At 41.8% G+C, this 288,358-nt stretch overlaps 2 protein-coding genes and 1 pseudogene across 2 annotated transcripts; 1 reads left to right on the top strand and 2 right to left on the bottom strand.

Annotated features, from left to right (window-relative positions):
- Positions 1-842: 842 nt before the first annotated feature.
- LOC148031710 (uncharacterized) lies at positions 843-1,316 on the bottom strand. The gene has a single exon (XM_087685598.1). It carries the CDS (start codon positions 1,314-1,316, stop codon positions 843-845), a length of 474 nt encoding a protein of 157 aa, XP_087541724.1.
- An 81,565-nt stretch (positions 1,317-82,881) lies between these two features.
- LOC148031708 (uncharacterized) lies at positions 82,882-275,467 on the bottom strand. Its single transcript, XM_087685277.1, has 10 exons — positions 274,301-275,467; positions 219,775-219,902; positions 138,416-138,556; positions 131,581-131,667; positions 111,086-111,239; positions 110,884-110,943; positions 108,873-109,301; positions 108,192-108,487; positions 84,161-84,290; positions 82,882-83,633 (listed from the first exon to the last, which is right to left on the bottom strand). Exons 1-10 carry the CDS (start codon positions 275,312-275,314, stop codon positions 83,196-83,198), a joined length of 2,877 nt encoding a protein of 958 aa, XP_087541403.1. The 5' UTR covers positions 275,315-275,467; the 3' UTR covers positions 82,882-83,195.
- LOC148031709 (uncharacterized) lies at positions 125,372-126,700 on the top strand (annotated as a pseudogene).
- Positions 275,468-288,358: the final 12,891 nt, after the last annotated feature.

The raw sequence follows: 288,358 nt of genomic DNA, 5'->3' as shown, positions 1-288,358 counted from the left end.
TATGAAACTGTATTTGCCGTTAATCTGAGTATGAATCAATAAGAGAGAATCAGCTTCAGCCATGGTTCATGCTACCAAGGAAATCGGAATTGTGTGGGCTTTCATGCAGTTTCAGTAAAGCTTCGAAAAAAAAGTCCATTCTATTCAGGGCTGCGGTCTTTGGAATGTACGCAACGTGGTTCTTGGCCACTTTGAATGGTTAGGCAGGTGATTGAGATGATGAGACTCTTATTCTCGTCCTTATCCTGAGAAGAAACGTCTTGAAGGTATCCTACAACCTGATCAATCATCTCCAGAGATCTACACAAGGAAGCCTCAAAACCAATATTTGATTAATGGCAAAAAAAATAACGAATATGAGTTTATCCTAGCCTTATATATCTATTTTTTCTCTACCACTAAGTATTATGCTTTATTACAAGCGTGTTGGGTTTAAAGAAGCTTTATCCTCAAAGCTTAGAATGGACATGAAATTTACAATGTGAGGAAGTAGATCAATGGAAATAGAGAAGGCTATAGTCCAAATAAGATCCACATGAAGCACAATGTTGAAGAGAGTGAAATAGATACAATTGTTGTAACTGCGTAAATAGGGTAGTTAGAAGGAAAATTGCCATAATTAACTTGGTATAGACATGTTTAAATTCATCAAATGATGTGTCTTAGAAAGAAAGTAGACATCAAGTAGAAGTTGCTCAAACCATAAAAGAGACATTTTGACTAAGTTAAGCCAATTAATTCACTACAAGATTTTGATACAAGTTGTGACTTTCAAAAGGTAAACCTTGCCATATAGTAAGATATTTTAGTGATGTTTGGTTTCTCAAAACTTTCTTTTTTTTTCATGAATTTTTTGGCTCATAAATGATAAGATCATTATCATCAATTGGAGGAAGCTCTTTCAAAATTGTAATGGTTGGATCTAGATAGTTCTTTGATTGAGAGACATGAAAGATATCATGAATGTGAGTAGAATGCAATTTAAGCTTGTAAGCAAGCTCTTCCACTCGCTTGAGATTTTGGTAAGGACCATAAAATTGATGAGTATGCTTATTGTTACCTCCTTTTATTGAGGCATGCTTAGACTTGGATACTTTGAGAAAAATCCAATCATCCTCATCAAATTCCAATGGCCTTCGTTTCTCATTAGCATAAGCTTTCATGACCTCTTGAGCTTTGCAAATATTTTCCTTGCATTGACTCATCAAAGCTTCAATCTTCTCAAGTTCAACCTTAACTTTCAGGTTAAAATCATCATGGAAAAGAGCGGATGGTATTTGTATTCTGTACTCGTAGAGTGTTTCAAAAGGTGACATGCATATTCATATGATGAGTGTTATTGTAACAAAATTCAGTCAAATATAACCATTAGTCCCAAGAAGCTCGAGTGTTATGGTAAAATAGTGAAGATAAGCTTTCAACCATTTATTGATGTGTTTCGTTTGCACATTCATTTGGGGGTGATAAGCTGTACTAGAAGTCAACTTAGTGCCCATAGAAAAAAAAAGATTGTAAAAAATTATCCATAAATTAGTATTACGATCAGATACTATCTTAAGCGGTATTCCATGAAGCTTGAACGCAGTCTTCACAAACTGATCAATCACTTGTTTAGTTGTAAATTGGACTTTATCACGAATGAAATGGGAAGATTTTATCAACTAATCAACAACCACATAAATGCTAATTCAACCATGCTTCGTTGTTGGTAGCTTGTGATAAAATCCATGCTAATATCAATCAATTTATCTTTAGGAATAGGTAATGATTGAAGTGATTTATCAGATAGAACCGTGAAATCTTTATTTTTTTCATTTGGAAGATGTTGCATGTTATAATCATTGATATCCCTTCAAATGTCCTTTCAATAAGAACTCTTACGGATAGTGTCAAATGTCTTAAATAGCCCACGGTGACCCGGCAAAGGTGAAGTATGCATTTCTTGTAGAATGTGATGCTTTAAGGATGTTTGAGGCGCCAAACAAACTCGACCTTTGTACCACAGTAATCCATTATGCCATGTAAAATTTAGATACTCTTCACCTCCTTGTTGAAATGCTCTCATCATAGTGGTTGCATTTTTATCAAGCAAATACTTTTCTTGTAAATTATGACTCCATTCTTTGTATAAAGTGAAAATAAAAGAAAGTGAACATGCTCATATTCTTAATAAATCATATATCACAATATTGTCTTTCCATGTATGAGATATCAAAATCATAACCTTAAAGTGTTGACAACCATCATCGTTGTTTAGGAGAGAAAATGGACTAAGAAAAAAAATAATTTCAGCACTCCATGATCGCACTTAGCCTTAAAATGGTTGCCATAGATATAGTGATGTCACTTTTTGATTGCATAAAAAATGACTAGCATTTTTGTTCATAAACATGGAGCTATCATTTTTTTCATCAAAATTTTTGCTCTCAAAAGAAATTACTCCATGATTTTGATATAGAATAGCTCCAATACCTCTTTCACTAGCATCCCCACATACTGTCTTGCCACGTATAGATATCACAATATTGTCTTGCCATGTATGAGATATCAAAATCATAACCTTGAAGTGTTATCCATCATCGTTGTTTAGGAGAGAAAATGAACTAAGAAAAAAATAATTTCAGTACTCTATGATCGCACTTAACCTTAAAATGGTTGCCATAGATATACTGATGACACTTTTTGATTGCATAGAAAATGGCTAGAAATTCTGTTCATAAACATGGAGCTGTCATTTTTTCATCAAAATTTTGCTCTCAAAAGCAAATACTCCATGATCTTGATATAGAACAACTCCAATACCTCTTTCACTGGCATCCCCACATATAGAGAATTCTTTAGAAAAATTTGGACACACTAGAATGAGTGTTGAAACTAACATAGATTTTAGCTCATTGAAGCTTTTGCTTGCTATGAAATTTCAAAAGAAAAATTCTTTCTTCAACCTTCAATTAATGGAGTTGCAATATGAGCATAACTTTTAATGAACCACCGGTAGAAAAAAAGATAATCCAAGAAAACATGTAAAAGATGTAGAAGTTGTATGGGTGGCTTGACATATTACACATTCTTTGGGTCGACTCTAATCATACTCTCACCGACAATGTGGCCTAAATATTCCACCTCATCTTGCATAAAAGAGCACTTGGATTCTTTTGCAAAGAGTTTGTGCTTCCTTAATGTGTGAAATACCTTCCTTATATGTTATTAATGCTCCCTAGATTTACTATATATGATGATATTATCAGAAAAGACAAGGACCGTATTGAACAAGAATGGTTGTAAGATCTTATTCATGAGAGCTTGAAAAGTAGATGGACCATTTGATAGATCGAAACGTATTATAGGAAATTGATACAATCCTCTCTTGGTTTTGAATGGGGTCTTGTACTCATCCCCTTCTTTCATATGCGAATATGATGGTATCTTGAATATAAATCAATATTTGTAAATTCTTTGGAATCCTTGAGTTCATCTAGAAGATTGTCAAGGTAAAGAATATGATGCTTATTTTTAATAGTAGACTTACTTAGCTCTCTATAATTAATGCATATGTGGAATGCCTCATCTTTCTTTTTTATTAAAAGGACTATAGAGGCAAAATGTGATTGATTAGGTTGTATCAAATCCATTTGCAGTAGTAACTCTTTAACTTGTGAGTCCATCTCTTTACGCTTAAACTTTGATCATTTGTAAGGAGATTTAATAATGGGCTTGGTATTAGAGACAAAGTCAATCGGGTGATCAACCTCTCTCTTGGGTGGCAATGAAGATGGAGGTTGAAATATGTCTTTGTATTTCTCTAACAATTTACTCAATGTTGAAATTTTATTCTTTTGAGTAGGTATAGGTCGATTTTCATTCTCTTTAGAAAGAAGAATGACGAATACACAAGACTTGGCATTGATTTCTCTCTTTAATTTCTTCATGGAAACCGATTTTATATATTTATGATCCACTCCATGCAAGGTAATTGGATATCCATTCCAAGAAAATTTCAATTGCATGGCATTCAAATCCATGGTAAATTTGTCAAGTGTCTTCAGGAAGTCACATCCAAGGCTATGTCAATGGATTTCATTTCTAAGGCTACAAAATTGGCTTATATAGTGCATGACGGTGAAAGGTCAATAGAAGGGCATGAGCACGCTTCCTGGTTGGCTTCAAAATCCCCATTGGCAGCATGTACCCTCAATGGTGCTCCATATCCTTAGGTAGTAGCATCAATCCTTCCAAAGATTTTGTATTCACAAAACTATGTGTGCTACTCGTATCCACAAAAATATAAGCAACCTTGCCATTGATAAGCCTTTTGAGTCGAAGAGTATTTTCACCTCTACTACTCCATGCATCATGAGGTATTGAAAAAATCATATAAGAACCACTCGAGTAAAAAGGAAACTCATCCATTGGATCATAGAACTCATTTTCAATTTCTTCATCTTCATGTGGCTCCTCTACTATAGGTAAAGTGGACACTTGAAAAAGTTTACTTTCATTCACTTCCTCATCCAATCCCTCTTCTATAATCACATTGATTTTTTCTCTCTTTGACTTGCACTTTGTCTTATGGTTAGGGTTTCATTTCTCCCCACACTTAAAGCATAAGCCTTTGGTATACATCTCCTTCAATTTTTCATTAGAGACATGCTTTCCTTATGAGTTATTTACCATAGGTTTCCCTCCAAAGTTCATCCTTTTAAAATCCAATTTAGGATCAACATTAGACCTTGGATTCATTCCCTATTTTGTGGCATAAACTATAAGGAAAGTTGGAACCTAGATGTAAGAATTTTGAAACTTGTCCTCATGTCTAAATGGCTCCCTTTGTTGGTCGAATTGCTATCCCAACCTAGAAGACTAATTTGAAAGTGTACTTCCCACAGTTTTGGGCTAAAAGGATGACATGTCTCTACAATACTTTTGGTTGCTTCATGGATGTTCTTGGGCTTCATTACATCCACCTTCGAAGAGATGTGTAAATCAGGCATGTAGATATATTTATTTAGCTTGGCTATATTAGTGATACCTTCTACATACATGGAAAAATTCAAGAATATATTGGAGTAATCTCACATGGACATCCCCCTTTGCTTCAATTCATAGCATTTCCTTTGCAACTTTTCCTTCTCTATGGGAGATACAAATATATCAAATGTTACCCACTTGAATTTATCCCATGTACCAAACTCTTCCCCAATCTTTTGCATATACCTCCACCAAGTGTGGGCATAACCTTCAAGGTAAAGGGCTACATAATAAATCTTGGCTTTATCACTCCTTGGGTAAAGAGTAAAGTATATCTAAAGCTTATTCATCCATTCTTCCCATTTTTTAGGCAAAGAATTATCTCCCTTGAAGTTGGGAATGTAGATCTTCTCCTTATATTCATGATCACTGTATGGGGATTGATTAGAATTGGACTATCCAAAGGATTTTTGTCTCCAAGAGTCTTTATTAGATGAATGTTACTTATAATAGGATTGTCCATTTTGATTGTTACCAAACCCTTAATGAGGTGACTGACCGTTTGCCATGATTAGAGAGTTTTTATAAATGATTGTCACTCTCTTGGAGGTTGACTATGCATAGATCTTCATGCACCCTCATGTCTATCATCAAGATTAACCTCTACTCATCTTGGCATGGTAATGGGTTGAGGATAGAATGACTTATAGAAGGGATCACATCCATGCTCATCATCATCTACTATGTGTGCATGCTCTTCATACCTAGTGCTATTTCTTTGGTTGAATTGAGGTCTTCGACTATTTTTGGATTGATGTGAACTATACTGATATGTATCTCTAATTTTAGAATTCTCTTCTTTTTGAAAATTGTGGAATCAAGAAGTAGAGTGGAATATAGGTATTTTGGGGGTGAAACACTACTAGTTGTAGGTTGTATTTTCTACATTTTGCTTTGCAAGTTCTTAATAACAATGATTAGCTCATCAAATTTACTATCCATTGACTTGTTAAGCATGTGTATATCCCCAAGGATTCCCTCATTCATGTTGCTCAACTCCTTAAACAGTTTCTAGTATCCATTTGATCCTTGAGATACATGAAACTTTACATTTTTAGGATGACTTTGCTGAGCATTAATAGCATAGTACCCTCATCATCTTCATGGTGTTGTTTTAGTCCAAGGTTGGACCCATTTGGCTCAGATCAGTAAGTCTTTGTTGCGAGCGACGGATGCGTGGTTTGCGCATAGCGAATGGAAGAAGCTCCATCTTTCTCTCTTTTACTCATAAAATTGCACACGACTCATGAGAAATTGAAAAATAGACTAAAAGAAAAGGTAAAGTAAGATAAACGACTCAAGATTGGGTTCAATCTCCCCCCGACATGAAGTGGGCAGCTCCCTTCATGCCGTATTTATAATAATATTATGAAATCTTCTTTGCCCAAGATTTAGGCCCTTTACAATCACTCTTTGCATAAAGAGTTTGAGTGAACTGAAAAAGAGATAGAGTAATCTGAATTAATGGATGCTAGAAGTTGTGTATCCCACAACTCTCTAGAACTATTAATATTTTATTGGACATATCTTCTAAAAATATATTTTGCTAATAAATATTTACATAGAGGCTATGCGCATGCTTTATAAGAAATAGCGGTGCGTCTAATACAATAATCCAATAAATTCTTGGGAAAATAATCTTTAGAATGCTTGCGCGTGGTGTGCTTTTCCAATTCTCCTTGCTCTACACATCAGTTGTGCCAAAAATTCAGAAAATCATATTAGAATAATAACCAACTGAATAATTGGAGCTAGCCACATAAATCAATTAATTTGGAATTCCATATAATAATTAGTTCACGAAGACGTTAATAATTGTGTGGATAACATGGTACCACCCACATTCACACTTGCATTGGCGCCCGGAAAGGATAGGCATCCCCATCGACCTTCTGCCTAAGACAATTCTTAGGAACGTGCCCTGCATTGATGGAGAACCATTTAAGGCGCTCATCCCGCCAATGTACACACAAAGAAGAACCATTTAAGGCGTTCATCCCTTTGCGTAGGTGCCACCTAGCAATATACCCCCGGGGTGGGATAGCAATTATCCTCAATTGCTATTGGTTGGATGTGGAGACAATAAATTGGAAAAAGATCGCAAATCACGAACATGCATCCATTGAGCTTCCTCAAGAGGGTGATTGTGAAATTTAACAAGATAATGAGGATAAGTATTTCCAATTCTAGTAGTCATATAGTCAACATCAATGATTGTTTCAGGAATTAGGATTTCATGGTTATCGACAATCAAGGGTGGTGAGTCATAAACATGGTGAGCAGGAAGAGAACCTTTGAAGGGATGTAAAAGACTAATGTGAAAAGTGTTGTGGATTTTCCAATGATGAGGTAACTCTAATTTGTAAGCATTAGGATTAATACAATGGAGAATTTTAAAAGGTCCATAGAAACTAGGAGCTAATTTTACATTTGGGTTCTTTTCTACACTATGGAGTCTAGGTTTTTCAACACGTAACCAAACATAATCTTCTTCTTTATAAATCATAGCTTGCCTCTTTTTATTTGCTTGTTTCACATATGATTGTTGGGCCTTTGCTAGTATTTGTTTAACTTGCTCATAAATACTTGAATGATTTTGAATCCAATCGTCAACAGAAGGTATTTTCTGAGTTAGACGAAATGTGGGAGTTGGCAATTTGTGACCATAAACAATTTCAAAAGGTGCCTTTTGTGTAGCAGTGTGAGTGGTATTATTGTAAGCAAACTGTAGAAGGTGCAAATGATTATCCCATGTGACTGGAGAAAAAATTGTGTAAGCACGGATTAAATCCAAAATTGTGCTATTTGTGGCCTCTGTTTCACCGTTAGTCTTTGGATGAAATGCAGAACTAAAATCAATCTTAGTTCCTAAGTTAGTAAACAAGGTAATCCAAAAATTATTATAGAATCGAGGATCTCGGTCGGACACAATTATTTTCGGCAATCCATGGTGCACAAAAATATGCTTGAGAAATAAGTTAGCGGCTTGTGCAGGAGTTAAGGTCTTTTTACAAGCAATGAAGTAAACATGTTTACTAAATCTATCAACTATGGTCCATATCATATCATTCTGTGAAAAAGTTTGTGGTAAACCTGTAATGAAGTCCATAGAAATATGCTCCCAAGGTGAATTAGGGATAGGTAATGGAAGTAATAAACCGTATGATTTACCATGATGTCTTTTTATGCATTGACATACAATACAGTCAGAAACAAAATTAGAAACATCACGTTGCATATTTGGCCATAAAAAATCTTCATGTAAAATTTTAAGTGTGGAGATAATACCACGATGTCCCATATAAGGAGGTTCATGTACTTCTTGTAGAATGAAATGACAAAAAGGATTAGTAATACATAATCGTTTTTCATAAAACAGAAAACCATCGGAAACAGAAAAGTTATTAGTAGGGATCCATTGATTGTTAGATAAATTTACCCAAACATCATGAAAATCAGGCTCTTGAAGATACGTATTTTTCATTGTGTCTAATGAAGAAGTAGAAATAACAAAAATATTATTTAATGATGGTCTACGGCTAAGTGCATTGGCTACTACATTTTTCTTACTTGGTTGATATTGAATGAGTGGATGAAAGGATTAAATAAATGATGCCCACTGTATGTGTCTATCATATATTTGTGGTCGTGACAATAAATGTTTAATACTTTGTTGATTGATTTTAATCATAAATTCCGAATCCATTAAATAATGCTTCCATATGCGCAATGCATGAACTACGGCTAGCAATTCTTTGTCATATGTACTATATTTAACTTCAAACGGTTTCAGTTTACAACTAGAGTATGCTATAGGGTGATTGTCTTGCATCAATACTGCACCGATGCCAGAACCACTTGCATCAGTAAACCACAAGAAAGAATGGTCTATTGAAATCAGGAAACTGCAAAACTGGTGAGTGTGTGAGTGCATGCTTAAGTATTTCAAACGATCGTTGTTGGCTGTCGCCCCAACGATAAAACAAGACCTTTCTTTAACAAAAGAGTTAACTGTAAAGCAAGCAATGAAAAGTTTCTAACAAATTTTCGATAAAAGCTAGCTAGTCCTAGAAATAAACGAGCTTCATGGACATTTTTAGGTGTTGGCCAAGACTTAATTTCTTCAATTTTACGTGGATCTACGTGTATGCCTTTGGTAGACATGATATAACCTAAATATTCTATTTCAAAGTGAAAGAAAGAACTTTTGTCAAGGTTAGCATATAGATGGTTTTGTTTTAATAAACTAAACACAAAAGATAAATGTTCTTCATGTTTTTTTTCCAGTTTTGTTGAAAACAAGAATGTCATTGAAAAAGACTATTACACAAGGCTGAAAATGCAAAAATATTCTATTCATCATTCTACTAAATGTTGCTGCTGCGTTGGTAAGTACAAAGGGCATTACCAAGAATTCATAATGTCCAAATTGTGTACGAAAAGCTGTCTTAAAAATGTCAGAAATAGACATGCGAACTTGGTGATATCCTGATTTTAAATCACTTTTACTAAACACTGTTGCTCCTTGTAATTTATCTAGAAGGTCGTCTATTCTATGTATTGGATACCTATTTTTAACCGTTATTTTATTAAGTGCTCTATAATCTATACACATATGGTAAGTTTGATTTTTCTTTTTAACTAATAATACAGGAGCTCCAAAAGGCGAACTACTTGGACGAATTAATTTTCTACTTAGAAGTTCTTCAATTTGCTTCTGAATCTCTTTCTGTTCTAAATGGTTATGGCAATAGGGAGCTTTGGAAGGTGGTTGACTACCAGGAAGTAAATCAATTTGGTGGTCTTCGGGTCGTGATGGAGGAAGTTGTAAAGGTAAATCATTAGAAAAGCAATTAGAAAATTTAGCAATAAAATGCTATTGCTTTGGAGTTAGTTCAGTTGTTGTAACATCAACTTCATTAATCCATACTAAGAAAGCTTTTGATTGTTTACGCAAAGCTCGCTTCGCTTGTGTATGACTAATAATTGGAAATAATTCAGTTTTTGTTAACCCTTCAAGTAAAATTTGTTTACCTTTGTGCTCAATGTGCATTGAGTGTGTATTGTAATCTATATTGGGGTTGAATTGGTGACGCCATGGCATGCCTATAATTATGTCAACAGATTGCAAAGGTGCTACTAAAAATTTTCACTTTTCCTTATAAGATCCAATACAAATTTCTAAATTATGAACTTCTTTCGTACCATTATATCGTTGTCCTAGAAATGCAACCTTAATTTTATAGGCAGATGGAATAGTTTTAAGTTATAAGTTTCTAACTACTTTTTGTGAAACAAAATCATGAGTACTACCATCGTCATGCAAGAAGTCATATCATTATTATTGATTTTACATCGCATCTATAATAAGGCATGCAAAGAAATTTTACCAGCAAGGTCTTCAGGTTCATTAGAATTTTCACCGATAAGTGTAGCCTCATCGAAGTCGGGCATTGCTTCAAGGTCTTCGTTGGATTCTTCAGCTCCAAGAAAATTTAGATGTGAAGTGGGTTTCTTCCAATCACGAGTGTTGCCCATGGGACAACGACTCGCAATATGACCAGGACGCTTACAATTATAACAAATTACATTTTTGGAAATGGCATTGGAGACACTTGGGTTAACATTTTTAGGTTCGCCAGATTTAGGCAAATTTGAAGGTAGATTGGGAGGTTTAGAATTGGAAACTGATTGACCATGATTATTAAGAACATTTCGCATCCATGGTCGTTGGTTAAAACGATTCTTTCCATATTGAGAATTGAAGTTACAGAAAGAATTAAAACAAAAGTTACCCATGTTGTTACCGTTGGATGCCAGAAATTGCCTTCGGTCTTTAGTCTGCTTCTTTTCAGCGTCGTGAGCTAGGGATATGGCTTTGTCCAGGTTATTGGGCTTGAACATGTTGACTTCAGCTTGGATGGATGGAATTAAGCCAGACATATACTTTCTCTTGAAGGTAGATTCGGCCCCACTGGTTCCATGGACCATTTGGAGCTGCAAAAGAGTGCTCCAAAATCTTTCTGTGTATTGAGGGATAGACTCACATTCCCGTTGCATGAATAGATCCCATTGTTGTTGCATGCGGAGCTTGAATTATGCAGGGAGAAAATTTGCAAGAATCTTCTTGCGAAAGTCATTCCATGCGAGAGGATGATCAATGCTTTTATGTGTGACATCCCACCATAATGCAACTTTCTCAATAAAATAATGAGATGCACATTTAATTTTATCACTTTCTGAGTATTTCTCATTGTCAAAATAAGCTTTGAACTGACTTAACCATGACAGAATTTTGCGACCATCTTTAAGACCATCAAAAGAATTAAATTTGAATTTACGCTTGCTTATCTTGGACTCCTTTTGACTAGCATGGACATCCAAAGTAGTGTTGAGGGTGCGGACTAGGTTGTCGTCATTGGTAGAAATTTCAGTGGCAGGACGCTTGAGGGACTTCAGTTCTTGCTCCAGTTGTATGCGGTGTTGACGCTTTTCTTCAAGTTGCATGGATATTAAATCCATACGCTGCTCCAAGGTTGGCTCAAGAAGTGGTGATGCAGAGTCGAAATTGGCCATGATTGCTTGATGGAGAAATCCAAAAATTTAGGACGCCTTGCAAATGAAAAGACGCCTTGCTTGTTGTTGAAGAATTTTGGCGTGTAAGACCAAAATTTTAAATAGTCTTTGGACAAGAAATTATGGATGGGAATAGGCAAGAAAGGCGAGAATTTTTGATGAAAATTTTGTGAGATTTATAAAGCTGGAAAGAACTGCGCGAGAACTGCCTTTATGGGAGAGATAGTCGGTTGTGACTTGTGAAGATTGGCAAAGTCTGTGTATGACACGAAGTAAGAGAGGTTGAAGTTGATCAAGTAGGTTAGTAATATAACTTGCCTAATAAGGATTTTAAGCCTAAAAGACTTGACGTTTTTGGCCAAAATGATGTCGTGGATGCTACCGTGGCGTCCAAAAATGCCCCCCCACGAAATTAAAAAAAAGAGCTTAAGCTCTTACTTAAGCTTAAGCTAAGATTTTACTTAAGCTTTAATTAAGCTTACTAACCATCTGTAAGCTCCAACTCATCACGAAATATGGCGCCATGATGTAGGAGTGGGTATTCTTCAATGTCTGGGAAAACAACATAATTTCTTGACTGTGATAGAGGGGTTTGGGGTTTTGAAGGCCTACGAATCCAGCCGTGTAGTCAGTTTGCAATGAGACGGACCGTAGAGCCCGTTTGTAGCAGAGGCCTCGCCTTCACGCCAGAGGATAGGCGATTGGAAGCCCAAGAGGTAGGCTGGGCTCTGATACCACTGTTGCGAGTGACGCATGCGTGGTTTGCGCGTAGTGAATGGAAGAAGCTCCCTCTTTCTCTCTTTTACTCATAAAATTGTATACGACTCATGAGAAATTGAAAAATAGACTAAAAGAAAATGTAAAGTAAGATGAACGACTCAAGATTGGGTTCAATCTCCCCCCGACATGAAGTGGGCAGCTCCCTTCATGCCGTATTTATAGTAATATTATGAAATCTTCTTTGCCCAAGATTTAAGCCCTTTACAATCACTCTTTGCATAAAGAGTTTGAGTGAACTGAAAAAGAGATAGAGTAATCTGAATTAATGGATGCTAGAAGTTGTGTATCCCACAACTCTCTAGAACCATTAATATTTTATTGGACATATATTCTAAAAATAGACATAGAGGCTATGCGCACGCTTTATAAGAAATAACAATGCGTCTAATACAATAATCCAATAAATTCTTGGGGAAATAATCTTTAGAATGTTTGCGCATGGCGTGCTTTTCCAATTCTCCTTGCTCTACACATCTGCCAAAAATTTAAAAAATCTTGTTAGAATAATAACCAATTGAATAATTGCAGCTAGCCACATAAATCAATTAATTTGGAATTCCATACAATAATTATTTCACAAAGACGTTAATACTCGTGTGGATAAAATGGTACCACCCACATTCACACTTGCATCGATGCTCAGAAAGGATAGGCGTCCCCATTGACCTTCCGCCTAAAACAATTCTTAGGAATGTGCCCCACATTGACCTCTAGAGAACCATTTAAGGTGCTCATCCCGCCAACGTACACACAAAGGAGAACCATTTAAGGCGCTCATTCCTTTGCGTAGGTGCCACCTAGCAACAGTCTCAACATCATCATTAATGATTTTTAAAATTTGGCATTTTCTCTTATTCTTGGCTATCTTGAATACAAATATGTTTATAGCTTTCAATTGTCATAAAAAATGTGATAACTTTTGATTGGACTATCCAATGAGGTTTATTTTGTCTTGAGACCTTGGCCCACTTATGATCACTGATTTTTGTTAGAATTGCTTTTATTGATCTTCGAACCAAATTCAGTGGTTTTTCCCATCACTATTTAAGCACCCATATAGACCCTTCTTTTGTCCAAGCACGTTTTAGTGGTCCATTGAGAAACAAATCTAAGCATCACCGCCCGACACTCCTAGGGAATATTTCGGGGTTTTTCACCTAGGGTTTCCCAAGTCCACCTCACAATATAATGCCCATGACCAAACCCACTAGGATCGACTTGAAATCTAGGTTCCTAGGGCCAAGGTCTTCTAATAGCATTCTAGCATCGGGTTTTGGACATCCTACTTTACGTAGAGATACCCAATCTGAAGCAGATCCATACTGCACTTGGTTCAAAGAGAATGGGAAACGAGAGGGATGCGCCGTTCAACCTCTCTACCTGTAGGGCATAGTCTCATTTTGGTCCCCTAAAACAGCATGAATTGAGTTCTAACTTAGTCATCCATCGACTCAATCCATGACTTCGCCTTTGCTCTGCGACGTCTAACCCTTCTCCATCAAACTCGGGTGTCTTAATTTTCTTGAGAAGGAATTTCTTCTCTTTCATGTCAGCATTTGTGGGTGCAGAAGGTGCCTAACAATCAAGCCATACCACTCAGGTTATTTTTGTTTAGGATATGTCTATGAACCAAACATAAATCAATCGCATATCATTATGAAGTTTCGCTCTGATACCAACTGTAATGTGCCCGCCTATCGACACTGTCCAAGCACATTATAGCAGTCCATCGAGAAATGAATCTAAGTGTCACCGCCCAGCACTCCCAAGGAATGTTCCGGGGTTTGTTGCCTAGGGTTTCCCGAGTCCGCCTTGCAACGGAACGTTCACGGCCAAACCCACTAGGATGGACCTAAAATCTAGGTTCCTAGGGTGGCCAAGGTCTCTTAACAACATTCTAGCGTCGGGTTATGGACATCCTACTTTACATAGAGATACCCAATCGGAAGTAGATCCATACCACACTTGGTTCAAAGAGAATGGGAAACGAGAGGAACGTGCCGCTCGACCTCTCTACCCGTAGGGCATAGTTCCATTTTGGTCCCCTAAAATGGCATGAATTGGGTTCTAACTTAACAATACCTAAAGTCGAACAACGATAAATCCTTGTGAGAAGCCTCCTAGTTCTCTAGGACCACCCAGCCATAGGACATACCGTCAGGGTTCTGCCCACCCGCTTCCCTTGATAGCTTTAGTTTTCTAATTAGGTCCTATCACATTTATGTATGACATTCACAATCAGCTTCCTTAATTAGGCCTTTTAGGGAACTGGATTCGTTTGTATAATTTACAGCACAGACAAAAACAAAACAAGCAGTTCTTTTGACAAACAAGTTCCTTAACTTATCTTCAAGTTAATCTTTATCTCCTACCCATACAAGAGAATTATGTATCCCTTTTTTCCAACAGAAGTACCTGGTCCAAATCACATGGCACCAAAATTTCCATCCTTTATCTAGAATAGGATATTCCAATGCCCTAGACGTTGGGTTCACGGTAGTCTACAACTCCGTTCCGGACTCTGCAAAGGGTGTGCAGAGCTCTAATGACCCAAAGTGACCTAGGAGTGAGACACAACTTCCATGGTTGGCCTTTCCACCACTCGACCTTCGGCTCGTGAATCGAGCAATGCCCTCTCGAGATAATCTGCGGTGCGATCTTAGAGATGATCCACCCATGCAAATATCATTTCTTAATTAACCAGTTAAGAATCAAGCATAATCAAGGCAATCAGTCCTAATATCATCTTCTAGGAAAACATTCCTTTATTCCCATGGCTACTTGTCATTACTGACCCTTGCCATGCTTTTATCATCAAACATAAGCACTTGGAATAACAATGCAACAATCTGATGATTGTAAAAAAAACATTTAGGGTGTTGTTCAATCAACCAACAAAACTAATTGTATTTTTCCCAAACAATACAAGAATAGACGTGATAATAATTCCATCGCATATTTGCTCTCCCCCTTGGGATAAAAGAGCGATTCTATGCAAAATTTACTTAATACTTGTATGCACAATTCTTAATGTCATTCTTTTTACAATTATGCTATTCATAACCCTTGACCGATTGCTCTATCAACAAATAAGCCATACGCAACTAAGTGCCATTAACTTCCCTTGATACATGTATTTTGCAAACTCCATCTTTCGAATATGTGAGAAGAGACTTATCCCTTCGCATGATCTATTCTCGTACATCATAGTGTGGGCCTAATGTATCTCATACGAGAATCAAAGCAAGTATCTAACAATTTAAAAAATACATTACTTACGATTGGTACCGCAATTGGATTGACAATGATACCTTCGCTTGAGGCTTCGTTGCTGGTTGTAGGATTGTCATCCATACGCGACATTCTTTGCTCGGAGGCCATTGTTGGCAAGTAGAATCAAGAGGCTAAGAAGGCGAAATAGATTCGAGATGGGAGAGTGTACGAGAAGATGGCTAAGTCGAGGATGGAGATAGAGGGAATTGTGCAGCCTCTCGGGGTAACTCTATTCTCTCTCTCTCTCTCTCTCTCTCTCTTAAGCTCTCTCTCACAATCTCTTGGAGGGGTATCCTTCTCTCTACCTCTCTCTCGCAGCCTCTTGGGGTCTCCTTATGCTCCCTTGTGCCTCCCCATGCCTCATATTTATAATGAATTAGAGATGAAAGGAATAAGGTTGAGAACAAGAGTGGAGGGTCTCTTGAAAGAATCAGTGATCTGATGCTCAGATCATAAATTTGATGGTTGCCTTGGCTCCAAAAGGGGGATAAAACTCGAAGACACTTGGTTAGAAAGCTTTCAAATAACTCATTCTTTTTCTCCATGTTCAAAGTGCTGTCTATTGCATGTAGATTGCGATTGCGGCGCGTGCGATTTCACTTATCACTTTTCTTTATTTTTTTCTTTTTATAAAATCTCTAAAACTAACTAAAACATCACTTGTCTTTTCTTCTAAATGACATCTAGTTCTATCTTTTTAGAATAATATCTAAAATATCTAGAATATGCTAGTTTTGCCCAAAATCTAATATTTTTGGACCATCCATACTATACATATTAATACTAGTGATTAATATGACTCATAAGTCTCGTTCACGTTGTAACTTCCGTGAAGGGTGGCTACGGTCCTTGTCAATCTAAGAAAGATATCAGATTTATGACTCTCGTTTTATATATATATATATATATATAATTAGCTATTAACGTTAGTTATTTTTTACCTTAGTTAGTCTTTAGTTAGTAATCTTACTAACTTATTAATCGACTAACTAACTTTCAAACTAACCAACTAACTTCTATTGCGTGGAAATATTACATGTTTATACTTGTAAGCCCACCTATAAGTAATCTTTCTTATACAAACCCTTAGGAATACTGAACTAGACTTGTAGGGTGTAGTGCCACTCCCAAAAGTGGTAGAATACCTACAAGTACTTGTACAAGTTTGAAATACCTATATGAAATTCTCTATTTAGCCCTATTTAGCTAAAATTCACCTATAGAGGGTAAAAAATACTTGGAAGTGTTTGTAAAAATCCATCATACTTGTGTAAATTGCATTAAATGTCGTATTTAGTCCATGCAAGGTTGATATCACCTTGCAAGGTCTGTAATATTACTAAGGTAAAATGGAAACATTGTAGGGATGTGGAATGAAACCCAAATTCAATGCCATGATAGTGTTTTGAGTCCCCCATCACTTTGTATATATGTGAGGGATAAAGCAGTGAGATGGGCACCTACATGGACTCCAAGACTTGAGGGGTGTGCAAATTTACTCCCCAAACCGAGTTATTCATCTCTTCAAGATCTTTGATATGAGGGAGGGTCACCTCTCTTTTGGCTCACATCTCACCTGATATTTTCTTTTCCTTGTGGATATTTTTAACATGGAAATTTGTCTCCCATTCTAGGAACCCGAAATTAGTCGCAGGTTCCTAGAATGGGAGAACGGAATGGGATTTTGTCTTATGGGCAGGAGGGTTGACGCATTGCACTTAGTGCAAAGAGAATGGAAGATGAAGGGGAGTGCAGTGCATCAACCCTCCTGCCCATAAGACAAAATCCCATTCCGGTCACCTAAAACAATGCAAGTCAGTTCAACCTAGCAAGTAGTTGGTCAATTTATCAATTTCCTATTTTTATCACTGATTTAGAAAAGCTCAAGCTAATTGGGACCACCCTACTGTTGGATGGACCTATTGAGGGTCACGTCCACCCGCTTTCCTTTGGTGACAGTATCATCTTTAGTTTTTTAATTACCTACAACACATTTATTGAAACATATACAACCAGCTTCCTTAATTATTTTGTTAGATCACAGGTTCCTTCACATAATTTATCTCACAAACAAACATACAATTCAAACATTCCTTGAGTAAAACAAATTCCTTTATTATATTGAAAGTTTATTACAATTTCCATATTTTCTGACCCTTAGAATTCCACGAGGGTATTCTACCCACCAAGATTCCACCCTTGTAACTAGTATTAGGATTCCACGATCCCATCCTGGGTTACGAAGGGGCTCATCAGATTCTAGGAGTAATGTGGAATTTACAGCCAATGGCATCCACATTTCCTATTGCTTGAGACTATCCCTACGCATAGACCTTTCCACTATGGATCCGGTCTAAGCCTCTTGAAGTGATAACCATGACCCCCTTGGAGTAGGGCCTCACAGCTAGCTTGGGGGTAGTCTAGCATGATCTTTCCTTTTATCCTATTTGTCAATGTTTTTAATTAGAGATCTAGATTCTAGCAAACACAAACAATCCTTTCAAACATATATCAATGATGTAATGACAATCACACCATCGTGCAGCTCATAGCTTCACATAGCCAAAGTAGGCCTTAAGCTAAGGTAACCTTACAATCTAATGAGGATTCTCCTCCCCATAAAGAAGTGTTGAGTATATCTCTTTCAACTTTGTTATGCAGTGCATGAATTTCTTGCTTCTTAGAGCTAACTTACCCAACATAAGCAATACCATTGCATAAAGTATTTATGAAGAATATGTAATATTCCTCCATTTCAATTTTGGAGGTTTGTGAGTAATACGATAGATGGGGAGGATCTAAGTTCTTCTTCAGATTTATTAAATATTCCATCCAATATTTTCTTAACATTAAACTATCCTAAATAATAGCTAATTTGTTTTAGTTGGTACCTTGAAATATACGATGACAATAACCTAAGGAGATGATTTATCGGGTTTTTAAATAGAATTTTTACTTTTGTATAACAAGAGGTATTCATTCAATACTTAACCTTGTCATGTTCAACAACAGATATATGAGTCATTTTACTTTAATTGATCTCGAGTGCGCATATAGCCCTTTACTCATTTCATGCAATGCAACTAGAAATTCTCTTTGTGTGCTAACTAATGCACATCTTGTAGTTCTATTCTATCGCATAGATCATTCCATAATACTAAGTTCTTTGTTTATGTAGCCATCTACACAACTACCTAATAGTTTAGTATCTAGTGTATTTTTTTAACTTCATAACCTATGCAATATCATGTTGTAAATAAGAGTTGGAAGCATGAGAGAGTGTGCACAAGAGGGAGAAGAGAGCTCAAGTACAAGAACAAGATCTTGTTTAGTCAGTAGGCCAAGGTACAACTAGTACACTCTCCTCAACTATGAGTGTGTACTTTGGGCTATTTATATAGCCTCTAGAGAAGTTAAGGTTAGGGTTTCCCCTTGCTCCCCTATCCTCCAGTCTATTTACACCTAGCTACCCTTATCCTCTTCAGTGTAAGGAGAGTTCTCATGCTTACTTCTCAATATTCCCCCTCAATGCTAGTTAGGTGGCATTGGATAAAGCATGATAGGATGCCCCTCCTTAATCCACAATAAGATGCTTTTATAAATCAGGCTACAAAAGAAGGTTATAGGTAGAGAGTGTTACAAGACTCAAAAGAGTTGGTCATTTGTGGATTGGGAGGCAAAGTTGGCCTCTAATTCCTTAGGTATTTCTGAAACACTGGGACACTTATTGGTGATATGCCTGGTCTTTTTACATTTATTGCACTTCATTTTGTCAAGATGTTTCTTCCAGCAATTGCTTACAATATGCCCTTTTTTGTGACAAAGGAGCACTTAGTAGAAGTTGTATGGACTAACACTTGCTTATGGGAAGTAAATGTTGAATTCCCTTCAATATGGTTTCTCTTTTCTTCATCTAGGCAAAGATTGGATGGTACTTGCCAAGGTTGAGTTCGGGATATTAGTTAGGGTAGTCACAAGAAGCGAAAAGACCTTCTTCACGGACTTTAGAAGGATGACAATGTGATTCATCATGAATTGGTGCTTGAATGGAGGCCAGCTGTGCCTGAACCCCTTCATATGTGAAATAAACTTGCTTAGATCTTCTCCCTATTTGTACTCCAAGCTGAAAAACTCAATCTTTAGAAAGATCTTGGAGTTTTTCCCTGTAGTCGCATAGAGCCTTTCAAGCTCATCCCACTTCTCTTTGGCAGTGGATAGTTGGTCAATATGATGAATTAAAGATTTATCCAAATGAAGCATGATGATGGCATGAGCCCTTTCATCATCTTCTACATCAAGAGGACTGGATGGGTCAATAACTTTGGCCCCTTTTATGAAGGACAAGTAGCCTCGTTCCATCATTTTATATTTCCATTGAACTTGTGAATTTGAGGTCTTACATCTGCATAGGTCATGGCCATTATAGGAAGGTCTTACCTATTTCCTTGAGCAATGGCAATGTCTAGTTCTTTACAGGTGGCCAAGTACAAAAAAAATAGTAGAACTGATAGCCCTACAAATGATAACCAACTTTAAAGCTGTAGAGATGAAAAAGGTTGGAAATCATACATATGTAATATCTCAAGATATGATTTTGGAGGTCCGGTTCTTTGAACAACCCTTGATTTAAGCTTTACTATTTTTCTAGGTTTCAATGAGGTGAGCCTTGAATGGACTTTAGGCTCCTCTTGATAATGTGGCCTATTAGAGGAGTTCTTGGTGGAGCACGGCTTATCAATCGACTCTATGTTGTGCAATGAATCAGAGGAGAGCACAATAACACTCATTTCTCTGATTTACCAACATCAACCAGTAAGGAGCATCAATTGAATGCATTAGTAGTGCTAAGAAGCACTCTTACCAGTATCCATTCTAGTACTCATAATGTAAGTTGATCTTTACATGCTTAATATTGTCCATGGAATGAGAAGAGGTATTTAAGCTCCATAGGGAAAGAACAAATCTTGACAAGTGTTTTTCAGTGATTAAAATCACTATTGATAATGCCCAGGTTGAGAAAAAATGAAAATGAGTGAGCTTGAAGCTCCCTAGCTATGGCTACCAAAAACTCATAGTTAGGGTTTGACTGATTGCAACCACCACAGGAGGAATTTCTCTAAACCCTCTTAGAGAGAGAGAGCCCATTGGGGGGGCTTTGAAAGCCTTATGGTGGCCCCATGATTGCGCCTTTTACAGGAGGAGATTCAGCTCGCGGTAGGCCGCTGTCAGAAATTGTGCCGAATCTGCGTTTGTTGCAATGTCGTCTTTCTACGTGGCCAATGTGGGGGTTTGAGGTTTTGGGCTGCTGCGTCTTGAGCTGGGGAAGAGTTCCTTAGAAGAGCCCTTGAGCTGAAACCTCCTCCTTTGTTCTCTCCAAGTCCTCCATCAGAGGTGGGGATGTGGATATGGTGGTCAAGAGGTAAGAGGTAGAAAATGAAGGCTCATGTGCACTTAATGATATAGAGAAGCTGAAGGACCAGAGTTGGCTCTGATACCATGTTGTAAATTAGAGTTGGAAGCATGAGAGAGTGTGCACAAGAGGGAGAGAGAGAGCTCAAGTACAAGAACAAGATCTTGTTTAGTCAGTTGTTCAAGATACAACTAGTACACTCTCCTCAACTGTGAGTGTGTATTTTGGGCTGTTTATATAGCCTCTAGAGAAGTTAGGGTTAGGTTTCCCCTTGCTCCCCTATCCTCCAGTCCATTTACACCTAGCTACCCTTATCCTCTCCAGTATAAGGAGAGTTCCCATGCTTACTTCTCAACATATCCACCTACAACTATTTCACTCATGATTTTATAGATTATAACCTTGGCTAATCTAACTACAAATCATAGGTAACAATTATCAATTTATGCATGTACTAATGCAAATTCTAGATGAAAGTTGTCATTTCGTGTACATGTAAATATGAAAGCCAATATTTTATGTACTTAATTTTTATATGGACGTTGTCCATGCAATCTAACAAGTAGTTCATGCACCATTTAATGCAAAAGATAATGTTTTATGTAAAATTTTGGCAAAAACCTTATTATTTTATGTGGCGATATGAAAAAAATAGTCTATTTCTAAAATATAAGCAACCTGGTTTGGCATGACATTGGAAATTTTGTCTTTTCTTACAATTGCATTCGCCACACCCAATGTTCCGTTGGTAGTGGCAACTCCAGCAACCTCGGGCACTACCGTAGCTCTAGCAATACCTATTCCTTGGCTAGTTATGGTGGTTCTCATGGTCTTTGTACATTGTTTCTTTTGGAGCCATTGTCGAGAGTGGGTTGAGAAATAAAGAAGGAGGGTTGAACTCGAGATGGGAGAGCGTGATAGAAGATTTCCTAGTCGATGATTGAGAGGGGGTGAGTTAACTCTCTCTATCACTAACTCTCTATTCCCATTTACCCCCAATCCTCACTAACTCTCTATTCTCTCTCTCTCTCTCTCTCTCTCTCTCTCTCTCTCTCTCTCTCTCTCTCTCTCTCTCTCTATTCCCATTTACTCCCTATCCTCACTAACTCTCTATTCTCTCTCTCTCTCTCTCTCTCTCTCTCTCTCTCTCTCTCTCTCTCTCTCTCTCTCTCTCTCTCTCTCTCTCTCTCTCTCTTGCAGCCTCTCGGAGTATCTTCCTACTTTATTTTTGAGCAGAGGGCATGCCTTTATATAGGCAAAAGGGAGTATGTGCTACCTCTCCCTTCCCTTCTCTTTCTCCTCCCTTTTTGGCCATAATAGCTCCTTCACTCTTAGTTTCAGAGTGGGAGCTTTTTTTCTTTAAAAAAAATGTGTCATTGATGGTGATGTTGATGATGATGATGATGATGATGACGTTGATGATGATGTTGATGATGATATTGAGGAGGACGATCATGGCTTGTTCGTTAATCCGATTCGGGAGGTGGCACCTTTTATGGCAGTGACAGCCAGTGAGTTCACGACACTTTTCTTTAAATTTTTTTAACATTATAATGTTAGTTATAACATTTATAATAAGTAAATTATATAACATATAAATTATATAACGTTAATACTAACCTTACTAACTTACTAACTTATAAACTTACTAACTAATGCATAAACTAACTAACTTATAACCTTATAAACTAACTATCTTACTAACTTATAAATTAACTTACTAACTTAGTACTAACTAACATTTTTGTCTTAACTAACCAAAAATTATTTGTGTGGAGGCACGGGGATGTTATATCCTCCTCCCCTTAGAGGAATCAATATGTTCTTATCTCAAGAGAAATCATGGGTATTGTTGATAAAGAATATTCTCATCTATCCATGTAGCATCTTCTTTAGGGTAGTCATTCCACTAGATAAGGTATTCTCTAAGGGTCCTACTTCTCAATTTTCTCTCTCTTACATCAATTAATCTGTTAGGTTGTAGCTCAAGGACTCCTTGGCTAGGTATTATGACTTGTTAATAATCAAGGATATGGTTAGGGTTGGCTATGTATGCTTTCAATACATTGTGGATTTTCAAATTCTCTGGGAGTTATATCTCGTAAGTGCTTGGTCCCAAGCACTTGAGAACCTTGTAGGGTCCACAATATCTTGGACTTAGCTTCTTAAATTCTCCCAAATACAAGAAACTCTTCTTTGGATAGACACAGACAAAGACCGTGTCTCCTTATTTGAAGATTCATTCTTGCCTTTCCAGATTAGCATATGCCTTTTTCCGGTCCTTGGCAACTTGAATACCATGTTTGATAATCTTGATTTGATTATCCATTTCTTCTAATATTTTTCTTGAAGCTTCTACCCTTAAGGTAGGATCAGAAAAATTAAGTGGCATACAACAATCTTGACCATATAGTGCTGGAAATGGAGTCATCTGAATACTTTGATGATAGGAGGCATTATAAGAAAATTCCACTAAGGGTAGATACTAAATCCACCTTCTAGGTTCCTTGCTACAATATGCTTGTAGAATATCCTCAATCACCTGGTTGACTTGTTTTGTTTGCCCATTAGTTTGTGGAAGATAAGTCGTATTGGGTTCCAATGGCTTTAAATAAACTTTTCCAAAAATGTGATGTGAAAAGAGAATCACGATCATTGATGATCCTTTTAGGTAACCCATGTAACCTGAAAATCTCTTTTACAAAAATCTTGCAATATCTAAAGCTTCGTAATTAGTTTTGGTTGGATGAGCGACCTTTGTTAGCATGTCTACTATCACTATCATTGAGTTATATCCTCCTTGCACAGAAGGTAATCCAACTACAAAGTCCATGCTAATAAACTCCCATTTCATCTGAGGAATGTGAAGTGGCTAGGGTTTTCCTAGTAACTTGACACGTTTAGATTTTACTCTTTGGTAGCTCAGACATTCGTTAACATACTTAAGTACATCACCCTTAAGTCTTTGCCAGCAATAGCTTTTCCTTTTTTGCATAACCTAGGTGTCTTGAAAAAGGAGAGTCCTTCGTCATTAGTTGAGAATTCTCGATACTTAGTCTTGAATTTGGGATCTTGTTTCTTATTCTGAACTTCCCAAAACAATTGTTGGTAGTCAAGGTCCCTATTTGCTTCATCCTTAGTCAACTTAATGATAGGATTAGTCGGCATTAATATCATTGTAGCCAGAGTTTTTGCCCTAGATGGTTCTTCAGTGATAAGAGCATTAAGGAAGGCTTTATAACTAAGGGCATCTGCTACTACATTTTCTTTACCAGGTCTAAATTTAATTGCAAAGTTATACTCTTGCAAAATTTCAATCCATCATTGTTGCCTCATATTAAGATTAGGCTGAGTAAAAATTCACTTAAGACTTTTATGGTCTGTGACTAAGGAAAAATTATTTCCAAGCAAGTAATGTCTCCATAATTTGAGAGCGTGAATCACAACTAACAATTCTAGGTCATGAGTAGCATAAGTCTTTTTATGGACTTTCAATTTTCTCAAAGAGCAGGCTACGAGATGACTTTCCTAGCATCAATACGCATCCAAATGCAAGAGAGTTGGCATTTGTGACAACCTCATGTCAAATTCCTTGCTTAAGTCAAGTAGCCTTAAGATAGGAGTAGTTATCAAACTATGCTTTAGTTTCTCAAAGCTAGATTGTTCAATTGGCGTCCAGATACTAGCAGCTTGCTTTTTGAGTAGGTCGGTAAGAGGTGCTGCAATTTGGGCATAGTTTTTGATGAATATCCTATACCATCCTGCTAGACCTAGAAAACTTCTCACTTCCTTGATAGTAGTTAGGGGTGGCCAATCTTGAACATCCTTGACCTTGGTAGGATCTATTGATATACCTTCAATAGACACTATGAATCCCAAGTATTCAATCTTCCTTTTGAAGAAGACACACTTCTTTCTCTTGGTATACAACTTATGTGTTCTCATTGTCTCTAGGACAATGCGAAGATGTGGTGCATGATATTCTTCCACCTTAGAATAAGTTAAGACGTCATTAAAGAACATAAGAACAAAATCATCGAGATGAGGTTTGAAAATATCATGCATTAACTTGTTGAAGGTGGTTGGAGCATTTGTTGTCCCAAATGATATTACAATGAATTCAAAATGATTTTATCTTGTGTTGAAGGTGGTTATAGCAATATCTTCATCCTTGATTCTGATCTGATAGTATCTTGATCGAAGATTGATCTTAGAAAAGATCCTTGCTCCTTGTAGACAATCAAGAAGCTCACCTATCCTCGAGATCGGGTACTTTATCTTCACTGTTACCTGGTTTAGCCCTCAATAGTCAATACAAAGATGGAGGGTTCCATCTTTCTTCTTCTGGAATAATGCTGGGGCTCCCCATGGTGAACTAGTTGGTTGAATATACCCTTGATCTAGCAATTGTTTGAATTGCTCTTTCAATTCGATGGCTTTAAGAATATACATTTTGTAAGGTCTTTTTGCAACTGGAGCGGCTCTTGAAACAAGTTCGATCTCATGATTGACTTCTCTTTTCAGAGGTAACTCAGTTAGCTCTTCGAGAAATACGTTGGTGTATTCTTTTAACTAGGATAGTTATTATTTTTTCTGACTATCTTGATTTACCTTGTTAAGTTTGATTAGGCAAACATGTAATCCTTTCTTTAGGCCTTTCATAATTTGAGAAGCTTTTGCTAATTGAACCTTAGGTTTCCTTGTTTCAACTTGTGTAGTCACTATTTCACCGTTCAAATCCTAAAATGTGTCTTGACCTTTTCCACAATGGATATGAGCATAATTGGAAATCAACCAATCCATTCCTAGTAAACACTCATAAGTACTTCCTTTCCATTTGCTAATTCCACAAGTAGTTTTAACGCATTTACCGTGTCTATCCCTTACTTTTTAGCATACTTGGGCGAAATAAACAAGTGTGTACTTCCACAGTCAATCAAAACTTTAAATGATTTATCTTGGTGACTAGTTGGTGTCTGTATTATCAAATATTAATGATTTGGACCCTTCTTGTGGAATGCAGCATGAACAGTTACTTTTTCAATATCTTCTTCCATAGTAGGGTCTTCCTCCTTATTAATCTCTTTAAGGGTAATATTTGACAATCTTCCTCTTGCCATAGCTACTTGATGTTGGCCTTGGGCAGCTCTATCGCCTTGGCGATGGTTTTCACCAAATCTCTCTTGAAATGTCCTGGCTCATTACAATAGCACCTAAGACCATCCTTGTTTCCATGGGCAGGACAAAATTTCCAATTGCATTGGATTTTGTCTTTTTCTTCTGACCTTGGGTTCTTTTTGCTTGACCTTTGAATCCTCCTTTGTTCTAGTTATTGTAGCTCTAGAACTTATATTTTTAAGGCTTTGATTGTACTTCCTATATAATAGGAGTAGCTCGAATCAAAGCATCTTGGAGGTCTGTTGGGCGCATTGATTCTAGACAAGTGTTTAGAGAAGAATTTAGTCCATTGCAAAACTTGGACACTTGTTGTTGAGTAGTATCCATGGAGGGTGAATATTCAAGAAGTGAAACAAACTTGGAGTAATATGCCTCCAGGGTTAGTCCCATTTGCTTCAAATTAAAGAACTCATTCATTTTTTGGGTGTGTGATAAGCTAGAGGTAAATACCTTCCTCTTACATCTTCTTTCAGAAAATCCCAAGTAATGGTATTTTCAGGGATACCTTGATCTCGGCACCACTATTTCCATCAGAGTTGAGCCTCACCGGTTAATTTTAGCTTAGCTAGCATGGCATGGTTGGGTGGGACAGTTTCAACAATAGTAAAATAATCTTCCATGGATTCAATCCAAATTTAAGCATCGGCTTTCACATTCTCGACTCTCCTCTCAAATTCCAAAGGTTTGTGTTGACTAGCTTCAGAAGATTCCTCTTTTCTTGGGCTTTGTTGGGAATTACTGTGGGTGCAAGATTCTAGGAAATTTCAACAACTCCCAAGTTAAACTTTACAAACTTTAAATAGAGTTAGTATTAGAGTTTGATACTCAAATTATTTCTCCCTTAATTTGTTGAAAAAATTTCAAATAAAGCTCTAAAGTCAAACTACAATTCAGAGGTTCCAAGGGAAAAGTAGGGTTATATTATTTTTCTGATTGATAAAGTATCAATCACATTTTTTATTACAATGGACGTACAAAGTAATCAATGGAGAGAAATACATTATTTAGATAGCTCACAGGCTCATCTTATTTTTTAGAAAAGGATTCCCTACTACAATCTAAGTAAGCATGGCACTCTGATACATCCTTTATGAAGTAACTTGGATTTTGAGAGTAGATATCTAAGAATCTATATTTTTGAGGGAGATTAGGAAATCCGCCCTTCTCGTAGTTGCGACAGCTAGAGAAACCTACGACTTTTACTCTATCAGCTGAAGGATCTTTGTAACTTCTTCATAGACATATTGATTTAGTTTCTATCAGAATTCAAAAACATACGTTAACAAAGAGAAGAATTCTCCCTTAAGGAAAAGCATATGTTAATCTGTATTTATAATCCAAGAAAGATTTTTAAGCTTACATCGTATTCTATACTAATGCACACTTTGATACCAACTGTAATGTGCCCACCAAGCTCAGTCCAAGGCATGCCTTTTATAGTCCATTAGTAGGTTTTCCAAATGAGGCTGCCGGACGCTCCCTTGGAGTATCACGAGGTTTGTCACTTAGACCCTATTGAGTCTACATCGCAATGGAAGAATTCTGGTTCGAACCCACTAGGATTGACCTGAATTTTGAGTTCCTAAAATCAGTCGGGTCTCCTAATAGCTAACTAGTGTTAGTAATTCGAGTTTCCACTTCTCACTCAAACTGAAGCGGACTTGCCATTGCAGTTGGTTCAAAGAGAATGGGATACGAAGGGGGGTGCGGAACGTCAACCCTCTTGTTCATAAGGCAAAATCCCATTTCGACCCCCTAAAACAATGCAAGTTGGTTCAACCTAGCAAGTAATTGGTCAACTTATCGTTTTCCTATTTTTATCGCTAATTTAGAAAAGCTCCTAGCTAAACGGGACTACCCTACCATTGGAGGGACCCATCGGGGTCACATCCACCTGCTTTCCTTCGGTGAAAGTATAATCTTTAGTTTTTTAATTACCTATAGCACATTTATTGAAACATATATAACCGGCTTCCTTAATTAATCTGTTAGATCACACGTTCCTTCACATAATTTATTTCACGAACATGCATACAATTCAAACAATCCTTGAGTAAAAAAATTTCCTTTATTATATCGAAAGTTTATTACAATTTCCATCTTTTCTGACCCTGCCGAAGATATACAGAATTCCACAAGGTATTCTACCCACCACGATTCTACCCTTGTAACTAGTATTAGGGTTCTAGGATCCCATCCTGGGTCATGAAGGAGCTCATCAAATTCTAAGAGTAATGCGAAATTTATAGCTAGAGCCCCCCTTGGCATCCACATTTCCTACTACTCGAGACTATCCCTACGGACAAACCTTTTCACTATAGAGCCGGTCTAAGACTCTTGAAGCGATAACCATGACCCTCTTGGAGTAGAGTCTCGTAGCTAGCTTGGGGGTAGCCTAACATGATCTTTCCTTTTATCCTCTTTGCCAATGTTTTTAATCAGAGATCTAGATTCTAGCAAACACAAATAATCCTTTCAAACATATATCAATGATGCAATGACAATCACACCATCGTGCAACTCACAACTTCACATAACCAAGGTGGACCTTAACCTAAGGCAACCTTACAATCTAATGATGATTCTCCTTCCCATAAATAAATGTTGAGTACATCTCTTTCAACTTTGTTATGCAAGGCATGAATTTCCCGATTAGGGCTAACTTACCCAACATAAGTGATACCATTGCATAAACTATTTATGAAGAATATGTAATATTCTTACATTTCAATTTTGGGGTTTTGTGGGTAATACAATAGATGGGGAGGGTCTAATTTTTTCTTCAGATTTTTTAAAGATTCCATCCAATATTTTCTTAACATTAAACTGTCCTAAAAAATAGCGAATTTCCTTTAGTTGGTACCTAGAAAAATATGGCGATGATAACCTAATGAGACAATTTACAAGGTTGCTAAATATACTTTTACTTTTGTATAATAAGCATTATTCAATACTTAACCTTGTCGCATTCGACAATAGATATATCGAGTCATTTTACTTTAACTAATCTCGCACATATAGTCCTTTACTCATTTCATGCAACGCAACTAGAAATTCTCTTTGTGTGCTAACTAATGCACATCTTGCAGTTCTATTCTATCACATAGATCGTTTTGTAATACTAAGTTCTTTGTTTATGCAACCATCTACACAACTACCTAATAGTTTAGTATCTAGTGTAGTTTTTCTACTTCATAACCTATGCAATATCCGCCTACAACTATTTCTATCATGATTTTATGGATTATAATCTTGAATAATTTGACTACAAATTATAGGTAACACTTATTAATTTATGCATATACAAATGCACATTCTAGATGAAAGCTGTCATTTCGTGTAAGTGTAAAATGGAAGCTAATATTTTATGTACTTAAATTTTATATGGATGTTGTCCATGCAATCTAACATAGTTCATGCACCATTTAATGCAAAAGCTAACGTTTTATGTAAAATTTTGACAAAAATCTTATTATTTTATGTGGCAATATGAAAACAATAGCCTATTTCTGAAACATGAGTAACTTGGTTTGGCACGATGGCATTGGGAATTTCGTCTTTGCTTGTAATTGCGTTTGCCACACCTAATGTTCCATTGGTAATGGCAACTCTAGCAACCTCTGGCACTCCCGTATCTCTGGCAATGCCCATTCTTTGGCCGACTACAGTGGTTCTCATGGTTTTTGCACCTCGTTGCTTTGGATCCATCGTCAAGAGTGGGGTTGGGAGATAAAGAAGAAGGGTTGGACTCGGGATGGGAGAGCATGAGAGAAGATTGCCTTGTCGATGATCAAGAGAGGGGGGGTTGAGTTAACTCTCTCTATCACTAACTCTATATTCCCACTAACTCCCTATCCTCACTAACTCTCTATTCTCTCTCTCTCTCTCTCTCTCTCTCTCTCTCTCTCTCTCTCTCTCTCTCTCTCTCTCTCTCTCTCTCTCTCTCTCTCTCTCTCTCTCTCTCTCTCTCTCTCTCTCGCAGAGTATCTTTCTACATTATTTTCGAGTAGAGGGAATGCCTTTATATAGGCAGAAGGGAGTACATGTTACCTCTCCCTTCCCTTCTCTTTCTCCTCCCTTTTTGGCCATAATAGCTCCTTCACTCTTAGTTTCAAAGTGGTATATTTTTTCTTTTAAAAAAATATGTTGTTGATGATGACGCTAATGATGACGTTGAGGAGGACGATCATAGCTTGTTTGTTAATTCGATTCGGGAGGTGGCACCTATTATGGTGGCGATGACCAGTCAGTTTGCGACACTTTTTTTTTAAAAAAAGTGTTAATTATAACGTTAGTTATAACATTTATAATAAGGAACTTATATAACATATAAGTTATATAACATTAATAGTAACCTTACTAACTTACTAACTAATGTATAAAGTAACTAACTTATAACCTTATAAACTAACTATCTTACTAACTAGATTACTAACTTATAAACTAACTTACTAACTTAGTATCAACTAACATTTTTTTCTTGACTAACAAAAAATTATTCGTGTGGAGGCACGGGGATGTTACAAAACATAAGTGATATGCATGGGTATGAATAAACCTTCATTTCTTTCAATGAAATGCAAGTGATTGAAATTGAATAGAAAAGGATAGGGAATTTTGCCTTTGTAGTGATTCACTACATTACAATGATTTTTCCACTTAATGAACTACATGATTTTGTCATGAGATACATTACTGGATCAACCAAGCCAAGAGATTAGACCTAGGAATCAAATTTCATCTATAAAATCAATGCATAATTCCAAATAAATGCAAACATTTCAATGGATTGAATGGGAAGTTTTCAATCATGACCACAAGCAATCTTGGATGGGTTCTATGTGCTGTCCACAATGGTATTTCAATCATTGACTACTTTTGATCTCTCTTTCACCAATAGGATGGGCTTTAAAAATGGATTGAAGAGAGATTAAAAGAGTACCGGAGTTAAAAGTACCTCTTAGAGTTGTTGAGAATTGATGTTGAAGCTCATATGATCAATCCAATACTTGATTATTCACTGCTCCATGAATGCCCCAGGGCTTATTGAAGATGATCATGACTGATCAAATATATTGATAAATAATGAAAACTTGACTAAGGGCCTTCAATGATTGTTGATGCACCATCTAATTCCTAGCTCCAAGCTTAATTGATGAAGAGGTATCCCAAATTTGATAGGATTCTTGAATAATGCATGTTGTAATAGAGCACTTTAAAATGTGACATGCTAATACTCATATGATGAGTGTTATTGTAAAAAAAATTCAACCAGCTACAACCATTGGTTCCAAGAAGTTTGAATATTATGGAAAAAATGGCAAAGTTAGGTTTTCAGCCATTTATTGATGCACTTTATTTGTCCATCCATTTGGGGGTAATAGGCATACTACAAGTCAACTTACTGTGAATAGAAGAAAAGAGACTCCACTAAAAATTATCCATAAATTTAGTATCATGATCAGATAATATTTTTAGGGGCATTCCATGAAGCTTGAACACACTCTCCATAAATCGATCAGCCACTTATTTGGTTGTAGATTAGACTCTAGTAGGGATGAAATGGGAAAATTTTGTCAATTGATCAACAACCACACATATATTTTTCCACCCATGCTTTGTTGTTAGCAATTTGATGATGAAATCCATGCTGATATCAATCAATTTTCCTTAAGTAATAGGTAATGGCTGAAGTAATAATCCTTTGTGTAGAAGCATGAAATTTTTATTTTGTTGACATGGTAGACATTGCATGATATAATCATTGACATCCTGCCAAGTGCCTTCCAATTAAAACTCTTATGGATAGTGTCAAATGTCTTAAATAGCCCATGATGACCTAGCAAAGTGAAGAAACATTTCTTGTAAAATGTGATGCACTTGAAAGTATTTAAGGCATCAAGTAAACCCAACCTTTGTACCATAATAATCCATGATTATGCCATGTAAAATTTGGATACTCTTCACCTCTTCTTTGTTGCTAAAATGATCTCATCATAGTGGTTACATTTTCATCAAGCAAGTACTCTTCTTGTATATCATGAATCCACTCTTTGTACAAAGTAGAAATAGAAAAAAGTGAACATGTCTATATTCTTGACAAAGTATCATCACAACATTGTCTTTACCCACCATGTAGAAGATATCAAAGTCATAGCCTTGAAGTGTAGACAACTGTCATCTTTGTTTAGGAGATAAGGTGGGCTAGGATAATAAATATTTCAGTACTCTATTATCTCTCTTGACTTTAAAATGCTGGTCTAGACATAATGATGCCACTTTTTGATTGCATATAGAATGGCTAACATTTCCTACTCATTAACATGGAGTCAATGTTTGTTTTCATCTAATATGTTTCTCTCAAAAGAAATTACTCCATGATCTTAATAGAGAACAACCCCAATACCTCTTTCATTGGTATCCACACATATATTGAAATCTTTGGAAAAATCTAGTCATATAGTCTTCAACTCATTGAAACTCCTGTTTGCTACGGAATCCCGAAAGAAAGATTCTTTCTTCAACCTCTCAGTTAATGAAGCTATAATACAAGAAATTTTTAATGAGCTATTGGTAGAAAGAAGATAATCCAAGAAAACCTCTCAAAGATATATAAGTAATAGGGGTATGCCAATTCTTGACACATTGCACCTTCTTTGGGTCCACTCTAATCCCACTCTCACCAACAATGTGGCCCAAACATTCCACATCAACTTGTATTAAAGAACACTTGGATTCTTTTACAAAGATCTTGTGCTTGCTCAATGTGTCAAACATCTCTCTTACATGTTGTAAATTATCAATCCTAGATTTACTATATATGAGGATATCATCGAAACAAACAAGAACTTTCTTGAACATGAATGACTGCAAGATCTTATCCATGAGAGTTTGAAAAGTAGCTAGATCATTTGATAGACCAAAATGTATCACAAGAAACTGATACAATCCCCTCTCAGTTCTGAATGCGGTCTTGTACTCATCCCCTTCTTTCATGGAAGAAAATTTGATTGGTATCATAAACATAGATCAATCTTTGTAAATGCTTTGGCATTCTTGAGTTCATCTAGAAGATTGTCAATGTGAGGAATATGATAATTGTTTTTAATAGTAGACTTATTCAACTCTCTATAATCAATGCACATGAAAAATATCCATTTTTTCTTCTTCATTAAAAGGATTGGAGAGGCAAAATGTGGTTGACTAGGTTGTATCAAACCCATTTGTAGTAACTCTTTAATTGTTTTTCCACCTTTTCATGCTCAAACTTTGATAATCTATGAGGAGGTTTATTTATGGGCTTATTATTAGAAACCAAGTCAATTGGGCAATCAATTTGTCTCTTAGGTGGCAATGAATATGAGGATTGAAATACATATTTGTATTCTTCCAACAATTTACTCTGTTGAATTTTTTTCCTTTTAAGTAGATGCAGGCTGATCTTCATTATCTTTAGAGAGGATAATGGTGAATACACAAGACTTGGCATTAATTTCCCTCTTTAATTTCTTTATGACAATGAGCTCCATATACTTGTGATCCACTCCAAGCAAGGTAATTGGTTGTCCATTCCAAGAAAATTCCAATTTCATGGCATTCAAATCCATGGTAGATTTGCCAATTTTTTAAAGCCAATCACATCCAAGTACTATGTTAATGGGTCCCATTTCGAAGGCTACCAAAACATCTTGTATAATGCATGATGGTGAAAGCTCGATAGGAATGCATGGGCACACTTCATGGCTAGCTTCAAAAGCCGCATTAGAAACATGTACTCTCAATGATGCCTCCATATCCATAGATAGTATCTTTAGCACTTCCAAAGATTTAGTATTCACAAAACCATGTGCACTACATGCATCCATAGAAATATAGGAAACATTGCCATTCGTAAGCCCTTCAAGTCGAAGATTATTTTCACCTCTACTATCCATCCAACCATAAGGAGATATAAAATAAATCATAGAAGGACCACCTAGGTCAAAAGGAAACTTGTCCATATTAGATCATAGAACTCTTCATTTTTAGCTTCTTTATCTTCATGTGGCTCCTCCATTATAGGTGAAGCCGAGACTTGAAAGAGTTCACTCTCATTCAATTCCTCATCCAATCCTTCTTCTATGATCATGTTGATTTTTGCTCCCTTAGACTTGCACTTTGACATATGATTAGGGGTCCATTTCTCTTACATTTAAAGCATAAACCTTTGGTATACATCTCCTTCAATTTGTTGTCACACATACCTTCCTTGTGAATTATTGGTTGTAGGTTTGTCTCCAAAAATTTTCCTTTTGAAATTTGATTTAAAATCAATATTAGGCCTTGGATTTATTCTTTGTTTTGTGCCATAGACCATAGAAAAAGTTGAAACCTTGCTGTAAGGACTTTGAAACTTTATTGTGTCTAAATGGCTCTCGTTGTTGGCTGAATTACTATCCCAACCTAGAAGATTGATTTGAAATTAAATTTCCAATAGTTTTGGGCTAAAATGATGACATGTCTCTATGATATTTTTGGCTATACTACTCAACAAGTTGAATTGTTTCATGGCTATTCTTGGGTTGGATTGCTCCCACCTCTAAAGAGAGATATAAATCAAGCTTGTAGATGTATTAATTCAACTTTGCTATATACTTGATACCTTCTACATACATGGACAAATTCAAGAACATATTGGAGTAATCCCGCATAGACATCCTCCTTTGCTTCAACTCATACCATTTCCTTTGCAAATTTTCCTTCTCCATTGGGGAGACAAATATGTTAAACATTATCTACTTCAATTTATCCCATGTACCAAACTTTTTTCTAATCTTTTGCATATACCTCTACCATGTGTGGACATAACCTTCAAGGTGAAGGGGCTGTGCACTAAAATTTGGCTCCATTTCTCTTTGGGTAAAGAGTAAAGTACATTTCAAGTTTGTTGATCCATTCTTCCAACTCTGTACACAAAGAATTATCTCCCTTGAAGTTGGTAATGTTGGTCTTCTCTTTGTACTCACAATCATTATATGGGAATTGATTAGAGTTGGGGCTATCCAAAGGATGGTTGTCTCCAATAATCTTTATTCCATAAGGGTTGTCCATTTTGATTGTTGCTACCAAACCCTTGATGAAGTGACTGACCATTCCCATGGTTAGAGGGCCATTTCAAATGATTGTCACTCTCTTGGAGGTTGACTATGCATAGATCTTCATGCACTCTTACATCTATCATTAAGATTGACCTGTACTCATCTTGGCATCATAGTAGGCTAAGGATAGAATAACTTGTAGCAAGGATCGCATTCATGCTCATAATCTTCTATGCGTGCACCCTCCTTTATGCCTAGTGTTATTTCTTTGGTTGAATGGAGGTCTTGGATTATTCTTGGGCTGATATGTATATTTGATTTTAGAAGGCTATCCTCTCTCAAATACTGTGGGGTCTAGAAGCAAAGTAGAATTTGGGTCCTTTAGGGGTGGTAGACTAGCCACTATAGATTTCATCTCCTGCATTTTGCTTCCCATGTTCTTAATAACAATAATATTCTCATCAAATTTACTATCCATTAACTTGTTAAGCATGCATATACCCCCTAGAATCCCATCATTCATACTACTCAACTCCTTAGATAGTTGTTGGTACCTATTAGAACCTTGAGATACATGAAAATCTACATTTTTAGGATGACTTTGTTGCGCATTGATAGTACTAGTACCCTTATCATCTTCTTGGTGTTGATTTAGTCCAAGGTTGGGGGACCCATCAGGCTCAGATTGGTAAGTCCTAACATCTTCATTAATAGTTTCTAAGATTTGATCTTTTGTTTTTTTCTTAGTCATATTGAATGGAAATTTGTCTACAATAATCAATAGCGAAAAAAATGGTGATAACTTTTGATTTTGGTGTCCAAATGAAGTGATTTTTGTCTTGAGACCTCGGTAATAACATCTCTATCCCACTTATGATCACTAATTTTTGTTAGAATTGTTTTTATTGATCCTAGAACCAAATATAGTAATTTATCCAAAACTATTTTGCCACCAATCTAGGCCCTATTTACACCTATATAATCACTTCTAAGTGACCTTTCTTGTACCAAACCCCTAGGAATAGTAAACTAAACCTGTAGGGTACTTGTATGACCAACTAAACTTGTAGAGTACTTGTATGACTTGTAATATCACTCTCCAAAAGTGGTAAATGCCTACAAGTACTTGTACAAGTCTAAAATCTTGTTTGAAAGTTTTTGTTTAGCCCAGTTTCACTAGAAACCACTTGGAAAGGTAATTGCAAGTGGATGTATCCACCTATCAAAAGCCTATAAATTGTAATAAATGACTTGCTTTAGCTCTATCAAGCTAACAATACCTTGTAAAACTTGTAATGGTGGTAAGGTAAAGTAGAATCATTATGGATAAGCCAAAAATGAGGCCTAAATTCACTACCAACAATCCATCTTTATTCTTCCACAACAGGTACCTATGTGAGGGATAAAACGATGATATGGGCATCTACATGGGCTCTAAGACTTCTTGGAGCATGTGTAAATTTCCTCCCCAAGCCAGGTTGTGCACCCCTTTGAGTCATTCATTGTGAGGGAGGGTCACCTCTCTTTGGCTCACAACTCCCTCGACATCCGCTTTTCTTTGCATGTATTTTCAACATGGAAATATCATATTATACTAGTCATACAATTGTGAGATGCAATGATAGAAATAAGACTTTGTTACTTTTGATGAAATGCAAGTGGGAATAGGAAATGATTGAAATATAATGGAAGGGATAGGGATTTTACCCACTTGCACTCAATCACTACATTACAATGATTTTCCACTTACCATTCATATGAATTTTTTCATTGAGTACAATAAGTAACTAGCCAATTAAGAAAAGTTAGCCTAAAGCATTAAATGGTAGCATTCCATCAATGAACTATATCAAATGTATTCAACATTCCATGATCATGATAATGAAAGTTAAAACACTACTTCAAATAGCCCTAGGCAAGCTCTATATGGTGCCCAATCAAGTTAATCAACCAAAGATTACTCCTAATCTCTCTTTTAACAATAAGAAAGTTCAAGCAAGAGGATAAAGAGAGGTTTGAGTGTGTAGTACTTAATGGTACCTTGATATTTGATGATGGTAGTTGTTGAAGCTGAGATTAGCAATTCCATCCTTGATCATAATAATCCCTCCTCAATCAATCATTGATTAATAAATGCCTCTTGTTGCAAATAATAAAAGCTAATCAATTCCATTGATAGAGGGTTGAATCCTTGATGACAACATTCAATAAGGGTTGCTATAGCCTTCAATGCTTTGGTATAAGCTTGGTTGTTGAAGAAAATTCCAGAAGCTTGAAGCAATCATTGTAAAATGTATGATGCCCTTGTTCAAGAGTGTGAAATGGCAGATTCTTTGATAGACCAACAAAGTTGGTCAAGATTAAGTAGAATGAACCACCTCTTATATCTTTGAAGTGATTTAGCACAAAATCCCCATGATTAGAAGCATAGTAGTCTAAGATTTCACAAAGATTTGATGATGCCCTACTGTACTGGTTGTTAAGAGAGAAGAAATCTCTTCAAATCTTGAAGAACTGATGAAATCTTTGTTGATCCTTGAACTACGATGAAGAGTCGGATCCCTAGAATGAGTAGAGGTAAAAGGACCCTTTCATTTAAGGAAGATTGGACAAAAATTTTAATTGAGATCCATGTTGCCTTGTTTTTTCATTAAGAAAATGGGAGTAATCTTTAAATGATTAAATGATATTGCTTCAATCTGGCATCATTATTGCATGCTAAAGGTTAAGGAGAGTGTCCATGAAGAGATTGAGAAAAAACCCCTTGAAAATTTATAAGATTCAAGCAAAAGATTTCTTGCTATCCATAGATTCCATAGCCAGGTCTTTGAGCTTCAAGAATGCCAAAGAAAGGGTGAAATCATGTCCAATGCTTCGAGGAAAAGAGTTGTAAGCTGAAATAGAAGCTTATTCAAGGTTGAGGCAAGCTCTCATAAGGAAATGGCCTATTATTTTGAGTAATAACAACCATTGGATAAATCAAAATCATCCTTGCTCAATAATGTACCTTCACCAATACTTTCCCTTGCTAGTAGCCTTCTTCATGAAGCTTGTGGAGACCAACGGATAGCTGTTAAGAAACCAATCAATAGTCCTACTAATTCAAAGAAACAAACAACTAGGTGGTGTAAAATTTTAGTTCTTTGTGTTGGCCAAGATTGGTTGCAAGCCAATCATATGATCACTCCCCCAGTTGGAATTGAAGTGAAGAAGAAGGTTATGCAAGCCTTTGACAAAGTCATGATTGAGAGGTATGAGTCCTAAAGATCCATGGAGGTTGGAAGAAACTTGAAGAAGAAGAGGAAAGTGAGGGTTTTTGGGAAAAGTAACCATAGTTCTAGCTTTCTCCAAACTCTTTGAGCACTAATTTGTCCAAGTTGCTCCAAAATTGGTCTTCAAAGAGGTCACGACTTGCTAAACTAGCACATTGACAGTCATTTCTTCCATATTCATGTCAATGGTCTCTAAAATGACCTTGGCTAAGAGTGGTAAAACTTGTCTAGCTACACATATGATGTGACCATACCCTGTAACCAAAATCTAACTATAGATCATGCCTACAATTAATTGTGACTACGTGAAATTAACCATCTAACTGGATCAAATCCATGCTTTGATACCAATGTAAAAGGGCCAATTACTCATGTTCAAGAAAATACTTGGGATGAACAAAGAAATATGAATAGGTTATGATCAAAGCAACCATCATTGTAACTTTGTTTTTATGAACAAGTAGTAAGGCACTCACCCCTTCTTACAATGGTGGTGCAAAAGGTACTCACCCCTTACAATGGTGAGAAGTCCAAGAAAAGGAATCATCAATAAGGATATTTAATTAATGGAAAAAGATAATGGACACTTGATTTCCCACAACTTTATATACCCACCTTCTCTAACACCAAGTATTATACTTTATTACATGGGCTAAGCCCCTTGTTTACCTTTGCTAAAATTTCTAGATGTGGAAGGCTTTATCCCTTTAGTTGCCTTGTCCTAAGATTTCTCATAGGTGTCTACATTATCATGTTCATCCACCTAGTGCTCCTCTGTGGTCATCTATGGCTCAACATCTCTCTGAGAGTTTCGTTCTTTTTTAATCTAATCTTTTGCTCTAGTAGGTTGTGGTGGGTCGATCTCACCCTTGGAGGGTTTGGCCTAGCTTTTTACTTTATTTTCTTTTTCTTTTAGGACCTTGTTTTGTAGTGTTCTTCATCTTTCCCATTAAATGAAACTAAGCTTTGAATCTCCTCAATGAAAAAAATCAATACAATGTGATATCCTACTAATAAGGATATTATGTACCAATACATCCATTAAAGTGAAGATTGTGATAAGCATTTACAAGTAGTATCTTTTTCTCCAAGTAGTGTAAGCGTTTACACATTTCTTAAGGATTATGAGGTTAGCTCAAACAATAATCCTTTTGTCCAAGTAATTGATGCCGCTAGTGTATATAGGAAATAAGAGTTGATGTAGAAGCCTTAGAGGACCTTGGTATAGAGGACAATTGCAGTGGATAAAAAATATTAGTGGAGAGGCCCAACTAAGAAGTTGCTTTCTTTTCTTTATAAAGTTGGAAAACATGTTGCTTTGACAATGCTAAGAAAATCCTCAATGTGTCATACAATATGTAGTGTGTCATTCTTGTCAAACGCTTAACATGGATATTGGGAACAAACACTTAGTCAAGTTTTATTGCAGGTGCCCCACTTATTGTTAAGATTCATATTGATTTGTCTAATGGATGAGTGGTGCTAGGAATTTGCATGTGCATTGTGTATTTCTTATGTTGCTACTTAAGGGTGCTATATATTATTTTTATATATAGCATTTAATTACATTATATGTAGTGGAAAGTCTTTAAACATACCAAATGTAAAGAATTTGTGTTATTTTTCATTCAAACTTTGCCTAGATAGGTCTCCGCATACCTAAAAATAGAGGCAAAGTCATATTAATTGAAAAATATGATGCAATTAGATTTTTGGCTTTACTTCAAGTTACAAAGGTTCAAGAAATGGACACTTCTTGTGCTACAATGCTTATGCAGTGGTAGCTAATCCTCAAAAGATACCATAAGAGGCAAAGATACCTCATGCTGCACAACAAGAGTATCACATCCTTGCTTGAAGATAAAGCAAAAGATCGGGAAGCAAAAAGTACCAAAAGAAGAAGGATTTTTTTATTGGCCTTTGCAATGCAATAAAAACAATCAATTGCATTATCAAGCCTCGATGCTTTGTATAGAAGGTTACACGATTGACTCCTTTGCAAAATAATGTGATAAAAATCACATGTCTTATACAAACTCTCATCATACTAATAATAAACTTCAAATTAATTTACATTTTGCATCTTATGTTTTCTTTAGTGTGTTATCTATTATTTGATGGTTTAATACATTGAAGTTATATTCTATAAAAACTATTGAACATCTCGCAAAGTAATTTTGCTTTTCTTTGCCAGCCACATCTTATGGTTCTAAAGTATATTGTTCTTGCTTGGTAATGGGATTTCTCCATGCCTTTTATGCTCCATATTAACAATAGTCAATAAAGTATGTGTAGTGCCTTAACAAAACTATGCTACATAATAAAAAAATCTCATATGTGTAGTTCCTTAACAAAACTATGCTACATAATAAAAAATCTCATATGTGCCATAAATAATTAAGGTTATGAAAGAAAGAGGAAAGATATTACACTTACTAAGTGGTGTCCTTCTTTGCCCAAGCTTTTACCATTGCTCTTGACCAACCTTTTTATTGTCATCATGAAGTTTGAACAATAGCCCTCATTGTAGCTATTATGCCTCAAGAGTCATATGAAGTTATCAAGTTCTCTTTAGATCTTTATACGATCATTTGTTATCATGGGCTCACAAGCCACATTTTTTCATTCACAAAGTTCTTATCAACAATCCCACATTGCATTTGGCTAGACATGATCAAATTTGGTGGAAAATCTTCTAGCTTTTGTCTCTTCCATTGATGATTTTCCAAATTTTTATGTGTATCCTTATGAAGTTACACATGACCTCTATGAAAGCTCAAATTCTTGAAAGAAGTTTTTCACATTTCTTGATGCAGGTGTCTAAAAGGGATGCAAGCTTGAAAGAGCATGCGCATAATCCTAATGTAGGCATTTGAAAGGGATGCAAGCTTGAAAGAGCATGCGCATAATCCTAATGTAGGCATTTGAAAGGGATTCAAGCTTGAAAGACTATGTTCTCCTATGAGATATATAAGGCTCATGGAATTTTAGAAGAATTATGATAACATAATGATTATGAAGCTTGATCTTCAATCTCATTCTCAATGAGATCAACCCTTGCCAAAGTATCTAGTTCAAATTTCATATCAATTTCTATACCTAAAAGTAGTTTGATACCACTCCTAGTATCATTCATATCCTTACCATGATTATCATCAAATAATTGCCACATGATTATCCTCATTTGTGATGGCATTACACAATTTATGTTTGCTCCACCATGAGTATCCTTTAGAACTCTCAGTCCATGGTGATTATTGCTTCCAATACGAGGATCAATATCTATATTCTCAATGGTTGTAAATGTCCCATATGCCATCATATCTTATTCTCCATCATTGGTGGTTGAAAGACAACATATTGAAGCATAAATACGAATAACATGAATTAACAAGGAGAATAATAACATATTTTTTGGCAAGGTGTGAGCTAATAGATTATGTCAAGAAGAGGATTGAGAGGTGAGACAAGAGAGTGCAAAAGAGAAAGAATGAGTGACGAGGAGTGAGAAATACAAGAAAGATAGGAGAGAGGTGAGAGAAGCCATGGAAATTGTAAGAGAGAAGGTGAGATGAAGATATTGTAATTGTATTAATGAATTGGTAAAAAATTATAGGTCTTAGCACCTTATATACCAATGCAAGTGTGACATGGTATTACTAATAAACCATCTACAAATAATGTCACTTCCTAGCTTCTTACAATCTATCCCTTTCCAAAAAAAAAAATCACCAATTTTTTTTTTGAAAATATACCACCTAAACTATCTTCAAATGACACTTCTTATTGTCAACTTTGAATAAACCTTTGCTACTGTAAGCACCTCAAAAAAACCTATGTACTCCTTAAGTAGAGCTTTTAATATTGAATTATCAATTAATTCCCTGGATTGATCTATTACCTCTTTATTTAGGTGCAAGATAAAAATTTGAAAGCACTTCTTGTACCTTCTTGAGTTGCTTAATGGTGATAAGCTGAAAATATAACTTACAATGCATTCCCTATAAATGGATAGGCTTCCCATCAATGGAGAACTACATGTACAACTGTGAAAAATCCATAGTAATCCTTTCCAAATTCATCAATCAAACACACCCTAGTATTGCACTATGGGCTCCATTTCCAAGGTAATCAGGTTCACTTTTGCTTCATAGTTTTCAGCCAACTATATGAGAACCTATGGACACATTTGGGTGCTATTTTCCTCTTTATCATTGGCTACTTAAACTTTTATGGGCTGCTATAAATCAATGAGGAGATAATTTAGCCTATCAACAATTGTCTTATTTACAAAACTATGTATACTTCCAATGTCAATCAAGATAAATACATATTTCCCATGAATGGTACTCTTCATACACAGTGTAGTAGGGCTCCTAGAACTTGTCCAAGCATCCATAGAGATAGAAAAAAGTGTAATGGAAGTAGTAAGTAGATTAGTCCCACTCATATTAGACAGAACATACCCACCTAGGTCAAATGAAAATCCATGTACTTGGTCATAGAGTTGATCCTACTCAAGATCCTCATCATGTTCCTTAAATTTAGCATATACACCCATAGTTCATTCCTAAATTTATTCCTCATCAACATCTTCAAGAAAAATCATGCTCTCTAATCTATCATTGGGATTGGATATTTATTTTTTATTGTCACCTATTTCAATCCAGAGTAATCAATATAGAGGCGGAGTGCTTTGTCTTTCTTTTTCTAAAATAGTAATGAGGATCCCCATTGTGAATTACTTGGTAGGGTGTATCCTTGGTCTAAGAATTATTTGAGTTGTTCTCTTAACTCAATGGCTCAGCAATTGGCATTCGATAGGGTCGTTTGGCTATAGAGTAGCGATTGGAATGAGTTTCATCTCATGATCTACATCTCTTGTCAATGTGGAAGCTCTGTCAGGTCTTTCGTAAAAACATCCACATAGTCTTTTAGCCAAGATAATTGGTCCCTAGCTTCACTATCCTGCTTGGCCTTGTTGAGTTTAATTAGATAGATGGGTAATCCTTTCCTCAGTCCTTTCACTATTTGTAAAGCTTTAGCGAGCTGAACTTTAGGTATTCTTGCTTCTCCCTGAGTGGTTACTTGTTCCCCTTGTAAGTTTTGAAATGTAATTTGACCCTTTCTACAATGGATATGGGCATTGTTTGGAATTAGCCAATCCATACAATAGACATTCATAAGCCCTGAGGTTCATAATCCAGAAACTCATTTTAGAAGAATTGCCACCCCAAATAAGTTCTAACCTGTTAGTCTGTTGTGTTGAAAGAACTTTACAATTTGCTAGCTCCGCAAGCAATCTAGGTGTAGGAATAGTGCGTATTCCTAACTTTTTCACACACATCTTGGTGATATGAAAGAATGGGTACTCCCACAGTCAGATAAAATTAAAAAGGGTTTACCTTGATAATTTGCTGGTGTCTGAATCACCAAGAATTGGTAATTCGGACCCATCTTGTTTGAGAGTGGTATGCACTCTTGTTATTTCCATATCAATTTCCATTATATGATTTGGCAACTTGGTTCTACCCTTGAAACCACCCTTGGTGGTTGCTTGGGCCAAGCTTCGAGCATTGTCTCTTGAAGTGTCCTAGTTCCTTGCAATAAGAGCACCTTGGAGCCCCATTGTTTTTTCTCATGGGTACAAAGTTCCCCGCTAGATTTGACTTGGGTCTCTTTGCCCTATTTGGTTTATACTACCCTTGGAATTTTTTTGCATAGCCTCAGGAATTTCCCTTATTCTGATGGATTTTATTCCAAATTTTAGTATTTCTTGGATTTTTCTCCATTTCTTGAACTATTGAGGCCTCTCAAATCAACACATCTTGTAAATTAGATGGTCACATTGACTCAAGATGCATCTTCAAGGGTGGATTTAGACTATTACAAAATTTGGATACTTGTTGTGAAATATCCATTGATGTGCATATTTTAGAGCATTACGAACTTGGAGTAGTAAGCTTCTAGGGCTTAGGCTTAGCTACTTCAAATTGAAAAATTTGTTCATCTTATGGGGTTGATATGTGGGTGGAAGGTATCTTCTATGCACATCATCCTTAAGCCTATCTGAGGTGACAATAGTTTTGGACACTGCTTGGTTCTTGAACCAATATTTACACCAAAGACAAGCACCCCCTATTAGTTTCACTATTGCAATATTGCTTGATTTGACAATGTAGTCCTTGTAGCAATGAAAAATAATCTTCCATAGATTCTATCCATGTTTCTACCTCGGTATCCTTTCCCTTACCATCAAACTCCGACGGCTAGTACTATTTGAGAATAAATTTCTTATTCCGAGCTTCTGTGCTATTGAGGTTTGAAGTAAAATCCTAGGAATTTTAAAAAAATTCATGATCAAATTTTTCTTCGGTGATAATATTCAAGAAAGATATTAAATTGCTTAATGTGATCTCATTAATTTTGGAAGGAAAGTATGTATTATTTAGTCTTCTTGATAATGATTAGGGTTTGTACATTAAAAATAGGGTTTTAATTAGAGTTCAAAATTGTTTCTATCTTTTGGATTATCCATGGATCTTGGATCTTATTGGCTAGATATGCGGCGTGTACATCCACATTTCTGTATTTCATGTAAGGGTTTAGATATTGACTAGGACGAACTTAGTTCATTCTTCATATTCGTAATGATTTTGGTGATCTAATGGGCCATTAATATGAAGAATGGGATTATGTTCACAATCATCAAAGAGAAATAGTTCAATGAGCTTTAAGCTCTCCATCCATTGGATTTGCCTAAGATTGATCTTGATACATAGTTGAGACAATCAGCCTTAATGTAACAATACGTCCCATATTTCCTCCAACACCACTCTGGATAGGGGGATAAGGATCGTACATTCACTATAAGATACTCATAGAATTAGTTTGTAAAAACTCTATTTCCACTAGGGTTTAACAAATCTAAACTTCTTAATTTGTTAAAAAAATTACACCAAAATGGATAGTATTTTTCCATTATCCTCGGGCTAAGGTGACAACCAGTTTTGATTACAACATGTGGACAAAAGTAATTTCATACGTTAATAGGAAGGGAATACATTATTCGAGTAGCTCAAAGGCTCATATTTATTGAAAGAGGATTCTCTATTACAATCTAGGCATGGCACTATGATACATCCATTAAATAATAATTAGGATTTTGGGAATGAATATCCAAAAATCTATATTTTAGGGGAAGATCAAGTAATCTGATTTTTTGTAGTTACAACCATTGGAGAAACCTACAACCATCACTCGGTTAGCTGGTATAACCTTTGTGACCTCTTCGTAGATATACCGGCTTAGTCCAACTTGTAATCCTCCAGTTTGAGCTTACTTTGGCCTCATAGAATAGATAAATCTTGGCAACCTTAAGGGTTTCCATCCATTTTACCCTCTTTAAATTATTCTGAAGGTAAGCAAGATGATTTGCGTCAATGTAACAGTACCCTCCACTTAACATCCATTGTCTTTCACAATACAAGGGTGAATGATTGTATATTTGATCTAATATTCACATCATTTGGCTTCTCTAGCTGAAACTAGATGAGTGCATGGCTGACATAAACATGACTTGGAAAATCAAGAATCATTTCCAAGGTTTGTTATTTTTCTAGAAATCAAGAACATATATTAACAAGGAGAAGAATTCACAGCTTAAGGAAAATATATCTTAAGCCATAGTTACAAATCTTTACTAGTTTTTATACTTGCACATAGGCTCTGATGCCAACTATGATGTGCCTGCCCGAGCCACTTCCTTGTTGGCATGTTCATAGTAGTCCATCAAAAGAGATTTCCTAGACAATGTTGTTCAAGACTCCGTGGAATACCTCGGAGTTTGTTCTCTAGGCTCACTTGAATCTACCTTGCACTGGAAGTTTCGGCTATTCCTACAAGGATCGACCTGAGTTTGGGTTTCTAGTATTAGTCAAGTCACCTATCAATTAGCTAGCATCAATATTTTGAGTTCTCACTTCTCACAAGATCACTCAAACTAAGGCGTACTTGCATTGCAGTTAGCTCAAAGAGAATGGGAGATGAAGGGGAGTGCAACACGTCAACCCCTTTGCCCACCATAAGGCAAAATCCAACTCCGATCCCCTAAGACGATGCAAGTTGGGTTTTCCTAATGTCTAGTGGCCCTTAGTTTTCCTAATTACTAACGTAGTGTTTTTTTTCCAAAGAAAAGCTCTCGATTAATTGAAACCACCACCCATCTATAGGTCTGGACCCAACGGGAACCCATCCACTCACTTTCCTTAATAGAGTATTTTTAGTTACCTAATTATCCACCACTTTAAGTTTGACATATAAAAAAATCCTCTTCTATTATTTCTTGGCACAGATTCGTTACACATCCTTATTTCAGGACACAGGAACAATGTAAATCAATTATTTCTCAAACAGTTCCTTTTTAAAAAATATCTTTTGTACAATGCTTCATGTCCTTGATTGGACTTAATATCAACCTGAAGGTATTAATTCTACCAAGTTTAGTCCTCCCTAGACTAGTATTGGGACCTCAAGAATACTACTTGGTCTCGAAGGTTAATTGATAGTTCATAAGAGTCTAAGGAATTTGTGACTAGAGCCCCCTTGGTATCCTCAACTCCTCTTACCAACTAGAATTCCCTACAACAGAACCTTTGGTGTCATGTTGGTCCATACTCACCAATGCAAAAATCAAAACTACTTGGCACAAGTTTTATTCACACTCACCTTAGGGAGGTCTAGCATCATCAAAGGACATTGCCTCAATTAGCTTTATGTGCCTATTAGAATACTATCTTAGTTGGTGATCTATACCCGATTATCCATCTTTTATCCTGATAATTTAACAAATCTGAATCTAATTTACAACCACAAACAACTTACTTCAAATGTATTATACATAACAATTTTCATAAAATTCCTTCCAAGACAAACCCTTTTCCTAGAATAACAATATCAGGGCTAAACTTAGCGTTAGTGGTAATATCTTCCAATAATCCTCTCGAATTACTCTTCCCCTTGGGATCTAGCCCAACATAAAATTTAACAAGAGTTTATTTTTCAAAACTCCCCTCTTGAAGGGTTAAGACAACCCATCAATCCTTCTAAGATTGTTAAAGGACTTCTATAAGCAAAAACTTTCATGATGATTTATTTTCTATTTTTCTTCCTAATGGAATTTTGTTGGTCCTTGTTTAGTAATAACTCACTAGATTCAAAACCCCTGGATATTTTATTATAAAAAGTATTCTAATAACTCCAACTCAAGATTTTCCAAGGGATTAGCATTCATATTTATCGATAAGAGGTTTCATCATTTTAGTACAAATTGGATTCAAATTTTTAATTACTTAAATATATCTTATTGTAAAACTCATAGTCCCCGAATCTAGTTCTTGGTAAATGCTATTTGATACAATAAAATTATAAATTCTTTCGGATAGTGTAGTAACTTTCCTATGTCCTATTCCTAGTACATCTCATGTAATCCAAATTAATCCTTTGAATTTGTGATTAATAATTTTTCTTTAGTATCTTTTCTATGCATAAGATTATATGGAAATTTTTTACTCTTGTGTATGCAATTTTTCTTTATTAGTCCATGAGATGATGATCTATTTGCCATATTTAATATTTAAAATAATAGTCAAATATGGCACCTTGGTATTTACGACAACTGCTTGGTTGTCGTTGGCATTCACAGCTTCATTTGTAATTCTCGTACTTGCCATTCCGTTTGTAGTGCTTGTACTTGCAATATGATTAGCAGCTCTTGCTTCCATGGCCTTTGGAATTTTTTGCTTTGGGGCCATAGTCTTCGATCAAGAAATTATAGAGAAGATTTCAATAATGGAGCTACGGGCCGTCGCGATTGGATTGATAAAAAGTGCAATAATAGGAATTAAGAAAAAATTGAGTAGAGTGTTGATTTTATAGGGGAATGAAGTTAGAAGAGATGGGATTTGACTTAGAAGGGGGACATAGTATATCCCTTATCTTTACAATAAGAAGTATCTCTCTTGCTCTCCTCTGGACTCTCTCTCTTCCTCTTCTCTCTTGATTCGAGAAGAGTCTCTTCCCTTGACTTAGGCTATTATCCTCTAAGGCTTCTCATGCCCCATATTTATAATTTAATTGAAGGGAGGGGGTCTCATGAGTTGTGGCCAAGAAGAGGAGTTCTTTATGAAGGGTATCTTGCCAATCTAGCTATCTCAAAGCTTTTGAGATGCAATTTGATGTTGGTGATCTATTCCTTGAGGTCCAGAAAGACTGTCAGAGATGCCATGACTGATTGGCTTGGCTTTTGGGTGATCTTCCTTTAATCTGGGCCTCTTGTCGAATTGAGAAAAGGGGGAAGATTGTTGGAGTCTTTTGCTTAGATTGGGAAGGGAGATCTCATGCTTTTTTTAAATCTTTCAATTTTTCAATTTGGAAGGAGAGAGGATGATGGTGACAAATTTACAAAAAAATGGGGGGGCGAGCGGTGCAATTAGCTCGAGGTCTTCTTTTTATTACTAAGTTTTTAAAAGCTTAAAGATTTTTTCCTTTCTTTGATTTAATCTCTTACAAGTCAAGTCTTTAAACGTGTTTAGTCAGAACTAGACTTATCTAGCCATAACAACCATGTACATGGCAATTCCTGTGTAGAGGTATTCACAGCCATATCTTTGATTTAATCTCTTACAAGTCAAGTCTTTAAACGTGTTTAGTCAGAACTAGACTTATCTAGCCATAACAGCCATGTACATGGCAATTCCTGTGTAGAGGTATTCACAGCCATATCGATCTCAAAAGGTGTCACGGTACATATTATTTTATTCAAGACACCACTTTTGATAGTCTAAGCTCTTCAAATTTAATGTACAAGGAGTCCATAAAGTTGAAATATCACAACGGGGCCATGGATTAGGATTTAAAGGCTAAAATGATTGCTTGTCTCTACTTTCCTTATCTCCATTTGTCCTACTATAAGCATAGATATTTTAGAAATGAGCTTGTCCAAAGATTCTTTAGTGAAAGCAAATTTTTTATCTAAGGAGTCCTTAATAGAGTAGGCCATTTACTCCATTACTTCCTTGGTTTGAGCATTTGATTGAACTATCTGCTCAACCATCTGTCTAACTTGAAAACAAGCTTAAGAAGCTTAATGGAATGTCTAGTTTCATTATGATAAAGTGTGGCATTTAAAGTACTATATGCACCATACTCTTGCGATTCCTCTTTCTCATGATGTGGCTTAGGTATTGCATCATGTCCTTCCTTGATTTGTTGTTGGACATCCCCATTGGCTTTATTATTTCCCCTATTTCTTGCCATTTTTGCTCGCTATCAAAGTGTAATCAAAATAGATCCCCTATCACAAAAACGACTATAGCTTTTCACCATGATATCCAAATGGAAAACTATCTAATTCAAGTCAAAACTAACAAATAGATCTTTGAGTTGAACTATGAAACATCACTTTAGAATTAGATTAGAATATTTTGAAAATATTATTTTTCTATTGTACAAAATAGTCTAACAAAGTATGAATTCATACTTTTGGTCTTTCTAGCACATGTAGGTCCAAACTAAGGTCTCAAAGCCCTATAGTATCCTAGATAAGACCTATAGCTACTAAATACTACTTGTAATGACTTGTATTAGCCTTGTTTAGGCTCTAAGGTAACCTATAGTACCTATAATCAAGTGGGTAATACCCCCAAAATGACTCCTAGTGCCTTGTTTCACTATAACAACTTGTGTAGGACCTAGAATAGTATGCATCACTTGTTAATGAGTAAAATATTTCCCAATAAGTGTTGAGTGCCATGTTTCTCTTGCAAGTACTTTTAATCTACTTTTAAAGGCTAAAAGGACTTGTAATCCCTGTAATCTGATCAATCTTGCCTTGTTTTGATGCTCTTCAATTGAGATATTCAAATCTTCAATAACTCCACTTGCAATACTTGTGTGAAGTATAAAATGGTACAACAAGATCCCTATATACACACATAACCACATCATCACATCTAGGAGTTTTTAAGGTAGGTATGCCTAGTGGCCCCCCTAGACCCGCTTTCTATTCCCCCATGTAAACTGAAGGCATATCAAGGGCAGGATACACCTAGGGAACCTTAGCTCACCCTATGATTAGACATGTCTCCTTGAGTCACTCACGTATGTTCTTCCAATATTTTTAAATCTCTCGCGGCTATTGCAACAATATAGGAAGCACGACGCTAGCAAGTTGACTAGATATAACTCAATGATGTAGTTGTACTTTGCATTATAATCTCATCCATGAATGTAAGGCCCATGGGTTGCACAATATTTTGAGATTTTTCTCATGATGTCCCATTCAAATAATTAGGAGGTAGGCAAAGTTCTCCTCGGGTTAGTTGGTTGCATCCCTTCAAGATCTTTGATAGTAAGGGAGGGTCACCTCACTTTTATCTCACTATCGGCCTCCGCATCCACCTTTTTCCTTGGTGGGTATATCCATGGAACGAGCATACTATTCTATGAAAATAGGGATAAAATGAATTTTTGGAATTAATTAATCACGAATTGCAATGCTCACCCTTTACAATTTATTTCTTGAGCATAAAAAGATCAAAGGCACAAATCAGCGTTATGCATAAAAGCATGAAAGACTGGAACTATGATTGGAATTGAAATGAAATCAATGGTGAAAATTGACCTAAAAGCTTTGATTAATATGAAGATGTATTAATCTATGATCTATAGTTCATTAGAAGGCTAAATAAACCATTCTCTCTCATCAACAATCGGATAAGCTTGAGAAATTGGATTAGAGAGATTTCATAGATGAAAAGGAAACCTACCTCTTTAAAGATCAAAGAAGATGGAATCCCCCATTTGATCCATAATGCTCCATAATCCATAAGCTCCATAAATCAGCCCATCCAATGCTTGCGAATCATTAAAGCTTGAAGTAGAAGTGCCTCAAACCTCGTTGAATGCCTAAGGATAAGAAATTTAAGCTCTTAATACAAAATTCCCAAAATCTAACTCCATAATTCTTGGAAGTGCTAAAATCCCTTTGAATGTATACAAACTTGAAGGTATTCCTCTTTGATGCCTTCTTGAATAGTGTCCTTTGTCTTTGTTTGTAAGCCTTCTTGATGAATTAAAGGATTTAGAAGAAATTCAATAATACCTTGCTGTCATTGAACATTTGGACAATAAGAAAGATTGTGGAAGGGGGGGAATGGCCCAATCTTGGTAGAAATGGAACCTCATGGCTAGTAAGTAAGCCTCGGGAGCAAGAATATGAGAAATCCCCTCATAACCTTCAAGATTTTTCACAAAAGAAGTACTTCCCTATTTTTGCTATAGCTAGAGTGTGTGAAGGTGAAGAAGAATGCTCAAACAATAAAGAAGAAGCTTTAGGACCTTAAATGGATGATATCTCATGCATTGATCAAGCATGTAAGGAGGCTCAATCGGTCAAATCATAGAGCAATGGTAGTTTTGACTTGTGTGGACTAGCACAAAATGTGGTGAGAAATGCACTAATTATTGATCTCAATGTTTGAATCAACCTTAGCACATGTGCTCTACTGACCAATCTCTTGATGAAAACCATTTGGCCCTTGACTAGAAAGAGAAATTATGCTCCCATTGATAATAAGAAGAGTTTTTGTGGTTGTGCGCCATGAAATCTTCAAAAGTTCTTGAAGAGAAAAGAGAGAGAAAGCCCCTTTCACAAAAAAAGTAACCAAAGTTCTAGCCATAATTAACTCCCATGAACCTTTCTTTAACCAAAATACATGTAAAATGGCTTGTTTCTTGGTGACACCTTGCTATCTTGTCCATTATGCTTCTAACTTGGTCTTCATATCCCGAACTTAGCTCTAACTAGGTTGTCCTCTGCACTTGAAAGCTCCTTGGTCCCTACACCTATCCATTTCAAGAGCTAGACACCCTGCCTTGAACTTAGCTCTAACTAGGTTGCCCTTTGCACTTGAAAGCTCCTTGGTCTCTATACCACTTCAAGAGCTGTGGACACCTTGTCCTTGAGTAACTAGGATTTAACTAAGATAAATCTATGGTTAGATTGTGACAAAATGAAATAAAAATTAATGCTTTGATACCACTTGTTAAGAAGAAGACTAAGAGGTGAGAGAAGAGAGTAGAAAAGAGAGAAAAGAGGAGAGAGAATGAGTGACAAGGAGAGAGAAAAACTAGAAAGATAAGAGAGAAGTGAGAGAATCCATGGAAACTATTAGAGAGAATGTAAAATGTCTTAGAGTATAAATGTATTAACAAATTAGTGAAAATTTACAAGCCTTAGCACCTTATATACCTATGCCAGTGTGACATGGTATTATTAATAAAAAATCTAAAAATAATGTCTCTTCCTAGCTTCTTATAGATTACATAAACATATATTGAACATAATGAACCTACCTAAATCATTGAAAGAAGGAAAAAATTTTACACAATATTCTAAAATGTATAAATGGGAATGTATTGCACACCATCTATGAATTACTAGATATTTATCATTCCACTAAACTTGAAGAAATATTTTGATCATTTGGATTGGTCTTCTATATCAAATATCATATAGAAGAACATGGGCTATGAATGTAAAATTTTAAATATTCTCTACATTGTTAGTTGGGGCTCATTTGCACGAATGATGCTCAATGAAGGTATTACAAAGTCATTCTCACTTTTGAGATATATTAGGCATGGATGTCCTTTGAGTCCTTTATTCTTTACTCTTGTAGCTCATCCTATTCTTATGATGTTACCCCATTTGGAAGAAAATGGTGAGTTGGTATGCTTCTCTCTCCCTTTCCAATAAGCATTGGTTGGCCAAGCCTTGGCAAATGTCACTTTTATATTCTTGAGCACTAGCATGGACAATATTCGTAAAGTAATGAATACATGGGAACTATTTTCTCTAACTTTTAGAGTTGCACATTGATAAGTATCATAAATTGCGTGGAACGAGACTTATTGGCCAATTGGGTTGGCATAAATGTGGTAGCTCAAGGCAACATTATAAGAAACTTTGGATATCCCATCAATGCATACATCCCCCCCAAGCAATTCCTTTATTAGAAATGAAGTGCATATAAATTTGTGTTTTTAAATCATAAGCATTTGAATCTCCATGATGTGCACCTCAAAATTTTCCATGATTTCATATTAATTACCATTGTGGCCCTTGTCAAAGACTACATTGTGGAAAATCACATAGTCCATCTACTTGTTGATGTGGAAAAAAGATCTTACAAATTCTAGCATTACTTGGATTTCCTAAGATAATTTATGTATATAAAAAAAGGAGCTAGTATAATTTTAGATATGGAGACATATGATAACTCTTTGATGGACTTTATTCAATGCCATGCATGTTGGATAGCAACCCTAAGTTGCCATTGCAAGTATTTTTGGAACACATGGATATTTTGCATAGGAGTACTCATATTTAGGATCAACCATATGATAGAATTTGGAAGGACAAAAGAAAGCATCAAATCTTTCTTCCTTGTCTCAGTAAAAGACTCCAACAATCTCCCCCTTTTCTCAGTTTAGTAAGAGGTCTAGATTGAAAGAAGATCACTTGAAAGAGCCAGCTGAATCAATCATGGAATCTTTAGCAACCTCTCTAGACCTAAAAGAATAGATCACCAACATCAAATTGCATTTCAAAAGATTCCAGATAGCTAGATTGGAATGATACCCTCCCTCCATAAAGGACTCCTCTTCTTGGCCACAACTCATAAAACCCCCCTCCCTTCAATTAAATTCTATGGGGCACGAGAAGCCATAAAGGACATTAGCTTGAATCAAAGAAAGAAACTCTTCTCGAATCAAGAGAGAAGAGTAAGAGAGAGAGAGACAAGAGGAGAGCGAGAGAGAGAACTCTTATTGCGAAGACAAGGGGGATACTAAGCCACCTTTCTAAGTCAAATCCCATCTCTTCTACCTTCATTCCCTTATAGAATTGAGACTTTGCTTAGTTTCTTCTCAATTTCTATTATCCCCATCTCTACCAATCAAATCAAGTTGACCCATAGCTCTATTATCGAAGTCTTCTCTACAATTCCTTGATTGAAGATCATGGCACGAAATAGAAAATTTACAAAGGCCACATAAGTGAGAGCTCCTATTAACGCTGCGAGTATGACCACCACTACAAATGGAATGGCAAGTACTTGAACTACAAACAAAGTTGCAAATACCAAGAACAACCAAGCGCTCGTTGTAAATATGCAAGTGTTATATTTGACTATTATTTTAATATTAAACACGGCAAATAGATCATCATCTCACAAACTAGTAAAGGAAAATTACATTCATGATAGTAGTAAGAGTAGGTTTTTGCATATAATCTCATGCATAGAAAAATTACTAAAGATATTTCTTTTACCTTTAAAATTACAAATTCAAAAATTATAAAATTTGATAACACGAGATTTATTAGGAATAGGTCGCATGGAAATTACTACATTACTTGAAAAGAATTTATTATTTTATTGCATCAATTTGGGATTATCAAGAACTTGATTCATGGACTATAATTTTTGCAATAATAAATATTCAAGTAGTTGTTTTCACGTCAATGAGTATGGACCAACTATGATGCAAAAGATCCTATCATAGGGAATTCTAATTGGGTAGGAGGAGTTGAGGATACTAGGGTTCCTTAGACTCTTACGATTTGTCAATTACCCGTCGAGTCGAGATAGTATTTTAGAAGTTTCAATACTAGTCTAGGCCATGATCTTGGCAGGAATAATACATTCGGGTTGATATTATGTCCAGTCTTAGGACATGAAGCAGTGTAAAAAAAAAGATAATTCTTAAAGAGACTATTTGAGAAAGAATTTCTTTACATTTTTTTTGTATCATGAAATAAAGATGTGTAACGAATCTATGCCAAGAGATATTCAAAGAAGTAATTTGTATATGTCAAACCTAAAGTGGTAGGTAATTAGGTAATTAAAAATAGTCTATTGAGGGAAGCGGGTGGATGGATCCTTGATGGGTCCAGATCTACAAGTAGGTGGTCTTGGTTAGCCGAGAGCTTTTCTCATAAAAATTATGTTAGTAAATAGGCAAAATGAATGGCCACTAGATATTAGGAAGAACCTAACTTGCATCATTTTAGGGGACTGAAATGGGATTTTACCTTACACAGGCAAAGGGGTTGACGTGTTGCATTCCCCTTTGTCTACCATTCTCCTTGGAACCAAGTGCAATGCAAATTCACCTCAGTTTGAGTGATCCTGTGAGAATTGGAAACTCAAAACACTGATGCTAGTTGATCGATAGGTGACTTGATCAATATTAGAAACCCAAAACTCAGGAAGATTCTCATGGGAACAATCAAAAACTTCCACTGCGAGGTAGGATCAAGTGAATCTAGATAGCAAATTCTAAGGTATTCCATGGAGTTTTGGATGGCATTGTCTAGGATATCTCTTGATGGACTACTAAGGATTTGCCAAAGAGGAAGTGACTTGGAGAGTACATCACATGTCAATTGTTGCATTGGCTTTCTTACTCTACTTGGACCTGGATGGACCTCGATCACTTCCAGGCGCTTTAGCATCCTCTCGTGCCTTCTTCACACTAGGTGTTTAAATAGGTGGAATCTCAAACTCCTCATCCAAGCTCTACTCAAAGCCATCTAAATCAACATCAATTTAAGAGAATGTTGATGATACATCTATCATAATAGGTGAGTCTCCAACTTTCTCTTTACCTTTTCTTGCCATCTTTGATATACTTATTGGAGTAACCTATGATCTCAATCTACCACTCCAAGGTTTATCGATAGAATCATGACTAGGAGACTCTTGTGGTCCACTCAATATCTATGATTGTTGATGTTGTTTACTCTTGATACAAGTCTACCTAAAATGGACACTGCCATGTTTGCTCAAAAAAGATTGTGGATGGCTTACCCAAGTTTAGGGTTGATAAGATACATAAAGTATGTGAAGCATATCAATTTGGAAAGAAATTAAGGTATATATTTTCACATGAAAATCATGGATTCAAGAAGCCACTTGAATTGATCCATTTTGATATGTGGATCCTACAAAGGTTACAACTTTGAGTGGTTGCGTATTATATGTTTTCTTCATTGATGATCATAGTCACAAAGTATGGGTTTACTTGATGCATGAGAAAAGTGAAATGTTCACTCACTTGAAAAGCTTTAAGGCTTTGGTTGAGAAGGAGACAAGACAAGGTTGCATATTAAATGCCGAAGGTCGGATGGAGAGGAAGAATATCTCTCTCATGAGTTTTTTTAAATTTTTTATAGAAAAATAGTATACATAGGCAATATACATGTAGATATACTCCACAGCAAAATGGAGTTATTGAGCAGAGAAACATGCATATTATAGAGGTGGCTTGTGCATTGATGTTAAAAAGAAACTTGCATCATCACTATTAGGCTAAATCAGTTACTATTGCTATATATATTATAAATAGGACACCCACTATTGTTGTACATGGTATGACACTTGAAGAGAAGTTTACAAGTAGAAAGCCAAATCTATCCCATTTGAAAGTATTTCTTATGTGCATATTCTTGATGAGTTACGCAGTAAATTGGATTCCAAAGCAGAAAAGTGTGTACTTTGTGGGATATTCTCTTGACCAAAAGAGATATAGATGTCATAATCCTATTACACGATGTGAGCTAAGAGTTAGCAAGGATGTTGTTTTTTATGAAATGAGTAGCTAGTATAATAATGTGCTAAATGCAGTTGGGACTAATGAGCATGAATCTAAAGTGTCCAAGAGCTAAACAATCTCAATGCATAAATCTCACAACATCAAGGTGCCCAAAACGCATAATATATATGAGGGCATAGGCTTCTTCAATGGCAGTCGTGTCAAGAAGTACTACCCTCCCACCCATCCTTTGCATGAGCCCCCGATGTTAGAACCGCCTGTCAAGATACGAGAGGCCACAATCACAGATATTGATGATGAGGATGAGAAAGCCGTAGAGCCCGCATACCTCCATATCATGGTCACTACAAAACAAACATGCGCTTTCAATGCCTTGATCGACGAGGGAGCAGACTTCAATGTCTTAATTCATGCTCATTGGACTCAATGCTATCAAACAATCCAGGTTTGAAAAGCTTAAGCATAGTTTGATAAACCGTCCCTATTTTAAGGCTACTTGACCTAAGCAAGAAATTCAAAGTCATAGCTGATGCAAGCTCTCTTGCATTGGGATGTGTGCTTGTATAAGAAGGATATATATTAGCCTATGCTTTAAGGAAATTAAAAATCCATGAAAGGAACTATGCAACACATGATATAGAATTACTTGTTGTAATTCATGCCCTCAAATTATGGAGACCTTATATTTGCTTGGTAACAAGTTTTTCTTAGTCACTAATCACAAGAGCCTTAAATGGATTTTCACTCAACCAGACCTCAACATGAGGCAATGCTAGTGCATCAAGATTTTGCAAGAATTTGATTTTGAAATTAAATATAGACTAGGCAAAGAGAATGTGGTTGTGAATGTCTTAAGATGTAAATCATTTCTCAATATTCTAATCCTAGAGGAACCCTCTAGGGCAAGAACTATTGCCACAATGATTTTAATGCCCACTAACCATGTCACAACAATGGCCAAAGAAGAAGTAGTGAAGGATCCAAGTTATCAAAGAATGCTAAGAGAAATACCCATTAAGGATACAAATCCAAAACTCAAGTCTAAGTATCAAGATTTTTCCATAAATGAGGAGCTTGTCTATTTCAAGAAAAGACTATGTATTTCTATGAGTCAGGAGCTCAAGAAGAAGATACTCTGGGAAGCTCATGATTCTCTATTTTCAAATCATCTTGGATATTCTAAAACTCTTAATGTAGTCAGAAAGAGCTTCTAGTAGGAGAGACTGAAGGTTCATGTACTAAAGTATGTTATGGAATGCCTAAATTTCCAATGAATTAAAGCTAAATGTGTCAAGTTGCCAAGCAACCAAGTTCCAGCCACTTGATATCCCTCAAATTAAATGAGAATATATCAGCATGGACTTCATAGTTGGATTACCCATGATTCAAGAAAATTAAAAATCCATGAAAGGAATTATGTCAAACATGATCTAGAATTACTTGCTATAATTCATGCCTTCAAATTATGGAGAAATTATTTGCTTGGTAACAAGTTTTTCTTAATCATTGATCACAAAAGCAAGAAGTGGATTTCCACTCAACCATACCTCAACATGAGGCAACGTCGATGAATCGAGATTTTGCAAGAATTTGATTTTGGAATCAAATACATGCAAAGAGAATGTGGTCGTGATGCCTTATGCCATAAATCATTTCTCAATGCACTAATCCTAGAGGAACCCTCTAGAGCAGGACCTCTTGCCACAATGAATTTAATGCCCGGTAACCCTATCATAGAAATGGCCAAAGAAGAAGGAGTGAAGGATCTAGGCTATCAGAGAATGCTAAGAGAAATTCCCATTAAGGATACAAATCCAAAACTCAAGTCCAAGTATCAAGATTTTTCCACAAGTGACTCGCTAGATCGTTATTGTATGGGTGTCTAACTAACCCTAACATTCCGTGAATGTGGGTAGGACCTTTGAGGATGGAATTTTCAAGCCGGTTTTCTGAGTGCGATACTAAGCAGAATTTTTTCGTGACTTAGTTCTACCTAGCGCATTGAGGTAATCATCATTTGAGTTACACCATTGCAAGTAAATTACCTAATCGATCTCATTGTCTTGTGACAAGAGGTGATCTTTCCTTAGAAGAGATGCAAATACTTTTCCTAAGAGAAATAAATAAATTCAAGTTACAACATTCCATGCAAATATGCGATCCATAGACTTTATCTTGTTATGCAACTATGACCATTTCTTTTTCTTGCCTAAAATATAATGATTGACACTTTAGGGCTAACTCGTATAAAAATCTACATTGAAATTCATCAAGAAGTATGCTCATAACCCTTCAGTTAATGCATTGAATTCAAGCTTTAATATGAAATGCATTCTTTTCTAAATACAAACTTCGATAAAAGAAGTTCATGCATGAACGAATGTCATAAGACTATTATTGACTTAATTCGTCCTACAACACTTAACCCAACCTAGGATGTAGTTAACATCGCATGCAACTTGCAAGGTACATAAATCCCTTCCATGCAATGCAACTACTTGGACAACATCTAATGGACGTCAATGATTATCTCATATGAATCACAACTCGGAGATTATTATCTAAATTCATTATGCATTGTTTCTTTCTGCAAGGAGACCAAGGATGCATTTAGACAATTCACCTTATAACCTATGCAATATGCGTCTGGGATTGCAACTTGGAAGTGCAAGCTTTTTTTAAGGCATGACATGCACTAACTTCGTAAACGAATGGATAATTGTGTTTAAAATTTCCAAATGTATTTAACTCGACTACGTGTATTAAAGACATGCTTAAATGCATTCTTTCCATGCGAAATCGATTTCTAAGAACCTGGGCATTGAGGTTCGGGGTGTTATCCACACGCGAACTCGGAGTAGAAGCTCCCACGTGTGCGCCTGGCATCTTTTGTTTGGGGGCCATGTGATGCAGTAATTTCGTTCCAGCAACTCTCCTTTGAGTCACTCCGTGTATTGAATCGACGTATGTCCGTTATCTCCCTCTCCCGCGCAGGACCAGGGCCATGGAGACTTGGTTTTAAGTTTCTCCGGGAAGCATGGGGGAACTAGGCCTATGGAGGTTTAAGATTAGAAGCTTCTAAGCTTCTATCTCTATCAGAAACATGGAAAAAAAAAAACGTGATGATGGGGAGGATGGAGAGGATGATGACGAAGGGGATGAGGAGGGTGGTGTTGAGGGTGATGATGGGGTGGGAAGAGGCGGCAGCGTGGTGGGCAGCGTGGCGTTTTTCATGCAGTAGGGTGGCGATGGCAGCCAACAGCAATCGTCCAATTCCTTCCTCTCCCCCTTCCCCAAGCTTCAACAAGGGGGGAGTCTTATAGGCTTGGGGGGGGGGGGGGGGGGGGAGATAGGCACACATGTGGCTCTTCATGCCTCCTCCCTCCCTCATGCACTCTATTGTTTGGATCACTGAGAATTGGAAATTTAGATCTTTCTTGTTGAGAGTGGTGTGTACTCTTGCTCTTTCCATATCAATTTCCATCGTAGGATCTTTATCACCACTAATCTTGTTCAGGGTCACTCTAGCAACTCTATTCTTGATAGCTTGGTCTTGCCCTTGAAACTACCCTTGGCGGTTGTTTGGGCCAAGCTTTGGGCATTGTCTCTTGAAGTGTTCTGGTTCCTTATAATAAAAACACCTTGCCCCATAGCCTTTTTCTATGGGTACAAAGTTCCCCACCACATTTGACTTGGCTCTCTTTGCCTTGTCTGGCTGATATTGCCCTTGGGCTATTTTTGCATAGGCTTGGGAGTAACCCTTGTTCAGACAATAGCTTTTCTCCTAGACTTTAGCATTTCTTGGCTTTTGCTCCATCTCTTGAACTATTGGGGCCACTCAAATCAATGAATCCCATAAATTTGATGGTCACATTGACTCAAGATGTGTATTTAGGGGTGGATTTATACCATTGCAAAATTGGATACTTTTGTGAAATATCCATCGATGGTGCATATTTTAGAAGCGTTACAAATTTGTAGTAGTAAGCTTCTAGGCTTAGGCTTAGCTGCTTCAAATTGAAAAATTCATTCATCTTCTAGGCCTGATACGTGGGTGGAAGGTATCTCCCATGCACAACATCCTTAAGCCTATCCTAGATGGTAGTGGTTTCAGACACTCCTTGGTCCTTGCACCATTGTTTCCACCAAAGATGAGTATTGCCTGACAGTTTCAATTTTGCGATCATTGCTTGATTTGATAGTATCGTCCCTATATCAATTAAATAATCTTCCATAGATTCTATCCATGGTTTTGCCTTAGTTGGAGTATTCTTTCCCTTACCATTGAACTCTGGCATCTTGTACTATTTCATAAGAAATTCTTCTCTTGTGCTTGTGTGCTGTGCTATTGAGGTTCAAAGTAATAATATGGGAATTTAAACAAATTTCATGGTCAAATTTTTATTTGGTAATAATATTCAAGAAAGATATTAACTTGCTTAATTGATATCATTAATCTTGGAAAAGCAATATGTATTATTCAATCTTCCTAATAATAACCAAGGTTTGTACATCAAAATAGGTTTTTAATTAGAGCTCAAACTTGTTTCTATCTTTTGGCTTATCCATGGGTCTTGGGTAGCTCAATAGATCTTATGAACTAGAGTTGTGGTGTGTACATCCACATTTTGGTATTTAGTGGAAGGGTCTAGATATCATGCTTTGTGTAGTAGTAGTCATTTTGAGGGTCACTCCCTAGAATAGGAATTCTATTGACCGGGGAAAATTTAGTTAGTTCTTCACATATGTAATGATTTTTGTGATTTAGTTGGCCATTAATAAGAAGAATGGGATTCTGTTCAAAGTCATAAAATAGAAATAGTTCAGTGAGCTTTAAGCTCTCCATCCATTGGATTTGCCTAAGGTTGATCTTGACATAGTTGAGATGATCAGCCTCAATGTAACAATCTATCCCATATTTCTCCCAATGCCATTTTGGATAGGAGGGATAAGGACCATACATTCTCTCTAAGATAGTCATAGAGTTATTCTGCCATTTGTAATGCAACAAATGCATGACAGATATATACATGGCCTAAAATACAATGAATTTCTTCCAACTTCATTACCTCGAATTAAATTACTATTAGTTTGTGGTAACCCTATTGCCACTAGGGTTTGACAAATCTAGAGTTCTTAAAAATTTTTGAATATTTTCTTTAAAATAAATAATATTTTTCCATTATTCTTGGTTGCCAAGGTGACAACCATTCTTGATTACAATAGATGGACAAAAGTAATTGCTTACATCAATAGGAAGGAACACATTATGCTTATATAATTCTTGGAAGAGTATTCCCTATTATAATCTAGACATGGCACTATAATACATCCATTAAATAATAATTAGGGTTCTATAAATGGATATCCAAAAATCTATATTTTAGGGAAAGATCAGGTAATCCATCTTTTTAGTAGTTGTGATGACTGGAGCGACCTACAACCATCACTTGGTCAGCCAATATAACCTTTTGACCTCCTCATAGATATATTACTTAAATTTAACTTGTCGTCCTTTGGTGAATATGTTCGAGTTTACTCTGGCCTCATAGAATAGATAAAACTTGAAAACTTTAAGGGTTTCCATTCATTTCACCCTCTTTAAATTGTTTTGGATGTAAGCAAGACAGTTTGCATCAATGTAACAATACCCCCCACTTAACATCCATCATCTTTCACAATACAGGGGTGAAGGATTATATATCTTATCTAATATTCGTATCATCTGGTTTCTCCAACATCTGAAACTAGATGAGTGCATGACTTGGAAAATCAAGAATCATTTCCAAGGTTTATCCTTCTACTAGAAATCAAAAGCTTGTATTAACAAAGATAAGAATTCACAACTCAAGAAAAAGATATCTTAAGCTATAGTTACAAATTTGTACTAGTTTTTATACTTGCATCATGTCCTATATTAACATAGGCTTTGATACCACTTATGATGTGCCACCCAAGTTACTTTCTCATTGGTACATTTTTAGTAGTCCATCAAGAGATATCCTGGACAACACCATCCAAGACTTCGTGGAATACCTCAGAGTTTGCTATCTAGACTTGCTTGAGCCTATCATGTAGTGGAAGTTTCTGACCATTCCTAGAGGATTGTCTTGAGTTTTGGGTTCCTAATATTGATTAAGTCACCTATTGGTTAGCTAGCATTAGTATTTCGAGTTTCCACTTCTCACATGATCACTTGAATTGAGGCAAGCTTGCATTGCACTTGGTTCAAAGAGAATGGGAGACGAAGGGGAGTGCAGCATGTGGATCCCTCTGCTTGTAAGGAAAATCCCAATTTGGCCCCTTAAAATGATGCAAGTTAGGTTCTTCCTAATATCTAGTAGCTAGTCATTTTTCCTAACTCAGCTAACCGAGACCACCTAGCAATAAGTCTGGACCCATTGAGGACCCATCCACCCGCTTTCCTCATCAATAGAGTATTTTTAATTACCTAATTACCAACCACTTTAGGATTGACATATAAAAACAACTTCTTTGATTATCTCTTGGTAGCACATATTCATTATACATTTTTATTTCACGATACAAAAATGATGTAAAGCAATTCGTTCTCAAATAGTTCCTTTAAGAAGATATTAAAAAAAAAAACAATTCTTCATGTCCTCCTAATAACTAGACATAATATCAACTCAAAGATATTATTCACACCAAGGTTAGTCCCTAGACTAGTATCGATATTTCGAGAATCGTATCTAGACTTGAAAGGTTCTTGATAGTCCGTAAGAGTTTAAGGAATTTGTGACCAAAGCCCCCTAGTATCCTCATCTCGTCTCTTGCCTAATTAGAATATTCTACGATAGAACCTTTTGCATCGTGGTCAGTCCATACTAATTGACGTGAAAACAAAACCCTTGGAGTAAGTTTTATTCACGATGATCTTGGGGAGGTCTAGCGTCATTAGGGAACACTGCCTTAGTTGGTGTTCTATGCCTATTGGAACACTACCTTAGTCGGCAATCTATACTCGATTTTCCATCTTTTATCTTGATAATTTAGTAAAAAGTTTAAATCTAATTTACAACCACAAACAACTTGTTTCATGTGTATCATACATAATAGCCTTAATGAAAAAAAATTCCCTTTCAAGATAACCCTTTTCCTAGAATGATAGTATCAGGGCTAAACTTAGCGTAAGTAGCAATATCTTCCAATAATGCTCTTAGATTACTCTTCTGCTTGGGATCTAGACCAAGATAAAATTAAAATAGATTGTAATTTTAATAACTCCCCTCTTCGAGAGTTTGGACAACCCATCAATGGTTAAGTGCTGACATGTTCCCTAATTGTACAAACTTTTCATATCTGCGTTTAATATATTTCACGTCTTTAGCAAAAGAAAAAGCTAATCAAGTGCAGGTGATAAGTATCTAAGTCAACACCATGGAATTTAGATAAGTGATGTATCCTTGCATTGCATTGGTTTATTATAGTTGTGGCATATGCCGTGCATGTACTCTCATGAAGTGACAAGTGGATGCAAGATAACGCAGGTCTTTGTGCGAAAGTGTTCAATGCCCAAGTCACCGCAAGACCACCGACCCCACAAAGAGCCGCGACAAATCCCACTACCAAAAGCAAAAATCGCCCATGCGAGTGCCCACGTCGCACACTCTACGTCGAGCAATCACGATAGCTATTATCCCAATTGTACCAACATCTCACATTCCAAAGAGGGTTGCAATATCTCAAGTGTATCTCCCCATCTCAACGACTGCTTCTCTAACAATGAGGCTAGGGCATAATCATCACTGTAATATCCATTTTCCTGAGCCTTCGAAGTTTGACTTTTTCCAACCCATTGAAAGGCTGATAGCCTCAAAATATTGCAATGATTGTACTCAGGCAAGTCCAAAAAAAAAAAAGAGAAAAGATAAGAGAAAGAAAGAAAGAAAGAAAAACGCACAAGAAAAAGAAAACGAAAAAGGAAAAAAATAAAAGAAAAGAATGAAAAGACACGAAGCACCCATGATCATAGCACAACACCTAGGGGTCCTCAAATTAGGTATGTCTAGTGACCTTGGTCGGCTGGCTCCGTCCCTAGTCCCCTAGCCCTTTAGCATCACCCATAATTGTTCAAGGCACATCAAGGGCAGGACATACCTAGGAAGCTTGTCTTGTCTATGGTTAGACCTGTCACCCTGACCTATTCGCATGATTCCCTCTTACACTCTGCCTTAATACCATTGCAATCAATTGTGGTAAGCACCGCACAAATGGCCATGAAAAGTATACTGTCCTCATCACACAGGTCCAATAGCTACCAGCTACTACCGACAGTGCAGTGTCCTTGTGTTGAATTATGTTACGTCGTGCAGTCACAATGCAAAGGGTGTCGCATACACCTTCATGTGTACTTCTTCTCAATATGAACAACTTTTCTTCATCCACACATTGTTATGAGAAACCAGCCACGGTCTTCTAACTACGTAATATCTAAGTATGCACGAGCACTCACATAATATCTGCACCAAAATATATACACAATTTGGGTCCTTACGTGCAGGACAATACTCTCAGCTTGCTTAGAGTTCGACCTGTCTCCCAAACTAATTGAACTATGTCTTGTGCACGATAGAGATGACTAGCACTACCCCTAGGGAGAGACCACCTATGAGAGGTTTTCAATTGCAGATATTGAAGACTCCAACAAAAGTGCCGTTCGCTCTTTATCGACACCCAACTCTAAACTCTTATCCTTTTTCATCCTGCAAGCCTGCCAAGAATTGTCATGTGCAAAATCTCTAACAAACCAACACTTGTGCTAGCCATCAGTGCAATCCCCAACAAAGAACAGCCCTACCACCAACTCCAACAACCCTACCACCAGCCACCTAGACCACCAACGTGCCCCCAACAACCTTCCTCCACACCACCACCAACACTCCTCCACGGCAACCATTGATGTCCCCTTCACCCACGTCTTCAGTGCAAGCCAAAGCCTGCTATCTACGACAGTGAGTGCCATGGGACTGGCTTGCCTAGAGGGGGGTAATGTTAACCCTCAAACGAACAAAGGTGGAAAATCCAAAAAAATTGAAGTAGAAGACAAGGCCAAGGCAAAAGTGAAACGGAAGACGAAGGCATGCCAAGAAAAATCTAGAAACACAAGAAGCGCAGAAAAGTCCTAAATAAGGGGAAAAGGCACACAAGGAAAAGCGCAAGTCAATACTTTTGTAAAAGAGCGCAAGCGCATCATGATTTAATTTAAGGAGCGCCGGGCTCTCATGAGTGCAATTTGTAAATGTAGACGGGTGGTGGAAAGGAAGCTAGAAATATAGAAGAACAATGGGGAAAAGGGCCTAGGCCACGGTCGGCCATGTAAAAAAGGGGATAAGGGGATGACTGCCCAAAAGGGATTTAGGGTTTTATATATAAAGTTGAAAAGTGAATGAGAAGCTCATTCTTGTGTGTGGCCAAAAGTGGCTCTTCTCTTCTTCTTCTTCTTCTTCTTCTTGCTTGCTTGAGCTTGTGCTTGAGAGAGGGAGTGTGAGAGTGTAAGGGAGTGAGTGTGTGAGGGCGAGGGACCAAGGAGGAGAAGCTCTCCATCTCCTCCTCTCTTCTTATCTTCTCTTCTCTTCCCTTGTCTTGCTCGCGGCAATGGAGCTTGGAGCGTGGAGCTTGAGGATGGAGCTTGCTTGAAGCTTGCACTTGGATTGTGGAGCTACTGAAGTGCATGGGAGAGGAGGTAACTTGATCCGCATGGAGATAAGCTCACTACACCTGTAGATGTGGATGGCGCGTCGACTATGTGAGAGGTAGCCATTAGTGCTCGGCTTGGAACGCTTGAAACAATAAGGAGTCCGTGGGTCTTGGCGGTTGAGCGAAAGCTCCCACATATAGAGGTCTAGAAATCAATGCGTAGTTTAATACGAAGCGTTGATAGTACTCGGTGTGTCCTAAGAAGCACTGAACACCCTTGTAATCAACTAGGGGTGGAAGGTCAACAATGACCTTGATCTTTGAGAAATCTATGGCAATGCCATTCTTTGACACCATGTGTCCTAGGATACATCCATGCTTCACCAAGAACTAGCATTTCAATGGGTTCAATGAGAGATAGTATAGCCGACATTGTTCAAAGACCGCTTGAAGCCTATTTAAATGTTCTTGCCAAGCAGAGTGAATGCACAAATCGTCCATAAAGGCTTCTAACTCCTTCCTTAGCATGTCTTTGAATATTATACGCATCAGTTGTTGGAAAGTGGCTGGTGCATTAGTCAATCCAAAAGGCATGACTATGTAGGCAAAGACTCCCCATTCAGTAGCGAATGCCATCTTATGCCTATTGTTAGGATGACTTGCACCTGATTGTATCCCAAGAAGCCATCCAGGAAGCTATAGGCCTCTCTCTAACATGTGCTTGGTGTACGGAGATGGATAATTATCTCTTTTTGTAGCTGCATTTACTTTCTTGTAATTGACACACACTCAAATCTTCCCATTTTTCTTTAGAATGATGACTATGGGCGAGACCCAGTCTATATGTTCAATTTCGTAGATGAATCGTGCTCTCATTAGCTTGTCGATTTCTTCCTTGACAGCATGGTTGTGCTTTGGATTCATGGGATATGGTCACTGCTTGGCTGGCGTAGCGTCAAACGTCATGGGTATGTAGTGAGTCACCATGCTCAGGTCAACTCCCTTCACCTCTTCTAGGGACCAAGTAAAGACGTCTATATACTCTCACATGAGAGTAACGAGACTTGCTTCATCTTGCTCCACTAAGTCATCTGCTATAAAGACACGTCATGGGATCTCCCCTTATCTAGCTAAATTGACCTCCTTAACCTTGGCAGGTCCCTCAATTGATTTGCTTGTCTGCCCTTGTCGTTTGGCTCCCAACAAGATCACCACTCTATCTCCCTTTTTGAACTTTGTGAATCATTTTGGCAGGTCTTGCAGTTTTGTTATTTGTCGAAATGCATTTCATGGTTCCACACCTATCATTCGTCTTTTAATTGTCAGCATCATAGGTGGATGGGTAGGTCCCCCTTAGTGTATCTAGTCTTGGGAGGCTGAAGTATTTCAGGGTCACTATTTGAGCTGACCTCCGATTTGGAATCAAACTCTCCATCTTCGCTAGAAGAGGGGCTCTCTCTTGGTGGTTGTAGCTCAGAAGGTGAGTCCATTTGTAGTAGTGGTGCATCACTTGGTTGGGCTAGGTCTGCCCACTCGTAATCAATTGCACCTATGTGCTCCAACCAAGTTCGATCGCAATCCTTATGTCTACTCTATCTCTAAGTGCATTCTACTTGTGTGGTCTAGGGTCTATTTGTATTTGTTTGATTGTATGCCCCCAGTGTAAGTCTAGGGTATCAATCTCCTTTTCACTCTCATCACTGAAGGAACAACAATCCTCATATTCTTCGTCGAAGCTGTCTTTGTTCGGTTGCTCCTGATTCTCTTAGTTCTGACTATCCCCTTCTTGTTGGTCGAGAAGTAAGGCCCAATTGTACTTCAGGTTCAAATCATGCACCTTGGACCATCGCCGTTTAGGATCCTCTAAGAGATCTTGGAGTGGCTTAAGGTTCATTGCTAGATTGCTAGTTAACTTATTGGTCAAGTATCCTAGGATCTCTTAGAGATCACGTCTATTGCTTGGGACTTGGAATGCAACATGAGTGGGTCTTCTGTGTAGGCTCTTGGTCATCATGCAGACTGGCACTGAAGGTGTGCCCTTGAACTTATTAACTGCCTTGACAGTTTGTTCGTATTTCTCAATATCTGAGAACGGTGGGTCGATGGGAGCAAGAACGTGTATCCAGTCTCGCTCATCCTCAAGGCATAGGATGTACTTGGTAAGAGCCCCATAAGATCCCTTAGTCTGCTATCCATCGCCCTTCAGCATGGGTGGAGATGGCATCTATATTGACTGGCATAGTCTTCCAAGTGTCCATCTCTACTCTTACGCCTCTATTCGATTGCCTAAGAAGATAAGACCATTGCCCCAGTCTTCTATGACTCTTGTGTTGTGCATCCAAGGTCGGCCTAGCTGGATGTCGTACTCTACTCCCTTCATGACTATGAAGTCAACCGAGAATTGGATTCCTGCAATCTTCATGGCCAATTTTTAAACACTCCACACGGTTTCACCTTCATTCCTTTAGCTAGGGTGACGTTGAACCTAGCAGTCTTGACTGGTGGATTACCCCAAGTTTGGAGTACTGCATGGCTTAGCATACTCACTCCTGTCCCTGTGTCTACAATTCCCTTTCTTGTGACATCCCCCAGAGCTAGGACTGGGAGGACTGCATGCATTTCTGTTCCTTCCCAAAAAGCATTGACGTACAAGGATTTAGGCATGGAGTGCAGCATCAGACTCAATATTTGAGTTTCTGCGTTGTGCTTAGGCAAGTCTATGATAATTGGCTCATTTGATTCTTCGACCCAACATTTTAGCTCTAGCCATAACGTAGGATGTTGCCTAAGCAGGTTGCCCAAGCTTAGAGTTACAAGGGTGGTCACTAGTGTGTTGAGGAGGTTGCTAGTCACCTGCCTCCTTCCTAAGTCTATAGTTCTTGGCCAATGGCCTAGATTGGTTTGCTGGCCTGGAGCAGTTAGGCTTTGTCTAGGTGTCCCGACTTGTGGTACCCTCCTTTCTCTTGATTTTGGCTGTGGGTGAGAGACTGGGGTGCCTATGCTTGAGAGATCATCGATCTCATCTTCTAGTATGGGCTTAGCGTCCTTTAGGTGTTCTTGGGCCTTCTTCATCCACTCTTTCACCTTCTTGATGGCTTTGAGTTGGCGCTTTGGGTTGGCATATTGCCCCGACCTTAGCACTTTCCTTTTGAGACATCCGAGGTGCCAATGTCCCTTCTTCTACATCAATGGCTTTCCCTCCAACTGGCAGAATTGTGGCACTTTCGATTTTGAGGGTGACCTTAGCGTCTGATCTCTTCCTCATTCACCTCCGACTCTTCTTTTCTACTGAGGTTGCATCAAGGTTGCTGGACCCTCGCAGTGATATGACGGCCTTCTTCGTTTGCGCATAGGTCATGACATGCAACGGGATAGGTATGGCCTCTCCGTCGAGTGTCTCGACATCGAGCAACCCTAGTGGAACCGATGGCTCATTTGGCTGAACTAGAGGATAGTCTCCACCTAGGGCAGTCAACAAAGAGATGAGTGATTCCACACTCAGCGCATCTCAGGTCAGCCTTATCTCTGTTTGCTTGCTCCCTTTTGGGGTAGTGCGAAGAAATATGTCCTGGGTGGCTATAGGTCTACTGACCGCAGGTCCACATGATTGGCTCTTGGGCTTGCCCTCCTAGGCCTCTGCCTCTCCCTCTTCCCAATGCCATCATTGGTACTAGTCTATAGTCTATGAGGATAGCATTGCCTTCCTCATCGTATGACACATATGGGTTTACATGAGGCTCATTTTTGCTAGGCTTGTCCACATAGTGGACTAGGGTGTCACTTAGTGGATGGGTCACATAGGGTCTAGGCAGTCTAGGGATACCCATAGGATTAATTTCCATCCCAAGGTTGGCACGTTTAGCATCATTTGGTGCCAAAAGAGCCAGTGGGGCTCCCCTTACAAAGTAGTTCAGTGCCCTGTTCGCAAGGTAGAGTTGACCGTAATGCTGCAGGTATGGGAGCCTCTGAGGTAATTGACAATGCATGGTGTCATGGCCGAACCTACCACAATTAGCACAAGGTCGTGACCTAGGATCCTGACACTCAGATGGCAAGTGGTTTCTGCCACAATGCACACATTGGATGTTTGGGCGCATTGGTCGTCTCATCATCTCTTGTAGTTTGGCTATGTCCATCCGAATCTCGGCTAGCTCTTGTCCTGACTATGTGCCCTTCCCTTTATCTTGAGTGCTTGATTTTGCTCTCTCACTCAATTTTGAGGCTCTCTCGGAGCTCTTGGCACTGGACTCTTCTTGATTTGAGCCTCTGGAGCTTCTTTCCTTGAGTTGGTCATCCACTCTAATAGCTCTTCAAAGACCCTCGCCAGTGCATCTCGCTGCAAGCTTGAGTTACTAGCCAAGGCTTTGTAGAGCTCCTCACTTCGTATTCCATTGACGAACACAGTGGATACTGCCCTTTCAGTTGGTCTCTCACCCATGGGGATCCTCTTGAAGAGGCTCCTTACATGGGTCACATAATTCCGAATATCCTCTTTCTCTTTCTGCTTGACGTTCATAAGCTGCACCAACAGGTTATTAGAGTATCCAGGTTCAAAAAATCTCTTAATGAAGAGATTTTTCAAGCCATTGAAATCGGCACATTCGGCAACATCTAGACTTGTATACCAAGTCCAACCATTGTTGCCTAACTAAGCACAGTTTGAAGGCTTGGGAGCATTGAGTAGGATCAGTGAGGCCACTGGCCTCGCAGACCTGCTCGAACAATTCTACAAAGATGTATGGATCGTCAATAGCTTTGTATTTGTCCAGCTGTTTTGCTACCATAGGGATTCTTGATGGGCTCTTAAAGCCTTGGTTGACTCCTAACCCTGTTAGTAGCGATGTTGCCAATGCTGTAGCGCTTCGTTCAGTAGTCGTGTTATCTAGCAGCCGCTTTGTCAGGAGCTCGCTCAGTGTGAGATCTTCTTCTAGTGCTCTCTCGCTCTCTGACCGATTTCTGCCTACTAGGGCTAGGATCTCTCGCATTTCTAAACTCTGGTGCAAGTTCTTGGTTTTCTGATCCTGGTTATATGCAGCTAGGCCTTGCAGAGCCTTGCGGGCCAATTTTTTTTCTTCCTATAGGTCTGCTAGGATGTCCTCTATTGGCCTACCGTGGTGTTATAGCTGGGTTTGAGCGTCGTATTGGTTCACTAAATGTTGGACAACCTCAAGAAAGTCCCCTAGGTTAAGGTCCTCATTGCTTCTATGGCATGAGCTGCCTCCTTCCATGTCTAGTTCTTCTTGTTTTGCCAAGTTGTCAATCAAGTTGATAAGGCTGGGTAGATCCACTTCCTCGATATTGCCTGCCCTCGTTGCATTCGGATTTTAGATTGTGCCTTGGCTTGGTTCTACCCTTCAAGATTCAATCTCCCTTCTATGTCCTTGGGTCTTCTCTTATTGGTGGGTTCCTTCAAGTTCTTATGTTTGGTGAGTTCCTTATTAGTTACAACCAGTCCTCAATTCACCCTCACTCTATGCATGTGTGTGTGTGTGTGTGTGTGTGTGCGTGCGCTCTTTTTGTGCATGGTGCAAAATCAGGCTTTTAGATTTTCTCCCTCGTGCTTTGTGGGCTGGAAATTAGAGTGAGTGAGAAGACAAGTGCCTAAACGACTCTATTACTCTTGTCGTGGGTTTAGCATGATAGGCACGTATGCCTAATTTTTTGCTGTCTCTGCCGATTTGTAGGGTTCTCTGCTACTCTCTCTGCCCTGCCATGATCCAATAGTGCTCTAATACTCCATTCGGTACCGTTGTCCGACTGAATAGCTAGATGGTCTACTAGCATTGCATCTATGATTGAGTCTCGCTGATACCTTTGTTCCTTGTGCCAAAAAGACTTCTCTACCATCTGTATGGTCTTCAGATGTTCGAATAGCCGGTGGTTAGGTGGACTGTGAAAAATCAGGCTCCGCCCAACGGGTCTGAATTGCAAGGGCCGAATGTCTGATTCAGCCTGTTCGAATGACTGAGGGCTAAGCGAAAAAGGGCCGAATGTAATTGGTCCGAGTGTTGGATTCAGACAGTTCAAGTGCGGTTGTCCGAGGGCCAAATCGGGTGGGCTAAGGGCCGAATGGCCAAATGATAGTGGGCCAAATTTATTGGTCAGAGGGCCGAGTCGGGTGGTCTGAGTCAGCAAGGCCGAGGGCCAAGGGCCGAATATCAAGTTGGTCCGAATGGTTGAATCAGACGGGTCGCACAATGAGTGTCCGAGCCAAATGGTCCAAGGGCCGATTTTGGGACTCGGCCTAGAGTTGTCGTCACTTGGACGGGTTGAGTGCGACACATTTTCACCAAACTGACACAAAATTTGCCAGGCTGAGTGATTGAAGCCTTCACACTACTCGATCACCTCAAAATCCTAACTATACTTATAGGAGAAGATGTGGGAATACTTGTAGTGGGCAATGAGCTCGTCGGTGGATAAGATTGAATCAAGTCCGCATAATGAAGCTCTCTCTCATACTCTCTCTCTAAAAACCAAGGTTTCAAATGAGCTTCCCCTGGGTCTCCTGGCTGTTAAACCCCTCTTTCACTAAGTTTTTGCCACTCTTGCCCCCGTGCTGGTCAGTCTCAGTCCCCTTCAGCTCTCCTTCCTCTATTTTTCACAAATCTGTGCCCTGTTTGGCCTGTTTAACAACACCAAATCCTACACTTTTCCAACCGATTTTCTAACCTTAACCTACCCTAAATGCAATAAGAATTGAAAGTAAGGTATTGATTTAATTTCTCCTATTGAACTAACCATTAAATATAAAAAATACTTAATTGTAGCATAGATTAAAGACCCAAAACCTCCTATCTACCTCAAGCTTCGGTTCAGGGATGAAACCCTTACTTCAATGCTCGATTCGAAGGGCTCAAGCTTGAATTTGTTGGTCCCGGCAACAACAGAACCAAAATGTAGAGGTGATCAACCTCCAAGACCCATGGACCGCTTATTGCTTCAAGCATTTTAAGCGAGCGCCAATGGCTACCTCTCACATAGCCAACATGCCTTACCTCTCTTATCTTGATGGTCAATTGAGTTGCCTCCTCTCTCAAGCACCCTGGTAGCTCCACGACTCTTGATGCAAGCTCAAGCACCCTCAAGCCTCTTCCTCCAAGCTCCATCCTCCATAGCTATGCGCGAGACGAAAGAAGAGTAGAGAAGAGAATAAGAAGAGAGGAGATGATGGAGAGCTTCACCTCCAAGATCCCTCACTCTCACAAGCTCACTCCCTCACACTCCCTCCCTCAAGCACTCACAAGCAAGCAAGTAAAAGAAGAGAAGGAGAGAAGAAGAAGAGTCCACTTTTTCACACACCAAAGAATGAGCTCTCTTTCACTTTTTGAACTTTATATACAAAGCCATAAATCCCCTTTTTACATGGCCGGTCATAGCCTAGGCCCTTTTTCCATTGTCCTCCTATCTTCCTAGTTTCCCTCCTACTACCCATCTACATTTACAATTTGCATGGGTAAAAACCCGTCACTTTTTTTAAAATAAATCACGGTGAGCCTTGTGCTTTTTTGCAGAAGTATTGACTTGTACTTTTTCTTGAGCGCCTCTCCCTCATTTAGGACTTTTCCACACTTCTTGTGTTTCCTAAATTTTCCTGGTGTGCCTTCATTCTCTCCATTCCACTTTTACCTTGGCTTTGTATTCTGCTTTAGATGTTTTGGGTTTTTCGCCTTGTTCGTTTGAGGGTTAACATGATGCCTCATATATCTCAGCATAATTATGTTGTTGAATGCTAGAATCACACCATTATGGAAAGTGCAAGGTGCATGCTTAAGGGCAAAGGATTAGCTAACCGCTTCTAGATTGAACATATTAATATTGTAATTTACATTCTCAATATTAAATCAATGTTCTTGAATGGTGACCTCAAGAACAATATATACATGGCTTAGCCACTAGTGTTTGAGACCCCTATTCTAAGAATAAAGTAGGTAAGATAACATGGTATTGTATGGGCTAAAACAAGCCTCTAGAACATTATGCCAATGGATAGATAGGTTCTTTTTAAGCTTAAACTTTGAAAGATGTGCCATAGATGCTAACTTATATGTTTCCAAGGATGATGAAAAGTTTGTAATGATTGTCCTCTATGTGGAAGACATTTTTATTATAGGTAACTATGAAGATATGATCCATTAGACTTGAAAGGATTTGACTTTTGAGTTTGGAATGGCAAACTTGGGCTTGCTACATTATTCTTTGGGAATTGAAGCCTAGCAAGAGCCAAGAAAGGTCTTCATCTCCTAGAAAAAGCATGCATAGGGGATCTTAAAAACATTTAGCATGGTCAATTGTAAGTAGATAGCTACACTTATGGAGGTCAATGTGAAATTATCCATTGAAGATAAATGAATAGTAGTAGACATTGGGAGATACAAGATATTGGTTAGTAGTCTCATCTATTTGTGCAACACCAGGCCAAATATCAAATTTGCTCTTGGTTTTATTGTTGGAGTTCCCACATCTTCTCTCTCTCTCTCTCTCTCTCTCTCTCCATCCTCCATAGCTTGCATCTCTTTTGCTTCCACTTGGGTTACTCCCTTCAACTAGTATCAAAGCCAACCATTCAAGGTTCTTCTTCATCATTTCTTCAACTCGTGACCAAATCTAACAAAAGCTTCAGCTTGAAGGTCTCATGGTAGTTCAACCCTCTTCTTTTTGCAAGGTATGCACTGTGATTCTACTTCTTCCTAGCTTGTTCCCATGTGCTAAGGCTTACTTCAGGGGGTTCAAGGGACCCTATTGATCACTTCTCTAGGCTCAATAGCAGCCAACATGACTAATAGGATCCCCACAGGGCTCAACGTGACTAGTGTGATTTGTGCCTGAATTTTAGGCCCTCTTCCTGACTTACAATACCAATCAATCACTCCCTGCTCCTTTTTAGCACTTGAAAAAGGCTTTAGCATATTTTGAACATTAGTATCTTGCATGTAGACATTATTTGGAGTTCACAAATCTCTATTATTTGTTGTATATTGCATACCTAGTATAATACAAGTGTAAACAAAGTTTGCTCAATGCTTGGAGCTCATATATACCTCTATTAATGACCATTTGGTCCCCCAATTCTTGGAGGATGTTGTGATGATGCATTAAAGTGTTACTGGATTGATTTGAGCTCAAATAGCTTAGTTCAAGCAAGGATTTCTTGTTGTACACTATTTGGACAACAAACATTTAATTGGAGAAGACTTATGTATTAAAAGCTTACATTCTTCTTAGGTAGGACATATGCTTATGCACTAATGTATGTGATTGGATATGTCTATGATGACATTTGAGGCTCAGCTTTGAGCTACATTTGATGTCTTGGAGCTTTGGCTATTACTTCACTTACTTTAGTGTTTGTCACTTGCAGGTTTGATGATTCATTGTGTTTTATGGCTCATGGATATATTGGCTAATGTCTTTGGGTGCCCCCATGTTATGCAATTGATGTACTTTTCCTAGAATCGCTCTTTTACACTTTGGATACACTTCAATAGATGCACTTTTGATATATTTGCACTCAGTTATATGCTTTGCATTAGAGCTTTGGATTTTCTACAAAGTTGAGCTTGGTTTACAAAGATAGTGGGACTCGCCATTTGTACATGCTCTCGGAGATCCTCTTGGATGCAATTACACCTAGTAGTGGGCCAATTTGATTTACATGCTTTGAACACTGGCACTTATCTTTGTTAGTAGGATTCTGTGATGTATACATGCTCCTTGGTTATGTATTGAGCTTCATTACTCTTTACTGAGTTAGTTGTGTATTTGATGGATCTTTGCACTTGATCTTGATAACTCTTACATACATGATGCCCATGCTTATGGGATGTATTGGTTACTAACTCCCTTGAGTTTATGATAGATTTTAGTATTGGTTATGCCTATTCAATACTAGTTTCCTTTACATATCCCAATTGTTACCTAGATATTCATGGCAACGGGAACTTAGTATTGTGATTATTTGCCATAGCATCTTGGTCATATTACTGCATTTATTACAATAGTGTTGTAATTATAGTTTTCAGCATTGTTTGTTGGAGAGCACACATTGTACTTTGGTAGTCTATTACTTGCAATTGATAGAAAGCTCTCTAGTTTCATATTCCCTCTTGTTTTTCCTAGTTTAGTTCAGTTTTTGGGCTAATTTGCAGTCCTTTACAATAGTATATTCTCTTGGATTTTGCATTGGTATATTGTCATTATGTTTGGTCCTTCAAATTATAGTGCTATTTTCTATCTTAAAAAGCTTGATGGCACAATTTTCAACTATTGGAAGATGCAAGTATGTAGGTACTAGTCCAAAAGAAGTAGATAGGCCTTTCAAAACCAAGAGTATAAAGCTTAAAGGCATGGATTAGGATAATTGGGATGAATTGGATAAGCTATGTAAACTATCATTGTCTAAACAAGTTTATTTCAATGTTGTGGCCCTCGAGGATAATGCTTGGTAGTTATGGAAAAATATATGCAATCTTTATGATAAGCAAAGTCATACATTGCAGATATATTGGTTAAAACAATTCATGGACCTTCACATGAAGGGACTAGTGTGCTCATGCATTTTAATGAATTTCATTTAATTTTTAGTCATTTGACTTCACGGGGCATTGAGTTCAAGGATAACCTACCTCCCTTGTTCTTGCTTGTGACACTTTTCAAGTCATGGGACACTTTCTAAATAGCCATGTATGCTAATATGCCTAAGGATAGCTTGAAACTCTACGATGTGGAGAGTGCTTTACTCACAGAGGAGATAAATTGAAAGAATGTAGATAGAGCCTATACTTCTCATACATTGACTATTAGGGGCATACATGATGGTAAGAGTGGTAATGACCATTTTGGTAGATACTCACAGAGGTCTCAGTTTCGTGGACAGTCTTGCAATAAGTCTAGCGGTTGTAAGTCCTCTCTTACATGTCATTATTGTGAAAAGTAGGGTTATATTTGGCCAGAGTGTCATAAGATGCACAATGATAAGCGCAAAGAGAAAGACGAGTGCAAAATGTAGGAAAAGTTTCATAATCGGTAGCATTGTCCTTAGTAAATCTAGTGTAAATATTGAAGAGATAAATGTAGTGTAGCTCGAGTCAGATGATGAGTGCATCTTAGCAACTTCCTCCCTTGATACTTCTCAGTTGACAAATGCTTCATCTACATATTCTCATTGTTAGTTACTTGATTCAGGGGCTTCTTTTCATGCTACCCTACATAGGGATTGGTTTTAGTCCTATCATAGCATGACAAGTTATGTTAGATTGGGAAATGACTTTTCCTTGGATATTATTAGTATGGGGGATCTATGGTTGCAATTTCCTTTAAGCAGCTCTTTTACTTTGCATAATGTACGTCATGCACTAGCTTTGACCAAAAGCCTTTTATCTATTGGTGGACACTTGGATGATGCATGCTATTATGTATCTTTTGGTGATTGCACATGGAAGATTACTTGTGGGAATATTATTTTTTCTTGAGGTGCCAAGACAAGCAGTCTCTCCTTCAATTGTATTTGGATCTGTTGACCATGTTTTGGCTGTGGTTGACATACCACATGTATCTTTATGGCATCGTCACCTTGGGAACATGTTCTTAAAGGGAATGAAAATGCTTACTTGTTTGTAGTATCTTCCGCCTCTTGATTACAAATGTTTTGATTCTTGTGACCATCGTTTATACAATACTTAGACACATAGTTCTCATAAGAAGTTTGACATTATGTGCATGGGTGAGCCTTTCGCTCTTGTGCATTCTGATGTGTGTGGTTCCATGCCTTGTTAGTCATTGGGTAGTACAAAGTACTTTGTTACATTCATTGATAATTATTAATATAAGGTCTAGACATATTCTATTAAGTAGAAATTGGATGTCTTATCTACCTTTCAGCATTGGCTTGCTCTTGTTGAGAACTAGTTTGGATATAGACTAAAATGCCTAAGATTTCATAAATGGGTTAAATATGTCTCTAAGGCATTTGAGAAATTTTGGGATGAGAGAGGTATTAAGCATCAATTCACTGCCCCCTACAGCTCGCCCTAGAATGGTTTTGTTGAGTGCATGCACATGACCATTCAAGAAAGAGTCCAAAATATGCTTAATTAGGCAAGTTTATTGTAACATTTTTTAGCAAAGGCAATTACTATTGCCGTACATTTGATAAATAGATCACCATTCACTACTATTGGTTGTCAAGTTGCAAAGGAGGTATGGCCTAGAAAACCTCTCTCATATGTGTATCTTAGTCTTTGGATATGTGGCTTTTTGCCATGTACCCAAGAATAAACATAAGAAGTTGGATCCTAAGTCTGTGAAATGTATCTTTTTTGGTTAATCAGGATGTAGATGAGATGTGATAGCCTATGGGATTTACAGGCTCGAAATGTCATCCATAGCCATAATGCTATCTTCTGTGAGGAGAAGATGCACAAGCAATATGAGCATGTAGTTGAAGTATGTAGGGTAATCTTTCTAGCCAAATAGCCAAATGATGCTCTAGTAGCCATAATGTTGTCTTCCGTGAGGAGAAGATGCACAAGCAATATGAGGATGTAGTTGAAGTGTGTAGGGTAATCTTTCTAGGCAAATAGCCAATTGATGCTTTAGTAGCCCATGACCATGATTTAGATGAGATATGATCAATAGATCACCATGCACTACTATTGGTTGTCAAGTTGCAAAGGAGGTATGGCCAAGAAAACCTCTCTCATATGTGTATCTTAGTCTTTGGATATGTGGCTTTCTGCCATGTACCCAAGAATAAACATAAGAAGTTGGATCCTAAGTCTGTGAAATGTATCTTTTTTGGTTTATCAGGATGTAGATGAGATGTGATAGCCTATGGGATTTACAGGCTCGAAATGTCATCTGTAGCCATAATGTTGTCTTCCATGAGGAGAAGATACACAAGCAATATGAGTATGTAGTTGAAGTATGTAGGGTAATCTTTCTAGCCAAATAGCCAACTGATGCTCTAGTAGCCATAATGTTGTCTTCCTTGAGGAGAAGATGCACAAGCAATATGAGGATGTAGTTGAAGTATGTAGGGTAATCTTTCTAGGCAAATAGCCAATTGATGCTCTAGTAGCCCATGACCATGATTTAGATGAGATATATAAGCCTCACAATCTATTTTGAGACGGTCTACAAGAGATAGACGTCAATCTAATTGGTTTACGTTCTCCATGGATTATGTTATGGTAAATTTTGGTGAGCCTCTTACTTATGAGGAGGCCATGTGTAGAGGTGATAGTCACTCTTGGGAGAGGGCCATGCAGTTTGAGTTTGATTCACTGCAAAAGAACCATACATGGGATTTATCTCCTTTGCCGAGTGGGAGACATGCATTGCCATAAAAGTGGATGTATAAGTTGAAGAGTACCCCTCGATGTCCCAAGCCAGCATACAAGGCCAGATTAGTTGTTTAAGGATTTTAAGGAGTATCGTGTTGACTTTAATGAAGTCTTTTTTCATGTAGTCAAGATGACTATCTTATGATTGGTTTAGCCTTGGTTGTGTAGCTAAATCTAGATCTGTATTAGATGGATATGAAAATGAATTTTCTACATGGGGACTTGCATGAGGATATCTATATACAGTAGTTTAAGGGCTTTATTGAAAGGGGCAAGAAACACCCGGTGTGCAAGTTAAGAAAGAGCATTTATGGTCTTAAATAGGTACCTAGGGAATGATACCATGAGTTCGATGATTTCATGCATTTGCAGGGATATTCCCACAATGATATACTCACAATGATTTCATGCATTTGTAGGGATATACTCACAATGGTATCTATTACTAAGGTAGAGTATATTACAACCACTTAGGTTGGCAACAAGGTCCTGTGATTAGGCTGTATGGTAGCAAATCTTTGTATTACTATTACTTCTACACTATATTTAGATTCTGAGTGCTATTTAGTTGGATAAGAATTCAATCTTCCATAGAAGACAAAGCATATTAAGGTTTGTTATCACTTCATTAGGGAGGTGGTAGAGAATAAGTCTATTGAGCTTGCCAAGTTGCCAAGATCTCGACTGACAAGAAGTATATAAATCTACTCACTAAAAGTCTCTCAGCGGAATGTTTTGCCTTCCCTAAAAAGATGATGGATATAGGATGAGATAGCGTCTTTCATCATCTTATTGTGCTTTATGTACATTTGTACTTTGTCACTTTTTTCTTGTTCTCTCCTTACTAGAGACACATTCATCTTTAAGTGGAAGATTGTTGGGGATAAATACATTTGTGCCTATGCCACTATATATTTACTCCACATTGTGATCGCACACCTCTACACTATAGGTGGTGAGCGCCCATCACTGTCACTTTATTCTTTATTCTTTCAATGACTATTGAATAAAGGAAGATCAATCACACATTGTGACTATTGGAGTTCCCACATCTTGTATCTCTCTCTCTTACTCTCTTGCTTTATTCTCCATAGCTCGCATTTCTCTTACTTCCACTTGCTTTTGCTTTCACTCATCAAGCTTCTCCTTTTAGAATTATTCTTTGGAATACTCACCGATCAACTACTAGCAAGGTTTATAGTAAATATGAAAGGTATGTCAAGCTAATGTAACTACCATTGCCCTTCGCTTCTTCCATCTCTCATCTTTTTTGTAGCAATATCCTATCGCACAACCTTCTTCTACACCCTCAAGTGTAATTAATATCGTTGGATAATCTCCATAGGTGGTGATGTACCTATAATAGTAATCATGTGCACTCAATATATCGCTACCTTATCGATGTGGAGTGAACTGTGCATGTAGTACATCTGAGGTTGCATTGAATCCTAGACAAGCCTAGGGTATTATCCCACACTTCAAGACTTGGTTGATGCATAATTAATTACTAAGAAGAGATACAATGCTCAAGGTGATAGACCTTCAATTATAACTAGGAGGATCATGTTCTTCAGGTGCCTTTAAGATAGTAAAGTATAAAAAATCATTAGGGTTTGATGATTCCAATAGGTACAATGTGCATGATTGTGCTCCCAACATTTGATAATCTTTTCTTTTTTTTCCCTTTTTTCTACTGCTTTTTTATTTTCTTCTCTAAAAAAAGCTTTTTTTTTTCTCTTTATAAATAAATAATATAATTATAGCTTTATTCCTTAAGAAGAGGACATAGCATGTGCTATAAGCAATCTTTGCTTAAGAGATATTAGTTCTAAGCTTCTCAAAGGCTAAAATGAGACTTTGGGAAAAGAAAGATTACATAAAGCAAACCTATTGTCTCCCATATCCTTGAACCATCTTTGTAGTATCAACCCACTTGCAATTAAATAAATCATCATTATTCTCTAGTTTTTTTTGTATCTCAATCCCTTGCTCAAATTTTATATGTTGCACTGTGTAATTTACACATGGTTCTTATTGGGGAGGTTGGCATAGTTAAACCATCCACAATGCTTTGTTTTTTATTCTTATTCTAGTGTGTGCAGCCATACCAATTATTCTTTGAGGTCTTCTTCCAAAGGATGATTTGGCTCCCCTACATTTCACCATATCTTCAATAAGTTTGTTGGATGCTTGGTAGTTGGAATTAATACGATTACCCATCATGGCAGGAAGAGGGCCTCATCTTTACATCAAGGGCATGAATCTAAAAGTTTGCTCCTCACTCTTGTTTCACGGCCAAGGCCAGTCAACGTATTCCTCAAAAAATTATGTTGCTAAAATCTAGGCTTTGACTTGCTCTAAAACACGCGTCATATTAACAACTGAGCGTAGATATTTTGAAAAGCTTTCCCACGTTATTTAACCATCACTGGAAATGCTAACAAACGCTTTGACGTGCATATACTGTAGGGAATCTGCGACTGTTCCCCTAATGCCATTGGAGACTGTCGACGATAAAGTACGAAATTTATCCATTGAAACGATCGCGAATGGAGAAATTATGCAGACAATTTCAACTCCTAACTGAGGATCTGGGAAAAAGTCAGTTGGCATAAGGATCAATATTGGAACTTCACAGAATGTGTTACTGCTTTTACATGTTTCTCAGTATATCTCACATACTGCCGGGTTTTTGGAAGCTTTTACGGATACAGGATATTGAACACGTTGCACGCTATTGGGATGGTATATTTTACAAGGCCCCTTTTGATAGTGGACTTGATCCTGGTAAAGCAAAGTGTAAGGATACGGCCAGTCCTGACAGATGCTTCAATCATAGACATTGGTTCGAGCCCATGGAAACAACTCCGAAGTGCGATCTGTGAACTTTCACTCCCATGGAGTTCTGAAATTTGAATCTCTAAACCAGATCACTTTGCATCTGTACAAAATCAGTGGCCTTCACCTTGCAATGATCAGACCAATTTGGAGGGAACAGTTTTTGCACTGCCCGAGTTAACTCAGATGGTTGGCGCTCTGCTCTCTTAAGAAACTTCTCCCACCTTATAGCCGTATCAAGATCAACATGAAGGCCTTCTGCCTCCATCTCCTCACATATAGTTAGAATGCTCGATATGACAGTGTCCCGGGCAATCGAAGCTCTCGAAAGGAGAGAATTCATTATACAGTTGTATACTGCAAAATCTGGTTTTAACCCCCTTGTCTTTATTGCTTCAAAGCAGGCAATGGCTTTCTCTGGATATGATGCTGACGCCCAGCCCTTCACTAGTGTGGTATAAGTCATTACATTTGGTTCTACCCCTGCTTTCAGCATCTCTTGCACCGTCTCCATAGCTTTCTGCAACGACAAACGCCTCACACGTCAGTATTGAAAGGCTTCACACCCTGAACTTTGGTATACAACCTGTAAAACATTCTTAGGACCAGAAAAGCGTAAACATATGTATCCGTTTATGAAATTTGAACATTAGAGCACCTTGCCCTCCACAACCATTTTAGGCACCTGCAGCAAATTTGCTACGGCAAGCTAAAATGTGAAGGTGACATACTGTACAGGATTTGGACTGATGCAAAGACTTGAGGAATGTGAACGTGCAAATCAATAACGACACTCAAAAGCTCCAAAGAGATGATCTTGGTTATCAAGCTCTCTTCTTCAAACGAATGTAACTGTAACGCTTCAACAAAAGAAAGAAAGAAAAGTATGTACGCATCCACACATATGTATGTACCTATGTACGTAAGTATTCCTGCATCCACATGTATGTATGGAGATATACAAACTTTGCATGCATGCATGGATGTCTCCATATACAATGTCATACACACGAGAAACTTTAGCTACATAAAAAGATGAAACAATACCTCCATATTTCCAGCTTTGCAGCACGCATTAATGAATGTGGTATATGCACGAACATCAGGTGTAATACCTTCTTCCTTCATCTGCTGCATCACATCATCCGCTTCCCACAAGTCACCTCTTTTTGCCCACCTGAGTTCATAATTGAAAAATAAGTGGCTTTCTCATAACAAGCTCAGCAGGAATACTAGGTTCAAGGTTATTCATTTTAGGACTTAGTCAAATGAAGGAACAACTCCCAACTAAAGGATAAAGATGAAATAGAGAATATGGTGCCTAACAGCAGCCTTGTATCCGCCCATGCAAAAAGAAAAGAGGAGAGATTTGTATAAATTTCAAAACACGTGTGGGTTTAAGAGAGCCAAAAAAATACATCTAATGTGACAGCGGTCAATTATATACAAAAATGAAAAGCACATTCGTACACTTTCATGTTCAGGGATCTTTTAAGGGATGAATTATGACATGAAATTCCAAGCCTGTCCTCTTAAGAAGCCTGTACTATCTCTTTGGATTTCTGATTGCCTTCTAGATGGGAGGGAATTCTAAGGTCCTGGGTGTTGAACACACAAGGCCACTTGTTGCATTACTTTGGTCACTCTCTGTTTTATGTAGATGCCAATGATACAACAAGGCAACAATGTGAGGGGCTTAGATAGAATAATCCACAGTACTATCCATGTGTGTGTCAACTGCAAGTTGGTTGACTAGCAGCTTATCTAAGGTATGTTTAACGAAGTTGACTTCAAGTTATGATAGAACTATGGATGGTATGTGCACTCACTGTCATGTGGGTTGCAGTGATATGGCTGTATTGCCAGGAGTATAGCAACCATCTCAATTTGTATGAAATATTATTTCAAAAAAATTGAGCCTACTATTGCTACTTTGTGTTGAGCCTTGGCTTTAAACATGTAATGGTCAGTCTTTGCCAACTGGAGATGAGTATCATTTAGGTCAAGACTCATGTTCTTGAAACTCTCTACGAACTAGACAAGGGCAAAGCTGCAAAACTTAATCTTTTGTGGAGATTCAACCCTGGTCAAGCTTAGACTTTCAAACTTGGTAACTGGCACAGCACTTGCTACAACTTTTGTTTGTGTTTTGTGTCTGCTTGCTCAAATATTTCTCAGCCTCTCTCTCCTGTGCCCTACATCTCAACCACTCAACCATTACGCATAGAGAAGTACCATCTGTGATTGGGGACTCCTCTTCTAGCATCCTGGTCACTCTTAACATGTACAGTTTTATCCTCTTGCATTTACTTTTTGCACATGGTATAGAAGGAACTCCTTTGGTAAGTTTTTGGCTCCCTCCATCTGTTTAACACATCTAGATTCGCTTGCTTTATCGCCTTGTAGCTTCCTTGACTCTCTCTTACATTCTCTGGAGCTCAGCAAGATCCACCACAACTTGGGATATCCCCATCTTTGATGACCTTGTAGTTTGTCTTCAAGCTTCAATTTCTGCCTTTTGTTGCAAAACCAATGCTCGGCTGTAGTCTCCAACTCTTGGAGTGTGAAATTCTCTTCTGTGCTTCCATCTGCATCCCTTATGCTCGTCTATTCTCTTGCAAGGAGGAGATATTTTTTACTTTGTGTTCACTCGTTGAGGCTTTGATCAGCTTGCCTCTTGTTCTCTTGCATCTCCTTGCAAAATTGTGAAGCAACTACCTCAATGAAACTATGTAAGTCCACCATCGATTTTGATTTTGAGGGAAGTGTTGCCTTTTTGCCCATCAAAGCGAGAGGAAGGGAAAGAGCAAGTTGCAAAGAAAACAGGAGGTTGATTTTGGGTGTTTTTTGGTGGGTGTGTGCACAAGGGATAGGGGGATTAGAGATAATTTACAGATTAGTGTGTGGATTCACATGCGGTCAATCACAGGTGGTAGGCTTGCACATGTAAGACCTACCCAGGCAGATGTGTCTTTTGCACCGTATGTGATGGGACTCGTCAATCTTTTATTTCTATACAATAGCCAAACCGATGTGGGGTTTGATTTCTCACTTGTGGTCTATTGTGACACATCAGCACACCACCATCCATTTTTAGATCTTGGATAAAATGCCATTCGCTGGAAGCGTGGAACCCAAACATCCCCATCTCTTTCAATTTCTTTGTTGGACTCACCTTAGGCCTTCGTGGAGGACACAGCTTTTGTAGCTACCGATATCCATTGTCATCAATCTTCACTCACTCACACACACACACACACACACACAGAGCTCCTCCCTATACATCATGTGCCACTTCATGACTTGGTGCCCTGCACTTGCATGCCCTATGCATCTGCCTCTTTTCGCCTTGCGCCTACGTGTCTAACACTCCCTACCCGACTGTTGAACTTGCATGCAGAGAGAGCTGCGTGTCCTATCTTTCGCCAGCGCCCTGCTTGTGCACCGGGCTCCTGCCCTCTACACCAGGCCCCTATCTGCCCTATCAGCTTGGGGGGCCTACACACTGTTCCTCTTCAGCATGTGCCTTCAACCTGTGACAACCTGCCTGTGGTGCGTAGGCTCCATTTTCCTGCAACGGCTAGGTGGTGCTTCTATCTTTAGTAAGATTGATTTAAAAAGTGGTTATCACCAGATTAGAGTAAGAGATGAAGATATTTTTAAAACTGCTTTTAGAACAAGACTTGATCAATATGAGTATTTGATTATGCCTTTCGGTTTAACAAATGCTCCTGCTACTTTTATGAAGTGTTAATGAATGATTTACTAAGACCATACATGGGCAAGTTTGTTGTAGATTTTATTGACGACTATAGTAAGAGTATCCATGAACATGAGTCACATTTGGGTGATAGTCTTTGAAACTTTGCGGGAAGCAAAACTCTATGCTAACCCAGACAAGACGATTCTATGTTTAACAGAGATAGAGTGTTTAGGTCGTATTGTATCTGCTGATGGGATCAAGATGGACCCCAAGAAGGTTGTTGTGATACTTAGCTGGCTGACACTCCAAAATGAAACAGCTCTTTGTTCCTTTTTGGGATTGCCAAGATTCTATAGGAGATTTATATACGCATATTCGTATATAGCTGCTCCTATGACAGATTTGTTGCAAGCTATGGTGTCCTATGTGTGGACATTAGTGCAACAAGAAATTTTTGAGGCTATGAAACAAGCAGTTTCTACTACCCCTGTTCTCAAGATAGTTGATCCTGAGAAACCATTTGTTTTAGAAACAGATGCAAGTAGCATCGCGATAGGTGCAGTCCTTAGCCAAGAAAGCAGGCCTATAGCTTTTGAAAGCAAGAAGCTTTCCCCAAGCTAACAGAATTGGCCAGTTCATGAACAAGAGCTTTATGCTATTGTTCATTGCCTTAAAGTTTGGCGGCACTATTTATATGGTGCAGATTTTAAAGTTTATACAGATCACTATACCCTTGAGTATTTTTCTAGTCAACCAGATCTTCAAGTGCGCCAAGCTCGATGGGCTGAAATGATGCAAGAATTTCATATGGAAATTCTATACAAGAAGGGTAAAGATAATGTTGTTGTTGATGCATTATCTCGTATAATGTATCAAATGAGCTTTACAATTTTGAGAAAGCTCATTGCTTCAAGAAATAAAGGAAGCACAGTTAAGGACTCTTATATGGTAAAAATTTATAAGGCCATAGAATGAGACTCTTTGATCAGGGATGGACCAGATACTTCTGTTTCATTACCTACTGTTATTTCTGGTAAGGCAAGTTCATTTAAGAACCTTTCAATTGAGAATGGGTTTCTTAAACGAAAAGGCAAGATCTGTGTTCCTAGTGCACGGGAATTACAAAAGAAAGTTTTGTTTGATAACCATGATGTGCCTTGTGCAGGATATCCTGGTATTGATAAGACCATACAGCTTGTTAGAAGGATATTTTGGTGGCCAAAGTTGGCCAAGGATGTTTGCCAATATGTCCAACAATGCTTTCAATGTCAAATTAATAAAGCAGAAAGGGTGAAGCCACGAGTCTGCGAATGCCATTACAAATTCCAGAATCTAAATGGAAAAGTATTTCCATGGATTTCATTGTCGACTTACCTAGAACCCAAAGACAAAAAGACACTATCCTAGTGATAGTGGATTGCTTCACTAAAATGGCTAATTTTATAGCCACTCGCGAAAGTGGAAGCTCCACAAGTCGCACATTTGTTTATTGATCATGTGTTTAGGTTGCATGATCTCTCTACCTCCATTGTGTCTGATAGGGATATCAGGTTTATTGGTCATTTTTGGCGTCATGTCTATGGTCGTTTAAATGTGTCAAGTGGTGATCACCTAGAAACAAATGGTCAAACAAAAAGAGTCAATCAGATACTAGAAGACATACTGAGAGCATATGTATCTAATAAACAAACAGATTGGGATAGGCATTTGTCTTTGTTAGAATTTGCGTATAACAACAAACCTCATAAGGCAAGAAGTTTGTTTCCTTTTGAAATAAATTATGGAATGAATTGAAGTTTTCCTAGTACAGTAAGGTCAGATGAGAAATGCCCAGTTATGGCAGAATTTCTTACTAATATACAGGCTAATATTAAAATTGCTCAAGCCAAGTTACAGCAAGCTGCTGATAGGGCTAAGCATTTTGTAGATAAGAAAAGGTCAAGTAGGATCTTTGAATTAGGAGAAAAAGTTTTTCTCCAAGTACCAGCCAAGTCATCTAGTTTATCAACTGGAAAATGTCCAAAGTTATCTCCAAGATATTGTGGACCGTGGAAATTTATTAAGAAGCTAAGTGATGTAGCTTACCAATTGAAACTTCCTCCTAGACGCCGAGTTCATCCAGTGTTTCATGTTAGCAAATTAAGAAAGTATATCTCACGTAATGATAATCTAATTGACGGTATGGTACCTTTGCACGAACAAGATTCAGTTGTTGACCATGGACTAGACAAGATACTAGATCGGAGAGAGAAACGGTTGTGTAATCGTACTCTCCATGAGTATCTAGTTGCCTAGAAGGGTCTACCAATTACTGATGCTACATGAGAATCAGAGGCCTTGATTCACCGACACTTCCCATCACTAAATACGAGGCATAGGATATCTATGCTCGACAATTATTTTATTAAAAGCCCTGTAGTCTACACACATTCGAAAAGAACCATCTTTATTTCTTACAGGTAAAATAGGGGCTGCAAAGGGTGAAAAGCTAGGTCTAATCAATCCTTTGCTTAAGTACTCATCCACCACCTTACGGACTTCATTCTCCTCTTGTAGACTCATCTTGAATAGGGGTCTAGCAAGCTAACTGGATTAGCTCCTGGGACAAGCTCAATCCTATGCTCCACGTTCGTATGAGGAGATAAACCAAGAGGTAGTTCAGATTTAAATGCATGAGAAAAGTGGACTCTTATTTTACTTGATAAGGCCGAAGGGATACTTGTGGAACTTCCACCTTTATCCGTGTCATCCTTTGACACATATTTAGAAATATTTAAAATATAACAAAAGTAAAGAGACTTACAGTCAATCTTGAGCGCCTTGGTCATTGAGAGAATCTTCGCTTCTTGGAGATCTCGTTCTCCGCGAAACACCAATCGTCGGCCCTCATGCTCAAATTGATAAATATGAAAAGAGAAGTCAATGACAGGTCTCTTCTTTGCGTGCCACTGCTTGCTCAACACTAGGGCGAATCTTGCAAGCCGTGTAATTTCAAAATCCAATCTATCCTCGTAGGACTGGACCTGTACAAGGAGGTCAACAACTCGCTGATCCCATGTCTCTGTACCTATCCTGTCAACTAGCTCTACCAAATAACTATATTCTGAAGGGGTAGTCTTGAGCTTCAACTTCTTGACGAGATTAGAGCTAATAACATTATGTCAAGAGCCCATATAAAATAAAATAGCACAGGGCATCCTGCCACTATGCCTTTCATTACAATGAGCTCAGTGTCAGTAAACTAATATCCCTTTTGTGTCTCAGGCAATAACACTGCATCTGGCACAGTTGGTACTTTCTTTGTTACTATGACGGCTAGGATCCGTTCACGATATCCAAAGCCATGTGGAGGTGACTCATCTAGGTCATCTCTCGCCTTATCCACATCCTGCATTGGATTAAGCACCATTTGAGCACTGACTCTTGCCTTCTTGGGACAAGCCTTAAATTTATGCTGCCCTAGGCATCTGTAATAAAGTCCTTCTCTCATTGCTTTCTCCCCTTGCTGTGGAGTGAGCCCATTGTAGGCTCTCTCAGCCCTAGCGGATACCTTCCTCTTGGTACCTGACACAGTCTTGATCATATGTACCTCTCTAGTGTCCTTCACACAAGGAGCACTAGATGCAACTGCAGGAGTAAAGAAAGGGCATGCACCTCTAGTCCAAGGAAATCTCTGGGCCTTCCCATCTTCAAGGACCAATGCAAGCTCCACTGCCTCATTCAAGGTTTTACATCTCTCCTTCTTGACAAGTGGCATTAAGGTTCCTTTTAAGCCCATGACAAATTTATGCACTTGCAGAAAGTTAGGAATATGTTCAGGGACCTTTAACAGAATCTCTCTATACTTGTCCGCATATTCCTGAACAGAGTAGCTCTTCTGAGCTATGAAGAACCACACATCTAGAGCCCTTGTCCGCTCATCTGGAGGGACAAAATTATTATAAAACAATGTCTTAAATGCAATCCAAGTAGATGGCTCTGCATGATCCCGCTCAATTTTTCGCCACCAACAGTGAGTAGCATCCATGAGATTATACGTAGCTTGCTGTATCTTTAAAGCATCCTCATGAATATGGCATAACTTAAAACACTGCTCCCATTTAGAGAGCCACTGTTCCACCGCATCTGTAGTCCTTTGTGCTACTGTGCCATTGAACTTAGGCGGCTTAAGGTCTTTAAGCTGCCACTTAGCTCTTGGCAATGGAGGAACGACTACAGAGGCATCATGTACCACTTGCGTGTCAGGCATACATGCATCAGGTAAACTCTCATCTAAAGGTCTCTTGCCTTTATCCAAAGCATTTCAAGTTAAAATTTGCATTTGTTCAAGCAAAACTTGCATAGTGCCTTCCAAACTAGAAAGACAATTATGCACATCATTAGATGAAGAGGGCAACTCATCATCATGCATAAGAGGTTCTTCCTCTACATCAATGTCATTCAAAGGCATATCTTCAGTGCCTGACATGATTGATTAATTGATGTTTTTTTTTTAAAATGATAATTCAAACCAACAAAAGCTTCACCATACATGGTTGCATAAGTTACTAGTCACTCTTGTAGTGTTAGGTTTGTCTTAATGAAGATCCTAACTCTCAAGAGAGCCCTCAAGATGAGCCATCAAGTGAGAGTGGTAGAAGTAGCAGCCATGGATAAAAGCACTGAGATTGAGGTTTCTATGATAGAAGTTTTTTCAATTGTAATTAGAGCCCCTCTCCATAACAAATAGAGAGAGATTTTTTTTCAGCTCTTCAAAAACCAATACACAAATGTATTGCAAGAAATTAAGGGTGCACTGCACGAGAAGTATCCTAATCCCCACATATGAGATGAAAATTTTATTGGGAGGCAAAATATGATAGCCAATTGGATAGATGATGGGTGGACGTGAGCAAGGTGCTGGTGTTTGAGTCTTCTTCCAATGCTTGAAGTTCTCATTGTGTTCAATCTCCTCCTCCCTCTCTCTTTATACTTTCATCTCTCTCTCTCTCTCTCTCTCTCTCTCTCTCTCTCTCTCTCTCTCTCTCTCTCTCTCTCTCCATTATTATCACATTTCATATCCAAATCCTTTATCTTCAATATCCTCATGGTAGATTGAGCTATTGCCTTCCAAAACCCATAAAAAATCACATACTATTCCTTTCTATTACTCTCATATACCTTTAAAGAGTTAATATTCCCTCTAGCAAAGTATCCCCCTTGTTGTGCCAAAAATTCTACATAATTCATTTCCCCTAATCAAGCACCACCCCCTTATCTTGTCTTTCTTGCCCCTCGCCTTGCCTTGCCCCAATTCCAAGGTTATAAGAGCTTTACAAGTTCTATGCTGGCACCACGAAAGCAATTTGAAATGTCCTTGCCAGTCCTCTCGCCAGTCAAAACCAGAGGTCAAATATGCTGAAATTTGATACTCATCGATGCAAGAAAACCAAAGGAACTGACAGCACTTGAATAGGAGTCCGTTGGAGCCCAAAAATCCCAATTTTTCCCAGCCTCAAGAGGTCACTTTGGCGCGAAATTTCGGAAGTGCTCCCAAGCTCAATTGGTGATGATAATACTTTAGAAGCTTGTCTTCAAATCATTCTTGAAGCTCGTGAAATCGGTTTACAATTTGGAAGCCGTATCAAGAAGTTATAGATCTCAAAAAATGTGCTCAGAAAGAGGAGAAAACACCCTTTTTTTTTACAAGGGGATGGAGGGCTCACAAGCTTGGTAAAAAGGGGATTCTATCCCACATGCAGAGTGCCACAAGGAATTTACCAAGGATAAAAGGTGAAAGGGAGATGGTTATTCTCTCAAGTAAAAGAGAGAGAGCTCTCTTGTGTGATGGAGTGTGCCTTGGCCTTGGTAGTGCTATTGGCCGCAGCTGGCTCACGTGATTAGCTCGCTGGGCTGCTGCTAGGCCTTGTGGTGGGTGCCGCCACCTACAAAGAAAGAGAATTTTCACGCTACGCTGTCTTCTATGGTGTGTTGCACATATGCCTTCACACTGCCTACCAGTGTGCGCTCTCGCGACTGCAGCACGATCTCACCTGTGTGGCCGTAACAAAAAACCCCCAAATCCCTTCTTTTTTTTTTGGAAACCCGCGAGCTCTGATACCAAATGTGAGAGAGAGAATAAAATTTCTTGTGTCTTACTGACCTCCCAACCAAATATACCCTCTTCCCACCTTCTAATCGGGTCTCTAGAGCCTGTTTTCATGGTGCACTCGACCGGTGTTCCCAAATAGACAAGTCTTGGCCAATTTAGCAAGAAATCTGAGGGTATCCCCCGAGCTTCGGACCTTGGCACTTCTTGCCCTTGTCCAGGACACACTAATTAATGGCCGTCTTGGGCTACTTGCCCAACTGAAGGTTATTATGTCTAACATTAAAGCTCATAGAAATAACATTCGTAAGGCCTTAGACATTTGGGACTTGTTTGGTTGTGCTTTGGGTTAGTAGGGGAGAGTAATTCAAAAAGGGCATATTACTAGACATTTGGGTTGTCCTTGTGTGTGGATGTGGTAGCGAAGCATTTGTTGGATTGGATTTCTAATAAGCTAATTACCAAGTTTCTTTATTGGAAATCTTAAGCATGGCCTTTCCATGTGAGCCTCAAAGTATCATAGATGATTATGCTTCCTACTCTTAATTACTTCTTGCCTCTTCTCCCTTGGTCCAAGAGTAATTTGCAAGGAATTACACAAGCAATTCATTTTATGCTTTGGAAGAAACATTCAATCTGAACCAGTACTACTTGGATCTCCTAGGCTCCTGTTTGTGTTACACTTTTTTTTCTAGTAGAATGTGGCTGATTATATTACTCCAAAAAGCTGATTACAACAAAGTGCTCATCCTCAACAGAGTAAACTGGAGCTGATGCAAGGTCACCACTACATCATGTATACAAGCCTCTCAAGGCGGTCTAGGGGGGATTGGGGCAAGAAGCCATGGGGGAGGGGTATATCGCCAAACGGGACTGCCTGCCTGCATCACGAAAAATAGGCCCTAGCCGCATGAAGTGACCATGGAGCTCCTGACGAGCCCTGGACTCGCCCTGCACGTGATCCCATCGGCCACGGAGGGAGTGAATGATGGATGTCCATAGCTCTGCTAAGGTCGCAGGTGCTGAGAGTCTCTCACCGCCGAAGGCCACCTCGCATCACGCCTTCCAGATATGCCATCCAGTATGACTCCCTATGATCTCCCATATCTCTAATCGGTCTGCTGTGGGGTCCAGTACCTGTCGGATAGGTAGAGCTTCCAGACCAACCACTGCGCATGACCCTGTCTCAATTATGAAAACCGTGTCCTGCATCCCGGCCTCATACAGAAGGTGATGGCCCTGGCTGACTGCCTACCAACAGAAAGCTCCCCAAAGGCAGTGCTTTGGGGTTTCTAGAAACTCTTGTGTGCAGCACTTACAATCTCCCTCCTTCTGCATCTGGGCAAGCCAGCTTCCCACCGCCAATCCTCCATGTGCCACCAACCATAAAAAATACGACACCCTCCTCGACCTCCAGCTATCCCATAGGCAGGGCCAGAAGGTCCGTCGGAAGGGCTCCATGATGCTGTGCTCCGCCCAGGGCCTGCCGGGTGACGGTGCCCAGTCCATATCCTCCTGCATCAGTACATGTCTGCCAATCTTGGAGGTGTATTCTAGAAGCCTAGGTGGCTTTTTTGCAACCGCAGAGGCCGGCCATAGCCACTCTCCTGGGTCCCACTCCAGCTCATCAAGTGGTCTACCCTCCCAAATCCAAAGGCACCACTCCTTGAGCTCCATCCAGAAAACATAGGGGTCTAGTCGCCAAGTCTCCTCCTAAACACCCACCACCCGAATCCTCCTCCATGAAAGGGTGCCAATCCCCTCATCCTGTTGCTCTCTATCAAGGGCCAGACGTCCCCCCTCTTGAACGGTAAAGAAGGTCCCCTGGGGGGTGCCACCCACTCTACCTGCCACTTGAAGAGGGATGCCTGCTGGAGAGAACGTGGCTGCCCATACCTCCCCGTTCTCGTATCGAGGGGGCAAGCTACTCCGGAGGTATTGCTGCGTCTATCTCTCTTCTCCTCAACTCCACTCCTCTTGTGCACCCTGATACTCACTGTAGCACCTCCTTGTCTGCCATCCTGTACACCTCCCGCCATGACCTGATGGAACGAGCCGGGCCGGCCTCCCACCCAGCCCACTGGATGTGGGGGCGCTCACCTAACTGTGCCTCTTCCCTATCTTTGACCTGGAGGTTCCAAATCACTGGTTGACGGCCTATTTCCTCCTGGCAGCCCAGGGGGCTCTGGATTAGGGCCTTACGAAGGCCCTGCCACACGCGGAGTAGGCTCCGCAAGAAAGGTGATCTGGGTAGGGTAATATGGGCTGAAGTGAAGATCCATCTCAGGGACGGCCTCCACTCCCCGCCAAGCCTCGGTTTACAGTCCTAAAGGCCCTCCTGCGGTAAGACCTTCCAAGTCTGCCCTCCTGGTGTGAGACCGCAGACAACTAACTTGCCCAAGAGAGCCCTACTCTGATATTTTGGGTCTATGATCACAAGCCCTCCCTCTGATCGATGTCATATGATGGTCGCCCACACCACCTTGGCCCTGGAATCTCTGGAGCCATCAGACCCGGACCAAAGGAAATTCCACACCAGGCGGCAAGGCTGCCCTACGCACGATGAGGAGAAACAACAACACAAGGCGATATACCATGCCGTCGCTAGGAGGACCTGGTTAACCACCAGGGCTCAACCGGCTAGTGAGAGGCGAGCCGTGCTCCAATAGGTGAGTTTCCTCCTAATATACTCTAGAACAAGAAGAAGCTGCTCGGCAGGAGTGATATCAAGTCCCACCTGGAACCCTAGGTATCCGACAGTCTGCCATCTGCTCACCCATCTAAATCCCAAGTGGTCTCCCCACTCCGTGCTGGAGTCCGGGTCTGTGAGGAAACCAACCGACTTTCGCCAATTGATTTTCGTGCCCGCTGCAACACAGAACACCTCAAGAGCCAACCTCATTCTTTCCAGCATCACCTCATCGTCCTCTATGTAGAGTCCTGTGTCATCTGCGTACTCTGAGTCTGACAATTCAGTCTCCTCTCTCACTGGAAGTCGGAGGCCGCGTAGTCCACTCACACATGACCTAAGGAAGTAGGACATCGCCTCTGCGAAGAATAGGAACAGGTATGGGGCCAGGGGGCAGCCCTATTGGACCGATCTCTCCATCCGAACCTCCTCCCCTCGCCTTCCGCCTATGAGAACCTTGCTGGTGGCTGATCTGTACAGGCCGAAGACCCCGCAAATCCAAGCGTGGGGAAATCCTAACTTCACCATGGTACCCTCTAGGAAATCCCAGTCCACCCTGTCGTAGGCTTTCTCGAAGTCCAATAGTAGTACTGCCAGTCTTTGCCCACTGTGCTAAGCCCACTCTGTCGCCTCAAAGAATGTAAATACATTGTCTAGGATGCTCCTATCCTGGACAAAGCCTGTCTGTGTGTCATGAATGCTGTCTAGAAGCACATGGCGTAATCGTCTACCAATCATCTTTGCCAGAGCCTTATAGGCCACTGACAATAAGGTGATCAGTCTCCACTGGGATAGCTCCAACCGGTCTCCTCCTTTGGGGAGGAGACTGATAAGGCCTGCCGAGAGTCTCCCTGGCATCTGTCCTGAGGTGAATATCTCCTAGAAAGCCCTCAATAGGGGATCCTTCACCACCTCCCAATATGTAGTAAAGAAGGCCTTAGAGAGGCCATTCTCCCCCGGGCATTTTTGCCCATCCTGTGTATGGAAAGCCTCTTCTAGTTTCTTCTCTGTGAAGGGGACTACGAGGGCGTGTCCTGTCCCCTCTGTGATGAGGGACGGGATGTGATCCCATACCTATTGTCTGCATCTCTGTCCTCTAATTGAAGCTGTCTCTTGCTGGAAGAGGCATGTGCAATAGTCGATGGCAATCTCCATCACCTCATCAGGGCTAGAACGGGTCCTCCCATACTGATCCCTAAGGCTGTGTATCTGCTCTTCCGCGGTGCGGGTCTCCTTGCACATCGTGTCTCCCTTCCGCGCCCAAAAGGCTACTGAATTGCAGAAAGAGAACTCTGAGCGCCTGTCCTCTAGGTCAGCAATGGCTGCACGCGTGCGCACCTCCTGTGCATGGAGAATGGGGTCCCCTGGTGCCTCCTGCAACAATCTCTGCGTAGCTGCCAGGTCCCGCCGGAGTGCTCTCTCCTTTTCCCAGCACTACTGCCTGGCCTGTAGGGCTGCCTCTTGGCAAATTCTGCTTGACTCGGCTAGGACCTCTGCAACCTCCTCTGCTATCATGTCCCTCCTCACCCACTCTCTGGTCCAGATCTTCTCTATCTGTCTCGACATCTCCTCCCTCCTATAGATCGAGTCAGGTATCCGACAGGATCGTGTATCTAGGGCGGATGCTGGGGGATCAAGTGCCAGGAGAACCGGGCACAGTGATCGGATAGTGTGGTACCTGCCAATTGCTCAATCTGGCCTCCGCGAGAACCGCCCCACTCTCCCACATAAAACCTCCAGCAAGGCTCCGCCTAGCCGCTTGTATCTCCAAGAAAAGTCCAACGACCTCTCCCTCCTATGGAAGTCAGGGTCTTTCCAGGCATCCCGTGCTCCGACTACAAGCAAAAAGACCTCCCATGCCTCCTACTCCTCCCCAACCATGCCCTGGTAGTTTCTTCCCCTACCCTGCTGGTCCTCCAAAGCCTCCAAATTGTTGAAATCTCCTCCAACAATCCAGGAGTCCACCTCTAGGAGTCCATCTACAATTTCCACCCAAAACCTGCTACATGCCCTAACCTCCATAGGGGCATAGACATTGAGGACTCCAACACACGAGTCCCCAATATCCAGTCTGATCCATAGAGCCCTTCCTGCAACTACCGTCCCATGGTCTCGTACACAGGTGGTGAGACTCAGACCAATAGATGTGCATACGCCTCCGCTCCTGTCGTGGGTACCTATGGCTTGTTCCCAATAAGTATGCGAGCTGCCCGACAGTACCTTCCCAACCCGTTGAGCCTGGGCGAGAGTGAGCTTGTGCTCTTGCAGTAGCAAGATGTCTATCCGTCCAGCGAGGGCAGGCTGCAGCTCTTGCCGGACAATCAACTTCCTCGAGCCACACACCCCACTGTAGTGGAGACTGTTCACATTCCAGGATGCAACGTGTAGGCTCATGGGGAAACCTGTGACTAACCGAACAGGCATCTATTCGGCGTGGAAGCTACAGATGAGGAAGAGACACTGCAAAGCATGCATGTACGTTTTGCCACCGGTCTGGATGGTGAGCTCCAGTCCCCCATGGTGGCCCTCGGCCAGACCATAGGGGTGATAGATGCTCCAGGTGGTACTATCAATGCATCTATTTTAGCCATGCTAAAAACCGCGACTCTGTACACTGGTAGAAGCGGATCGCCTGCGTCGGGGGCCACGCAATCACATCCCTCGGTACTCCCCACTATGGGGGGGGTCGAAAGATAATGCTCAAATGCGGGACGTCGGCGCCAACCCACCAGTTAATGTCCATCATGCAAATTGGCCACTGTTGTGCGAACATTGCTAGTCCTTCATCTCCCATTCACTCGGAGATGTGATGTGCCACCTGACTCTTCGATTCCTCCTCAATCTGTGTAGTCGTCCATTCCTCTGAGAAGGATGATTGAAAAAAGAAAGCGTAGTTTGATCCATCCGATGGTGCTAGTAGGTGGGGTGGTAGCCTTGGCAAGGGGGGGCTGTGGGCCATGGTCAGTGGAGGGGGGGGGGGGGGGGGGGGGAGGGTGGGGGGGGGGGGTGGTGGTAGCGCGGGGTGGGTGGGTGGTGTGAGGGGCCTGTGGGGGGCTCCGGCGAGGCAGTCTGTGGCTCATGTGGAGAAAATGGAAGGGATCGGTCCTGCCGGGTGGGGCGGGCAGGGGGGGCTGTGGGGTGCTATGCCGAAAGGGAGGTGCTCGTTCGCCATCACTCTGCTGACGAGGCTGGGCTTGAGGGGCTGGCTGCGCCTCCCCTTGCTGTCTCCCTCTCTGTCGCCTCTAGACCCTTGTGAAACCCTCAACGTCCACCTCCGGACCTGTGGACGGAGCCGCCTTGGCTCCAAACCGTGTACAAACTGCTGCCTGATGCCCAAAGTCGTGGCAGCGCAAGCACTACCCTGGTTGCCCAGTCACAATGACCTACTGCCTAAAGGAATGCCCACCTGCCTCAATCTCTAGGAACTGTGGGATATTCTTGACCTCCTTCACTACCACCCGTACCTTTGGGACCCCTGCCGCTGTCACTGCATCTGCGAAGGATGCAGGAAGGACAGTGCCGAAGAGCCTCCCGAAGTCTTCCACTAACTGGCGGTACTCAATCGCCAGGCCAAGGAAGAGGAGGGTGACCGGGTGCCGAAGAAACCTGTTGTGGAGTCCAAACGCCTCCACCGTGAAGCCACTGTACCAAGGGACCATGTTTGTGTTACACTTATCATGTTCCTTTGTAGTTTTGGCCTAAACACTACCTTATCCACGAGCATCTTTTACCTTCTAGTTGGAGAAGGGTTTTTGCCTTGTACTTGTCTAAAGTTTCATCACCTTTTAGCTTGGTCCTAAGAATCCACTTGGTCCTAAGGACTTTCTTGTGACTTGGACAAGCCACCAAGGTTCAAATCTCATTATGGTCAATATTCTCGATATCTTTTTCCATGGCCTCTTGACATTGGGGATGCTAAAGAGCCTCTTACCAACTTTCTAGCTCTAAATATGCTATGTAGTCTGTTGTAGGGGACAAACCGAGGAGATCTCCGAGTTCCACATGGTTTGCTAATACCAACGAGTTAATGGGTCTTGGAGACGGGGCCTGGGGGCTGAAGAATCTAAGGGAAGGTCAGGCACAGACAGTAGATCCGAGTCAAAAGGCACTATCTTTGATGGACTATCTAGAGGAATCCACTCGAAGTCAGATACAAAAGACTGCACAATATTCCTCTCATAAAAAATGGCATCTCTCCGTAGGATCACCTTGCTTATCCAAGGATTGAACAAATGATAGACATTCGCCTTTGAGGAATATCCTACAAAAATAAGGGTATTAGCTCGAGGAGTGAGCACTCCTATCTTATGACTAGGAGTGTATATATAGACAACACTAGAAAACTCTAAAGTGGAAAACTGCAGGCCTAGAGCCAAAGAATGCCTAATACAAGGTCATCTAAGAGACCGCCAGTGGATACTGGTTAACGATCGACACTTGAGTATTAATAGTCTCAACCCAAAGGCACTTAGGAAGCTCTATTGAGAAAAACATAGAGAATGCCATGCTCATGGCTGTCTCGTTCCTTGCTCTATGGCTTCATTTTAAGAAGGAAAGTTAGCAAGAGATACCATGCTCCTATAGAAACTTAGTGAACTCGTAGGAGATAAGCTCACCACCACTATCACTCTACATACAAACTACACGACAACTAGCTAGTTATGAGACAGAATCACCCATATAGGAAAGTAGATGAATGCATCAGATCAATGCTTTTTAAAGTACAACCACATATATCTAGAAAAATCATTCACTATAAAAAAGAAATACAACACATCATTCAAGGCAGTAGTAGATGGCAGCCCACAAAGATCAACATGGATAAATCTCAAGGGCGCCTTAGTCTCAACTTTATGTAGGGACTACTGAGGAAATGGAGTACGGTGTTGTTTTCCTAGCAAAAAGGCTTGACAAACATCTCTAGATAGTTTCAGGCGTGGAAGGTCCTCAACCATCTATAGCCGAGACAAGTCCTATATAAAGAGAGTCATAATCAAGATGCCCCAAGTGGTAATACCAAAGACGCTCATTGTTCGTATACTCCCGTATGGTGGCTAAAGCTTAGAAGTGGTTTAACTTCGACCCCTCAACTGTTAGCTAAGAAAGAAACTGGGTCACGAGATAGAGGCCACTAGACTGTGTCTCATGGTGAGTACTCATTAAACCAGTTTGAGAATCAAGGACCTTGACTGCAATCACTTTAAAGAAGACTCCTCGCCCCACCAAACAAAGCTATTGAACAAACAATACATTCATCCCAAGCTATGCTTGGACCACTTGCTTGAGGTAGAGTTTTCCACAATTGTATGCACTCCATGTGCAAGTCATTGTTTGGACTTTTTATGGAGGACATCGAGAAGCTCAAGTGGGTGAAGAGGATGGTGCATAAAGCTATACCAATTGTCACTTTCTTCATGATAAAGGTAAAGCTACTTGCAATGTATCACTAGCATAACACACTTGAGCTAAGAAGCCTTCTTCAACTCGATTTGCTTTCATGTGGTTGTTATTGGAGCGCCTTTATGAGGTGTGGTCTTCCATTCACTAGATAGTGGTGTCCATTCTATAGAATGAGTGGAATCAGCAAGAGACTGAGGAGGCCATTGCCATGACTCCCTTTTATAGGGTGTTATGTATAAGTGATTGTGAGGGATCCACCATGGGCCTTCTCATTCACTTCCTCAAAGCGCACTAGTGGAGATGCATATGCTTGCACAATGATCACAAAGACACAACGTGCACACATTCTAGAGATAGAAGAGAGGAGACGGGCATGAATGCATAAGCCCCATCCATGGTTTTGCACTTTTGGTACATCGTGCCTACAACGCCAACAATGATGGATGATGGAGACCTCGGTTTAGACCAACTTGCATATTTGACTCCTGTGATGTCCACGAATGACCACAATGCAGTGCTAGAGGAGCTTGGATGCTATGTAGATCAAAGAGGGCATGTGGCATTTGCTTCTCCAACTTATTGGAGGAGAGAGTCACTTGTGAAGCCTCTCTTTTGGTAATTGAAATTTGGGTATGCACTAGAGACTCTTCAGTTTATGGCCATGAGAGTCTCCACACAACATTGCATAAAGAATCACAATTGACTCAGCACACAACAATTAGAGTGGCCAGTCTATTACCGCACTAACTTACGCATGATGAGAGCCATGCTTAGCATAGGTAGTCCAAAGTAGATAAACACTTGACCATGAATCATGATTCATAAGTTTGAAATGATAAGTCAAGTATTAACTTATCGTTCTAAACTTTATACTAAACGATTTAGTATTTGCAATCTTTATGTGCATTGTGTAGGTCCATGTTAATACCTTCAAATTTATGTGCAACACTCTTCTGAGTGTACATCAGAAGGTTGATGAGGAGTTGATCTTAGCCCAGCTCTATATAATACTCATGGTAGCTAACACTAATGACGCTTATAGTTAGCATACTTATAGGCGAGGATTTCCACTACATAGTGGCAAGGATGTGGTCACTCAACACTCTCCAACATCAATGAGGGATGGTAAGAGTGGCTTGCAAACATATATAAGATAGAGCTTGATTCCTAGCTTACAGAGCCATTGTCTAGGGAGCCATCATGATGGTGAGTATGCGATTGTATTACCATATGATTCTGAGGACTTATCTTCAAACTCTCTTGATGAGCACTCACATGATCCTGATGATAATTATGAAGATGATAGTGATGCATCACTCTACACCTCTCTCTTTTTTGTATGATTGTATCCACCCCTACCTATAATATATCCATGTATGTTGTTATACTACATGTTATACATGTAAACACCAAGGCCTAGCATATGCCAATTTTGTCTTGTAACCTCATGCAATTCATCTTACTTTGTAATGGCATTGCTATTTTGACTTTAGACATGTGTTCTATCATTTGTATTTTTTTTTAAAGATCATGTTAATTTTTCTTTCATACTAATATTGTATCATGCCTTATAAAATTTTGAGATACCATTGAGCACTGTAATTTATTCTACTGTACCATATCGTACCTTTTGTGATTGAAAACTATGGCAGTGGCCGATGAGAGGCTTTAGAGAATGGACATTGCATGGCAGCTATGTAGTAAGAGATTGTCTCTATCCATAAAAATAGCACATGGGAGTTATATGACTTGCTAGTTGACAAGCACGCTTTAGGTACAAAGTGGGTTTACAAATTAAAACGCAAATTTGATGGTAGCATTGTTCACTACAAGGCATACATCTTGTTGCAAAAGGGTATGCTCAATAACATGGGATTGACTATAATGAGATGTTTACACCCACTTACGTATGACTAGCATTCGCAATGTTATTGCTTTGGCTGGCCATTTTGATTGGCATGTACATCAGTTGGATGTGAAGACTACTTTTCTAAATGGTAATCTTCATGAGGAGGTTTATGTGATACAACCTCTTAGCTTTGTTTAGAAAGGCTCAAAGAGCAAAGTGTGCCGGTTGCATAAGGTCCTTTATGGTTTGAAACAAGCACCCATGGGCATGGTTTGAGAACAATCAAGATACATGCATATTTGATTACTCTTAGTTCACACACTTAGCGCACGCTTTATATCCACAAAGATGGGGATAATCTCTTGATTCTCATTCCTTATGTGGATGATATGTTCTTAACAAGACCTCATGAAACATAGATTTCAACCTTGAAGGCTGGATTGCAGCATGCTTTTGATGTCACACATGTTGGCCACTTGTACTACTATCTTAGCATACAATTTACTGCAGTTGATGGGGGCATTGTTTTACGACAATCTAAGTACATTGGGCAGCTCCTTGAGCATTTTCAGAAGCAAGATTGCAAGCCCATCTCAGTTGAGAGAGGCCAAAAGTTTACACTAGAGGATGCAAGAGATCTATTTGATGCTTCCGGCTTCATGCAAGGGAGATTGACTTTGTTTATGTCCTTACATAGCATAACTTAGTAAATGTGTTTATAAATGCTCTCTCTGGAGAGGAGTTTGAAGTCTTTTGCAAGGCTCTAAGCTTAATACCATTTGGAGACTGATTTTCCAATTCCTTATAAACATGAACATCATTCACTCCAGGGGGTTTGTAACAACACTTATCGTGTTCCTATAGTTCTAGTGTGAACGCTACCTTATATACATGCACTTTTTATCTTCTTGCGGAGAAGGATTTTTTCACCGTGTGAACACCCATCAGCCGGTGTGGTACTTAAGTCCCTTAGCAATTGTACTTTCATTATCATTCTCACATCATGGATGTGACCTTCTAGCACACTCCTTGCTTGTTCACTATAAGTGTGTATGAGTGCCTGCCTATTGCTAGATCCTAGAAGTTTGTACCCAAAGTCATGGGAGGTGCTGCTATTTTGGATGTGGAGACTCATATGGCTGCCCTGCACTGGTCACTACTTCAGGCAGCCCTATGTGCTTGTCACCAACCCTTGGTGTTGATTGCTCATTTCTTCTTTGAAGACCATGGTTTGCTTCATGACAATAGTATAATTCAGCCCTCTTGATGTGGTGTGATGAACAATGATCAGCTAGTTTCTATTGCATGCTCATTTTGGTTAACCTATTTGGTCAGTTCTTGGAAGCTTGTGCTTCAAAAGGGGATTTGGCATCCGCATGAGGATTAGTTGCAAGCCAATTTGTTCTAGGATGAGTTGTTGGCTATGACTAGGCTACTTTTCTTGGAAGGAAAACAAGATGCTCGTCCTAAATTTTATTGAATGGCTCATTTGGGATTAGTCACTATTGTTGACGCAACACTTTCCTTGTGACATGTCTTCATGTCATTCCGCACTATTTGTAGGCTTTGATCCCCCACAACTATCACAGCTTGTCGGAGACTCTTGCTTTACATTTGCAAGATCAACAACCTTTTCCTAGCTTTGTTAGGAATCATCCTTGGTAGAACTAGCGCCTTGCAAGCCAGTTGCACATAGAGAAACCTTATATCAACTAGATTTATTATTTGCTTATTAAGGATCGTAATTGGCTAACAGATAAGGCTAATTCAGTATTGGGCCTCCATAAAAGTCAACCTTAGTAGAAGCAAGTTATAATGGAAAGTTGGATTAATAAAACTCCATTCAAATGCAAGGTTTTTTCCTTGAAGAATTCTGCGTGTCATATTTCTCATGCACCTACTTTTTCTGCACTACTATGTGGAGACTTCTGAGCACCGACTTATATCACGTCCACTGGGAAGGAAGATCTAGTCTGTTTTTGTCCGAGACTTGGTGCCAAAAAAATAGTTCGACCTTCATCTCTTTGATTGGGTTTTTGGCAAGGCTAAGTTTCCTACTCCATCTAAGCCTCACATGAAGGTTATGTTTCCAGATTCTAAGGATGCTGACATAACTAGGTCACCCAAAATGCTTTTGCTTTTTACTCTAGTTCTAGTGTTCAACATCATGTGGCCAGACAAAAGGGTCGCCTTCATTGACGACTCAATCTTGTTTATCATGCAAGCATTCTTGAAACCAACCTTCCTTCTCGGATAGGGTGGTTTAACCTGATTAAGCACTTAACTACAGCAATTAGCAAATCAACATAAACTGAAATGCTCACTTTACCTTCATAAACTTGGACAGTGGACACCCTATTGGCCCCAAAACTGGCGCCCCTTTCGGTATTTCTTTAATTTCAATTGCTGATTGACAAATTACAAGCCGAGATTTCACAATCTCCTTGGTTGATTCAAAAGCCCCTTGCTGTTCCAATAATCAGCAAAGCATTCGGGCATATTGCTCCTTGATTTTCACCTAGGACTTGCTCTAATGGAACCCCAACTGGTCAAATACTACCCCAAATTCACAGTAGATGGGCTGGCATCTGAAATCCTCATAATTTCACGAATTTCCGGTGCTGATTTCAGTATACAATGCCTTTGACTGATGGCACGGGTCCCAAGGTGGCTGATAAACCCTAATTACTGCTGTAATTTAGGGTTTACAGCAGTAAACTCTCTGCTGTCCACCAAATTTGGCTATACTCTGCTACCCATGGCTGAGAATTGCTGAGAATACTTGAGCATAGACTGGAGGAGATGAGAGAATGCTCTAGAAAGAGAGAAAATCAGCTGAAATGTATCTTCTGATTCATAGCTCTAATGACAAATCTGATGGCACCAACAGCTTCAAAAAGGAGGTAAAACACTAGCTCCGTTGGCCAGCCCTCCTCTCCTACCACCGCCTCTCGAGGCGGAAGAGAAAACCTGCTATCCCCTGTCCTGTCGCGGCACGCGATCAGTCGTCGTCACCTCTCAGAGCCAAATCTGATCACCTCCTCTCCCTCCACCAAGCTTTGAATGGCTGCCATTCAACTTCCACCACCCTCCAACAGCCTTCTCCCTAGTTGCATGGGAAAGTTTTGCCAAGTGGCAGCCTTCCTAATACATTTTCAACCATTAAATTAATTTTTCAAAAATAATTAATTCTGAAAATTAATTTCAACCCTTTTGACCCTGCCCAAAATTAAACATGCCCATCTGGAATGAAATTGGCTAGGCCATTTGCAACTTGGAGTGGTTCCCAACCTCCGTTGATCGTTAGACTAGCATTAATTAATTAATTAATGCTATTCCCTAGTGTCACTACTGACACTTAATGGCCAAACAATTGTCCTAGGGTCCAACCTGGCACCAACTGACCACCAAAACTCAGTTGGCATAACTTAACACAACTTTTTCCTTTAACATCCACTGCATCCTCGGGGTCCTTGGCCCGTTCCCATGAAATAACTGCCATGGGCATCACATGTGCTAAACAACCTTGCACATTTGATTAGCAACTTAATCAAATGTTACTAGCAAGATTAAAGCATCTCAAAATTCCACGTCCCCATGACAATTCTCCCCAAGAAGGATTTAGTCCCTTGGCATACAGCAATTTCCTCAACACTTCTGCCTTGTTCCTAGTTCTCTGTGACATTTGTACTCCTTTTTATCATAATTAACATAATTAATTTCCTTTATCGAAAAGCTCAAGCGTAGCCTTTTCATGTGCACCTCAAAGTGGCACACACAATCATACTCCCCATGCTTGCTTATTATTTCCCTCACTTGCCTTGGTCCAAGTCTCAAGATTGGTTTTTGGGAGATTACTCAAGATCTCCATTTTATGATTTGGAAAAAGGATTCCTTGCATGCTCGTATTTCATAGGTTTCTAAGAGCCATGTTTGCACTCCTAAAAACATGGGTGATGGTGTCGTTTTGGATGTGGAGACTCACATGGCTGCCCTCCATTGGTCGTTGTTTCAAGCCATGTGTGCTGCTCGTTAGCCTTGGGTTTCTATCGCTCGCTCTTTTCTTGAGCACCAAGGTGTTGTCCATGGGAACACTAAACTTCAAGGCTTTGATCGCAAGTGATTAACATTGATCAGCCAGATATTGCACCATCTTCTCTTCTATTAATTCATTTCTTGTATTCATGGAAGGTTGTGCTTCACAAGGTGGTTTGGCATCCAAGGAAGAATCGATTGCATGCCAACTCTTTTCAAGGTCAATTCTTGATTGTTTCTGGGCTTGTCTCCTAGGAAGGAAAACAAGATAATCACCCAAGGTTTAATCAGATGGCACATCTGGGATTGGTTTCCATTGCTGATGCAACATTGTCAGCACAAGGTGTCTTGATGTCCTTCCGCACTGTCCATCAGGTCTTTCTGAACCCTTGCAATACCATGTTTTGTGGGACATGCTGTCCTTGAATTTGCAAGATTCACAGCCTTGCCCTAGATCATCCCTAATAGGATTGGAGACTTGCAGGCCAGCTGTGTTTGGAGGGTGCTCTTGTTAATCAAATCTATTACCTACTTGTTAGGGATCGTCATTGGTTGGCAGCTAAAGCTAATTCCATGTGCAGTCTTCACAAAAGCAGGTCATGGTGGAAACTCACTATTATGGAAGGATGCATTAATAAAACTCCATTCAAATGCAAGGTCTTTCTTTGGAGGATGATGATTGGTGGCTTGCTTCCACCCTCTCTAGAAGACATATTTCTAACAGCACTTGCTTTTTTGCACTACCAATACAGAGTCTTCCTGGCATAAGTTTATCTCTTGTCCACTGGCCAGGAAGATCTGGTCTCTCTTGTCTGAGATTTGGCGAAAAGAGGTGGGACCTCGTATGGATCCCTCTGACTTCTGCCCCGCCGCATATGAAGATAATGTTTTATTTTCTCAGATTCTGGGATTGTTGGCATAATTGGGTGAAAGGTCTTCTCCATGGGCAGCTGGATCTTGTTCAGCACACATGCCTTCTCCCTCAGGAGGCTCTACTCCCCTTGCATAGCGCAGTTTCCTCAGCTGTTCTGCCGTCTCTTTAGTTCTTTATGACTCTTGTACTTTTATAGTAATTCACATGATTACTCTTTACCACAGAGAGAGAGAGAGAGAGAGAGAGAGAGAGAGAGAGAGAGAGGAAAGGATCAACATGGTCATCTTTCATAAAAGATGAATACTTATCTTTGACTGCTTTCTCATCTGCTAAAGTATGACCTTAGAGCAAGTCAATGCTAAAACTAAAAATATAATATGCAAATGCTGATTCAAGGCATACAAGTGCATGTGGATCAACAGAAAGTACTGATGACTCACCCATCCAGCAAGATATTGTAGATATATGCATTTCTCTTTAGACCTGCTGAAGCCATTTCCCTTGTCACAGCCAAAGCACTTTGCATCCGACCAGCTTTACAACAGCCCTTCAGTAAAGCTCCATAAGCAAAGATGTCAATTTTCAAACCATCTTGTTTTAGCTTTTTAAAATACTCAAATGCAGTTCCAACATCCCCAGCTTGTGCATAGCCCTCCATGATGATTGTGTAGGTGCGCTCATCTGGAGGAATACCAGCTAGCATCATTTGATCAATGATGGCAGCACCTCTGTGTACCTGGAAACGAAACAAAATATTTCAAGAACTCAAATCCCAAAACTTGGTCTACAAGGTTATCTGGAATTGCACTGCCAAATTAAATCCACACGGTCATTAATAGATATCTAAAGATAAGTGCATTGTCCTGTTTAGAGATTGACTCAAAGATAAACCTTATGCAGGGTTTACATTACCATGAAGATGAGGCATGGAAAGCAAGTGATATCTAATGCAAAAATAAGGCTCAGTTGATTTCGGTATGGATAAGTGTCATGAGGGAAAAACAAGCCTTGTACAAAAATACCACATGTGTGAGCACATTTTCCCATGCACATGCATACACTTAAAGCATCCAAAAACAAAAAGAGAACACAACAGATGCTCCCAATGTAACTTCACAAACCTTTCCTGCTTGCACAAGTCCATGGATCAGGACATTGTAAGTCACTCTGGTAGGTGGACACCCTCCTTTCCTCATATCAGAAAGCAATTTTGTTGCCATCTTCAGGTTGCCACTTTTTGCAAAACTGTCCATAATGATAGTGAAGCTCTCAGGTGTAGGTGTAAGCCCCTCTTTTTGCATCCTCTTGAGTAAGCCCAAAGCAGAGTGTATCTTCTTACTCTTGCAGAATGCATGGATGAGTACATTATATGTGACAGCATCAGGCTTCAGTTGGGCCTTCGCCATATCCTCAAACACTGCAAATGCATTTGCGCAATCATTGATCTGCACATATCCATTTATTATCATTGTGTATGTCAGTTTGTTTTGAGGTATTCCAAAAGCTTCCATTCTCCTCAGAGTCTCCAGTGCCTTGGACATCTTTCCAGTCTGCATTTGATGCAAAATATTACCATTCAATACATGTCATATCATTTTTAGATCATTTTCAAGAAGAAAAGGGAACACTTCTAAGCTTAAGAATTGGCTTCCACCCTGACTCTTTGAGATATCCAAACTCCAAGGAAAAAAGCATGGCTAGCCATTCTTAAATCCATAACCTCAAGACAAAACTGAATTTTTATTACATTAGATCATTTTTCACGCTCAACAAAAAGAGACATCCCAGGAACCCCAAAAAAGAAATGACAACAGTTTCCCACTTAAAGTTCACATTGTTGACCTTCATTAAGATCATGGTATGGATTAAAATCTTACCAAGACACTCCACTAGGATAAAGTGCAGAATCTGATTTTCTACACATACAAAAATTGATGATCTCGTGTTTTCATCACCAAATTGTCTTATGGATGCCCATAGAATGTATGTTGTTGGGATGTCTCACGTGTGGTGATCTATTCTATTTGATAACAGCTTTTCATTGATACAAGTATTTCTTAGGATATTTGTACCTGGTAGAATGCACCCAAAGGCTGTATTTAAAATAACTGATTTTTGGGTCCCTTAGTGGGTTTGGGACACCATGCAACATTCAAGAACTTGGTCTATCTACACTCTTTTCATTTCAGAGATTCATGAGACCAAACTCTTCATTGTTCAGCTACAAATATTGTCACAACCCCAGGAACTGGATCCTTCTGCATCTGATTCAGGTTATAGGGGGAGGAATAAGACTACACTGCAACAAGAATAGTTTTGCTGTTACAAATCTTTGGGTCCTTTGGTGGGTTTGAGACCGCCATGCAATGTTTCAAGTACTTGGTCTCTTTACACTCTTTTCATTTAAGAGATTCGTGAAACCTAGCACTTCATTTATTCTGCTATAAATATTGTGGCACCCCAAGGAAATGCATCCTTGCACATCTAGTTCAGATTGAAGGGGTTTGAAAAAGACTTCTACTTGGACAAGTTTACTAGACCAATGACAGTTGAAAATTGGGATCAGCTACAAGGCAACAATGGCTTCAGCAGATCAAGATGGTTATGGAAGACAACCTTCAAAACATCTTCTACATTATATCAAAAGATTAAATAAATAAATTGGAGATGTTCAATGGATAGAACGTCTATTTTCGGGTTTATTTGAAATGACATCTGTCTTTCCAGAAAATTTGTGATACCTTCGATCACCTGCTACAAGAGCTAGAAATACAACTCTACAAAAATGAGACTTGCAACTGCACATTTTGCATACTCTTAACCCACGTGAAATGCTACAGGCTTCTAGGTTGGGAGAGTGGGGAAGATACACCTCCGTATGCCTTGCTAGGTACCATCAAATCTAAAAGAATCCAAGGTGCATAGTGAAGCATGTATATCTTGCTTCTCATTCATCCTGTCATAATAACAATTCGGGCAAATAGCTAATGTAATAAGACATTCTCCAAGAAAGGTTCCAAGCTAGTTAGACAAAAGTAAAAACCAATGACAAAAAGTTAACTAAGCATCCAATCGAAGTCCAATCAGTTGGCATGCATAAGACAAAAGAACAAACTCATAATCAAAATATACCTTGGCGTACAAGTTGATCAAAGAACCAAAGCTGAAAGCAGTTGGCTGCAATCGAGAGTCCTGGCTTATGATAGTGTCTGTTAGCATCCATTCGTGTCAAACATCCAAACAAAATCTCACATATTCTCTCCTCAATGAACAGAACAAAGAGAGGCCAATGCATCACTTATCCCTCAGATTCACTGCAAAATAAAGGAGTCACCTGTAACTTTTGAATAAAGTATAGGCATCTAGATTCATTAAGTGCATTTGCATATCCATCAATCATCGTCTCAAAGGTTGAAACAGACAACTCAATCCCCTCATTTTCCATCTCAGCGAATAGAGCCTCAGCCTGTTTCATGTCCCCCGCTTTGCTGAGGAAGGAAAAACAAGAAAAATCAATACCTCAGTTGATTGTACTGTTTGCTTATAGCTTATTGAACTTCTTTTTTTTTTCTTTTTTCTTTTTTGTTAGGGGAAGGCAATGCAAAGGGGTATAGGTCTAGGGATGAAAGACAAGACAAGGCAGAGAGATTTACATCTAATGGGTGTTTCCACCTCACAATGACAAAAGTAGTCAACCTTTTCTAGGTACTGAGGAAGAGCCTAATCTTTTGGCCGGTCCACGAGTAACCTTGAACCTAGTACTATTATCATCAAAGCACATGAATAATGGAGCTCCAAATCTCTGCAATGATTGTGAGCATGGAGCCTTCTCCACTAAAGAGCAATTACCGATGGTCATACCTACTAGGAATAGGGCATGGGGGACAAGTAATGGGAGTAAAGGATGGCATAAGAATGGGGAAGCTCCACTCTAACAGTAGGGAAAGACATTACAATATACATCAAATCACAAATCTCTTTTTAATTTCAAGTTAACATTTGACAATTGACAAGTTCACAAGGACACTTCAAAAGCATCACTTTGAAGACCACATTGTTTAAGGAATGGGCTCTTGCATCATGGGCAGAGAACTCAGCACTTTCTTCATTCTACCATGGCCGGTGCACTCTTGCCTCGCCCATCTCGCTTGCAAAGAAGATGCCATTGATGGTTCTCTAATTTGGCTGAAATCAGAGAACTTGGATGGTTATTATAACCTACATTGTTTTGGGAGCACGTGTGAGCGCGCACGCATGCGCACACACACACACAAAGTCGTAGGAAAAGGGAGCTGGAACATTCCATAAATTAGGAAGACAATGGTAAGACCTTCCTGAAGATGATCTTAGAACCTGAATCCCAAGGTTTGATAATGAGGATTTTTTCCATGTCGAGTTCTAATTAAACACTCATCTCGTATTGCTTTAGCTTTTACTAGTATTGTAAGAGGACTACACATTGCCTTTAGTAACCTCTAATTTCTGATTTCAACAACCAGCAAAGTAAATCTATAAAGCTCACAAAGTTACGTGCTTACAATTATGCACATGCTTATACATTGCATTGAAGAATGTAATGAGTAAAATGGTTTTGCATTGCTTTAATTACATTGGCTAGACAAGAATGCTAATGATTCTTTTCCTTACTGATTATGCCACTTAAAAACCACACTTGGAAGTGTTTAAAACACTGATTAAATCAAAACTTAATGAAGATGCATATATACATCCTCAAGAGCTCCGAGGTCACTTCATGCAAACTTGGGGCAGCCAAGGTCTGTTCTTCGTGATGCAGGTAGGCAGCCCCAGTTGGCGATACACACCCCCCCCCCCCCCCCCCCCCCCGGCTTCTTGCCCCTTTCCCCCTCAGACCGCCTTGAGAGGCTTGTATACATGATGTATTGGTGACTTTGCATCAGCTCCAACTAGTCTGTTGAGCATCAGCACTCTGTTGTAATCAGTGTTTTTGAGTAATATAATCAGCCACATTTTACTTGCAAAAAAAAGACCATTTTTCAAGCTCTATGCATTGCTTGAATGGAAGCCCGTGAAGTCACCCACTTATAAAAATGCTTTGAAGCAGAGCTCCAAATATCCTCCAATTAGTCCCAAATGAAGCCCAAGGAACACCAAACCAGACTTTCAATGAGATCAACCTTGGTTATATAGTGGAAAGTGAGTTTTCAAGCGTTTGATTACAAATTGATCAGCATAGTGCTGTTGGTGGGGACACACACACACACACACACATAGGGGGTGGAGGAAGAAAAAAAGAAGAAGAAAGAGGAGAGAGAAAGTGAGAGCAAGGGAAGGGACGTTGAGCTAAACATGCAGTAGTTTTATTAAAATAGCCCCAAATCTTAATTATTTAACGAATTAAACCTTTTATTAAAAAGAAATGTGTTCCTAGAGAGTGTCTATGTCCCATAAGCATAAACCCTGATGGGGAGCACCCAAACTTTCTATAAATAGGCATGCTACCCTCCACTCAGCCACAATCTCATTTTTGCATCTTGCAGGTGCTTGAGCTCTATTGTTCACACCCCATACACAGAGGATATCTCAGCCAAAGCTGTCCACCATTGTCTGCTACCGTCAAGCGCATGCTTCTCAGCCATCCGTCGCAGATTCGAACTGTTTCTAGCTATTTCCACACTGCTATCCACCAAGGTGGCTGCCATCTACACCCAGAAGCTTGCATTTGCTGCTGCACATCACCTGAAAGGCTGTGTTTCATCCTGATCAGCTGTCTCCTATAGCTGGCGACCTCTTACAGGGCTGCATTTTGACCTTTCTGCTGCCCTTGGCCTGGTTTCTCCCTCCTAGAACTGCATTTTGCTGATCTGGACCATCTCTAACTGCCATGTTATCATCCTATTGCTGTAATTGCAGTTTTCTGCCTGTTTTCTGCCTATGTAAGGCATGCTAATGCTGTGTTTGCTACTGCCAAACACATCAGGAGGCTGCCTTGCTACACTTCAGGATCCATCAGAGTACAATACTCTCTCCACCTCATACTCTCTTCCCTAGTCCTCGAGCCACGAGATTTTGGGGGCAATATTCTTCACTATATAATGACTTTGCAGCATTGAGGATTCTACTCTATTCAGTATTCATTCATTATCATTCACTGTGTTCATTGTCTCTGTGTTCCCCTAACTCTAACTGTGTTTCTTTATTAGCTTGTGTCACGATTGTCACATCCGGTGGCGTCCAATTAGTATTGTCCGATACTAGCATGAAACTAATCGGACTAATGAATCTTGGACCTACATCAAATGCTACATCCGATTTTTATTTTTATTTTTATTTTTATTTTTTTTTGCAATTTAAAGTCTATACTTAATGTTTGGACTTAAGACATATATTTAGATACTTTACTCAAAACTAACTACAAAAAAGAGTTGAAACAAGATAGCTTTCAAGACTCAAAAATATAGTATGAAATGGTAAATCAGTAACTTTATTATGAGCCAAATGGCAATCTCATACGAAAAAGGTTTTAAAAAATGGATCATGTATAATGTGGCAATGATGATCAATCTCGTATGAGTCATGATATAAGCTCTAGAGTCTTAAGTACTCATATCACTCTCAGCATCGGAGCTAGAAGCATCCTCATCGTCACTTGAGAAGTCATTACTCTTCTTAACAAAATCACCTTCACCAAGTACAGTGCCCTATCATACTCCAGCTCTCTAAGTTCTATATATAAGGTAGTGATAGGTGTATCCTCATGTGCCACACTAGGAGTGCCTCTCAAGCCACTCCCACACCTCATGTAGCACCTAAGGGCCCCACAATCACCACACATAGCCGGTGTCGATGTCAAAGTAGAAGCTCTACCACTAGCAGTGCAAGAGCAAACGACGACACACTGGCATGCACAAGTCCAAGAGACCCACCAGTCTATCTCCTCGAGCTCCAAACAAAGATCTCTAAATATTTACTCCTCCAATTCCGTCTCACAAGTCACACTTTTAATCGTGCTTATGGAGAGCTTGAGTAGTGGCTTGCCTCTTCGGCATAGGTGCCCACTTAAATGGCTCCTTGTCAATGCGATAGAAGAGGCCCCTCCAACAAAGAAAATGGAAATGGTTGGAGAGGGATCTTTTTCATGGTCCAAGGCCCCATGATTAGGAGACACCACCTCCTTGCTTGCCTTGAAATTCCTTTGGCACCTCTTCAATGGTAAGTATTTTCGACAACATTGTTGGTGGGTATCATTAAGAATGGTGGGGCATGGTGTAGCCTCCCCTCCCAATTTGCATATGTAAATGAGGAGACAAAGGACAGATGAGGTTTGGATCTTGGGGAAATACTTGCATTGCCACTTGCAAGTGTTGGATTTCTCTTTCAATTGCTTGAAGTAGACAGAATGAAAGTGAAAGCCCGCATGAAGAGAAGGTGCCATTCATGATTGAGTGTATGGAGAGAGAGAGAGAGAGAGAGAGAGAGAGAGAGAGGATGGAGACTCAAGAAGATTGACTTGGAAACTCGTGGATGGAGGGTGGAGTGATTGAGGGAGCAGAAAGGGTAGAGAGGTTGAGGAAGTAGAGATAGCTTGAGGGAGTAGAAAGGTTAGAGAAATTGAGTGAGTAGAGAGCTTAAGATGAAAAGAGTGCTTGAGGAAGTAGAGAATGCTTGAAGGATGAAGGAGATGGGGGAGAGGGGGAGATTTTTATAGAGAGGGAGAGTGTTTCAGGGTTCAGAGTTGGTGACGAAGGAGAGAATGAGAGTATCTACTATGGGCAATAGGTATGGGCAATGGCCCATCATGATTCATCTATGCCACATGGCCATAATCCATTAAACATTGATGATTTTCATTTTTTGCTTGGGTGGGTGGGGGCCCTGAGGGGGGAGGGGGGAAAGAGAGAGATTTGTCATATTGATGAGTGTAATTTGTTTATCATGTCACATCAACATGTGTGAGAGAGAAGGGAGGAGAGAATGAGAGAGTGAAGGAAGGAGAATGTGATGGATGATTATTGAAAGAGCTGTTGGAGAGTGGTTGTTGCAACATCCAAAAAAGGCACAGGGAAACAGGCAGCAAACGCCCAGGAAAACAAACACTTTTGACCAAGCAAACGCACAATAAGGAACCCATTAGATGGGATCAGAAGGATCATACAGGATGGTACGGATCGAACAAATCGATCCATCCATTGAGTGCAAACAACCGTGGTTTTTGTGTTGGCGTACCTTTTTTTTTTTTTTTTTTTTTTGGTAGAGCATTTCTTTACATGGTATCAAAGCTAGGCACTCACTTAAGAAACCTAGGAACCTGATGGGAAAGCTTACCTCAGACATAAGAACTACAGAAGGGAAGATGAAAGTAAACACTTCCACACCTACTCAATTCCCAAAGGAGCCTATGCTAAGAACTGAGCAAGAGTGGCATCCACTGCCAACTCCACAATGTTCCAACACAATTGGAGATCCTTCTAACTACGTTGGAGACATGCATCATTATTCCATCACGAATAAGGAGCTGCAGCTGAACTTGGCTCACAATCCAAATAACTTCAAAGACAAGCCTTTAAACAAAAGCTACACAAAGAAGGTATACTTGATTCTTTCTCGTCAAATGCTACGCATAAAGCTGATGATGTTGCGACGCCATTGAGGCCTCCATTACAGATGGGCCCCTCTCTTGGAGGAAAAGATCCAAAGTATGTTCCCTACCTTCAACCTATCTCTCCTACTTCAATGCATGGTACAAAAGTTCCTACTTTTGTGCATTCTTCTATTTCTTTTTTTGCATCGCCTTTGTAGCATTTTGGTAAAAATCAAGATGAAGCTAGAGTGCCATATGTTGATCGCACTAAATCTCCCACTGAAGATCCACCTCATGTATGCCAATAATAGGAGTGATGATAAGAAAAATAAGGGTAACTCTTATTCATTCTTTCCTTCTATTAATGTTGTTTCTTCTTCATTGCATTTCACTGCAACACTATTATCCTTTACACCATTCATCGTTGCATATCAAACAGCACAGGGCCTTGCACACACCACACCGGGGGGTTCTTAACCTAGGCATGGCCTTTAGGACCTCTACAAATACAGTTCCGAGTGGTGCATGTACACTTGTGGACTAGGCTCAGCCTCCATCCTATGCACCTTTGGATTATACACAGCATGGAGTTCCTACCTCTAATTATCCAAGTTTTGACCAGTTTATACCACAATTTGCCTCCACAGCAATTCCTAGTAGGCCTTTTGGTTATGCTATTATGCCTCAGCCGACAATTGCGCAAAGTTTGAGGCCTCCACCACCCTATCCCTCTCTCTACCCTTATTACCCCTTACACTTTGACACTTGATAGTCATCATCCTCACCCACCAAGCAAGCTTTTACTGACAAGACTCGTTTTAACGAATCTAACTCTACCACTTGGTCCAATCTAATGAGACATGTTCTTGACTCAAAGAACTTGTGGAATCTTAGCCAAACATGTGACTTGTTCCACTTGAGGTTGTCTGCTCATGGAAGGCCAGAAATACCTTCGCTGTCGTCAAGCTAATGCAAGGTCTTTTACCTAAATTCCACTCATAGCCTACAGCACTTTGGCATGGCATTGTTGTGGTGGGAACACTTGATTGACCTCTATGCAGCTCGAGATAGGACCCATCATATAAATCTCAAACATGAGCTTCAAAATTTCAAAATCACCGAATGGGATGACCTTAAGGTCAAGTTGGCTAAGTATCGATGACTTCTTGCTAAATTTTCTACACCAAGGCCTCCTAAGTTACCTAATGACCAAGTAATATTGCTTCTAAACCAACTGTCTAGAAAATACTTTCATTTTGTGCAACACCTGATCTCACAGCCCACCACATCTACCTTCTATGAATTTGAGTATCAGTTACCACATTACGCTCAGTTATTCGATTAATTTTATAGTATTTTCTCCACAAAGGAGGCTCTTATTATTTTCTCTCAGAAGGGGCAATAAGAACAAGGCAAGGAAAATCAAAATCAAAATAAAAGACAAACTCAAATCAAAACCAAAACCAAGATAGTGAGACCCAAGGAAACTCCTAGTCATCCTCGAAATCGAGGTGGTACAATGTACCAAAGGAAAACCAGTATTGGATTCTTAGAAGGCAAGCCAATCTAACAACGAGTGTCGATCAAAAACTAGAGGCACGCAACCCAAAAAGACTCAAACCCCTGCCCCTCAATCGAGTAAACCCCAACAGGGGAGCCAAGGTGGTGGCAACTAAAATTAGGGACAGTAGCAAGGCCAAACCCACATTGCCACCGGTCAACCATCACACTCTATATCCTTGTCAACTCTAGATGGCATGTCTAGCTGGTATGCTAGCGGCTAACCTCGTCTCTGTGGAGACATTTGAGGTTTCAAGCTTAGTCCACATTTGCGGATTACCTCCCCATGAGGCAACCGCAAAGGCCCACTCTATCCAACCAAGCACATCATCTCCCATTTGGATCGTGGTAAGTGGAGCCACCCATCACATGACCCCCATTCAAGGCATTTTTGTCTCTCGAGCCCCTACAACTGAGAATGTTCATTGTGGGAACAACTCCTCAATCAAGATCCATGGTCTAGGTCACATCAAGTTTGATACTGATGAGGGCTAGGATTCGGATTCGATAGATGATATATATTATGTCCCTCGGCTTGGGCTAAACTTATTGTTTGCTCAGCAGCTTTGCCAATTGGAGCTAGTAGTCTTCTGTACAGCGATCACAGTCAAGGTCATAGACTCTCGGACTCATTTAGTAATTACTTCCGACAAGCCATAGCATAGTGGCCTCTATGACATGACTGAGTTTCTTTCTCAATCCACCGTCAAGTATTGGGAGCTCCATTGCTTCCAAACTAAGCCATCATATGGGAGCCTATAAGCAATAAACACCTTTGGAACTATCACTCAAGACACCTTGGATATAACTCACTTTATCAACTATTACGCTATCAAATGATTGACGACTTTCCCTCCCTAAAACTGTCAAGGGATGTCTACCCAATCTGTCAGCTCCCATTTCTTAGTCAAAGTGTTCTTTAAACTACATATTTTCTTTGGGCAAGAGATTGTGGCTGCTTCCATACCTGAGACAAAGTATCTAACTCTCTTCGATGGTACCACATAGGTTGTCTACTTGAGGAGACTTCTAGTTGTTCTTCATTTCCCCTAGAACTCTTTGACTATCATATATTGCAACAACTAGAGTGCCATAGCACTGGATGGTAACTCGATCATCACAGCACAAGCATATCTTGGAGTCCGCTTTCACTTCACCACAAAGCAGGTCAAGCTTGGTAAGATATACCTAGAATTTGTGCTTTCATCAAATAATTTTGTAGACATTTTGACCAAGGCAGTCAACCTAAAAATTCTACAATACTTGCTATCCACGATCCGCGTGGATGCACCCTCCCCTACTACTTCGGACTGACTGGGAGAGGGTGATTCCCTCTAGCATTCCAATCCACATTGAGAGGAGGCCGCTTTGTTCTCTTGGACTTGGTTAATTCATTGCTTCATAGACATTTATGATTTTGTACGTTGTATCATTATCTACATCCTTTGAAAGATCATGATTGTAAAAGGACACTTGGGCAACTAAACAATTCCCCTACGAGGGCAATATCCAAGTGGCACTATTGTATAGCATTTTGCATAAGCATGATGACTTGCATTGCCTCTTACATAACTCTAGTGCATTGGCATTCTGTTCTTGTAAACATGCATCTTCGCACATTTATCCCTCTTCAGTCCTTTGGAATGGTCGACCCTAGATCCACCATATTCACAACTCATATGTCAGTCTCCTTGGGCAATCTCCCTTGCTTGCTTTGTTGGCTCTGCTTGTCTAGCATGCTTCCACCTATCTTTTTTGTTTCTCCTGCATACCCTCCATAGATTTTCTTCGTCACCGACACCAAGTGGTGATTGGGATAGCTTGTCTTTTTTATGAAGGACTTGGGTCTGCTGACCATCCCTTGATTCTCCCAAAAAGGGCATATATTACTCAGTAGGACGAAAACTGATTGGAAACTCTCACTAAATCCATTCAAAGCAATCAAGAACCCTCCAAAAAAAGTGAAACTATCATGTGATCTCCAATACGTCATCATAGCTAGAAACACCTTGAAATTCTCCTAATTTGTATCCAAGTAAATATATGTGTCATTTGTAGACTCTAGACCTTAAAGCCCCTCAAACTCTAGGATGGTCAACCTAATCCCATAGATACATATACATTTGTTTCTTATACATGTGTAGAAGCCCCTCTCAATGTCTTTGTAGCTCCATGAGGAAAAGATCACAGCATCTAGATTCTCTAAGCAAGTAGGTATCAGTCAGTTAAGTGGGCCAAAACCCTCCCTAAACAAGCAATGGTATCTCCCCCTAATTTAATAGTCCACAAAACATTTGCAAATCTGGCACTCCAGAAATGGTTCTCTAGAGCTCTCTCTCAATGGCAAGACTCTACGTGAAGAAAGCATAATCTAGATACGGCAATCAATCGAGCTCATGCCAGTCACGTTGCATGCGCCCCTCCCTCCATCACGTCTGATCACGCCCGCCAAATCTTTCACGCTGATGAAGTTGCCCCCCGATCTTGATGGCTCGCGATAGCCTGCGCCACGCTGATCCCCCTTTCCCCTCCGCCCTGATAGTTCGCCGCCCGCTCCCCCCCCCCCCCACCAACGGCTTCGGCCACCTTCTTCGCTTACTCCACCCTCCCCGCCATTCCTTTCCCCCCCCCCCCCCCCTTGCTAGTCCCCCCGACCCCCACCCGCCCTGTTGTCTCCGTCTCCCCGCCCACCCTGCTGCCCCCCACCCGCCTTGCTGTCCCCTCACCATACCCACCCCCCGCCCGCCCTCCTATCCCCCCGCCATATCCGCCCCCCGCCCGCCCTACTGTTTCCCCCCCCCCCCCCCCCCCCCCAAACTGCCAAAAACAGCAGCCCTCCCCCACTAGCCATTGTTCCCCCCACCCTCCAAGTTGCTCCCTCCCCTGCAGCAACTTTCCCCCTCAAGTAGCACTGCAACGTGATTGGTAGTTTCCTCAGAAGGGTCATGCAATGGAAACCTCTGGTCAGACGCAGGCACACTCAGCGAGTGCCCCCCCGTGTCAAACACCTTGCATGTCGTCCTCTCTGAGGAACAGCTCTTAGCTGTTCGAGCTAAGGAGCTAGAGCTAAAGGAAACAACGATTTATGGTCAGGTAGTAGGACATTCCCCAGCCAGGGCCCAGCTTCGGGAATGGCTTCACTCCACGCTGCGCATCGGCACAGCGCAGATCATGGAGGCGATCCTAATGGGCGAAGGGATTTTCATGGTGAGGCTCAGCTCGGCAGACGCAGCTCGCGAGTTGCTTGCCAATTCACCATATGCGTCCACGAAGGGAGTCATATACATGGTCCCTTGGTACAGTGGCTTTACTGTGGAGGCATTTGCACTCCACAACAGGTTTCTTCGGCAACCGATCACCCTTCTTTTCCACGGCCTGGCAATAGAGTATCGCCAGTTGGTAGAAGACTTTGGACGGCTCTTTGGCACTATCCTTCCCGTATCCTTCGCGGATGCAGTGACAACTGCAGGAGTCCCAAAGGTACGGGTGGTAGTGAAAGAGGTAAAGAATATCCCACAGTTCCTAGAGAATGAGACGAGCGGGCACTCCTTCAGGCAGCAAGTCATTGTGATGGGGCAGCCTGGGCAGTGCCTGCGCTGCCACAACTTTGGGCATCAGGCAGCAGGTTGCACGCGTTTCGGAGCCAACGTGGCTCCACCAATAGGCCCGCATGTGGACACTGACGGCTTCACACGGGTCCAAAGACGACCGAGAGGGAGATGGTAGGGGGACGCGCAACCAGTGTCTCAAACCCAGCCTCAGCAGTAGGGAGCACATGGGCGAGCGACGCCCCCTCGACAAAGCACTCCATAGGCCCCCCCCTACCCATCCCACCCGATAGGACTGCAACCCCCCACATCCACCACCCGCGCCACAGACTACCTCTCCTAAGTCCCCACAACCCCCACACCCACCTCCCCCCACATCCCATTCCCCCCCCCCCCCAACCCTCGCCCACAGCCCCCCATTTCCAGGGCCACCAGGGCCCCCCCCCCCCCTACACATGCCATGTACCTCCATCCATCCCACCATCCCTCGATCATCCTTCCTCCCATCACCCCCTGTACCGAGCACCCCCCTTGAGCCGCACCTGGTTCAAGCGATCCCCCCCAGACCACACTCCCTCCTCCCACAGGAGGTGATGAGCCACACGCGCCTACATCCACCTTGCACCAGCAGTCCTCCCCCTCCCATACAGCCACCAGCTCATCCACCCCTGCCGCCCGTCGCACTTTCCCGAGACAGGCACACCTGTTGCCACAGGAGTTCTTCCATAGTGGCCCATGGTCCTACTTAAGAGTTGCAGAGCGCAAAGAGTTCCCGCTGCCTCTAGAGGTGGGAATCTTCATGGTTTGTAAATCAAGAAGGGGCAAGGTCCATCTACTAGCACCACCGGATGGGCCAAACTACGCCTTTTTTCTTCAGTCCTCTCACTCAGGGGAGTGGACGACAACACAGATAGAGGAAGAGTTGAAGAGTCAGGTGGTGGACCACACCTCCCAGTGGATGGGAGAAGAAGGACTAGCATTGTTTGCATAGCAGTGACCTGGTTGCATGATGAATATTAATTGCTGGGCTGGTGCCGAGTCCCTCACCTGAGCATTATCTTTTGAGCCCCTCCACAGTGGAGAACTCCGAGGGATGTGATCGAGTGGCCCCTAGCACACACAGCCTGTTTCTACCAGTGCACAGAGGGCCACCATGGGGGATTGGAGTTCGCCGTCCAGACTGGCGGCAAAGTGTACCTGCAAGCCTCTTAGCTTCTCCTCTTCATCAGCAGCCTCCAAACCGAACAAATGCCCCTGTTCGGTTAGTCACACGTTTCCCCATGAGCTTACACCTTCCATCCTGGAATGTGAATAGCCTCCACTACGATGGGGCACGTGGTTCCAGGAAATTGATTGTTCGGCAGAAGCTGCAGCCTGCCGTTGCCGGACGGATGGACATCTTACTTCTACAAGAGCACAAGCTCAGCCCCACCCAAGCCCAGCGGATAGGGAAGATACTCCCAAGCAGCTCGCACACTTACTAGGAGCACGCCATAGGTGCCCACGGCAGGAGTGGAGGCGTATGCACCTCTATTGGTTCAAGTCTTACCGCTTGTGTACGATACCACGGGACGATAGTGGCAGGGAGGGTGCTATGGATCAGATTGGATATTGGAAACTCGTGCATTGGAGTCCTTAATATCTATGCCCCTACGGAGGTTAGGGCACGCAGCAGGTTCTGAGTGGAGATTGCGGAAGGACTCCCAGAGGTGGACTCCTGGATTGTTGGAGGAGACTTCAACAACCTGGAGGCTTTGGAGGACCAGCAAGGCACAGGGAGAAACTACCAGGGCATGGCCGGAGAGGACCAGGAGGCATGAGAGGTCTTTCTACTCGCACTAGGAGCACGCGATGCCTGGAGAGACCCTGCCTTCCACAGGAGGGCGAGGTCGCTGGACTTCTCTTGGGGATACACGCGGCTAAGTGGAGTCCTGCTGGAGCGGTTGGACAGATTTTATGTGGGAGAGTGGGGAGGCTCTCGTGGAGGCGAGATTGGGCAGTTGGTGGGCACCACATTGTCCGATCATTGCCCGGTTCTCCTGACACTAGATCCCCTACCATCTGCCCTAGATACACGATCTTGTCAGATCCTTGACTCGATCTATAGGAGGGAGGAGGTGACGAGACAGATTGAGCTAATTTGTACCAGAGAGTGGGGCAAGAGGGACCAAATCGCAGAGAAGGTTGCAGAGGTCCTAGCTGAGTCCAGCAGATTATGCCAAGAGGCAACCATACAGGCCAGGCACCAGAGCTGGGAGTAGGAGAGAGCACACCGGCGAGACCTTGCAACCACGCAGACATTATTACAGGAGGCACCAAGGGATCCCACTCTCCATGCACAGAGGAGGTGCGTGCGGGAGCAGCCATTGCTGGCCTAGAGGACAAGCGCTTAGAGTTCTCTTTCCGCACCTCAGTAGCTTTCTAGGCGCGGAAAGGGGACACGATGTGCAGGGAGTTTTTCTAGGTGCACCAGCCTCGCACCTCAGGAGAGCAGATATGCAGCCTCCGAGATCAGTATGGGAAGACCCGTTCTAGCCCAGACAAGGTGATGGAGATTGCCACTGACTACTACAATCGCCTCTTCCAGGAGGAGACAGCCTCAGCTAGAGGACAACGATGTAGACAGCAAGTCTGGGATAAAATCCCATCCCTCGTCACAGAGGAGATGTGACGCTCCCTCCTAGCCCCCGTCACAGAGAAGGAACAAGAGGAGGCTTTCCATACACAAGACGGGCAGAAATTCTCAGGAGAGGATAGTCTCTCTAAGGTTTTCTTCACCACCATAGTTGCACGAAATGCCGTTTCTGTCCCTCACAGACGGCGTACCATTTCTTGCCGTTTCTACTACGTAGAAACGCAGTTTCTGAAAAACCCCCCCCCCCCTTTTTTTTACTTTTCAACGCATTCTTTGCAGGCTTTTTTAGGCGATTTTGCCCTACGTTTTTGAGCCCCCACGTGAAAAAACGAGAGCCCCAATTTGAAAATTGCTGCAGCCTGTGCATGCTTGTTTCTCGAATGCTGTCGGCAGCCATGGGCTCTGCACACACCTGCTCTCTCTCTCTCTCTCTCTCTCTCTCTCTCTCTCTCTCTCTCTCTCTCTCTCTAGACTCACACACACACACACACACACACTGCACACGCACAATCGTGGGCACTGGAGTTTGGGCCTTGGCACTTGCAAGTTGCTCTCTCTCTCTCTCTCTCTCTCTCTCTCTCTCTCTCTCTCTCTCTCTCTCTCTCTAGACTCACACACACACACTGCACACGCACAATCATGGGCACTGGAGTTTGGGCCTTGGCACTTGCAAGTTGCTCTCTCTCTCTCTCTCTCTCTCTCTCTCTCTCTCTCTCTCTCTCTCTCTCTCTCTCTCTCGCGCGCAATGCAGCAAACTCAGGATTCAGGTGGGATTCGGGAATAATCAACATGCTAAAGGATCAAGCATGGAGTCATGTCACAGTGCTTCAAGCTTACGGAGGTGGTGGTGGCTCCAAGCGGTGGCAATGCAATTATTGCGGCATTCAAAGAGGAGGGGCAGCCACAAGGATCAAAGGTCATCTTGCCCATGTGCCCAATAAAGACATTGGTCCATGTGAACATGTGCCTGTTTAAGGCTTCCATGGAGCATTGGAGGCTCAACCACTTGGCTCTTACAAGTGCATCTAGTACAGAGAAGGAAACCATGGAGATGATGAAATTTCAGCAATAGGAGGTCCTATAAAGAGGAGTAGAGGAGCTTCAGAGACTGACCCAATGAGTGGTGCACATACAGGGGGTTCTACTGGTGGAGCACGCGGGACACCTCAGGCAACAAAAGGTTCATTACAGGGTGCTAGTATCAAAGCCGGTATTCAAAAGCAAGCCCTTCCAGAGGCCACTAGAGAGCTCACTCAATTATTCATTCAGTGTGCCATTCCTTTCCATGTCTTGCGCACGTCGAGATGGAAATCAGCCATGAGGGCTGTCAGCCGCATTGGATGTGAGTGGGAAGGGCCATCGTATGAGGGTATTCGGACAAAAGAGCTTAAAAATGAGAAACCCCGCATAGAGGTTCAGTTGCAGCCATTAAAGGCCACTTGGGTGAAGTATGGTTGCACGATCTTGTGTGATGGGTGGCCTGATGTACGTAGACGAAGTGTCTATAACATTCTAGTCTCCTCTTGCAAGGGGACAATGTTCTTGAGGGCCATTGATGCTTTGGTGGCTGGCACAGTGATCACTGGCTCATATATTTGGCAGCATATACGCGAGGCAATCATGGAGATAGGGGCAGATAATGTGGTTCAAGTAGTCACAGACAATGGGTCCCATTGTGTTTCCATGGGTTGCATGCTTGAGGTTGAGTTTCCGAAGATAAGGTGGACCCCATGTGCTTCTCATTCTTTGGACTTGCTTATGGAGGACTTGGAGAAGTTAGATTGGATTGACAGGAATTTTTCAACAACCAAGTCCATGGTGCATTTTGTCACAAAGCGGCCTAAGGTGCAAAGTATCTACCATTCACAGAGTGAGTTAAAGCTACTCAAGCCCTCAAGCACAAGGTTTGCATATATGTTTATTGTTGTGGAGAGGCTTGTGCGAGTGTGCAAGGACTTGATACGCACAGCGGTGTCCTAAGAGTGGTGTGCTTGGAGGATAGCCAAGATGCAAAACACATATCTTTCTCACGGATGGTAATGGATCAAGGATGGTGGGAGGAGGTTGAAGCCTTAGTGAAATCAATCCAACCCATCTATTTTGTATTGCGCATTACTGATATGGAGGGGAGCACCATGGGGCTACACTATGAGTACATGGATAAGATTGGAGAGGCCTTGGACAACAATACCTGCCTTCCTCATAGAAAGTAAGTGATTTTTATGGTTTATGCAAACATGTATTATCATTTATGGTTTGCAAATTTATGTTTATCCATCGTAGCTTCGATTGCCCATCTTGAATCCAGGATCAAGGAGCTTCGATGTGTATGGAAGACACGATGGAATTGGTTTCATAGACCAATCCATGCAGTTGCACATGTATTGCATCCCCTATGGCGTAGTGAGGATCAGTCTGCTGATGATGAGCTAGAGAACGGTATTCAGGAGTACTTTGAGAAGTGGGCAGACGGAGATTTGCATATGGTCACGAGGGTTGAGGATGAGCTTCTCCTATTTTGTAACCATAGCCTCTCCTTTGGTCGCTCGACAGCCCAGCTTCGAGAGACAGTTGCAGCCTGTGTCTTGGTGGGAGAAATATGGGGCATCTACACCTACCCTAGTAATTTCTAGGCTGAGGCTCTAGCTTTAAAGTACTTAGTATTCATCCATCGCGCATTAGGAGCACACCTCTACCTCTCCTGAACCTCGCCAGGTGAATGTCGACAAGGTAGACATAGAGAAGGTGAAAGACATACAAAATATTCCTAGTGAGGAGTTGGACATCTACACCATGTTCTATGAGGAGATGTCAGCTCCTGCCCATCACACACGAGCTTCACGGAGGGCCACTTCGTGATGGGATGGCGCTAGCACTTCAGCAGTTGCAGCCTCACTCTCTTCTACGAGCTCTCATTCTGAGTTAGATTCTACTTCTTCTAGTGCATCTGCTAGTGATGCAAAGGGCAAGGATCAAGATGATGAGTAGTCACTCCAGAGTCTAGATTCCAGACACGTTTCAGACATTTCAGCTATTTATGATTGTATCGAGGCTTGAGCCTTAACTCTTTACCTTTTTGGTATTTTTCTTTCATGATCCACTATCCATGCATGATCGCACATGTTCACAGTATCTTGTACTCTTCTTTTTGAAATGATAGAGACACACATGGATGGTGGCAAGTGCATGCGTACTGTGCAATCTCTCTTGAACTTTAAATTGATTAGTGTTCTCTAATAATTGATTGTTGTGGACTATAGTTAAGAGTCTATGAACTTATGAAGACTCTAGAGGGCCGAGTGGCCCGTGGGAGAAATCAAATGATATTCATCTTTGCTTTGGATTTGGAAGGTCAATTGTATACAATGGTTAATGAAACTGTTTAGTTTGTTATATTTTACATGTTTTTCCCATTAAATTGTTTTCGTCGTTTCTTCTGGGGACCGAAACTCCGTTTCTGTCGTTTCCCACCCGTTTCCATTTCGCCGTTTCGGAAACTCTTGGCAACTATGTTCACTACCTTCTAGGAAGTGGTGAAGGACCCCCTACTGATGGCCTTTCAAGATATTTTCACTTCAGGATAGATACCAGGGAGTCTTTCGGTAGGCCTTATCAGTCTTCACCCCAAAGGGGGAGACCGGTTGGAGCTTTCCCAGTGGACACCGATCACCTTATTGTTAGTGGCCTATAAGGCGTTGGCAAAGATGATTGGTAGGCGACTACGCCCCGTGCTCCCAGACATCATCCATGACACACAGACAGGCTTTGTCTAGGATAGGAGCATCCTGGACAATGTATTCACCTTCTTTGAGGCGACAAAGTGGGCCCAGCACAGTAGGCAGAGACAAGCCGTACTACTCTTGGATTTTGAGAAAGCCTATGACAGGGTGGACTGGAATTTTCTAGAGGGCACAATGGTGAGGTTGGGTTTCCCTCAGGCTTGGATTTTGCGGGGTCTCCACACTTTACAGATTGGCCACCAGCAGGGTTCTCATAGGAGGGAGACGAGGGGAGGAGTTTTGGCTAGAGAGATCGGTCCGTCAGGGCTGCCCCCTGACCCCGTACCTGTTCCTTCTCTTTGCAAAGGTGATGTCTCACTTCCTCAAGTCACATATGAGCAGATTATGTGGCCTCCGACTTCCAGTAAGAGAGGAGACCGAGTTGTTAGACTCAGAGTATTCAAATGATACAGTGCTCTACATAGAGGACGACGAGTTGATGCTGGAGAGAGTGAGGCTGGCTCTTGAGGCATTTTGTTCTACAGCGGGAGCAAAAATCAACTGGCGAAAGTCGGTTGATTTCCTCACAGACCCGGACTCTAGCACGGAGTGGGGCGTCCACCAAGGATTTAGATGGGTGAGCAAAGGACAGACCGTCCGGTACCTAGGGTTCCAGGTGGGACTCAACATCAGTCCCGCCCAACAGTTTCTTCTAGTCCTCGATTCTATTTAGAGGAAGCTAACCTACTAGAGCACAGCTCGCCTCTCACTAGCCGGTCGAGCCCTGGTGGTTAACCACGTCCTCCTAGCAACGGCCTGGTACATCACCTCATGTTGGTGCTTCTCCTCCTCCTGCGTAATGCAGCTTCGCCGCCTAGTGCGGAATTTCCTTTGGTCCGGGTCAGACGACTCCAGAGATTCCAGGGCCAAGGTGGCGTGGGCGACCATCATATGACATCGGTCAGAGGGAGGGCTTGGGATCATAGACCCAAAGTATTAGAGTATGGCCCTCCTGGGCAAGCTAGTTGTCCGCGGCCTCACACCGGAGGGCAGACCTGGAAGGTCCTATTGCAGGAGGGTCTTCAGGACTGTAGATGAATGCTTGGCGGTGAGTGGAGGCCGTCCCTAAGATGGATCTTCACGTCAACCTAGATCACCCCCCCCCCCCACATCACACTTCCTACACAGCTTGCTCCGCGTGTGGCAAGGCCTCCGTAAGGCCGTAATCCAGAGCCCCCCAGATTGCCACGAGGAGATAGACCGTCAGCTGGTGATTTGGAATCCCCAGGTCAGGGACTGGGAAGGGGCACAGATTGGCGAGCGCCACCACATCCAGTGGGCTGGTTGGGAGGCTGGCCCGGCTCATACCATCAGGACATGGCGGGAGGTGTACAAGATGGCGGACGAGGAGGTGCTACAGCAAGTATCAGGCTGCCAGAGAGGAGTGGAGCTGAGGAGAAGGGAGATAGACGCAGCAATACCTCATTAGTGGCTTGCTCCCCCGATACGAGAGCCGACAGAGCCCCAGGAGGTATGGGCCGCTAGGTTTTCACCAGCAGGCATCCCCCTACAGGTGGCAGGAAGAGTGGGTGGCGTTCCACCTCGGACCTTTTTCACAGTGCAAGAAGGGGGCATCTGGCTCTTGACAGAGGGCAGCAAGACGAGGGGATAGCTGTCCTTTCATGGAAGAGGATCCAGGTGATTGGCCTTTAGGGGAAGACATGGCGGCTGGACCCTTTGGTCTTTTGGTAGGAGCTCAAGGACTGGCGCCTATGGATCTAGAAAGAAAGGCCACTTGATGAGCTGGAGTGGGATATGGAAGAGTGGCTTTGGCCGGCCACTGTGGTCGCCAAGAAGCCACCGAGGTTCCTGGAGTACACCGCCAAGATTGGCAGACACGTATTGATGCAGGAGAATATGGATTGGGCACCGTCACGTAGCAAGCACTGGGCGAAGCACAGCATCACGGAGCCGTTCCGACGGACCTTCCGGTGCCGCCTATGGAACAGCTGAAGGCCGAGGAGGGTCTCGTATTTTTTATGGCTAGTGGCACATGGAGGCTTGGCTGTGGGAAGCTGGCTTGCCCAAATGCAGAAGGAGGGAGTTTGTAAGCGCTGCACACAGCAGTCTATGGAAACCCCAAAGCATTGCCTTTGGTCGTGTGAGGCGGCACAGCTCGTGTGGAGAGGAGTATGCCGCATCCTTCGCCGCATAGCACCTAGCCTTGGATGTATCTCTTGGGGAGCTTTCTGCTGGCAAGCGGTCAGCCAGGGCCATCACCTTCTGTATGAGGCCGGGATGCAGGATATGATATTCATTATCGAGGCAGGGTCGTGCACAGTGGTGGGTTTAGAGACTCTACCTATCCGCTAGGTACTGCAGTCCACAGCAGACCGCTCTGAGGTATGGGAAATCATAGGGAGTCTTACTGGTTGGCATATCTGGAAGGCGCAGTGTCAGGTGGCTTTCGGCGGGGAGAGACGTTCAATACAGGCGACCTTAGCAAAGCACTAGACCTCCATCATCCACTCCCTTCAAGGCCGATGGGATCAAGTGCAGGGGGAGTCCAGGGCTCGTCAGGAGCTCTGATGTCATTTCATGCGCACTTGGGGTGGCCATGACCTGTTCTTCGTGATGCAGGCAAGCAGCCCTAGATGGCGATACACCCCCCCTCCATGGCTTCTTGCCCCCATCCCCCCTAGACCGCCTTGAGAGGCTTGTATATATGATATATCTGTGACATTCATCAGCTCCAGCTTGTCTGTTGAGCATGAGTACTCCATTGTAATCAGTTTTTTTTTAGTAATATAATCAGTCATATTTTACAGGGAAAAAAAAAAGACTACACATAAATTGTCCTCCCTAGCCACAAATATTGATCAACTAGAGTATTAAGGGTGCATCGTTGGTATTGTTGGCCCTTGACTAGTCACTTGTACTTTGAGGGAGGGTGTTGAAAGTGGTTGTTTCACAAGTTGGAAGGCACTCAAGGCCTAATTTAGGCAACTTCTTTATTGCTTATTTGGATATTGTCTTGCCTAGTTCTCATAGGTCATCCCACCATTGGAATGCCCACATGCATATATTTGTACTTGCAAATTCTTGGTATAGAGGAGGGAACCTGTGGAGTATGGAGCTAGTGCACTCCACCACTGCATTCTAATTCTCACAGTGAATTACTATTACAGTGTCCTTTCATTTTCTGTTTACAGCTCATGTGCATTTTCTTTCATTATCTGCTGTATATTACACATGTAACAAAAGACAAGGCATACAAAAGTTGTCCTAAGAACTCCTCAAAACTGGAAATGTCTGTGACATCAGCAGGCTTTGGCAATACTTCCAGATCCTCAATCTTCAAAGCAAGAAAATAACACAGCTACACATCCTCTTTGAGGGTCTCAATCAGTATGAACTCTTTAAATGTCGTTTCTTATGGAAATCAAACTTTCGGAACAAATGTCCTCAAGCTTTTTTTTTTCTGACAAAACGTATTTGTAGAGCAATTAAGATTAAATCATCAAGCTTCACAATCACAAGTACTAAGCTATAGCACATAGACCTCAAGTTAAAAGTTTTGACAAATTCAAAACTTGTTTTCAAAAATGATACACGCACAAGACAGCTTTTCACAAGCTTCATAAATCTTACAAATCTAAATCATCCATGAATTTGAATAAACTTTGTTAATGTCCTTGTGGATAACGAATTCCCAATACTTTGCGAGACTCTTACAAAAAAGCTTCCTTACAAATTAAATAGACGAGCCTAACTTGAAATAAGGTGTGTTTTCAGTGAAGCACATACCAATGGGCATGAATAATTGAGTTGTAAGTGATTGTATTTAAAGACAACCCATTCTTCTTGGCCTCCTGAAACCATAGTGCTGCACCTCTTCCCACAAGACAGAAGACATAAAGCTCAATCAGGAAATATGTTCTTTACAGCTTATGAATTAGGAAATATGTTGTTTACAGCTTATGCACTTTATGGCAGCTTATGGATGTAGTGGCACAAAAGACCTGAAAAATGACAAAAATACACCAACAGGAAAGCTATGTACACACACAAACCATGTAGATATCGCGTAATCTCATTCACACTGCTAAACTATTGGTTACTTTCCACCTATTGAATTTTAGAACTAGAAATCATGTCCTTGTTAAAGACAAATGTAGAAACGAATTGTAATCAATTGAAAGCATCTCTCATACCTCCCAAGAGTACAGCAGAACCCTAATAGAAACACCAACAATTAGGTCAAAAAACATGGATGTTGGTTGTGCATGTGGTACTAGGTTTTGCTTCTATCAGTAGGAGTACAATATACACGATCACCAGTGTAAAGCACCAAGGAAAGGGATTTGAGATACTTAGAAACAAAATACAATCAATTGAAACCATCTCTCATACCTCCAAAGAGAACATCAAAACCCTAATTGAAACTCCAACAAATAAGTCGAAAAACATGGATTTTGGTTGTGTAAGTGGTATTGAGCTTTGCTTCTATAACTAAGAGCACAATATACATGATCACTAATTCATTATGGGACCATTACGGTTTGCCATAATCTTAACTTGTTTCCTCAGCATGGACTCTATTTACCTTTCTCTCACCAAGTCAAACATATATTCCTCACTATTATCCTATCTTCTCCCATACTTGTGCAACACTATTGACTCTTCTCCTATGTGAACATGCTCTATTTGCTTCATGGCGCTTCTATTGAGCTGAAAGTATGCATTATAAATGGATTAGCTGATTAAACAGCCCCAAAACAAACAAGATTATTACCAAAAGTGTCATTAAATGACTGCGTTCTTAAAGAGAGTTGTCCTATAAGCCAAACCCTAATTTGGGAGGATCCACTCATCTATAAATAGATAGGCTGCCCACCACTCAATCTGATCCCTTGTTTTCAAGTTACCCCAGCTCTTCCCAACTCAACCACTAGACCCATCTCCCTCAGTAACTTATACTCTTCTCCTCTTTATCCCATGCATCACCCAGTGCCACTAAATTCATTGTGAATGCAAAGCACAACAAACACTTCAAAAGAAAGAGACCACTACTTCTACTAGTACTATCCACTAGAGAACTATGCTCTTCAAGATCTACCTGGACTAACTCAAACTATCACCCTTTGGCTTGGTGACTACTACAAGCTGCATTTTTCCCTAGCTTGTTAATGCCATCTTCATCTATAGTGGGTTGCTTTGCATTTTCAACACTTTTCTTCATCAGCCTATGCTCAGGTTGGTGGTTAGAGAACTCAAGTTCACCTTTCAATTGAGGAAAGACTACCCACTTAGGACATGGCTTCACAATCAAGACCACTAGCAAATTCCTACAATCCACTAGAAGATACCTTTATAAGGTGCAACTCAATTGAGGAAAGACTACCTACTTAGGACACGGCTTCAAACTCTTCACAATCAAGACCACTAGAAAATTCCTACAATCCACTAGTAGATACCTTTATAAGGTACAACTCAATTAGAGCACTTCACAGACAAGACTAATCGCCTCTGAGTTGAGGAAAGACTATCCACTTAGGACGCGGCTACAAGTTCAAATTCTTCACAATCAAGCCCACTAGCAGATTCCTACAATCCATTTTTGCGTGAGTCAAATTTGGTGTTCTTAATGGGGGAAATTGTTCACTTATCCAAGCGCCCTTTTACAAAGATGATGATGATCATGCAATGCAAAGGTAGGTACAATGGGGAAGGGAGGCCGATATTCAAGAGAAATGTCAAAACTTGTAGTTACCAAGTGAAGGGTAGGGACCCCCTCTCAAGCATGGATGTCAAGGCCAAAGGAGAAAGAGAAACGTGATGTCGGTCTTCATGTGGTGTTGAGAATCATGATGAAAAATATAGTCTAATAATGAAGGTAGAACTAACACCCCTTAGTCAAAATGGCCAAAGGAGAATGAGCCATTTCATACACAAAACATGCCCATATCCAATATCCGTAGATGGCGCCTGTGCTGACAAAGCGGCGTAGGCAAGCTCGAATCTCAACCTCCGGAGACGGCTTCGTGTTAGTTGAGAAGCACCTAGATAGTGCATACTAGATGCTTCATATTGAGATGCTTTGGATGTTGTGTTAAATGAAAGAGAGAGTTGAGTGAGTCTTAGAATGTAGTGGAAGTAATTGAGAAAGATAAGTATGTAGCGCAAGGCTTGCAAAAGTAAAATTAGACCTAAACCTGAAGAAAATGTAGTCTTACTAGCTTAAGGTTCCTAAGGATGATCTAGCACGCCTAAGAATCTAGCCTAGGGAAAGATGATGACCGAACCAATCAAAGATGCCATAAGGCATTGACTGAGGTGGAGATCCAAGATCTAGTGCACTAGTGGCTAGCACTAATGAATACTGATACTAGGGAGTGGAGAGACGGCCCTTCCTCCTTGGGAAAGACCCTCTCTCAACTGCCTTGAAGTGGGACTACCACTACCAAAAGGGGTTGAAGTTAGTTTGGGAATTGGTATTGGAGTCAACTTTGGTGTGGGTAGAATACCCTTAGCTGTGGATGGGGACTCAACATCAACGTCACAGTATGGTCCTTGCTTAGGATCCATTGGGGAAGGTGGTACCCGGTCTAAGTTGGTAGGTGATTCTTGTCCACTCGGCGAGTCCTTCAAAGAAGTAGGTGACTCAACAGCACAAGAATGTGCATTCTCATCATGCATCATTACTCTTTGCATCTCTTTGTGCACATCACCCCTAAGCAAATCCTGAGTTGTTTCTGTTGTTGGTTCCTTTACCATCATTGCAACTTTATACTTCATCATTGACGCCCACAAGTGGTTGGAATAGCTCGTCCCTTTTGTGATGCATTGGATCTGACCGTTCCTTTCTTTTCCCCCAATGGCCGCACAAGTACTCCCCCCCTCTCCCCCAACAAAAGAAAAAAGTTCGAAGTTGTTTCCATCGCCTTTGCTGGCCTTGGTAGGCCACTAGGTAGTGGACATGCACCCTTTGTCGGATACCTTGGCCTCTCTAGGGTGACCCTTTGGGCTCTCAAGATAAGAAAATAATCACCTCTATAGTCTTGGTAGGCCATTGGGCAAATGAACATGTGTCCTTTGTCCAATGCCCTAGCTACTTTGGGATGGGATACTTCGAGGTAATTACGCACTTGAGCTATGTTTGCAATCCCTTTCTGATTCTAGTTTTGGGCCTAAGAGGAGATGTTGAGCTAAAAGATGCCTTATAAACTAATTAGCTCATTAAAACAACCCCAAAATATGATTATTACCAAAAATTATCATTAGATGACCTCTTTCCTAGAGAGTGCTTGTGTCTTCTATGACAAGTCCTAATTTGGGAGAATCGACTCATCTATAAATAGATAGCTACCCACTACTCACTCTTATCCTTTGTTTTGCAAGCTACCCCAATTCTTCCTAGCCTCCATCCATCAAGCACCTCATTCACCCTGTTGCCGTGGTCATCTCCAGCTATCGCGCTTTGGCTTGGCGACTCCTACAGGCTGCATTTTGCCCTAGCTTGCTCACACCATCTTCATCTACAATAGGTCATTTTTGCATCTCATTCACCCTATTGCCGTGGTCATCTCCAGCTATCGCGCTTTGGCTTGGCGACTCCTACAGGCTGCGTTTTTCCCTAGCTTGCTCACACCATCTTCATCTACAATAGGTCATTTTTGCATTTACAGCACTTTTCTTCATCAACCCCTTCTCCAACTGGTGGTTAGAGCACTTATGATCCATCTCCATTGGATGACACAAATCAACCTCTCCCTCAACCCACTCCCATGATAGCCACTGCCTGTTGAATAGCTCACCCATTGAGCATCTTGTACACTCTTTTATTCATTTACAACATTTGTTCATTCACTTCTGAGTTCTCCTTCTGTGTTTCTGTTTTTTGCATTTTGCATTTTGCATTTTGCGTTTTTGCATTTGTGTTTGAGTTCTCTATGTTTCAATCATGGTCGACATACACTCAATGTTTTCTTTTGCAAACCCTAGCATATCACCACAGCTTTGTCCTATGTAGATATGCTCTGCTTCCTCCATGCCACTCCTTTCGATCTGCCTTTACCCTCCTATTCAGGCATGCTTTAGTTCCTTTATGACCCTTCCTCCCATCTGCACTTGCCCTCCTTGCTCCATGCTCTCTTCCTCTATAACCACATGCTCTACTTGCTTCCTAGCCCTCATAGAAAATAAGACCTTGGTACTACTAGAGAGTGACAATAGGAGACTAGGGATATAATCTAGGCATAAAAGCTAAGCTCATTAGAACCTTAGAAAAGGAAGGATGCATTGAACAAGACCTATATGGCCATGCAAAGTGGGAGGAAGTGAACAAGAATTCAAGTGAGAGTAGAAAGAGAGGGACCTCGCGTACTGATCTACAATGTGGATATGCAAACAAGGACCATGGCTAGACCTACATGAGCTACACAAGATGAAAGGACTCCTAGGGTTTGAATTACAAGAGGGTGGAGAGAGAGAGAGAGAGAGAGAGAGAGAGAGAGAGAGAGAGAATCTCTCTGGAAAAAGGATCTATGCAATTCTGCATCTCTTGGATCTCCTGGAATCACTCTGAAAAGAATGGGTGGAGGAGTTGTTTTAGGTGTGTTGGATACCAGCCCTCAGTCTCCACAGCCAGGTTTTTCCTTGAAGAACAGGGCATCGTTCATGGAAACACTTGAATTCAAGGTTTATGGTGGCAAATGCTGCGGCAGCCTGTTTGCCTCAAATCTTCTATGCTCCTGACTCATTTGGTCCATTCCCAGAGAACAGCACTTTCATGAATAATCAAATGTACAAGAGACCATCTTGCCAGCATGCGAAAGCCATATTCACCAATAGGAATAACAAAGATGCAGTCATGGTTCAACATACATGAATTAATGATGGATGACTCCCACTGCTTAAGTTCACTTTCCACGTGCACAAAGCATTGGCATGAAGAGCAGGGAAGTGGCACCAACTCACTGTGAGGATCCAGAAGCTGAAGACATTTGGTCGCACAAGCAACTCAATTTGCCATGCCCGACCATGAAGATTTTGTCCACAAATCAAATAAATTGCCATTGAAATTCTCCATAAATCAATTCAAGGGAATGAGTACAGCATCAGATTCTGGTAGCAACTGCAAAACTGACACACATGGTTCTAAATCCCGAAGTTCAAGATTCGTGGTTGTGGCCTCATTATGATTAGGATTGAAACCAAGAGTTTCTAATGCATAAGAAATATATTAGGCATCTTGAACTGCAGTCATCTAACTCACAAACTAGTCAAATAGCTGTTGTCCAATCTGGGAATGCACACCTGCCTGACATGTGGCATGTAAACCAGCTATTATTTATAAGCAAGAATTTAAACTCTCCTCTCAGCAGATGCAGTGTGAATCCCATACTGACCTGAAAGAGGAACAGTGTTACAAAAGAGTGTCACTAGTTGTTGCATATAGGCAACCATTCAAATGCAAGCATATGATGCTTCCGTACCCACATCTTACCAACTTTTGGTAAAAACTTGTTGACATGAATAGATTCTGTTCACCCTGGCCCAAGTGGCAAATAATGCTGAGATTGATAAGTGAAGCATATATCCTTGGACACAATTACAACCACAAATCCTGCTTCAAGTGTGCCTAGAAACAGCATGCTAAAGGCATAGATATTCTGCCCTAAACCACTACCAAAACTGCAGTATAAGCATCCGAACTTATTGGACCATCATCCAGTTAAGGCTAAAATTGCAAACAAATAGCAATCATTACCCTTGATTGAGTGGTAAACATTACAATGTTAAAGCACAAGCCATTGATATAGAATAGATCCCACGATAGAAGAATTCTAGTCTCACACTACAGACATTATAGTGGCAATCCCAGGGGAATATTGCATGACCATCAATGTTAGAATCAGTTAAAATTCTAATTCCAACTCCAAAGTCGTAGCATTTCCCATATCAAATACACAGACTCGAAAGGAACATTTCTTCTGGAAGGTGGAGATATGTGAACACAGCATTTAGATGGGAAGGACCCACCAGTCCCCCCTCCCTTCCCCTTTTCAGAATAAGAAAAGGCAAAGAAGAACTATTTTCTTCTCATGTCTCCCACTTACGATCAAACAAGTAAAAATGTAAACCCACCAATCAAAGATCAAGAAGACACTCAAGCTTTCCAATTTTGATGGCAATACTTTGATCCTTTTCTCAACAAGACATACTCAAGGGCAAAGCCTCACTGCACTACAAACACCTAAACCATGCTAACTCAGCATACATAACAAACAATCACCCATGTTAAGTAATGATGCCAATGAGATACTTCCATTCATAAGGATGTTATTGACACTTGCAAGATAATTGAACGTGTTTCCAGGAGTCTCAAAGTCCTTGATTGGTAAGCCCCTATTCAGGTGGAGAAATTGACAGGCAAAAGCAGCTAGAGATACTCAAAATACTTCTATGTTCTGAAGTAAACGATTCAATTTGAGTGAAAAACGTAATGTGTAACTGTAGACTAGACGCTTTTGTAGGGAGATTCCTAAACAATCGACTTTGTGCAAATTGAAACATATATATGGCATCTCCACTGACGGCACTCCAGATAATTGGACTCCATCAAAAGCTGCAATCTTACTCTGTATTGCCATCTCTGGCAAATCCGGAGATAAGTGTACAATAAGTTGCAATAGTTGGTTTGATGTGTTCCTCCATCATTTCATTGAAGCAAGCTACCGCACCCTTCATATCTCTTGCAACTGTATATGCATGTATTAAGCTGCACCAAACAAAACCAGATAATGGTATAGTGAGTAGTCAAACTACATTGCTGAAATAAATTGGCATGCTTAACAAGTAATGTGTGAGTTAAATAGCCAAACAGAGTCAAATATTAACAGATAAATGTTTTTCCAAAGGCTAAACCCATGTTTGAGCATAGTTTGCAACAATCAGATTGAGGCTCCTCTCTGTAAACACGTCTTTTGCTAACCAGCCTGTTTCTGGCAAAGCTAAAAACCTGTGATTTCCTAACATCCTCTTGCCCAAGCAAAATCTTTGCACTGAACTCAAATATTTAGTACATTAACAAGGCCACGAAATATGTGCATCTAGACTAAAACTTACATGAGTGTGTGTATAAAGTTCACAATGCCGGCAATTTTGTAGTGTGCAGAATTGCATGCAAGGTACTTCTAGAGCTTCAGACGTGTTGAAGATTAGCTGAATCATGGCCAAATCCAAGCTTCGAACACAAGAGTGGGACACGACTTTACACCCAATATGTATGAAAGGTGGATAGAAAGAAGAATAAGGCCATGAGATGAATCATTTGATGCATCTTTTGTTTTGGTTTAGAGGAACGGGCAAGAGTTATAGTCATAGCAAATAGCTACTTTAAGGCCCCGGTTCTATAGAGAAATACATGAACACAGAATACATATACAATCATATGACAAAGCACGGACTAATAAAAGACCCAATAGGTCTATGGTAGCTCAGAGACAATGAGCACAAAAGATGAATTTGTTGCATTTTTTGTTTTGGTTTGGAGGAACAGGCAAGAGTTATAGTCATAGCAGATAGCTACTTTAAGGCCCCCATTCTATAAAGAAATACATGAACACAAAATACAAACACAATCATACGTCAAAGCACAAATTGATAAAAGACCTCAATAGGTCTATGGTAGCTAAGAGACAATGAGCACAAAAGATGAATGAAAAATGAATAGATAGAATGCTCAATGCAATAAACACACTATGGAGAGTGAATACACCACCTCGAACTCTCATGTCTCTGAACGGCTGAGGCAAAGGGTATGAATTGGAGAGTGTATCATACTTTGTATAGATCTGGAAACACAGTAGGCAGCCTTTGGAAGTGATCAGCAGCTGCAAACGCAGATCTATAGAGCCGAGCTCAGGTTGAACATGCAGTGGCAACTCTGTACGGTGGGAAGCAAGCTACACATGATTTGGAACTTGAAAACAGCTGGCAGCCAGCTGCAAAACACAGCGGTCAGCTGCCCCTAGAAGTGAAGGTGATAGCTGTAGGCTGTAAATGCAGGCTTGGTAAGCTGGCAGCAGCAAACGCAAGTGTCTCATGACTCTTTAACTGTTGGTGATAGCTGAAAACAGTAGGGACAGATTGAAAAGCTGCCACCTGCAGGAAACACAAGGTCAAGAGGGATGAAGACACATCACCATGAGCTGATGCAAGATGGTCACCACTACAAACTGAGGTATCCACCAGGGAGAGCTGTAGACAGCAGTGGAGACACAGGGGGGCAGTTGAAGGAGAACCTGAAAAATACAAGATAGGCTGAGTGGACAAGTTGCCTCCTATTTATAGATGAGTCGATCTTCCCAAATTAGGGTTTGGCTTATCGGGCTCATGTTTAACTAAAAATGCATTGCATGCTCATTAACACATTAAACAGCCCCAAAACAAGTTTAATTAATCAATTTACCAAACTTCCATTAAAAAGAAATAGGTTCTTAGAGTGTTTGTGTCCCATCAGCCGAACCCTAATTTGCGATGAATAGATAGGTTGCCCATCACTCATCCTCAATCTTGTTTTTACGGCTTGCACATGCCTTCTCTCTACTGTCCACACCGTGTTCACATAGGATATCTTAGTTCGAGCTGCTGCCCAATGTTTCCTACCATTAGATGCCTACTGTCCAACCTTTCTCCTGCTGTTAATGACTATTCTCAGTCTTCCAGCTTGCTGTCCAGCCATGCAACCACTGTCTGCACCCTAATCAACTGTCACCTGCTGCCACATAGTCCATCTGCGTTTGCAGCCTGTACGACCAGCACAAATTTGCGTTTTGTTCTTCTTGGAGCCGCGGGCATTGCCACATCATCAAACAACTATGCTTTGCTGTTCGTGGAGCTGCCTTGACCTGCCATGTCATCAGATTGCTGCATTTACTAGTTTTGTTGCATTGCCTAGATGCCACATCATCAGTACTTGCTGCCTTTGCTGTCCTTCTGTTTCGATTACCCATCTATCTCACTAATCCGGCCATCACAGAGCTGTGTTTGCTGCTACGAGACATCTTGTGGAGGTTGTTTGCTGCATTTCGAGATGTGTTGGAGTACGATACACTCTTTTCCTCATACTCTCTTCCCCAATTCTAGAGACAAGGGAGTTCAAGAGTCACTATTTCACCTAGTATAGTGTGTTTGCTACATTGAGCATTGTACTTATTGATTATTCAGATTTCATTCATTTTAATGTTCATTGTCTCTACGTTACCCCAACCCTAACTGTGTTTATTAGTCTATGCAAAAATCATACAATTGTATTTATATTCTATAGTCCAACATTTCTTTACATGGTATCAAAGCTAAGTACTCGTTTGAATAAACCTAGGCCCTTGATCCGAAAGCTCTGCCTTCAAAAACGAGAACTACAGAGGAAAGATGACATCGAGCACTTCCACACCAACTTTGGCTTCAAAGCAGCCTTTATCGAGATCTGAGCAAGAGTGGGTTCCACAACCTATCCCACAAGGTTCAACACAAGTGCAAATGCAATTGACTATCATGGAGAAACCATCCCTTATCCTATTACAAATGACGAGCTACAACTGATCATAGCTCACAAAGTTAAGAAGACATGGCTCACTGAGCCAAGAAGATCGAAGAGCTTGACAAAAAAAAAAAGCATTTCGACACAGCTACTCAATCAAGATATAATTGATTCTTTCTCATCACATGTTGCATATAAATCCATTGATGTTGAAGAGTTGTCAAGACCTCCATCAAGGATGGGCCCCCCTGTTGGAGAAAGAGATTAAGAATATGTCTCTTTCTTTCACACTATTCCATCTACTCTGTTGCAAGGTACATAAATTTCTACTTTTGTCACTTCTTTCTTTTTGCTTCTCCTCTGCTGCAACATTTTACTAAAGATCATGATGAAGTTAGAGTGCCATTTGTTGATCGTGGAAAAAGTCTTCTTGAAGATCCATTCTTGTATGTCAATGCACAAAGAGATGATTATAAGAAAAAGAGTAGTTACTCTTCCTCTCCTTTCCCTTCTTTGAATTATCTTTCTCAAAGTCGGAATGATTTTGGTGTTTCCTTTTCTATGCATTCTACATCATTATCATTTCAATTTTCATCACCAAATCAACAAAATCGATTTGATGTATCTGCATCCACATCATTTACAACTCAACTTCAAACCCCACCCATCCCCCCGCACTTCTTCCGCTATATCGCCATTATCATTTACACCATTTGAATTCCCCTTTTAGACTCCACCTATCTAACCACATACCACATTGAGGGGATCTTCAAACATAGGCATATCCTATCCCTTGAGGTCCTTTGCTTTTGCACAACCAAGTGGTAGAGATGGATTGGTGGTGGGAATTTATCCACCAATCCAACCATCCATAGGCACCTATACATACGGTTACTCCACCCACGTGCTTAAGCCCCACCTTACTTACCCTCCCATCTCAAAGGTGGCCACACAATTTGCCGACATGTCATTACCAAGTGGGCCATCCTACACCTTTCCACCATCTAGACCATCCACTAATCAATCTCCTTTGGGACACACATCTAGAGTCACCATGCCTAGCACTTTAATGCCACATGTAGCACCTAGTCCCACCTAGTTCTATCCTATGCCACCCACCTATCCCCCACCAACTATCCATTCATCATAGCATTTCTTTACGGATAAGACTCGTTTTAGCAGGTCAAACTTTACCACTTAGTCTAATTTGATGCAATAGGTCTTAGATTGCCAAGGATTATGGGAACTTGTCTAAGGACAAAAACCCTAGCCTATGATTCCAATATGAAGTTGTTCGCTCTTTAAAGAGCAAGAATGTCATAGCCATAGTCGAGTTGATACAAGGTCTTATCCTTGAATTCCATTCCCAACTTCAAAGCTTTGATCTTGCCTCTCAGCATTGGACACATCTCATTGATCCTATGCGGCTTGTGATCATACCCACCCGTATCAACCTTGACCATGAGCTCCAAGAGTTCACAATCATTGAGATGGATAATTTTTCTATGAAGTAGGCTAAGTATGGACGATTACTCATATCACTGAATTTGCCACAACTGGGTTACCCAAGTCACCAAATGATCAAGTTAATTTATTTCATGAATAAATTGCTCTAAAAATATTTCCATTTTATCTAAAATCATTGCCCATCCGACTATGCCCATCTTCTATGAATTTGAGTTTCAACTAAGCATTATGCTCAAATATTCAATCAATTTCATAAGACCTCCCCATTTTCCTCTTCGAAGAAGGGGGCCTTGAAAGTTGACCTCTCAGAAATGGAAGCAAGGTGGTGGCAAGAGCAACACCAAGACTAAGTAATGAGACACAAAGTAGCATCTCTCTAGGGTTGAAACCGGGTTGGTAAGACATTCAAAAAAGAAACGAATATTGTGAGCATTGCCAAAGGGCCAATCACTTTGACGATCGCTATCATTTAAAGGGCAAGGCCAGTCTATCCAAGACTCCTCCCTCGAGCATATCAGGTGAGGCGCCTTCTGCCCCGCCTCCACAACCAAGAACAGGTCATTCTTCACCCCAATAGGGTAGATCCATTGTTCACATGGTGGCTAGACCATTTGCTCCTTCACCCCAGGAGTTGTCAAAAATATTCGCTCATACTTGTGTTTTAACCTTTATCTCAGGCACTCCTTGTCTTCCTTGAGATAGACTTAGATGAGTCCCCTTCACATTTTGAGTTTCTCTCTACATTGAGTGCGCACCCAAAAGCAATTGAGCCCACTTTCCCTATAGATCCTTCAATCCAAGGGATTGTGGAGTCTTTCACCGGTTCAGAAACGACAACAGTGACCATCAATCTACCACATCTCCCACTTGTATATATCTTGATTCTTACAAGGCACGCTCTAGTTTAGCTTCACTATTCCACTACGCATTCCTACAATGCCTACATTTTGGTAGTGGGACCATCTCCAATACCAACCCATTGCACTCACAAGCACTTTTTCATTGAAGTTGAGCTATACATGTTCTATGGTCTTATGGGGTATTTTTTCTCCTAACTTATCTTTTGCAGGTTGGTACTGACCCTTACTAGACCTACTACTTGATCCAAGCAAAGACTTGGATCATTCGGCATTTCTCAGTTGCCTTTCCTAGATGGGGCTTTATACTCTCAACCAGTAAGGAGTCTTTCCTGGATGGGGCTTTATACTCTCAACCAACAAGGAGTCTTTTTCTCCTAACGATGAGTTCTTTCCTTTCCTGAGGCTCCCTTGTACACCATTCATTTCATAGGTTTTCAGTAGTAAATGCAATTCACTCTTCTTCCTTGAGTGCTTCTTACCTTCCCCATCGACATCGACATCTTGGGAAAAGGAGGATACTTACTTCTTTCACTGTCCGATAGTAAGAGGGCGGTCTTCTTCTCTTGAGGGTGGCAAGACTTTGGTTCCTCATTGCTTCACAGGCATTTGCCGTTTGCACATTGTATCATTATTTGCATCCTTTGGATAACTATGATTATTAAAGGATGCTTGGGCAAGTGAACAATTCCCCACAAAGGCACAATCCACATGGCACCGTTGCAAAGCATTTGGCGTGAGCATTTTAATCTGTATTGCCTCTTGTATAACCCCATGCACTATCATTTTGTTCTTGTAAACATGCGTTTGTGTACATCTATCCCCTTTTTAGTTAAAGAGTGATCAACTCTAGATTCACCATAATTACAACAGCTCGCATAGCAATCTCCTAGGGCAGTGTCGCTTTGCTTCCATCTATCTTCTCTACTTCATCGCATATCCCCCCATAGATTTCCTCGTCACTGACACCTGATAGTGGTCAGAATAGCTTGTCTATTTTGCAATCTGTTGGGTCTTATCATCCCTTTATTCTCCCTTAGGGAGACATATTACACAATAAAACAAACACTGATTGAAACCTACACCTAATGCTAAATAAAATCAAAGATAAAAGCTTTCCAAAAAACCAGAAAAGAAAAAAATGTCCATTGTGGTTTCATCCACCTTTGCACGACCTGGTAGGCCAATCACTAGGCGATGAGCACCCTTTGTCCGATGCCTTGGCCTCTTTGGAGTGATCACTTGAGCTTCCTTGGTAAGATAACCATCCCCTCTCTAGTCTCGGTAGGCCACTAGGCAACCAATGTGCACCCTTTCTCTCATACCCTTGCTACTTTGGGATGGGCGGCAATGGGGAAAATAAAAATATATGGGCTTGGGCTTGTAAAGTTCCTTTTTGGCTCCCCTTTTGGACCTAAGAGGGGGTGTTGGACTAACAATGCATTACATGCTGATTAGCCATATCAAACAACCTCAAAACAAGGTTAATTAATCAATTTTCCAAACTTTCTTTAAAAAGAAATGCATTCCAAGAGTGTCTCTCCCATAAACCTAACCCTAATTTGGGAGGACCATCTATCTATCAATAGATAGGCTGCCAACCACTCAATCTTAATCTCATTTTTGCAAATTGCAAGTACCTTCTCTCTGTTGTCCACATCCCATTCGTTGACGATATCTCAATTCGAGCTACTGCCCATTGTTTCCTATCATCACGTGCCTTTTCTCCAACTTTTCTGCTGTTGTTCATGACTATTCTCAGACTTACAGCAGTCCAACCACGCCACCACTGTTTGCACCCTAATTGGCTCCCACTTCCTGCCATGTGGATTGCCATTTGCGTTTTCAGCCTATACAACCAGCATAGATCTGTGTTTTCATGTTTCTAGAGGCGCCGACATTGCCACGTCATCAAACAGCTGCATTTTGTTGTTCTTGGAGCCACCCCAACTTGCCACGTCATCAAATTGCTGCATGTACCCAATTTGCTACATCACCCAACTGCCACATCATTGGTACTTGCTGCATTTGCTGTCCTACTCTAATTGCCCGTCTGTCACACTGATCTAGCCATCACAAAGCTGTGTTTGTTGCTACCAGACATCTTTGGAGGCTGCCTATTGTGTTTTGGGATCCATCATAGTACTGCACATCTTCTACTCATACTCTTTGTCCTAGTTCTAGAGATACGGGAGTTCATGGGTTAGTATTTCACCTACCATAGTGTGTTTATTGCATTGAGCATAGTAATTCATTATTCAGATTTCATTCATTTTTTGTGTTCATTGTCTCTACATTACCCTAACCCTAACTGTGTCCCTTTATCAGTTTGTGTGTTTGTCGTACAATTGTGTTTGTATTCTATAGTCAAGCATTTCTTTACAGCACAAACACTCTCTTGGAAAGCAATCATTTAATGAATCTTATGCATGTTTTGGGGTTGCAATAAAGACCTAATCAGTATATAATGCATTATTTAGCTCCACACACCCTCTCAATCCCAAAATTGGAACCAAGAAGGGACTACGACACAAAGCTCAACCTATAATCACCCCAAGGCATCCTACCACAAAGCAATCAAGGCATTTGACAAACGATGCACATTGACTGCCAATGACCTAGCAAGACTACACAGGCAATGGTTACCTTGGGAGGCCAAAGGGTCACCCAAGAGAGGCCAAGGCATTAGACAAAGGGTGTTCCGGTTGCGCAATGGTCTACCAGGAACCTTCGAAGGCAATGGAACCACTTTCAACTTTTTTTTTGAGGGGGGGATCCTATTAAGTATCTATGCCCCAAAGGGGGAATAGAAAGGGATGGTCAGATCCAACACATAACAAAACAAAAAGAAATCACAAAGAAAAACAGTGAGATAAATGTCTAGGTGAAAAACTATGAGATCAATGGCCTTCAAGATCGCCTCAAGGAAGACAAGGCCTCGGCCTTGGGAGGAGAAGACTCCATGCTGGTCCAAAGTATGAAGCCCCATCAAAGAAGGAAAACCAAGTTATGGAGTGCTAAACAATCCAAGTCTCCCTTCGAATCAACCGATAGGCCCGATAGGGGTTAGTCCCAAGTTCAAAAGACAAGTCACATGCAACAACATCCCATAAGACCATAAAACCTGTATAGCTCAATCCATTAAAAGTACTTGTGAGTGATGAACAATCCAAGTCTCCCCATGGATCAACCGATAGGTCCTGTAGGGGTTAGTCCAACCTTGAAAAGACAAGTTAGATGAAACAATACCCCATAAGACCATAAAACACATATACCTCAACCCATTAAAAGTACCTATGAGTGCGGTGTATTGTGGTGTGAAGACATTTCCATTACCAAAAGGACAGCATGCTAAAGAGGTAGGAAAGTAAGAATAGAAATGTGCAATGAAAGAGAGAAAATAGACTAGTGCATGTCTTGCAAGTATCAACAAATATGCACGTGGGAGATGTGGTAGGACTATAGTCAATGTTGCCAACATCTAAATCAAAGGAAAGCTCCTCAATCCACTGGAGTAAAGGGTCTCTAGGAAAAGTGGACTTGGTTGCTTTTGGATGCACAATCAATGTAGATGACAACTATAAGGGGAGTCATCGAGACAAGGAGTACCTTAGGACCAAAGCCCATATTAGTGGCATCAGCAAACCATGTAAGCAATAGATCTATCCCTCTTAGCTATGGAGGTGAGGCAAAAGTACCCTCACTTGAGGTGCTCAAGTTCCTAGATGGGAAAGAGAGTCATGTCTTGAGTGGATTGTCCTTGACCTTTGAGTGACACTCATCGTCAAAATGGCCAGCCTTTTGACAATGGTGACAATACCTATTCTTTTTGGGGACATTTTTCCAACCTGGTTTCAATCTTGGAGGGGAGTTACTTTGCTTCTCACTACCCAACTTAGTCTTGGTGTTGTTCTTTCCACCACCTTGTTTCACCTTTTAAAAAGTCAAAGCCCCTACTGAATATGAAAATTAAGATTTCGTAAAAGATTTCTTATGAAATTAATCAAACAACCGAGCATGATGTGCTAGCTAATACTCAAATTCATAAAAGAAGGATAGAAGGGACTATGATATAACTTACCAGATAAGATTTAAGTATTTTTTGGGCAATTTATTCATGAACAAAGTGGATCATCAACTAACTTGAGTAAGCCAATGGTGGTGAATTTAGCAAGCAATTGCCACTACGCAACCAATTTAATAGTCAAATCATCCCTCTCAATGATTTTCAACTCCTAGAACTCATGGTCAAGGTTGATGAGTTGAGCACAATTGGAAGTTGTGTAGCAGTCGACTAGACGTGCCCAATACTCAAATGTAGCATCAAAGTGTTGGAGATGAGAGTGAAATTCTAGCATAAGATTCTATATCTACTCGACCATAGCTATAGCATTTTTGCTCTTCCCAGATCAAATCACCTCATATGAGAGCCAACACGAGTGAAACCCGGATTCCTGCCCCTAAACAAGCTCCCACAATCCTTGGGAATGCAGGACATAATATATGAAATTAGACCTAGCAATAAAGTTAGAACCATCAAAACGAGTCTTATCCACACTTGGCTGATGCAAATGGATGGATGGCTTGATAAGGAGGATAGTTGGATAGCACAAATAGAAATGAAGGCAACTAAGTGCTACATGAGGCATCGAATTCTCTAGTATGGTAACTTGAGCGATGTGCCCAAAAGAGGTGACTAACTAGTGTGTTGTCACAAGGACATGAATTTTGAGATGCTTTAATCTTGTTGATAACATTTGATTAAGTTATTAATCAAATGTGCAAGGTTATTTAGCACATGTGATGCACATGGCAGTTATTTCATGGTAAAAGGCCAAGGACCCCAAGAATGCAATAGGTGTTAAATGCAAAAGTTATGATAAGTTATGCCAATTGGGCTTTGGGCATCAGTTGGTATCAATTTTGACCCTAGGATAGTTATTTGGCCAATATGTGTTGGTGGTAATACTAGGGACTAGCATTAATTAATTAATTAATGCTAGTCTAAGGGTCAATAGAGCTTGGGGATCACTCCAAGTTACAATGGCCTAGCCAATTTAATTATGGATGGGCACATTTAATTTTGGGTAGGGTCAAAAGGATTGAAATTATTTTTTAGGATTATTTCACTCTAAAAATGAATTTAATGACTGAATAATACTGAAAAATGGGTTAAGAAAGCTGTCACTTGGCAAAAATACCCATGCAAACTAAGAAAACGTTTTGGGGCTAGCTCTCATCCATTCAGTTAGTTTACAACTTAGGGGGAGGGGAGGAGGGAAAGAGAGAGAGAGAGAGAGAGAGAGAGAGAGAGAGGTTTGTTGGAGGAGCGATGGCAGACCTGTGCATGTGCCTACCTATCTACGGACGGATGTGACTCCCCTAACCTACGACGTTGTTTACCTATCCTACACACACCGCCTGATTTCTTGCCTCTGACCAGCGCAGTGTCCCGTTTGCACTGCCCGACACTTACTCTCTTGCCCTTGCCTTCTAGAGGCCCGTCTTCTGCCCTGCTCGTGCTACGTCCTTCTTCTGCCTTGCTCGCACTCTGTCCCAGCACAATTGTGTAGCATCGACAACCTGGTCTAACATTCTTATGGCACCTTGCTCTACATCTAACTACGAGGATCTGACGACCTACTCTAACCCGGGTAAGACTGAATGTCAGTGAGAGATTGTTCTACAATAGTTTGCTACCATCCATAAAGGGCAGCCATCTTTTACTTTACTGGAAGGAGTCATTTGATCACTAGAATCCGTGCATGGTTGCAATCTATGCTTGTTAATGTGGAGATGTGTCAAGATGATGCTTCAAGGCAAGGGCAGGCTCCCCTTGTGGAAAAGATTTATGATGGCTCAAAGGGGTTTTTTTGAGGTTCTCTTCTGCTCCCCAAAAATGTGTGCTCATACGTATCCCATTGTTCATGGATGGTCAGTTAGTTCATACGGTTCCATGGAGGCCTATGGCGGAGTTTTAGGAGGTACTTAGGAAGGCATATCCAATTTGGGTCGAGGAGGTTGATTTCCTACACATATTTGGCGACTTCTTCCATTGGTTTTGAGATCTCTTGGTGAGGTGTTGGTGGAGCCTCGATTGGCCTCCCGTAATAGGAATAGGGCAAGTATGCTTTGGGATACAGGAAAACCTCGCCCGCGTTTTGAGGTTCCAGGGTTGGAAACTTTGGTTTATGAGCTGAAATAGGACACATTTGCTGAACATTGTTTCAGATGTGGATAATTGGGACATTTCACTTCAAAATGTGATAGAAGCCAAGAGGTAATGCACTGGTCTATGGATTCTGATTTCGATAGGCATGACCATCTTCCCCAGTAGATGGTTCAGCAACCTAAAGCCATTTTTGAGCCAATTGTCCAGTAGGGACAAGTAGATGGAAAGAAGGTTGCTTCTCAAGCTGGTATTCAGCATGCATCGCTTTCGATGGGTCAAAACTTGTCTCCTCACAATAATTCTTGGGTTACAATGGTTCGCTGTAATGCTAGACAGGAGCCTTGATCAACTCCTATTTACCCAGCTCTCCAAACTATCACTTACACTTTTCAACGCCGAGATGGGGGGTTCTATATGAAACCTCAACCTGTAGTTGGTGCAAATGAAAAAAGGGTTTCTAATATTGCTCTGGACTTTGATTCGCAAGGGAGCCTGGTGCCTCCTCGGGAAGTTTTCCGTGCTCAACAACAGCAGCTTCCTTCTCATACTTCGATTGCTAGTTTGCAAAGAGAAAATCTGGTAGATGTGATTCGAAGCAAGATGAAAAGATTTCAGGCAGCCAAAGCAATTAATGTAAAAGGGAAAGGGAAAGTGGCGGTTCAGTAGTTTCCTTCTCTATGATCCATCATGAGAATTGCTTTATGGAATGTTAAAGGTATTTCTTTGGATAGTAAGCAGTTTTGGTTGTGGAAAGTTGTGTTAGCTGGCAATTGGGATGTTTTTTGTGTTGTGGAGAATAAACAACATGCTTTGGCAGGATCATCTTATGTATATAAGGATTATCCTGTCTTTTTTAGTGGTCATGTTCCACATAAATCTGGAGTAATGTTCGCCTTCAGATCTTCATTGCAACCATCTTTGATTTCTCAGGACCATCAAGGCAGATTTATGATTTTGGAAATCCTATACGAGGGAGAGGTTTTATAACTAGTAGATGTATATGTTGCTTCTACTGCGCATGAACGTCGTCAGCTTTGGGATGACTTCCATTCCCTTGCTATGGCTCGTCAAGGCTTTGTAATGGGTGATTTTAATGCATGTACATCTCTGGATCAAAAGACTTCACAGCACTCGGTTATGGATGATCCTAAGCGACACACTTGCAATGCTCTAACAGCTATGTCTTTGAAATAGGACATGTGGTCTTGGATGCATCCCTCTCAATTAGGATATACTTATCGTTCTCTTCAGCATCCAAACACATGGGCCAGACTGGATAGGATCTATATTTGTCGAAGTGATTCTTTTCTCCCTACACTCATTGATATGTGGGTAGAGCGACAGCATGTCTTGTCTGATCACTATCCTTTGAACTTGGAAATGACACACCGACCAGTTCATGCCTATAAGGCTCTCCTAGCTCGTTCTTCATTTCAATCAATCCTTTCTCCTACAAAATGAGTTTCTGGAATGTATTCAACAAATAATTGATTCCTTTTGTTCTAGGGTCCTATCACAAGGGATGGAAGCATAGGCTGTGTTTAGAGATAATGCACGTATGTTATCCTGATAGTATGGTATTCAGCATGCTTCCCTTTTACGCGTTGAATTGCTACATGCGCAATCTTTGTTGGCCCATTCATTGTCTCTGTGTACATGCATTGAATGGTTGAAAGGCCGAGTTCAATCTTTACAGGAAGGGGAATATGCTAAATACAAATTGCTGTCTAGAGCAGAAGCTTTGCACGACAATAACTATCAATCTCATCAATTCTTTGCTCGATTACATCAGAAATAAGCCCGAGAAAATATTGTGCGTTTGACGAATGAGCAAGATGCTATGGTGATAGATCCTGCATCCATCATTTAGATGTGTGTAGATTTTTATAAATCATTGTCTGGTCAGTAATCATGCTCAGCCAAAATGGGTAGCCTTAATGGAGGCTGATATTTCAGAGGATGAAGGATCCATTGACTCACCTGTGTCAACAAGTTTGGAATTTTGGTGTCATGCCTTCAGACTAGAAGATTGCAATCATTCGTTTATTGCCTAAGGTTCCCTCTCCTATCTCTTTGAAACAATGGAGACCCATTTCTGTTATGGGCTCTTTATACAAAATCTTCTCAAAAATGATTTATGCCAGCAGATTGCACAAACTATTTCCGCATTTGGTTCATCCAAATCAATACGGTTTCATTAAAGATCACAATATAATGCACAACATTTTGAATATTGAACCGGGGATTGACTTTGCAAAAGCTTCAAGCCAGCAGGTGGTTATGCTTCAGCTTGATATTGAAAAGGCATTTGATCATGTAAGCTAGTCTTTTTTGAGGCAGCTAATGTTCACCATGGGTTTTGGGCCATGTATGGTTTCTCTTGTGGATACTATTGGTCAGGGGACAGTGGCCCGTATTGCACTTAATGGAGGGATTACTGATAAAATTGCCTTATCTCGGTCTCTTTATCAAGGCTGCCCACTCAGCCCTGTTGTTTGCATTAGTCACTCACCCAATGCTTTCTTTGTTGGATAAGTTGGCCAATCAAGGTGAGATCGTTGGTTTGCCTCTTCCCAGTGGGGCCCAACTTGTGGGTCAATCTTTGGCAGATGATTCCTTTATGTATCTTAAGGCTGATCGCTCGAATGTTAATCCGGCAATGGTCACGTGTAAACTTTTTGCTATGGCATCGGGACTTCATATCAATGCACAGAAATCCACACTGCTCTCTTGTACTAAAAATGATTTGCACGCTTTGGGCTGGAATGGTATTGTGATTCCTAAGGGAAATATAACAAGACACTTAGGTTATCCTATCGATGTGGAGATAGCTCCTCGTGCCTTCTTGGATTGGATGGCATCCTGTATTCATGATCAATCTATGTACTGAAAGTCTCAAGGCTGGCCTCTCCATGTGAGACTTAAAGTTGCTCCATGCATTAGGATCAACATGATTTCGTTTTCTTGCCATTGCTTCCTTGGACCAAGAAGTCCCTATTGGAATTGGTTCAGCCTATCAGATTCATGTTATGGAAAAAAAAAAGGAAATCGCCTGAGCCAGGTGTGGATTTCATGGCAGCATGTGACTACTCCTAAAAGGATAGCGGAAGCAGCTCTTTTGAATGTTAATTTTCACATGGCTTCTTTGAGGTTAGCTCTTCTACAGGCACTTTGTGTAGAGAGTCGTCCCTAGATAGATATAGAAAAAAAAAATTTATAGAAAGGACTGGCATTTCTCATGGTAGCACGGTTATTCATGCTTCTTGGTGGCATGTGCTTAACTCCACAAGATCTGTTAAGGTCTCTCAGTCTTTTCTCCTTTCCCATATGATCACATCTTCACAGGCGATGTTACGTTTTGCAGTTTGGCGTCCCCCTGATTTCCATAAGGAGGAGAATTCCCTACTAGGAGAAGTACTAGCTTCCTCCAGGTTGTTGGATTGGCCTAATAAAGATCTACAACGAGACATGTTTAATCAAATGGCTCGTTTGGGGTTACCGACAGTATTGGATGGTGTCACAGGCCCGTCTTTATTTCTTTCAGCGTATTCATCAACACTTTCGAGTGCCTAGAGGATATCATGATATTTGGACGTCCACACAAGACAGACTTGTGAGCTACTATCCTTTGCCTGCATTATAGCTTTTGTCTCCCTCACATGATTGGATGTTTGTGATTCCTAACGATTTCGAGAAAAGGTCAGCTAACCAAATATATCATCAGATGGTGGAGACCAAGAGCTGGATCAAGGGTAAGGCTAATAAAGTATGGCATATTCGGAATAGCAAAAAGAAGTGGCAGGATAGATTCATCTAGCTCTTGAAATCTAAGGTTCCATATTAGGGAAAAGTGTATATGTAGAGGCTACTTATTGGGGCTCTTCCTATTGGGAATGTGCTGCGTGCTCATAAGATCTCTGTTGGGCGATGTATATTCTGTATCACATGTGATGAGACAGAGCTTCATCTTTTTGTCTCTTGCCCTGTTGCAAGACAGATTTAGAGTTTTATTTCCCGTTTGTGGTTCTCGTTGACTCAGCACCAGATATCAGCTCGTTCATGGATTATGGGGAAGATGACCTCCATGACCTCTTTGAGTTCAATTTATTCCTGTCTTTTCCATTTACTTAAATGGGCAGCCTTGTGGCCTATTTGGCATACTTGGAATGCCTGTATTTTTTATTCAGTATCTGGCATTCATGGTCATGTGGCCCGAATTCGAAGTTTAGTGTTGTGGCAAATCTCCTCTATGGTGTCTTGCTAATCTCGTTCTACCTGACATTGCTGCTCCTTGACTGGATATTGTTCGCTCCAAACCAGCTGTTCTTTCAGTGTGACATTTCTGTGTTAGAGTCTGTATAGACTTTCCTTCATGTCTATTATTTTCAATGCTGACCTAATGGTGTGATGTAAATATTTACTACTTAATTCAATTATCTTCACGAAAAGAGAGAGAGAGAGAGAGAGAGAGAGAGCTGCTCTATGTTCAGCAGCATATTGCTAGGCTTAAGGGTCTCTTGTATTGACAGATAGATCTTCTTCAGCATTCTGACATACTCTCGGGAGGACTTACGTCCCTGGCATATGGCAATTTCCTCTGCGTCTTTGCCATGACTTTGTAACTCTTAGTACTGGAACCATTTCACATGATGGCTTAGTGTCATCATGTATCTTGTAATCAAGTAAACTTGTACTTTTTTCGTAATTAATACAATTACCTTTTACGAAAAAAAAAAGAGAGAGCTGCTCTCCATTTTCTTATCAAAGAACAGCAATTTGTTGCAAAAGACAGCCATCTGTGGCCCTCAACAGGCAGGGGACAGCAAAGAGTCACCTTCCTACGGGCTGATAACAACATTGCTGATCAGGTGACAGCATTTTGGAGGTATTTGGTAACAGGTGATTGCATTAAATCCAGGTTGGAGTAGGCAATAGGGAGAATTTAGGGTTTTCTCGCAAACAAAATCAAATTTCTCTCTCATGTTGGCTTTCTATCACCTTCTCCAAGCCATTCTCAAGAGATCTCAGCATTTCTCAGTCATTTTGAGCAGATCTCAGTCAAATTTGGTGGAGAGCAAAGAGAACTCTACTCTAAATAAACCCTAAATTTCTGCAGAAATTAGGGTTTGACAACCACCTCAAGACCCGTGCCAATTGGTGAAGTCATTGTATACTAAATTCAACACCTGAAATTTATGTAATTGTCAGGGAATTCAAATGCCAGCCCATTAATTGTAATTTAAGGCAGCCTTTGGCCAGTTGGAGAGGTTCCATTAGTGCAAGTCCTGAGTGAAAAAACAAGGGGTGATTAGCTTGAATTGATTATTGATTGTTGCACAAAGAGGCTTTTGGAACAACAAAGGAGATTGTAAATCTCATCTTGTACTCAATCCCTTGATTAGGTGGGCTTGAGGCACCTAATTGCAAGCCAAAGCTTTGTGCTAGTGCTCATTTTTGCTCGCAGTTGAGAAATTCTAGCAATATGTCTTTACACAGTGAAATGCAATCAAGCACTAATGATGCCTCTCAGTATGAACATTCACAGGGAAATGAAGGAAATGCAATGTTAGACCTTGGACAATGCTCAAACCATGGACAGCAAGTTGAAAATGTTGTTGTTGGACAAGATGCAAGGCCTTCAAGGCATAATGAGGTTAATGACCAGCAAAGAGGAGGAATTTAATGACCAATTCAAGAATCTGATAAAGAAAGCAACAAATCTCTTTTCTAAATTGGCAAAGGATCCTCAATTTACCCGATTTTTGAATGCTCTGAAGAAGGATAACAAAGGCAAGAAGAAAAAGATGTCTTCTACACCTTCAGGACAGCAAGGTGTACCAAAGATAATGCCAAAGCCTTCATTTGAAGCTCCCAAAGATGTAATGAAGCGAAACAGTTGGTACCTAAAGGGCAAGCAATGCAAATGCAAGGCTATCATGGAAGTGCCAAACCAATAGATTTAGAACAGCTAGGCATGCATCCTATGATGGGGCAACCAGGATACTTTGGTGGAAGCACGATTTTTCATGCTATGGTTGAACAGGGATCACATACCGAAATGTATGGCACAAATCCCTATAGTCTCCCAAATGCTTATGGGGCTCAAGAAATGAATGTCGGTCATACGAATGCTCTGTTTGGTATTGGTTTTGATGTAAATTCAATTGGTACCTAAAGAGCAAGCAATGCAAATACTACGCTATCATGGAAGTGCCAACCCAATAGATTTTGGACAGCTAGGCATGCATCCTATGATGGAGCAACCTCCTGGATACTTTAGTGGAAGCACGATTTTTCATGCTATGGTTGAACAGGGATCATATATCGGAATGTATGGCACAAATCCCTATAGTCCCCCAAATGCTTATGGGGCTCAAGAAATGAATGCTGGTCATGTGAATGCTCTGTTTGGTGTTGGTTTTGATGTAAATTCAGCGAATGCACCCTTTTTAAGACAGCCAATGTATAACAACTTGACACCCAAATGGGCAGCAAAAGACTATGATGAGGATGGAACAGCAGTGAAGTTTGAGTCCTTTAGCGCTGCACAAGATAGGCTAAAAGCTTTGACTTCCATTCAGCAATTTGATGCAACCTATTCGGGGGGGGGGGACTTCACGGAATCCTCGAGGATTCGAAACGCAGCCTCTTTCTTGAAAGGGAATGCATAGCAATGGTAGCATACTCTTTTGATGCAAGGTAGAGCACCATTAACATGGATACAATTCAAGCAAATGTTTTCATTGAATTGGTTGACAAGTATCTTTGAGGTGGACATTATGACAACTTGGAATAAGCTCAATGTGAAGAAATGCATAAATTCAAAGCAATATAATAAGTTTTGGGATGCATTGCTACCTATTACTTCTTATCGCCTTGTACCCCTTCATGAGCAAGTGGAAAAATATTTTTGTGGGCTGCCCAGAGGAATCTGGGATTTTTGCATTAAATCCACCCTGTCTAGCATATCTCAGCTCATAGAGACTGCTCCTATAGCTGATGCTTTGCTGCATGGGAAGAATTTGGGCTTCCTAGAGAGTGGGGAGAAGCCAAATAAAAAGTTGTTTAAGGCTGAGAAAAGGGGAAGATCTGAAAATCAGCTTGAAAAGAGAGTCACATTGCAAGGGACTGTCCCAATAGGCAACAAGCTGGAAAATTAGAAAATCAAGGAGATTCTAAAGGAAAGAAGCCCAAAATATTAGTGGGATTGGTGCCCAATGTTGTTAATGATCAGCCCAATGATGATGCTACTAAGTTGTGCGCAGCATGAGGCAAAATTAGGGATCAACATACATTGATTCTTTTTTAAATAATGGTGCGCAAGCCAACTTCATCTCTATAGACATGGCAACCTATCTAGGCATCAGAGACGATGAGATGGGATCCATAGGAAAAATTGAAACGGCATGTAAAGGCCATGTAGAGTCCGTCACACTACTCATTGGAAAGCTTCAATTGCATATACAAGGATATGGTATCACCATATCCATGTATTGATTGATTCTCATGCAAAAAATATCATTATTCAACATAAGGAAAAGACACTCGCACTTGATGTAAAGTTGAAAGGTGAATCTATCCATGTTGTTTTTGCAACTCCATTTGTAAAGTAATGAAAAATCATATTTCAACATACTTGGTTTTTTACTAAAGATAAAGATGATAGAGAGAATGTTGGAAACATGTCTAAGTTAGAGAAGGATCACATGTTATTTCTGAAAATGTATGTTGATTGCTTCTCTCAGTCACTTCTAGGGCAGCTACCACCTAAGAGGCCAAAAGATCATGGCATTGATCTTATCCAGGGAAGTAGCCCAGGAAGTAGCCCCTAATAAGCCACCCTACAAAGTTAGTACAACTCAACAAGAGGAGATTATGAGTCAAGTAAATAAGCTATTAAAAAAAGGGTTGATTCAGCACAGCTCATCTTCTTTTTGTTCTCCAGTGCTTTCGATGCAAAGAAAGGACGGTTCATGGCATATGTGCATTGATTATCGTGCTCTAAACAAGATCATGATAAAGAATCACTTTCCGATTCCTTGGATCGATGATGTTATGGATAGATTGCACCGAGCAACCATATTCAATCGTATAGATTTGAAAAATAGATATCATCAAATACGCATTAGACCGGAAGATGTGGTGCCTATGACAGCTTCACAACATCTTTTAAGTTATATGAAGTTTGTTCTTATGCCTTTTGGACTTAGGAATGCTCATGCCACTTTAATTGGATGATGGATTGCATCTTCAGGCCACACAGAGAATTTATGGGCACATTCTTTAATGACATGATTGTATATTCAAAGAATTAGGCAAAGCATACAAAACACTTGGATATTGTGTTCGATGAACTGCATGAGCATAGGCTAGTTATAAATGACAAGAAAAGTGAATTCTTTTTGCATGAAATCCAATTTTTGAAACATATTGTATATGTGGATGGTATTCGCATGGACCCTGCAAAGGTTGAAATAATACGATCATGGCCGCCTTTGAGAAATGTGCATAAGATCAGCAACTTCATGGGTTTATATTCTTACTATAAGAAATATTTATGCGAGCTTGTTGAAATTGCATCTCCATTGCATCCGTTGCAGAAGAAGGATATGCCATTTAGATAGACAGCAGTGGAAATTTCAGCATTTGAAGAGTTGAAGGAAAAGATGACCTCATATCCTATGCTTGTGTTGCCCGATCTAAGGAAGTCATTCATAATTCAGTGTGATGCATGTAGTAAGAGCATTGGGGTTGTTCTTATGCAGGATGGCCAAGTTGTGGCTTATAAGAGCCAAATTCTCCACGATGTGAAAAAGAATTTGCAAGTCTAAGAAGAAGCTCTTGGCTGTAATTCATGCACTGTCTATGTGGAAATACTATTTGTTCGGGGCTGATTTTACAGTGCAGACACACCATCAACCTTTTAAGTGTTTTTTGACGCAGACAAAGTTGTCAAATAAGCATATGAGATGGGCAAATTTTCTCTCTATGTTTCATTTTCAAATTATACATATTGATGGTAAAAAGAATGTTATGGCTGATGCAATGCCACATAAGCCACAAATTTCAGCCATCAGCATGGTTTATCACACTGAGTTGGATGCCATTAAAGAGCAATATATTGCTGATTCGGACTTTGCTAATGTTTATGATCAGCTTTGCAATGGCCAGAGGCATGAACACTTTGTGCTAAGAGATGGATTCCTAATGATGCATGGATGACTATGTGTCACAAAGCAGTTAAGGCCTAGAGTTATCATTGAAAGTCATGCTCCTCCATATGCAGGACATAGAGGTATTGATGCCACCGTCCAAGCAAGGGAGCATTTTTTTAATTCGCCAGCTTTGAGGCATGATGTAGAACAATTTGTTGGAACATGTATCATATCTCAGAAGGTAAAGCATGATAGGCAAAAGATGCCAGGCTTATTGCAACCCTTGCCTATTCCAGATAGGCCTTGGCAGAGCATTACAATGGACTTTATTTTTTAGCTTCCTAGGACACCTACAAGGAATGATGGGACATGGACTATCATTTGCAAGTTTAGTAAACAAGTCCATTTGATTCCGGTGAGGAAGAAAATAAAAATTGATCCTATGGCACGATTGTTTTTGCAACACATCTATAAGTATCATGATATGCCAAAGTTGATTGTTAGTAATTGCGAGACCCTTGGATGACCAGTTTATTTTCGAAGGGGTTGTTTAAGAATATAGATACCACTCTAAAATTCTCATCATCCTTCCATCCATAGACAGATGGTTAATCTGAGGAAGAAAATTCCACAATGTAAGATCTTTTGAGATGCTATGTTTTAGACCACAAGACACAGTGGGAGCAGTATTTATCCTTACTTAAGTTTTCTTAGAACACAGTGCATAGTTCTATTGGCAAAGCTCCATTTGAGGTAGCTGAGGGTGACAAAAAGATAGCACTTGTCTTGCAAACTAAGGATAAGATCTTTAAGTTTGACCATTATGTGGAAAACTTGGATAGGATATACCAATGTTTGAAGATGCCCCCCGTTTGATGTGTTATTGGACAAGTAAAATAGTGAAAGGTGATGTGAATAATGGTGTAAATGTACATGTGGAAGTAGCGGAAGAAGAGGGTGGGATAGGTGGGATTTCAAATTGTAGTAAAGATGTAGAGGGAGTAAATGCATTAAATTGATTTTGTGAACATAATGGTGCAAACTGAAATGTAGATAATGATGAAAATGAAGATGAGACACCAACATTGGATTAAACTATGAGAAGAAAAACTTAAATAAGGAACGCTAGAGGAAGTATCTAATTTTCTCTGATATCCACCTCTATGTGTGTTGACATATAAAAGTCGGTCCTCTTCAAAACGTATTCCATAGTCAACAAATTGAAATCTATATTTCTCATAACCGATTCCAGAATCTTGCATCAATGTACAAGCAAAAGAAAAAAAGAGACAAAAGTAGAAACTTATGTACCTTGCATTGAAGCGGATGTATATTAGGTTAAAAGAATGGAACATACTCCAAATCTCTTTCTCCAATAACGAAGCCCATCACTAATGGAGGCTCTAACGATCCTACAATATCTTCATATTTATGTGCACCATCTAAAGAGAAAGGGTTATATTTATTTTCAATGCCTTGTTGAGCTTGATACATGAGAATCAAGTCATACTTAGTCTGTGAAATCTCAAAGCGTTTATAAATACCATGATAGTTAGAAGTCTATTCTTACTGTAAAACCCACTCTTACTGTGAAGCCCACTCTTGCTCGATTCTCCGTATAAAATGTTATGGAGACTTGGTGTTTCTTCATAGAGTACCTAGCTTTGATACCATGTAAAGAAAACTCGAACACAGAATATAAGCACAATCGTGCGACAAAGCATAAACTAATAAACGAACTTAGTAGGATTGCGATAACTGAGAGATAATGAATAATCTCATGCAACAAAGCACAAATTGATAAAAGAACTTAGTAGGGTTGGGTAACTTAGAGACAAGGAACATAAAAGATAAATGAATGAATGATTAGATATAATGCTCAATGCAATAAACATAGTATACAGAGTGACAACCTTGAACTTGTGTCTCTGAAGGACAGAGAAAGAGAGTATTAACTACAAAGTGTATTCTGCTATATACAGGTTCCGAAACACAGTATGTATTATGAGCACGGCAAATGCTCTTTGAAAGCGAGAAGATTGCTCTCACAACTAACAAGAGAAGAATTTGAAAAAGAAATTGAACTAGAACTTCATTGCAAGATAACTCAATTACAAGAGAACTTGATTACAAAAGAATGCTCACAAGAGCATGGCTTGATTACAAGACAAGACTCAATACAAGACAACACTAAAACAAGATAAGAACTCAAAGAAGACATGCCTCATAGAAGGCTCATACCTAGCATTGGCAAGTCTCAAGGGCTTGTAGCCCAATACCCCTATTTATACTAGAATTGAGGTGATTCAATGGAAAGCTTCTAGATGATAAAATCATTGATAACATAAGCATCATTGACATAAGTGATAACATAAACAAGGTTGATGTAAGTGTTGATGCAAACCTCTCTAGAACTTTCCAAAGAATTATCTACACTTCTTAGAATCATATAGTACTTTCTCGAATCTTCTAAAATGTTCCGGAATCTTCTAGAAACTTCATGGAATCAAGGGTTATACTAGCTTGCATATGAACCAAGGGTTATTCTTACTTGAGCATATGTTACATTGCTTGAGCATCCTTTACATTACTCTCTCTTCTAGCATCGAGTTCCAAAAGAGGCACTGATGAGCTTTTGAATAGGCCTTGGCTTGGTTAGGTATTCAAGATGAAATTCATGACTATTAACAAGAGCTCTTTAAATATATGAAGTTGTTTTCCACGTTCGTTTACTTGCATCATAGTCCTTTCAATGGACAAGACACAGTAATTTGTCTCTTAAAATTCTCGAATCCAGGATTTTGTCTACTTGATATTCTTGGTGATCTTCAATTATGATTGGAGGGAATGGCTTTGGTATTCTTCCAGGGACATTGAATGTATGACATGGCTCCAAGACTGAAAAAAACTTCACCATCAGACTGTCTTTTTCATTTCAGCATATCAATGATTACATCACGAAATTCACGCTTTGCGATTCCAAGAACTTTGCCAAGTGTGAATTCCACTCTACTGCCAAGTATGCATTCTTCCAAGACTTTTTAAAGGTTTGTGGCAGTCTCAAGATCCGATTGTAACCTGTAACCGGGTTGCTTGGTCCTTTTCTTCCCTTCTTGTTTTTTCTCTTGAGATACATTCTCCATAACATGCTCAAGTATGGATTTTTCAGCCTCTTTCCACTGCTCCATTTTACTTCGCGTTATGCATTTAGATGGGCTTGAAGAGGAACGACCAGTAGTATCCTCATCTCTTCTTCTCTTTTCTTTCACAAGAGCTTCTTGATTATGAACCTCAGTCAAATAAGCGTAGGCTGAAAATGAATCCTCTGGTGCACTCCATCATGTTATTCCTCGTATACTCTCACTTGCATCAGCCAATTCGGCTTTGCCGTTTTGTCCTTTTCCATGCAATCTAATGCTTACATCCAAACGCGAGATTTTGATTCAGCCATGCCTTACGAGCTTCATCAGTTCTTTCAATTCTCAACCCACAAGTGGTTGCATCTATGACAACAAATGTTGTCCTTGCAACCATCTCTTCCAACCTGTTTTGCATGCCACCATTTCCAAAATTTGGCTCTATTGGAAGACCAGTTTTTGCTGCTTGTATTTTGCCATCTTTCCAAAAGACTAACCTTTTCGCTTCCGCTTCACGATAGGCTATTCAATCTCTCTTTTCATGTTGTAAACTATCACACCAAATACATCAACTCTTGTATCCCTCTTTGAACGGTCTTTGGACTGTTGCCCGGCCCTTCTCTTCTACCTTAACATCCAACTTTTTAACCTTTGCTTTGAATTCTATCAAATTTAGCCTCAAATCACACATGCCTTTGATTAATTCATCCACAGTATCACCTTTAAGAACTGGACCAACGGGTATAGCCAGTTGTTCTGCCATAGCCAAAGGTCCTTAGCTACAATTTCAACCCCCTTTTGAGCACTGGCAGGTGTAGTACCTGTACCCCATCTTAATTTTGTCCGCTCTCTCTTTACCAACATATGCATTGCCTCGCTTACATTAGCCCAACCTGATTTTAATCCTGTTTCAGAAGAGGCATCTTCTAAACAATCAGTCAGCTTCTCCAACAAAATAGGATTTGTAGCCTTCAAAAACAAATCAATTTTCTGACTCTCCAAAGCTTGCTGCTCATTAGCATCCAATTGCGTATGCCAACTTTCAAATTCGCAAAGCTGTAGTAGCCAACCCTTCATTAGGCTTTTCAATCCAATCTGTAAATGTCTTTTTAGCTACCAAGCCTGCATCTTCCAAGAAAAACTCTTCTCTTAAAGCTTTCTTAAAAGCTACCCAATCAGCATCTCTTCTATGTAGCTCATTAATCCAATCATGCAATACATGCATGGCCAAATGGGAGAAATACCAACTCCATGCATACTGCGGTACCCCATGAAACAACATCTTTTCTTCATACATCCGGATGAAACCGAAACATTTTGACCCTTAAACTGCTTCAATTCCTATCCCACTACCTGCAATACATTCATAGCTAAGGAGTCAATTCTTTCTACTTCATGTCGAGTTTGCATCTGTTGTTGTAACAACAACTGGTGCTATTGTTGTTGCTGCAACAAAGCAATCATCTGTTGTAAAGCATCACCACCACTTGAACCTGCAGAATCCAAAATCCCCAATCTTTACACACTCGCTGCCCACTTTCACATCGGTTTCACCACTGTCAGAGCGTTTGGGGTCGAAAGTCTACCACGAGGGTAAGAGACAGTAGGGTGAAGGGAGATTCAAGGGGAGGAGTAGACATATTTCAGCATCCTGTGTCGGGGAGGCCCACCACCCGAATCCTCCTTCACGAAAGGGCAGCTATCCCCTCATCTTGCTATCCACTATCAAGGGCCAGACGCCCCCCGTCCTGAACGGTGAAGAAAGTCCCCTGCGGAGTGCTGCCAACTCTGCCTGCCACCTGTAGGGGGATACCTATCGGTGAAAACTTAGCCACCCATACCTCCCCGAGCTCTACCGGCTTTCATGTTGGGGATCCAAGCCACTCTTGGGGTATTGCTACGTCAATCTCCCTTCTCCTCAACTCGACTCCTCTCTAGCAACCTGATGCCCGTTGCAACACCTCCTCGTCCACCAACCTGTACACCTCCCGCTAGGTCCTGATGGTGCAAGCGTCGGCCTCCCAACCAGCCCACTGGATGTGGGGGCGCTCGTTAATCTGTACCCCCTCCCAATCTCTGACCCAGGGGTTCCAGATCATCGGTTGTCTGTCTATCTGCTCTTAGCAACAAGGGGGGCTTTGAATTAGGGCTTTACGGAGGCCATCCTCTCCTGGGCATTTGTGCCCGTCCTGTGTATGAAAAGCCTCCTCTAATTCCTTATCTGTGAAGGGGGCTAGAAGGAAGCGTCCCATCTCCTCTGTGACGAGGGATGGGATGTGATCCGAGACCTCTGTTGTCTTCAATGCTATCCTATGGCTGAGGCTGTCTCCTGCTGGAAAAGGCATCTGTAGTAATCGGTGGCAATCTCCATCACCTCATCTGGGCTAGAGAGAATCCTCCCATATTGATAACGAATACTGCGTATCTGCTCTCCTGAGGTGCGGGGATGGTGTGTCTGAAAGAACTCCTTGCACATCGTGTCCCCCTTCCGTGCCTAGAAGGCTGCTGAGGTGCGAAATGAGAGCTCTGAGCGCCTATCCTCTAGGCTGGCGATGGTTGCTCATGTGCGCACCTCCTGTGCGTGGAGGATGGGATCCCCTAGTGCCTCCTGTAATAATCTCTACGTGGTTGCTAGGTCCCGCCGGAGTACTCTCTCCTCCTCCCAGCACTCCTGCCTGGCCTACACGGCTGCCTCCTAGCAGATACTGCTCGACTCAGCTAGGACCTCTGCAACCTTCTTTGCGATCATGTCCCTCCTGCTCCACTCCCTACTCCGAATCTGCTCAATCTGTCTCTTCACCTTCTCTCTCCTGTAGATCGAGTCAGGGATCCGACAGAATCGTGTACCTAGGGAGGATGCTGCAGGATCAAGTGTCAGGAGGACCGAGTAGCAGCCAGCCGCCCTATCTGGCCTCCACGAGAGCATCCCACTCTCCCACATAAAACCTGTCCAACCGCTCCGGCAAGACTCTTCCTAGCCGCATGTATCCCCCCGAGAAGTCCAACGACCTTTCCCTCCTGTGGAAAGCTAGGTCTCTCCAAGCATCGCGAGCTCCTACTACCAGTAGAAAGACCTCCCATGCCTCCTGCTCCTCTCCAGCCATGCCCTGGTAGTTTCTGCCTCTACCTTGCAAGTTTTCTAAGACCTCCAGGTTGTTGAAGTCTTCTCCAACAATCCAGGAGTCCACCTTCGAGAGTCCTACTACAATCTCCACCCAAAACGTGCTGCGTGCCCTGACCTCAATGGGGGCGTAGACATTGAGGACTCAGAGGCACGAATCCCAAATATCCAACTTGACCCATAAAACCCTCCCTGCCACAATCACCCCATGATCTCATACGCAGGCGGTAAGGCTTGGGCCAATAAAGATGCATACGCCTCCACTCCTGTCGTGGGGGTACCGATGGCGTAATTCCAATAGGTGTGTGACCTGCTTGGAAGAACCTTCCCTACCCGATAGACCTAGGCGGAGGTAAGCTTGTGCTCCTACAAAAGTAGGATGTCTATCCGTCCCGCAAGGGCCGGTTGCAACTCCTGCCGAACAATCAACTTCCTGCGACTACGTGCCCCGCTATAGTGGAGACTATTCACATTCCAAGATGCAAGGTGTAAGCTCATGGGAAAACATGTGACTGACGGAATAGATATCTGTTCGGTGTGTGGAAGCTCCTGATGAGGAGGAATACATATTTGTCTTCTAGAAACACTTCTACACAAGATGCAAAACATCTAAAGTGTCTTCTCTATGTTGTCCAAGCTTATGTTAATGCTGCAGCAACACCTTGCATTGCTAAATTCACTCTTATAACATCATTTTCAGCCACAAGAAAGTCATCTTCTTCCTCCTCATCCATCATCCCATCTTCATTCTCATAGCATGCCCAAGATAACATGTCTACCACAAGGTTATCTCTTCCTGCAATATGCTGAAATTCAGGGTTCAAAGATTTGATGTATGCAATCCACCGGAGCATAGCAATGTCCGGGGTAGCACAACTAGTAATCATACCCAATATCAGCAAACAATCAGTCTCAATGACTACATCAGCACCCATAAAATACTCCTTATCACATTTAAGGGCTGTCACAATTTCCCATAATTCTCTTTTAACCTGTGGATATCTTCTCTGTCCTTGAATCAATACTTTAGCACCAAAGTGTCTTGCATATCTTTGCCCTTCCTCATCATCTTGCCCAATTGCGCATCCAATCCCGATTGGGCTTGTATCCATAGTAATAATGATAGGCTTTCCATGTGAATAGTCAGCCTTTTGAAACTCACATGTTGCAATGGTTGACTTTTGGTATTTGATTAGGATTCAGAGATCCATGGATATTGCCTGTCAAAATGTGAAGGGATCGGTTCTTGGGCTCGAAGCATTATTGGATCTTAAGGAGAAAACAAATAGGCGAGACCCTTTCTTTCATAGCCTCTTATTTCCGAACCAGTTGGCAAGCAATGTGGAGCCTCATGTATTTAAGATGTCCTCTGTGCGTCCTAGAAGTGGGATCGACTTGGTTAATCAAATGAGGCCGGGTGCACCATTAGAGAAACAATTTGTCCACTTTGATCATGTGCATAGGACAAGTGGCTGGACCGCAATGAGTACACATGTTTATCACCCTTTTGTCAGAGAATTACTTAAAATTGCAGTAGGTGAGTTCAAGGTGGACAATACAAATGCACACGTTTTATTTTGGACTTTGATAAATGAAAGGTTGCAGCAACGTAGATTTGAGAGTGCAGAGTTTGCAGGTTTCATGGCTGATGAGGCACAAGTAAATTGGCTTGCAGTGCATACCGTTTTCAATAAAGGTAAAAGGAATGTGATGATGTTCAAGGAACGCTCATGTTCTTTTCACTGGGAAAAGAGTATGCTGGAACATACACGAGTTTGTATCAAACCACAATTTCAAGAAGAGCATAAGGATTTGTGTCGACGGTGGAGAGATACACCAAGTGAAGTGTTAGCCACATCAGCAAAGGACAAACTTGTTACATTTTGGAGTTTGGGACATGCACATGAGACAGAGCTACATTCATTAGAGACATGGTTATCTTGGTGGGAGGTGCGGGGATTTCACTGGGCAAAATGGGTATTGACACAAGGGGGTGGAGGTCCATTTGTGCCTATGGTTAATCTCTCAGAGTCTAAGCATGCATCCATGTGAGTAGCTTTGGGATACACTCAACAAGTTAGCTTGTTCTCTGCTTTAACTCTACAGACCTTGCCATGTCAGTCTTGCAAAGTGCCCATTATAAGGCCTACTTGACAGGAAGACATTAGGGGTCTGGGCCGAGTTTAAATCAAATTAAGAAAAGATTTATGTCCGGAGACGAAGGGATTCGAGCAAAAAAAAAAAAAAAAAAAAACTACCTCCGCAATCTGCGTTGTGCCAATGCGCAGCATGGAGTGGAGCCAATCCCGAAGCTGGGCTCTTGATGAGAAGTATCCAACGACCTGACCAAAGATCGTTGTTTCTTTCAACTCTAGCTCTGTGGCACGAACCGCTAAGAGCTGTTCCTCCGAGAGGATGATGCGCAAGGTGTTTGACTGGGGGGCACTCACTGAATGAGACAGCATCTGACCAAAGATTTCCATTGCGCGTGCCTACTGAGAAACGTGCCGATCACACTGCTGAAACTGTCGAAAGGGGCAGGGGGAGTGTTGCTCCAAATGGAGGGAGCAATGCTTTGAGGGGGGGGGGGGGGGGGGGGGGGGGGGGGGGGGGGTTGGTGTGTAGGGATACGGAGCAAATTACTTGCAGCCAAGATGGGAGGGGTTTACGGGCATGGGCAGCTCAGTGAGATGGCATAATAGGCTGGCGGGGAGGGGAGAACTACAGTGCGTCGCAGAAGGGGGACACACTGACGAAGCATTGGGTAGCGGGGGGCGCTGCGACAAGTCGCCAGAAGAGACAGGGGTAGCGAGGGACACATTGGCAGTCAGAGATGACAGGCGACGGAGTTTTTGGCTGTGTGTATTCTAGGTCATATATTTGGCTGCATGTACTTTGAAATGAATATGATCTAATACAAACATGCATTAAGATCACTTGCAAGCTCTTCGAAATTGAGTGGACTGTTGGCTGCCCTGTCTATGGCGGTTTTGAACAATTCAAAACAGCCCATAGACCAAGAAAAATTACTCCTTTGGCTGCCCCGAATGGGTCACTAGAGCCCGGGGCAAGATTCAAGCTTTTGGGCATCAAGAAAGCCCTATGAATGGAGATGAAACAAGAAGAAACCTTGCTGATCATGGATACCCTGTTCTTTCCTGTTCAGGAGAGCACCATAGTTCTCCTCTCCTCTTCCAAAATGCATATAATAGACACACCTTACCTTCTTCTCCTATCAAAGCCCGTTTTTAAGTGGAACTCGAGTTGTATGCCTTCAGTAACTCCACCTATGGTCCAGCTCTGCCCCTATAGCTCACGCCCGTGATTTGCGGCGCAAAATCATGCTGAGCTCCCTGTTCACTGTCACACAACTCTCAGGTTTCACACAAACACTCCTCATTTTCCTAAGTCACTAAAAGTTCTTATTCCATGTCCCATGCTCAAACCTAGTTGACTTGCTGAACTTAGTGAGTCCCAAACAAAAATGAACTTAAAGAGTCCCTGCTGTCCTAAACTCCTGTAGACCAAGCATGCAAACATATATGATCCATAGCATCTCCATTTCTCACACTGTAAGCATAAAATCCCATGACACTGTGATCACATATAATATCATCAGGTAACCCGTGATGTCGATATACCTATTCCAAGAAAAGCCTTATTGTCCTTCTTCATCGATACTCTTAGTTGTTGGGATAAAGTGCGCCATTTTTTTGAATCAATCAACCACCAAGATGGAATCATACCCTCTAGAAGAAGGTAGTTCAACAATGAAGTCCATGGATAAAGATGACCATGGCTTTACTTGAAAGAGGTAATGGTTGAAGAAGACCATGAGGTCGATGACAAGGGACTTTCAATTCGGCCACCAAAAATCCCTTGAATCCAGCACCATGACCCCTATTTATACTAGAATTGAGGAGGTTAAGGGGAAGCTTCTAGATGATAACATCATTGACATAATTGATCACAAAAACAATGTTAATGTGAGAATTGATGCAAGCCTTTTCTAGGACTTTCCAAAGAATTATCTAGAACCTTCTTAGAATTGTCTAGTATTTTCTTGAATCTTCTAGAATGTTCTAGAATTTTGGAATCCTCTAGAAACTTCATGGAACTAGGGCTCCACCAGCTTGCATACGAACCAAGGGCTGTCCTTACTTGAGCGTCAATTATATTGCTTGAGCGCCCGTTACAATAGACAATCTCCAAAATTGATCACCAGCTGCAAATGCAGATTTGTAGATGCTAGATTGGGGGCTAAACATGCAGTGGCAGCTCCGAACCATGGGCAACAAGCTAGAGACGATCTCAAAGATGACGACAACAGCAGCTTCCTACAAAATGCAGTTGTCAACACAAGATAGGTTGAGCGGACAGGTTGCCTCCTATTTATAGATGAGTGGATCTTCCTAAACTAGGGTTTGGCTTATGGAACTCTGATACTCTCTAGGAAGCAATCATTTCATGAAACTTTTGGTAACAAGCACATTTTGGTGTTGTAATAAAGACTAATCAATATATAATGCATTTTTTAGCTCAACACGTTCCCATGCATATTTCATGTGACTGTACGGTCACGAATGGCAATTCATCATTGTCCCTCATCCCTGTTCCATGTCCCAATTCCCCATCATATGTGATTAGGGCACGGGTAGAGGCCCATGTGATGAATTTTGACAGCCCAATCCAGAAGCGATGACATAATTTCTCTGTATAAGTGTCTCCTTCTATCTACTGGGAGAATGAAATGGTGTCCTTTCCTTTCCCCTCTTCTCATCTCACCATCGCCTTTCTCATGGCTGCCAAGAGCTTGGATTGTTCCATTTTTAACAATCTTCTCCTTCCTCTCCACATTTCATCTTCTTTCATTCTCCCATCTCTCTATTTTTTCATCTGCCACCACCTTAAATCCCAGCCACCTTCCCTTCAATGTACAGCTATCCTCTGCATCAATTCAGCCACTACAGCCTCTGCTACACCCATGAACGCCCTCTAATTGTTTCCTCTCTTGCTCCAACAATCTCATTCTCTGAATGGTCTTAGCCAATCTAATCCATGCCCTGAGCCAACCTGACTGGTCAATATGCAACTTGTGCCACATGCCAACTTACCACATCACCTTTTTGTACAGCCTGCTATGCTCCCTACCCACAAGCAACCAATCCATCACATCGCATATCATAGATGCACTACATTTTCTCCACTAGAATTGTAGCTGTCCTCAACTATGCTGCACCTGTCAAAATCCACAAACGTGCAACCTGCCTCTTGAACATTACCACAAGGCTTGAGCGCCTGACTGCCAGCCTTGAACTTCTCATTGCTGCCTTCTCTTTTGAAATGCCCTCACCTTTAAGAACCTGCAATTGCAGCTGTAAGTATTAACCATGACAAGATCATTGGTAAAAATGCCCAATCATGCGGAGTAAGCAACTCCTATGCTTGTACTCAACTAGCAAACTTGAGAACATAGTTGCATGAAAACTCCTTTCTAAAAATACCAAACTTACGAAACTCATAAGAAACGTTTCTTACAAATTAAAGGTGTTTCTTATCATCCAAAAAGACTTGTGATTCCAAAAGGCGTGATAAAGCATCTCTCCCTTTTTGCCTTAGAAATCATGTCAATTATAAGGCACTTTCGGAATTGTGAAAGCTCATGACCTTGCATCATACCTCTCTCTTTTTTTTGTAATGGGTAATTTATACTGATTACAAAAAAAAGTACACAACAAACAAAATTACAAAGCATAGTGTGGCTCTTGTTGTCGAGTCTATGCATGAGCTGAGCTTAGAGTGAAGGTGCAGAGAGTTTAGAGCAATAGAGTGAGAGAATGAGCACGACACAATGGGTATACGGTACAATGACGAATGTACCACATTTTTAGGTTTTGAATATATATAAAGTACAAAGTATAAGGGCGCGTTCACACCCGAACAAAATAAAAGGCACGGTGAGCCTTTATTCCCAACAACCTCACACCTAAAGGCACCATGCCTGAAGGTAGAGGAAAAAACCAGCTAAGTGTATGTATGTACAAAGCTGAAAGACACACATACTATCCAACCCCCATCATCTGACGGCAATGAGCAAACTGCTTGACTGGGAGACCTTTCCTCAGAAGGTCTACAGGATTACCATCTGTATGTACCTTGACAAGCTCAATGCCTTTGCTTTCAAGTACATCCCTGATGAAGTGATACTTCACTTGTATGTGCTTTTTCTTTGCATGAAAGATAGGATTCTGCGCTGGCATGATAGCACTCTGACTGTCATAGTAGAGAATATGAACCTCTGTAATCCCAAGCTCTCTCACCAGAAGTGAAAGCCATAAAGCCTCTTTGCATGCCTCTCTAGCAGCCACATATTCTGACTCCGTAGTAGACAGTGCAACACACTTTTGCAGCCTAGATATCCAAGAGATTGCTCCTCCTATGAATATAAACACATATCTTGAAGTAGACTTTCTACAGGCAGGATGGCAAGCATAGTCTGCATCTGTGAAACCAACAACAGATGACTTCTGCTTACCAAAGCACATACACAAATCCTTTGTGCCCTTAAGGTATCTCATGATACCCTTCACTGCATCTGAAACCAGCCTTCCTTCTCGGATAGGGTGGTTTAACCTAATTAAGCACTTAACTACAGCAATTAGCAAATGAACATAAACTGAAATGCTCACTTTACCTTCATAAACTTGGACAGTGGACACCCTGTTGGCCCCAACACTAGCGCCCCTTTCAGTATTTCTTTAGTTTCAATTGATGATGGATAAATTACGAGCCGAGATTTCACGATCTCCTTGGCTGATTCAAAAGCCCCTTGCTGTTCCAATAATCAGCAAAGCATTCGGGCAAATTGCCCCTTGATCTTCCCCCAGGACTTGCTCTAATGGAACCCCAACTGGTCAAATGCTGCCCCAAATTCACAATAGATAGGCTGGATCTGAAATCCTCACAATTCCACAAATTTCTAGTGCTGATTTCAGTGTACAATGCCTTTGACTTATGGCACGGGTCCCAAGGTGGGTGCTAAACCCTAATTACTGCTGTAATTTAGGGTTTACAGCAGTAAACTCTCTGCTCTCCACCAAATTTGGCTATACTCTGCTGCCAATGGCTGAGAATTACTAAGAATACTTGAGCATAGACTAGAGGAGATGAGAGAATGCTGTAGAGAGAGAGAAAATCAGCTGAAATGTATCTTTTGATTCATAGCTCTGACGATAAATCCGATGGCACCAACAGCTTCAAAAGGGGGGTAAAACGCCGGCTCAGCTGGCAAGCCCTCCTCTGCTGCCGCTACCTCTCTTGAGGCGGAAGAGAAAACCTACTGCCCCCTGTCCTGTCGTGGCGTGCGATCAGTCGTCGTCGCCTCTCAGAGCCAAATCTAATCACCTCCTCTCCCTCCACCAATCTCAGAATGGCTGCAATTCAACTTCCACCACCCTTCAATAGCCTTCTCCCTAGTTGCATGGGAAAGTTTTTCAAAGTGGCAGCCTTCCTAATGCATTTTCAGCCATTAAATTAATTTTTCAGAATTAATTAATTCTGAAAATTAATTTCAGCCCTTTTGACCCTGCCCAAAATTAAACATGCCCATTTGTAATGAAATTGGCTAGGCCATTTGCAACTTGGAGTGGTTCCCAACCTCTGTTGACCCTTAGATTAGCATTAATTAATTAATTAATGCTAGTCCCTAGTGTCACCACTGACACTTAATGGCCAAACAATTGTCCTAGGGTCCAACCTCGCATCAATCGACCACCAAAACCTAGTTGGCATAACTTAACACAACTTTTGCCTTTAACACCCACTGCATCCTCGGGATCCTTAGCCCATTCCCATGAAATAACTGCCATATGCATCACATGTGCTAAATAACCTTGCACATTTGATTAATAACTTAATCAAATGTTACTAGCAAGGTTAAAGCATCTCAAAATTTCACGTCCCCGTGACAGCTTCCCAATGCTTTTTGCCAAGATATGCCATGTATTTGCTAACTACTCCCCTCGCAAATCCAATGCCAAGACGTGTAGCAACCATGGCATACATCAAGCTACCAACAACTAAAGCATAAGGTATCTTGGCCATTTTAGCCTTACCATCATCTGATGTAGGGCTGTCATCTGCACTTAGTTTCACATATGGAGGCAATGGTACACTAATAGATTCCCCACCCCCCTCCATATTGAAAAGTTGCAGAACTGTCGTAATATACTCCTGTTGTGACAGATAAAGAAGACCCTTTGATTTGTCTCTGGGTATACGTATGCCAAGAATGTGATTTGCCTCACCAAGATCTTTCATATCAAAGCTATTGTGTAGACTCTGTTTTAAGAAGTCCAAGACATGAACATCTTTGCCTGCAATTGACATGTCATCCACATATAAAACCACGAGAATAAGGTTGCCTTCTTGGTATCTACACAGTGATTAACCTAAGAATGATAAAATCCCCAAGATTGCATGAATGTATCAAATTTGTGATACCATTCGTGTGGTGCTTGCTTCAGTCCATACAGACTTTTGTTGAGTTTACATACCATGTGCTCTTTTCCCTTGGCAACAAAACCATCAAGCTGCTGCATATAGATTTCCTCGTGCAGATCACCATGTAAGAAGGAGATTTTGCATCCATATGTATGAGTTCCATGTCCTCAAATGCAACCAAGCCCAAAATGGTTCACAAAGTAGTCATTTTGACTACAGTAGAAAAGATTTCATCAAAATCAATTCCATGTTCTTGCTTATACCCTTTAGCAACCAAGCGCACCTTCTACTTAGGAAAAGAACCAGAAGTGACTTTCACTTTGTAAACCCAATTGCACAGTAGCACTTTCTGTCCTTTTGGCAAAAGTGCCAAATTCCAAGTGCCATTCTTCATGAGAGATTCCAACTCTGATAGCATTGCTTTTTGCCATTTCTTACTATCCTGTCTATCCATTGCTTCTTGGAAGCATAACGGTTCACCATAATCTGTTAACATGACATAATCAGCCACATAGTTTACTACAAGAACAAATCTATTTGGTTGTTTTTGCACTCTGGTCGACCTACGGACCCAGTGGTGAATATTTGTTGGCTGTTCAGCCTATAAATCTGCATTAACAGCTTGTTGTTCTGCATGTAGAGCTTGCTCTAGAACTCGTTCCGGTTGTTCCAGGTGCACATGTTCTTGTTGTATTTGTGGGACATCATGGGCAAAATCTTGCTGATCATTTACAACATCATTCCCTGCATTTTCAGGGCCATTTTCAGAGGTATTTATTGTTGTCTAACGAGCATTCTTTGCTGTCCTATTAATACATCCTCTTGGAATACAGCCCTTGGGGCCTCCTCTGTTCTTTCGGGCTATTTGTGCATACGATCATCCTGGAAGATGACATCATTGCTGCATACTACTTATCTTTTCTCGAGATCCCATAATCTATAACCCATTTCACCTTCGTCACCATATCCTAGGAAAATACATTTACAAGACTTTGGCTCAAGTTTGCTGCGTTCTTTCTTCATATGTGCACAAATGTCTCACAGCCAAACATTTTCAAGTGTGCATACAAAGGTAATAAAATACTTCTTTCCCCCTAGTGATAATCCTGGCATTTCACATACATCTGAATGTACTAGCTCTAAGATTGAAGACTTTAGAGAAATAGATTTTTTGTGATGTTTGAGCATGTTTATCATAAATACAATGGTCAAACTATTCAAAATCAGCATACCTCAAAGACGATAAATAGCCCAAGCCAGAGAGCACTTTCATTTCATATTGACTCATGTGTCCCAATCGGCTATGCCACAAAGAAACATTTGCCTGCTCAGTTATGGCGACTATATGGTCAAAAACACTAGATACATGCAAAGGATACAGAGTATCACTTTTGGATCCCTTAGCAACAACATGGGAGCCGTTACATATTTTTCATTTGCTATCCCTAAAGGTTCTGTGATAGCCTTCATCATCTAGTTGCCCTATGCTTATCAAGCTCTTCTTGAGCTGAGGTACATATCTCACATTATGCAAAACAAACAGGAAGCCATGCTGAAATTCCAGTTTCACATTGCCAATGCTTGCAATTTTACATGCATAGGTATCCCCCAAGTGAACAATATCACGTATTGCACAATTGTAGTCAGAGAACCACTCATGATGTGGTGTGACATGAAAGGACGCACCTGAATCAAGTATCCAAGTGTGAATCTTGTCCTAAGAATCTGCAATCAATGCATAAGCATCCAAAGAAGAAGCTAGAAGTACATGACCATCACTATCATTATCATGAGTGACTACATTAAGCTCTTCTATTACTCAGCATTCGAATTACTCAAAGTTATCCTAAAAGTATCCCAACTTTCAGATTGAGTGCATAGTAAGAAGGTAGCTTTGAACTCTTCATCAATATGAAAATCCAAAGCAATCAGCTAACTGAAAATTGAGTTAAACTCATTCAAATGTACAAACATGGCTGTACCCTCTTTCATGTGAAAGTCCATCAGTTTTTTCAGCCAATAAACCTTGCTGGCTGCACTTTTCTAGGCATACAATTTTTCAAACCTTTGCCACATTGCATATGCTGAATTCAGCTTCTCAATGTTGAAGAGCAAGTTGTCCAACACTGAGAGATCAATGGTAAAGCGAGCAAGCTCGTCCAAGTCATCCCACTCGTCTTGTTCCCTGTTTGCAGGTTTGATTCCCTTTGTTTTGATGGGCTTTAGATGTTTCTTCTGCACCAAGACATTATAGCATTGTTTCTACCATTTGCAAAATTATGGGCACCCTCAAGCTTCTTAATGTGCAAAAGATTACTACTGCCACTATTTCCAGCCATAATTTGCAGTCCCAAATTGACTAACGAGTCACCAAAGGCAAGCCCAAATATGACACAAGTGACCACAGTGCACAAGAGTACCAATCAGCAATGAAAATCCCAAGATTGCAGAAATTTTCAGATCTGCAAATGAATTTTCAGAATTAAAAAATGTCGTTTGCTACATTCCTCAAGCAATTTCTAACACAATTAGAGACCAAGCCAACAGTTACATGTGAAATCCCCAAAATTTCACTGCAATTTCTGCTCCAAAAGCATTCCTAAACGCAAATTTGACCATTTGGTCAAAAACTCCAATTTTTTAGAGGAAAATCCATTCAAATTGCATCAATTCAAGTACCAAGTGCATATACAAGGCAATTTTTGCACAAATTCATGAAATTCTGCAAAAGCCCCAAATTTAACGGGTCCAGTGTGCACAAATTTCATTGAAATTGAAGAAATTTCATTGAAATGTGAAAAAGCCCCAAAATTTCACGAGCAATTATGCACTAATTTTGCAATTTCTAAGTCCGATTGTCCACTTTTGCATTAAAGTCCCCTGATCCGAGAGAATCCCCAATTTTCTTGGGCAAAGTTTCACTTTGTGCCTTTGCGTGTGAACACCCGGTAAGGTAATTGCAGAATTTAAATAAAAATTTTCTGAACAGGAAAATAAGGCGCGATGAATTTGTCCTGGCATTGACCAGGACCCGTCAGGCATGATGCCTGGCCTACGAAATTAGCCGAACTGCCCATTGCCTGCCGCTGTACTTGTCGTGGCGTGTCGTCGAGTCGCAGCCCGTCTCATCTCGTCCGTCGTGTCCCTGTAGCGTGTTCCATCAGCGTTGTTCTTCTACGCTTAACCTATCACCTTGTTGCTTGGTCACGTCACAGACACTGAGCCTGGTCACGTGTGCACTAACTCGTCGTGTGCAGGTCCTGTTTGGCCTGTGTCAACCTTAGCCTGTCGAGTGCCTCTCCTGAAGCTACCAAATAATGACGACTAGTGCCTGAAGCTCCTACTTGCCTGTGACTCAGCCTGACGACCATTACTGACTTTGGAAAGCGTGTAAAGCCTGTGAGCTGTGATACCAGTTTGTTGTAGAGGAGTCTCTGCATGAGCTCATCTTATAATGAAGGTGCAAAGAGTTTAGAGCAATAGAGTGAGAGAGTGAGCACGACACAATGGATATTCCGTACAATGACGAATGCACCACATTTTTCGGGTTTTGAATATATATGAAGTACAAAGTGTAAGGGTGTGTTCACACCCGAACACAATAAAAGGCATGGTGAGCCTTTATTCCCAACAGCTCTAGGCCATCATATTTGAACCAAATGCAATGGTTTCAACAAGCACAAAAGGACGAGTGTGCAAGATGTGCCCCGGGACTAAACAAACACGACCAACAACATCAAAGGACAGCAAGGCTGCAGTGCGTGAGCATGTTGTGGCTGTTGTTGTTGTTTAGGGGGCCACGGATCATTAGGGGTAGTAGGGACTTATGTAGTTGGCACATCCAAGGATTTGTCTCGATGCCGTGAATAACTATGGAGGAGGTCTAGCAAGGAAGAAGGGTCATTAAGTACTACAAGCACGAAAGTCTCCTTGGCTTTTCCTTTATTGTGTCGAGCTTCTCTCCATCCTTGTATCTCCGGATCTAAAGGAGGAGCTAGCTCATTGGGTTTAGGCTAGCCAGGTTGAGTAACCTGTTGCTCAGCAAGATGGGGGAAACATTGTGATTTTGATCCACAGGCCAGTCCACCAAGGTATTCTTCCGATTGAGACATTATACAAAGAAGTGACCCAATCAACCACAGGAGAAGCAATGTCCAGCAAAAGTACCCCATTTGAGTCGAAACCAAATTTCTATTGGCTTCCTTTAGACTAGGGGGCACCAACACATGACCTATTGCAACCATAGCATCCTTAAGAAGGGCCAACAAACAGCCAAGCAATGCTCCACTTCCACACATACTCGGCACGCCTACTTGAGCAAGCTTTGGAAATCAGCCAATGGACGCCACGAAACAATATGCACCAGCTGTTTCTCAAAAAAGAGGGGCTGTTGATGGAGAAGAAAATCTCAGGCTGAGGGAGAACAAAGTACAACCTCATAGAAGCCACGTTGACAAGCAAAAATCTCCTCTGCATCATCACTCTGAAGAAGGGATGTCAACCAATGGCAGATCCTGGTCAGGACAGGAATCCAGCTAGTAGAAGAGGATAACACCTCACTCATAAAAGGCCGAAAGGGAGCGGAGAACCTCTGGAGTATTCATCTGCGTATCCAAGATCGCTTCCTCCACACTAACGCACATAGCTCAATGGTTACATTCAATATACTCCTCCAAAAGAGAGTTGGCAAACTCTAGCAACTGGTCCCCATTGGGCTCTTGCAAATCCTGCAAGCTGCCAGGGCATACGAGCGTGGCTGAGAATCACCGAAGTCAAGGACCTCAAAAGCTATAGGAAATTCTTTATGCTTGCTGCATTTGATAGAAGGCTGAACCTTACAAGGAGACAAAGCCATGTGATCAATGCAAGGCACCATATGTTCCTCCATTGTATCATCCTCAATATGCATTACAACATCTTCGACATCCAAGGCTGGATCTTTGGCCACAACAGGTGAGTCAGTGCAGTCCATGAGGAGGCATCAGCCAACCTATTGCAAAAGCAGGCCCAGGTCACAAGCGCAGAATAGCAAGGCCAAGAAGTGGTTGTAGGAGGTAAGGGACACGGGGCAGGCAGCACAAGCTTTGCTAGTTCCAACTATGTGCTGGGCAGGACAGGTTGCACTACCCTGCAAATGGCGTTCGAGGCATGCAAAGGTTGAGTATGCTGAAGATGACCTGCAACTTGTCACTCTCTTTCTGTCTCACTTTTATTCACTGTGTGGCTATGCAAGGCCACAAGAGACCCAATCTTTGTGTGGCGCAAAGGTGCAAAAAGCCCTCGTCTGCAACTTTTGCTCTCTCTCTCTTTTTTTTTTTTCGTAAAAGGTAATTGTATTAATTACGAAAAGTACAAGATTACTGGATTACAAGATACATGACGACAATCTAAGTCATCATGTGAAGAGATTCTAAGAACTACAAGTTACAACGTCATGGCAAAGATGCAGCGGAAATTGCCCTATGCCAGGGACGTAAGTCCTCCCTAGAGAGCAAATCAAAATGCCGAAGAAGATCCAACTGCCAATACAAGAGGCCCTTAAGCCTCGCAATATGCCGCTGAATATCATAGGTGGAGTCAAAAAGAAAAGCATTCCGAATGGTCCAGTTATGCCAGCAGCCCCAATATCGAAGAAAATGATACACGAGCTTCATATGTGGCTGTGCATGCGCGGGGTATTTGGGCTGCCCGAAAACCCAATCCAAGGGGCGCAGGGTGAAACCAACCACTCCTTGCCAAACAGCCGACAAAAAGAACCAGACTTTCTTTGCGATGGGGCAAGAAATAAATCGGTGGCGGGCGGATTCCACAGCCGTGGTGCAAAAGAAACAGTGGCCATTGGAGATTCGTCGCTTGGAGAGAGCCGAAGCAAGCGGAAGACCACCAATCATCATTCTCCAAAGAAAAACTTTACATTTGAAGGGTGTCTTGTTCAACCAGCCCACCATCACAGTTTCCCTCCACCATGACCGGGATTTACGTAATCCCCATAAAGCATTCACTTTGGTGACGAGCCATTGATGATCTTTAATCAGAATATGATACACTTGGTTAGCAGAAGCTTTGCTTAAAGTCAGCCGGCCTTGTAGGTCCCAATCCTGCCAGGGATGATCCGAAGCAAGGGTAGGAAGGGGTGTCTGCTCTGGAGCACCCTCAAAAGCTGTTCCCATAAAGGCCTGTATCCACGAGGGATCCTAAAAAGCCTCCTGGCTGTACGAAAAGATATAAGCACATTGCGACTGGCAAGGGTGGCATCCGCCACTGAAGACAAACCCAAACGGGCCAGCCAGTTGAATTGTGGTCTGAGGTCCTGTTTACCTTCCCAAGCAAGTAAACGAGAGACTGCCAGCAACTCCAATTGAAAAGAGTTAGTAGCTAAGCGATCCTCCGCTGGGTGCCACTGAGCCTTCTGGAGGACGTGTTTCCAGGAACACACCAAATGAGTAAACAACGACGAAGAAGAACTGGAGAACCGCGAATCAGCATTAAGAACATGCCACCAAGAACTCCAGATCTGGGTATTGCCATGTTGAAGCCCCTGGCCCTCAAGGAAATAACGGGCTATATCAACCCATGGATGATGATCCGAGCACATGGCGCGGAAAAGCGACCAACGGAGTGCCTGCATGTGAGTTTGGGCATCTAAAATAGCTCCGCCACCCATGCGTTTGGGGGTGCACGCATGCGACCACAAGATCCAGGAAATACCTGCATGCAATGAGTCTTTCTTCCATAGCATGAAACGAATAGACTGCGTAAGAGCATTGAGAGTCGTAGTAGTCCAGGGCAACAATGGCAAGAAATATGTGAGCATTGGCAACATGATAGTCTGGGCCACTTTGAGGCGGACATGGAAAGGCCAGGCTTGAGATTTCCAATACATAAACTTAGCCACCATTTTCTGTGAAATCCACTGGAGCAGCTGCTTAGGGGGAACATCAACGCCCAAAGGATACCCAAGGTGCCTGACAATGGAGCCACGAGGAACAACCAGACCCTGCCAATCCAAGGACTGCAAATCCGACTCCGTGCAGCTGAGAATGGCTGATTTGAGGGCATTGATGCGAAGGCCGGACGCCTGACCAAAGAGGCTCCTGACATCCAATGCTCTTCGAAGGTTATCCCTATCCACACGCAAAATCATAAAAGTATCATCCGCCAGGGATTGGGTAATGAAGTGCTCTCCTGTAGGAAGCGACAGTCCAGCGAGCTGAGAAGAGGCTGCCCTATGAGATAACATCGAAAGAACTGAATGTGTTGCAAGGGCAAAAAATAGAGGGCTCAAGGGGCACCCTTGTCTGACAGAGCGGGCAAGGACAAATGGCTCAGTAACACCTCCGTTCAGCATGACCCGCGAAGACGCTGCAGCGCTAATAGTGTATATGAGACGAGACATCCGCGGACCAAAGCCCATAGCAGACATAAGTTCAGCAACGAAAGATCAGTCTAGATAGTCAAAAGCCTTTTCCAAGTCCAGTTGAATCAGTACGACCTCCTGATTGGAATGTCTGGCATAATCAATTGCCAGTTGAGCATCCAATACATTGTGTAGGATATTTCGGCCCTTAATAAAACCATACTGTAGAGGGTGCACAATGGCCGGGAGATCTCTCTCTCTCTCTCTCTCTCTCTCTCTCTCTCTCTCTCTCTCTCTCTCTCTCTCTCTCTCTCTCTCTCTCTCTCTCTCTCTCTCTCTCTCTCTCTCTCTCTCTCTCTCTCTCTCTCTCTCTCTCTCTCTCTCTCTCTCTCTCTCTCTCTCTCTCTCTCTCTCTCTCTCTCTCTCTCTCTCAAAATGCATATAGCAATGCATCAACGTATAGTTTATTGCTTTGTATAGCATAGATACAAATTGCACTAGCATACATCTCGTTGCTTTGATGTACAATTTAGTGCATTTAGTCTACACTTGTTCTCTCTCTCTCTCTCTCTCTCTCTCTCTCTCTCTCTCTCTCTCTCTCTCTCTCTCTCTCTCTCTCTCTCTCTCTCTCTCTCTCTCTCTCTCTCTCTCTCTCGTGAAGATAGTTGAATTAAGTAGTAAATATTTACATCAAACCCTCATGTCAACATTGAGAATAACAAACATGAAGGAAAGTCTACACAGACTCTAAACAATATCCAGCCAGGGAGCAGCAATGTCAAGAAGAACCAAATCAGCAGATACCATAGAGGAGATTTGCCACAACACTAGACCTCGGATTCGGGCCACATGACCATGAATGCCAGATACCAAATCAAAAATGAAGGCATTCTAAGTACACCAAATATGCCACAAGGTTGTCCATCTAAGGAAATGGAAAAGGCAGGGATAATCTAAACTCAAAGAGGTCATGGAGATCATGGAGGTCATCTTTCCCATAATCCACAAACAAGGTGATATCCGCTGCTGGGTCAACCAGAGCCACACATGGGAAACAAAACTCCAAGTCTGTCTTGCAACAGGACGGGAGACAAAAAGATGGACTGTCTCATCACATGTGGTACAAAAGATACATCGCCCAACAGAGATTTTATGAGCACACAACACATTCCCAATAGGAAGAGCCCCAATAAGTAGCCTCCACATAAACACTTTTCCCTAATACGGAACCTTAGATTTCCAGAGCTCGATGAATCTATCCTGCCATTTCTTTTTGCTATCCCGAATATGCCATACTTTATTAGCCTTATCCGTGACCCATCTCTTGGCCTCCACCATCTGATGATATATCTGGTTAGGTGACATTTTCTCGAAATCATCAGGAATCACAAACATCCAATCACACGAAGGAGACAAAATCAGTAATGCAGGCAAAGGATAGTAGCTCCCAAGTTTGTCCTCTATGGCCGCCCAAATATTATGATATCCTCTAGGCACTCGAAAGTGCTGACAAATACGCTGAAAGGAATAAAGATGTGCCTGCCCATGAATGACACCATCCAGGACTATCTGTAACCCCAAACGAGCCATCCGATTAAACTTGTCACGTTGCAGATCTTTATCAAGCCAATCCAACAATCTGGAGGAAGCCAGAGGGAGACCTTAATAGATCTTGTGGAGTTAAGAAGTATGATAACCGTACTACCATGAGAAATGCCAGTCCTTTCTATAAAGAATTTTGCAATATTTGTCCAAGGATGACTCTCTACACAAAGTGCATGCAAAAGAGCTAACCTCAAAGCATCCATGTGAAAATAAACATCCAAAAGAGCTGTTCCCCCCATCCTTTTAGGAGTAGTCGCATGTTGCCATGAAATCCACACCTAGCCCTAACAATTTCCTTTCTTTTTCCGTAGCATGAATCGAATAGGCTAAACCAATTCCAATAGGGATTTCTTGATCCAAGGAAGCAATGGCAAGAAAAACGAAATCATGCTGATCATAATACATTGAGCAACTTTAAGTCTCATATGGAGAGGCCAGCCTTGAGATTTCCGGTACATAAACCGATCATGAAGACGGGATGCCATCCAATCCAACAAGGCTCGAGGAGCAACCTCCATACCGATAGGATAACCTCTCTCTCGTATTGGGGACATACTACTAGTGGGAGACTTTAATGCTTGAACAGGAAGTGAGCAGTCTACCTTTTATGATACTGAACATGAAATGTTAAAGAAATTGGCATTGGATGAACTAGGGGTTGTCAAGACATCTCAAGATAAGGAGGTGATATCATATGGATCCCATCTGCTAGCTTTGGGAAGTGGTCACAGATTGGCTATACTCACTGGCCTATTAAGATGGCCGGGAGTGGATACTTTCACTTGTTGGAATAGTAAAAAAGGGGCCAATGTGGTGGACTATGTAATGGGCTCGCCAGCATTAATTCTAGAAATTAAGCATTTTGAGATATCTGATAAGCCTATCAGCATAGCGGTCAACCATGCGATCCTAAATCTACTCTAGCATGTAATCAGAGACAAGAAACATGCACAGTGATGCAGTATGAGATGGCTTAAGTCAACTAGACCAACATGAACCACTGAAAGATGTCACTAGATCTCTAGCGAAGGTTTTACATGTTGCAGCTTCAGAGGGATTCCCACGTGAGACAAGCTCTACTACAATACGCAGTTGTACTGCCCCTCTAAATGCTTGATATGATGATGAGTGCAGACAGAAGACTTGCCTACAGAGTAATATTACACTAGGGACATACACACATAAGCAAGCATGGAATGTCTTTCGTCATCTTGTGCGGAAAAAGAAGAGAGATTATTTAGCCAAACTAGAGTCAGAGATGTATCAGCTCTTTTTGAGCAGAGAGAGCAAGAAGGCATAGAGGAAATTTCACGAGAGACAACCCCCAATTCAGTTGACATCACCTATGGTTTGGCATGAACATGCTAGGGCACTATATGATGTTCCGTCACAAAAGCAAATACCCTGTCCATCAAACTCTAGGCCAACACAGTGTGGTTTCTTTACAAAAAAGATGGTGAGATATGCCATTTGGAGGTTGAAGAATTGGAGATATGCACCAATTTTGTTATATGCTGATGATATGGTGCTAATATCAAATTCACCAAAGGGACTACAATGGCATCAAGATGCATTGCATGTGTTCTGTGAAGATAAAGGTCTCAAGGTTAATCTTGGAAAGACTAAAATTATGGTCTTTAACATCTCAGCAGCTTGGGTGACACGCTCAGAGCACCACTTTATGTATGACAGTCAGCCTATGGAAATGATTAGACAACATGTATACCTCGGCGTCACTTTCAAAGGGCCACAGTTTTCATGGAAGGAGACTTCAAAGGCTAGGCTTGCACAGGCATATGCAGCTTTGGGTACTCTAGAGTGATAGAGTGCACACATACAATTTCAAGAGCCTTGTACCAAATTGTGGCTTTTTGACACTTTAGTTATGTCCACACTACTCTATGGGGCAGCCATTTGGAGCCCAAGCCTTTATCATACTAGACCGATGCCACTTATGGACTGTGATGGACCAGAAGCACAACATTATGATGGTTGGGAACACATGGAAAGACCGTTGGTCATGATGATAGCACGTATGATAAGGGCAAAAGCCTCAGTACCACAAGAGATCATCCAAGCAGAATTGGACACTGCACCCATGGTAGTTGAGGCATTATTCCAAGCAATTACTTTTCTCCAAAGGATATGGCAACTCCCTAAACACCGATATCCTCGACTAGCACTAGAGTCTTCAAGACAGCTTGTAGCAGAGGGAGATAGACAGTGTTGGTATGCACATATGAGCATGTGGCTGAACTTACATGGCATGAGTACAAATAGGGTACTACCGTTCGATTGCAGCCCCAACTGCCCTACTTTGAGCCTCAATCGTGCAGAGCTCAATAGTGTGATCAGAGCAGACATCACTAAAGTGGAGACAAAAAGGACTTGGTCCAAGTCCCCCTTTCCCATTAGGCACGAAAATGGCACAATACCAATGTCACTTCTTGTAGCTTTCTCATGACGGTTTCAATGTGAGGTTGAGATACATGGATGCTCAACTTTCCCATGGACTCCGAGTTGCTATTGGTGAGATTCGCACCTCATCACATCAGCAAATGATTGAGACAAGTCGATGAAGCCATATTGCAGCCAATGAGAGGATGTGTCAACTTCGTGGATGGGACCCAAAAACAAAGGAGCACTACATTTGTAGATGTATTGTATACTATGATATCCAAGGCCACTATCATTGCCTCTTTAAGGAGGGTTTTGGACCACTAATGAGGACCAAAGACGTTTGGGCCTTTTCTTATTGGAGCTCCAATGTCGCAGAGCATTATTTTTACGGGATAGGAGGCGATCCCAATGTCATCCACCCCTCCAAAGAGCAGTTATAGACTATTTTAGCATAGCTAAACCCCTAGCCACTACCACCCTAGACACTACATCTCCTACTGATAGGCGTTGTCGAGATACAGCATCAGGTGGAATCACAGTCGACAAAGCTACAACGTTACGCACAGCACAACGCCCTAGAGTACCTACTCGGCAACATAGGCCTCTCCATATGCGTCACATTCGCATCACGGTTGCTCGTTACAGAGGCAAATTGGCAAGGTGACTCAGTTGAAGGTAGTTTACAGAGTCTTGGTGGATTCCATAGACTGAAGGGGAGATACTCTACACTCTTTTTTATCTTTTAAAACTTAGTTTTTTCCAACTTTTTTAGTTTCCTTACTACCACGTAGATCTACACATAAATTTTATCTCTTCTTCTCTGAGGAGAGATGATGATACTAGTTGTATTGGTTATGGTCTCATTGGCCACTCTGGCCTTGTAGAGACGTTAATATCTCTCTCTCTCTCTCTCTCTCTCTCTCTCTCTCTCTCTCTCTCTCTCTCTCTCCATACGTAATAGATAATTGTATTAATTACAAAAAAAGTACAAGATTACAAGATTACAAGTTACAAAATGACTCTAGGCCATCATGTAGAAAAAGATACAAAGTCATTGCAATTGAATAGAGGAGATTGCCATATGCCAAGGTACCAAATCCACCTGAGGGAGAAGATCAGCATACTTGATAAGATCTAACTGCCAATGCACGAGACCCTTAATTCTGGCAATATGCCCTTGAACACCTACAGCTAAGTTGAAGATGAAAGAATTTCGAGTGGCCCAATTATGCTAACCACCCCAAAATCTAAGAAAATGAAACATAAACTTCATATGTTGTTGTGGTGGGGTAGGGTATTGTGACCAGGCAAAAACCCAATCAGAGGGGCGCAGCAACGGAACAGCCACAGTTCTCCAAATATCTAACAAGAAAGTCCAAATTCTCTTGGCTAAAGGATAGGAGATAAATCAATGACATGAGGACTCCGTAGTGGTGCAACAAAAGAAGTAGCTACCATTCAATATTTGGCACTTCAAAAGATCCGAGGCGAGAGGCAACCCACCAGTGATCAGCCCCAAAGAAAGACCTTGCATTCAAAGGGTGTCTTATAAAGTTCTTCACAACAGACATGCTCCAAACAGCAAGCTGATTGCGGCCTTCTCTTCATAGAGCCTCCCAAATCCTCACTTTGGCTCTAATACCATGTGAGAGTACACAATGGAAGAGGGGAAGAGAGACTGCAATGAAAGAAGAGAATGGAAGGAAAAAATCTGCACTGAACTCCAAAAAGATGCTGAATACAAAGAGAACCAATCAATCCCTGCACACAGCCCAAGGCATGAATGAGGGCACCGGATCAGGCTACGATGAAAGGCAACACCAGAAGATGGAGAAGAGTCCATGTTGTTAGAGATTTAGTCATCCCTTGGATGGGCACAAGCAATGTACAGTCAGTTTAGGGCAGATTTATGCATTTGTGGATCAGGTCAAACAGATTTATGCAGTCACCAGCTCATCACAGCATTTCTAGGCAGTCGTGGTAGTGCAGGCCACTGTGTGCCATGTGGCAGGGAGCATTTTTGTTGCAATATTTTATTATTTTTTATTATTCTATTGTAGGTGGACTGTTTTACTGCAGTTGGCCGGTTTTTGACTGGCCAACTTGCATTATTTTCTGATTTTTCTTTGGCCTATTTATAGGCTAGATGCTCAGGGTCACACATCATTCAGATTTGTTGTGCATGTGAGAGAGCTCCATGGATACATTTGACAGCCCATTGTATAGATCTCCTCCTTTTATCCAACATTCATTCACTGCAGATTTTTGCATTCTACTCTCTCTCTCTCTCTCTCTCTCTCTCTCTCTCTCTCTCTCTCTCTCTCTCCATGTTCATTCTTTATCAGTCCGGTCATACACTCCACACTTGCTACACTCTAACATGGTATCAGAGCAACGTTGAAGCACGGATTGATCGTGGGAAAACCTGAGAGGAGATTTCAGCACAATAAAAGGCTACGTTTTCAGTGTTCGAGGTGAGCAGGAGAGCTATGCATCGACTGAGACAAGCAGAGAAGCATGGCAAAGGAGCAAAGTTGCTGATTTTTTGCAGGTTTTTGTTGTTCACGGGGAAAAAAGGCTGCATTTTCATCCTTTTGCTGTAGATTTTGAGTTTTCATCACCTCCAACAATTGAAACTCACTCAAGATGAGTGGAGGAAGTTTTCAAAGTGAAACTCACTCAAGATGAGTGGAGGAAGCCCAAGCAAGCCGCATTTTCGGAGTCAAAGACGGCTGCCCTTGATTTTATGCACGTTCTTCAAGTGACAATGTCCTCTGAGCTTCACATGGAATTTAAGGCTATTATGAACCGTAAGGTCCCCGTGTCACTTGCTCTTCCTCGAGATCAAAAACTTGATCCTATAGCCTGTGATTTATCCAAGCTTTCTTATGATGAGAAAGTTGAGTTAGCAAAGGTAAATGCATATTTGAACAAGCTGAATGCCTACATTTGATCATTCCTCTTTCTCTCATGCACATCGGCGCCCTAATAGCCCACATTGAGCATTTGACCATTGCTCAAGACATATATCTGAAATTGGATTAGTTGTACAATCAAAAGACCATGATGAAGCAAGCGTCTCTAGAGGTACAAATGCAGACATTTAACCCATCCAAGTCCACTTCCGTGCAGGAGCATGTCAATAAGCTTCGAAAATTGTGGATATAGGCAATTACCTCAAAGGACATGGCAATAACTCCTCTCTTGTAGTTACCACCCTAACTTAGTGTGTTTTTCTCCGCCATGATTGCTTCAGGGTAGATAGACAACCTTAAGTGGGAGGAGTTGATTCCTATGGTCTTAGATTAGGAGGATCAACTCAAACGCCAGAACACTCCCAAAACAAAGGCATTGACAAGTCAATGTTTTCAACAAAAGGGGGAAAACAAAAAGAAAAACTAGGATGAGGAGACCAAGCAAGACAAAGCCAAGGAGTCTACTTGTCGCATTTGTGGCAAGAAAGAAGGATTACCCTGACAATAACAAGGACACCAAGAAAGAGAAATCTAAAAAGGTTTCTCAAAAGACGCTGGCTGCTCCTTCATTAATAGCCTTTCTCCATTTGGAGGAGATTGTGTTAGCAGATGTGTGTCTTGTGTGGTCATCTCCTCCCTCTGAGCCTCAATCTATGTCAGATGAGGACACTAGGAACTTTGACATTGTGTTTGTCTATCATTCTATGTGCTTTAGGGACTTCAAATGGAGGGCACACTAGTGCATTTCTTTTTGGGCACTTTAGCTATCGTGGGTGCCTTATATTGGGCTTGGCCACTTTATTACTAGTTGTGGCCCTAGTTTGCCTACATATAGGCAGCCTGTCCTCCAACTCTCATAATCCATCATTGGTCCTTCTTCATCAGCCAACCCTCCTCATCCTCTCATCCCCCGGCTATCGTTGGCATCCACTTTGACGCATAGAGCTACATGTTGGGGCTGACTGTTGCAGCCTTGTACCCTCAACCATTGCAGTCACATTTGTTCCTTCTCTATCCTGCGTTCTTCCGTTGTCTCCTCTCTATGTTTAGTTTCCTATTTCCATTGTGCACTCTCACATGGTATCAAATCCGCACGTGGGAACTGTTGAGCTAAAACATGCATTACTTGCTGATTAGCCTCTTAAACAGCCCCAAAACACACTAAAAATGCTCTTTTAGAGTAAAACCCTAAAACAGTGAGCGGTTCGAGAGAGTTTAGTGGAAACCCTAAAACAGGGAGCGGTTTGATAAAGTTTAGTGGAAACCCTAATTTTTGGGGCGCCCTTCCACATCTATAAATACACAAGCTGTCCCCATTCAGCCATTATCCTTGTTTTGCAGGTTACACCAACCCATACACCCTCTGCTGCTATTGGCGCCCACTTTCCAGCCTGCAGCCCACCTCCATCTGCTGTCCAGCCATAATTGACTGCAGCCACATCATCTTCAGCCTATCCATTGCTGTAGGTGACAGCTCTCAGCTGCTGGCGACTGCTCCAAACTGTCCCAGACTGCTATTCAGCCTGCTGTCCATCATCTCCAGGGTCAGCCAGACTGCATTTTCAGCATTGCAGGCCCTGACACTCTCAGACACTGTTTCAGTCTGCTATTTACAGCAGACTATGCACAGTTTCCAGCCCCCGATCGGTGATACACTGCTGCGTTTACTAGTTTCTAGCCTCCAAACTGCTGCGTTTTGGTGAGCAGCCTGCTGCCATTCACTATTCAGCACTCCTACACTCCGACTGGTGGTCACAGACTTGGGATCCATCTTCCGTGGACGTCACACTCCGACATTGCTCTGCCCTTGAGCACACTGTACACTCTTACATTCATTTACAACATTCATTCACTTCAGAGTTGTGTTCTCTCTCTCTCTTCTTCTGTTTGTGTTTGAGTTTTTGTGTTTGAGTTTTGAGTTTTGCGTTTAGGGTTTGAGTTTTGAGTTTCGCGTTTAGGGTTTGAGTTTTGCCCTCTGTGTCTGTGTCTGTTGTGGTCGTACACTCTGTGTGTCCTCAATGCAAACCCTAGCAGTCTTCCTAACATGGTATCAGAGCCCGTGCTCTTGTAAAGAGTATCCTGCGGACATTGTTGAGAGCTAGTCTTTGTGCAAGGCACACAATACGACTCGTAACCGAATCACAATGTCCCAGACACCTTCTTCTCCAGTTCCTATGATGTCTTATCAGGCTTCTCCATCATTGGAGGCCCTGAGACGGCATTATGGACTCGGTGAGGAGGACGACACTCCACCTTCACCAGATTTCACTAACATGACAGAGGAGAACTTTGAGGAGTGCTATCGCAACAAGTACAGTGATGTTTCCACCCCTCCTACCAGTTTTGCTACCACATTCGGACCGGTTGGTGAGACAGGCCACCTCTCCGAGCATAGAGGACATACGGCATTCGCAACGTCTAGCGATCCATCTTCATCTTCTCCGCCAGGTCCAATGTCAGGTTTGTACGATTCTTTTGTGTTGCATGAATCAAAACCCTCGCCTATTTCTTCTTTTGAGGTACAGGATCCGGATGGCTTTGCGTATGTGAACTTCAATAGAAGGGGCTCACGAAGCAAACAGAATTCAGGTACATCTACAGCTTCTGTTTTATTTGAGCATATCACACACACTTCTCACTTCCCTCCCATCCCACCCTCTTCTATATCACACCTTGAACATCTCTCATCATCTTTCCAAAATCTTGGATTACACTCCACATCTGCTTCACACTCCCTAGGGGTTGGATCTTCCATCTCCGCTCCTAGAACCTTTTCCTTCTCCACCCCATTCTCTACCTCTTTGCACCATGGTACTTCGTTAGGGGGAATGCCACCCTTTAATGCAATGCCTCTCACCTTTCAACAAATGAGCACACCCATAACTCCTGGGTCGACTGTTATGGGCATCCTCCTCACTATCCCCAGTTTCACATCTCCCATGACCACTCATACACAGGGGTTTCCATCCTCAGCTTATGGTGCATCTTCATACTCTCCTTGGGTTACACCTATGCAGGGATTCCCATCTTCTGCTCCCAGTGTTCCCATCCCACCTCCTTGGGTTCTTCATCTGGCTACCATGCCCATGCCTAGTTAGCCCATCCCTACCTATAGATCCACCTTGCACACTACCCACATCCCTGGTGGGCACTCTGGGGCCCATTCCCAAGTGTACTCCACTCCCCCATCCTACCCCACTACACTTTTTCACACTATCCATCTCCGAGCACTACCACTCATGTTGCAACGGCCAAGAATGCCTTCACGGATAAGACACGTTTTAACGGGTCAAATTTCACTACTTGGTTGAATTTCATGCAACAAGTGCTTGAGTCTTAGGATCTTTGGGACCTCGTCATTGGTCTAGAGCCTATGCCGGACCCTCGACTAGCTCACCCTGACTACATCCGTCAATGGAGAGTCCGCAATGCTACACCCAATGTTGAGCTGATGCAGGGATTGCTTCATGAGTTTCACTCTCAGTTGCAGCACTTCCCGCTCACGTCAGAGCGTTGGAGTCACCTTCTCGACCACTATGCGGCTCGTAATCGTACTCGGCACATCAATCTCGACTTTGAGCTTCAAGAGTTCTCTCTTAAGAAAGGGGATGATCTGAAAGTCAAGCTAGCTGACTATAGGCGGTTACTTGCCGAGTTCGCCACTACTGGCTCTCCAAAGTCAGATGATGATCAGGTTACATTCTTCTTGAATAAGTTGCCCACAAAATACTTCGATTTCATTCAACACATCATCTCCCAACCTCGATTGTCAACCTTCTATGAGTTTGAGTGCCAGTTCTTGCGTTACGCAAGGCTGCATGATCAAGTCCATAAGAAATTCTCATCACAGCCTTATTTAGAGCAGAGGGGGTTGGTTGCCTCTTCTTCCGGAGGGAAAACCACCAGTGGCAAGAACTCGCTAGATACGAAGGCAAGCCAATCAAAGGGTGACTCCTCTTCCTCAGATGGAACCAAAGAATCAAGACCTCTCTGGCAGCAACTCCCCAAGAAAAACCGGTTTTGCACACACTGCCATAGAGCAGACCATGTGGACGAGGAGTGTCGCTCCAAGGCCCAAGGTCTTCCACCTAAAAAGCCTCAACAAACCACTGCGACTCCACGGTCCAGTGGGGCTACACCTTCCGCTCCTGCTTTATCTGCTCCTTCAGCACCCATTGTTGCTACTGGATATGTGGCTCGAGTACAGCCTCAGGAGCCCATCTCTTTCACTACGCTTGAGGGACTGGTTGATTGGTCTGCAGGTTCCGATCCCATTGCACTTCATACATCTATCTCACCTTCCTCTCCACCTCATCAGGCATTCCCTTGGCAAAGCCCTGCTACTAGACGTACGCGATGGTGACCACCTTCTTAGACTAGCATGTCTCTAGGTCCTTTCGGATACCCTAGGTCATTGTAGCATTCATTTTTCGCACTCTTAGAGTCGGGCCCAGGCCCATAGGATTTTTGTCTCTACATTTTAAGTCTTCCGTTGCATTTACTCACACACACATACACATTGGCATCTTTGCACTTGTTCCCTTAGTTAGCTTTTCATTTTTGTTTTGTTTTGTTTTTGGAGCATCTCACTACTGACCTCTGTGATTGCAGACTTTGATCTCCTTTGCAAAGTTTGTTTTCAGTGTAGGGCTAACATGCTGGTTTGCCCAGTCCTACCTGGGCTAGAGACTTGGGATGTGCGCGATTCCTTCATGGTTTCATCATCCTTGGAGTTTTGCTCTTCTACCAGCATGGAGGCTTTCCCTCCCGAGGCGGATCGTACAGCATCTCTCTCGATGCTATAATGGCAGTGACTTCTACCTAGCTCTTCCAGCTAGAATGCTTCCTCCTCCTCTTCATTTCTTATGGTTCTCGGCACCACACGAAGACCGACATCAGGCTCCTCTTCCTTCTTCCGCATCTACATCCAGGTTGAGAGAGGGTTCCTACCCTTCTTGGTATTTTACAGGCTTCAGCACTTTGTCTTCGACATCGCCTTCTCCCCCCTATTATACCTTACCCTTTGCATTGCATAATTTCATCATCTTTGTACTAGGGCGCTTGGGCAAGTGAACAATTTTCCATGAGGGACACTGTCCAAGTGGCACCCACTACATGAGCATTCAACATGTAGCATACTTTGGATCTCATTGTGCAGAGCACCACTTGAGCGGATCCTAAGCTGTTTGCAGCAGCGACTGTTGTTACCACACCACCATCCTACTTCATCACATGGATACCTCATCACCTACTTTTTCTCATCATCAACACCCTAAGTGGATGGGTTAGCTTCTACTGTTTTGTGATGTGTTGGATGTACCCTCCCTATTCCCGTCTTCTGGTCACTATTCCTCAATCAGCCGCATCATATAAAATTTAACACACTTATTTAAAAAAGAAAAAAACACACAAAAGTTCCATGTAGTTTCATTTGCCTTTGTAGGGCTTGGTAGACCACTGGGCAGCCGACGTGCACCCTTTGTCCAATGGCCTCTCCTCTCTGGGGTGACTACTTAGATTCCCTTGGTAAGATAACCATCACCTCTGTAGTCTTGGTAGGCCACTGGGCAGCCTACGTGCACCCTTTGTCCGATGCCTTGGCTGCTTTGGGGTGGGACAGCTTGGGGTACATCAACATCACAATGGCTGGCCTAACCTTTCGGCTCAGCTTTGGGCCTGAGAGGGAGAGTTGAGCTAAAATATGCATTACTTGCTGATAAGCCTCTTAAACAACCCCAAAACACACTAAAAATGCTATTTTAGAGTAAAACCCTAAAACAGGGAGCGGTTCGAGAGAGTTCAGTGGAAACCCTAAAACGAGAAGCGGTTCACGAAAGTTTAGTGGAAACCCTAATTTTTGGGGCGCCCTTCCACATCTATAAATAGACAGGCTACCCCCAGCTTACACCAGCCCACACACCCTCTACTGTTGTTGATGCCCAGTTTCCAGCCTGCAGCCTGCCTCCATCTGCTGTCCAGCCATCATCAACTGCAGCCACATCATTTCAGCCTGTCCATTGCTACATGTGACAGCTCTCAGCTGCTGGTGACTGCTCCAAACTGTCCCAGACTGCTGTTCAGCCTGCTGTCCATCATCTCCAAGGTCAGCCAACCTGCATTTTCAACATTGCAGGCCGTGACACTCTCATACTGTGTTTCAGCCTGCTGTTTACAGCAGACTGTGCGCAGTTTCCAGCCCCCAATTGGTGGTACACTGCTGCGTTTACCAGTTTCCAGCCTCCAGACTGCTGCATTTTGGTGACCAGCCTGCTGCCATTCACTATTCAGCACTCCTACACTCCGACTGGTGGTCACAGACTTGGGATCCGTCTTCGGTGGACGTCACACTCCGACATTGCTCTACCCTTGAGCACACTGTACACTCTTACATTCATTTACAGCATTCATTCACTTCAAAGTTGTGTTCTCTCTCTCCCTTCTTCTGTTTGTGTTTGTGTTTTGAGTTTTGCGTTTAGGGTTTGAGTTTTGCCCTCTGTGTTTGTGTCTGTGTCTTTGTGTTTCTGTGGTGGTCATACACTCTGTGTGTCCTCATCAGTGCAAACCCTAGCAGTCTTCTTAATAGGAACCGGAGATCTACAAAGAGGAGCATTATCCATCATTGATCCTTCCTAATCAGCCAACCCTCCTCATTCTCTCATCCCCCTACTACATCTAATATCCACTTTGATGCATAGAGTTGCGTGTTGGGGCTGACTGTTGCAGCCTTGTACCCTCAACCATTGCAATCACATTGTTCCTTCTCTCTCCTAGTTTCTTCCTTTGTCTCCTCCTCTCTGTGTCCAGTTTCCTCTTTCTGTTGCACACACTCACCTGGTATCAGAGCCACACATGCGAACTGGAGATCTACGACAAGGAGCTTGTTGTCTGCAATAAACCCAGCTGGCTGCCTTCCAAACTATGTTGCACACTTGCATTTACCCCAGAAACTTGCATTTTGGATCAGAGTGGCCTCTATGAGTGCTGGGTGGCCTGTTTACTGCCTACAGCAGGCTGCGTTTGGGCAGGACACGCCATTTCCAGGTTGTGTTCTGCATCCAGGCAGCACATCAATGCTGGGCGGCCTGGTTTTTGCCCTCTCCAACCTCCGTTTTGCAGGGCAGGCTGTGTTTTGTGCAGATTTTGCCTCTATTTTCTGTGTTTTCATTGGGGCAGATGATGTGGCAGCTAGGCAGCACCACACTCAGCTGGTGGGTCTTCTCCAAGTGCAGGCAGTCCTTTTCCAGGTGCCACACCCTTCTTCTCCCTATGTTCTACTGCTGGGAATCTGCAGCTACCCTAGGTGCTACCTCAGCACTCTGGGAAGCCCCTTTTTCAGGCTGGGTGGCCTGTTTCTTGGCAGACAAACTCACCTTTCTGGCTGTGTTTACTGGGACAATTACTCTTTACGCCAAGCAGACCCCTTTGTCAGCTGGGCAACAGGTTTTCTGACCTGTTTTACTGCATTTATTGCAGCCATACCCTTCATATCTTTGTTTTGCAGATCTACCCCTTTTGGCTGGCATTGAGTCACCTCTCCCACCTCTGATACTCCCCCTCTTTACTGCTGTCCATCAGTCCTTTCTTATCAGCACATCAACAAACCCCGTATACGCGGACGATATCCCAATAGCAGCATCTTCTTTGTTTTCTTGTAGGTACTTATTGAAGGACATCTATGGCCAACATCTATGCTTTGCGGGATTGCATGGTTCAGCACCGTTCAGACCGACCACCATCCTATCACTCTTTCCCACTATATTCTTCCAAGGCTTCCAATCCCCAATTGGCCTTGATGGCATCTCCTAAGCAAGTGCAAGTCCTACCCTCTCTTCCCCCATCTGAGAAGCTCGATGGGATGAAGTACTCTCTATGGTCGTGCCGCATGGAATGCCTCCCCAATTACTATGACCTTTGGGATTTTGTTACTGTCTCTATACCTCGATCTACCATGGTTCCTCATGATGGTGTGAGCGTGGATTTGGCAGCTTTATAGGATCAATCAAATGCCAGAGCCCGCTCTTTTCTCCTTTTGAGTTGTGCAGATTTTGTGCTCGTGCACATTAGACGTATCCGCACTGTTGTAGAGGTTTGGCAAAGATTAGCATCTCTCTACTCGATCCAAACATTTGGGCATTGATTATGTCTTGAGTGGAAGCTACGACAACTTTTTGTCATAGATTCCCCTACAATGAGGGATCACATCCACCGGATAGAAGAGCTTTTGCATGAGCTTGCATCCCTTGATACGGACATTTCTCCAAACAACCTAGCTCTGACACTTCTCTCACATCTTCCATCACTGACATATGATGACTTCTACACCAGTCTTCTCACTTCTCATAGCCGAGAGACTCACTTGGAAGGAGCTAGTCCCATTGGTGCTTGAGCAAGTTGCGAATCACACTGAGACTGACTCTTGTGGAGCCCGTGCACATGGCCATGCTTATGCAAGTTTATCTTGAGGTACAAGACAAGCCAAGCAAAAGAAAGGGAAGAGGAAGAAGTTGGAGTCATCTTCCGACTCCAATACAGATTTTGTGGGGAAGTATACATGACATTCCATGTGTCCTCATTGTGGGAAGACCTCACACCCCGAAGAGAAGTGCTGGAGGCAATATCCTCACCTTTTTCCGGGAGCGAAGGGTGAATCTACATCGGAGCCTTCATCAACCTCTACTTCATCACCTGCTATTACCACCAAGTCCATGTTTCTACACATTTACGAGGTGGCGGAGCCCTCTTCAACTATCTCATCTATTGAGCAACCTTGGCTCATCGACAATGGTCTATCTAGTCATATGACTCCCCGAGGTGAATTGTTGCAAGATCTCCATCTGTCAAGGGGTATCATCACTACTGGTGTTATCTCTTCAGTCTCTATTAGTGGTGTTAGCACCTTGCCTCTATTGCGTGACAATCCATCAAGCTCCATTTCTCAGGCCCTACATATTCCAGACTTCGGCTTCCCTCTTCTCTCAGTTTATGTCCTTTCTAGATTCAAGACACACTTTGTCTTCACTGGGCCAACCACTTTTGTTGAGGATTCTTCTACAAGAGAAACTTTTGTTACAGGTCCACACATTCCATCCAATCCCTCGCTATCTCCTCTAGTGGTTTCCTTGTCCCTCCCATCCCTTTTTAAGGGGGACAATATCAACAATATGCCTGTCGATTTCTTGGCTATTTGTGTTTCAGAGGGGCTTTCCAAGATCGTAAGGAGTTCCTTCAGGGTTTCCAATCTACCTAGAGCCTTTCCTTTTTGTGGCTACCTCTTTTCTTCATCATCAAGCCACCATTCCTTGCCACTTGGCCTTTGGTTCCTATTGTTTCTATGCATCTCCTTTGCTGGCGGATGACCCTTGTATTTTGATTGCTTCACTCTAGAGGGGTTTGTCGGGTTTCACTCACGCCTAAGCTCATAGAGGAGTGTCGGTGATCTCAGTAGGACATTGGGGCACTTTTTACTCTCCGTACGAGAGGCTTTTTCCCCTAGATTTATTCTCTTTATTTTATGTGCCTATGTTACACATTTTTGGGCACTCATTGTGTTGCATATACTTTGGGTGTGAACATCCTCTTACAACCCTAAGGTTTAAGGGTTGTACCATGCTTCAAATTTGTCACGAGGAAGAGCTTTGGTGAAGATGTATGGCACATTACTGGTGGTAGGACAATAGACAAGGCTGATATCTCCGGCACGCAGCCTCTCTCTGACAAAGTAATAATGGATCTCAATGTGTTTCGTGCGTGCATGAAACTCAGGGTTCCATGCCACTGCAATGATACTCTGACTGTCAATGAACAAAGAAGTAGGCTCCGTGACAAATACATCCAGATCAACTAGCAAGTGTCTAAGCCACACACATTCAACTGTGGTAGTAAATAGTACCCTACAAGTAACAGAAAACACCCTTGATAGCTTGCCAATGTGACATGTGTGGCTGATGCATGTATTTACTCAAAACTGAAACTACAGACTGTATGTTTGTTCTAGTGTTGCATACGTAGATAAGGCATCCAATTGCTGGAGCATATGTGTGTATATCAAACAAGTCACTGTCATCATGCAATGACAGCTTCAGTCTAGGTTCCATTCAAACCGGCTTGCAATCCTATAAGCGAAACTTTTCAAGAAGTTTACCAATGTATCTTGACTGTAATAAACCGATACCTCTAGCATCATGAATGAACTAAATGCCCTAGTGCAAAGACCCCACGTCTGACATCTCAAAACTTTGCTGCAAATTTTGTTTAAATGCTGAAACATGTGTCCCTGTAAGCAAAAGGTCATCAACATATAGACAAATTATCAACATGGATCCCCCCTTTTTACATACGTAAAGAGTAGACTCTGATGAACTGTTTATCAACCCGCTTGTGACCAGCACCGCCGGCCTCCAGCCAGCCCCGCCCTTGTATTCTCAATGCCCAGACCACCCATCCGCCACCTCCTCAGGCTGCCCACCACCAGCTTAATTGGTTCCTATGCCAGTTTTTTTTTTTAATAAGTAAAAATTAATTTTTTATTCCAGATTCATCTTTGGGAAAGGGCCTTTTGCCCGAGCAAGCACAGCATTCTAGATACGTGTTTGGGACACGATTTATACAGAAATTTCTTAGCAAATAAGGCAAGAAATTTTAGGGCTTTTGGGTTTTGTGAAGACATTGGTACATGCAAACGAGTTCCACTCTCAAATAGACTATTTTTTAGCATTTTGGAGTAAGAAATTTTGGGGCTTTTGCTTCTACAGTGTTGCTGAGCATTAAATGCATCTTGGACTGCGTGCATTACAAACAGTTTTGACAAAGTGTACTTCAATTTGCTAATTGCAGCAAGTTATTTGCTGTAATTTCTGGAAATTTTAAGATTTCCAAGGTGGTCCAGGTACATTGCTCTTTTGCCTTTTTTTTGCCATTGTTTATCATGGCAAATCAGGGAGGTGATGTATTTACCTATGTATCCAAGGAGGACACGCTGGATGGTAACAACTATTCACTCTGGTCCTTCATGATGAAAAATGTGTTGATTGCAAAGAATCTTTGGGACTACGTAAGCGGAGAAGAAGTTAGGCCCGGAGTTGTGGGTCCTGCTACTCCTCCTCCAGGAGGACGTGGACAATTGGTAACTTAGCCTATTCAACTTGCTCCACTTCAGCCACTTCCCCAAAGATCAACAACACAAAAGCCATGGGATACACGGGATGCACATGCTTTGTCATTGATTGCATTGGCAGTTCAACGGTCTATTATTCCTCACATTCGGTCTGCAACTTCTTCACGAGAAGCCTCGTTGACCTTGGAGCAGATGTTTGCTGTTAAGAATGAGACCTGCATCTCTTTCTTGAAAAAAGAGCTTAAGGCACTGAAGATGGATGAGGGGGATTCTATGCAGAATCACCTAAACAAAATTCAGGTCTTGCGTGAGCAACTTATGAATGTTGATGAGTATTACTCAAATGCACATATGATATCTACTACATTTAATTCATTGCCGCTCTCGTACTTGACCTTTCATACGGCCTTGAACCTCACCATGAGGATTTCCCCACAACCACTTACTTTTCTTCACCTGGTCAATTTGCTCTTAGAGGAGGAGCAAACAAGAAGAAACAGTGGTATGGATGTTATAGCCTCTGAGTAGGCTTTTATGGCACGACAGAAGAGCAAGGCCAGCCAAGCAAAGAATGCTCTACAGAGCTCTAGGACTTCAGGCACTTCACAGGGTTATAAGAAACAAGGGGGCACACAAGCCAAGAAGGACAAATGCCATTATTGCAAGAAGCCAGGGCACTACATCAGTGAGTGTAGAAAGCGCATAGCCAAGGAGAAGAAAAAGGAGTTAGTGATGTCTGTTTCTTCTGATGCTCCTTCCACTGCTACTGAGTCAGTGTCCTTTGTTGCAGACAAGGACTATTATTTTTATACATGCAGTTATCACTCTTCCTGGGCTGATAGAGCATTTAGTTCTCTACTAAGGATGCTGGCAGTTTTTTAACACCGGTGCTTCTAGGCACATCACATCTCGCAGAGATTTGTTTGCTTCTGTTGGTGCAGCCCCAATTGGCAAATCTGTACAGTGTGCCAACAATGCATCGTACCCTGTTAGAGGTATTGGGGAGATTATGCTCACAGCCATTGATGGCTCTATTCTCCGCCTACAGGATGCTTTGTTTGTGCGAGGTATAAAGAAGAATTTATTATCTATTTTTTCTTTAGTCCGGTGTGGTTTGCAAGTCACCTTTGATGATAATAGATGCATGGTACGAGATAAGGAACACGACTTTGGTCTTGATTGGCACTCTATGTCATGGGTTATATGAGTTGGATACTCTTTCAGTTGATCAGTCAGCATATTTAGCGTCCACTCTTACTCCTACTATGTTACAGGCAGAGTTATGGCATGGTCACATGGGGCATGTAAACTATGGTAGCTTGAGGCTTTTACAACGAACCGAGATGCTAGATGGATTATCTCTCTTGGAGAGACCTCCTAAGCACATATGAGAGGGATGTATTTTAGGGAAAATGCATCGGTTTTCGTTTCCCTCTGATGTTGCTTTTAGAGCCACAACCAGGTTACAATTAGTGTACTTAGATGTATGTGGCCCTATGCAAGCAAAGTAAGAGATGACATCCAACTTAGACTTCAACCCATATACCCAAGTGAATCACCATTTGTCATCAATAAATGTGACAAAATATAGGAATCCACCAATGGATTTGATCCCATATGACCACAAACATCACTATGAAGAAAATGCATAAATAAATGGCAAATGAACATGAGAATCCTTTGGAAAGGAGAATCAATGCATCTTACTAAGTAAACATCCTTCACAAATGTGATTCAATGGCAAGTGAATTTGTGGAAGATATCTAATGATATCCTCTGACGACTGAAGCTTCATCAATGCTCAATAGTTAATGTGGCCAAGCTTCTCATGCCATAAATGTCTATCATGAAAGGATTCCTTTGTCAATAAGGCATTGTCAATAGGATTTTCAACCAGTTTGCTGATCATATGTATCAAGATGATAAAGACCTTTAGTGAGGATGCCTATAAACATAATGGAAGAAGAAACTTGATCATCATATACTGCACATCAAGGGCCATTAAAAATGACATGAAACCCTGAAATTGCAATGGCTGAAATGGAAATAAGATTCTTCTTGATATTGGGGACATAGAGAACATCAAGCAATGTCAAAGGAGTACCCAAGACAGAGATTGGCCAATGCCTTTAACTACATAAGAGGCATTGTTAGCAATATATCACTACACCCCCCCTTAGGTATATTAGAGAGAGAGAAAAATAATGCTTGGCACGAGGTGATATACTTAGACGCACCATTGTCGGAATACCAAGAAGGCGCTGCCTCATTGATAGAAAAACAAGCATTATGAATAGAAGGATTACACTGACACTGAATCAAAATCCGATGCAATGCGCTTACGACATTCAGTGATATCGTGCCTTGTCTTTCGGCAATAGTTACACTTCTTAAGTTTGTTGACTACACTCTTTGAAGCGTTGGAAAAAGATGGACCAGTCTAACCGACACGCATGGCTTAGTAGTCTAAGTAACTTCGTCACTTTCGTGTACCCATCAGGTGTTGCCCTTTCGGGGTTCCTTAGGGACCGATTCACTCTGCGCAGATCGACTTAACGTAGAAACCCTAAAACTGGCAGGCGATCCTATTTTTTTGACTACACTCTTTGAAGGGTTGGAAAAAGATGGACCAGCCTAGAAGGTTGTCTTCAATGGAAAAGGAGTGGAAGTAAAAGGATGACCAACATGAAAGTTTGCCGATTTTTACTAGCATCTTTGCTTTTTTACCTTCAGTTATTTCTATGATGATGGGTGGAAAAGGCTTGTTCATTCACCATGGTAGAATTGTGGATGAGATCGCTTTGTTCTTTCTACAACAAAAGAGACACAAGCTGGTCGAAACTGTAGGTAAGTTGGTTGCCCAAAGTGACCAACCACAAAGTGGTAGCAAAACCTTGATATGACTCCAATAGGCCATTAAGAGTGACAAAAACAAGCTAATATCTAGGACCTCTTCATCAATATTTAATAATTGTTCAATAAGATCTTTGATGCTAGTGAGATAGCCATCCATATTGCCACCTCCTTCCATGCGAACATCTTCCAATTGCTTACATAGGTAAGCAACGCACACTTCATTGTGTACTTGATATAATGATGTAAGATTATGACATGCATCCTTGGCTCTCTTGCATGATCAGATGTATGGAATGATACCTCTCTTCACGGATAAAGCAATTAAGACATGCACTTGGCGTCACAACCATCCCATCCAATCTGGTCTTGAGTGGCAGGTGTTGTGGAAGAGAAAGATGATTCACCATCATTAGATCGACCTCACGATGTGGAAGCGGGAGGTGCTCATGTTGAAGAAGCCGGCCTTTGCTCAATATCATTCACAATATACCATAAATTCTTTGTGCCAAAAACATGTCGCATCATGTAAGCCCACATTGGGTAATCGGCACTATCGAGCTTGCCGTCGGCACCAAGCGAACCCAACAAATCATTAGTACGCTGGCCATGACTGGAAATCAGCAATAAAATAATATTTTCCAAGTGAAGAGAGAGAAAATAAATGCCCAAATAATAATAAACTACTGATAGAAGACACGCAGACCTCCTCAATGAAGCCGAATAATATGAAGAATAATAATTTTTTCTCACTGTTTTCCTGCTAAGAAAAGAGAAAATTATGCTGAAAATAATAATTTTCAAAAATAAGATATTACCCAAACAAGGTGGCAATCAGCAATATGCTGAAATCAGAAATTAGTAGCTGAGATGCTCTGATAAAATGGACAGCAGCAGAATTTGAGAGAATTCTCTCAATAAATGCGCCAAAATAAGAGAATTTGTCTTCAATCTTGATGGAGATAGGTACAAATAGTCCCGTAAAGGACATCTTCAATGCACGACAGCCAAAGAAGATGATTTGAAGTAAAAGGCCCAAATTTTGGCAGCCCAATGATGAAGAAGCACCAACACTATCTCGGGAGGGGCAGTTCATATGCCAAAGAAGGGAAATTGAGCAAAAGTCCCAAAATTTGAAGAGAAATAAAAGAAATTGGATAAAACTATTACTCAATTGGTGTCCAATGCTGCACCCCAAGCTGAATTGAGCCTCAATTTTGATGATGTTTGATGAATTTCAAAAAAGCCCCAAATTTTCAATTGAAATTGACATGAAATTGAGCTCAAATGATAGAAAGCTTCAAATTTAACCAGGAATTTAAAGAGGAATTCAAAGATTTTTGTGAAATTTTTACCCGAATGCCGTGCCCAGTGATGAATTAAGCCTCAAATGTTGATGAAGAATGCCATATTCTTGAAAAGCCCCAAATTTTTCGACGAAATTTGAGCAAAATTTAGCCAATTCAGTGAAAAGCACCAAATTTATCGGTGAACAAAGACAAAATTCCTTAAATCCAATGTTGAATTCAAGGAATTGATGGGCAGTCTCAAAAATCCTTGTGAAATCCAACCCAGATGGAGTGGAGTTCAAGAAAGACCCCAAATTTCATCCAAGCTGTGCCACGGAAAGACTGGGTGTTCTTGTTGGAAAAATAGAACTGACTAAATGGTAACAATGTTTTAAAAATAATTTTCAATGTTGGATGTATTGTCCCCAAGGCGGCAAAAATGCTGCATCAACATGGCTGTCCGCAAGTGGTCATTACATCTATGTCAGCGGTTGATGGCATCCAATTCGTGCAGGTCGGAGTGGCAGCAGGACTAGCGACAACTTGCAATGGGGGTGGAATTGTAGGCATGTCACCAGAATCATTGATGTGGCACACAAAGGGCGGTGACTGTGGATTGTCAACTAACAGACCTATGGCGATTTGGTGTCTAATGACTACAGCGAGTGTAACCACATGGGCAGAGCGGGACCAGCATTGTAGACTGTGGCCAAAAGAAATGGAAATTTGCATGCGTTGTTAGTCCAACATTGCCTTGAACTCGGTGCAGGGAAAATGTCGGTCAGTTGAGCAAGGTGGCTCCTTTTGCAGTAAAATACGTGGCAGAAAACAAAAATAGAGTGGTTGTGGACTAGTTAACAGGAAAGACGGCAGCAAAGAGTGCAAGCACCAGTAAGATAGTAGAGCTGGCGCAAGGGCAATGGCTCATGGGGCAGCCAGCCAAGCAAGAGGAACTCAATGGCAATGGCTGGTGGTGATATTGCAAGCGATGGCAATGGGGATAACCTCGTTCTCGTACCACTGTTGGCCAAGACTACCGCTACATCCTTTGTGGCAACACCATCCATGGCAGCAACGACCAACGTTGTCAAACAAAAAGCTTAGTCACAAGGAAACCACCAAGGCTCTTCATTCAGTTCTCTTTGGGAAACCTTCTACCATGATGTCTTGGAAGGATATCATCAAGCAGCCATGTCAAAAGCACAAAGCCTAGTCATAAGAAAATATATACTTCTGATTTAAAAAGAGGTCATGGGTTGTGAAAATGCTACAAAGCTTCTGATTTTCAAGGAAGTTGGTTTTGCATCATAGGCTTAAGATACAAACTATGCTAAGAATATTTTCTTAGGTTGTGTTTATGAATGGAAGAGTGTATTTTAATATCAACTAGGCTAAGTAATTGCATGGTTAATTGATAGAGACTGAATTACTGGATGCACAATAACTCAATCACAAAAAGAGAGGCGATGTATTGATGAGTGAGAGAGAATACGACGCTTAATGATCAAAATGAATAATGCCATACTTCTTTTTTGGCAAGTAAAATGTGGCTGATTATATTACTCAAAAAAAACTGATTGCAACGGAGTGCTCATGCTCAACAGGCTAGCTAGAGCCGATGAAAGTCACAAATACATCATGTATACAAGCCTCTCAAGGCAGTCTGGGGGGATGGGGGCGAGAAGCTGTGAGGGGGGGTGCGCCATCTAGGGCCGCCTGCCTGCATCACGAAAAACAGGTTTTGGCCACCCCAAGTGCACATCAAATGACATCAGAGCTCCTGATGAGCCAAGGACTTGCCCTGCACCTAATCCCATCGGCTGCGGAGGGAGTGGATGAGGGAGGTCCAGAGCTCTGCTAAGGTCGCCTTTCAGAAAGTCTCTCCGTCTCGAAAGCCTCCTAACACTGCGCCTTCCAGATATGCCAACCAGTGAGACTCCCTATGATCTCCCATACCTCAGAGCGGTCTGCTGTGGGCTCCAGTACCTGGCGCATGAGTAGAGCCTCCAAACCGACCACACGAGCTGCGCCTCAAATGAGCATGCTCCTCTCCACACGAGCTGCACCACCTCACATGACCAAAGGCGGTGCTTTGGGGTTTTCAGAGGCTACTATGTGCAGCGCTTACAACCTCCCTCCTTTTGCATCTAGGCAAGCTAGCTTCCCACTACCAAGCCTCCATGTGCCACCAACCATAAAAAATATGATACCCTCCTCGGCCTCCAGCTATCCCATAGATGGCACCAGAAGGTCCGTCGGAAAGGCTCCGTGATGCTATGCTCCGCCCAGTGCTTGCTACATGACGGCGCCAAATCCATATCCTCTTGCATCAGTACGTGTCTGCCAATCCTGGCGGTGTACTCTAGGAACCTCAATGGCTTCTTGGCGACCGCAGTGGCCGGTCATTGCCACTCTCCCAGATCCCACTCCAGCTCATCAAGTGGCATGCCCTCCCAGATCCAAAGCCGCCACTCCCTGAGCTCCTACCAGAAGACAAAAGGGTCCAGCCGCCATGTCTTCCCCTGAAAGCCAATCACCTGGATCCTCTTCCATGAAAGGACAGTTGTCCCCTCATCCTGCTGCCATCTAGACACCCCCCCTCCTGTATGGTGAAGAAGGTCCCAGGTTGAGCGCCGCCCACTCTACCTGCCATTTGTAAGGCGATGCATGTTGGTGAAAACCTAGGGGCCCATACCTCCCTGGGCTCTATCGGCTCTCGTATCGGGGGAGCACGCCACTCCTGAGGTATTGCTGTGTCTATCTCCCTTCTGCTCAACTCCACTCCTCTCTCGCAGCCTAATACTCGCTACAGCACCTCCTTGTCCACCATCCTGTACACCTCCCGCCATGTCCTGATGGTACGAGCCGGGCCAGCCTCCCAACCAGCCCAGTGGATGTAGGGCCACTCACCAATTTGTGCCCCTTCTAGATCTCTCACCTAGGGATTCCAAATCACCAGTTGATGGTCTATCTCCTCCTGGAAGCCTAGGGGGCTTTGGATTAGGGCCTTACAGAGGCCCTGCCACACACGGAGCAAGCTGCGTAGGAAAGGTGATCTGCAGGGGGGTGATCTGGACTGACCTAAAGATCCATCTCAGGGACGGCCTCCACTCACTGCCAAGTCTCGGTCTACAATCCTGAAGACCCTCCTACAATAGGCGCTTCTAGATCTGCCCTCTTGGTGTGAGGCCGCGGGGCCACGAACAACTAGCTTGCCCAAGAGGGCCATACTCTGATACTCTGGGTCTATGATCCCAAGCCCTCCCTCTAACCGATGTCGCATGATGGTCGCCCACACCATCTTGGCCCTGGAATCCTTGGAGCCATCTGACGCGGACCAAAGAAAGTTCCGCACTAGGCGGCGAAGCTACACTGCGCAGAATGAGGAGAAGCACCAACACAAGGCGATGTATCACGCCGTCACTAGGAGAACTTGGTTAACCACCAGAGCTCGGCCTGCTAGTGAGAGGCGAGCCGTGCTCCAATAGGTCAGCTTCCTCCGAATAGAATCGACGACTGGAAGAAACTACTAGGCAGAACTGATGTCGAGTCCCACCTGGAACCCTAGGTACCAGACGATCTGCCCTCTGCTCACCCATCTAAATCCGAGGTGGACGCCCCACTCCGTGCTAGAGTCTAGGTCTGTGAGGAAACCAACCGACTTTCACCAGTTGATTTTTGCTCCCGCTGCAGAACACAACACCTCAAGAGCCAACCTCACTCTGTCCAGCATTAACTCATTGTCCTCTATGTAGAGTGTTGCATCATCTGCATACTCTAAATCTAACAACTCACTCTCCTCTCTCACTAGAAGTCAGAGGCTGCATAATCCGCTCACTCATGACCTGAGGAAGTGAGACATCGCCTCTGCAAAGAGTAGGAATAGGTACGGGACTAGCGGGCAGCCCTCCGAGACCGATCTCTCCAGCGGAAACTCCTCCCCTTGCCTACCACCACCTATGAAAACCCTGCTGGTGGCTGATCTGTAAAGTGCGAAGACCTTGCGAATCAAAGCCTGGGGGAAACCCAACCTCACCATTGTGCCCTCTAGGAAATCCCAATCCACCCTGTCATAAGCTTTCTTGAAATCCAAGAGTAGTATAGCCAATCTCTACCCACTGTGCTGAGCCCACTCTATTGCCTCAAAGAAGGTGAATACATTATCTAGGATGCTCCTATCCTGGACAAAGCCTATGTGTGTGTCATGGATGATATCTGGAAGCACGGGGCGTAGTCGCCTACAATCATCTTTGCCAGTGCCTTATAGGCCACTGACAATTAAGGTGATCGGTCTACACTGGGAAAGCTCCAACCGGTCTTCCCCTTTGGGAAGAAGAGTGAAAAGGTTTGCCGAAAGTCTCCTTATTTCCTACCCGTCCTGTGTATGAAAAGCCTCGTCTAGTTTCTTCTGTGTGAAGGGGGCTTGGAGGGAGCGTCCCATCTCCTCTCTGACGAGGGAGGGATGTGATCCCAGACCTGTTGTCTACATCGTTGTCCTCTACCTGAGGCTGTCTCCTACTGGAAAAGGCATCTATAGTAGTCAACGGCGATCTCCATCACCTCGTTTGGGCTAGAACGAGTCCTCCCATACTAATCTCGAAACCTGCATATCTACTCTCTTGAGGTGCGAGGCTGGTGCACCTGGAAAAACTCCCTGCACATCATGTCCTCTTTTCGTGCCCAACAAGTTGCTGAGGTGCAAAATAAGAACTCCGAGCGCCTGTCCTCTAGCAATGGCTGCTCCCACGCGCACGTCTTGTGCGTGGAGGGTGGGATCCCTTGGTGCCTCCTGTAATAATCTCTATGTGGTTGCAAGGTCCCGCCGGAGTAATTTCTCCTCCTCCCAGCTCTGCTGCCTAGCCTATATCGCTACCTCTTGGCACATACTACTCGACTCGGCTAGGGCCTCTGCGATCCGGTCCCTCCTGTCCCACTCCGTGGTCCAAATCTACTCAATCTGTCTCGTCACCTCCTCCCTCCTATAGATTGAGTCAGGGATCCGACACGATCGTGTGTCTAGGGCAAATGCTAGGGGATCAAGTGTCAGGAGAACCGGGCAATGATCGAACAACGTGGTGTCCGCCAACTGCCCAATCTAGCCTCCACGAGAGTCTCCCCACTCTCCCACATAAAACCTATCCAACCGCTCAAGTAGGACTCTGCCTAGCCGCCTGTATCCCCAAGAGAAGTCCAGTGATCTCTCCCTCCTGTGGAAGGCAGGGTCTCTCCAGGCATCCCGTGCTCCTACTGCCAGTAGAAAGACCTCCCATGTCTCTTGCTTCTCCCCAACCATACCCTGGTAGTTTCTGCATGTGCCCTGCTGGTCCTCTAAAGCCTCCAGGTTGTTGAAGTCTCCTCCAACGATGCAGGAATCCACCTCTGGGAGTCCATCCACGATCTCCACCCAGAACCTGCTACGTTCCCTAACCTCTGTAGGGGCATAGACATTGAGGACTCCAAGGCACAAGTCCCCAATATCCAATCTAATCCATATAACCCTCCCTGTCACTATCGTCCCGTGATCTCGTACACAAGCGGTGAGACTCGGGCCAATAGAGGTGCATACGCCTCTACTCCTGCCGTGGGCACCGATGGTGTGCTCCGAGTAAGTGTGTGAGCTGCCCGAGAGTACCTTCCCTACCCGCTGGGCTTGGGTGGGAGTGAGCTTTAAGCTCCTATAGAAGTAAGATGTTGATCCGTCCGGCAAGGGCACGCTGCAGCTCCTGCTCAACAATCAACTTCCTAGAACCACGTGCCCCACTATAGTGGAGGCTATTCACATTCCAGGATGCAAGGTGTAAACTCATGGGGAGACCTGTGAGACTGACCGAACAAGCATCTGTTCAGTGTGAAAGCTGCTGACGAAGAAAAAGAACTATGAGGCATACGTATACGCTTCGCTACCGGCTTGGATGGTGAACTCCATTCCCCATGGTAGCCCTCGGACAGACCATGGGAGTGATGGATGCGCCTGGTGGTACCACCTGGGCGTCTATCAACCAGGCTAAGAAGCGAGACTCCGTGCATTGGTAGAAACGGTCCGCCTGTGCTAGGGGCCACTCGATCACATCCATCGACGCTCTCCACTACGGAAAGGCTTGAAGATAATGCTCAGATAAGGGACCTCAGCCCCAGCCCACCAGTTGATGTCTATTATGCAACCCGGCCACTGCTAGGAGAAAAGTGCCAGCTCACCTTCTCCCATCCACTGAGAGATACGACCTGTGACGCCTTTGTGGGGGGCGGATGTGTAGACCTGTGGACCTGTCGGGTAGGGCGACGAGGGGGGGCCGCGTTGTGCTCTGCCGGGGGGGCGACGCTCATCCTCTTGCTCCTTGCCGTGGCTGTGGAGCTACTTGCGGCCCCCCTACCTTCTCCCTCTCTGTCGTCTCTACACTCTGCCGGGGTCGGGGGGGGGGGGGGGGGGGGGGGGGGGGGGGGGGGGGGCGCGCGCGGTGGCTATGGGCCCTCGAGTGATACGACCTGTACGCCTTTGTGGGGGGTGGATGTGTAGACCTGTGGACCTGTCGGGTAGGGCGAGGAGGGGGGGGTCGCGTGGTGCTCTGCCGAGGGGGCGACGCTCATCCTCTTGCTCCTTGTCGTGGCTGTGGAGCTACTTGTGGCCCCCCTACCTTCTCCCTCTCTATCGCGTGGTGCTCTGCCGGGGGGGGCGACGCTCATCCTCTTGCTCCTTGCCGTGGCTGTGGAGCTACCTGCTGCCCCCCTACCTTCTCCCTCTCTGTCGTCTCTACACTCACGTGAACCATCCGCTTCCACCAATGGGCCTGTCGGCGAAGCCACCCTAGCTCCAAAGCGCGTGCACTCTGCTGCCTAGTGCCCAAAGTCACAACATTGCAGGCACTGCCCTGGCTGCCTAGTCACAATGACCTGTTGCCTGAAGGAATGTCCGCCTACCTCAATCTCTAGGAACTGTGAAATATTCTCGGTCTCTTTCACTGCCACCCGTACCTTTGGGACTCTTGCCGCTGTCACTGCGTCCACGAAAGAGGTAGGAAGTACAATATCGAACACCTGTCCAAAGTCTCCACCAACTGGCGATACTCTATCGCCAGTCCGAGGAAGAGAAGTGTAACCGGGTGTCTAAGGAACTTGTTGTGGAGCGCAAATGCATCCACTGTGAAGCCACTGTACCAAGGGACCATATGGATGACCCCCTTCGTGGAAGCATAGGGTGAACTGGCCAGTAACTCACGAGCTACGTCAGCTGAGGTAAGTCGAACCATGAAGATCTCGACCCATTAGAACCGCCTCCACTATCATCATAGTGCCAATGCGCAGCGTGGAGTGAAGCCAATCCCAAAGCTGGGCCCTGGATGGGGAGTGACCTACTATCTGCCCAAAGATTGTTCTTTCTTTAAGCTCCAACTCTACGACACGGACGGCTAAGAGCTGTTCCTTAGAGGGGACGACACGCAAGGTGTTTGACTGGGGGGGCACTCACAGAATGCACCGGCGTCTGACCAGATGTTTCCATTACACGTATCAGAGCAGAAGGCAAGGGAGTAGGCGACAGAGATAGACACAGCAGAAGGCGGGAGAGGATAGACGCGATGGAAGGTGGAGCAGGAGCGCGCCACGAAACAGTGGCGAGGGGCACGCTGGTTGGATGGCCGAAGGTGACGGAGCAGCAGCGCATTGGTAGGAGCTTCCCTTGATGAACTGATAGCTACTGTGAATAATGCCATACTTGTGTGCTAATGAGGCACAAAGTGTCTTTTTATAGTAAAATTAAACCCTAACAGCTTAACCGTCATAAGGAACCCTAAATGAAACCCTAACCTAGCAACAACAACATTTGATGACAATTTAAATGCCTAGCAAGCCCGAATCATGGATCAAAGGGCATGAACGTGTAGCCCATGAGATGGCCTACATTGCCTTTGGCACCAACTGATATCTCAGAGTCCTAAGTCCCACATGACGAAACAATTAAGTTGCACCTCACATGTGCAAGTCACCTTTGCAAATTTGATTAACTTTCAATCAAACACTAAGCAAAGCATTGAAATTTTGCTTCCCCATGACAGACCTCCCCCTTGAAATCCTTGCGATCATCCTCAATTGTGTTGCAGTGTGCCAAAGCAAAACATACTACAATGGAATTTTCCAAAAAACATCATCATCAAAACATTATTGACCATTGCTAACCATGAAACCAGCCTTCCTCCTCAAGGAATTAGCCTTCACTTCTCTCCTTGCAAGACAAATTTAGCCTCAAACTAAAATTGGCTAGCTCTCTCTTGAATCTCCCTGAAATTCTTCAATTTCAGCTATTGGAATTCAAATCCTAGGCCTTCAATTCTCAACACGCATCCCAAGGCAACTGTCAAACCCTAATTTCTACTGTAAATTAGGATTTACATCAAAGATTATCCAAAATCTCCACCTCTGATGACTCAAATGATTCGATTTTGTTGAGATAAATTGAGAGATGGCTAGAGGATGAGAGAGAATGCTAAAACAAGAGAAAGTTCAGACATCTATTGCGAGAAAATGGAAGAAATCACTTCATGCCCTGTCTAGATAGCCATGAGAGCTCTCTCCACTGATGGAACACCTCGAATATGATGTTGCCTAGCTGAAACAGCCCTCAAACCGAGTAATTATTGATACTTAGACCAACATTAATTAATTACTTAATACCTAGCCTCTAAAGTTACCACCAACATTAGTGCCCAATAAATTGGTCTAGACTCAAATCTCACTATGAGGTACCACCTAGTACCTGTCAAGCATAACTTATTACAAGGTGTATTGCAAGACAAAGGATAAATTGGCTGACTTGTTCACAAAGGCTCTTCCTCGAGCCATTCTTTGACAACACTCCATATCCCATGAGTCTTATGCCACATCCAGGATCTAAAAAGTTATGTTAGAGATTTGGTCATCCCCTCAACCTGCACAAGCAATGTACAATCATTTTAGGGCAGATTTATGCATTTCCGGACCAGGTTGGACAGATTTATGCAATCACCGGCTGATTGCAGCATTTCTGGGCAGTGCGAACAGTATCACACATGACAAGCAGAATTTTAGTTGTATTGTTTTATTATTATTTTACTGCAGGTGGACTGGTTTACTACAGTCGGCCAGTTTTTAGCCAGTTTTTACTGACCAACTGGCTAAGCTGCATTATTTTATCGTTTTTCTTTGACCTATTTAGAGGCTGCCTGGTGTTACACATCATTCAGATTAGGTGTGTGCAGGTGAGAGAGCTCCAACGGATACATTTGACAGCCCATTGCACAGATCTTCTCCCTTTATTCACTGTTCATTCACTGCAGATTTCTGCATTCTGTTGTCTCTTTCTCGCTCGCTCTTCTCGCCATGTTCATTCTTCTTCAGTTCCGTCATACGCTTCCACACTCGCTATACTTTGACACATGTACATCGGAATGTGCTCAAACTTGCAGATGATGAACCTATGAATGGCCAAATAGCCAAAAGACAGCCAAATTTGGCTGACTTGCTCTTGAAGGCTGTAAATATGCTGGCCAACTGCAGACTCCAGAGCATGAATAAAATAATCCAGAAAAATGTTGTCACCATCAGAAATGCTGGTCATCCCATCATGGCTGGTGTGAACACAGTCCCAACTCACTAAAAATAAATCCAAAGGCTAGAAACTAAGCAGCTAGTGTGAACAAACCTAAAACCGACTTAAAAAGAAATGCATGCTCTAGAGCTGCCTCCTTCAAAACATATGATAGACTGAAAATCAAAGCTCCTAATGTCCCCGTCTAGCTCACACTAAGGCTCACACGCAGGAGATGATTGTGCGTGACACACAACTGCTAAGGGACTCATCAAAGGCCCCAACATCTCGGCTCACCACCAATTTGCCAAAATCAGGATTACAACGCCCATATCCTTTAGTTACCTAACTAAGATGCGGAAATGAGCAACAAAGGGCTTTTGTCCAAAGAAAACCTCATTTGAGATATATCTTTCAAGGCAACAATTGGAGACTTGTTGTGTATATGAACTGTTGTAGATAGTACTTCAGCCCAAAGGGTATGGAATAACCCTCGATGGTCAAACATAGAACGGACCATCTCCAACACAATCTAGTTCTATCACTCCACAACACCATTCTCCAACAATGTGTTTGTGTTGGCAAACTCAATGCGTCTGTTATGCTGCCTATAAACCATGTTAAACCCCCTAGAGGCAAACTCTTATCCAAGTTCACGTAGAACTACTTGAACATAAAGGAAGACCATTTTCAACAAAGGTTTTCCAGTCAAAGAATTGGGAATTCACCTCTAATTTTGACTTCAAAAGTAGGCCCATATAGATCTTGAAAAGTCATCAACGAACAGCAGTACATACTTTCCTTTTCCCAATGAAGTTACACATGTGGGGCTCTGTCACAAGACTATGACAACTAGTACCTTTTTGTTGATTTCTTTATTACACATTTTATTTGGTTTTTCTTTTTGGAAGGATCCCTCTTGAAATCTAAATGCCTGAGTTGCATGGCCAGTATGTGAAACGGACAGGAATGTCTAATGAGTCAAGACTGGACAGTTAAGGTCCAGTACAAGTCTGGAAGAGACTGATGGCATTGTAGATTGACAAGCCTGGAAGAGACTTGTGAAAGTGTATATGGACAAGTGTGTTGAAGAACTAGCCTGGAAGAGACTAGTTCAAAGTGAAGATGGACAAATCTTCAAGAGATTAGTCCATGTGGGGTCATCAGTGGAAATTCACTTTCAGTTGAGCTACATTACAGCTTTGGATATAGCCATAGTCTACAAAGATGGTCAGAAGACTAGTGGGGATGCAATGGAAGCAACTCCTAAAATTTAGGGAGTTACTATTTTTGGACCTCAGAATCTGTTCACGTCATTATCTTCATTTTTGTACGAGGATTAATCCTCTGGTCTGTGCCGAGGTCAAATTCTGCACCGAGCATGGAGAATTTTAAACCGGAAGGTTGAAATAGGAAAATTGTTACATGTATGCCATGTGTCACAATTTGGGCATAAATTCCCAAAAGAGAGAGAGAGGGCAGCACAAAAACGAGTTTCAATGCATGGGGGGCTCATTTTTGGTGAAAGGGAGATGGATTGCTGCACATGGAGAGCTCTTGAGAGCTGGTCTACCTTGTCTATGATGCACAAAGGGCTGGGCTTGCTCCCTACTCTCTCTCTCTCTCCCTAACCGTATGGTTATGCTGCAGAATCAAGGGCCTTTCTTTTGATTCAAGTACAGCTGTGTGGAATATGTTGTTTTTGCATGAGGCAAGAGCCTCCTCTCTCCAGGAACTGGAGCAGTTGTATGTTGTCGCAGCAGGGACAGGTGAGGATGTTAACCTCACCAAGAAAGTGCCTGAAACAGCACTAAACCAGAACTGATTCTGGACTGTTCAGAGGGTATTTCAGAGCCCAATTGATGTCAGAATCAAGGGGCACTTGGCATAGATGATGCAGGACAGCGCAGGGAACAATATGAGCTGAAAACAGGTGTCAGAACAGGTCTGAACCAGTAATTACAGTGGGCTGAATAGTACAGGAAACAGTAAGAGTTGTAAACAGGTTTCAGAACAGGTCTGAACCAGTAAATACAGCAGGCTGAAATGGTCAATTCTGCACTCCAGCCAGAAGATTCAATCTTGGGCAGAGTTTCCCCTCCTAGTCAACTTGATTTGGGTCAGTAATTGTACTGCTATGCTGTCAAATTTCACCCAGAATAGGTGAAAGACAGCCCATTGTACTCTCTCTTTTTAAAAATAAAGAAATACCGCAAGGGGCGCCTGACTTAGGGGCCAACAGGGTATCTGTGTGGCAACAGGAGCATTCTAGATTCCTGCATTTCTTCTTATTTCTGTGTCTTTAAGTTCAGGTAAAGTGGACGACTGTAAATTGGGTGAAAGCATTTATGTATTTTGGTTGTGCACTACCGCCCTTTCCAGTGAACAGGCCGGTTACAGGCTCCATAAATTTGCACGAACTAGCAAGGGAGTAGATGCCCTCTGAGTGGACACCTTGGGCATGGGCACCCAATGTTTTTTGCACCTCAAACAGCTAAAGGAAGTTTGGAAGGAAAGTCTATCAAACCCTTACTAAAGCCTTTCCAAGACATCTATCTAATGGAGGCAAAGTTTAGGTGCCCATAACCAATATGCCATAGTAGTTGGACTGCTGAAGAAGACAAAGCATTGTTGAGCTAAGAAATGCATTCCATGCTGATTAGCCACTTAAACAGCCCCAAAACAAGATTAATTAATGAAAACCCTAAAATGGGGAGCGGTTTGAAAGTTCAATGAAACCCTAATTTGGAAGGGTCCATCCTCATCTATAAATAGATAATTGCCCCCATTCAGTCTCATCTCTTCCGTGCAGGTTTCTTACCCTTGTGTGCAGATCTCAGCCATCAGTCTCCCACCACGTGGTGGTCCATCCTTCACAACTACTGCCATCACCTCATTTTACTGCGGCATTCTACTACGGCATTTTACTCCAGCATTCTACTGCTACGTTTTGCTACTTCGCCCACATCATCAGGCATCATCCTCTACAATTGCCTCAATCTTCTCACGCTCTGGTGATCAACGTTTGGTATTTCTCTCACTTCGTCACTCCGACTCGTGGTCACAGCACTTGGGATCTATCTCCGGTGGACATCACTCTCCAACACACTGCTCTACCCTTGGGCACATTGTATACTCTTATTTTCATTTACACCATTTATTCACTTCAAAGTTGTGTTCTTTCTATCCCTTCTTCTATTTGTGTTTGAGTTTGTGTGCTTGAGATTTGAGTTTTGATTTTTGTATCCATGTTTGTCTCATTGTGTTTCTTTCGTGGTCGTACACTGTGTTTCCTCAATGCAAACCCTAGCAGTGCCTCCACACTCTGCTTCACATGGTATTAGAGTTGGTGCTCCTATAAATAGTATCTTGTGGATATTGTGGATTGCTAGTCTTTACACGAGGCACACAATACGACTCGTAAACGAATCATAATGTTACAGACACCTTCTTCTCATGACCCCATGATGTCTTATCAAGCTTCTCCATCACTGGAGGCCCTAAGGAGGTATTATGAACTCAGCAAGGAAGATGACACTCTATATTCACCCTTACCATCACCCTCTATGTTTACACCCATGCCACATATTCCAAATTTTATTAACCTCACAGAGGAGTTCGAGGAGTACCTACGCAACAAATATGGACCTAAAGACATCCCTTCTTCCAATTTTACTACTCCTTCCGGACCGGTTGGTGAGGCTGGCCACCTTTCTAATCATGGAGGCAATACGACATTTGGGACGACTGGAGATCCATCTTCATCATCTTGGCCAGACCCTATGTCAAGTTCCTACAACACTTCTAAGTCATTCGAATCAAAACCCTCTCCTGTTTTGCCTTTTGGTATGCAGGATCAGGATGGTCAAATGTATGTAAATCTTAATAGAGGGGGCTCAAGAAGCAAACATTCATCATTAGGTATAGCTACATCTTCTATTTTATTTGAGCAAGTCAATTACTCTTCTTCTCTCCCTCCCATCCCACCCTCTTCTCTTGAAGCCATATCACCCTCGTTAGGGGGCATTCCTAGCACATTCTCATTCTCTATTCCATATTCACATCACGGTGCCTCGTTAGGGGGCATTCCACCTCTTAACACTCTCACCTACCCTTTTCCACAAGCCATTCTGCACTATGGGACTTCATTACAGGGAATTCCACCCTCTTTAACACAGTTTCCTCTACCTTTCCTCATGCAGGCACACCTTTTCCACATGGGAGCCATCACAATATCCACCCTATCCACATTATCCAAGCGCTACCACTCCTGTTGCATCAGCCAAGAATGCCTTCATAGACAAGACTCGTTTCAACGGATGGAATTTCACTACTTGGTCAAACTATATGCAATAAGTGCTTGAGTCTCAAGGTCTTTGGGACCTTGTTGGTCTTGAGCCTATGCCTAACCCTCACCTAGCCCACCCTAATTGCAACAGTCTATAGAGAGCTCGCAATGCCACAACCAATGTCAAGCTGATGCAGGGTTTGCTTCCTAAGTTTCACTCTCAGCTATAGCACTTTCCTCTTGCATCGAAACGTTGGAGTCATCTCATCGACCACTATGCGACCAGAGATTGTACTCCACATATAAATAGACAAGCTTCCCTTCTCACCCTTGTGTGCATATCTCAGCTATCAGTCTCCCACCACATGGCGGTCTAGCCTTTGTGACTACTACCATCACCTCAATTTACTACAACATTCTATTGTGCCGTTTGATTGTGGCATTTTACTGTGGTGTTTTACTACGCCGTTCTACTACTACATTTTTCTACTTCGCCCACATCATTAGGCATCATCCTCTGCAATTGCCTAAGTCTTCTCACACTCTAGTGATCAACGTTTGGTGTTTCTCTCACTCCATCACTCCGACTAGTGATCACATCACTTGCGATCCGTCTCCGGTGCACATTAAGCGAGAGCCCTTCCACACGGGACTCCCGGATCACTATATCCACACACTGCTCTGCCCTTGGGCACACTGTATACTCTTACATTCATTTACAGCATTCATTCACTTCAGAGTTGTGTTCTTTCTATCCCTTCTTCTGTTTGTGTTTGAGTTTCTGTGTTTGAGGTTTGAGTTTTGCTTTGTCTGTCTGTGTTTGTCTCATTGTGCTTCTGTCGTGGTCATACACTGTGTTTCCTCAATGCAAACCCTAGCAATGCCTCCACACTCTTCTTCACAAGCATCAAGGGATATGAGCTTGTACAGCCCAACCTCCTATGTGTCAAATCACAAAACACCTATAGCAATATCATTCACCATAGCTGCCTCTTGAGTTAGACCATGTGGGTCCCCCATCCATGTAAGACCATGAAAAGATAGATGATTCATGCCCACATGACGAACATATAGAGCTTTACTTTATGAATTGTGTTTCTCAAGAAGACTTGGAATCATGCCCACATTTCAAATAGGCACTAAAGAATTGTTATCAATCATGACTAAGACGCCTCTGTTGTTGAGATCTTGTATCTAATATTGATGGCAAATAGGCTTCTCTAGAGAAGAAGCAAGGGCGGCGTCATCCACCTCATAGAGAATGTAGTCACAAGTGATGATCATTTTTGGATGGACTGTAGCTTCTTTTGATCCCACGTTCCATTCCATGTGAGTATATGGTCACAAATCAGGGCAACTCCTCTCAATTCCTCATCCCCCATCTCTATCCCGATTTGCGACACTTGCGTTATCTTGTTCTTTCTTCAAATGCTTACCTTTCTTTCGCTTTTGGTTGCCACCTGAGAATGTATCAACCGCAAAAGCACAATTGGCTGTCTATGCATAACCTATAACTATCTTCTAATGCCAGGCATCCTACTCCAAAATCATTAGCACAAGTTCTTCCCACAAGATGATATCGCGAACCCTAGAGGTCAGAAGACTATCATAGAAGATGTCAAATTAGGGGGACGGGAGATGAGACAACAAAGTCACAGCCATATCCTCTAAATAAACGTTCTTGTTCAATGGATGCAAAATCATCCCAAATCTCCTCCATCTTGCTGAACTGGTCCTTAATGGTCAGCAAGGCCATAATCGCATCTTGAGGATCATGTGATGCCAAAGGTCCGAACCTGATAGGGAGATGCAAGCCAAGTCTTTGAAAAATTGCTACATATGAATTCTCTTGACATGGACAAGAACAAAGTCATGGGAGCTCATAAAGAGGAAAGACCAAGCTCAAGAGTTGAGTCAGTCTCAACAAAGCATTGTCTAATCAACTATGGATTCAATGGAAGGATCCCACGCCCCCCCCCCCCCCCCCCCCCCCCCCCCGTTTTTCTTTTTTTCTTTCTGTTTGTTGCTGTTTTCAGCACCAGGAGAGTGGAGTCGGTCTCAAAGCATTGTCTAATCAACTATGAATTCAATGGAAGGATCGCCCCCGGCCCCCATTTTTCTTTTAGCCCAATCAATAGTCCAAACCACGATCGAGGCTTGATCACTCTGGTCTTCGCAACAATCTCGATCTCCACAACCATGTCAATCTTTGCAGCAATCCTATCAACGTCAACAGTCATGCTACCATAGACAGTACACATAGTAGCCTGATCTGGACTGTACCACCATAGCCGGCTTCTGTATACTAAACCAATATTTCTAAAGAAAAGTACAGCCACACCTTAATATAATCAATCAGAAAAGCATGCATGCTTATCATGCCTACACACTCTTACATTTGCAAGCACACCATTGGTGAACTGCACACAAGTATCAGATGCACTAAAAACCATGATGATCACGAATGTTCATCTGAACCAGGCTCTGTATATACTGCATCTATATTCCACCTGGTCAACTTCTCCTACCTGCACGAGGCATTCTCTAAGTATTTGCCACTGTAACAGACCCACAGAAGAAAATTTAGCCGGGCCAGTACTTAAATTACCTGGTGAATGCATAGGAGCTTGGTTCAATCCCCACCCCACGCATCGCCTCAAATGTTGCTCGAGCATTGTGCTTGTCACCACGCTTGGCATAATAGCCTACAAGCAAGCAAAAATCCCGCCGTTTTGGCTGGGACATGAAAGAGAGGCAGAAGTGAAAACAGGCTGAAGTGTAAAACAAGTACTTCAAGATCCTGGTATTACAGCCAAATGCGAAAGGGAGGTAGAAAAGTAGAATACCCTCAAGGACAAAAGAAGCAGAACAGCTCTTACATGCATAATGTCAGTACATACTGCATTTACACAGAAAACTGATAACACTCTAGAGGCTTATTTGTTGTCATGTTCATAATTATTTCTACCAGATCAGTTTCGATTCTGCAGGTTTTCTGAGAGTTCCTTCAGCCTAACTAATCTACAACACAATAGAAGAGCAAGAAATGCCATATATCACGAAACGCACCAGCAGTTTGAAACTAAAGCTATTACATTTCCACCTCAAAAAACTTGCTAATCAAACCTCAGAAATACTTTGCAGCTACTACAGCTTTTAAAAACTAGTTTAAGTCAAAGTTAACACTCACCTCCCCACTGATCAGATGCTCAATTAACTGGCTGTCAATAAACTAAGATGATTGGAGATAGACCTAATTAAAAGCCTTTAACCTTTTTCTGGTTGTACTTAGCAAGAACCTAGTTGCCCTGAAAGCTTTCAACAAAGAGATGTTATCAGCTTGAAGGACCTCCAAGAGCACACATCAGCTGCCTCTCATTGATGAATAGATCCATGCTGCTCCCAAACACATGCCTGAAGACACATTCTAGTTTTTTTTTTTTAAATTCAAGTAAAATGTGGCTGATTATATTACTCAAAAAAACAACGGAGTGCTCATGCTCAACAAACTAGCTGGAGCTGATGAAGGTCACAAAAACATCATGTATACAAGCCTCTCAAGGAGGTCTGGGGGGATGGGGGCAAGAACCCATGGAGGGGGGTGTATCACCATCTAGGGCTGCCTGTCTACATCACGAAAAACAGGTCCAAGCCACCCCAAGTGCACATGAAATGACATCAGAGCTCCTGACGAGCCCTAGACTCGCCCTGCACCCGATCCCATCAGCCGCGGAGGGAGTGGATGATGGAAGCCCAAAGCTTTGCTAAGGTCGCCTGTGTAGAAAGTCTCTCTCCGCCGAAAGCCTCCTGACACCTCGCCTTCCAAATATGCTAGCCAGTAAGACTCCCTATGATCTCCCATACCTCAGAACAGCCTACCGTGGGCTCCAGTACTTGGCGGATGGATAAAGCCTCCAAACCGACCACTGTGCACGACCCTATCTCAATAATGAATATCATGTCCTGCATCCCGGCCTCATATAGAAGGTGACGGCCCAGGCTGACCTCCTGCCAGCAGAAAGCTCCCCATGAGATACATCCAAGGCTAGAAGCTATACGGCGAACAATGCGGCATACTCCTCTCCATCAAGCTACGCCGCCTAACATGACCAAAGGCAGTGCTTTGGGGTTTCTAGAGGCTACTGTGTGCAACGCTTACAACCTCCCTCCTTTTGCATCTGGGCAAGCCAGCTTCCCACCGCCAAGCCTCTATCTGCCACCACCATAAAAAATACGATACCCTCCCCGGCCTCCATCTATCCCATAGGTGACGCCAGAAGGTCCATCGGAAAGGCTCCGTGATGCTATACTCTGCCCAGTGCCTACTACATGATGGCGCCCAATCCATATCCTCTTGCATCAGTAAGTGTCTACCGATCCTGGCAGTGTACTACAGGAACCTCAATGGCTTCTTGGCGACCGCGGTGGCAAGCCATTGCCACTCTCTCGGATCCCACTCCAGCTCATCAAGTGGCCCGCTCTCCCAGATCCAAAGGCACCGCTCCCTGAGCTCCTACCAAAAGACAAAAGGGTCCAGCCACCATGCCTTCCCCTGAAGGCCAATTACCCGGATCCTCTTCCATAAAAGACAGATGTCCCCTCATCCTGCTGCCCTCTATCAAGAGCCAAACACCCCCCCTCCTATATGGTGAAAAGGGTCCCAGGTGGAGCACCGCCCACTCTACTTGCCACCTGTAGGGGGATGCCTACTGGTGAAAACCTAGCGGCCCATACCTCCCCCGGCTCTATCGGCTCTTGTATCAGGGGGGCAAGCCACTCCTGAGGTATTGTTGTGTCTATCTCCCTTCTCCTCAACTCCACTCCTCTCTGGCAGCCTGATACTCACAGATCCTCGTCCACCATCATGTTCACCTCCCGCCGTGTCCTAATGGTACAAGCCGTGCCAGCCTGCCAACCAACCCACTAGATGTGGGGACGCTCACCAATCTGTGCCCCTTCCCAATCTCTCACTTGGGGTTTCCAGATCACCAGCCGACGGTCTATCTCCTCCTAGCAACCTCGGGAGCTCTAGATTAGGGCCTTACGGAGGCCCTGCCACATACGGAGCAAGTTGCGTAGGAAAGGTGATCTAGGGAAGGTTGATCTAGGCTCACCTGAAGACCCATCTCAGAGACAGCCTCCACTCACCGCCAAGCCTTGGTCTACAATCTTGAAGACCCTCCTGCAATAAGACCTTTCAGGTCTACCTGCCTGGTGTGAGGCTGCGAACAACTAGCTTGCCCAATAGAGCCATACTCCGATACTCTGGGTCTATGATCCCAAGCCCTCCCTCTGACCGATGCCGTATGATGGTTGCCCACACCACCTTAGCCCTAGAATCCCTCAAGCCGTTTGACCCTGACCAAAGGAAGTTCCACACTAGGCAGCGAAGCTGCACTACGTAGGAGGAGGAGACGCACCAACACGAGGTGATGTACCAGGCCGTTGCTAGGAGGACCTGGTTAACCACCAAGGCTAGGCCAGCTAGTGAGAGACAAGCCGTGCTTCAGTAGGTCAACTTCCTCCGAATAGAATCCAGGACAGGAAGAAACTGCTCGGCAGCAATGATGTCGAGTCCCACCTGGAACCCTAGGTACTCGACGGTCTTCCCTCTGCTCACCCATCTAAATCCCAGGTGGACGCCCCACTCCGTGCTAGAGTCCGCATCTGTGAGGAAACCAACTGACTTTTGCCCGTTGATTTTTACTCCCGCTGCACAACAAAACACCTCAAGAGCCAACCTCACTCTCTCCAACATCAACTCACCGTCCTCTATGTAGTGTGCTGTATCATCTACATACTCGAGTCTAACAACTCACTCTCCTCTCTCACTAGAAGTCAGAGGCCGCGTAATCCGCTCACACGTGACCTGAGGAAGTGAGACATCACCTCTGCAAAGAGTAGGAACAGGTACAGGGCTAGGGAGTAGCCCTGTTGGACCGATCTCTCCAGCAGAAATTCCTCCCCTCGCCTTCCACCTATGAGAGTCCTGCTCGTGGCCGATCTCTAAAGTGTAGAGACCCCGCGAATCCAAGCCTGGGGGAAACCCAACCTCACCATGGTGCCCTATAGAAAATCCTAGTCCACCCTATCATAAGCTTTCTCGAAATTCAAGAGTAGTACGGTCAGTCTCTACCCATTGTGCTCAGCCCACTCTGTCGCCTCAAAGAAGATAAATACATTGTCTAGGATGCTCCTATCTTGCACAAAGCCTGTCTGTGTGTCATGGATGATGTCTGGAAGCACAGGGCGTAGTCGCCTACCAATCATCTTTGCTAGTGCCTGATAGGCCACTGACAATAAGGTGATCGATCTCCACTGGGAAAGCTCCAAACGGTCTCCCCCTTTGGGAAGAAGATTGATAAGGCCTGCCGAAAGACTCCCTGGCATCTGTCCTGAAGTGAAAATGTCCTAGAAGGCTATCAGTAGAGGGTCCTTCACCACCTCCCAGTAGGTAGTGAAGAGGACCTTAGAGAGGCCATCCTCTCTCAGGCATTTTTGCACGTCCTGTGTATAGAAAGCCTCCTCCAATTCCTTCTCTGTGAAGGGGACAAGGAGGGAGCATCTCATCGCCTCTGTGACGAGGGACGGGATGTGATCGCAGACCTGCTGTCTACATCATTGTACTCTAGCTGAGGTTGTCTCCTGGTGTAAAAGGCGTCTCTAGTAGTCGGTGGCAATCTCCATCACCTCGTCTCGGCTAGAACAAGTCCTCCCATACTAATCCTGAAGGCTGCGTATCTACTCTTGTAAGGTGCGAGGCTCGTGCACCTAGAAGAACTCCCTACACATCGTGTCACCCTTCCGCGTCCAGAAGGCTATTGAGATGCACAAAGAGAACTCCGAGCGCCTCTCCTCTAGGCCAACAATGGCTGCTCGGGCGCGCACCTCTTCTGCGTGGAGGGTGGGATCCCCTAATGCCTCCTGTAATAATCTCTGCATGGCTGCAAGGTCCTGCCGGAGTGCTCTCTCCTCCTCCCAGCTTTGTTGCCTTGCCTGTATGGCTGCCTCTTGGCAAATATTGCTCGAGTCGGCTAGGACCTCTACAACCTCCTCTGTGATCTAGTCCCTCCTGCCCCACTCCCTAATCCAAATCTGCTCTATCTGTCTCGTCACCTCCTCCCTCCTATAGATCGAGTCAGGATCCGACACGATCATGTGTCTAGGGCAAATGCTAGGGGATCAAGTGTTACGAGAATGGACAACATGGTGCCCGCAAACTGCTCAATCTAGCCTCCATGAAAGCCTCTGCACTCTCCCACATAAAACCTATCCAACCGCTCCAACAGAACTCCACCTAGCCCCCTGTATCCCCAAGAGAAGCCCAACGACCTCTCCCTCCTATAGAAGGTAGAGTCTCTTCAGGCATCACGTGCTCCTACTACTAGCAGAAAGACCCCCCATGCCTCGTGCTCCTCCCCAACCATGCCATGGTAGTTTCTGCCTCTACCTTGCTGGTCCTTCAAAGCCTCCAGGTTGTTGAAGTCTCCTCCAACGATCCAGGAGTCCACCTCTGGGAGTCCCTCCGCGATCTCCACCCAGAACCTACTGCCTGCCCTAACCTCCGTAGGGGCATAGACATTGACTCCAAGGCACAAGTCCCCAATATCCAATCTAATCCATAGACCCCTCCCTGCCACTATCGTCTCGTGGTCTCATACACAAGTGGTGAGACTCGGCCAATAGAGGTGCACACGCCTCCACTCCTGCTGTGGGCACCTATGGTGTGCTCCCAATGAGTGTGCTGTTAAGAAGACTACTAGGGTTCCCATTGAGGACACACAGAGTGTACGACCACGACAGAAACACAAAGACACAGACACAGACACAAAGGGCAAAACTCAAATCCTAAACGCAAAGCTCAAAACCCAAATCCTAAAACGCAAAACTCAAAACTCAAACACAAACAGAAGAAGGGAGAGAGAGAACACAACTCTGAAGTGAATGAATGTTGTAAATGAATGTAAGAGTGTACAGTGTGCTCAAGGGCAGAGCAATGTCGGAGTGTGGCGTCCACTAAAGATGGATCCCAAGTCTGTGACCACCAGTCGAAGTGTAGGAGTGCTGAATAGTGAATGGCAGAAGGCTGGTCACCAAAACGCAGCAGCCTGGAGGCTGGAAACTGGTAAACGGAGCAGTGTACCACCATTGGGGACTGAAAACTATGCACAGTCTGCTGTAAACAACAGGCTGAAACAGTGTCTGAGAGTGTCAGGGCCTGCAATGCTGAAAACACAGGCTGGCTAACCTTCGAGATGATGGACAGCAGGCTGAACAGCAGTCTGGGACAGTTTGGACGAGTCACCAGTAGCTGAGAGCTGTCGCCTACAGCAATAGACAGGCTGAAGATGATGTGGCTGCAGTCGATAATGGCTGGACAGCAGATGGAGGCGGGCTGAAGACTGGAAACTAGACGCCAAGAGCAGCTAAGGGTGTGTGGGTTGGTGTATCCGAAAGGACCTAGAGACATGCTAGTCTAAGAAGGTGGCCACCATCGCGTACGTCCAGCAGCAGGGCTCTGCCAAAGGAATGCCTGACGAGGGGGGGAGGAAGGTGAGATAGATGCATGAAGTGCAACGGGATCGGAACTTGCAGACCAATCAACCAATCCTTGAGGAGTAGAGAAGGATGGCTGCTAAGGCTGTCCGGGTGCCACATGTCCAGCAGTCGCTATGGGGGCTGGAGGAGCAGATGGGGCAGCAACAGAAGGCATAGCCCCACTGGACTGTGAAGTCGCAGTGGTCTGCTGAGGCTTTTTAGATAGAAGACCTTGGGCCTTGGAGCGACACTCCTCGTCCACATGGCCTGCTCTCTAGCAATGTGTGCAAAACCGGTTTTCTTAGGGAGTTGCTGCCAGATAGGTCTTGATTCTTTGGTTCCATCTGAGGAAGAGGAGTCACCCTTTGATTGGCTTGCCTTCGCATCTAGCGAGTTCTTGCCACTGGTGGTTTTCCCTCCTGAAGAAGAAGCAACCAACCCCCTCTGCTCTGAATAAGGCTATGATGAGGATTTCTTATGGACTTGATCATGCAGCCTTGCGTAACACAAGAACTGGCACTCAAACTCGTAGAAGGTTGGCAATCAAGGTTGGGAGATGATATGTTGAATGAAATTGAAGTATTTTACGAGCAACTTATTCAAGAAGAATGTAACCTGATCGTCATCTGACTTTGGAGAGCCACTAGTGGCGAACTCGGTAAGTAACCGCCTATAGTCAGCCAGCTTAACTTTCAAATCATCCCCTTTCTTAAGAGAGAACTCTTGAAGCTCAAAGTCAAGATTGATGTGCCGAGTACGATCACAAGCCGCATAGCGGTCGAGAAGGTGACTCCAACGCTCTGACACGAGCGGGAAGTGCTGCAATTGAGAGTGAAACTTAGGAAGCAATCCTTGCATCAGCTCAACATTAGCTGTAGCATTGCGGACTCTCCATTGACAAATGTAGTCAAGGTGAGCTAGTCGAAGGTCCGGCAAAGACTCTAGACCAATGATGAGGTACCAAAGACCCTGAGACTCAAGCACTTGTTGCATGAAATTCGACCAAGTAGTGAAATTTGACCCGTTAAAACGTGTCTTATCCGTGAAGGCATTCTTGGCCATTGCAATAGGAGTGGTAGTGCTCTCAGATACATAGTGTGAAAAAGTGTAGTTGGGGTAGGATGGGGGAGTGGAGTACACTTGGGAATGGGCCCCAGAGTGCCCACCAGGCATGCGGGTAGTGTGCAAGGTGGATCCATAAGTAGGGATGGGCTAACTAGGCATGGGCATGGTAGCCACATGAGGAACCCAAGGAGGTGGGATGGGAACACTCCGAGCAGAAGATGGAAATCCCTACATAGATGTAACCCAAGGAGTGTGAAGACGCACCATAAGCTGAGAATGGAAACCCCTGCGTATGAGTGGGTCATGGGAGATGTGACGCTGGAGATAGTGAGGGGGATGCCCATCACCGTTGAACCAAGAGTTATGGGTATGCTCATTTGCTGAAAGGTGAGAGGCACTGTGTTAAAAGGGTGGCATTCCCCCTAACGAAGTACCATGGTGCAAAGAGGTAGAGAATGGGGTGGAGAAGGAAAAGGTGCTAGAAGCGGAGATGGTAGATCCAACCCCTACGGTGTATGATGCAGATGTGGAGTATAATCCAAGATTTTGGAAAGATGATGAGAGATGATCAAGGTGTGATATAGAAAAGGGTGGGATGGGAGGGAAGTGAGAAGTGTGTGTAATATGCTCAAATAAAACAGAAGCTATAGATGTACCTGAATTTCGTCTGCTTCGTGAGCCCCCTCTATTGAAGTTCACATACGCAAAGCCATGCAGATCTTGTACATCAAAAGAAAATACAGGCAAGGGTTTTGATTCATGCAACACAAAAGAATTGTACAAACCTGACATTGGACTTGGCGGAGATGATAAAGATGGATCGCCAGACGTTCCGAATGCCGTAAGTCCTCCATGATCGAAGAAGTGGCCTGTCTCACCAACCGGTCCGAATGTGGTAGCAAAACTGGTAGGAGGGGTGTAAACATCACCGAACTTGTTGCGATAGTACTCCTCAAAGTCCTCCTCTGGCATGTTAGTGAAATCTGGTGAAGGTGGAGTGTTGTCCTCCTCACTGAGTCCATAATGCCGTCTCAGGGTCTCCAATGATGGAGAAGCCTAATAAGACATCATAGGAACTGGAGAAGAAGGTGTCTGGGACATTGTGATTCGGTTACGAGTCGTATTGTGTGCCTTGCACAAAGACTAGCTCTCAACAATATCCACAAGATACTCTTCACAAGAGCACGGGCTCTGATACCATGTTAAGAAAACTATTAGGGTTTGCACTAAGGACACACAGAGTGTATGACCACAACAGAAACACAAAGACACAAACACACACACAGAGGACAAAACTCAAACCCTAAACGCAAAGCTCAAAACCCAAACCCTAAACGCAAAACTCAAAAATCAAACACAAAAACTCAAACACAAACAGAAGAAGGAAGAGAGAGAACACAAGTCTGAAGTGAATGAATGCTGTAAATGAATGTAAGAGTGTACAGTGTGCTCAAGGGCAGAGCAACGTCGGAGTGTGACGTCCATCGAAGACGGATCCCAAGTCTGTGACCACCAGTCGGAGTGTAGAAGTCCTGAATAGTGAATGCAGTAGGCTGATCACCAAAACTCAGCAGTTTGGAGGCTGGAAACTGGTAAATGCAGCAGTATACCACCGATCAGAGGCTGGAAACTGGTAAACACAGCAGTATACCACTGATCGGAGGCTGGAAACTGTGCAGTCTACTGTAAACAACAGGCTGAAACAGTGTCTGAGAGTGTCAGGGCCTGCAATGCTGAAAACGCAAGCTGGCTGACCCTAGAGATGATGGACAGCAGGCTGAAAAACAATCTGGAACAGTCACCAGCAGATGAGAGCTATCGCCTACAGCAATGGACAGGCTGAAGATAATGTGGCTACAGTCGATGATGGCTGGACAACAAATGGAGGTGGGCTGCAGGCTGGAAATTGGGCGCCAACAGCAGTAGAGGGTGTGTGGTCTGGTGTAACCTGCAAACAAGGATGATGGGGGCAGCCTGTCTATTTATAGATGTGGAAGGGCGCCCCAAAAATTAGGGTTTCCACTAAAATTTATTGAACCGCTCCTCGTTTTAGGGTTTCCACTAAGCTCTCTCAAACCGCTCTCCGTTTTAGGATTTTACTCTAAAAGAGCATTTTTAGTGTGTTTTGGGGCTATTTAAGAGGCTAATTAGCAAGTAATGCATATTTTAGCACAACATGTGCGAGCTGCCCGAGAGTACCTTCCCTACCCACTGTGGGCCTCGGTGAGAGTGAGCTTGTGCTCCTGTAGAAAGAAGATGTCGATCCGTCCGGCAAGCGCAAGCTCCAACTCTTGCCGAACAATCAACTTTCTGTAACCACATGCCCCACTGTAGTGGAGACTATTTGCATTCCAGGATGCAAGGTGTAAGCTCATGGAGAAACTTGTGACTGACCGAACATACATCTGTTCGGTGTGGAGGCTGCTGATGAGGAGGAAAAACTATGGGGCATAAAAGTATGCTTTGCCGCAGGTCTAAACGGCAAACTCCAGTCCCCCATGATGGCCCTCGATCGGACCATAGGGGTGATAGATGCTCCAAGTGGTACTATGAATGCTTCTATCAGCCTTGTTGAGAGTCGTGACTCTGTACACTAGTAGAAACAAGCCGCCTGTGCCAAGGGCCACTCGATCACATCCCGTGGAGCTCTCCACTGTGGAGGGCCTCCAAAGATAATGCTCAAATGTGGGACCTCGGCACCAGCCCACCAATTAATATCCATCATGCAACCAGGCCATAGCTGTGCAAACAGTGCTAGTCCTTCTTCTCCCATCCACTGGGAGATGTGGTCAGCCACCTGACTCTTCAACTCCTCTATCTGTGTCGTCGCCCAATCCTCTAAGTGAGAGGACTAAAGGAAAAAAGCATAGTTTGGTTCATCCGGTGGTGCTAGTAGATGAACCTTGCTCCTCCTTGACTTACAAACCATGAAGATCCCCACCTCAAGAGGTAGTGGGAACTCTCCGTGCTCCGCAACTCTCAGGGAGGACCATGGGCCACTGCGGAAAAACACCTGTGGCAATAGCTGTGCCTGTCTCGGGAAAGTGTGACGTGCAGCAGGGCCAAATGAGCTGGTGGCTGTGTGGGAGGGGGAGCACTGCTGGCGCAAGGAGGATGTAAGCATACGTGGCTCATCATCTCCTGTGGAAGGAGGGGGGGTGGGTCTGGGGGGAATCACTTGGATTGGGTGTGGATCGAGGGGGTGCTCAGCACGGGAGGTGGTAGGGGGCAAGAGGGTCGGGGAATGATAGGATGGTCGGAGGTACGTCGCAGGTGTGCGGGGGGGGGGGGGGGGGGGGGGGGGGGGGGGGGTGTTGCAGGGGGAATCTCAGGTGAGGTAGTTTGTGGTGCGGGTGGTGAATGTGGGGGATTGCGATCCTGCCAGGTGGAGCGGCCAGAAGGGGGTGCGGAGTGCTCTGCCGAGGGGGCATCACTCACCTGCCTACTCCCTGCTGTCGAAGCTGGGTCCTAAGGAGCTGGCTGCGGCCCCCCTTGCCATCTCCCTCTCTGTCGTCTCTGGACCCGTGTGAAGCCGTCAGTGTCCACCTGCAGCCCTCTCGAGAAAGCTGCCTTGGCTCCGAAACGCATAAAATCTGCCGCCTGATACCCAAAGTCGTGGCAGCACAGGCACTGCCCTGTTTGCCCAGTCACAATGACCTGCTGCCTAAAGGAATGACCTCCTCCCTTAATCTCTAGGAACTTTGGTATACTCTTTGTGTCTTTCACGGCCACTCATACCTTTGGGACTCCTGCAGCTGTCACTACATCCGCAAAGGAGGCAAGAACTGTGCCAAAGAGCCGTCCAAAGTCCTCCACTAGCTGGCAGTTCTCTACCGCCAGTCCGAGGAAAAGTAGGGTGACTGAGTGTCTGAGAAATCTATTGTGGAGCGCAAATGTCTCCAATGTGAAGCCGCTATACCACGAAACCATGTAGATGACCCCCTTCGTGGTGGCATAGGGCAAGCTCTCCACTAACTCACGAGCTGCATACACAAAGGTGAGTTGAACCATGAAGATCCCTCGGCCCATGATTGAGGATTGCCTCCACGATCTATGCTCTGCCAATGTGCAGCGTGGAGTGGAGCCAATCCCGCAGCTGGGCCCTCAATGGGGAGTGTCCAACGACCTAACCAAAGATCGTTGTTTCTTTCAACTCCAGCTCTGTGGCCCAAACGGCTAAGAGTTGTTCCTTAGAGAAGATGATACGCAAGGTGTTTTGACTGCGGGGCACTCGCAAAATCCGCAGGCATCTGACCGGGGGGGGGGAGAAGACTAGCGAGAGGGCGCAGGGAGGGGACTGGCGTAGGCGGGGGGGCAGGACTAGCATAGGCAGCAGTTAGACGGAGATGGGGGGGCAGCAATGGGACGTGATGGTGGGAGCATATGTTCTCTGCTTTGGACACATTCTAGTTATACTTAGCAAGGAGCTAGTTGCTTTGAAACCTTCAGCAAAGAGATGTTTTCAGCTTAAAACCAAGAGCCCAAATAATCTGCCTCTCATTGATGAAAAGATCCAAACTGCTCATAAACAAATGCCTAAACAAGAAGACCATACGATTGCTGACAGTAGTAGATATAATATCCAAGGCCTTTCCGTATTGGATTGGTGTATTGTTACATCCAAAATAGGTGTGATAACAGCGCACAACATGATCAAGGGGAAAATTTCGAAGTCTTTGCTCAAGCCTGAATGAGGAGTGTCTATGAACCCTCACACTAGGGAAAAACTGAGCATTATTTGCTAAACCCTAGAAAGCAAGTGATCTTCTGGTCCTTAAAGATTCAGCCTTCATTGCATATGGGGAAAGAACAGTCAGGCTGGCTGGTGCAGGACACTCAATGCTCAAGGGATCTGTAGAATGAACCAGCCATAGTTGCACGCAATCAACACAAGTCACGCTGGGAGCAGCCTCATATTTCTATGCGGCTAACTAAAAGCTTCAAAATTCTTTATGTAAATGGTTCCAAAAAAGTGTGGCCCTATAGTGGGAGTGTCAACCAACATTGTGAGCACTTATGTAAGATGGGACTAGCCATTCTCTAACACTTAAACCAACTAACTAGGAGCTGCAATAACACAAAAAGCAGATGTATATCAATGGAGTGATGAGGATGTTAACACATTTTCACACAGTTTACTAGATTTTCGCTCATGTACCCCTTTCCTCTTGCTCAGGATGTGTTTCGCTAAGCTTGCAGATAGCTTGCAGCTTCCATTTTAGCTACCATGCAGGCACAACAGACAACAGAAGTGACAAAAAAAGCCACACTAGTCAGCAAAACCACTCTATTGCAAAGGGTGAAGTGGAAAAAGATTAGGACAAGGGAGGCTCCTAGAAAGTCAGCTACCAATGAGGAGACACTACCATTCTAAGAAGAGAACAAGCTGTTAAGCTAAAAAAGGTGCATTTCACATCAAATCTTAATTGGCGCATTTACACAGCCACAGAACTCAAACTTTAATGGTAAAAGGAGTTTCTATGTCCCATTAGCAAACTCCCATAGTTCCGTTGGTTCCTCGTCTATAGATAGATGGTGTACTTAGTCACTTGGAATCCCTAGTTCATCCAGTTGAGCCTGGCCCTTCCAGTCTACACCAGCTTGTGGCTGCCGACTCCATTGCCTGCTGCTGCCACCTCTCCTTGGCCCCTGGTGCCATCATCCCCAGCTGTCGCCTGCCCATTTGGAGGTTATTGCTGCTGTGCCTTGCAGCCCATCTGCCTGGCGACTGCATCTGCATTGGTCCTTCACCCTCTCACAGCCATGTTTTGCTGATTCCAGCCTCCCTCAGCCTCTTGGTCACCATCTACAACCTGTTGGACAGCCATCTTGACTGTTGTAACACCCATAGACTGTTTCCATCTGCTACTCTGATTTCCAGCCACATAGACAGTCGTGTTTTCAGGCCTGATCAGTCACCTGCTGCTAGACAGCTTCTGGAGGACACAACACACTACTTCAACACTTGCTACAAGCTGTGTTTTTGCTGCCTGCCCACTTCTCATCTCCAACTGGTGGTTGCAGCACTTGGGATACATCTCTGGTGGATGTCACACACTGCCACCTTCCTCAGCCCACTCCCAAGAGAGCCACCGGATGTTGCATAGCTCTAACCTTGAGTATTCTATACACACATTCATTCAGTTTCTCGAGAGTTTCCCATGGTATCAAAACTAGTGCTTTATTAAAGAGTATCTTGCAGCTATTGGGGAGGTTTGGTTTGTGCAAGATACATAAGTGGCACATAACCGAACTCAAAATGGCTGAAACACCTTCCTCTTGGAAGCTATGGTGTCTTCTTAATTTTCTCCTTCACTAGAGCCCTTGAGGAGGCATTATGGCCTCAACAAGAAGAACACATTTTTCTTCTTCCATAGATATAGAGCAGATGTCGAATTGTGAATTCACAAAAGTACTCCAAATTTCATATGTTTTTCATATGTCAGCATCAGCAATCATAAATGCATGATAAAAACTATAGTCTACACCATCATGTGGTTGCTAGCCCCTTTGCTTACTGCTGCCACTCTTTCCCAACTACTGTCTTGGTGATCTACAGCTGCCACCTAACTCTTCTAGATGCTTCGACATGCCGTGTTTCATCCTAGCTATTGACAACTATTTCCATTGCTAATCGACCTTTAGGCTGCTGCATTTTTCTGATTTCAGCCATCACCTTCTTGCCTATTGAACAGCTGCCTTGATTGCTCCAGCTCCATGGATCCACTATGCACATGTTGGGAATAAAGGGTCACCGTGCCTTTTATTGTGCTCGGGTGTGAACGCACCCTCACACTTTGTACTTTATATATATTCAAAACCTAAAATGTGGTACATTAGTCATTGTACCGAATACCCATTTTGTCGTGCTCACTCTCTCATTCTACTGCTCTCAACTCTCTGCCCCCCTTCACTCCCAGCTCACGTACAAAATCCCAGACAACAAATTGGTATCAGAGCGGGTGACGAGTGTGAGCTAACTGGCGTGTGGTGACACGCCTGAGGTGGCGAGGGCTAGTCAGGGCGTGCATTGGACAAGTCGCAGGCAGGCTCAATAGGCAGGCGTGAAAGCAAGTCGTGGGCAGGAGGCACCAAAAGGGCTGACATAACGTGTTGGCACTGACGGACATGCTGCAACCTGACGACCTGGCAAAACGGACCATAGGAGAAATGTTGCATGGTGGACGAAACCGGCTGCATGCCACAGCGCACGGCAGACAGGACAGGCTGCAACCAGTCACTTCAAACAGGTCACGCGACAGGCAGCAAGTCAAAGTTTTTTCTTTTTAAAGGAAATATCTTTTTTTTCTCTCCTTTGTTAGGCGTTCACATGCCAAGGCACAAAGTCGAATTCTCCCCAAGTAACTTGGGGCTTTTCCCGGATTTGGGGATTTTAATGCAGAAGTGGACAATCTGACTCAAAAAATTGCAAAATCAGTGCACAATCCCACATGAAATTATGGGCTTTTTCACATTTCAGTGAAATTTATTTGGCTTTAGTAAAATTTGTGCACACCGGACCCAAAAAAATTTGGGGCTTTTGCAAAATTTCATCAATTTGTGCAAGAATTGCTTGGTATATGCACTTGGGATTTTGAATCGATGCAATTTTGAACAAATTATCCTCTTAAAATTTGGGCCATTTGACCCACATTGTCAAATTTGTGCTCAGGAATGCCTTTGGAGCAAAAATTGCAGTGAAATTTTGGGGATTCCACATGTAACTATTGGCCTAGTCTCTAACTGTGTCAGATATTGCTTGAGGAATGCAGCAAATGACATTTCTTAATTCTGAAAATTCATTTGCAGATCTGAAAATTTCTGCAATCTTGGGATTTTCATTGCTGATTGGTACTCTTGTGCACTGTGGTCACTTGTATCATATTTGGGCTTGCCTTTGGTGACTAGTTAGTCAATTTGGACTTCAAATTATGGCTGGAAACAGTGACAGCAGTAATCTTTTGCACATCAAGAAGCTTGAGGGCGCCCATAACTTTGCAATCTGGCAAAAACAATGCTATAATGTCTTGGTGCAAAAGAAACATGTAAAGCCCATCAAAACAAAGGAAATCAAACTAGCAGATATGGAACAAGACAAGTGGGATGACTTGGACGAGCTTCCTCGCTCTACCATTGAGCTCTTAGTGTCAGAAAACTTGCTCTTCAACATTGAGAAGCTGAATTCAGCATATGCAATGTGGCGAAGGCTCGAAGAATTATATGCTTAGAAGTGCAACCAGCAAGGTTTATTAGCTGAAAAAACTGTTGGACTTTCGCATGAAAGAGGATACAGCCATGTCCGTACATTTGAATGAGTTTAACTCAATTTTCAGTCAGCTGATTGCTTTGGATTTTCATATTGATGAAGAGTTCAAAGCTACCTTCTTGCTATGCACCCTACCTCAAAGTTGAGATACTTTCACGACAGCTTTGAGTAATTTAAATACTCAACTGTTATACTCTGATGTGGAGAGTTTGTTGCTGATGAAAGAACTCGATAGGCAGAACAACTCAGCAAACAAGTCTTCAAATGCATTACACACTAGAGACATATTTCAACACAAGCAGTTCTAAAAATAGAGCACGCAACAAATCTCATGGAAAGAATGTGGAGTGCCATCATTGTGGCAAAAAGGGGCACTACAAAAGGGATTGTTTTCAGCTAACGAAAGAGAAGGGCAAAAACAAAAACACTAAAGCCAACAAGCTGAAAACAAGGACAGCCACCCTATCAAAAAGAGCAATGTAAAAATAAAATATGTTAATGTAGTCACTTACGATAATGATAGTGATGGTGATGTACTTCTAGCTTCTTCTTTGGATGCACATGCATTGATTGACAATTCTGAGGATGATATTCACACTTGGATACTTCATTCAGGTGTGTCCTTTCATGTCACACCACATCATGAGTGGTTCTCTGACTACAATGGTGCAGTACTTGGTGGTGTTCACTTGGGGGATAACTATGCAGCTCAAGAAGAGCTTGATAAGCACACGGCAACTAGATGATGAAGGCTATCAGACCACCTTTGGGGATAGCAAAATGGAAAATATGTAAGGGCTCCCACGTTGTTGCTAAGGGGTCCAAAAGTGATACTTTGTATCCTCTGCATGTATCTAGTGTGCGTGACCATGTTGTCACCATAACTAAGCAAGCAAGTGTTTCTTTGTGGCATAGCCGGTTCAGACACATGAGTCAATCTGGAATGAAAGCGCTCTCTCGCTTGGGTTATTTACCATCTTTGAGGTATGCTGATTTTGAACAGTGTGACCATTGTATTTATGGTAAACATGCTCAAATATCACCAAAAATCTCTTTCTCTAAAGTCTTCAACCTTAGAGTTAGTACATTCAGATGTATGTCAAATGCCAGGATTATCACTAAGGGGGAAGAAGTATTTTATTACCTTTCTTGATGATGCCACACGCAAAGTTTGGGTTTATTCAATCCGTCGCAAAGACAAGGCCTTGGATAAATTTAAAAAATTCTTGGCACTTGCTGAAAATCAGACCAGCAAGACGTTAAAATGCCTTCGCTCTAACAATGATGGGGAATATGTGTCCAAAGCCTTTCAAGACTTTTGTGACAGCAAAGGGATTAAGAGGGAGCTTACTACTACTCATAATCCGCTGCAAAATGGTGTTGATGAGCATATGAATTGGACCATTTAAGACAAGGTCCGTACGATACTGTCACAAGCTACTTTACCCCATGGTTTTTGGGCAGAGAATATTATGACAGCCGTACACTTGATTAATCGATCACCAAACAGGTCTTTGTGGGAGGAAAATTCCCTAAGAAGTGTGGTCAGACAAGCCACCTTCGTATGCACACTTGAAAGTGTTTGGCTGCACGGCAATTGTGCACATATGCAAGGAAGAACGCAGCAAACTTGAGCCAAAGTCTTGTAAATGTATTTTCCTAGAATATGGTGATGAAGGTGAAATGGGGTATAGATTATGGGATCCCGAGAAAAGAAAAGTAGTATGTAGCAATGATGTCATCTTCTGGGAAGATCGCATGCACAAACAGCCCGAAAAAACAGACAAGGCCCGAAGAGTTGTATTCCGAGAGGATATACCAATAGGACAGCAAAGAATGCCCATTAGACATTAGCAAACACCTGCTGAAAATGTCCCTAAAAATGCAAGGAATGATGCTATAAATGATCAGTAAGATCTTGCCCATGATGTCCCACAAATATAGCAAGAACATGTGCACCTGGAACAACTTAAATCAGTTATATAGCAAGCTGTACTTGCAAAACAGCAAGTTGTTAATGCAGATTTACAGGCTGAACAGCCAGCAAATATTGACCACTAGGTCCGTAGATCGAGCAGAGTGTAAAAACAGCCAAATAGATTTGTTCCTATAGTAAAATGTGGCTAATTATGTCATGTTAACAAATTGTGGTGAACCGTCATGCTTCCAGGAAGCAATGGATAGACAAGATAGTAAGAAATCGCAAAAAGCAATGCTATTAGAGATGGAATCTCTCATGAAGAATGGCACTTGGGATTTGGTACTTTTGCCAAAAGGACAAAAAGTGCTACCGTGCAAATGGGTTTACAAAATGAAAGTCACTTCTAGTTCTTTACCCAAGTACAAGGCATGCTTGGTTGCTAAAGGGTACAAGCAAGAACATGGAATTGATTTTGATGAAATCTTTTCTCCTGTAGTCAAAATGACTACTTTCTGAATCATTTTAGGCTTGGTTGCATCCGAGGACATGGATCATACAAATGGATGTAAAAACCACCTTCTTACATGGTGATCTGCATGAGGAAATCTATATGCAGCAGCCTGATGGTTTTGTTGCCAAGGGAAAAGCGCACATGGTATGTAAACTGAACAAAAGTCTATATGGGCTGAAGCAAGCACCACACGAATGGTATCACAAATTTGATACATTCATGCAATCTCAAGGATTTCATCGTTCTCAGGTTGATCATTGCTTATATACCAAGAAGGCAGCCTTATTCTCCTGGTTTTATATGTGGATGACATGCTAATTGCAGGCAAAGATGTTTATGCCTTGGACTCCTTAAAACAGAGTCTACACAATAGCTTTGATATGAAAGATCTTGGTGAGGCAAATCACATTCTTGGCATACATATACTCAGAGACAGATCAAAGGGTCTTCTTTATCTGTCACACCAAGAGTATATTACAAAAGTTTTGCAACATTTCAATATGGAGAGGGGGGAAGCTATTAGTGTACCATTGCCTCCATATGTGAAACTTAGTGCAAACAACAGCCCTACATCAAATGATTAAGGCTGAAATGACCAAGATACCTTATGCTTCAACTATTGGTAGCTTGATGTATGCTATGCTTGCTACACGTCTTGACATTGCATTTGCGGTGGGAGTAGTTAGTAGATACATGACATATCCTAGAAAAAAGCATTGGGAAGCAGTGAAGGGTATCATCAGATACCTTAAGGGCACAAAGGATTTGTGTATCTACTTTGGTAAGCAGAAGTCATCTGTTGTTAGTTTCATAGATGCAGACTATACTCTCCCTCTTGCCTACAAGAAGTCTACTTCAGGATATGTGTTTATATTCACAAAAGGAGCAATCTCTTGGATATCTAGGCTGCAAAAGTGTGTCGTACTATCTACTATAGAGGCATGCAAAGAGACTTTATGGCTTTCACGACTGGTGAGAGAGCTAGGGATTACAAAGGTTCCTATCCTCCACTGTGACAGTCAGAGTGCTATCATGCTAGCACGGAATCCTGTCTTTCATGCAAAGACAAAGCATATACAGGTGAAATATCACTTCATCAAGGTTATTTTATTCGGGTGTGAACGCACCCTTACACTTTGTACTTTATATATAGTAAAAACCTTAAATGTGGTGCATTAGTCATTGTACCGAATACCCATTGTGTCGTGCTCACTCTCTCAACTCTCTGCCCCCCTTCATTCTCAGCTCATGCACAGACTCCCAAACAACAACAAACCCGTAGACATCATGATGGGGCACTTTGGGGCCAATCCCCTATCATATCTATCCTACTCATCACTCAGCACAAACACTCCAGTTGCTACGGCCAAGAATGCTTTTATCAATCAATCTCATTTCAACATATCAAATTTCACAACATGATCTGACCTTATGCAACAAATGCATGAGTCCTAAGGTTTGTGGGACCTAGTAGTTGGTCCAAAGGTTATCCCGGTCCCTTGACTAACCCACCCTAATAATATCTATCACTAGAGCGCTCACAATGTCAAAAGTGGATGCAACAATGGAAGCATGAGAATTTTTTGTAATAGATTGCACAACACAAGAGAGAAGAAAGAGACTCCAAAGAATATATGAACACTACTAAGGAACTCAAAAGAAAAATGCTGAAATGGAATCAACAAGAGTATAAATACAACACCGAGTCACTAGCTATCTGGGGACTGACATCGGCTACCTCTCTTCAATAGGGCCTGCAAGTAATCGAGTATGCCCACAATGTTGTCTAAGGAGGAGGAAGTGTTGAGCTAAAAATACATTAGCTTCATTAAAACAGCCGCAAAACATAATTAATTTGATGAACTAGACCTTTTTGTTAAAAAGAAATGTGTTCCTAGAGAGAGATTATGTCCCATAAGCCAAAACCCTAATCGAAAGGACCCAAACTTTATATGAATAGCAATGATGCCCTCCATCCAATCACAATCTCCTTTATATGAATAGCAATGATGCCCTCCATCCAATCACAATCTCCTTTCTGAAGCTTGCAAGTGCTAGAGCTTTGTTGTCCACACCCTATTCACGGATGGTATCTCAATTGGAGCTGTCCATTATTGTCATCTAACATCACGCACCTACTTCTCGGCCCTCAATCACAGATTTGGACTACTTCAAGGCATCCTTCCATTGCTGGTCATCAAGGCCACTGCTGTCTTCACCACAACCTAGCATGCAACTAGACATCACTAAAAAGCTTGCATTTCAGCCTGATGAGTTATCTCCTACAGCTGATGACCTCCCAGACTGCCACATATTCATCTTCTTGCTACCAACTAAGCTGGGGGTTGCTGCCTCCAGAAGCTGTATTTTGCTGTTCCTAATCATCATCAGCTACCACGCCATCATCTCCCTGCTGTGTCTGACATTTTCGCTATCTATTGCCTGTCTGTCACTAATCTGACATCCTACTACTGCATTTCCTACTACCATACACATTCGGAGACCACCTTGCTGCATTTTGTTCTTCACTGCATAGTGTGTTTGCTGCATTGAGAATTGTATTGTATTTAGTATTCATTCATTACTATTCACTATGTTCATTGTCTCTACACTACCCTTACCCTAATTATGTTTCTTTATCAGTCTATGTGTCTATCATATCGTGCTTTCTATGGTAGAGTATTTCTTTACATGATATCAAAGCTAGGTACTCACTGGAGAAACTTAGGTCCTCAATTGGAAAGCTCATCTTAGAAGTAGGAACTACAAAAGGAAAGATGGCATCTAACACTTCCACACCTACTCCATTTCTAAAGGAGCCTCTACCAAGAATTGAGTAGGATAGCATCCACTCACAACTCTACAAGGTTCCAACACAGTCAGAGATCCTTTGACTACGTTGGAGACATGCATCATTATTCTATCACAAAGGAGGAGTTGCAGCTAATTATGGCTCACAAAGCCAAGAAGTCCAAAGAGCTTAGAAGACAAGCCTTTTAAACCAAAGCTATGCGACAAAGGTGCAATTGATTCTTTCTTGTCAAATGTTGCACATAAATTTGACGATGTTACATGACCATCAAGACCTCCGCTAGGAATGGCCTCCCCTCTTGGAGAAAGAGATCCGGAATATATTCCTTATTTTCAACCTCTCTCTCCTACTTCGGTGCAAGGTACACGAGTTCCTTCTTTTATCCCTTCTATTTCTCTTTCTTCACCACCTTTGCAACATTTTCGTAAAGATCAGGATACAGCTAGAGTACCATATATTGATCACGGTAAAAGTACCATTGAAGATCCACTCATGTATGTTAATACAAGAAGGGGTGACTATAAGAAAAGATTGGTAACTCTTCTTCTTCCTTTCCTTCTTTTAATTTTTCTTCTCAAAGTCAGAATGAGTATGGTGTTTCTTCTTCCATACATGTAGCATCATCGTCATCATTTCAATTCCATCTATTAATTGAAATCAATTTAATGCTTCTTCATTCACACCACAATTTCAAAACCCATCCACCCCACCCACTTCTTCCACTGCATCACCATTACCATTTACTCCATTCATGTTTCCCTATCAAACACTTCATGCCATTGCACACACCGCATCGAGGGGCTCTTCAAACAAAGACATAGCCTTTAGGACCTCTTCTCCTTCCGTTCCGAGTGGTGCGTGCTCATGCACCTTTGGGGGAGGCTCAACATCCATCTTACACACCTTTGGGTTACTCTTAGCATAGGGTCATGGAAATTCCTAGCCGGCCTTTTGGTTATGCTATTGTGCCTCAGCCCATAATTGTGCAACATTTGAGAGTCCCGTGCCTACACCATAGGTATGTGATGGTTCCTCTCCTACTTTTTTTACCTACCCACCCTATCCCCCTTCCTAACCTTACTACCCTCCTTACGCTCAGACACCTCATAGTCCTACATCCTCATCCACCAAGCATGCTTTTACTGACAAGACTCGTTTTAATAGGTCTAACTATACCACTTGGTCGAATCCGATGAGAGGTGTTCTTAACTCACAGAACTTATGGAATCTTATCCAAGGGCTGGAACCCTAACCAAACACATGACTTGTCCACTAGAGGTTGTCCGCTCATTGAATGCTAGAAATGCATTCGCTATCGTCACCAATGCAAGGTCTTTTACCACAATTACACTCACAACTACGACACTTTGACCTAGCATCAGAGTGGTGAGAACACTTGAATGAACATTGTGGCTCAAGATAGGGCGCATTGTATAAATCTCGATCTTGTGCTCCAAAATTTCAAAATTGCTAACTAGGATGACATTAAGGTCAAGGTGGCTGAGTATCCGCAACTTCTTGTCGAATTTTCCATTATAGGGGGCTCCTAAGTCCCCTGATGACCACGTCACATTATTGTTAAACAAGCTACCTAGAAAATACTTCATTTTCCTATAACAAGTGATCTCACAACCCACTATGCCTACAATCTATGAATTTTAGTGTAAGCTACTACATTACACTCATTCAATGAGTTTCATAGTGCTTCCTCCATAGAGGGGGCTCTCGTTGTTTCCTCTTAGAGGGGGCAGCACAGATAAGGCAAGAAAAATCAAAATCTAAACCAAAACTCAAATCAAACTCCAAATCAAAACCAAGTTAGTGAGACCCAAGGAAACTCCCTAACATCCTCAAAATCTGAGTGGCAAAATGCACCAAAGAAAAACCATCATTACCAACATTGTCAAAAAGCAAGCCATTTTGATGAGAAGTGTCGATGAAAGGCCAAAAGCACACAACCCAAACAAAAGACTCACATCCCCGCCCCTTAGTCGGGGCAAAGGGAATAGGCTGTTAGCAACCAAAATCACGGATAGTAGCGAGGCCAGACCCACACTGCCACTGGTCAACCATCACATCTAGTATGGTTCTCCACTCCAAAGGGCGTCTTCAATTGGTTTGCTAGACATGAGGTTCACCTCGTCTCTATAGAGACATAGAAGCTTCCAACATAGTCCACATTCATGAGTTACCTCCTGACAAGGGGACCCACAAAGGCCCACTCTATCCAACTCAGCACATCATCTCCTATATAAATCATGGATAGTGGAGCCATCCATCACATGACCCCCCATCTAGGACATTTTTCTCTCTCAAGCCCATGCAACCAGAAATGTCCATTGTGTAAACAACTCCTCACTCAATATCCATGGTCTAGATCGAGTCAAGTCTGATACTAACAAGGGCGGGGAGCTCACCTCGTTAGATTATGCATATTATGCCCCTCAACTTGGAGTAAAATTATTGTCCGTTCAACAACTTTGAAGATTGGAACCAACAATATTCTTTACAGCGACCACACTTGAGGTTATAGACTCTCGGATTGGTCTAGTGATTGCTTGCGACAAGACACAATCTAATGGCATCTACAAGATGACTTAATTTTTTTTCCCAACCAACATCCAAGGACTCAGAGTTTCACCGCTTTCAACCTTTAGCCGCCACAAGGACCCTACGAGCAATGAGAACCTCTAGCACTATTGCTTTGGATACCTTGGGTATGACTCATTCTATGAGCTCTCATGCCATCACATGATTCAGAGCCTTCCATGTCTAAAACTATCAAAGGATGTCTTTTCAACTTGGGAAGCAACACTACATATCATTTCCTCAACAAAGCACACAAAGCTGAGATGCCTCTTAGATTGATCCATATTGATCCTTGTGGACAAACATCCATTGCTGCCCTTAAAGGCCTTTGTACTTATTTTTTCTAAATCAATGGGAATGTATTTTCTAAAGCATAAATGTAGTGCATTTACCTACATATCATCATCGGTGCTACTTGTACATAATCAGATTGGTTGTCGAGTAGGATGTATGAGTAATTCTCGTGGTGAGTAATTAGCACTTGTTGGCCCCAACTCTTGGCGCCCCTTTGGATATTTTTGTAGATTACTCAAATTTGCTTGAAATTAGTTACACATGGCTGTATTTCATTAATTTCTTGCGGCATAACTGATCCATGGGTGCACAATGGCCTTGACACCTTTATTATTGGTCTCCAACCAACTATAGAGTGTTCAAAACTGCAAATGAACACTTCAATCTACTAAATCCTAAAAATGACAGCAAGCATTTGAACCCATTTTCGCAGAGCATTTGCTGAGATAACTCTCCTACATAATCCCCACGCAATCCCACATTGTTCCTCTCACAAACTAGGGGGATTTCATGCGATGAAACTATGAGAATGTCGTTTTCAGTACAACAAAATTTTCCACAAAGCGCAATCGGCTTGAGATCTCAAAGAAGAAGAAAGGATCTCTACCAATACTACTGTCATAACCTGTTCTTCTGATATTTAGCTTATAAACAACAGCATACTTTGTTGTATATGGAGTTACGAGATTGCCCAATGGAACTCCCACTCCAAGAGGAGAAAATTTGGCTACCGTCCATACTCCATCTATGCTAAGCTCATTCCATGGCTAAATGTGCAATTTTCTACAGCAAGAAAGAGAAAAATTGCTATCTCCAAACTTAGTTGCTCCAAATGATAGAAAAAAAGCCCCAACTGGCCAAGATAAGCTTTCCAAATAAGTAACTAGCTCATTCATTATATCACATTTTTATTAAGGGCTAATTAATAACTTAGTCATTAATCGTAATTGAGCTGCTCACTAGGTGAAACTTTAGCTCAGGGCCTGCTCAATAATTCAAGTGTCCTAAGCAAGCCGCTTATTGAGCGAAACTTTCAATGTAACTCAATTCTAAGGTGTAAACTTTCAATTTAATGAAAGTTTCACATTGCACATTGTTTCTTTGGTCTTGGCCATATACCATACGGCCCGCACACTTATCCACTGTATACTACACTGTCAAACCCTTCACTATCAGTGCAATGGTCACCATGCCAAAAGCTAAGGATACCACAATTAATGTTTATTTTAATTAAAAATCCTTGTCAAGTTAATTAAATTATTAAGTTTATTTCTCATTCTGGTGACATACTCCTCTTGAAACATCGCAAGTGACCCTAATTACACACACTTAAGATCCAACACGCATACTATATGACCAATACGTGTTTTTCACCAACCAAATATATTATCATTACTACATGTATTGTCAATGTACATGTGTTTGTACATGTTTCCAAGTAACCAAGCACGCTATTGTTACTCCATGTACTGTCAATGTACAATTATCCATACATGTTTCAATATAACCAAACACACTGCTATTACACCATGTTCTAGTTTAAATGATAGTAGTCACTGCGCTAGTATACAATCAATCACAACTATGCAAATCCACAGCTATTAAAATGATAATCACTGCACTAGTAAATAACCAAATATAACTGTAGAAACACAAGTATGTAGTAGGTTAATCATAGAATACCTGTATGGAATCTAAAAGATCTCCAAACAGCCTCTAGATACATGAGTATATTTGTACTAAGTAGGAGTACCATCCCCCTCTTGAGCATGATGCAATGCTCTAGATCAACGCTCTGCTGAGCCTGACTAAGCCGAGAAATAAGTTGGGTCCAACTAAAAGCATCAAGGTAAAATTGTAACAAATGAGGTGATTCTATGAAATCATCCTCCTCCATCCATTTTGCATCAACAATGTGGAACTTCACGAAATAGCCACGAGAAACTTTATCCTTCACATTCCTTTTCTTTTGTGCTAATATCTACTCGTGAACCAAGATTTCATCAAGTTCCTCAACCTCTAGCTGTATCTCATCACTAATATCGTGTCACACATCACCATGGAAAGTCCTAAGAAGACTCGCATAAAAAGCATTGTGAATCTTTCCATGATCAATTATCTTCAATCTGTAAGCCACCTCATTGATCCTTTGGCACTTGGAAAGGCCCATAACACCTCACACTGAGTTTAGGGAAAAGACGCTCTTCACCCTTCATTTTCTTTAGCTTGGCCTTTTCAAAGCATAACAAGACCCATCACCCTCTGTAAATTCCAAAGCTCTGTGATGACGATCAATTGTTTTCTTTTGTTTTACTTAAGTCTTTTGGAGAGCTATCTTTATATTAGCATAAGCTTCATCCAAACTTTCGACATACTTGTCTGCCTCAAAGATCTTATCTTTTGTATGCAATATGGGTGGGACTTTCTTTCCCTCTTCCACAATCTCAAACGGTGCCTTCCCAATGGAACTATACATTGTGTTGTTATAAGCATATTTCACAAGAGGCAAAAATTGTTCCCATTTTGTTTTATGCTTAGACACATAGCATTTCAAAATATCTAAAACAATAGCATTTGCTTCTTCAGACTGCCCATCTATTTGTGGATGAAAAGAAGATGAGAACTTTAGGGTGGTACCCATATTCTCAATAATGCCTATCCAAAAGAAACTCATCATATGAGAATCCCTATCACTCAATAGACTCTGGCATGATATTTCAAAATGTTTTGCTTGAACAATCTTGCCATGTAATCCACAGTTATCTTTTTCCTCACATGGATAAAAAGTTGGCCCATCGTAAATGCTTCTTAGATAGCTTAGTCTGAGTGAGAAAATATCGCAAAGCTTGATGATCTATTTAGACAACAAAATCAGCCCCTAGCAAATAGTGCTTCCAATTAGAAAAAGCATGAATTACAACAAGTAACTCTTTCTCATAAACCTGCAAGTTTTTCTCAACACCCTGTATAATTCTACTCTTATATGCCACAACATGGCCTTCTTACATTAGAAATACACCAATGATATTCCCACATGCATCACACTAAACAACAAAAGCTTTTTAGAGATCTAGCGAGATCCACACTGGATTTAAAGTAAGCTTTTGAATGGTACAATTTCCTTATCAGCCCATATAAATGGAACTCCCTTCTTTTGCAATGCATAAAGGGGTGAAGCAATTTCAGCAAAGTGGCGTATGAACCTTTTATAGTACCAACACAGCCCCAAAAAGCTATGTACATCATGCAAGGTTCTCAAACAAAGCCAGCTATGTATTGCTTCCACTTTTGCAAGATCCATTCTAACACCATCTTTTGAGATAATATGCCCTAAGTAGAGAATCTCTGACATGAAGAATTCACTCTTTTTGCATTAATAACCAACTTGTGTTTTCTAAGTTCCTTAAACAAAGTAGTCAAATGCATTCGATGTTTTGCCTCATTCTTTGAAAAGACTATGATGTCATCAAAGAATGTCCCAATGAAAGACATGTAGAGTCGAAAAATTCAATCCATCATATGACTAAACATCACAAGTGCATTTGTAATGGGAATCTATTTTTAATGGTGTTTTTTTTCAAGGCACAATAATCAATACACATTCGCCATGAACCATCCTTTTTTTGCACAAGAAGTACAGGTGAGCAAAAGTAAAACGAATTGGGATGAATCAACCCTTTTTCCAACAGCACATTAACCTCATTCATTATTTCTTGTTGTTGGGCAGCATTCACTCTATAGGGTGCTCTATTTGGAGGCGTAGTATCAAACACAAGGTCAATAGAATGATCGTCTGGCCTTTCAGGTGGTAATTCTCCAAGTAGGAAGTCAAAAAAACAATCTTGGAATTCTTTTAAGAGGGAAAGAATTCCCTCTGCTCATTATTCAGCATTGAAACATTAGACTTAGAATCATCTTTATTAACATCTTTTACAAAACTAAGTGCGTAGAAAGATGATTTTTCATTACTGAAGATTTTGTTGAAGCAGACACAAGAGGAATAGACTCTCTCTTCAACTTTACATCAAGAACATGTTGCCTTCCTTTATGAGTGAGAGCAATTTTCCTATTATATACATCAATCACTGTATGCACTTTATGATACCATGAAATACTAAATACCTCTGATGTCATAATGTGAAAATCCTCACTATCCACATATGATTGCAAATGAATTCAGAGTTTCCCAATGACAAGGGTGACTGGCTCTGTATGTCCAAGACAAGCCACAAACTAGCCTCACCCATGGGACCCATCTCATCATCTCTAATGCCCAACTTGGCTGCCAATTCTAGGGAAATGAAGTTGGTACGAGTTCCTGTGTTAAAGAAAACTAAAGCATGTTGATTCCTCACTTTGCCCCATGCATGCATGGCATAGCTCTAAAGCATTCATGTTTGGTTGCTCACCAACGAGATCAAATACCAATCTAGCAAAAGTTTTATACTTCTTGCCTTTCTAATCCTTATTGTCATCTGCATGGTTTTTAGACTTATGTTTTGGGCATTCACATGCTATATGCCCCTCTTGTTCACAAACATAGCATTTGTTTTCATCATACAATGTCTTTCTTTTAGCAACTTTCTTAGCACTAGCAAATGACCTTTTGCCTTGTCTACCTTTTTGAAAGAATGACTTTGACTAATTTTCAACATGTTGACCCTTTTTTGAGGATTTAAACTTGCTGCCCAAAAATTCAGTATTGCTGCCCTTATTTTCAGCGTTGTCTTTTGAACCATCTTTGCTGCCCTTAAATCCTGTGACATGTCCTTTCATCAAAGCATAGGCAATATTTGCATTTTCAGTCAATTGTGCCATGCTGGTCACTTTTGTTATGGTGCAATACTCATGGATTTCTTTGGGTAGACCACAATAGTAGGTCTCTATTTGCTCAATCATTGTGACCTCACAAAAAGAGCTAATTGACAACAAAGCTGCCTAGAATTTGTTTGTGTACTCTTTCAAATCAGCACAATGAATTGCATCCAATTTGTGCCAAGTTGTTGTCACATCCACTTCAAAAGTGTTTGTAAGCTATTGAGAAGAGAAAACATGTTTGAATTGCACCTAAGTTGGTGGTGCCTTGCCTTGCCTCAAAAGGGTTGTCCACCACTAAAGTGCATTTCCTTTAAAAAAAAAGTGGCTTCCTTGTGTAGTTTTGAAGGCTCGAAAAATTGCCCCCAAAGTAAGCTGCATCAAATTGTTGAAAGCCTTCAGTCTATCCTGCATACCATCAAAGGTTTCAAATTTGATTACTGTCCCACCTTCTTTGTAGTCTTTAACTTTACCCAAAGGAGTCAAGTTATCATATACAAGTGGTAGCAAAAATGGTGGTCCCAATGATGCCATTGCTACATTTGCATTTGACATATGCCCAATAGTGCCTCCCATGTGACCAAACATTCCAGTTTGCATACCTGGTTGCATACCAATGTTACCATACATGCCAGTGTGCATTCGAGGCTGCATTGCCCCATGATAGTTCCCATGAACACCTCCTTCTTTCTATAAAGAATCATGAAGAATAAATGAGGACCAAGTAGCACCGATTATTAATCATGGAATGGCTTGTTGCAAGTGGATTTCCCTAGAATTAAGCTACCTAGATCAAAAGGAATACCAACATGATAACCATCAAGTATTGGAAATCTGTCATCAAGTAGAAGTACCAAGCCACCTAGATCAAAAGGGTACAATGGATCATCACCATAATAATTTCCCAAATCCCCCTAATCATAAAGAAACATAGTGTCATCATCATGTCTATCATCCATGTCATATGCATATGCATTCCAAGAATAATGTCCATAGGCATCCTCATCAAGAAACAAATATACATCCTTATGTGATGACCCAATGTCTTCAAGACATGTAGTTGCAATAGAATCATCTTGAGTGTAACGTAAACCATTTGACTCTTGGACTTGTTCTTTTTTTTAGCATCATCATTCATTTGTACCACATTATTATCTTGAAACTCTTGATCCTCTTCTACTCTATCAACTTCATGTCCATCTTTATCATCCGTATCTTCTTGATCTTCTTGATCTTTAGTTTCTTGTTCTCCATCTTCATGCTCATCTTTAGCCACTCTTGCAGTCCAAATATTCACCTTTACAATAGGAGAGCTAATGATAGTATGCTACCCATATTTCTAATGATGGTAACTCTCCAAAAAACTAGCATGAGTATGCCTTACATAGGGCTGTCCATAGGAGTCATAATGATGGCCCTACATAGCATACTCATTATGTCCTTAAATAACCTCTTTTTCCCCCTCATACCTAGCATGCAAATTATCCCAAAGTGTTGGGTATTTGACCTACATAGATGATACTTTGTGATCCTTACATGCATGCTATTGTCTAGGAAAAAACCCATCACATACATTTGCATTTTTCTCATAGGCATAAGCTTGATGTTGCCCACAACTACATGATGGTTGCCCATGAGCATGATATGATCCATCGTCATGAAATTGACAATGATACCCTTTTTAGGGGTGATTTCCATGTACCTCATATCCTTCACTTTGGGCCTTCAAGTGCAAACTTCACCTTTTCATTGCCTCCAGTGGGTGAAGACAGAGCTGGACAAGCAGTCAAGAGCCCTAGCAAGCTATATTCTCACAGTTAGAGAGGGCTACTTTTTGTGTTTTGTGCAAGCACTATAGGTAAAGATGTCTTCTAAGGCCGAGATAGAGTTTCAAGTGATCATGGACCCAAAGGTGCCCGTCTTACCAGCTCTTTTATCAGATCAATAGCTCGATGGCAAGAATTACTGCATCTGGTGGTAATGATGCTTGCCATTTTGGAGTCCTATGATTTGGCGGAGCTTGTTACGGAGGCTATTCATTGTCCTTCTTCGCGAGACAAGTCCAGACTCTCTTCCAGTGAATAAGGTGGAATTGGCAAAGGCTCAAGCACATTTGGATAAACTCGATGCTCTCATGTACTATAGTTGTTGTCTCTCATATTGAGCATTTGATGGTGGCCCCAGAGATATGGCTAGAGCTTAATCAAATAAACAATCGGATGACCATTATGAAACAAGTTTCTTTGAAAGAGCAAATGTGGACCATGAGTGTCAACAAGTCATCTTCTATGCGGAGGCATATCAACAAGCTAAGACAGCTTCACATGCAAGTTCAAAACACAGGGAACGTGATCACTTCTGAAGACCTTGCGATAACTCTTCTTTCACAATTACCGCCCTGTTTCGATGGTTTTTATTCCACCTTGATTGCTTCAAGGCGGTCTGAAACTCTTCAGTGGGAAGAGTTGGTTCCTATGGTCTTGGAACAAGAGGAGCAATTGAAAGGGACCAATGCTTCTAAATCTGAGACCTTGATTGGTCAGTCCTCTTAGAAGAAGAGGAAGGACCAAAAGAAGAAGGAGAACAAATGCAAGAAGGACAGAGAAAAGAAGTCTACTTGTCACATCTGTGGCAAAACAGGTCGCTGGAAGAAGGATTGCCCCAACATGGAGAAGAAGAAGAAGAAGGAGAAGAAGGAGAGATCTTCAAAGGATTCCAAAGTGGTGGCTGCTCCCTCATCAGTTGCTTTCCTCCACTTGGAGGTGGTTGAGGATTCGACCCTAATGACTTCTGATGCTACATTGACGGCCCCATATACTCGTGAGAGGATCGTTGACAGCGGTACCCCATGGCACATGACTCCTTCAATAAGTGTTGCTCATTTGCGGCCATCGCATGGCCAGATTCTCATTGGTGACAATTCGTCTATTCCTATATAGGGACGGAGAGATATGCCTCTTATTCCAGATGGACGAGGTGGTGCTCATACATCTGAGGTGCTTTATATACCGGCCTTGGAGTACCTTCTTCTTTGGTTGCACAAGATTTGTGCCCTCGTCCTTTTGGTCAAATTTGATGTGGGTTCTTTTCGGATTCTTGATCGTGGATCAAGACAGGTTCTTTCTTCAAGTTATGAGGAAAATGGAGTCTACAAGTTGCGGTCTTCTTCTACCTTGACTTATCTTCTTCTTACCTCACAAACTCAATCCAAGCTTTGGCATGCTCTATTTGGCAACCTCAATTATGATTACCTTTCGAGACGTCAAAGGAACACCTTGTTCAAGGTTTGCCAGATGTTGTGGTGAGCTAGCAGCCTTGTGCATCCTGCATCCGTGGGAAGCAAACTCGTGATGTTATTCCCAGCAAGACGTTGAGGCAGTCTTCAGCACCCTTGAAACTTATTTCTATTGATCTTTGTGGACCGATGAGGACGAAGTCCCTTAGAGGGAGCCCGTATTTTATACAAATTGTGGATGATTACAGCAAGATGACATGGGCTTACTTTCTCAAGCTGAAATCGAAGGCTTTCTCCAACTTTAAGGATTGGTTGCTATTTGAGTAGAACTGATTGGGCCGGAAGCTAAAGACCTTACGATCGAATAAGGGCGGAGAATTTGCTTCTAATGAGCTTGTTCATTTTTTTGCAAATCGTGGTATTCACCAGGAGTTTGCCAATACAAACACCCCTCAAGAGAATGGCATATTGGAGCAGAAGAATTATTGTGATCGAGATGGTCTATACCATGATGGAGCACTGTCAGACATCTCAGTGTCTATGGGCTAAGGTTGTGGCCACTACAATTCACATCCTTAATCATTCCTCTACTTCCGTTGTTGTTGGTATGACTTCATATGAGGCGTACTTTGGGTCTAAGCCAGATGTTTCTCATTTCAGGGCTTTTGGGTATGATGCCTATATTCATATCCCAAGCACACAACGTGACAAATTTGAAGCGGCTTCCAAAAGGCAAGTGTTTGTGGGCTATAGCTCATAGTCTCAAGGCTACAGATTGTATGATCCCATGAAGCCCAATGTCTACACAAGCCATGATGTTAGGTTTGTGGAAGTTCCAGCCTCAAAGGGGGGTGAGAAACACCCTCTTCTTGGGGATCCTGGTGATAGCTAGGTGCCAGTAACTGTTTCTCTAGAGCCTATGCCTCTTGAGGACTCTTCTTTGGATGAGAAGCTTAGTTCTTAGCTAACAGATTCACCAACTACTCCCCCCCCCTCCCCCCGTCGATGGACCTTGCAAAAACTTCAGCAGATGGAGAGAGAGACGAGGCAAGATCCGGCCTCCTCCGCGTTGGGCTCATGACACTCTTCATGATGCAAGGATTGAGGGGGTACTTGAGGAGTGGCAGCCACAGGATGGCCTGTGGTGTTCTCCGAGGAACAAAGCAAACCACACCGAGCTTGTTTACACTAATTATTGTTTTATGGCTTGTGTCATGTAGGATCGGAAGCCCACCTCCGAAGGCTTTACAACATAATCATTGGCGGAAAGCAATGGAGCAGGAGCTGGAGTTGATTGAGAGGAATTACACTTGGTATCTTGTACCAAAGCCTCCTCATAAGAAGATCACTGGAGTCAAATGGGTCTTCAAGACCAAGTACCGCAGTGATGACACATTGGACAAGCACAAGGCCCGCCTTGTTGCTAAAGGTTTTGCACACCGCCCAAGCATTGATATCCATGACACTTTTGCCCCTACAGCTCAAATGGCTTCTATTCGCATAGTTCTTGTCTTGGCTAGCCATAGGAGATGGCCGGTCTATCAACTAGATGTAAAGTCTGCCTTCTTGAATGGGGAGTTGAAAAAGGATATCTATGTTGAGCAGCCTCCAGGCTTCGGTTCTTCTAATGGTTAGGTGTACAAGTTGAGGAAGGCTCACAATGGCCTTAAGCAAGCTCCCTATGCTTGGAATGAGAAGATTGACTCATTCCTCTAGGAGAAATTGGGATATAGGGGTTCCAAAGCCGACCCCCAACTTTATGTACACACCTTAGGTGGAGGTCATGTGTTGTTTGTCCTTTATGTGGACGACTTGATTGTGACAGGTGCCCATACTCAGATGGTGGAGCAAATGAAAGCAGCACTTCATGAGAAGTTTCAAATGATGGATATGGGACTTGTTCACTTCTTTCTAGGCCATGAGATCTATGTGACTCCGAGGGGGATCTTTATTTCCCAGCAATGATATGTCCAAGAGCTCTTGATTGAATGTGAGATGGAGGGATGCAAGTCTCTTACAACTCCTATGAACCCAAATTGGAAGGCTACAACTCATTCCGATTCTCCTTTGGCGGATGTTATTTGTTATAGACAGTTGGTTGGCTCCTTGATCTAGCTTCTTTATACTTGTTTTGACTTATGTTATGTTGTAGGTGTGTTGGTCGAGTTCATGAGCAAAGCCAAGATGGTGCATTGGCAGGCTGCTCAAAGGATTTTGCAATTTCAACGGGGAACTCCTCATCTAGGGATCTATTACCCCACTGGTATAGGTACTACAGACTTGGTACTTACGAGATGGAGTGATTCAGATTGGACTGGCGATGTGGATCATCGAAGATCCATGACAGGTTATTGCTTTACCTTGGGTGCTAGTGTTGTTTCATGAAGCAACAAGAAGTAACCCACGATTGCTCTCTCTTCGGCTGAGGCAGAGTATCGGGCAGCGTCTTCTACTACATGTGAGTCCATGTGGCTTCACAGGCTCTTGGAGAAGCTTGGCTGCCCACAAACAAGTCCTATTGTTCTTCAGTGCGGCAATGAGAGTTGCATTGCCTTGGCCAAGAATCCTATGTTTCATGCTCGGACAAAGCATAATAAGATCCAATACCATTTCATTCAAAAGAAAAACCTGGATGAGCCCATTTCCCTAGTATATTGCAAGACAAAGAACAATCTTGCAGACTTGTTTACCAAGGCGCTTCCCCGAGCTTTACTCTGACAGTACTCCAAATCCCTTAGCCTTTTGTCGTTTCCATATCAAAGAGGGGGTGTTAGAGATGAACAGCTAGTCGTTTCCTGGACAGGCAGGAGAAACAGGAGCAGTCAAAGCAAACGACACATGGCAGGCGTAGGTGATGTATGGCAATTAGATCGGACACGCTAGTCAAATAGCATTGATGTCAGTCGACTGCATTTAATGTAGCCGACCTGGTATTTTTTCATCATTTCTGTTGGCCTATTTATTGGCCCTGCCTTTTGCAATCCTACACAGTTGTGCTCCCAGATTTCACACTACAAACCATGGAGACTGTTGTAATATTCCCGCCACAGTACTTTATATCAAGAAATGAATTCGGACTTGAGACGTTTTAAAAATTACTTGTAAAGCTATCACATAAGTGACCGCGCATAATTTTCTTAATATTTAGTCTTGCATTAAATCAATTCCGCAATCCAACACGAGAAGACGCCTCAATGTCCCAAGCCAACAAAAAGCAAAGACGCCTCGTAAATAATATTATGGCAGCTTGATCATAATTTTTTCCGCATTATATTTGATTTAGCATTCTTGATTCCATTTAATGCATCAAAGATCACATTGATTTCGTAACCGCAAGACGAATCGCAAAAGCCTTAATCGGTAGACGAAGAACATGCAAAAACGAGCATGATATTGAGCAAGTTAAGTATCAAAGAGTATAGCATGACTTTATACACTAAATAAGTCATGAGGTAACTTGGCCAAAAACCACTAGATGAAGTCGTTTTGAAGAAAAAAGACGTTTTTGAAAAAATAGACCAAAATTCATGACGGTTTTTACTCCTGGAGGGAGAGAAAGTATAAAATAATCATCCCCATGCCACCATCCAACAGGTAGGCAATCAAAATGCATTTTTAATAAAGCTCAATTGGCTCTTGACAAGTAGCCAAAAGAATAAGTTGACTGCATGCTCCCCCTCATACCTATAAATACACCCTCTCTCCTTCACAAAAAAAAGCAAGAATGAAGACCTCTGGTTATTGACAAAATTTCTCTACTTCTCTTATCCATTGAAGCTTTGAAGCTTGAAAGAGAAAAATACCCCCCCCCCCCCCCCCCTTTCATATCGACTGAGAGAGAGAGAGAGAGAGAGAGAGAGAAAAAAAAATAGAGATTCATAGCCCATCATATTGTGAAAATTGGAGAGTAAGAAAGTGTGGGAGAGAGATAGGCCTTCTCAAACGTCAAGGGCAAAAGCCATTTTGATCCTCTCTTGCTAAACTTCTACCTCATTTTCATTTTCTCTACCCCCTATTATGCCTTCGTCCCATACAACCATACTACCAAGCGAAACGCTGGAGAAATTTTTATGGAAAACCATCAACTCTTCCTAAACTACCACGTCAATTTCGCCAAATATCCGATGGCTCTGCGAGGTCGCGGGAATTCAAAAAGCCCATTTGAATCAAGGAAAGCAAGGAACACGGCCAATGGAGAAAATGGCGAGGTAGGAATTGGCAAAACCCCCATTACAACAAACATGAGAAAGGTAACATCTCATCGGTTTGGAAAAAATAATGTTTTATAAGCTTATCGCTATATTTGGCTTTAAACGATTATAAACATATTCTAAAGAAAATACATATGAACTGCCGCTTAGAAAAATATCCTAAGTAATATAATAATTAGCTATTCAGTGAAAACACTCTTTCACTTGAAAAATGAGTATATACATGTCATTTAAAAAATATCCTAATTATGATTTATTTCGTAATATTTATTGTTATTTCATTAATGATGCATATGATCAAATAACAAAAAAATGGTAGACATTGTTAGGAAAGAGAATATTTTATAATTTTTCCTTGAAAGTGACTATCTCTATTTCATTTTGCTAATGATAAATAGATGCATATGAATTTTATAATAATTTATAAAAAATCATTTAGATAATATCATAAAATAATCAATGCATTAAATCAACAGAAAATTGTATAAAAATATATATACTAAACGCGTATAAATTAGGTGCGTAGTAATATAATTCGATGTCTGAAAGATGAAACAAAAATTACACTTATGATTTTTGCATTGCCTAGAATAAAGTTTTCAAAAAAACAATCAGCATTGTACTTAAGACATAGCTAAATGAAAATTGATCTTTCTAAATAACGTTGAAAGTTCAGCAAATGATCGGACATCGTCGATTAAACCATAGAATATGAGTAGAATAAAATAAAAGTTATTTTCTTGCTGAAAACACATATAATATTAATATTAATGATTAAATTAGCGAGAGCGTCAATATCATGAGTTGACTCATATATGAATCAGCAAGAAAACCTAACCTAAAATATCGAGAATGTTGGAGCAAAAACAACTATGAAATACTCGACAACCTTGAAACTCTTAGTATAAGGAAATTAAATAAATATTGAAAGTCTGTAGGACTTGTTGGACATTCATAATTCTAAAGTCTAAACAGACTTGAAAAAGCATTTGAAATCCTACTAAGCGCGGGTTAGGGCAAGAAAGCGCATGAATTGCTTGCCATAGGTATAAATACCCATATTATCTTTTAGGGCAGAAATGCCAAATTTTTCATAAGGATAAAATAGACTTCAAATTCACGAAATAATTTGTGGATCCCGAAAAAGAGTTGCAAGTAGGAAGCAAAACCCTAAGAATAAGGTGGGACCTTAAAAGAAAAACCTAGATTTGGGTGGGACTGCTTCCTATGCTAAAAACACTTACTACTGTTTCTTTTTTATTTGTGTATGCATTGATGGTTGCACAGAAAAGATTGATTGTGCCAACAGCAATTAGATCTTATTGTAAATATATAATCACGATAATAAGAGGAAAAATCGCGCTATGCCTCCCCCACGGCTAGATGCAGAACCCTACTCCAAGGGGGATTGTTTTGTACCACCGTGAGGAGCTTTGGACCAACCCCGACGGCGAGAGGTCACTCAGTGAGAAATCCGTTAGGCAGAAGGAGGTGGAAGTGCTAGGAGGGCTCTAGTCGTAAATCTCTTAATCGCTCCTAGGAACTGCTTGACCCTCACACGAATTAGGATGGGATCTTGGAGGCCCCACTACTAGTGAAGGGACGGAAATCTTGGAGAGTTTCTTTTCTGCGCAGACACAAAGGATTTTCCGGTAAATGGAGGTTTATCTTCTGCGTAAGTAGAAGGGGAAAATCATTGTAAATAACTTTGCGAAACATGTTTTACCAAAAGACTATTTCCTTTGTCTTTGTGTTGTGCCGTAAAATTACGCGAAGGAACCAGTGATAACGGACTAATTAACAAAGCTGCTTTTATATGGCATAACTTAATGTGATAGATAATTAGAAAACTAAAGAAAACCATTTGTGGGAAGCGAGTGGGCGAGAACCCTGACAGCTCCGTCCTACAGATGGGTGATCTCGGTAAGCTAAGAGCTTCTCTCAACAGATTGAACAAAACGTTAATTAGGAAAAATTAGGTAGAGCCGAGCGTTGACTTACCTAGAACCTAGGGTCAAGTCTTAAAACCTTGATAAAAATTTATCTTAGGGGAAAGGTATGGCAACTGTGCCAGAACTCTATTAAGGTTCCCTAAATCCTAACCAGTTACTGAAAAAAAGTGTTGCACTCCATAAACCAAGGGTAACTACAATCGCTCTAGTCAGATGAGAAACCCTTATGGGACACCTCTCATGGAGCTAGCTAATGTATCGAGATCTCAATTGTCAAATTAGGACCCCAAGCTTGCAAGTTGATCCTTGTGGGGACAGCCGGTACCTTTCGTTACGGGGTGGACTCTAGAAAACCTAGACGATAGACCTTGTACATTCTGGCGAGTGCTGGGCGAAGCCGTCTAGGATAGTTCCCTAATGAACCACTAAAACGTGCTGCCATGGAATTGTTAGGTAGGCACATGACAACTACCCTTGAGGCTGATGGAGACTGAGATCTTCGAGGTGGAGACATATGCAAACATTCTCTCTGTACCCATGTATATTTTTTCATCCTTATACAGCATTCTAAATTATAGATTTTCTACATTTCATTGTCTCTTTCTTTCTCTCTCTTCTCTCTCTATTCATTCTTTGTCTTTCGCTTCCGCATTGCTTCACTCAGACACTTTAAAAACTCCAATGCATTAGCATCCTATTCGTGTAAACATGCATCAGAGTGCATTTGTCCCTTTTCAATCTTTGGAGCGGTCAACTCCAAATCTACCATACTCATGGCATTGCACATGGCAGTCACCCTTGCTTGCTTAGCTTGTCTTGCTTGCTTCCATCCATCTTTCTTTTCTCTCCATATACCCACCATATTTGCTTCACATACCCTTAGCCCATTCCTTTGTTATCAACACCCAGTAATGATAGGGTTAGCTTACTTATTTTGTAAAGGTCTTGGGTCCAACTATTTTTTTCTATTAATCTCTCATCAATCAATCAATTGACTGCAATCCATGTTTTCTAAACAAACACGCAAAAAAAAGTGGTTCCATCCGCCTTTGCACGAGTTCATAGGCCCTTGGGCAACCGACATACACCCTTTGTTTGATGCCCTAGCCTCTCTGGGGTGACCACTTAGACTCCCTTAGTAAGATAACTACCAGCTCTGTATCCTTAGTAGGCCACTCGGCAGCCACCGTGCACCTTTTGTCCAATGCCCTAGCTACTTTAGGATGAAACGCCTTAGGGTAAAAACAACAACACTAGAAAATTTGGGTTGGCCTTCCTTTCTAGCTCATGCTTTGGCCTGAGGAAGATGTTGAGCTAAAATATGCATTACATACTAATTAGCCTCTTAAACGGTCCCAAAAATGCTCATCTAGCCTAGTTATCATCAAATAGATAATGCTACCTACAATCTTTCTATACATAGTGACATCCTTAATCACATCATCATCATGTGTGCTAAGCTTAGTATTGATATCCAAAGGTATCAAGATTGGCTTACAATCAACCATACCATACTTTTTCAATAAATTCGAAGCATATTGTCTTTATAACAACCATATACCCTCTAGAGTCTTGATTAACAAAATAGCATAGCTCTCCTAAATCCTTCATTTCAAACTTATCCTTGAGAAGACTCTTCACATAATCAATCTCTCTTCCACTTTCACCCATGATGAGTAATTTATCTACATACATAGCAATCTCACTACAATACCCGCATTACTCTCACTATGCTCTATGGAATTAATGCTAATAAGATCTTCTCTAATCTTGTCATGTAATACCCTAGATACTTGCTTCAGCCCACATAAGGCCTTACAAAGCTTGCACACATTATCAAGATACATCTCATCCACATAACCAAGTGGCTTCTCACAATATATACTTCTTCTTGTAACTCCCCATGCAAGAAATCACTTTCAACATCCACTTGATGCATAATCCAATCCTTTGATGTAGCCACTACTATGAAGCCCTCACAATAGTCATTTCAGCCACTGAGCAAAAGTTTTCATATAATCAATGCCACGAGTCTATGTATATCCTTTAGCAACTACTCTAATAGTCATGTTCCAATCACTACCAACAATGGCATTTCTTCCTTACAGATTTGAAGGAGAAACTCCCATTGTGTGGCTCTTGCAAATGAGCCGTTGGCTGCACAACTAGTTCATATGAAAAGTTGCTCATTGGCAATCATGCCTTGGACTCCACTGTAGTTTCCATCCCCTATGACAGAGTATACTCAAGGATTAAGATCCTTCTTCACCAAAACGTAAACACACTAAAATAAGAAGCAATTCGAGAGAGTTAAAATAGGGAGAGATTCTTGATGGTTAAGGATATAAAACTTTCTATAAATAGACATGGTGCCCTCCATTTAGTCTCGATCTTGTTTTTACAAGTTTCGGGCCCTCTAACTTCCCTACCCACACCCCATTCTCGCGGAGGACATCCCAACTGAGGCCACCCAACATTGTCTATATCCATCCAATATCTATTTCCAGCCTTCATTGTGCAGTCTACACCATCTATTGCTGCTATCTAGCTGTAACCAACCTTCCTTCCGTGGATAGGTGATAATTCCCTAATTACAACTTACTTATAACAATAATATTTATTACAAAACTAAGAAATGCAAATTAACTTACAATCTTGGACAATGGACACCTTGTTGGCCCCAAGACCCCAGCGCTCCTTTTAGTATTTATTTAACTTAATTGAAGAAGAAATCGATGTACAATGGGATTCTCCCAATCCCTTTCAGTATTCCAACACCCCTTGCTATCCAAAATGACTAGCAAGTCATCAATCTAATTTGCCCCTTGATTCAAGTAGTCAATTGGCCTTCACCTGCTTTGATAGAGATGAAAAATGCCCCGAATTCATTGATTTGTTGCTCCCTCCACCTAAATTTGACTGAAAACAACTTTAGCCCTATTGAATCCAAGTCTTGGAGCTTCCAATTTCTGGCTGTTGCTAAACCCTAATTTCTACTGCATATTAGGATTCACAACAAAGAAATCTGAAATTTCTCAGCCTCTGGTAATCTCAATGTTGTAATCTTCGGAGCAAGCCTATAGAAATGTTAGGAGATGAGAGAGAATGTTGAGGAGAGAGAAAATTCAAACTTTCTTTGCGAAGAACAAAAGAAAATTTGTCATTTACTGCTGCCGCCCTGTCTCAACAGCTTGTAGATGCAAAGAACTAAAGAAAATCAGTCATTTACTGTTGCTGCCCTATCTCAACAACTTGTAGATTCTGTCACCTGCTGTTGATTGTCTTATCCTAAATGATTGTCTTAGAAGTTCTCCGATACCTGCAAATCATACCAGCAACATCTACTCCCTCTCTCTTACAGACTGAATACACTAGAATGGCTCTCTCCAACCTCTAAAGACGTTTTTCAGTCTTGCATGAGCATTTTTTACAAGTGACAGCCTTTCCAAATGGTTTTTCCAACATTATCCATAAGTAAATATTAATTTTCATTATTTAAAAATATTGAAAATTAATCTAATAATTATTTCGATCCCCTGAAAAATAATCTGACTCGCCAATAATTAAATTAGCTAGGCAACTTCCATTCCCAAATGTCTCTATGTCATCTTTGACCATCAGATTGGCATTAGGTACCATTAAACACCACTTCTCTATTGTCACTAACACTATGGCCAAATGAATGATCTAGGCCAACAATTGGCATTAAATACCACAAAGTACTTGTGCGGCATAACTTATAGCAACTTTTCCCTTTCACATCCCATGACTTCTTGGAGTCCCGTACTCGTAAATTTACTCTAATCCCAATTACAACTCACATGTGCAACATTCGCTTAACCATGTGATTAAAAATTAATCCGTATGATAAGTGAGGTTTTCAAAAATACATGTCCTCATGACAATCCTCCCCCTTAAAAGCCTTGCAATCGTCCTCGATTGCACTGCCAGATACATCAAAAGTAAAATAGTGGATTGGAATTTCCACAAGGCATCATAGTTAACACAACATTGTGCACTGTTGCTCAACCATTCCATATGCCCAACACATCCTGAAAATTACCAGCCAATCATAACATAACATAAGACTCGCAAAGAATCTCAAAAACATTGTCAGATTATCATGTGACATGTCTATTTCTCACGAGCTCAACTCATCTAGTAAAACTAAACCATAGCATAGCATAACCAGGCATAAACCATGGCTAAAACATTAATGGCATCATAACATATGCTGTTGTCCATGTAACCAAATGTAAACAATCGAAAACTAAGCATAATCTGATCATAAATTGATCACTTGCTGATCTGAGAATTGAACACAAACTACTACAAATGTGACTCCAAACTAATCACAAACTCATTGCAAAAACTGATACAAAACTGATCCCAAAAGTCACCATAAACGATTCTCAAGCTGATCAAAAATTGAGCTAATATAATTTTCGTCTTAAAATTGAGGCAAAGTTCATGCCGAATTGATCATAAGCTGATGCAAAAGTATAGTTCTAGAGCCCGGGTGAAACTCATACTCATCTGAATACATCTCACAATGACTAGTACACTAAGTAGTGACCTCATAGCAAACATACTATCAGTGCATTACCTTGGATGCAGAAAGCATAGCAATACATAATCACCCTCTACAAATTGCAAAGCGCATCTACGGCGATCAGTTGCCCTCTTTTGCTTTTCTTGTGATCTCTGAAGTGCATATTTTATCTTTGCATAGGCTACATCCAAGTTTTCAACATAATGATCAACCTCAAAGATATTAACCTTAGTTAAAACCAAGTACACTCAAAGATGATTTTTCATTACTTTGGAAATGAAAGCTACAGATACAACAAGAACAGATTCACCTTTCAACTTTTCATCAAGTGTGAGTACCTTTCCCTTATGCTAAATAGTGATCTTTTTTGGGCGAGAATCAATCATTACATGCATACAGTGACACCACCGCATACCAAGCAACACATCACAACCCTCAAGTGAAGCAATAAAGAACTCTTTGTTGTCCACATATCCTTGTATATATGACCGAATCTTTCCAATGAGCAATGTGGCAGGCTCTACCTGGCCTTTACATGCCATTCCAACTTTTCCTATAGGTCCCATCTCATCCTCTTCTCTAATGCCTAGATGGGCGGCCATGTCAATAAAGATGAAGTTGGCTCGTGCACCATTATCAAAGAAAATCAATATATATTGATCCCTAATTTTGCCCCATGCTCCGCACAACTCAATAGCATCATCATTGGGCTGATCACTAACAACATTGGGCACAAATCCCACTAATGTTTTAGGCTTCTTTCCTTTAGAATCTCCCTGATTTTCTGTTTTCTAGCTTGCTACCTATTGGGACTGAAACCAACCTTCCTCCTCGAATAGAGTGGTAAATAACCTGATTAAGCACTATTTACAGCATTTACAAAATCTTGGACATCGGACACCCAGTTGACCCCAAAACTGACGCCCCTTTCGGTATTTATTTAACTTAATTAAAGAAAAAGTTTATGTACAGTGGGATTCTCCCAACCCTTTCAGTATTACAACTCCCCTTACTGTCCAAAATGACCAGTAAGTCTTCAAATTGATTTGCCCCTTGATTCAAGCAGTCAATTGGCCTTTACCTACTTTGATGGAGATGAAAAATGCCCCAAATTCATTGATTTGCTCGTCCCTCCACCTAAATTTGACTGAAAACAGCTTCAACCTTGTTGAATCCAAGTCTTGGAGCTTCCAATTTTTGGCACGCTTCTGCTAAAACCTAATTTCTACTGCATATTAGGGTTTATATCAGAGAAATTTGAAATTTCTCAGCCTCTGGTGATCTCAATGCTCTAATTTTCAAAGCAAGACTGTAGAAAGGCTAGGAGATGAGAGAATGTTGAGGAGAGAGAAATTTTCAGACTTTCTTCGCGAAGAACTGAAGAAAATCTGTCATTTATTGCTACTGCCCTATCTCAACAACTTGTAGATGCAAAGAACTGAAGAAAATCAGTCATTTACTCCTGTTGCCCTGTCTCAATAGCCTGTAAATGCTGTCATCTACTATTGATTGGTCCTCTCCTACCCTTGGTTGCCTCAGAAGGTCCTCCAATGGTGGCTGCAAATCACACCAGCAACATCTCCTTCCCCTCTCATGGGCATTTTTTATAAGTGGCAACCTTTCCAAATGGTTTTTCCAACATTATTCATAATTAAATATTAATTTTCAGTTTTTAAATATTGAAAATTAATCTAATAATTATTTCAATGCCCTAAAAAATAATCTGACTTGCCAATAAGTAAATTGGATAGGCAACTTCCATTCCCGAGTGTCTCTGCGCCATCTTTGACCATTAGATTGGCATTAAGTACCATTAAACACCACTTCTCTAGTATCACCAACAACTGATACTTGTGGCCAAATGAATGACCTAGACCAACAATTGGCACTAGATACCACCAAGTACGTGTGCCACATAACTTATAGCAACTTTTGCCTTTGACATCCCATGATTTCCTCGAGCCCCGGGCTCATAAATTTACTCTAACCCCAGTTACACCTCACATGTACAACATTCACTTAACCATGTGATTAAAAATTAATCCACATGTTAAGTGAGATTTCAAAAGTACATGTCCTCATGACAGGGACAATCCCTTGCAATGTGACCCTTCTGTTCACAAATAAAACATTTATTTACAGCCATCAATTCCCTACATTGTGCCAATGTTTTCGAGCCCTTTCTTTGCTGTTTTGGCCACTTTTCAAGTTGTTTTTCAAATTTGCTCCTTTTCTCAGTCTTAAACAACTTTTTATTCAACTTCTCCCCACTCTCTAGGAAGCCCAAATCCTTTCCACGCAGCAAAGCATCAACTGTAGTAGCAATCTCTATGAGCTAAGACATGCTAGACGCGGTGGATTTAATGCAAAAATCCCTGATTTCTTTGGGCAGCCCACAAATATATTTTTCCACCTACTCATGAAGGGATACGGGGCGATAAGAAATAATAGGCAACAATGCATCCCAAAACTTCTTATTAAATGGCTCCAAATTCTTACATTCCTTAGCATCCACCTTATTCCAAGCTGTCATGATGTCCACCTCAAAGGTACTTATTAACCAATTCAATGCAAACATTTGCTTAAATTGTATCCAGATTGACGGTGCTCTACTTTGTATCAAAAGAGTAGACCACCACTATAATGCATTCCCTTTTAAGAAAGTGGCTGCCTTTCAAATCTTCGAGGACCCTGTGACGTTCCCCCCTGAATAGGCTGCATCAAACTGCTGAATAAAAGTCAGTTTTCAGCCTATCTTATACACCATTGAAGGACTCAAACTACACTACTTTTCCACCCTCATCATAGTCTTTTGTTGCTCCTTTGGGTGTCAAGTTGTCATATATTGGCTGCTGCAAAAAGGATGCATTTGGCGAATTTACATCAAAACCAACGTCAAACAAAGTATTTGCATAACCAACATTCATTCCTTAAGTCCCATAAGCATTCAAGGGTGTAGATACAGTACCACACATGCTACTTTGTGCCCCAGGTATCAAGCCAATGCTGCCATGCATAGGGTTTGCATATTTCCAGCCATACCCAAATACGTTGGGCCTTGCACACTATGCATTGGTTGCTGCATACCATAGGGATTTGTGCCATACATTCCTGTATGCAGTCCTTGTCCAACCATAGCATGAAAAATCCTGTTTCCACCAAAATATCATGGCTGCCCCATCATAGCATACATGCCTAGCTATCCAAAATCCATTGGATTGGCACTTCCGTAATGGCCTTGCATTTGCATTCCTTGCCTCGTAGGTACCAATTGTTTTATTTCATTAGCATCTTTGGGAGCTTCAAATGAAGGGTTTGGCATTATCTTCGGTGCATCTTGCTGTCCCGAAGGTATAGAAGACATCTTCTTCGTCTTGTCTTTTATGTCCTTCTTTGGAACATTCAAAAATCAGGTAAATTGAGGAACCTTTGCCAATTCAACAAAGAGATTTGCTACTGTCCTCATCCGATTCTTCAACTGGTCATCAAATTCCTCTTCACTTTACTGGTCATCAGCCTCCTTATGCCCTGAAGGACGTGCATCTTGCCCAACAACAACATTTTCAACTTGTTGTCCATGATCTGAGCCTTGTCCAAGGTCAAGCATTGCATTACCATGCGAATGATCATACTAAGAGATCTCATTGCTTGAGTCCATCTCACTATATAAAGACATATTGCAATAATTTCTTAGCTGAGAGTAAAGATCAGCACTAGCACAAAGCTTTGGCCTGCAATCAAGTGCCTCAGGCCCACCAAATCAAGAAATTGAGTGGTAATCCCGGTGATGGAACCATGAAACCATCCTTCCTTCAGCGGATAGGTGGTAATTCCCTAATTACAACTTAGTTATAGCAATAACATTTATTACAAAACTGAGAAATGTAAATTACTTATAATCTTGGACAATGGACACCCTATTGACCCCAAAACTAGTGCCCCTTTTGGTATTTATTTAGCTTAATTGAAATAGAAGTTGATGTACAATGGGATTCTCCCAATCCCTTTTGGTATTCCAACTCACCTTGTTGTCCAAAATGACTAGCAAGTCTTCGATCTTATTTGCCTCTTGATTCACGCAGTAAATTGGCCTTCACCTGCTTTGATGGAGATGAATAATGCCCCAGTTACACCTCACATGTTCCGGGCTCATAAATTTACTCTAACCCCAGTTACACCTCACATGTGCAACATTTACTTGACCATGTGATTAAAAATTAATCCGCATGTTAAGTGAGGTTTTCAAAAACACATGTCCTCATGACACCGACCCCGATGACTGCTGCAGATCACTCGCCCTGTTGCCGCCAACTACCACATGGCAATTACTACTGCGTTTACACCTGCCAACTCCTGCCCTATGTTGGGTGTAAAGGCCCTTCGCTACACTTCCCGTGTATATATTTTACTTGTACATGTGACCGCCCTCTTGCGGGTGTAAATGTACCGTACCCTAAAACATAAATACATTCTTTCATTCTTTGTGTGTGCCACACTGGTATACACCCAACTCAAGTCTCTACTCTCTGCACTCTCTACTGCTGAACACACTCCATTCTCGCTGCGCACACCACTTAGGCATTTTCGCTTTCCTTCAAACTGGTATCAGAGCTTCGGCTAAGGTGTGCGCGCTTCCCGGAGCCTATGCGAGACATCGCCAGCGCTTCGCTCGTGAGAAATCTGCAAGTCGTCATCTCTGCTGGTCAGGCGAGAGCACGCGCGAAACAGGAGACAGTGTAGCAGGGTCGTTTTTGCTCAGTCTGTAACCAGACAAATCAGGCGCAGCCATTCCAGGTCAGCACAAGTCAGGTCATCAGCTTTCAGGTCACGTTTCTGTTCAGTGACAGTCAGGCAACAGCTGACAGGTCAGCGTGGACAGGCGACAGCTGACTGGTCAGCGTGGACAGGCGACAATAGCTGACAGCTCAGCGACCGTCAAGCGACAGCAGCTGACAGGTCAGCGTGGACAGGCGACAGTTCATTTCTGATCAGCGTGATCAGTCAGTCGACAGGTCACGACAGTCATTTTTTGCAATTTTTGTGACTTGTCACATTAAAACAGGCCCCGGTACGCGCGCGCAAGCACAGTTCTCACAATTGTGCAGATTTGAGCCAGAAAATTTGGGGCTTTTCCAGATTTAGTGCTGTTCATGCATAATACAGACATCTGCGTCAAAATTGCAGACATTGTGCGCGTATAAATTGGGGATTTTGCCAAATTTGGTGAAATTTTGCTCGTTTGAGTAAAATTTCTCAACATTGGACCCATAAAATTTGGGCCTTTTGATGTATTGGTGAAATTTTGCTCAGCTAAGTCAGATTGGTTGACATTAGTGCACATTTGGACCCGGAAAATTTGGGGCTTTTGCAAAATTTTATGAAATTTTACTGAATTTGCCCGTTTTATGCTCTCGGGAACATGTATTAATGCAATTGGGGCAGATTTCTTGCAGAAAATTTGGGGCTTTTCACATTAGTGATGTATTTTGAGCCAATTTGTGCTTTGACAGTGGAATTACAGCAGATTCACTGCTATAAGTGGGAGAAATTTGGACTTGGGATGTATCAAATGTTATGAAAAGGCAGCTTCTCTTGGTACATGTATTGCTGAATGCTCATTGTGCAGTGAAATAGTGGCACATACGGCACTCGGGTTATTGCATTTGGGCATTACGGTGATGTATTATTGAAGTGGAAGCTGTCTTGTATGCACATGTATCAGATTTGCTTTGTGTATATGCTGTAATCAGCCCTTTGGACTGCAATTACAGCAAAATATCTGCTTCTTGGGCACACTTTGAAGTGCAAGTTTGTGTATTTGCTGTTATATACAGCAACCTTGCTATTGGCTGATTGCATTCAGCATTCTATTGCAGAAATTTATTGCTGAAAAATGGCTGGAAGTGCATCCACTGCTAACACAAAGAATCTTTTTGAGATTCGCAAATTTGATGGCAATGGCTTTGATCTTTGGAAAGATCGTATGCAGGGTATCCTTTTTCTGAAGGATTGTGAAGATGCTTTGGCAGAACAAAAACCTGTTGCTTTGTCAAATGAAGATTGGGCTAAAATGAATAAAAAGGCCATTACTTACATCAAAATGGCAGTTACTGATGATATCTTGGTTGATATCAAGGGACTCAACAGTGCATATGCAGTTTGGGAGAAACTCAAGGCTACGTATGAGAATACTACTCCTGTTAATCAGGTCCATCTCATGCGAAAGTTAGTCAACTTAAAGCTTGATGAGTCTAAGCCCACCTCAGAGCATTTGGCTGCATTTACAGGTATTTTAAGTCAGTTACAGGATGCAGGCTTGCCACCTTTTGATCCTAAGCTAAAGGCTATCTTCTTGCTCATGACTTTGCCAGATTCATGGGAAGCATTGGTTGTGTCATTGAGCAACAACCCCAACTTGACATTTGATGGTGTACGTGGTTCTATCCTCAATGAGGAGATTAGACGCAAGTCTAGTGGGGAAAACAATGGATCAGCCTATAATGTTAGAGGACGGACTGAAAAGAAGTCAAATGCTACAAATAAGCATAAAAATCGCAGCAAAAGCAAAGAAAAATAGCAAGATGTCACTTGCTATCAGTGTGGACGCAAAGGGCATAAAAAGCCCGATTGCAGGTACTATAAGAAGGAGCAAGAACGTAAGAAGCAGGCTAATGCAAAAGGCAAAAAGAATGAGAAGGATAGCAGCTCTATCCCTAAAGAAACAGAAAAGGCAAATATGGTATCTAGTGTTGTCATTGAGGAGATAGAAGATGATAAAGATGCTAATTTGCTGGTTGCATCTTCAAATCCACATGCTATGACAGTGGAAGACATGTATATCACTAAAAGGGATGTGATAGATGCCTTGTTATCTGCTCATGATGGTTTGTCACAATCGTGGATTGTTGACAGTGGTGCCTCATTTCATGTAACTCCATCTTTGGAGTGTTTTTCTACTTATGCAGCAGGTAATCTTGGGAAAGTTTACCTAGGGAATAATCATGCATGTGACATTGAAGGAGTGGGCACCATACACCTGGCTCTTGAAAATGGCCAGGAATTGATTCTTTATGATGTTAGGTATGTACCTGGAATTAAGAAGAGCTTGCTTTTTGTTGGGCAGTTAGATAGCAGGGGTTACTACACTACCTTTGGTGGTGGAATGTGGAAAATACAGAAAGGATCTATGCTCGTCACTAGAGGTGGTAAAAAGGGAACTTTGTATTATCTTCATTGCAAGGCACTTCCTGGAAAGTTTGTTGCAGTTACAGAAGTACAGTCACACATGGAGCTATGGCATAAGCGTCTTGGGCACATGAGCCAAAAGGGTTTGGATGCACTTTCTTCACTTGGAAGAGTTGATGTGAAAAACTCAAAGCTTGACTTTTGTGATGACTGTGTCTTTGGAAAACATGTAAAAAGTTCATACTCTCATGGAGCCTCTAGGAAAGCATGTATCTTGGATTTAGTCCATTCCGATGTATGTACCATGCCAATAAAAACTCATAGTGGTTTCCGTTATTTTGTGTCTTTTATTGATGACCACTCTAGAAAGCTATGGGTTTATTTGCTTAAGCAAAAAAGTGAGGCATTGGATGCCTTTAAAAGGTTTTATGCATTTGTTAGTACTCAAAAGGGCTTAAAACTGAAATGCATAAGAACAGATAATGGGAGAGAGTACGTATCTAAACAATTTAATAGTTTTTGTGATGAAAATGGGATTAAACGAGAGCTTACAGCCCCTTATAATCCGTCATCTAATGGTGTGGCTGAGCGAATGAATCGCACTTTATGTGAGAAGTATTCGGTGCATGTTGTCCACAGCTAATCTCCCGCAATTGTTTTAGGGGGAGGCACTTAAAACCGCAGTGCATATTTGCAACCGATCTCCACATCATGCACTTGATAGTGGCATCCCTGAAGAGGTTTGGTCTGGCAAACCTGCTTCATATGACCACTTAAAGGTCTTTGGCTGCGAATGCTATGTACATGTGCCTGTTGATAGCAGAACTAAACTTGACATGAAATCCCTCAGAGGCATTTTCATGGGTTATGGAGATGATGGTGAAATGGGTTATAGAGTTTGGGTTCCAAGCATGAAAAAGGTGCTACGCAGCCGAGATGTGGTATTTAATGAATCAAAGCTGCTGAAAAATGCCACATCTAGTGATGTAGACAAAAAGAAAGTGAAATTTCAGCATGATCAGCCACTTAAACAGCCATCAGCCACTGAAAATTCAGCTCCATCTGATGCTGGTTATGATAATCAGGGTGTCATTATTGAGCCAGATGCAAATGGGCAGCAAAGGGATGCTGAAAATCAGTTTGGGCAACAAAATCAGCATGCTGAACATCAATTACAGCAGCCTGAAAATTTATTACAGCAACCTGAAAATGCAGTTCAGCAACCAAATAATGAGGTCATTGACATTCTTTTGGATGTAGATCCATTGCCTGATAACACAAATCATTGGGTGAGAAGGTCTATACGTGTCAGGAGACCCATACAGAGGTTTGATCCCTCTTTGGACTGCATTTTACTCACAGATGAGGGTGAGCCTCTTACATATAAAGAGGCATTGTCATGTGAGTTAAAGAAAAAGTGGGAGCAAGCTATGCAGGAAGAAATGAAGTCATTGTATCAGAATGATACTTGGGATTTAATTTCATTGCCCAAAGATAGGAAAGCTATTCCTAACAAGTGGGTCTACAAAATCAAATGTGTGGATGGCAAACCCAAATACAAAGCCAGGCTTGTGGCTAAGGGTTATACTCAGAAAGAGGGGATTGACTTTCAGGAAGTCTTTTCACCTGTTGTCAAAATGACGACTCTTCGGGTATTGTTTGCTATTGTTGCATCTATGGATCTTGAACTTGATCAGATGGATGTTAAAACTGCATTCCTGCATGGTGATTTAGAAGAAAAGCTGTATATGAAACAGCCAGAGGGCTTTGTTATGCCAGGAAAGGAGCATTTGGTGTGCAAGCTTAAGAGAAGCTTGTATGGTTTAAAACAAGCTCCTAGATTGTGGTATAAGAAGTTTGATGCCTTCATACTCTCACATGGGTTTAAAAGAAGCAATGCAAATCACTGCTTATACACAAAGAAGGCTGATGATGGAAGCCTTATTATCCTTGTGCTTTATGTGGATGATATGCTTATTGTTGGTAAGCATAAGAGCCAGGTTAATGCATTGAAAAGACAGCTGAATTCAGCCTTTTCCATGAAGGACTTGGATGCAGCTGAACATATTTTGGGCATGCGTGTGATGAGAGATAGAGAGCAGAAGCTCTTATTTCTCTCACAAGAAAAGTACATCAACAAAGTACTTGATCGTTTCTCTATGACAGATGCTAAGTCACTTGGTGTTCCATTACCACCATACCTTAAGCTTAGCAAAGCTAATTGCCCAAAAGATGACATGGCAGCCAACTCTATGAAGGGTGTTCCTTATACTTCAGCTTGTGGATCACTCATGCATGCTATGGTTGCCACTAGACCTGACATTGCTCATGCAGTGGGAATTGTGAGCAGGTTTATGTCGAACCCTGGCAAAGCACATTGGGAGGCAGTGAAATGCATCTTTCGATATCTTAAGGGCACACAAAGAAAATGTATTTGCTATGGAAAGGGTACATTAGATTTGCAGGGATATTGTGATGCAGACATGGCAGGTGACTTGGATACTCGCAAGTCTACTAGTGGGTATATATTTACCTTGACTGGTGGGGCAGATTCTTGGTGCTTTAGATTGCAAAAGATAGTAGCACTTTCTACCACTGAGGCTGAATATATTTCAGCCACTGAAGCTTCAAAAGAAGCTGTTTGGCTTGGTCGCTTGGTCAAGGATTTTGGGCTGCCCACCAAAACACCTGTACTTGGATATGATAGCTAGAGTGCTATATGTCTAGCTAGGAATGCCATGTTTCATGCACGTACTAAACATATTGATGTACGGTATCACTTTATCAGACAAGTTCTGGATGATGGTCTAGTCACACTGACTAAGATCAAAACACAAGATAACCCTGCAGATGCTCTCACAAAAAATCTTGCAAAGGCTCAACATGAGCATTGCATTCGACTAGTGGGAGTTGGTTAAAGGTTTGCTCATGACCTTTAAGTGGGAGGTTGTTGGGTGTAAAGGCCCTTTGCTACACTTCCCGTGTATATATTTTACTTGTACATGTGACCGCACTCTTGCGTGTGTAAATGTACCGTACCCTAAAACATAAATACATTCTTTCATTCTTTGTGTGTGCCACACTGATACACACCCAACTCAAGTCTCTACTCTCTCTGCACTCTCTACTGCTGAACACACTCCATTCTCGATGCGCACACCACTTAGGCATTTTCGCTTTCCTTCACCCTGTCAGCTACAAATATTACTATGTTTTCCTCTACTGGCTGCCGTGCAAGCTGCCACATCATCACCTACTATTGCTCAATCTATTCTATTCAAGCCTAGATTGGTTTGTGAATACAAGACAATACGATCCTATCAAACCGTGTATTTAGTCAAGTGGAAAAACTACTTGGAGGTGGAGGCTGCATGGCAATTGGTATGCTCATTGAAAAGTCATTTTTTTAACTTCACCCCTGAGGATATTACTCAGGACAACAACCACTCATGACGAGAGAAATGTTACATAATTGGACATCTAGAATCGGCAACTTGAGCACTATCACAACCTTGGGTCACTGTGTGACTAGATCTGAACACGTCCAATTAGGACGACTAAAGGATCTTATAATGTACCTGCACACTAAAGGCACTTTCAAGGTTAGGGTAGTAAAATTCTATTTGTAGAGCTCAATGCCCATTTGTACACACATTATGTGATCACTACACTTGGACTTTAGGTCTAGTACCGGTCGCATCCATACACTAGCATGGTGTGGGTCAATGGCTTATCTTGTGCCTTGCGTGCAGGTTGGATCCTAGGACTTTTTAAGCCTCTATCAAACATAGTGTTTGTAAATGTATCAAAATTCTCCCAACTCAATGCTTGAGTAGTAAATTATTAATCCACATTGACCATGTATTGGAGCATTGTGATAGCTAGGTGGTCCATACCACTCAAATGAATCACTGCCTCATACATCTACACCACCCTTTGCTTCAGGGTCTTAGCTCTTAATGGTTGAGCATGAACCAATGCTAAAACAAGTATCTTTCAATAATCTCAATATCTAATCCTATCTACCTTAACACTACTATATATTTATCAAAATTCTCTCAACTCAATGCTTGAGTAGTAAATTATTAATCCACATTGACCATGTATTGGAGCATTGTTGTAGCCAGGTGGTCCATACCACTCAAATGAATCACTACCTCATACATCTACACAACCCTTTGCTTCAGGGTCTTAGCTCTTAATGGTTGAGTATGAACCAATGCTAAAACAAGTATATTTCAATAATCTCGATATCCAATCCTATCTACCTTAACACTATTATATATTGGCCCCACCATCTATATAGCCTGGCATTGCTATGCCAACTCCATATAACCTAGCATTTTCCTAATGGCAACCTGGATAGTTGTGATCTAGATTAGACTTTGTTGATAAATAGACAAATGATGTATGCTCCAGGAAGAGAGGTCCTAAATCCCATATACACAGTAAGAAGAGTGGAACAACCCAACTATTATAAAGCATTGTACTTTCACAATGATGAATGAAACGTCATGATGCTTTCCTCTTTTAGTTAGTGTCATTGTCATTGTCAATCCAATACACAAGATTGTCTTTATGAGTCCAAGCTTCCATCTTGGAACCTAATTCACTTGTATAACAGTTGTCTACTCATTGTCTATGCCAATATGAATTTAGTCTTTATCTTCCAACCTCCATAGCTCTTACCATGCTCTAGATTCTTCAACACACTTTCCACTCCTCTCAAGAGTCCAATTTTACCTTTACTTCCACTTTTAATGGAGTGTCCATATTTTCAAACGTGCTCCTCCCTAGACTTGCAAGCCCTACATGATCTTGAGTAGAGCTTACTTGCCGCTAGCTTTTGAAACCACTAGCTTACATAGGTACCACTACTTCTTTTCCCTGCATGTTGCGCTAAAACTCTTTAAAGAGACCTAAAGGTCTTTGGAAGCCCCTCCCTTCCTCTTTCTTCGACTCTCTCTCTCTCTCAATTGAGTACTATTATTTTTCTTGACTGCGGTGCATCTATTATTAGTCATAGTCCAAACAACAAACATGAGGAATTTTGAGAAGCAAGATTCTTGAAGTGCTTTGATACTTGCTTCCCAAGCACTCAACCACACGCCAAACAGATGACTCTTAGCTCGATAAGAACAGCTGCAACAAAATAAAATAAGCTTTAAAGCATTAGGATGGAATGTACCTTATCTATGTTATGAAAAGCCTTAAGCACCATCTTCCAATTGCTGGGGTTATTTTCCACTAGTTTTCGAAACTTTCGAGAAGCATCATCACGGTCCATATGCCAGTCTGATCGATGACTCAACTTCCCTTCCTCCAACCACTGCCTTCTGCCTGCTAACTTCGCACGAAATCTTCTGCCATCATCCAGCTTCACTGTCAGAGACCTGCCGTGAAACTCAACCCCATGAAGTTCTGCAGCTTTTAATGCGGAGTCCACAGGGTCAGGGCCTCCATAAAATAGGAAGCAATAGCCTTTGTTTTTCTCTGGATTGCTGTGACTTCTTATCAGAATAAGATTTCTGATAGGCCCGAATTGCCTGAAATACTCAGCAATAAGGCTTTTTCCTGCCCATGGGGGTAGGTTTCCCACAAAAACCTTGCCTGGCTCTGCTTCTATATGAATGATATCATCATTGTTTGCATCTTCGTCATCTCCAGACACCGACGGCTCCCCCTCAAAGTCCCTGTGTGTGAAATCAATATCAGCTTCATAGATGTAGGTGACGTCTTCATCATTCTCCATGGTACCACTGATTTGGTTACCCGTGCATTCGTCATCATTCATCAACTTACGAGAATTTCTTTTAAAATGACTGCTGGATTGGGTTTCAGCTTCGAGAGAGGGAACGGAAAAGTGCAAGCTCTGAGCGTCTTCAACCCTTTTACAAGCGACGTCTGCAAACAAGTCGGGCCTTCGGAGAGGGCTGAGGCTGAAGGAGTCATGTTCACCTAAATTGGCATGGTGAGCAGGAACCAAAGCAGGAGAAGGAGAAGGAGGAGAATCCAAAATGAAGGCCAGAGGGTTTTTGCTCGGGACAGAAGACGAAGAAGAAGAGGAAGCTGGTTTGTGAGAGGCCGCAACGGCAGCAGTAGCTGGCGGGAGAATAGCACGTTTGCGTTCGAGAAAGGAAGAGGACAAGGATACAGGAACAGGAGATGTGTTTATAACGGAGAAATGACGCAAGTCAGCCATTGAAGCTCAAGTGGGAAATTCAGGAACCTAAAACTTCCGGCCACATTGGGCCTGGCCTGATAACTAGGCGAGATATGTTCTATTACAGACACAAGAAAGGCAGCTCAGCCCGGAAGGCTGAAGCCCGTTCAGGCCACCTTGGGCCCGCCGATGGAACAAATTATCCCTTCGATTTTGTATCTTCTTTTCTATGTATTACTTAGAGGTTTGGCACAAGCTGACGACAGCCATGCATCACCTGTATGTACGTTCTCAAGGCACTCTTTCGAAACTCTCTACTGAACATCCCCACATGGCACATGGCACACTTCCCCCACAGTCTCTCTCCCTTCCCCTTAGAAAACCCGCTCCACCCGTGACCCAACCCCCTCACAACATGGCGCAACCCCCCCTTCACTTGCCCACAAAGCCTTGCTCCACCCAACCCCCTCACAACATGGCGCAACCCCCCCTTCACTTGCCCACAAAGCCTTGCTCCACCCAACCCCCCACAATATGGCACACCCCCTGCTCAAAAAAATCCACTCTACCCAACTCCCCCACAACATAGAATACTCCCCTCCACTGTCTCTCTCCTCTCACCTTAGAAAACCTCACTCCACCCAACCCCCTCACAACATGGCACCCCCCCCAAAACCCCACTCGACCCACCCCCTCATGACATGGCACACACCCCTTTTCGCAATTCTTCAAGCCCTAGTAAGATTCTTCACTTAAACTTTTCGATTAAAAGGGCCAAACCAAAAAGAAGGAAGGAATTAGTCAAGCCCCAATCCCTACTCCAGGTACCAAGAACCCCAAACCAACGAGAAGGGAAAAGAGGTTTGTTATCCAACATAGAAGGAGAGGTCTTTCTTGAAGGGTAAATATAGGGAGTAGTTTTATCTCCACTCTCTCGCTCTATCTCCCACACTCGCAAGACGTTATTGTTAACAAGTAGAGTATTTATATACTACTTAGAGGTTTGGCTCATTAATCCCAAACCAACCAAAAGGCTCCTGAGCTTATATGGCACAAGGAGAAGAGGTTCGTTATCTAATAAAGAAAGAGAAGTCTATCCTAAAGGGTGAATATAGGCGGCAGTTTTATTTCCACACTCTCTCCCACACAATCACAAGGCATTCTTACTATTGTGACTCTTCCACTCCTACAAAATAATAAGTGGAGCATCTATCCTATATATTACTTAAAGCTTAGGCTCAAGAACCCCAAACCAACTAGAATACTCTCGAGCCTACGTGGCACAAGGAGAAGAGGTTTGTTATCCAACAAAGAAAGAGAGGTCATTCTTAAAGGCCAAATATAGGCAACAATTTTATTTCCACTATCTCTCTCACATGGTCATAGGGCATTCTTGTTATTGTGATTCTTCCACTTCTATGAAAATAATAAGTGGAGTAAGAAATAGAAAAAATATAGTTTATGAAGAAATAAAGAAACCAGTAGGTATGTGAAAGAGAAAGAGTTGTGTATGTATACATGTACACAAGAAAGTTTACAAATTAATAAGCAAGTTGGCACGAGAGGACAAATCTTTATTGTTTTCTACGTTGCTTATAGTAATAATGTGATTCTAACAATGCTAGTTTATATTCTTTTGTATAGCATTCCATCACAGGTCAAGATCCCATTGGGTAGGAAACAACATATGGAGAAAAGCATGGTCTAAACACCCTCATCGACAAGCTTTATATGCATGGTGGTCCATATACATCGTGTCTCTCATGATAGTATAGCAAATGTATGTTTCTCATTATGTCAAATCTAAATTTGAATTAATGTTTAAGTTATGTTGCGAAACCCTTTTGAGAAGCTATTGTGTCGAGATGAGATCTGGAATGTTGACCAACAGTAGCAAAACTTGTAGATCCTAGGAGTTTGGCTACTTGGAACATCCCAATCTTTTTTGCGGTATACTCTGTCTTGTCCCCTTCACCTTTAGTAAACACAAGGAAGACACAATCACATATGCCAATATTATTAAGGCTAACACTATCGACTCACCACACATGGTAGCCATCACATGGCACCTTCACATTCAATACATCAATCCACAAATAGTTCTTATTGAGAAAAATCATTAGTATGACTTGCCTTGTCCTCTCATGCCTACATGTTTATTGATCTGTAGACCTTCTCGTGCTCAACTATAGCTTCCTCTTTGACCTTGATGATTCTTATGTGGCATAGCCCATTGCCTCATCTGCAACTTTAGTAAACACAAGGAAGACACAATTGCATAGGCCAATACTATTACACATATTGGCACTATTTACTCACACATGGTAGCCAAATGGGCTATGCCATACAGGAGCCACGGAGGTCAAAGAGAAGGCAATAGATGTGCAAGATGACCACCCAATTGAAGTCAGTCAGTCAGTGTGTGTGTGTGTGTGTGTGCGTGCATGCATGTGTGTGTGTGTGTGTGTGTGTGTGTGTGTGTGTGTGTGTGCGTGCGTGCGTGCGTGCGTGCGTGCGTGCGTGCATGCATGTGTGTGTGTGTGTGTGTGTGTGTGTGTGTGTGTGTGTGTGTGTGTGTGTGTGTGTGTGTGTGTGTGTGTGTGTGTGTGTGTGTGTGTGTGTGTGTGTGTGTGTGTGTGTGTGTGTGTGTGTGTGTGTGTGTGTGTGTGTGTGTGTGTGTGTGTGTGTGTGTGTGTGTGTGTGTGTGTGTGTGTGTGTGTGTGTGTGTGTGTGTGTGTGTGTGTGTGTGTGTGTGTGTGTGTGTGTTTTGGGGGGGGAGGGGGGGGGGGGCTCTTGTCATTGCAACGGTGATTATGTATGTACCACAAGGGCTTACATCCTATGTAGTGAACAAGAGCTTATAAGCTAGATATGCATCACAAGATTTTACAACCTATAAGCAAGAGGTTTCTTCATTGGCATTTGGCATAGCCATCTACTGGTAGCTCCACACACACACACACACACACACACACACACACACACACATCTCTCTCTCTCTCTCTCTCTCTCTCTCTCTCTCTCTCTCTCTCTCTCTCTCTCTCTCTCTCTCTCTCTCTCTCTCTCTCTCTCTCTCTCTCTCTCTCTCTCTCTCTCTATACTGGGATGACCAAGAGCAAGTGGGGATGGTTTTAGGCAATTGGAAGGAGGGGAGAAAAATGAGGGGGTGGCACATGAGGAACTGAAGAAATTCCATCGAGACTGCAGCAGGTGTGCACATGGCATAGCGAGGGCTTGATCAGGCGAGAATGCCCAATCCATGCCTTGGATTGGGCATTCCCCCTCCTCTATTGGAAGACTCAAAAAGGTTGCCAAAGCTTTTTGCAAGGTCTTCCACTTGACCATGCATGCTTAAAAGGCCATCATCTTTGCTCTTGCTACAAAGGTGGAGGGACTAAGGGCTCTTGAGTTGTTCCCCATGATCATGCAAGAAGGTTTCCATTCAAATAGAGGAACATATGCCGGTGCCTTGAAAGCATGTGCCAATGTTAGAGAAACAGGGTGCAACATTCACAAATAGATCATCTCAGATGGGTTAGAGAATGATATGGTCATTGCCAATACACTTGTTGAGATGCATGCTAAATGTGGAAGAGTAGTTGCACACTCACCATTTAAAAACTTGGAGCAAGGGAAAGTTGTGTCTTGATTATTTATCTTTGTAGAGGTTATGCCCAAACAAGCCATAATGACATCATGAAGATGGAAATATCTACTCCACATCATTTTGAATTTTTATTGGTCCCTAACGTAACAATCTTCCATGCTCAAAGATCCAAAGAAGTTCATTTGTTGTTGTCTATGTGCTAATCATTGTATGCAAGTTACCTATTACGGAGGTCTATGTATTGATCTTTGTAGGCAAATGACAAAGTTAATATCAAAAGCATATCGATTAAGATATGATTGGAAGAAACAATAGATGCAAGAAAGAATAGATGACATATCAATTAAGATATGATCAGAAGGAATAATAGATGAGATATCAATTAAGTGTTAACAAACGTATATCACACATACACATACTCACTTTACATAAAAGATATAATACAATGAAATTATTATAGAAGCATGACATTACATTGCATATGTGGTTTCCTCTTATAGCTTTTGTGTGATTTAAAGTGCAAGCCACAAAAGTGTGAGACACAATACCAAAATACGATGCTAATGCGAGAACCCTTTTGTGACATTAAGTGTGTCCTAGGATGCAAAGCGTCCCATTACACATTAATGCTTCACACGGGGAGCACCTAAGCACATAGCACCTAGTTCTTATTAAGTATAAACTTTTGATAACATAGATGGGGAATCAACATAAGTAAATGTGAGAATATACTCAAACACATTGAAAGAACAAAGCATAAATATTAACAAATAGGGTAATATGAGCAATTTAGAATGAGCAAGCAATTGAATCCAATATGAGAAGCGTGAGATGTAAATACAATACCACAAGGGTATGAGCAAAATGACTACTCAATAATGCATCTCGTCTCCCTCTTTGCAAGGATGTATCATGATACAAGATGCAATAGAGAGTGGAGAAGAGCATTATATAGATAGGCCTAATGATAAGACCTAAGACCACAAGTTGGATCCAAATCGAGCCACCTAACAACTCATACAACCACTCATAGAGAACCTAATAAAGTGCGCCTAAACCAATGAAATTTACATTGTTAAAAACCTCTCTCAAATCACGAGTGATGAGTATAATAAGTTATACAATGATAGTAGGCATGCAAGCCCCTAGGAAGCCATCGTTTCCAATACCATAGCAAAAGATCAACCTTGAGAAAGTAACATTCTAGGTCCACCTCACCTATATAAAAATGAGACCAACAATCCCCACTACACTAAGATTTCAGAAGGAATGATGCCATCACTAGGGCTAGAAAATAGACTCCTAGATCATTGTGGCCTTAGCCATCTGATTGGAATCAAAATCAAAGTTCAAGGATGATAACGAGTTGAAGTTGTCCTTTCCCTTCTTCTCCTTCTTCTTCTACAAAAGTTGCTAGCTTTTTGAAATCCTTTGAGAGGTAGCCCCTTCTTGCCATAAAAGTAGCACTTACTCTTCTTCTTTATGTTAGCCCTCTTAGTATTAGTTGCAAAAGTTTGAATATGTGAGATGCCAACTTGAGAAAATAACCCATGTAACCTAAGTGAAAACTTATGCTCCCAACAACACGGATGGCATATGTTGGAAGCTTGCAAGGTTTGATGAAGTTTGAATCCTCAAAGCATTGTCCATACCATCAAACTCAACAGGGAGCATGTAAAGGACTATCCCTAGTGCCCCCCCTTATTTCACACTCTCTTTGAAAACCAAGTGTAGTGTTAGCTACTCTCATATTTGATTGATTACGAAGCTAGCCTTCTTGGATGGGCATTAGATTGTTGTTAGGATGACCATAGAAGTATAGGGTCCCTCAGGCTTATCCTTTTGGATTGAGACCTTGATGTTTTATTATGAGGTAGTCTTTGAAATTTCTTGATTGGCTAAGTTTGTGATATGGTTGCTGAGCAACTACTAGATGCTACCAGGATCCTCTAGCTTAACTAGGAGCAAGTATGTTATGATTACCAATGCATGGCAACTAGTTCTCATATAAAGCATAGACGTGGAAGAAACTAATGATCTTCAATTTCTCAACCCAATAGGCCCTCCATAATATGATATAGTATGCCCAACATCCATAGTTTCCCATATGTGTCCAGTTACATGGCCATAACCTATACATATACTAACATCTTGGACTTGATGGTATGAAGTTGACTAAAGCGAGCGATAGCTTGCATGGATGATCAAGTTATGTACATTTGGTGAAGCTTCACCGACACCTTGAGAGAAGTCCTTAGGCCCTTTAAGCTTATCATCAATAGAAGTACACAGAGTTTAAAAGTTCACACGTGTGAGCAATCAAAAGGACGTAAAGACTGGCACAATGATGAAGTTAAGGACATGTACGACAACCAATATGTGAGACCCTTTGTTAAGCTGAAAAAGCAAAATGTAAGTAACAAGAAGATCGTATCAACAAAAATGCATGTTGACAAGTAGTCAAGTGTAGTCCAACCAAAAATACAAAGTTTAAGAGGTGTGATGACAATGGGAGACAAGAGTAATACCCTTGGCAAAAGCAACACAATGATCTTCGTGATAGTAGCAACATCAAATTGCAAGGTTTCCATTTACATATGCATGAAAAATAGATTACTTAGCAAAGAAATAGTTGCTCAATAGGTAGACAAATCACTTATACAAGACAAAGGGCTAAGGATGAAAAACACAAGATGTGTAAGGTCCAATATTACAAAATGCAAATATTATAGACCCAAAACAATCAGTAGACAACAACAAACAACACTAGAATCATATAATTTAGTTGACTAATACCATGTGTGCAAATGAACAAAAGCATGGAAAGAATAGGCATGTGTGCAAATGAACAAAAGCATAAACAAGAAAAGAGATGAACACAAGAAACTCAAAATTGATGAGAAGTAGAATCCATGATGAGAAACACGAGATGTATATATACTACCACCATGTTACATATAGACTGGCTAATATTATTGTCTTCAATCTCCCTTTTTTCAAGGATGTGTGATGGTAGAAGATACAATAGTGGAGAGAAGCCTAAGGGCAAGATCTAAGGAAGCATGTGAGACCCAAAATGAGCTACCTAGTTGCATATATAGGTGCCTAATAAAAATCCTAACAAAGAGCCCTAAAACCAATGAAAGGTACATTGCTAACCATCAAATCCTCTAGGGCAGTGGGGTGATCATCTAGAGAGTGTGTGTGGTGAGTATGAGTAAGGCTCTATATAGGGAGGGGCCAAAAGGGGAGCACACTCTAATGTGGGGATACATGTTGATCATTTAGAGAGAGTGTGTGTTGAATATCAAGAGTAAGGCTCTATGTAGGGAGGTGGCAAAAGGGGAGCATATTTCATCTAAGGTGAGTTGGGGATATATTGGGGTTCTTTTAAGAAAAGGGGTGCCTAGTGAAGTGGAGGGGTAGGCAATTAAGAGGGGTACATGAGCTAGGGACGGATGCCTAAGGCCATTCCATTGAGGAAAGGGTGTCACAGGGACAATGGGGAAGCAATCCTTAGGGGGGTGTGGATAAGACATTTAAGGATAGAATTAGTGTACTTATGGCTTTTAGACAAGCCCCATGAGCCCCTAGTGGTGTTGAAATTGAATGAGAAAAAGTCCTAAACATGCATGGGAGGTGTCCTCATAATGTGGACAACCAAACTAGAAGGGGTTAAATGTAGTTCTCCACGAGTCCACACATGGCATCATGTTGACTATTGGAGGGGTTTTGGTGGAAGCTTCCATTGATATATATGATGGTGGGATCCACATCATCAAAGAATATGATGTTCTTCCAATATTGTTATCACACAGTGGATAGTTCTAAAAACATTTGATTTTGACAATGGAACATGATTCTTTGATTGACATAAGATCTTTTCTTGTCAACTTACACGTACATGTGGAAGGTTTGACTTAATAGAGATCATGGTTGTAGCATCTATCATTATACATGTTTCAACTGGGTTTAGACCAAGTTTGAGTTTAATAAAGAAGATAACTATCATATAATTTGAGAAGTTGGTAACTACAATTTTATTTGCATTTTCCTATTCGAGTTAAATTAGGAAGCTCATGATGACACTAAGATATGCATGCATCTTTGACTAGAGGGAGAGATGCGCACTTGCCTATTTTTAAGAAGAGAGGAGAGCTCTAAGAGAAGAAGAATTGTTGATACACCCATAAAGAGCTTAATAAGTTGATATCATTAGATGTAAGTAATATAAGGAGGACAAAAACAAGATAAGTCTCTTCTTTTTCCTCTCTCCTTCTCCCTTGTGCTCTTGAAAATAGGGTAAAGGCTACTTCCATCTTTAACATGGATCTCCTTTGTTTTGAGAGAAGGGAGAAAAATACTTGAAAGGGGCAAGATGGCAAGAAATAGGAAACTTCATTAAAAAGACCAAGGTGTATGAGGGAAAGACCATGAGATGATGCCTACATTATCTAGCTTGGCTTCTCTACTAATGGGGAGGTAACATTGATTACATGGACTAGGTTAGCCTTGGGGACCTCTATATGGGATTAGGAATGACTTGCTATATGAGAGCTTGTGGCCTCTAGGTGGGACTAGGTGCCACTTACTATATCTAGAATATAAGAGCTTATAGTATTTGGGATGGGGTGTTCTATCATAGTAATCATCAACATCCACCTAGGAGAGCATGTTGGGCTTATGTAGGAGCTAACTAACATCCCTAGCATGATGGGTTGTCCATGCCTCTTGGATGAGTAACTGATGCCAAGAGGCATATTTCACGATGGATTCCCTGAGGTTTTACGGTGGATTCCGTAAACTTTGATAACCGAGGCTCATACACAAAGTGGATTCTTTGTGCGAGAAGTTGATGGGGACGCCTGTCCTTTTCGGGTGTTTCATTAATTTAGTGTGTACATGGGTGATTCCATAGCGGGTGATTCCGCAAAATGCATATTAAACTCATAAACGAGTCTGGCATGGCCAATACAATGTCCAAGTAGAAATAACATAATCGTGTGCCCATGCGCATACAAAATAATAATAAATATCCAACGCCTCAATAAATAGGCGTGACAAAATATAGGCGCCATGCCTAAGGTATGCGCCCATCAAAATATAATCAATAAATCGAATACTCGCTATCCTCCAATGCTTTCCTCCGCCACTGCTGCTATCTCTACACATCAACTGAAGCATTCACAATGGTTAGTAAAATAATATAATTAAACCGACAAAAGTGAATACCTAGCAGTCTTCAGCTACATAAATAAATCAACTGGTTAGAAATCAATCCTAACCTTAATTTATTATGAGTGCGCACTCTAAACTCATAAATGTTTATTAATTTAATATGCATTTTGCGAAATCACCCGCTATGGAATCACCCATGTACACACTAAATTAATGAAACGCCCGAAAAGGACAGGCGTCCCCATCAACTTCTTGTACAAAGAATCCATTTTGTGTATGAGCCCCGGTCATCAAAGTTTACGGAATCCACCGTAAAACCTCACGGAATCCATCGTGGCACGGAATCCACCGTGAAATATGCCTCCTGGCATCATACCCGGGGGTATGATGCCAGGAGGCATATTTCACGGTGGATTCCGTGCCAGGAGGCATATTTCACGGTGGATTCCGTGCCACCCGGGTATGATGCTAGGAGGCATATTTCACAGTGGATTCCGTGCCACGGTGGATTCCGTGAGGTTTTACGATGGATTCCGTAAACTTTGATAACCGGGGCTCATACACAAAGTGGATTCTTTGTGCGAGAAGTTGATGGGGACGCCTGTCCTTTTCGGGCGTTTCATTAATTTAGTGTGTACATGGGTGATTCCATAGCGGGTGATTCCGCAAAATGCATATTAAATTAATAAACGTTTATGAGTTTAGAGTGCACACTCGTAATAAATTAAAGTTAGGATTGATTTCTAACCAGTTGATTTATTTATGTAGCTGAAGACTGCTAGGTATTCACTTTTGTCGGTTTAATTGTATTATTTTACTAACGATTGTGAATGCTTCAGTTGATGTGTAGAGATAACAGCAGTGGTTTAGCGGAGGAAAGCATTGGAGGATAGCGAGTATTCAATTTATTGATTATATTTTGATGGGCGCATACCTTAGGCATGGCGCCTATATTTTGTCACACCTATTTATTGAGGCGTTGGATATTTATTATTATTTTGTATGCGCATGGGCGCACGATTATGTTATTTCTACTTGGACATTGTATTGGGCATGCCAGACTCTTTGGGCACCATCCATTAGCTTTATTCCTATTTTGTGTTAAAGCAAACTCAAAAGCTAAAAGCTTGCTATTTTGTAATTTGGGCTATTATTTGAGCTTGAAGATGATTAATACATAAAATACATGCTTTGTGGAGTGCTCACACAAGGCATGGGGGGAGATTGTACCCAATTGGTCTCTTATTCATGTCGTTCATGCTTTTTACATTGAATTTTGTGCAAAAAGTAGAGTTCTATTGTTCTTGGGGACCTTCCGGCATTCACTACGCGAGCGTACAACATTCGATCTGCGCACCAGTAACCATAGCATAAAATGCATAAGATGGATTAGAAAAAGAGACATATGCATACATTATACCAACAAATGTATATGCTAAGTTTGGCTTGCCTACAAAAGCACAAAGCTCATTTCATCAACTCATGGTTTATGAGACAAGAAGGTGAATCTGTGAGCTAATGACAAAGGCTCCATAAAATATGATTGTAAATCATGAGTATTTTGTTGCTTCTAGTGAAGGTAATGAATGATCATTGGTTTATCAACATTATTGACACATCTAGCTAGGTATTGTAGATGATTTTGTAGTTATTATCATCCAAAATTTTCAATAGACTTATTTGACATCCTCAAGGGCAATATTTATTCATAAACTCAATGGTTTTGATTTTTGAGGCTTTGATTAGTGGAGGGAGCCATTTGGAATACAACATGAATTACACTTGAAAGAGTTTTACAACTTAAAAGCTTGTTCGTCAAGGCCATGTAATACATGGAATAGAACATATTGACCAACATAAGACTCAATGACAAGGGCCTTCTCCCAACTCTAAAGCTTAAGGTGGCCACAAAGTCTATAGTCCAAATGACTTTATTTGCAATTATTTTCCATGCAAATTTTGCATAATGCCATAACATGCATGTTTATTTGAACATTGCACAATTATTTTAATCCAAAGTAGTAGTTTTATACTCAATTTTAATATATAGAACATTATAAAAGAGTTAAAGCATCCCCATATGGACAAAAACCTTGTAAAGGATGACCTTATTACTCCCCCTATTCCAAGTAGACTTGAAACACTTCAAGATCCAATCAATAAATGTCCAAATTTTCTCACTCAAAGAGACAAATACTTAAGGTAGCAATCTAAATACAATATGATTCCTTGTCTCCCAAATAACTATCAACATCAAAGTTCTAATAACCTATCCTTTGGGACACACAAAAGGATTCATTCTCCCCTCACATCCTAATGATGATTCTATTTGCATAATCCTTCCATCAAAACATAAATCTAATAGCCATTTCTACATCTTCTTCCAATTTGGCTTGGTTTTACTATGCTCCCAAAAAACAGATGGAAGATAAAGCCTTGCTCTAAATGAAACATGGAGAAAATATAAGAAACCTTTGACCATTTCCTATATTTATCTAGAACTAGCAATTTCCCCAAAATAACCTTCCATAATATAACAAAATTTTGTTAAAGGAAGCATCTTTCCAAAGCTACACTGCCACTGGTTGCAAAACTTCTTTTGACATATGCTCATCAAATTAGTGCCAATATTGTAGCTCTTTAAGAATCCAACTAAACTAGACCCCAAATCTTTCAACTTAAACTTTGATTACTACACATTTTCTACCTTCAGTTATTGAAGACTGAAGTAAGACACTAAATGAGGCAATTGTCTAGTCTTGAAAACATCTCGTGCTTTGATATGCTCTTCCTCCTGATTTAAGAGAAATTTTTGGATAAGTAGATTCAGGCCACCAAACCACATTGTCCAGGTCACACAAGTCGAAGGAAATCGAATGCCCTTTCTCTTCATATTTCTAGCAATCTTCTTTTGAAATAGACCAATAGATGGTGCATCCCTATAGGCTATTGAATTTAACTAGGCAAAAAGGTTGAGTGAAGTGCTACCCCCTATCAGCATCCCCCTTCCACTCCACTTTGCCCAACATTTCCTTCCAAGAATTGGCAATAATATTGGACAAAGTAGATTGCTTTATGTTAATTCTAAAGGGCTATTCTATGCTATAGCCAACCTTCACAAGGACTTGAGAATATCTTAAAATCTTCTCAACTTCTTGCCAAGAGTTTGGAAAGGGAAATACAAAAGCAACATCCACTATCATCATTATGGAATATCTTTGGCCACTATCAAACTCCCAAGCACTAAAAGTTGGGTATCCTGCCACCTTTCCATTTTCAAATTCAACTTACACACAACAAACACTCAAATATTTGCTTCACAATCATACCCAAGGCTATTGGACAACCTAGATACATGAACGCTTTACATAGCCCTATTCTTTCAAGTTGAAGTTCTCATGAAAGTGAAGCTCCAAAACTTCAGTCTTTTCCAAAACTAATTTTGGAGCTTCATGCCTGGTAGAAATCATCATGGACTTGAAGGAGATGATGGATCATTTCTTGATCTTTAGCAACATATTTACTTTTTCATTAGCATACAATTAGTAAGCAAACTTAGAGCCATTTGGAAGGGATAGATCCTTGATCTTCTTTTGAGCCACCATTTTTTTCCTTAATTAGATGATCAATAACAAGAGCAAATAGGAGGTGTGCAAGAGGAAAACTTTGAAACAAAAACGAGGGCTAAAAATACAATTGATACAAACTTTGACTGAAGCATTTGAAAGCATAGCACATCATATTATAGAAGTTGGACCCAAAACCCACTTTGGCCAAGAGAATTAGCCTAAAATTTGAATAGACTCTACATAAGCCTTACCCAAACCCATGCTAATCACAATGTATATTCGATCCAACTGTAAATCATAATTGATGGAAAAGACCAAATTGAGGGTAACCTCATGGATTTGCATCCATGTACAAAAACCAAACTACACTTTGTGAACAATCTCACTAAACAAATATTTCATCTCAAAACCAAAGCCTTAGTGAAAATCTTGTAGGAACCATTAAGTAGGCTAATAGGCCTCCCAAGGCATTACCCCTTTCTAAAATAGCCCAGTCAAGCAACTCATGAGAGAAACAAAATGGTTCCCATACATGGCACTTACATGTAGAGATGAGATTGCCCATGTGTGACATGCCATTATCATGTATTGCCATGTTCTAGCCATTGGCAAAAATAACATCATCTTTTAATTCAATTTGTGCAAAGTGACTCCATAAAGCAATCCTACTAGAGGAAAGATAGAGACACTATATTAATCTATGCCCCTCCAATCTAATGGAGACCCCTA

This window comes from Lygodium microphyllum, chromosome 9 (genome assembly GCF_053477565.2).
Source record: "Lygodium microphyllum isolate KBCC chromosome 9, Lygodium_microphyllum_v1.1.10, whole genome shotgun sequence".
Lineage (NCBI taxonomy): Eukaryota > Viridiplantae > Streptophyta > Polypodiopsida > Schizaeales > Lygodiaceae > Lygodium > Lygodium microphyllum.
This window is presented reverse-complemented; position numbering and strand designations above follow the sequence as displayed.

What these genes read in the sequence shown, in the direction of transcription:
- LOC148031708 (XM_087685277.1), bottom strand. Translation starts at nt 275,314, where the DNA reads ATGGCTGACTTGCGTCATTTCTCCGTTATAAACACATCTCCTGTTCCT. An exon ending in GACTTGTGCAAGCAGGAAAG is followed by an intron (nt 108,488 to 108,872) that starts GTTTGTGAAGTT and finishes TTTCGTTTCCAG; the next exon opens with GTACACAGAGGTGCTGCCAT. An exon ending in GCAAAGCTGGAAATATGGAG is followed by an intron (nt 83,634 to 84,160) that starts GTATTGTTTCAT and finishes TTGTCGTTGCAG; the next exon opens with AAAGCTATGGAGACGGTGCA.
- LOC148031710 (XM_087685598.1), bottom strand. Translation starts at nt 1,316, where the DNA reads ATGTCACCTTTTGAAACACTCTACGAGTACAGAATACAAATACCATCC.